At 34.6% G+C, this 260,000-nt stretch overlaps 13 protein-coding genes and 1 long non-coding RNA gene across 46 annotated transcripts in view; 2 read left to right on the forward strand and 12 right to left on the reverse strand.

Moving 5' to 3' along the window:
• si:ch211-80h18.1 overlaps positions 1-23,061 on the reverse strand; it is a 40,509-nt gene extending 17,448 nt beyond the window's left edge. For 4 of the 20 annotated variants that reach the window (XM_005159330.5, XM_009293949.4, XM_068215133.2 and 1 more), the window contains exons 1-21: positions 19,593-19,667; positions 18,284-18,351; positions 18,104-18,172; positions 16,280-16,312; positions 13,164-13,205; positions 10,213-10,254; positions 10,017-10,055; positions 9,777-9,815; positions 6,671-6,721; positions 6,533-6,583; positions 4,713-4,766; positions 4,572-4,610; positions 2,857-2,997; positions 2,747-2,779; positions 2,631-2,669; positions 2,519-2,542; positions 2,234-2,281; positions 2,104-2,148; positions 1,970-2,014; positions 1,186-1,230; positions 947-1,105 (exon numbers count right to left, since the gene is read on the reverse strand). In XM_005159330.5, the coding sequence (XP_005159387.1) occupies positions 947-1,105; positions 1,186-1,230; positions 1,970-2,014; positions 2,104-2,148; positions 2,234-2,281; positions 2,519-2,542; positions 2,631-2,669; positions 2,747-2,779; positions 2,857-2,997; positions 4,572-4,610; positions 4,713-4,766; positions 6,533-6,583; positions 6,671-6,721; positions 9,777-9,815; positions 10,017-10,055; positions 10,213-10,254; positions 13,164-13,205; positions 16,280-16,312; positions 18,104-18,172; positions 18,284-18,351; positions 19,593-19,603 (1,117 nt within the window). In that variant the 5' untranslated portion in view covers positions 19,604-19,667. Of the gene's footprint in view, positions 1-946; positions 1,106-1,185; positions 1,231-1,969; positions 2,015-2,103; positions 2,149-2,233; positions 2,282-2,518; positions 2,543-2,630; positions 2,670-2,746; positions 2,780-2,856; positions 2,998-4,571; positions 4,611-4,712; positions 4,767-6,532; positions 6,584-6,670; positions 6,722-9,776; positions 9,816-10,016; positions 10,056-10,212; positions 10,255-13,163; positions 13,206-16,279; positions 16,313-18,103; positions 18,173-18,283; positions 18,352-19,592; positions 19,668-22,236; positions 22,279-22,986 lie in introns of those variants that run through there. The other 16 variants (NM_001128332.1, XM_073930840.1, XM_068215135.2 and 13 more) reach the window with 9 other exon arrangements.
• Positions 23,062-33,286: 10,225 nt separating this feature from the next.
• On the reverse strand, positions 33,287-63,754 carry stm (starmaker). 3 transcript variants are annotated; one of them, XR_012394490.1, is made up of 26 exons: positions 63,691-63,754; positions 61,041-61,108; positions 60,726-60,743; positions 59,735-59,767; positions 59,587-59,631; positions 57,378-57,416; positions 57,234-57,269; positions 55,089-55,127; positions 54,110-54,148; positions 53,592-53,630; positions 52,371-52,406; positions 52,038-52,103; positions 51,918-51,956; positions 51,784-51,831; positions 49,571-49,615; positions 49,253-49,327; positions 47,852-47,917; positions 44,994-45,764; positions 44,870-44,914; positions 42,135-42,176; positions 40,747-40,788; positions 40,602-40,652; positions 38,989-40,378; positions 38,190-38,921; positions 38,026-38,094; positions 33,287-34,547 (listed from the first exon to the last, which is right to left on the reverse strand). XR_012394490.1 is itself a non-coding variant. In NM_198817.2 (26 exons), the coding sequence occupies exons 1-25, from the start codon at positions 63,699-63,701 to the stop codon at positions 38,054-38,056; spliced, it is 1,842 nt and encodes a 613-aa protein (NP_942112.2). In that variant the 5' UTR covers positions 63,702-63,739; the 3' UTR covers positions 33,287-34,547; positions 38,026-38,053. The 3 variants fall into 3 exon arrangements, 1 of the variants encoding a protein (NP_942112.2); NM_198817.2 differs by having other exon boundaries at positions 38,190-38,243; positions 40,325-40,378; positions 63,691-63,739; XR_012394491.1 differs by lacking the exons at positions 33,287-34,547; positions 38,026-38,094; positions 38,190-38,921; positions 38,989-40,378; positions 40,602-40,652 and having other exon boundaries at positions 40,747-41,924; positions 41,994-42,176.
• LOC141378984 (uncharacterized) lies at positions 36,062-88,480 on the forward strand. 2 transcript variants are annotated; one of them, XR_012394853.1, is made up of 3 exons: positions 36,062-36,146; positions 40,261-40,437; positions 87,514-87,620. It is a non-coding gene; the product is annotated as an uncharacterized lncRNA (long non-coding RNA). The 2 variants fall into 2 exon arrangements; XR_012394852.1 differs by lacking the exon at positions 36,062-36,146 and adding an exon at positions 38,042-38,269 and having other exon boundaries at positions 87,514-88,480.
• si:ch211-133n4.6 lies at positions 82,713-209,840 on the reverse strand. Of its 5 annotated transcripts, none has more exons than XM_005159334.4 (10): positions 89,846-89,924; positions 89,403-89,461; positions 87,814-87,846; positions 87,682-87,714; positions 87,573-87,608; positions 85,303-85,335; positions 85,179-85,214; positions 85,025-85,054; positions 84,615-84,647; positions 82,713-83,527 (listed from the first exon to the last, which is right to left on the reverse strand). In XM_005159334.4, exons 1-10 carry the CDS (start codon positions 89,854-89,856, stop codon positions 83,346-83,348), a joined length of 486 nt encoding a protein of 161 aa, XP_005159391.1. In that variant the 5' UTR covers positions 89,857-89,924; the 3' UTR covers positions 82,713-83,345. The 5 variants fall into 5 exon arrangements, with proteins under 5 accessions (XP_005159391.1, XP_073787335.1, XP_073787333.1 ...); NM_001100059.1 differs by having other exon boundaries at positions 83,346-83,530; positions 89,846-89,856; XM_073931234.1 differs by lacking the exons at positions 89,403-89,461; positions 89,846-89,924 and adding an exon at positions 209,806-209,840 and having other exon boundaries at positions 87,814-88,074.
• Positions 102,373-128,733, forward strand: zgc:86598. 2 transcript variants are annotated; one of them, NM_001002164.1, is given in 14 exon segments: positions 102,373-102,414; positions 109,945-110,017; positions 111,491-111,621; positions 113,462-113,573; positions 117,870-117,971; positions 118,103-118,153; positions 118,235-118,294; positions 121,254-121,337; positions 122,687-122,797; positions 124,454-124,555; positions 125,439-125,539; positions 126,313-126,461; positions 127,228-127,317; positions 128,331-128,733. In NM_001002164.1, coding segments are annotated over 12 exon segments (1,182 nt in total). In that variant the 5' UTR covers positions 102,373-102,414; positions 109,945-110,017; positions 111,491-111,520; the 3' UTR covers positions 128,450-128,733.
• si:ch211-133n4.4 lies at positions 133,813-136,602 on the reverse strand. Its single transcript, NM_001077376.1, has 2 exons — positions 136,229-136,602; positions 133,813-135,007 (listed from the first exon to the last, which is right to left on the reverse strand). Exons 1-2 carry the CDS (start codon positions 136,538-136,540, stop codon positions 134,519-134,521), a joined length of 801 nt encoding a protein of 266 aa, NP_001070844.1. The 5' UTR covers positions 136,541-136,602; the 3' UTR covers positions 133,813-134,518.
• zgc:158445 lies at positions 138,949-140,378 on the reverse strand. Its single transcript, NM_001080071.2, has 2 exons — positions 140,015-140,378; positions 138,949-139,779 (listed from the first exon to the last, which is right to left on the reverse strand). Exons 1-2 carry the CDS (start codon positions 140,321-140,323, stop codon positions 139,303-139,305), a joined length of 786 nt encoding a protein of 261 aa, NP_001073540.2. The 5' UTR covers positions 140,324-140,378; the 3' UTR covers positions 138,949-139,302.
• On the reverse strand, positions 143,578-151,751 carry illr1 (immune-related, lectin-like receptor 1). Of its 2 annotated transcripts, none has more exons than XM_068215187.2 (7): positions 151,627-151,751; positions 150,851-150,982; positions 150,715-150,756; positions 150,514-150,585; positions 148,327-148,481; positions 144,351-144,460; positions 143,578-144,278 (listed from the first exon to the last, which is right to left on the reverse strand). In XM_068215187.2, exons 1-7 carry the CDS (start codon positions 151,700-151,702, stop codon positions 144,215-144,217), a joined length of 651 nt encoding a protein of 216 aa, XP_068071288.1. In that variant the 5' UTR covers positions 151,703-151,751; the 3' UTR covers positions 143,578-144,214.
• Positions 152,218-157,768, reverse strand: LOC101885796 (CD209 antigen-like protein C). Of its 2 annotated transcripts, XM_021468204.3 has the most exons (8): positions 156,917-157,768; positions 155,573-155,716; positions 155,289-155,369; positions 155,133-155,204; positions 154,971-155,042; positions 154,742-154,893; positions 154,493-154,605; positions 152,218-154,039 (listed from the first exon to the last, which is right to left on the reverse strand). In XM_021468204.3, exons 1-8 carry the CDS (start codon positions 156,990-156,992, stop codon positions 153,877-153,879), a joined length of 873 nt encoding a protein of 290 aa, XP_021323879.2. In that variant the 5' UTR covers positions 156,993-157,768; the 3' UTR covers positions 152,218-153,876. The 2 variants fall into 2 exon arrangements, with proteins under 2 accessions (XP_021323879.2, XP_068071306.1); XM_068215205.2 differs by lacking the exon at positions 155,573-155,716.
• On the reverse strand, positions 162,329-169,021 carry illr3 (immune-related, lectin-like receptor 3). 3 transcript variants are annotated; one of them, XM_021468134.3, is made up of 9 exons: positions 168,847-169,015; positions 166,615-166,743; positions 165,978-166,025; positions 165,209-165,280; positions 165,051-165,113; positions 164,927-164,956; positions 164,691-164,845; positions 164,325-164,434; positions 162,329-163,544 (listed from the first exon to the last, which is right to left on the reverse strand). In XM_021468134.3, the coding sequence occupies exons 1-9, from the start codon at positions 168,920-168,922 to the stop codon at positions 163,370-163,372; spliced, it is 858 nt and encodes a 285-aa protein (XP_021323809.1). In that variant the 5' UTR covers positions 168,923-169,015; the 3' UTR covers positions 162,329-163,369.
• On the reverse strand, positions 171,384-174,858 carry illr2 (immune-related, lectin-like receptor 2). The gene is made up of 7 exons (NM_001128371.1): positions 174,746-174,858; positions 173,768-173,896; positions 173,623-173,664; positions 173,291-173,362; positions 172,249-172,403; positions 171,653-171,762; positions 171,384-171,561 (listed from the first exon to the last, which is right to left on the reverse strand). Exons 1-7 carry the CDS (start codon positions 174,819-174,821, stop codon positions 171,384-171,386), a joined length of 762 nt encoding a protein of 253 aa, NP_001121843.1. The 5' UTR covers positions 174,822-174,858.
• LOC101885869 (endonuclease domain-containing 1 protein-like) lies at positions 181,184-186,084 on the reverse strand. Of its 2 annotated transcripts, XM_073931395.1 has the most exons (3): positions 185,954-186,084; positions 183,148-183,209; positions 181,184-181,907 (listed from the first exon to the last, which is right to left on the reverse strand). In XM_073931395.1, exons 1-3 carry the CDS (start codon positions 185,955-185,957, stop codon positions 181,386-181,388), a joined length of 588 nt encoding a protein of 195 aa, XP_073787496.1. In that variant the 5' UTR covers positions 185,958-186,084; the 3' UTR covers positions 181,184-181,385. The 2 variants fall into 2 exon arrangements, with proteins under 2 accessions (XP_073787496.1, XP_005159398.2); XM_005159341.5 differs by lacking the exon at positions 185,954-186,084 and having other exon boundaries at positions 183,148-184,991.
• Positions 185,367-194,725, reverse strand: si:ch211-133n4.7. The gene is made up of 9 exons (XM_017352325.4): positions 194,469-194,725; positions 191,878-192,006; positions 191,748-191,792; positions 189,231-189,302; positions 189,030-189,092; positions 188,852-188,914; positions 188,599-188,738; positions 186,501-186,613; positions 185,367-186,308 (listed from the first exon to the last, which is right to left on the reverse strand). The coding sequence occupies exons 1-9, from the start codon at positions 194,539-194,541 to the stop codon at positions 186,140-186,142; spliced, it is 867 nt and encodes a 288-aa protein (XP_017207814.3). The 5' UTR covers positions 194,542-194,725; the 3' UTR covers positions 185,367-186,139.
• On the reverse strand, positions 196,984-200,197 carry si:ch211-133n4.9. Its single transcript, XM_009293967.4, has 2 exons — positions 199,788-200,197; positions 196,984-198,053 (listed from the first exon to the last, which is right to left on the reverse strand). The coding sequence occupies exons 1-2, from the start codon at positions 200,115-200,117 to the stop codon at positions 197,484-197,486; spliced, it is 900 nt and encodes a 299-aa protein (XP_009292242.1). The 5' UTR covers positions 200,118-200,197; the 3' UTR covers positions 196,984-197,483.
• Positions 209,841-260,000: the final 50,160 nt, after the last annotated feature.

Below are 260,000 nucleotides of genomic sequence, written 5' to 3' on the forward strand. Positions count from 1 at the left end.
CATCATTTAGGGCGGAGCTATCAGTCCTATAGGGCGGGACCATCAACCATTTAGGGCAGGTCTAACAGTCATTTAGGGAGGGGCTGTTGGCCATTTAGGGCAGGACTATCCATCATTTATGGCAGGAATTTAAGGCGTGACCATTAGCCATTTAGGGCGGGGCTATCATCAATATAGGCAGGGCTATCAGTCATTTAGGGTGAGGCTATCAGTCATTAAGAGTGGCACCATCATCCATTTAGGCTGGGCTATGTGTAATTTAGGGCGAGGCTAACAGTAATTTAGGGCGGTATCATCAGCTATTTGGGGTGGGGTTTTCAGTAATTTAGGGCGGGATCATCAGCCATTTGTGGTGGAGCTATTAGTCATTTAGGGAGTAACTATTTGTCAATAAGGGCAGGACCAACAGCCATTTAGGGTGGGGCTATCCTTCATTTAGGGCGGGGCTATCAGGGAGTGTTTCATTTCTGCTTTAAATTCATCCATTCGTCAGTCTTCCTTAATCTGGTCATCTTTCGACAATCCAAACGTTTCGCAAAGAATAAAGGCATGCACTTCCCTCCATTTAAGGACCGTTTCAAATGGATGCATGTCACGATAGTGGGAAAAGGATGACTTTAAATCAAGCAAAATAATCTGCCAATGGGGTAAATGAAATAATCTTATTTCAAAGTGAAAACAAGATTATTTTGCTTACCCCATTAGCAGATTATTTAGCTTTATTTAAGGAAAAACTCACTTAATTTTGACTAGAAAACAAGACTTTTGGTTGTCTAGAAAATGTTTCTCGATTTAAGAATTTTGAGATATTTGGATTAGAAACAAGATAAAAACTCTACGTAAGAAAAGCATTTGTAGAGAATGAGGTCAGCAGAAAGCAAATCTGATGTCCTGAAAGTCCTAAAGATCAAGCCTGAAAGACGTCTGACATGAAGTGGACACTTACCTGCCGAATCCACCTGAAAAGCGAGTCCCATGTGATCTGTTGAGACAGCGTCAGTTACTAGGCATGTGGGCTGAACGTCTGCAGGAGTGTCTAAGAGGTCTAAAAGCGTACCTAGACCGTCCGTTTGGGTGTCTGGACCAAAGCTTTCTCCCAATCCACCTGCAGAGGGAGACAGTCTGAGTCCATACTGAGAAACAGGGTTCAATGAGGACAACTGAGCAGAATGAAGGAGCGCTCACCCATTAAGCCAACAAGAAAGTCGTGGCTTGACTGGTCTATTACGCCTGCAAATGAAAATTCGAATAAAAATGAGTTCCTACTGTATGCAGATGAAGTGAAATGTATATGCTACATTACGTTTTACATGTCACATGCATAAAGGGAGTTTCTGATGTTACACTAGTGTTATACTGTTCAAAGGTTTGGGGTGGGTAAGAATATTTAATAGGCATTTATTGATCAAAAATATATTTAGGACAGGGCTATTCATCATTTAGGGCAGGAATATTCATCATTTAGGGCGGGGCTATCAGTCATTTATGCTGCGCTATCCCTCATTTAGGGTGGAACCATCAACAATTTAAGGCGGGGCTAACAAATATTTAGACATTTGAGATGCGAAAAGCGCACAGAGCGCCCTCTCGTGGATTCGCAAAAACAAAAACTCCGTACGTATTTCGTGGTCTCCAGAAATGTCTATGAGACTATGTTTTCAGAATGAGCCTGGGTTGAATATTTATTCTTCTTCTTATTATTATTATTATATTAACGCTAAAAATAATTGCTTAGTAGCCGTGCTGCTTATTTGTTTATATATGGACATCACTATAAATTCTATTTATTAAATAAATATTAAATAATATCTATTTATTTAAAACACAAATCTAACATACTAAACAGTCACTTCTGATCATTTGAATGCATCATTTCAAAATAAAAGTACCAGTTGCTCATAGTAAACACTTTTGAGCAGTAGTTTAGATCAGTGTTTTTGCAATAACTTTTCTTTTGTGAAGAGATTACCTGTAATTGCCAGATGGGGGCTTGCGCCAAATGAATCAAAACCACCTGAAATGCGCATAAAACAAACAACACAGTCACAAAACAAATGTCTACTTTATTCTTCCATTTCCAGGTCATGAATCTTGTTTTCATACCTGTGCCTTGTATCTGAGATGTACCTGCCATGAAATGATCTAGTCCTGCATGATTAAAACACAGTGTCTGTATGATTATTGACATATTTATTTGAAGCCGTTTTCATATATGTATGTATATTTTCCTCACCCGTGAATCCTGTTTCCCCTCCATTCAGTAGCTGTTTATGTCCATTACCTAAAATATAAATATAAAATATGAATACGTCTTAACTCGATTTGTGCTATTATGACTTTTAGTGGGATGAAGGTAGTCAAAAATCTCTGATAACACATTCGATTTTTGATCAGAGTATTGTGTTAATCGTATTAAAATCAGAGAATTGGTGTCCATGCAAACGTAATCTCTCATTCTGCATACTGTAGAATGACAGTGTGTGTGTGTGTGTGTGCATTAAAACAGCATAATACTCACCGTTAGATTCTGTCTCAGGGATTTCTGAATTCACAAGACACAAATAACACAGTGGTGAAATCAATTCTTGTTTTTAACTGAACACATTTCCATAAATGATGTGTATCATCACCTGGAGGCTCGATCTGAGATCCATCTTGAGATGTTTCTCCTGATGGACGAACACAAGATCTGTTTTAATATTTCATACAGCATTTAAAGTAAGAACTAACCCTGTTATTCACATACCATTTTCATATTGTGGAGAGAATCCATCCGACCCTGAACAAATACATGCATGGATATTATTATACCTTTTACACTGAAATACTCATGTCGTTGTGAAGCACCTGAAGCACCTGTAGGCTGGACCTCGGATGAAACGACACCTGCAGCGTCTGATGTCTGTCCTGCTGAAGGCCTGCCAGACGACTGGCTTGATGACATCACTGACCCATGACCTGCTGATATGTGGCCTGATGACCCTTGACCTGATGACACTGACAGATTGACATTATGAAGTCCATAAAAGACAAACCGCCACCAACATTCAGCCTTTAGCTTACGCAAAACACACTAATTACAATATCAATCATAATCCTTCTTAACGTAAATAATGCATTTCATCCTAATTTTATCCAGTAATACACAGTTGAAACCAGAAGTTTCCATACACTCTAAAAAAAGGAACATAACTATTTAAAAACAAAAATGTCTGATGGTAAATGATACTAAACGTTTACTATTTTAGGTCCGTTAGGATTACCTAAATCATTTACGTTTGCTAAATGCCAGAATATTGAATAATTATTATTTATTAATTTCTAGACAGTAAAAAGTTTACACACATTTCCTTGGTATTATTTTAGCTTTGCTTTTAAACTGTATAACTTTAGTCAAATGTTTTGGGTATCCTTCCACAGGCTTCTCACAATAGTTTGCAGGAATTTTGGCCCATTCCTCCTGACAGAATTGGTGTAACTGAATCAGATTTGTTGGCTGTCTTGCTTGAACAAGCTTTTTCAACTCTGCCCACACATTTTCTATAGGATTGACATCAGGGCTTTGTGATGGCCACTCCAAAACATCCACTCTGTTGTCCTTAAAGTGCATTTGAACTAATTTGGCAGTATGCTTAGGGTCATGGTCTGTTTGAAAGACCCATTTGTGGCCAAGTTTGAATTTCCTGGCTGATGTGTTGAGATGTTGCTTCAGTATTTCTACATGCTGTTCTTTCTTCATGATGCCATCTATGCTGTGAAGTGGACCAGTCCCTCCTGCAGCAAAACAGTCCCACAACATGATGCTGCCGGCCCCATACTTCACAGTTGGGATGGTGTTCCTAGGCTTGTAAGCTTTCCCCTTTGTCCTCCAAATGTAACACTGCTCATTATGGCCAAACAGTTCAATCTTAGCTTCATCAGAGCACAGGACATGTCTCCAGAAATGAGTCTTTTTCCCAGTGTAATTCAGCAAACTGTAATCTGGCTTTGTTGTTGATTCTGGCTTGTTGATTTTCCCATGTTGTCACACAAGGAAGCAGTGTGTGTTTGAGGTTTTCCTTCAATCCTATTCTACAGTTGTGCCTCCAATGAACTCAAATTTTGCCAATTAGCCAATAAGAAGCTTCCAAAACATTGACATCATCATCTGAGCTTTTTCAGAGGCTAAATAATCTTACTGTATGTAAACTTGACTTTCAAGAAAGGTTTTACCAATTTCTCCAAAAATATCTCTCTCATTATTCTGCTATTAAACAGATCAGAAATGTGATAATCCTAACTTGCCTAAAAGAGAAAAAGTTTAGTCACATTAACATCTGACTTTTCTTAATGGTTATGTGCCTACAGTGTATGTAAACTTCTGGTTTTAACTGTAGATCCTTCACTACATCTGTCATTAATTATATATATTATCTAAATATGTAAAAATGAACACAACCTATCATTCAACACATCATTCAGTGTTTACTAGTGCATGGTATATAAAGTGTTCAATTACTAAATGGGCTTTTAATTATATGCGCATAATATGTAAATACGTGAAAGATAACATAAACAGAAGTCTCTCTTACCAATAGAAATGGACACTGAATGGACGCCCCCTTCTGTGCCTGAAACACATTTGGTTTATTGGGTTCTGCATGTTTATTAAGGTTGTTCAGATGTCATATTTCAGATATTTTACACTCTACTGGGTTTTTAAGTGTCATTACCTGGGACTTTAGATCCTGAACCTCCATTAGCACCCGCACCTCCAGTTCCTACGCCTGGAAAAAATGAAAAGTCAGTCAGGTTATACATTAATATTCTAAACATCAAGGAAGGATACATTTATTTGATCTGAAGGGACTGATTATATGTATATTTTTACACTGTATTTTCTGTTTAAAATGAATCATATTCTTTAGAATTTTCATCAATCATTATTTCATTTTTATTATTGATGATAAAAAAGGTTTCTAGGGCAATTCTTTCTTTTTTTTTAAAGACTGAATCACGCTTTACAAACATTCAGCTTTGACTAACAGGAATAAATGACATTTTAATAATAGAAAAAAAATTAAATAGAATATTTAGATAGATTTCTGAAGCTGTTAATAAACATTAATACACATTAATAAATCTACCAACCTTTACCAAAACATCTGAACAGTGTGTATAAATTATATTAATTTAATTCATTAATAATTAATTAAAATAATTAATTTAATATATTATTTAAAATGTAATACTATTATTTAATATAATGCAGTATTAATCATTCTAAATGTGTGTCAGTGGTGTTTATTGCTAATATTCTTGCCGTGAAGGTATAATTTTCACTTGTTATTGCTTTCATTCATTCATTCATTCATTTATACATATGTTTATTCATTCATTTACTGATTGATTCATTCATTTATTTGTTCATTTATTCGTTTTTTCATTAACTTGTTCATTTTTCATTGACTGACTAATTCATTAATTTATTCACCCGCTCATTTGTTCACTCACTCACTCAATCACTCATTCATTAGTTTGCTTATTCAATCATTCATTGATTCATTCATTAACTGTTTTATTCACTCACTCAATCACTCATTTGTTCGTTCATTTATTCATTCATTTAATTGTTCATTGATTCATTCATTTACTCACTCACTCATTGGTTCATTCACTCACTCTTATACATTTTGTTAGTTCATGCAGTTCTTCATTAATACATTTGTTCATTTGTTAAGCCATTGATTGTTTGATTGATTGATTTACTTATTAATTCGTTTGTGACTTCATTTATTCATCCGTTCATTAATTTGTTTATTCATTTGATTCATTCACTTGTTTCATTATTCACTCATTAATTCATTTGTCTGTTCATTCATTCATTAATATCTTTGTATATTCATTCATTCATAGATTAATTGATTCATTCCTTCACCCATTTGTTTATTTACTCATTCGTTCATTCAATCATTTGTTAGTTCATTCATTTGTTTATTAACTCATTAATACATTCATTAATTTCTTTATGCATTCGTTTATTAATTGATTCGTTCATTACCTTACTCACTCATTCATTCATTTGTTTGTTTGACTCATTAATACATTTGTTTATTTCTTTATGCATTCGTTCATTAATTGATTCATTCATTAACTTACTCACTCATTCATTCATTTGTTAGTTCATTCATTTGTTTGTTTGACTCATTAATACATTTGTTCATTTCTTCATTAATTCGTTCATTGATTGACTGATTCATTCATTCACTCACTCCATCATTCATTTGTTAGTTCATTCATTCATATACACATTTGTTTATTCATTTATTGATTGATTATTATTAATTAATTCACTCACTCATTCATTCATTTGTTTATTAATTTATTGATTGATTCATTCACTTACTCATTGGTTTGTTCATTCACTCACTCATTCATTCATTTATTAGTTCATTGATTGATTCATTCATTCACTCTCTCACTCACTTGTTACTTTACTCACTTATTCATTCATTCATTTGTTCATTGATTCATTCACTCATTCATCATGTACCTGGAGGGGCTATCTCAGATTTGGACCCATCTTGTCCATCGTAACTTGCGTCTGTAAGTGAAATAAATACAGCCATTAGGCACGAAAATGTGTTAGAGAGAAAAAGAAAGTCCTGTTTTTCACAGGTGAATTCAGTACCTTGAGAACTTGAGCCAGATGAATGTGAATACCCGTCTCTACCGTTACCTCCTGTAAAAAACAAAAACACTTGAGCACTACTGAGGGCCCTTTCTTTCTACAGTAATAAAACCCAGACACCTGTCTCAACACTAACAGTAATCCAATATCACAACCACGGCTTAATTACACAACAAAACCTTATTCGCTGCCCACATTATAAGTATGTTCTGAATTAAATACTAGCTTTTATTTATTGTGCATTGCCAATATTAGAAATAGGCCCAGATTTATTGTAATATTTACACATTTGTGTAGCATATTTCATTTTGAAAACTATTGTTAAGGGAAAATGTTGCAGAACTAGATCCTGGTTTCAAATAATTGTTTAATTTTCAGCCAATGGTCATATGTGATATTATTTAAAGGGGTAGTTCATTTATTCACATTACAATAATGGGGTTTAATGAAGCAAAACATTAAAAAGAACATTATTTATAGCATTACTGTATATTGTTTCTCTTCATAAGAGCTCACTGTGTCATCTGGAGTCATGAGTATTGCATTTATTTTGCCTGTATGTGTTCTTTTACTCTTAGCACGTCAGTAGCCATTGACTTGTCTCATTCTCACTAAGGATTTAGATCCTTAAAATCCTAAAATAAAATCCTAAAATAAAATCATATTTAATTCTCTACTAAAGAAGAAAAGTCAATTACATCTTGAATGGCCAGGGAGTGTGTGAATTAATATTACATTTTCAGTTTTGGGTGAGCTGCATATTTAATCCTGATTTCAAGATCGAAATGATGGCAAACAGTAGACAAAATTGCAGATTTTGTCAAATAAATAAATAAAAAATAAAAAATAAAAATAAAATAAATAAAAAAGAAATAATAATAGTAATAATAGTAGTAGTAATAATAATAATAATAATAATAATAATAAATGAGTAAATTAAACAAGATTAGAAAACACTAGTATTTATGTTTATGGAAGTATTTTACCATAACTTTTCAGTCTTTTCATATTGTAGGTTGTGTTTTAATGTTTAGTGTTAGGCATGTCATGGTTTCGCCAAGTCTGATGCGATCCTGCATTAACATCTGTGTTGATCCTGGAACATCACTGTAGTTGGAAAATGTAATCCATACCTGTTCCCTACCCCATAACCCAACCATGACTGTAAATTATCCCAAAAATTAGAGAATAATAATAGTTGGATAACAATCATGTAGAAGCTTTTGAACCTAACCGTAAGCCTAAATTTATCATAAAGTGTAAAAGTATCCCTGAATTTTGATTGGCTAACTGGAATGTTGATCCAGGATCAACATAGATTTGAATCCAGGAACATGTCCTTCTTAGTGAAATCAGGTTGGTGTTATGGTAATTAAGTGGTGGCACGTGGATAAATGAGTGATGAAGGATTTTGGTGTCTGCATTAACTCAAATTTACAAAAGTGAATTTATACACATAGAAAGAATTTTTATGCAGTCAACATGTCAGTAAATGTTAACCATGAGTAAAGTAATGTTGCAAATAACAGGTAAAATAATATTCCGTCATTATTCAAGCTAATGTCAAATCAAACAGTTTACTCTAACCATATCAAAATAAATAAAAGAATAAATAATATATGAGATGTTTTGTTGTTTAGTTAAAGAGACAGTTCACCCAAAACTGAAAATGTCCTCGCTATTTATTCACAATTTAGTCATAAATCGGTTTCTTTTTTCTTTTGAACACAATAGAAGATATTTTACAAAATGTTGGAAACCTGTAACCATTCACTTGTATTTGTTTTTCTTCTATGGAAGTCAATGGTTACAGATTTCCAGTTTTTTTTTTCAGAACATTTTCTTTTGTGATTGACATAAAAAATAAAATAGTGAAATAGTGAGTAAATGTTAATGTTTTTGGGTGAACTATCCCTTTAAGACATGACTGTCTGACTGGCCTTTTTTTTTACTGTATACAAAAATTGGCCATCATTTAAATGGATAGTCCACCCAAAAATGAAAATTCTGTTATTATTCACTTACCCATTACTTCAAACCTTCAAGAGTTTTTTTTACCTTCTGTTAAACACAAAAGAATATATTTTAAAGAAAGCTAGAAAACTATAACCATAGACTTCCATACTGTTTGTTTTTATTAAAATGGAAGTCTATGGTTACTGGTTTTCATCATTCTTCAAAATATCTTCTTTTGTGTTTAACATAAGAAACTCCTAAAGGTTTGAAACCACTTGACTTAACACATAGTAAATAGTGAGTTAAAAAAGAAAATTCTGATAATATTCACTCAGCCTTTACTTGTTTCCAATCTTTAAGAGTTTTTATTAGTCTGTTGAATACAAAAGAAGATATTTTAAAAAAAAAAGTTGGAGACCTGTAACCATTGACTTCCATAGTATTTGTTTTTACCACTATGGAAGTCAATGGTTACCAGTTTTCAGCATTCTTCGAAATATATTTTGTGTTTAACATAAGAAACTCCTAAAGGTTTGAAGATTGAGATTTTACCTATGGTTTAACACAAAAGAAGATGTTTTGAAGCATGTTAGAAACCTCCAAACACTGAATTCCATTGCATTTGTTTTTACCACTATGGAAGTCAATGGTTACTGGTTTTCAGCATTGTTTGAAATATCTTACTTTGTGTTTAACATAACAAGAAACACCTAAAGGTTTGAAACCACTTAACAGAGAGTAAATAGTGAGTAAAAAAGAAAATTCACTCATTATTTACTCACCCTTTACTTTTTTCAAACCTTCAAGAATTTTATTTTCTTCTGTTGACCACAAAAAAGATATTTAGAAAAAAGTTGAAACCTTTGAGTTTTTATTATTCTCCTAAACACAAAAGAAGATATTTTGAAGACAGCTAGAAACCTGTAACCATTCACTTCCATAGTATTTGTTTTTCCTACTATATAAGTCAATGGTTACCGGTTTTCAGCATTCTTCAAAATGTCTCCTTTTATGTTAAACAGGTTTGACTAAATAATGAGTACATTTTTGGGTGAACTATCCCTTTAATTTGATCGTGAATGACATTTTATTTTTAGTATAGCACATTTTTTTGGCTGTGTTTCTATATTGTGACTGAAATGCGAGTTACCATTTGCTCCTCCTGAAGCTGTGGATGTGCTGCTTGACGCTGCAATGACAAAAACATAAATTCAGCATTAGAAAAAAGAAAACTCACACATCCAGATTTGACCTCCTGATGTTGGGCTTCGAACCCTATGTCTGTGTGCAGTATACTGTTGCGTTTTCTACACGGGGTCAGTCGGTGTTGCTTTTCTAAGGTGCGACTTGTGTGAAAGTTTTGCCCCTGACAGATCAGGTTCACACTTACAGACTTGGCCCGTTTGAGTGCCACCATTAAGTTTGTGACCTGGGAAACGAGAGCAAAAAGGTTTTGTCAAAAGATGTATTGGACTTCAGAAAGGCCTGAGAAGTGGCCATTGAGCTCTCAACAAATTCACCTTTCACCGTGAGAGGCTAATGCACACCGAAACACAACTTCGCGTTATCGAGTAGACTTTGCTTACCGTTTGGGGATTCGCCCACGACGCCGCTGCCAGGAGTTAAACCTTGGAGGAAAAACAGCACTTCAGATTAAACAAATCACTCTAGAATAACATCTACTCACAGCCATAGCAGAGTCGACTTTAAGAGTTATTAAAAGCAAAAGATGTATTAATATTTAACGCTGTATTGTGACTAGACATGAGGCTGATATTGTGGTACAGGATTTACATTTCATTTATAGTTGCATTCAAAATCAGCAAATAAAACAACCCAGGCTCATTGTGGAAACGTAGGCCCCGTGAAGGTTTCTGGAGACCGCGAAATACGTCCCGGGAGGTACGTATTTGTGCAGTTTTTGTTTTCGCGAATCCGCTAGAGGCCGTTGTGCCACACTTTTTCGCATCTCGAATGCCTCTCGGGAGCACAAGCCGTTCGAGCCCACGCTGTTCTTTCGTAAAAAGCAGAGCAACCGTCTGTCCGACTGACTGAATGACTGAACGATCGACTGGGCGGCCGGCCAATCGGCCAACCCGGCCGCCCTCCTCCTCCTTCCCTAAACCCAAGCGACGATTTACAAAAGCCGTCCAGAAAAGAAGCAAAAGCCGTCGTCCGATTTTGACCGAGTTTTCGGATTTCACTTCATTCTCACCCTGTCACGAACTTGTTCGCTTTTACTTTTTTGGATTCTGATTTTCATCTTACATGATTTCTGGAATTGCTCTTCCCCGGACTTGAACCAGGTCGTCGCCGTGGCCGGCTCCTCCTCCGCTCCGCAGACGTAACACTACGAGCTAAGCGGACAAACTAGTTGCGGCGGGAAAGTGGTCCACACGGAGGTGAGTGAGCCGTCGCAACTGGCGAGCACGAAGAAGAGGAACAGCGTTACACCGCCTCGTAGCGTTCACTCAAAAAAACTAAATGCCGCCATTCAAATATATATATATATATATATATATATATATATATATATATATATATATATATATATATATATATATATATATATATATTTCATTTTTGGATGAACTGTCTTTTTAAGACTTGTTTTAAATGATTGAAGATCTATTATTCACCTTATTCTTCGCCGACGAGTGGGCACAGCCATTTGAATCTTTTTGGCTCGAGGCTTCCGGTCTCATTCACTTCAACTGCTCGTTTTGCTGTTTGATGTTGCAAACTGATATTTTCTAATTATATTCTTCTACTTGGTCTGTATGGTGATGCAAACATTTGTTTGTAGAGCAATTAGTTTAACCGTTTTCTGCCGTTTATTATTCCTAGTCATTTCTCCCATAGGCGACTGAATCGGAAGTTCTAAGACAATCGCGAAAACAGGCGAACTTCCGCATTTTAGAATAAGGTCAATAGATCAGGTAACACTTTAAAATAATGGTCCATTCATGTTAGTTAATGTATTTACTATCATGAACAGTTAGTAATACAGTTATTATGTATTTTTTCAACTTTGTTACCATTAATGTTATTTCAGTTAAATAATGTCAGTTCATGCTAACCTATTTGTTCATTTTCTTGTCGGCTTAGGGTGCTTTCACACCTGTGAATCGATTCAGTTGTTCCGAAACAGAGATTACAAATGTTACATTGTTGCTCTTTGCTCTTGGAGCGGTTCACTTTCACACTGCAAAGTTTGTAATCGGACCAAAAGAGCTAAAACAAGTCACGTGCGAGTAAACTCTCCTCACATTGGTCAGAGTGTCAGGGTTTATTTTGCAGCGTCCCGCTAAGCTGTCAGGAGAGGTGGTTTGGTGGTGATTGACAGGGTGCGTGCGCGCGACGTGTCTGATGAGAGACGCGGTGGGGAGGGGTGAGAAGGGTGCGCGACGATGCCTATTTGAGGACCTGGAGGGAGACGCGAGATTACCGGGAGATCATCACTCGTTTGCGGGCATCCGGAGACTCGCGAAACTTCCCGCCCTACTCATAATTCTCTCTTCATATAGCCGTATGCCTATTACATATCCATAAAACACAGTGATACAACCGCGCTCGGATCGTATCGCTTTCTCACTACAATCGAACCGCTCCAGGGTTCGTTTCAATCGAGCCGAAACCACCTCATTCAAGCGATCTCGGAGTGATTACTTTGGCGCGGAACAGAGCGCGATTGCCCTGTTCACATATGCCAATCGAACCGCGCTAACTGGGCAAACGAGATACGTTCCGAAACAAAAGTGTAGGTGTGAAAGCACCCTTAGACCCTTTATTAATCCGGGGCCGCCACAGCGGAATAAACCAACAACTTATCCAAGATGTTTTATGCAGCGGATGCCCTTCCAGCTGCAACCCATGACTGGGAAACATTTATACACACACACACTCATACACTATGAACAATTTAGCTTTAGCGCATGTGTTTGGACTGTGGGGGAAACCGGAGCACCTAGATGAAACCCACACAAACACGGGGAGAACATGCAAACTCCATACAGAAATGCCAACTGACCAAGCCGAGACTCGAGCCAGCAACCTTCTTGCTGTGACGCAATCGTGCTACCCATTGCCCCACCGTGACACCCTCATGATAACTCACAACGCATTAACTAATGTTGACAAGCTCAAATTGCATTTATTTATACCACTATCATTATTATTTGTAATAATGCATTAGTTATACATAAACTATAATTAATACAGGCTTTACAAGATTATTCATACTTAGCGAATGTCAGTAAATACATTAACTAATGCACTATTATACTAAAGTGTTACCATGGACTACAATTAGAGCAGACTTTTTATAAAGGCTTTGCAAGAGCCTTTGTTTTCCATGCACCTGTTGTTTCGTCTTTCCACATTTATTAATAATCAAGCAATGCTGCTGATCTACCGTGGTGAAATCCCCACATACCTGATCCCTAAACCAGATTAAGCCCTGACTGACTTTGCTGCACCCAGTGAACTATTTCCCAGTCTTTTTTTCTCTCTCTAAAGAGGATTAGCTTCACCTTACCCAAGCCTTTGGGTGCTGTGGTGGCCTGCTGAGATCCGGCTCCTTCAGGGAAAAAGAGGGACAAGAAACATATTATAACACACACTCAGATCATTTCTATTCCGGCCAGGTGGAAGGACAAAATCTCTTTATATATGTGCTTAACGGTCTTTGCATAAACTGGTTATATATATATTTAAGGGTGATTTTATTGTTTTTTTTATGTGCATTTTAGATATCATTTTAGTTTGGAGTGACTTTACACTATTGATGTATTATAAGGGTAATGCATTAGCTAAGATAAATTAAGAGTGAACAGCACATTTGTTAAGAATTTGTTTAAAGAAATAAATAAAGCAAGAAAACTGTAATATTTTGGTCAAACATGAAAGAGGCATGTTTGAATCTTGATTTTGTCCTTGTTATTGTTTGTATTTTATTATAATTTCACTTTCTGCTAGGTGGATCACAGGATTTGTTGTATATAGTTCTAAATCTAAAAGGTCCAATGAATAATAAGGATGACTTCATTCAAATTCTGTGATCATTTACTTGCCCTTTACCCATTTCAAACCTATATGAGCTTCTTTTTTCTGTTAAACACAAAAGAAGATATTTTGAAAAATGTTGTAAACCTGTAACCATTTGTTTTTCTTATGTAAGTCAATGGTTACAGGTTTCTAACATTTTTCAAAATAACATATTTTGTTTTCAACAGAAGAAAAAAGCTCATAAAGGTTTGAAACGACTTGAGGGAGAGTAAAGGGGGTAAAGGACTTGAGGGTGAACTGGCCCTTTAAAACTGAAAATATATGACTTTATCTATGCCCTTTATATGACCTTTACTCGTTTTGAACCTTTATAAGTTTCTTGTTAAACACAAAGGAAGATACTTTGAAAAATGTTAGAAACCTGTAACCATTGACTTCTATAGTATTTGTTTTTCCTACAATGGAGGTCAATGGTTACAGGTTTCCAACATTTTTCAAAATAACTTATTTTGTTTTCAACATTAGAAAAAAAGCTCATAATGGTTTGGAAGCACTTGAGGGAATGTAAATACTGAGTAAATGTTCATTTTTGGGTGAACTGTCCCTTTAAAACTGAAAATATATAACTTTATACATGCCCTTTACTTGTTTCAAACCTTTAAGTTTCTTTTTTCTGTTAAACACAAAAGAAGATATTTTGAAAAATGTTAGAAACCTGTAACCATTGACTTCTGTAGTATTTATTTTTCCTACAATGGAAGTCAATGGTTACAGGTTTCCAACATTTTTCAAAATAACTTATTTTGTTTTCAACATTAGAAAAAAGCACATATTGGTTTAAAACCACTTGAGGGAATATAAATACTGAGTAAATGTTCATTTTTTAGTGAACTATCGCTTTTTAAAGGACTGAAAGTTCATTCATTGTATACTCTCCATTTACTTGTTTCAAACCTTTATGACTTTCTTTCTTCTGTTAAACACAAACTAACATATTTAAAAAAAAAAAAAAAAACGTAGGAAACCTGTAACCATTGACTTTCTTAGTAAGAATAACACATACTCCGGAAGTCAATGGATACAGATTTCTAACATTTTTCAAAACACCTTCTTTTTTGTTTAACAGAAGAAAGAAACTCATAAAGGTTTAATGAACACAAATAATGAACAAATGCTAGTAACACACTAGCGAATGTTGGAATAACGTACACTTTACAATAAAGTTCCTAATTTTTCTTAGCGAATGATTTGTTAATGATAAATCATGTCAGTAAAAATTTAACAAACATCAATAGCCGGCCTGTTTTGGAGTGTTAAAGTTGAAATCTTAGCTTCAACTTGAATGACATTCATGTTTGTGGACTCTTTACTAACAGGATTTATCTTCAAAAAATCATTTGTTAAGGGAATTAGGAAACTAATCGTAAAGTCCAACATTACTAACGTTTGTGTAAGTAAACAAACTTAAGCTGCTCATGTAAAGAAATGCATTAGAATATGAGTATGTTAAGATTAACGAAAATGATGTATTGCTTAACAGATGTGTTGTTCACTGTTCATTCATGTAAATAAATGCATTGACTAACATTAACTAACTCAACCTCATTGTAACCAGATTTTACATATCCACATTAACACTGCTTTATTATATTTAACGGTAAACATATGTTAAATGTTTAGTCCTTTTTGAATGTCTTTAAACCGTTTGGAGCAGATAAGATGACTTTATTCAGCAAGAATGAAGTAAAAACATGTTAAGAAAGCATTTTGGATTAAAATGCATCCCAATATACCATATTTATATTATATATACAAATGTTTCTGGATATTGCAATGATTTCTGAAGAGTCTTGTGAAACTTATGACTGATGCTAATAATTTACTTTGTTTTGCAGGAATAAATTATATATATTTAAATAGAAAACAATTCTTCTGAATGATAGTATTTTTGGTTAATAAAATGCAGCCTTAAAAATCTCTTATCTACCCCAAAATTCTTAATTACCTTAGAAAATGGTTTAAACAGATGGTAAAATAGACATTTTGAAATAATCCATGGTAATAAAATATAGTATAATGCAGAAACATATAATCCACTAATCTAAAAACCCATACTGATAATTGTTTACTCAAATTTACTTCAAATAATACCATGATTTTCTACAAATATATACAAAAACATTCATTGTATGCTGCTTTGATATATACTGACACTTTATGTTTATAAAAGCGTGGCGTTTAAAATAAATCAAACATTTATCTCATCATCATACTATACCAGGGGTGTCCAAACTTGTTTCTGGAGGGCTGGTGTCCTGCAAAGTGTAGTTCCAACCCCAATCAGACACACCTGGTCTAGCTAAGCACTTACTAGGCTTTCTAGAAACATCCTTGCAGGTGTGTTGAGGAAAGTTGGAGCTAAAATCTGCAGCACACCATCCCTCCAGGACCGAGTTTGGACACCCCTGTACTATACAATAATACCATGGCCCTTTTCTGAAAGTGTAATTTCTGCTATAATTAGGATAAAGCCTCTAAATATTTAGAATAGCTCAAGCTTATTGAGAAGCCAGTTAAAGTTTAAAGCAATTTATGAGTGATTATGTGATTATTAATGATGACTGAGGTTGTGAACCTGTCACCCACCCTTCATATGCTGACCTTTGGAGTCATCATCATCTGTAAAGAAAAGGGAAAATCGATAGAGTTTATAACAACCGCTCCTTTGTTTGGCTCTTCTCCTCCTCTTTCTGTCCCGAAAGCCTCAGATCTGCTGACTGTTATCAGAATAACAGTTTGCCTTTCACTCATCTGCTAGTTAAAAGGCTCTATCTGTGTTTTAGAAGGTTTGTTAAAAATGAGTTGATCAAGCAGAACAGATTTATAAAAAAGTTAAAAGAGATTAAGGGTGACTTTTATAATTGTTTATCATGAATGTTATTCTATTAAAGGGATAGTTCACTCAAAAATAAATATTTACTATCATTTACTCATTCGTCACTTGTTATTTGAGCTTCTAACTTCTGCTGAAGATATTTTAAAGAATGCTGGCACTGATTGACTTCCATAGTAGAAGGAAAAGTACTTTGGAAGTCAATTTGTTTCAGCACTTTTCAAAATATCTTCTTTTGTGTTCAACAGAAGATAGAAATATCATAAATGTTTGGAACAAGTGAAAGGAGAGTAAATGATGAGGAAAGGTTTTTTGGAGTGAACTATCCTTTTAAAGCGATAAAATATGTTTATATATGTTTTAAGGGGTAGTCAAAAACTTTAATTTGCTATCATTTATTTACTCTTCAGTTTTAGAATAAATATCTATTTGTGTTTCTGTCTTCTGTTGAACACAAAAGAAGATATTTTGAAAAATGCTGGCAACGATTGACTTCCATAGTATTTTTCTTCCTATTATGGAAGTCAATAAGTGCCAGCATTCTTCAAAATATCTTCTTTTGTGGTCAACGAAAGATAGAAATATTATAAATGTTTGGAACAAGTGAAGGGAAAGTTGAGGAATGAGGAAATTGCCATTTTGTGGTAAACTATCCTTTTAAAGGGGTAAAATCTGTTTATATATATGTTTTAAGGGGTAGTTCGTTAAAAAAATATTTATCAATTATTCACAGTTTTTTTTTTTTTTTGGAAAAAATTGATTTGAATTTCCATCTTCTATTGAACACAAAAGATATTTTTAAAAATGCTGGCACCAATTGACTTCCATAGTAATTTTATTCCTACTATGGAAGTCAATAAGTGCCAGCATATTTTTAAATTATCTTCTGTCCTCAAAAGAAGAAACACCGTAAATGTTTAAAATCACATGAAAAAGAATCAATGACAAGATCATTTTAATGTTCACTTGTTCAAAACTTATTTGGGTTTGTATCTTCTGCTGAACACAAAAGATATTTTGAAAAATGCTGGCACCAATTGACTTTCAGAGTATGTTTTTCCTACTATGGAAGTCAATAAGTGCCAGCATTCTCCAAAATATTTTCTTTTGTGTTCAACATGAGACAGAAACATCATAGAGGTTTAAAACCACATGAGAGAAAATAAATGACAATATAATTAAAACTTTTGGGTGAACTATTCCTTTAAAGGGATAATTTATATTTATATTTCTTTTAAAGTATAGTTTGTTCAAAAATTAAAACTTGCTATCATTTATTAACTCTTCACTTGTTCAAAACCTATTTGAGTTTCTGTTGAACACAAAAGAAGATATTTTGAAAAATGCTGGCACAAATTGACTTGCACAGTAATTTCTTTCCTACTTTGGAAGTCAATAAGTGCCAGCATTCTTCAAAATATCTTCTTTTGTGTTCAACATGAGACAGAAACATCATAAATGTTTAAAACCACATGAGAGAGAATAAACGACAAGATCATTTTCATTTTTGAGTGAACTATTCCTTTAAGTTCTGGACTTCTTGATGCGGTTTCATGTAAAAGATCTTCATCTCCTACCCTCTTCCTCCTCAGACAGCTCTTCTTCACCCTCTTCAGCCTCAAAGTCATTTTCCTCGGGCTCCTTATCTGAAAGAACGCAAGATTTGATTTAGCTTTCAAAAAAAAACTTGCGGGCGCTGTATGTTAAACATAAGAGTGTGTCATTACATGCAGCCCCTCTGGGAGAAGAGCTCGTACCTTCAACAGGAGCCGCTGATACACTGGACACCAAAAACACAACTGCCACTGAAGCGATTACAAGATTTCTGTCAAAGCACAATGATAAGAGACTACAATGAGCAAACGGGAAGCGCAATTACACCTGAAAACAAAATACACAGCTGTTTTGGATGAATCGCAAGTTCAGCTTTGCATTCTTTTAGTATTATTTTAATAGGAAGTAAATTGTTATTATGTTAGAAGTAAATTATTGAATGTTTTTTTGCAAACACTAATTAATAACACATTTAAGTAGCATTGGAAATTGCTATATATATATATATATATATATATATATATATATATATATATATATATATATTTTATTATTTAAATTATTGTTATATTTTTTATATTATTTCATTATTATTTTTTTATTATTTTATATTAATAATTAGAAACCACATCACTAAAAGACACTCCAAAAATTAAACTAAGCTCAAAAAATTATCTCTGCAACTACTTACATAAAATGAGCTGAAACAACACAATTTTTGAGGTTTTTTATGGGGACAACTTAATTGTTTATGTTCAATCCACTTCAATTTGTAAAAAATAAATAAATAAATAAAAACTAATAACATTAATTCCTTCAAGTTGTTCGAACACAAATCGATTCTGTGGAACCCAGCACTTTTTTACAGATGCAAAAATAAGCCAAATGCAGATTATTACAAACATATAAGCAGCTTATTAGATTATTACAAACAAATGCTGTGCTAAACACGGTTTAAAATAGGTAAAACTGCTAAAACGTGTGCTTGCCACATTAAAGTCAAGAGTTTGATTCTTCGGGAATGTATGACTTTATGCATATACATTTAAATAGCTTTGAATAAACAATAATAATTCCAATTCGATCACTTTAATATGCTTCCTGCTATAGTTATTGATTAATTAGCTATAAATCACTTATGATTATCTCAATTTCAGAGTAAAAATCCAGACTCACCATCATCAGGAATAAAACACAATCACTTTAAAACACATGCAAATTGAAAACACTCATTCTAGAATATTAAATACAAAAAATATTAATTTTAAAGCAAATAGGTGCAGCTGCGGTGAGCATAAAATTAGTATGTTTGAAAATACTTACACATATTACTGACCCCTATTTTTTATTTATGTTCCAAAATGTACTTTGATACCATGGTTGTGTCAGTAGACACTTTCATAAATAAATAAATAAATAAATAAATAATAATAATAATAATAATAATAATAATAATAATAGGGACATGAATTTGGTAATAAAATCAGTTGCGATAAATCAAGCATCACTCACCTTAACAGCATCTTTATGTTTCTGTGTGCGCAGCAGACATAAAGCAACCAGCAAACGTGCTTTTGACTTCCTTATGCTTGACTGGGCAGCAAAATTCATTTTATACCCTTGCAGCCCCCCATCTTGTTAAGGGGCAGGACTCAAACTACACCCACTCCAATCGAACCACAGACGAGAACTGACATCTTTGATCCATAGTTCATACTCAGATCTGCTATATACAATGCTAAAAATGAACGTTACGAATATTTTCACAACGTGTAATGAAAAGAAATTCAGTTAAACTCTTAATATATATATATATATATATATATATATATATATATATATATATATATATATATATATATATATATATATATATATATATTATGAGTTTTCCCTGAATATATTTTTTATCTTTTTTGTTTTGTTAGGAAAATTTGTTTTAAATGATTCAAAATTCAGTTCTGTGGATGTTGAAGGCTCTACATGGAAGCATTTACGGCTATAAAAACCTTTATTTTTGAGTAACTGTGAAATGAAAATTGATCACGTCAAAGATTTGACATATTTACCATGTGAATGTATGTTCTTGTTTTCTTTTGTAATATTTTCTAAAAGTACATTTATACAAATGCTTTAATTTCTATTCCTTTTTTTACTTCTTTTTTTTTGTACAGTCAATATTTGTATATACACTGTAAAAAATGCAGGGTTCCACACAATTCATTCGTGTTATCCCAACACTAATTGATTAAGTTACCTTGACACTTTTAACAAATTTATGTGGATTGAACTTAAAAAAATTAAGTTGTCCCAATGAATTCTCAAGAATTGTGTTGTTTCAGCTTATATTAAATAAGTTGTTTGAACAAGAACAAAAATTACAATTTTTAATGAATTATATTTATATAATTTATATGAATCTATAAATTTTATAAATTTTAAATGTAGTACAAGTCATGTTTTTATTGTTACTTTATTTTCCACTGATGTCTTTCTTATGCTGTTATGTACTGTTTATATACACCCTGAGCTCCTGAAAACCACAACAATCAAAATTCACTGTACAAAATTACTATCCACACAATCGATTTGTGTTGGGACAACATGAATTAATTAAATTAACTAATTAGTTTCTACAAATTTAAATGAATTAAACATACAAAAATAAGTTGTCCCAAAAAAAACTCAAGAATTGTGTTGGTACAGATCATTTTAAATATGTAGTTTGAACAAACAGAAAATTTTATTTTTTTGAGAGTGAAATACATAAATATAACATAAAAATTTATCAATATTAAATGCAAAAAAACAAAAACAAAAGAACACTTTCTTACATATCCTGATTGTAACTCTCTATTGCAGAGGTCTCAAACTCAATTCCTGGAGGGCAGGAGCACTGTAGATTTTAGCTCCAACCACCTCCAAATCACACCTGCTTTATAGTCTCTAGCGGTAAAGTCTAGATCAGATACGCGACCGGCCGGAAGTGGGATATACACATTAATATAGCAGCATTTTTATGGCACTGTATAACCATAATGAATATTTTTACAGTACTGTGACGATTGGGCTTAGGGTTGGGGTGGGGGTAGGCATTAAAAAATACAATTTATTGGGTAATTTAATAGATAACTTAAATAATACTCTGTACAACTACTGTTTTTACCTTACAGTGACGATTGGGCTTAGGGTTGGGGTGGGGGTAGGCATTAAAAAATACAATTTATTGGGTAATTTAATAGATAACTTAAATAATACTCGGTACAACTACTGTTTTTACCTTACAGTGACGATTGGGCTTAGGGTTGGGGTGGGGGTAGGCATTAAAAAATACAATTTATTGGGTAATTTAATAGATAACTTAAATAATACTCGGTACAACTACTGTTTTTACCTTACTGTGAGGGTTGGGTTTAGGGTTCGGGTGGGGGTTGGCGTTAAAAAATACAATTTATTGGGTAATTTAATAGATAACTTAAAAAATACTTGGTACAACTACTGTTTTTACATTACTGTGAGGGTTGGGTTTAGGTTTGGGGTGGGAGTAGATGTTAATAAAATTCAAGAAATGGGAAATTTAATAAATAATTTAAATAATTCTCGGTAACCATATCTAATCTAGCTACAACCTTCTCTAGTAGTGTTGAACACCTTGATTAGTTGGATCAGCTATGTTTGATTAGGGTGATAGCAAAACTGTGCAGAGCTGCGGCCCTCCAGGAATCGAGTTTGAGACCCATGCTCTACTGTTGTCATTCAGCTCTTCTGTTTAATTACAAAACTTTAATTAAATCCCCATTGTCATAACAGAACCCTTATATGTTTCCATTCAAACCTTGCTCACCATTGTAGGACCCTTCAGTATGCTATCATTTGATATTTCTGTTCAGTCACAGAAACTTCTATTGTCATTTACGATTAGAAGCACTATTGTGTCATTTCAAACAATCTGTTCTATCATTTTATTTTTGTATTGTCATTTAACCCTTAAATGCCAACACAGGACCTTTATGCTGCATGATAAAACCATTTCACAGATTGCAAATAAATTAAAGTGTGTATTTATGTCATCTTTTAGCAGAGGTGTGTGTTCAGTAAGGCGGCTCAGCCAGTGGAGGGCACAGCAGCCTGCAGAACAGCAGACACAGGAACTCACGCAGGAAGCTTCAGCTTTTGTCATTATTGTGCTTCCTCCAAACTGAGAGAACACAAGGGAAGATATTTTGAAAAATGTTGGAAAGTTTAAAATCACTTTGAGGTTTTAAGATGGTTCTTCTGTGCTTATTTAAAAAGTTAACCATTGCAGAAAACTATTAGCACTGATTTATCAGCATTTATTTGATTTAATTTACAATGCAGTTCAAAAGTAATATTTTCAAGACAAATGTACAGCATAGAAAGCAATAACTTGAAAGATTTTGAATATTCTTTTGGTACAATACTAACTTATATAACTTATTCCTGTGATTAAGTTAGATAATATCACTTGATCTTTCAGAAATCATACTTGTATGCTTATTTTTAAATACCTATTCACGTAAATAATCATTAGGGTTTCCACATCAATACTCACAACGCACTCTTTTATGCTAATAACGGTAAATACAACGTCCATTTTGTATGTGATGGTAACTTAGCCTTAGCCTACAATTTAATTTCTGTATTTTCTTCAGTGTTATTATTTTTTTTGTGTCAAATATATAAATGTAACTAATATTGCTAGAATATTACTGTTATAACCCAAAACAAAGACAGTTCAAATGTAGCCTAACCATTATGTTAACACACAGATTGAACAGACATAAAATATCAATACATGGTATCAATCTATGGCAGATTATCCATAAATAAACCCTTGCTAAAATTACAAAAGCTTTAAATCTGAAGAAAACAATCTCTTACTTACATCGTTTCACTTCTTTGTCGTTTACGATGAATTCACGATATGAATTTACCCCAAACAAACACCGGTGAATAATCTAACGTCTCTAATTGGTTACTGGGTTTACAAACGCAACAGAAACGAGTGTGATTGGTTGAAAGGCTCAGCGCTACAAAAAAAAGTAAGATAAAAGATTATCTGATGCAACTGAATGTAACGTTGAAAAACGAAACTTTACATTCACTTTTACATGTTGCAGTTTCAACATGACAGCTGTAATTTTATATGTATTTTTTGTTGCCATGTTGCATTTTTTGCCAAAAGCTCCTGCTCCTCCAAACTCTGGGTTGTTTTAACCCAACACTAGGTCAAGTATGGGTAGTTGGGTAAAAAAAAATGTAATTTAAATAAAAAAAAAATTAACACATCAATGTTTTAAAACAACATTTTAAATTATTTTAGAGTGAATCATTAAAATGTACTGTACAAATGGTTTAAATGTGATGGGTTTTAATAATTCAATGGTATTTATGGTGGAATATTTTTTAATGTAAGCCTGGGTAAGCCAAGTAAATATGAATAGCTCATGTTAGATTAAATGAATTAGCATGGTCCATTGTTGTATACTGCCGTATCTGTATGTTAAGCTGCTGCTGTGCCAGAGCAGGATCTGAATAGCTGGCAGTGCCCAGGAAGATTGCATTCCTCTCAGCCGTGCCAGTTCACATCAAGCCTGATCTACAATGTAAGGAACACCAGCAGGCCTTGAAGCCCGGCTCCCGATAAACTCCTCAGAGGAGCTCAGTGGACGTGTGTCGCTGCAAAGCTAATGAGCTCCAGAGCTACACAAGCTTTCTTTGTTGTATTGTGAAAGGTGAGCTATGAGTGTGTGTATTTTGATTGATATGTGCTATTGTGTTACAGTGATCCTGTCTGTTTTAAAACTGAAACTCAGGTAGATAGATACATAAAGTAAAACATGTTAGCTTACATAACGGACTAGCTTTCAATTTGTCTAGTAAGCAGACTTTTTGTTTTGGGTAGCTAAAGCAAATTTTTCATTTTTCACAGCAACTTTTCATTTTTTCTAGCTATAGCTAACTTTTTATTTTGTCTAGCCAGCTAGCTTTTTGTTGTGTCTATCCTACTGAAAAAAACAGCTTAAACCAGCCTAGGCTGGTTGGCTGGTTTTAGCTGGTCTACCTGGCTGGTTTTAGAGGGGTTTTGGCCACTTCCAGGCAGGTTTCCAGTAGGCTTGCCAGCCATTTCCAGCCTGGTCTTAGCTGGTCAGGCTGGGAGATGACCAGCTAGAACCAGCTTGACCAGCCTAGCCAGGATGTGAGCCCAGCCAAAACCAGCTATGTCCAGCTTAAACCAAGCTGGTTTTAGCTGGATTTAGCTGGTCATTTTCAAGCCAGACCAGCTAAAACCAGGCTGGAAATGGCTGGAAACCAGCCTGGAAATGGCCAAAACCCCTCTAAAACCAGGCTGGTCAACTAGCTAAAACCAACCAACCAGCCTAGGCTGGTTTAAGCTGGATTTTTCAGCAGGGTAGCTATAGCTAACTTTTCATTTTGTCTAGCCAGCTAACTTTTCATTTTGTATAGCTATAGCTAACTTTTCATTTTGTCTAGCCAGCTAACTTTTCATTTTGTCTAGCCAGCTAACTTTTTATTTTGTATAGCTATAGCTAACTTTTCATTTTGTCTAGCCAGCTAACTTTTCATTTTGTATAGCTATAGCTAACTTTTCATTTTGTCTAGCCAGCTAACTTTTCATTTTGTATTGCTATAGCTAACTTTTCATTTTGTCTAGCCAGCTAACTTTTTATTTTGTATAGCTATAGCTAACTTTTCATTTTGTCTAGCTATAGCTAACTTTTCGTTTTGTCTAGTCAGCTAACTTTTCATTTTGTCTAGCCAGCTAGCCTTTTATTGTGTCAAGCTAGCTAACTTTTCATTTTGTCTAGCCAGCTAACTTTTCATTTTGTCTAGCCAGCTATTTTAATTTTGTCTAGCCAGCTAACCTTTCAGTTTGTCTAGTTAGCTATTTTTTAATTTGTCTAGATATGGCTAACATTTCATTTTATCTAGCCAGCTACCTTTTTATTTTGTCTGACTAACTAACTTTTAATTTTGTCTAGCTATGGCAAACTTTAAATTTTGTCAAGGTGAAATTTTTAGGCCCATTTCCGAATTAATAATTTCTTAGAGATATTACACCCAGATATTAAAATGCTTCCATCATTTACTAACCCCTGTTGGAATTTAAAAAAAACCCTGTAACTACTGACATTCATATGAAATAAAAATACTGGAAGTTAATGGTTACAGGTTTCTAACATTCTTTAAAATATTTGGTTTTGTATTGGAAACCTGAATCCATTTACATCTACACAAATATAAAGTCAATAGTATTTCAACATTCTTCAAAATATCTTCTTTTGTTTTCAACAGAAAAAAAAACTTGTGTAGACAGTGACTGGATTTTCATTTTTGGGTTTTTTTTTCACTTTCCATTTAAATCTGTGATTTTCAGCTCAACCAGAAATATTTTGCCATCACGAAAAATTAAAGTAAATAATTTCTTAAAAATGATTATTAATAATTAAATAATTTACTGATTTATTTTATTTTTTCACTTCTGTTTTTACATTTACTGATCTTTATTTTATTGTTGTTTTTATTTAACTATATTATCATTATAATTATTATCACAGAAATATTATTTTATTTTAAATTATATTTATTAATTTATTTAAATTCTAAATTGATACATCAACACATCACAAAATTAATGACAATAAAGGTACAATGTAAAATCTTTATTCTAACCCACATGAGCAACACTGTAAATGTGAGGTCGTACAGCGAGCTGAAATGTCCACCTGCTGGTACAGTGAGGAAAGAACAGAATCTGCATTATTTCTCCTCATCAGCTGCTGCTGTTGGCCGGGTCCCTCTTGGCTGGTTTGGTCCTTCATTGCAGGCCTCCTGCTCTCGCACAACAGCTCTCTGTGTGTCTGAAACCATAGATCTGCTGGAGTCAACACGGGTGAGCAGATTAAGAAGAGCCAGTGCTGGATGGGTCACGCGGTACTGAGCTGCTACCACCATACAGACCAGCACGGACCACCACCGGTGTGTCCCATAGGGAAAAAAACATCTACATTTACCTTGCCAAGATATTTTTTACATTTATTGTAAAAAGTATGGTTAAATTTCCCAAATTGACAGACAAGAATATGATCAAATCATTCACTAATGCATTTAAAATGTTCTAATTAGCACTGCCGCTTCACAGTAAGAAGGTTGCTGGTTCGAGTCCCAGCTGGGTCAGTTTTTGTGTGGAGTTTGCATGTTTTCCCCGTGTTGGTGTGGGTTTTCTCTGGGTGCTCTGGTTTCCCCCTCAGTCCAAACACATGCGCTATAAGTGAATTGAATAAACTAAATTGGCTGTAGTGTATGAGTGAATGAGGGTTGTTTCGCAGTCTTGGGTTGCGGCTGGAAGGGAATCTGCTACTTAAAGCATATGCTGGAATAGCTGGCGGTTCATTCCGCTGTGGCGACCCCTAATAAATAAGATGGAAAATGAATGAATAAACAAATGTTCAATAATGGCTAAATATTTTGAGAAAATAAAGTTTTTAGAATTTATTTAGTAGAAATATGACAACATTTATACAATACTATTTTGTTTTTAGAAAACGTTATCTTTTTTAATTTAATTTATTTAAAAAAAATTTATTATGATAATTTTATTATCATTTAATTATGAATTATATTTTATTATAATTAATTATTAAAGTAAACACACACACACACACACACACACACAGAAATTGAATAAATATATAGATATTTGTAGTTTTTGTATTAAAAAAGAAATGGTAAAGATATAGTATAATAATGTAGGGATATTTGTAGTTTTGTATATCGTTATCTTAAAATATTTACATTAAAATCTAAAAACATTTTTAACAAATACTGTTCTACTGTACTTCATGAATGAACATACACATAACCTTTTAAAAGACACATCTAGATATAATGTATAATAATAATTCCTTACATTTATCTAGACACTCAAAGAGCTTTACACATTGTGAGAATCTCCTCATCCACCACAATTTTGTAGCATCCACCTGGAAGCTAGACAATGGCAACCATATTGCACCCACACTAGCTGATTGGTGGAAAGGAGACAGAGTAATGAAGCCAATTATGATTTGGAGATGGTTAGATGATGGGCAGAGGCCAGTGGGCAAATGTGGCCAGGATGCCAGGGTTAAACCACTACTTTTTTTTTGAAGGACATCCTGGAATTTTTCTCATTCGAAAGACGGCACTCACTGAGCAGTATAGAGTCCCCTTCGCTATACTGGGGCATTAGGACCCACACAGACCCCTGCTGGCCTCACTAACACCACTTCAGGCAGCAAGCTAGCTTTTCCATATGGTCTCCCATCAAGATACTGACCAGTCGCAGCCCTGCTTAGCTTCAGTGGGCGACCATGTGAGAGTTGCAGTGAGCTACCGTAGCTGTCGGCATGTAACAAATACCTCATTTTTGACTAATATTACTCTACTGTACATTATAAATGAACACACACACATATTATCTTCTTAAAAATATTCATATAAATGTCTAAAATAATGTTTGTAAAATATAATATGTAAGATAATATGTATTCTACTGTAAATTCTAATTAAACACACACATATTGTAAATTTTGTAAATATCTATATAAATGTTTAAAATAATGTATGGAAAATATAATATAAAATAAAATTTTAAAATAAATAAAAGTTTTTCTAAATTAACACAAGCATACTATGTTAAAAAAATAAAAAATGCATATATATATATAATGATTGTAAAATAAATGACTAAAATGTTTTTCTTAATGAACACAAGCATACTATCTTAAAAAAATAAATAAATTAAAAAATAAATTAATTAATTAAAAAAAAAAATATATATATATATATATATATATATATATATATATATATGTGTGTGTGTGTGTGTGTGTGTGTGTGTGTGTGTATATAATGATTGTAAAATAAATGTATAATTGTTTACAAATATTACCCTAATTGTACGTTATAGGTATAAATTTTGAAAGCATTACCCTTGCATTTTTTTTGCATTATTAATATCAAATATTGTCCCTGTTTGCTACACGTTTCTGTCAGAATAAGTTATATATACAATATATATATTTAAAACATTATATTCAATTAATTTTAAAAAATAATGAATTTAATATAAACCCTGTGCTCCTCAGAGACTGTAGTGGCCACGGGAGAGCATGTAGAAGCAAAAGGTGAGTTATACTGTTCACACACACATTAAACCACACACACACTCACGTTTTCTCCTCCAGATTCCTGTTGTGTTCTCAGATTTCAGCTTGATGTTAGGAGGTTTTGTTTGCTGTGATCGTCCTGAAGGTAAGCCGATCCGCCTGAAATGAGCGCGGTGCTGCAGTTCTGCTCTGTAATTAATCACCGTGGGCTGAATCTAATATGTGTGTGTGTGTGTGTGTGTGTGTGTGTGTGTGTGTATGTGTGTATGTGTGTGTGTTGCAGCCGCACAGAGGAACAGTGTGGACAGCTGGACCAGCAGCTTCATCACAGCCTCAAACCGCTTCTCATTTCCTGACCAGTCTCCAGTGAACCATCACTGATATTAATCAACCACTCAATGATCACAGTCATCTTATTCAGTGTATTGTTGACGCGTTTCCATGTATTAATCAGAATCTGAATCTCTTTTTGATAAGTTCTTCTCTTGCATCCCTCATTGTCCTCATTACATTTTTGCAATATATTAAACTTGATGTAATCAAGAATTAAAATATTGCACAAGTTCATAACAATTTTTTGTGATACATTTAAAGCCAATCCAGGCTCATTCTGAAAATGTACCCCTATATAGATTTCTGGAGAGTGCCAAATACGTCCCAGGAGCTATGCTTTTTTTACAGGTTTTGTTTTCGCAAATCCACCAGAGGCCGCTGTGTACGCTTTTTCTCTCGCGAGTGTCATTTTTGCCTGCTGCTCTCATGTAAATCCAACAGAGGCTGCTGTTGACTGATTGACTGACCGGTCGACTGACACCACCCTCTTCCTTCCCTACACCCAACCAATAGTGTTTTCAAAAGCACAGATTGACCAGCACCCACCCACTTCCCTAAAACCAACCAACAGTTTTAAAAAACTATTCAGAATCAAAGCTCAATTAAGGCCTCAGGATGACAGAGATCGGCGGAAAATAATAATTTAAGCCGATATATATATATATATATATATATATATATATATATATATATATATATATATATAGATAGATAGATAGATAGATAGATAGATAGATAGATAGATAGATAGATAGATAGATAGATAGATAGATAGATAGATAGATAGATAGATAGATAGATAAACAAACTCAGAAATTACCAATTTATGCCAAACTTCTTTCTGTCAGCAGGTGGCACTATGACTGTGAATATCTTCTTTAATGTTCAACAAAATTAAGAATCCCATAAAATTTTGAAACCATACACGACAATATCATTTTGAGGTGAACTATCCCTTTAAGAGGAGTAAACAATGACAGAATTTTGTTACACCGCTGCTTTAAGAAAATTTCTAAATTCATCTGAATGAATGACTTGCAATTAAATTAATAGAAAGAAAGAAAGAAAGAAAGAAAGAAAGAAAGAAAGAAAGAAAGAAAGAAAGACAGAAAGAAAGAAAGAAAAAAGTGTGGACAGAACTACTTATCAAACACTCAGTGATATTCTTATGAAATGGAAGCCTGTAACCATTGACTTTTCAAAGAATTAGTTTTTCCTATGAAAGTAAATGGTTACAGGTTTCTAACATTTTTCAAAATATCTTATTCAGTATTTAACGAAATAAAGAATCTCATGAAGGTTTGGAACAATTTGAGTGTACGTAAATTTTGGGGTGAACTATCCCTTTAAAGGCGAGTAAATAATGACAGAATTTTTCTGCACTGCTGCATTAAGAAAGTTTCAAAACTCATCTGAAGGAATGACTGACAAATAAATGAATTAAAAGAAAAGAAAGAAATATGTATGTGGACAGAATTTAAACATTAGAGGTATTCTGTGGAAATGGTTACAGGTTTCTAACACTTTTCTAAATATCTTCTTTAGAGTTCAGCAAATAGAATCCCGTAAAGGTTTGGAACCATGAGTACAGTTTCATTTTTGGGTAAATATCCCTTAAAAGGTGAGTAAATAATGACAGAATTTTGTTGCACTGCTGCTTTAAGAAAGTTTTAAAGTTTATCTAAATGAACAACTGACAATGAACGAAAGAACAGAAAGAAAGAAAGAAAGAAAGTCTAGTGTGGACAGAACTTATCAATCACTTAGTGATATTCTGAGGAAATTAAAAGCTGTAACCATTGACTTCCATAGAAAAAACTATTATAGAAGTAATTGGTTACAAGTTTCTAACATTTTTCAAAAATCTTCTTTAGTATTCAACAAAATAAAGAAGGTTTGGAATATTATATTTATAATATTAATATAATATTTTTTAGTGTATGTAAATAGTGAATCGGTCTACTTTTTAATTTACGGGTGAACTATTCTTTTAATGACAGATATTTGTTGCACTGCTGCTTTAAGAAAGTTTTAAGACTTTTCTGAATGAATGACTGACAATGAAATGACTTAAAAAGAAAAAAAGAAAGAAAGAAAGTGTGGACAGAACTTATCAATCACGATATTCTGAGGAAATTAAAAGCTGTGACTATTGACTTCCATTAAAAAAAACAAATACTATGGAAGTCAATGGTTACATGTTTCTAACATTTTTCAAAATATCCGATTTAATATTTAACAAAATAAAAAAATCTTATAAAGGTTTGGAGGCCTTAGAGTGTATGTAAATAGTGAGTACAATTTTGGGGGGTTAATTATTTCTTTAAAGGTGAGTAAATAATGACAGAATTTTGCTGCACTGCTGCTTAAAGAAAGTTTCAAAACTTATCTGAATGAATGACTGACAATGAAAAGACCTGAATGAATTCGAGTGTGGACAGAACTTATCAATCACTCAGTCTTGACCTCGGTGAAGTGCTGAAATGTCGGATTTGGCAGTGGACGGCAGATTGTCAACAGTTTTCAGATAACAAACACTCGCATGAACCGCTTTTCATCTCGGTCAGGTTTTGGATATTAGACAAACAGTAATGCGCTCGGGTCTTATATTACTCTACAGCGGGCCTGTTTTTGCAGTAAAGGTAGGCCTTTTCTCACAGATATCAGCCACTCGATCGGAGTGCACGTTTAAACCCTCTTACGCCTTAAATTAAAGGATAATATTTCTGCAGGCTTCTCGCGTCCTTCCGTTGGGAAAGTGGACCGGGGGGGGGGGAAGCTAAATGCACCGCGGGGGTCAAGCTTCACTGACCGGCTCTGATTTCACCGGACTCCCGTTAGTTCTCGGGGTGACGGGAACATTTGCACACAGAGGCCCGAGAGTCACGCTCGGACAGGCGGCCCGCGAGCGCTTTTGTCCGGAGCTGTTTAGCAGCTTTTGTCCGGCTCTTTGCCTTCCTCCTGCTCCTCATCCTCGCTTTTCATGCGGGTTTATGTGTAAGGCGAGACCGTGTCGTGCACCAAAGGCCCCGCGGAGACACACGCGGAAACTTAACTCTTTCCCCGGGTGAGGGTCAAGGCTTCGAGTCCGCTGGTTAAATCTTCGAAAAATTAAGACATCAGAGCTCATGATAAGAGTTTCTTTCTCTCGCTAAACCGCTGAAATGTGACCCGTTCATGAGGCCATTCACACGATCTGATAAAGTTGAACTCTTTTTAACTCTGAGCGCGCAGCCGCGAACACTAGACTGGCTTTGATGAAATGTATCATAGACCAGGCTATATGAACGTTTGCTGGACGTGCAAGCATAGGCCTATACTGCTCACACGCATTTAATTGATATATTGTTGATATTGCGCTGGTTCAGTGATTAGCAGTATCGCCTCACAGCAAGAAGGTCGCTGGTTCGAGTCCCGGATGGGTCAATTGTAATTTCTGTATGGAGTTTGCGTGTTCTCCCTGTGTTGGCGTGGGTTTTTTCCGGGTGCTCCGGTTTCCCCCACAGTGCAAAGAACATGCGGTACAGATGAAGTGGATGTTTCCTAGTTCTTGGTTGCAGCTGGTAGGGCATCCGCTGTTTAAAACATATGCTGGATGAGTTGGCGGTTCATTCTGCTGTGGCAACCCCTGATGAATAAAGGGACTAAGCCAAAGAAAAATGAATGAATGAATGAATGAATGAATGAATACTGGAATATTATGTATAGCCTACTAGAAGCATTTAGGCATATATATATACATATATATATATATATATATATATATATATATATATATATATATATATATATATATATATATATATATATATATATATATACACACACACACACACACACATATATACACACACACACACATATATATATATATATATATATATAGGCCTAAATATGTTAGAATGAGTATATTACATAATAATTATGCTTGGTTGAGTTTTATGTAGACATTGCCGTGTTATTAACATATTTATGTAATTTTTTTGCTTTTATTATTTCTTTTGTTCTCATTTGTAAGTATATATTAAAGAAAAATATACACTTTATATATATATATATATATATATATATATATATATATATATATATATATATATATGTGTGTGTGTGTGTGTGTGTGTGTGTATTCATTCATTCATTTTCTTGTCGGCTTAGTCTCTTTATTAATCCGGGGTCGCCACAGCGGAATGAACCACCAACGTATCCAGCTTATGTTTTACGCAGCAGATCCAGCTGCATCCCATCACTGGGAAACACCCATACACTCATGTGTGTGTGTGTGTGTGTGTGTGTGTGTGTGTGTGTGTGTGTGTGTGTGTGCATTTAATAAGATATGCTAAATATATTTAAAACATTTTTATACATATATACAAAATTTATAAATATAAATATTTTATAGAGTTATGATTATAACACAATATACATATGCATTATTTAATTACATGAATAAACAGAAAAGGTGTCTTTGCTTAACTTAATCCAACCAAATTTAGCCGTTCTTTAATCTTTAAGCAAACTAAATGTAAGTAATTTAAAAGTAACATAAAATAATAATCATTAGTAAAATAATATGTACATTTTGTTTATTCTTTTTTCTCAGACATTGAAATCGTTGTCTGTACACTTGTTGTCTGTGTTGTTGGAAATTGCTTGAAGTAAACACTCAAAGTAGTCATCTGATTTTCTGACAACCCAGTCTTTATTAGATTTGCTCCCTGTGTACATATTAAATTGACTTTAAATCTATACAAAATATTTTTTTGAAACAGTTTTCAGAACAATCTGTGCTCGTACATTGCTAGTTTATTAGTATTCCTCCACATAGACAAAGACATCAGAGATTCTATAAGAAAATGCACTGTAGAAATATCCATAAATGAACAGCTGTCCGTGTTTTGTGATCCATGTTTTGTTTATTTATTTCTTTTTTGGTGGAGTATTTATGCTTTTGAATTGCTTTGTGTGACTTTGATCTTCGCTTTTCATGTTGACAATTTTGAAAAATTACTTTTATTGACATTTTTAATAGTTGGAAGTGATATTCGAAGTTTGATATTGTTTGTATTTGTGTGGTAAATTACATTACAAAAACCTGGTAATGCACTGCCAGTACATTTCCTGTTATTTTACAGACTTATTCATATATAAATAATTTATTTTACATCGTTTCAAACTACTCAAATGTCAATAAAAGTCACTTTATTAAATGCAGAGATGGATCGAATGTTGACAGAGCAGAGATCAAGGTCCCAAAATGCAAATCAAAACTGTAAATGAATATTAAACACCTGTAAATCTAAAAAATATGACAACTGTTAATTAGCAGATGTTTACACTGTGTACAGCCTTAAATCATGTATTTGGGGTGTTGCAAAAGATCTCACTCTGTCACATTTCAGGCCGGTGTTTGTATCTGAGAGTGGAGAGCGGGAATTATCTGCAGTGTCAAAAGACGAGGACACCATGTGGACAAACCACCACAACCATACCAGGTTTGATGGAACAGAATGTTCATCTTAATCCTTCATTCTTTCCTCAGATGCCTTCAGTTAGTTCTATGCTCTCTAGGTTTAATACATCACTCCAAATGAAATATATTAGGACCCCACATACACACACACACACACAGACAAAAACCTAAGCTTCCAAACTCCAGATCCTCATGCATTTCCATCTAATATGGGTAAAGTTAATATATCAAATGATACAAAAGTACTAGAATTAGGACAAAGTTAAAAAATAAAGATGACGGAATTGTACAGCAAACAGCCGAATAATTTAATCTGCATCCCAGAGCCCTTGGAAAGGAACCTTCACCATATGAGAGAGAAAGAGGGAGAGAGAGAGAAAGACATGTCAATGTGTTTTAATGGGACGTGAAACTCTGGTTATCTTGACTGTCTCAGTTGATTCTTCTTTTGAAAAGTCTCTTCAGGAAAATCTGCAGTGAGAGAGAAAAGTTTTCGATTAGCAAACTCGCTGTTTTGTTTTTCTTTATTTAACAATAGCTCTGTTCCAAACCAAAGTGGATTGCCTGCATAGACAGCATTTTTAAGCACCACATGGATGCTTCATATGCATTTAATTATACATATTATATCATTGTGGACTGTTTTTGCAGTACCACTACATAACTCCAGGTGGCGATAGATGTTAAATAATTTTTCCTTTAAATATTTATAAGCAATTCAAACAAAACGATTTTAAAGATCGGTCTATATTTGTATATGGAGCCTATATTTACATATATATGGGGAAAAAGCAAAGCAATTTAACTGCAAATGATTGCATGGACGTTTCCTTAGATTTGTATAGCCTAATAGCCTATTTAACTATGCTTTGCTAATCAAGACGCTTACTAAGCATTTTACTTTGCTCTTTTCTTTTGTATCTTAGTGTTTAGTATAACTAAATTTCATTGCAATACAATACAAAAAGGGGAACACTTTAGTATAGGAACCGATTTTCACCATTAATTAGTTGCTCATTTCATATTCTGCATGATCTTACTCTACTATTGACGACGAAACCTGCAAAAACAAAAACTAAATATGCAAATAAACAAATAAACGAATAAATATATACACAAATTGCTGCATAAATAGAACAATAAATAAATAAATATGTAAATAAATAAATAGATGCATAAATATATACACAAATTCCTGCATAAATAAAACAATAAATCAATAAATATGCAAATAAATGAATAAATACATACACAAATTTTTGCATAAATAAAACAATAAGTAAATAAATATGCAAATAAAAAAATGAATAAATACACAAATTCTTGCCTATATATATATATATATATATATATATATATATATATATATATATATATATATATATATATATATATATATATATATATATATGTGTGTGTGTGTGTGTAATAGTATAATATAATAATATATAAATCTACAAATTCCTGCATAAATAAATAAATATATATATATATAAATAACTATTAATCTGTTTATACAATTTAAATATTTATTTATGCAGGAATTTGTGGGATTTTCATTCATTCAATCATTCATTTTCTTTTCAGCTTAGTCCCTTTATTAATATGAGTTTTTCAATTAAATTTTGTTTTAAATACATATTTATTCATTTGCATATTTATTTATTGTTTTATATATGCAGGAATTTGTGGATTAAATAATTAATTAACACATTTATTTGTTGTTTTTGCAGGATTCGTCCTCCATACTCTATATTCCTAATCCTACCCAATATCTAAACTCAACTATACAAACTACCTATTAATAAGCAGCAAAAATAAGAGTTTTATTGAAGCAAAAGTCATAGTTAATGGTTTAATATTAGATAAAATGAAATAAGAAGCTAGTTAGGAATAGAAGTCCCGCCTTTCAGTTAAAAACAGCCAATCATGATTTAAAAGAAGTACCAGCCAATCATATTTTTTAAACGAGGTAACAGCCAATCACATTTTAATAGAAGTATGGCTTTACGTGTCATTGTCGTTTACTCATTAACGTGACAGGGATTAGTTTGGACCTGCACAAATATGGTAACGTTACTGTTTTTGTCTTCATGTGCAGTTTTGAACAATAATATCCAGCTGCAGGCCCGCAGAACCACACACGTTTTAGGCACACACAATCTAGAACACACAATCTAGGCAAACCATATATGGTTACGACGGATGTTAAAGTTATAACGTCTTTTTGGACATCGTCATCGATATGATTTGATATATATGGTTAATAAATATTGTACACAATAAACAATAGTGTTTACTTTACTTTATTTCACAAATATTGCGATTGAGACAGTCGAATGGGGAGCATTGTTTCCGATCACCATTCAATATAATAGAGTGAACAGTTTTTAATCAGTCATTTTAGCTGATCAGTCATTATTATCTGACAATAATATGGCAGATACTCGTTTGCTGGCCTTGCTGAATGATCTCATTTGGACAGGTTTAATTTATATAATGGATTAATTTATGATGAAGGAAATAATAGCAAGTTAATATAGGCAATAATACATTATATGTAATAAAAATCTTTTTACATGTAACAAATGTATAACACTATATTAATATTTTACTCAAGCGATTTAATAGTGTTTATAAACTAATATATTAGCTTAATTTTCTAATAACCTTTTAATTAATGATTTCCCACATTTAAAACTGTAGTAATTTAATACTACAGTAATAGGAAACAAATAGGAACAAATTAACTATTAAAAAAAAAAAAAAAAAAAAAATATATATATATATATATATATATACACACACACACACACACACACACACACACACACACACACACACACATACATATATATACATTTATATACATAAACATACATATATATAAACACCTTTAACAGTGAGAGTTTAGTAAAAGATAGTAGTTTATATATAAACTTTTAATTATAATCAGTTAAGATAATCAGTTTATAACTATATATATATATATATATATATATATATATATATATATATATATATATATATATATATATATATATATATATATATATATATTGTTTAAATGGTTAACTATAGTAGGCTAAGTTAGGCTAAGCTAGGTGTTTGCTTTTTATACCAAGTATAATAATATTAAAAGCTTGAATTAGTTTATTACACTTAATCCAACAATTAGACGGTCTATTATGTTTTCTTTGTGTATATGGATACATGAATAAAGTCATAAGTTTCTTTAACCAATTATTTTTATTTACATAATTTAAGTTCAAAAACTGCAGAGATGTTAAAATGATCGTTATGATATAATAATAATAATGACTGAAATGGGAAACCATATTTGTGAAATTCAATAAATGGCGATAATGCTAAGAGTTAGTTACCATATATGGTTTGCCTAGATTGTGTGTCCTAGATTGTGTGTGCCTCAAACGTGTGTGGTTCTGCGGGCCTGCAGCTGGATATATCTCGTTTTGAAGGATGTTGACTCTGTAAACTGTTTTAGTAAAGTTCTTGCACTTTGAGGGGAGTTTTTTTATTTAGCTTTACAACATGTCGATACACTAACGTTATATTGAAAAATATCCATAAAGTGCCTTCATAAATAAAGAGATTTAATCTATTGTATTTATATTTGATATGATAATTTTACATATTTTCATTGATAAACTGTAACATTGCAATAAAAGGGACTTTTTTACTACGAATTAGCTTCGCCTTTCAGTTTTTAGGGTTAACATTAGCGTTTCCAGCAAATGTAATCCAATATTTACATGTATCTTAACATTTATAACCGCATCGTTTTGACATCATAATCCGGTGTAATCTAATTTTATATTTTCTACCCTTATAGATAATAATTTCTGTGACTTGTTGAGGGATTTATCACACTTAAGAGACGAGAAGTAAACTTTATGTGGAGTTGTTAATATTTGATCACGTGATATACCTGTTATAGTGTTCTTGAGTCCTCGTTGCTAGGAAATCGGCATAGAAGTTTTCCTGCCATCATCTGATCCTTAAGAAAGAGGATATTAGCATAAATGCAATTATTATGTTTTTTGCATTCTCAGAGAAGTGTTTTAAACAGAATCTCCTTCACAGCGTCATTACCATGTGTTGTGTCGTCATGATGATCTGGTTCCTGGTGGGGTTTAGAAGCCTCATCTGTAACAAAAACAAAGAAAGATGAGGTAAATGTAAACATTCATTCATTCATTTTCCTGTCGGCTTAGTCCCTTTATTAATCCGGGGTCGCCACAGCGGAATGAACCGCCAACTTATCCAGCAGCGGATGCCCTTCCAGCCACAACCCATCTCTGGGAAACATCCACACACACATTAACACACACACTCATACACTACGGACAATTTAGTCTACACAATTCACCTGTACCGCATGTCTTTGGACTGTGGGGGAAACCGTAGCACCCGGAGGAAACCCACGCGAAGGCAGGGAGAACATGCAAACTCTACACAGAAACGTCAACTGAGCCAAGGCTCGAACCAGCGACCCAGCGACCTTCTTGCTGTGAGGCGACAGCACTACCTACTGCGCCACTGCCTTGCCCAAATTAAAACATTCTTTATAAAAATGTCTATTTTATATACTTATCTATCAGAGACATCAAGCATGTTCACAATGCATGATTTATATAAAGCAGGGGCGTCCAAACTTTTTTATGAATTCTACCAGAAACGTACATTATCTATCCCTGAAACAAAAACAAATACAGCGAATAAAAAGTATTGCATCCCAAAAAGTTCTAAAATGGACTGGATGACGATTTCTGTGAGTTGTTCTGTAAAGAAATATCTCATTCATTTGGTTCTCAGATTGTTTTTCTTTATTAAAAACAGTTTAAACTGTACAAACTCTGTCATTGTCTTATTGAAACTACAGCTTTAATACTTTTGTTTTGCTAAAAACTGTTAATTAGAAACAAAGTACTTTAGGAATAGCAAGTTTACACTGTTATAATTCACATCAGTTGATTAAAAACATGAAATTGAAAATAAATTCTACAAATATATAATACAAATAAATGTACAATTGTGTTTCTGTCAGTCCGGTCACATTTGCATTAAATTTAACTTAAAATGCGTGCAATACACCTTTAAGGCCATGACATGACATGACGGAGAGGAAGCTGACAGTGATCAAGGATGCATTCAATCATTGAATTGTATGATTTTAAGCTTGTTTTGTATGATTATTTGAGGATGACAAGCTTAAGTCAGGCCCTGTCATGTTTTTATACGTGAAAATGTACGTTTCTGGTAGAATATCTCCAAAAACCAAAGTTGATTGAGGCTAGTGGGCCGAAGGTAAATACAGTTGTCAGAGGTTATTTCTGAATTTATTTAATCATTAATTCATTTTCTTTTCAGCTTAGTTCCTTTATTAATCGGGGGTCGCCACAGCGGAATGAACCGCCAACTTATCCAGCACGTTTTTACGCAGTGGATGGCACTCCAGCTGCAACCCATCTCTGGGAAACATCCATACATACTCATTCACTACGAACAATTTTAGCCTACCCAATTCACCTGAACCGCATGTCTTTGGACTGTGGGGGAAACCGGAGCACACTAAGGAAACCCACGCGAACGCAGGGAGAACATGCAAACTCCACACAGAAACACAGAAAAAAAGCAAAAAGACTACCTACTGCACCACTGCATCACCGAATTTAGTTAATAATATTTAAAAATAACTAGAGAACATTACTTTATATCAGCTAATACAGCATATTTATTAACAATTTATAATGAACTTATTACAGTAAAAACTTAATAAATCTCATGTGTAACAGTTTGGGGTTACACTAGTTTTTGCCTTGATTTGCACAGTCCTCTATGTGACGAGTGACATTATATACATTTCAAAAAGTCAGATTCATTACCAAGATTTGATTGAAACATTTCATTTCAACTTTTGAAGCTCAGCATTAAATAAACAAACAAATAAACAAACAAACAAAAAAGGCTGCATTAAATTAGAAATGACAATCTCTTTTAAAGGCATTCGCCCCAACCCTTTCTATTTTTCCCAGATGGGATGGTGGGCCAAATCAAAGGTTACAATGGGCCAACTTTGGGCATCTCTGATATAAAGCGTAAGGCTAGCAACAGGTTTTTAAATTGTTTAATATCAACATCTGACTCGTTTTGGTCTTTTCAGGAACTTGAAGTGAAAATCTTAGGCAAATTTGGATTTTGAGGAGTCGGATTTGCGAGTGATCTACCTGTGCCATGCTCAACCCCAGCTTCATCATCATGAGCATCAATGTCGTCATCATCTAAACAGAAACATCCACATGAATATCAAGTCCAATCAGTGATTTTGACCATCTTACAGGTAAAATTTTCAATAATACGACCATATACATGATTTGAGTAATCATTTAGGTATCCAAGACAAATGTTACATGCCAGAAATGTAATATTTACATTAAAAAAGCACTGGTTATTATGATTTTAGCTTAATGCAACACAATTAAAGTGGTTTAGAGCAATACACACCATCTGAAACATCATGGCTGTCTTCGTCAGTTTTTTCAGCAGTGTGGTCCTCTAGAAGTAACACACAATTGAAGAAACACTTTCAATACTTTGTATGTTTGTTTAGTAAAAGGACATTTTATGTACAGTTGATAGAGACATTTACCACTTGATGGTGTAGCATCTTTGGAGTCGTCGTCATGCTCATCTAGAAGACAAAAAACACTATTATTGTCTAACTTTGGTCATGCTTTATAAATGGGTTTCACAGTTTGCCCACACAAAAATTAAAAATCCATGACTTTTTCCTCACAATTTGGACTTTATATATGTAGATGTGACTATAAATGTCAGTGTGTAACTTTTTATCTCCACCTAAAAATAAATTTTATGTCAAAATACTAAGTAATATAATTAACAGTTGAAGCCAGAATTATTAGCCTGTCTTTAAATTTCTTTTTCTTTTTAAATATTTCCCAAATGATGTTTAACAGAGCAAGGAAATTTTCACAGTATTTCCTATAATATTTTTTCTTCTGGAGAAAGTCTTATTTGTTTTATTTCGGCTAGAATAAAAGCAGTTTTAAATTTTTTAAAAGCCATTTTAAGGACAAAATTATTAGCCCCTTTAGGCTAATTTTTCGATAGTCTACAGCAGTGGTTCTCAAAGTGGGGGTCGGGACCCCCCGAGGGGTTACAGGACAATGAAGGGGGGTCGCCTGGTGATTTCCAAAAATCTATTTTTATTTTTTTAAAACTATAAGAATTACCATATTTTATCCATAACTATACTGAAAAGAAAAAATAGTCATTTTTAGTTACTATATACTACCATATAGTTACGATAGTAGCTTATAGTACTAGTTCTATTGGATTGCGACCCCTGGGGTAATTATATTATATTTAAGACACAGCAATAGCGTCAGATGCAGCAGATTGATTTTATAACACAAGGTTAAACTTTCTGACCTATTTACTGCACTCGCATACATTAAAAAAAAATTAAATGAAGAATAGACGTGGGTCTGTTGGTGTGTGTGCGCCATTGCATGCAAGGTTTCTGTATTAATAACCACCTTAGAAGATATTGGGGGTCACAAGTCACTGGCATTGTTGTTTTGGGGGTCGAAGGCTGAAAAGTTTGGGAACCCCTGGTTTACAAAACAAACCATTGTTATACAATGACTTGCCTAATTACCCTAACCTGCCTAGTTGACCTAGTTTAGCCTTTAAATTTCACTTTAAGCTGTATAGAAGTGTCTTGAAGAATATCTAGTCAAATATTATTTACTGGCATCATGGCAAAGATAAAATAAATCAGTTATTAGAGATGAATTATTAAAACTATTATGTTTATAAATGTGTTGATAAAATCTGCTCTCCATTAAACAGAAACTGATGAAAAAAATAAACAAGGGGGCTTATAATTCTGACTTCAACTGTATATAGTGGGATTTGTTGCTTGATGTATTGTGGATCAGCTCTAGTTGTCACTTAATATAATTTGTTATATGTACATAAATAAATCAGTAAATGTGTTTTTTTTCTTCTTACCGTCAGAGTCATTTGCCTCTACCGATGCACTGTCAGACGAATCTGTAGGTTTAGACATTCATAATATATTAGACTTGATAACTGTAATAGTGATAAACCTAAGATATTATATTACACCTAATATCTTACAGTCATGACTTTATCCCACAAAATTACTTAAAAATGGGATATTATGTGAATTAAAAAGGGATTTTATGTGAATTTTATACGATTTTAAGCTAAATCACTGTACATTTTTAATAAGGTTTCCCTATATATTTATTGAAATGGAACTTTTATTGATAAATTCATTCGAAATTTAAAAATTTAGTTCTTACTTCATATTACACAGTCATGACTTTCTCACAATCATAATTTGACATCTTCAGTTTAAACTTAAAAACTCATAATTCTGACGTTATACTGCCACTTCAACCTTTAATGTGTGATTTTTATGGTTTTCTTTGTGATTGTATATCCGAAATGATGCCTTTATATATCTTTAATTATATTTTCGGATATCATTATTTGATTATATCTCTTATATGTGACTTTGTATGTATAATTATGACTTTGCATGTCATTTTGTGACTTTATTTTCATTTGTTTCTTACAGTGCGACTTTATATTTGTCCATATGACATATGTCTTCCATATGGCTACACAACCTAATTAAAACATCTATTCTTGTCTAAAGACAATTTGGAAAAACATTTTTTTTTTATCCACTTCAATTATCAAAATCAAATCAAATTTATTTATAAAGCACACTATAAACAACAGTAGTTCACCACTGTGCTGTACAAAAAGTCTGCTAAAAATAAAATAAAAAAATAATAAAAAATAAATATAAATGACCTCAATGCACTTAAAAAAGACCAAGAGGGTAGAAAACCACTGATTAATAAAAACAATGTGTATACTTTATGGACAATTATGACTTTGAATCTTCATTTATCATTTAGCTGTAAACTCAAGTTATGATTTTATGTCTTAAGTTGAGTCATTATGTCTCATAAAGTCACTATAAAACTTGTTTTATGACTTTAAACCTCTTAGTTATAACTATAAACCACACAAATCCCATTTCCTACGGTAAAATTGTATTTAAAGATGATTATTTTACTCTGAGCTGTAAATAATCTTTCAATTATATCCAGAAATTATGATTTTATTTGTTAAGTTGTGTCATTATATTTCAAAATGTTACTATAATGCTTATTTTATGACTTTAAACCTCTCACTTATAACTTTAAATCACACAATACCTATTTAAACTTGTATTTAAACACAATTATTTTATTCAGAGCAAAAAAAATGGCCTTTCAAATATTTTCAAAAAGACCTTAGAAAATACATAAGTTATGATTTTATTTGTTAAGTTGTGTCATTATATTTCAAAATGTTACTATAATGCTTATTTTATGACTTTAAACCTCTCACTTTTAACTTTAAATCACACAATTCCTATTTAAACTTGTATTTAAACACGATTATTTTATTCTGAGCAAAAAATGGCCTTTCAAATATTTTCAAAAAGACCTTAGAAAATAGATAAGTTATGATTTTATTTGTTAAGTTGTGTCATTATATTTCTCTGAGCTGAAAATGGCCTTCCAAATTTATCTATAAATACCTCAAAAATACATAAGTTACACTGTTAACTGTTTCCTGTAGAATCTACAGTGGCAGCGGTTCGTGAGTAACATACTTTAAATCAATTACAGCAAAAATTCTGTATATACAGCACCATTTATCTTGCTGTATATGTATTTACAGAATTGAATGTCTATCTTGTAAAAAAATGTAAATATACCGTAATTTTCACAATGGAACTTTAAAATACAGTAACATGCAGCATAACTCTCCAACAGTAAAATTGAGTTTATTTTACAGTTAAATGCTGTGTAACTTACAAAAATGGTAAACAGTGTATGACTGTATGTCTTAAGTTGTGTCAATGTATCTAATAAATTGACTGTAAAGCTAATTTTTTGATTTCAAATCTCTCAACTTGCATTTAAACACAACTATTTTACTCTGAGCTAAAATGGCCTTCCAAATAAGTCCAAAATACTTAAAAATTACATAACTTAAGTAATGATTTTATGTTTTAAGTTCTTTCATTACATTTCAAAAGTTACTATAATGCTTATTTTCTGACTCTTAACCTCTTACTAATAACTTTAAACCACACAATTCCTATTTAAACTTGTATTTAATCATGATTGTTTTACTCTTTTTACACCATTTATCTAGCTGTATATGTATTTACAGAATTGTACATCTATCTTTACTGTAAATATACTGTAATTTTCACAATGGAACTTTAAATTACTGTAACATACCGCATAACTCTCCTACAGTAAAATACAGTTAATTTTACAGTTAAATACTGTGTAGTTTACAAAAATCGTTAACAGTGTATGGTTGTTTTATGACTTTAAACTTCTCACTTAAAACTTTAAACCACACAATAAACCAAAAATAACTCGGATTTAAACACAATTATTTTACTCTGAGCTGAAAATGGGCAGCCAAATATATCCAAAAAGACCTTGGAATGTACATAAGTTATGAATTCATGTCCTAAGTTGTGTCATTATATATTTAAAAAAGTTACTATAATGCTTATTTTATGACTTTAAACCTCTTACTTATAACTTTAAACAGCACAACTCCTATTTAAAACTTGTAATTACAGACAAATCATTTACTCTGAGCTGAAAATGGGCATCTAAATATATCCAAAATACCTGTTTTGTCCTTTTCCACACTGGAGTCCTTGTCGTCATTAGTGTCTGTGTGCATAAAAAGCAATAATCAGTACATTGACTTCACGGTTTTACAAATATTAAACATAACGTTTGTATCGTTCACCTTCTTCAGCAGTTTCTGAGCTCTCCGAGTTGCTTTTGCTGTCGCTGTCCGAACTGTCTTCATCTCTGGACTCTGAGCTCTTATCTTTCTTCTCATCTTTATCTCTGCTGTTCGAATCTGAATCGGAATCTGAGTCTGAGTCCGAATCCGAATCTGAGTCAGAATCAGAATCAGAGTGTGAATCAGAATCAGAATCAGAGTGTGAGTCTGAATGTGAATCAGAGTCGGAGTCTGAATGTGAATCAGAGTCGGAGTCTGAATGTGAATCCCGACTGGAGTTGTCAGAATCAGATTTGTCGTCTTTCTTTTCCTCTTGTTCACTCTCATCGGACTTGCTAGCTTCTTTTGATTCAGACTCGTCTTTGTCGTGTTCGTCTGACTTGGATTTGTCCTCGTCATCTTTCCCCTCATCGCTGTCTTTATGCTCCTCCTTGTCTTTGGTGTGCTTTTCTTTGTGTTCGTGGTCTTCAGAGTCCTTCTGCTCGCTGTGATCTTTATCTTTATCCTCATCGCTGTCTTTAGAGTCAGCTGAATCCGAGGAGTCCTGGTCTTTATCATCATGCTTTTCCTTCTTCTCTGCGCTGTCGGAGTCTTGTGAGTCCGAATCGTGGTCTTTGGATTCGACAGATTCTTTCTGCTCGTCAGCCTCGGAGTTGCTGCCGTCGTCACTTTTGTCAGACTTTTCTTGACTCTTGTCTTCCGAGTCTTTACTGGAGTCTTTCTCGTCGCTCTTTTCATCTTTGTCTTCATGTTTTTCGTCTTTGTCGGAGGCTAAAAAAACAAAATATCATTACTGTATATAGTTGAAGTCAGAATTATTAGCCCCCTTGTATATTTTTCCTCCTAATTTCTGTTTAACGGAGAGCAGATTTTCTCAACACATTTCTAATCATAATAGTTTTAATCACTCATTTCTAATAACTGATTTATTTTATCTTTGCCATGATGACAGAAATTAATATTTGACTACATATTTTTCAAGATACTAGTATTCAGCTTAAAGTGACATTTAAAAGCCTAACTAGGTTAATTAGGGTAAAGTTAGAGTAATTAGGCAAGTCATTGTATAATAGTGGTTTGTTCTGTAGACTATCGAAAACAAATACTGCTTATGGGGGCTAAAAATATTAACCTTAAAATGGTTTTAAAAAAATTAAAAACTACTTTTACTCTAGCCAAAATAAAACAAATAAGACTTTCTCCAGAAGGAAAAATATTATAGGAAATACTGTGAAAAATTCCTGGATCTGTTAAACATCATTTGGGAAAAACTTGAAAAAAAACTTCACATCAGGGCGAATAATTTTGACCAAACATGGGTCACATTTTACAAAAAGGTTTTGTTTATTAATATATTTACTAACATGAACTAATTATGAGCAATACCTGTTTGCATTTATCATAGTTCAACATTTACTAATGCATTATTAACATCAAAATGCTTGTTAACATTAGTTAATGCACCATGAGTTAACATGAGCTCACAATGAGTGAAGTGTAAAAAAAAAGTGTATTTGGATGAACTATTGAAATACTGTAATAAATGTATTATTGAGTGTTTGTTCGTGTTATTAAACTTACATTAACTAAGACAACCTTAAAGTGTTCCCTAAATGTGAAGAAAATGTATTTATCAAATGCATAATTATACATTTAAATCTAAAATGGTTCAAGCTATACAGAGGTTGAGCTGTTACTTTATGCTACCTTGTAAAGGCAGGCGGACACTGTGCAATTTTTGCTGTCCTATGAGCTTGTATACGCTATAGTGTATTATTAGTCAGAATTTTTAGCCCGCCTTTGATTTTATTTACATTTTTTAAAATATTTCCTAAATGATGTTTAACCGAGCTAGGAAATTTTCGCAGTATGTCTGATAATATTTTTTCTTCTGGAGAAAGTCTTATTTGTTTTTTTTTTGGCTAGAGTAAAAGCAATTACATTTTTTTTAAACACCATTTTAAGGTCAAAATAATTAGCCCTTTTAAGCTCTAATTTTTTTTCAATAATCTACTGAACAAACCATTGTTGTGAAGTAACAATGGTTATTGTTTAATGTCACTTTAAGCACTTTAATGTTTTTTTTTTTTTAAATCTGCTCTCCTTTAAACATAAATTGGGGAAAAAAATAAACAGGGAGGCTATAAATTCAGGGGGGCTAATAATTCTGACTTCAACTGTATATTTTTCTCATCAGGAGCAATCGCATGGAAATCTTTGATGCTCATGAATCAAAATGAATGGCATATCCAGACAGAATCTGCTGAAATTCTTTGCTATTTCTGCAAAGAATACTGTAAAGAAATATGTGGATTTATGCGGAATGATTTTTGGGTGTATCGTAACTAAAAACTTAATATGTTAAATAAAAAAAATATAAGTTTTTAACCTACAATGCAAATTTATATATATATATATATATATATATATATATATATATATATATATATATATATATATATATATATATATATATATATATATATATGTATTTGGTAAACAATGCAAGTCTCTCATATAATATATCTACCACATATCTACTAAAAGACAGAAATTATTAGTTGTATTGTTAGTAAATCATATGAATGTTTTCATATTAGTCAGTAATATTACTGAAATCTGTTTAAAAACTGTATAAATATAAATTTACACATTTACATACAACTGAAAAAATAGACTCAATGATGGGCTGAAAATCTGCGGAAATCTGCAGATTTCTGCACGCACAGATTCTGTGTGGGCCTACTTATGAGCTTCTGATCGTAGGTCAAAAATGGTCGGGAGATGTCGGCTTAAATTCCTAAAGTGTGTGTGCTGTTGATAAAAATGAGAAGTTGTTAAGCTGTGTTTAGTCTCACCATCAGAGTCGTGCTTTTCATCTGTCTGTGAAGAATCCTTGTCAGATGTATCATCTTTATCTGCTTCTTCAAAGCAAATACACAAGTGTTAATAGTCAGAAAACTTCAGGCTTCAGTTTAATTCACTAAATGAGAATTACTTTGAAAAATCTTCCTAAACATAACATTTAAAAAAAAAAAATTTCTAAAAACCTATAGTACTTTTTAAAAACTGAAATAAAATATAGAAACTTTTTAAAACGTTTTTATTTTGTTATATTAAAATCTACTAAAAATGACAAAAACACACAACAGATTGACCTGAGATTAAAATGGATGTAAAATAAAAGAATGAATAAATAAATAAATAAATAAATAAATAAATAAATAAATAAATAAATAAATAGTGTAATTTATAATAATTTTGTGAATGAAATGAATTTTAAATAAAAATAAAATAACACAAAAGTGATTTATTCACAACTAATTGAAATAAATAGTTTGAGTTCAAATTCTAAAACCATTCAAATGAAATATAAATACAGGCTTAATAGACATATTTTTAAAAAAGTATAAACACAAATGCATTAAATTATTACAATTAAAACAGAAAATATCAGATTGTTCAATATATTATTTTTAATATTAAATATAAATAATAATTTCAAATTATTTGCATATTTAACCGTTGTTTTTGACACATTTTATGCTTTGATGTTGAAAAATGCCTTGGTTTCTAAATTTAATTTGTTCACCCAAAAGTGAATAATAACCAGGTCATCACTCTGTTTTTTAATAAAAAAAAATAACTGCTGAAAATAAATCAAAACCAATACTGATCAAGTAAAATAAATTAATAAATAAATCAATTAAATTGCATATTATTCTTAAATGATTAAAAATAGATACAGTTTTAAACACATACAATAATAAATTATAGTAAAGGATTAAAATAAAAATAAATAAAATAATACAATTTTCTAAATATAATTTTTTAATATTAACAAATAATGTGAAAACAACACTAATTGAACTATGATCAAAGAAAGGCATGTAAATCCTTTCAAATACCTGCAGTTTGCATATTAACTTTTGTTTGACACATTTTACATGTGGAATATAAGAAAAATTTAACACTTTGATTTTTAAAATATTCTAAATCGAATTTTTTTTACCCAAAAATGATTAATAATCCATTAATCACTCTTTTTTTATAGAACATAACTGCTGAAATTAAATTAAAACGAACACTGACAAACTAAAAAAAAAAAAAAGTAAATGACATATTATTCATTAGTAATTAAAACTATACATAAACTATAAATAAATACAATAACAAATAGTGGTAAAAGATTAAAATAAAATAAATAAAATAGCTTTAATTTGCCGTAGTTGGACTAGAAATGCAGTAATCATCAATACCTGTGGAGGATTTGTTTGCGTCCTCATCAGGTGAATGATCAGAATCAGTCTTTTCTGCACTTGCAGAGTCTCCATCTGAAAGTAAAGCGTGTGCCAAGATAGTGTGAGAAAAGTGTTTCTTTCAGGTACAACATGTTCTGGCACATCTATTGTTGCTGTGGAGGAACATTCATGTCGAACAAACAGTGCTTAACCTGACACAGGCTTGATAAGAAACACATTCAGCCAAACATCAATCTGCTATTCTGCCTGATTGATGATGTTGTTCAGAAGTTTTTGCAGGAACATTGTTCAACTTGATGCATAAGAAACCCTTACCTGGGGCTGAATCTGAGTCTGGTCCTTCTGGCTTGTCAGTGGTGTCTGTGAAGTACGTTTAATAGTCATAATCATAATTTATCATCCGTCGTTATCATTATTTTGTAATGCTTACTTTCTGAAATTTATTTATGTTCACACAGAAATTTAGGTTGTTGCTAGATCGGATATGGTTGCGGCCGGAATGTAACGTTAATTATTTATACACTCTCAGAAATAAAGGTACACGTGCTGTCACTGGGGTGGTACCTTTTCACAAGGCACACATTTGTACTTGAAGGGTCCATATTGGTACCTCAAAAGTATATATTAGTACCTACAAATTTTAAGAGGAACACTTTTGTACTTTTTAGGTGCTAATATGTACCCTTGAGGTATTAATATGGAACTCTTAGGAACAAATTTGTAACTTTTAAAAAGGTACAACCCCAGTGACAGCTTGTGTACCTTTATTTTTGAGAGTGTATTATTTATTAAATTTCCAACTCATTGTATTTTATTAAAGTGTACTTTCACCCCAACCCTAAACCCAACCATCATAGTAAGGTAAAAACAGTAGTTGTACCGAGTATTATTTATGCTATCTAATAAATTACCCAATAAATTGTATTTTTTAACGCCTACCCCCACCCCAACCCTAAACCCAACCATCACAGTACTGTAAAAATATTCATTATTGTTATACAGTGTCATAAAAAATGCTGCTATATTGATGCGCACCTCTGGCCGGCTGCGTATTTGATCTAGACTTTACCAGAAATTTTAGTTCTGCAAATATTTACTTATTTTGTGCCATACTTGTACACTGTAAAAAAAACAACTAATCTTGCCATCATTACAATTTTTTAATTGAATCAAATGAACTTTTTTGTCATCTCAACTTAAATCAGTTAGACTGAATGAAATTATTGAGTTCAACTTTGTGTAACTTAAAAAAATGTAGTTGGAACCTGATTACCATATTAAAATAAGTTCAAGTAAGTTAAAAAAAATTTGTTGTTCCGACTTGTTGTCATATAGTTTTTTACTGTGCAGCATTGAACAAAAAAGAAAGTAAATAAATCAAATTAATAAATTCAATAAAAATGCATTTTCAAGTTATTTCCATTGGTACTTTTGTAGTTAACTATATATTTATTTAATTTGAGTCATTTATCACTTCCTGACAGCTAACTGAAATAATTTTATGTAAGTATTAAAGCTACTAAAATGACATGAAGCTGTGTATAATTACTTTAAAATTATAAATAGTTTAAGAATAAAGAAAACATCTTTACACTATTTTTCTTTTTTGTTTTATGGAAAACAACAGGCGAATAATTCTGACTTCAACCATCTGCATGTGTGTGTGTGTGTGTGTGTGTATAATTTATGGGTGAGCTTTTACGTTAATCTTTAATATTTGCATTATAGCATTGAGATTAGGCCTGTCATGATATATATTTTTAGTTGTACTATATAATGTGCCGATATATATATATATTGCGATAAACAATAATATTGTCATTTTAAGAACATTTTATATTATGCCGCTCATTATATAATGCCAGACTGACAATATAATATCATCACAATGCAAGTAAACTCTTCCAAAGAACACATCATATTTCATTCTTAAGAATATTTGATTTAATTATAGTCATTTTAACAATTTCTTAATCAGTCATTGAAACCAGAATGTGGAAACACAGATCTTAAATAAATAATGATAAACATTAACAAAAAAGTGCAAAGTAAAGAGTAACAGAGGCTGCGATATCAGCTAGCAGATCTATTTTCAGCTGTCAGACACCCACATGAAAATATACTATAGTAATATAGTAAATACTATAGTGTTTTTTTAACCATACTGACACTGACACCTCCGATAGAGATCGACTATCAGCTAAAATGTTGCTCTAATTGGTTTTTATGTATAGGCAATATATATATATATATATATATATATATATATATATATATATATATATATATATATATATATATATATATATATATATATATATGTATATGTATATATATGTATATATATATATATGTATATATATATATATATATATATATATATATATATATATATTGCCTATATATATATGTATATATACATCACCAGAAATGATTGAGGTCATGTCCATATGGTGTGTGATAAGTCCATATATTGAATATTGTGACAGGCCTAATTGAGTTAAGTGTATTTGTCTTTGTTTGTTTACCTGGTGATTCCTTTGAATCAGTTGAATCTTTTCCAGCGTGATTGCCGTCTGAAATAGGGCACATTTCATTGGATTCATCATCATATAAATTAATCTTCCAGGATTTTACATGTATGTCCGTGTTGTTGTTTTACCTGTGTGGTCCTCGGCTGACGGTTTGTCTTTGTTCTCATCTGCAGCACATAAAGAAGTGCTTTAATGAGTCAGTTTTGCACATGAAAATGCATCTTAATCTTTGTGTTTGATTCACTCACCTGAATCTCCAGTTTTGTGATGCGATGCATCTGTCTCTTGGTCTGAGTCCGTGTCGTCTGTTCCGTCTTATAAACAAATATGCTTTTGTTAGGAAAAGTGATTAGCAGAATGTGATGCTTGTCTTTTATAGATAGGATTCATTTTATATTCAGTTTAATATCATCACATGATCATTACTCAAATGCACGTTTAAGGTAATACGGGGGTGTTTTTGTTTTTGGAATATCAAATGGAGAAAAAAATGTGTTTAAAGTTGAATTTTAAGTAAATTTACTAAAATGTGTGTCAAACTGAGTCAAAGATTTTCTAAATGAATCGGTGAGATGACTTACTTTGTGTGTCTGGTTTGTCAGGAGCCCCATCAGCCTCTTAAAAAAAAAAAAAAAAGAGATTTAAGTGTTCATTTATTTATAGCTGTGTCATGTTTGTAGAATTGAGAAAGCCTGGTTGTTAGTGACACCGGTGGTCGTTCAGTAAACCGCAGCCCAACTCGTGTGTGAGTAATAGAGACAGAATAATTCAATGGGGTATATGCCGAGCTAATGTGTTTCCCATACTGATACACTTCCGGTGACCTGTTATTGTGAATTTTTTTTTCCGTTTTATATGGTTCCTTATACAGCATCGATGTTGTAATGTAATTTAAATACAATCAGTTAAACAAACTTTGGCATTCATTTAGTTGGTCATGACAAAACGAGACAAAAAGCCGTTTGCTCGCACGCGCCAGTCAGAATCGGCAGGCTAGCGCAGAAGCTCCATTGAATATACTGGAGTAAAATAAATGCTCATTTATAAAGACATGACGGGGAAAATGTCATTTAATTCGGTGCTTCTTGTACAATCTGAGACCCACTTTATATCGCATATCACTCAGCCAGTGAAGAAAAAACAGACCCTAAACGCGCCGATTTTGCATTGGCAAACAGTTCACCGAAAATGATTAACCCAGGTTACAGGCAAATTCAAAGTCCTATTAGCATGCTTCGGCATATACCCTATTCAATGCCTGCAAAGATTTTTCTTACTATTTGATTAGATGTGAAAAGACAGTGTAACATTTGCAATAAAAGAACTGACTAGTGCGTGGAAATTCTGAGATATTGTTGCTGAAAAATATAACTATAGAATAAAAAAACTAAAACTTCAAAAACATTCCTTTTTTTATTTCAACTGGTTCACAAGAAAATAGTTTGACTCAATGTACTAAAAATATATATATATATTTTTAAAGACAATAGATTAAATAATAAGGCAAAAGCAACGTAAACAACTTAAATAAACTTAAAAATTTAAATAGGCAGATATTAAAATAAAAACTAATGAAAATTAATGCATTTTTATAATAAAATAATGTAATAATAATTTATATATATATATATATATATATATATATATATATATATATATATATATATATATATATATATATATATATATATATATATATATATATATATATACACATACATACATACATACATACATACATATATATGCATAAATGCTGAAACAAATATGTGTGCTCTTTGTGTTCTAGTTTGGATTCTTACCTCCACGTTTCTCTGCTGAATCTTGTCCGTCTGTAGTAACTATTTAAAGAAAGATTTCCAGAGTTACTTTTATTTTTGTGTTTGTCTATTTGTTTGTATATCTGTCTAATATTAGCCTGTCTGGCTAATATTTTTGACCCTAAAAAGGTTTCAAAAAAATGTAAAACTGCTTTTATTCTAGCCGAAATAAAACATATATGACTTTCTCCAGAAGAAAAAATATTATAGGAAATACTGTGAAAAAATTCATACTCTGTTAAACATCATTTGGGAAATATTGGAAACAGAAAAGAGTCAATGTAGGGGGAATAATTCTGACTATAACTGTAAATATATTAAATCAAGCATGTCTCTGTGTGCTCTACTGTGAAAAAATCTGCACAATCATTTGGGAAATATTTGTAAAAGAAAAGAAACCACAAGAGGGCGAATCATTTTATTTACTCTATATATAAATAAATATTGAATCAAGTATGTCCGTGTGTGTGCTCTTTGTGTTCTAGTTTGCTGATTCTTACCTCCATGTTGCTCTGCTTCATCTTTTCCGTCTGTAGTTACTATTTAAAAAAAGATTTTCAGAGTTACTTTCATTTTTACATCTGTCTGTCTGTCTGTCTATATGTCTATCTATCTGTCTATGTCTATCTATCTGTCTTACATATAGATACATATACAGTTGGCATCAAAATTATTGACCCTTCTGCAAATGTATTATTCATTTTATAATATTTCCAAATGATGTTTACCAGAGCAAGGAAGGTTTCACTGTATTTCCTATATTTTTTTTCTTCTGGGAAAAGTCTTACTTTTTTAGTTTGGCTAAAAATAAAAGCAGTTAAAAAAAACTCTTATTATATATATATATATATATATATATATATATATATATATATATATATATATATATATATATATATATATATATATATATATATATATATATATATATATATATATATATATATATATATATATATTATTTTTATTATTATTATTCAATATTCAATAATATCGAAGTCAATATTATTATTATATAACAGTTGTAGTCCCTCAATTTCTGTTTTAAGAAAGGAGGAAGGTTTTTTCAGCACATTTCCAATCATAATAGTTTTAATAACTCATTTTTAATGACTGATTTGTTTTATCTTTGGCTTGATGACAGTAAATAATAGTGGACTAGATATTTCTCTAGTAAATACTAGTATTTAGCTTAAAGTGACATTTAAAGGCTTAACTAGGTTAATTAGGCAAGTTAGAGTAATTAGGCAATCATTGTATAACAGTGGTTTGATCTGTAGACTATTGAAAAATGTTATAGTAAATACTGTGAAAAATTCCTGAATTTGTTAAACATCATTTGGGAAATATTTAAAAAAGAAAAGAAATCACAAGAGGGCGAATCATACTTTATATATAAATAAAAATTGAATTAAGTATGTCCGTTTGTGTGCTCTTTGTGTTCTAGTCTCTGATATCGAGTTGATTGGTGATTCTTACCTCCATGTTGCTCTGCTGAATCTTTTCCGTCTGTAGTTCCTGATCAAAAGAAGATTTCCAGAGTTACTTTCATTTTTACATCTGTCTATATGTCTGTTTATCTATCTGTATTACATGCATACATATACAGTTGACATCAAAATTATTATATTGTGGTTTTCTATTTACTTTTGTTAGTGTATGACTGTGTGTATGGATGTCTATATGTACAATTTTATTATTTTTTTCTGTTATTTGTCTTGATTGCAATGCTACTGTGGGATGGCATGGACTTTACCACCGCTGGGGGTGGTGTGGGTGTTTTTTTTTTTTTTTTTTTTGAGGAATGGATCTTGATCTTGTTTTGTTTATTGAATTGAATTAAATTGTAAAGATGCTGTGACCACTTACATGTAAAATCATTAAAATCTTAATCACACACACAAAAAAATATTAACCTATTTGCAAACTATTTATCAATTTTCGAATATTTCCAAAGCAAAGTTTAACAGAGAACGGAAATTTTCAGTGTATATATATATATATATATATATATATATATATATATATATATATATATATATATATATATATATATATATATATATATATATATATATATATATATTTTTTTTTTTATATATATATATAAATATTTCCCAAATGATGTTTAACAGAGCAAGGAAATTTTCACAGTATGTCTGATATTTTTTCTTCTGAAGAAAATCTTATTTGTTTTATTTCGCCTAGAACAAAAGTAGTTGTAAAATTTTTTAAAGCCATTTTAAGGTCAATATTATTAGTCTCTTCAAGCAATATTTTTTCTCGATAGTCTTTAAAAACTAGGTTTTAAAATGTATTTATATTTGTTTATTTATTATATATATATTTATTATTTATAGTGAAAAATTATAATAAAAAAATAAATAAAGGAAATTTGTTTCAGGATAAGAAATGGCCTTTTTTGTTGAAATTAACATTATGTTAACTTAATCATTAATTTTAATAAGGTTTATACAATTTTAGTGTTAAAAAATATCTAGAATTAGCCAAATAAATAAATAAATAAAATAAAATTCATTATAAAGTAAGTGTATGTGTTTTCTTGTATGTGTTTCCAAATAAGAACAATGCAATTTCAAGAATATATATGTATATACAGTTGAAGCTAGAATTATTAGCCCCTTTTGCTTTTTTTTTTTTTGTTGCTTTTTTTAAAGGAAAATTTTCACAGTATGTCTGATTTTTTTTTCTTCTGGATAAAGTCTGATTTGTTTTATTTCAGCTCGAATAAAAGCAGTTTTAAATTTTTTTAAATACCATTTTAAGGTCAAAATTAATAGCCCCTTTAAGCTATATTTGTTTTCGATAGTCTACAGAACAAACCATCGTTATAGAATGACTTGCCTAATTACCTTAACCTGTCTAGTTAACCTAATTAACCCAGTTAAGCCTTTAAATGTCTCTTTAAGCTGTCTAGAAGTGTCTTGAAGAATATCTAGTCAAATATTATTTACTGTCATCATGGCAAAGATAAAATAAGTCAGTTAATAAATCAGTGTTGAGAAAATCTTCTGTCCGTTAAACAGAAATTGGGGGAAAAAATAAACAGGGGACAAAAAATTCAGGTGGGCCTAATAATTCTGACTTTAACTGTTTATATTTGGATTTTCAGTCTTCCAAAATGCTGTCGTCACTTAAATGAGCAGCCGAAAATACATCAAACATTGCCAGCGTGACCACACACTCTTCATATTATTCATAAATGAACAGCCTTTCCTTCCTGAACAATGCGTCTCATGAATTCATGCTGGGATTTGATGGAGTGTGACGACTTTTCACAATCCTGAGCTGTTCAGCTTTATCTGCTGCTGTAACTCCTGTAATCTTTTCCTGTTGACTGAGTGTCTCCTGCTCGGCAATCTAACACTGATTCTCTGAGCTCATTGATGCCGAACACACAGCGGTTAAACATTAATCCGTGTGTAATGTGTTATCACTCTCGTTCATTCATTCATTGGTGTGTTATCATCATTGTGGTGATATCAGTGCTCTGTGTGTGTGTGTGTGTGTGTGTGTGTGTGTGTGCGCTTGTGAAATTCTTCAGCTCGTGTATCAGGTCTTTGTGAATGTTAGACTGAATGAGTGGTGATAGCAGACACTGACCTGGTTTTTCAGTGGTGTCAGACGAGTCACCGGGAGCTAAAAGCACAGAGGGTCACGTGTGTTTATTACTATCGTCTGTTCTCTTCACGTCTGCTCGTTGTGTGTGTTCCAGTTTGGGATTTTGAGTTCATTTGTCATGCTTACCTTCATTTTTCTCTGCGGAGTCTTTGCCGTCTGTAGTTACTATTAAAAGAAGATTTCCAGAGTTACTTCCACTTGTACGTCTGCCCGTCTACCTGTCTATTCATCTGTTCTGTCTGTCTTTCTATCCTCCTGTCTGTCTGTCTTTTTATATATCCGTCTGTTTGTCTTTCTGTTTGTATGTCTGTCTGTCTGTCTATCCATCCAGCCAGCCATCCGTCTGTCCGTCCGTCTGTCTGCTATCTATCTGCCTGTCTATCTGTCTTTCTGTCTGCCTGTTCATCTGTCTCTTTTTCTTTCTGTACATCTCTCTGTCTGTCTATCCATTTGTCTGTCAGTCTACATGCCTGTCTGTCTATCTTGGTGTCTATCTATTCATCTGTCTCTCTTTCTGTCTGTCCATCTGTCTGTATCAATTTGTCTGTCTGTCTATATATCTGTCTGTCTATTCATCTGTCTCTTTTTCCGTCTGTCTGTCAGTCTGTCTGTCTGTCAATCTATGCAGATGTCTGTCTGTCTATCTGTCTGTGTCAATCTATGCATCTGTCTGTCTGTCTGTCTGTCAGTCTATGCATGTCTGTCTGTTTGTCTGTCTGTCTATCTGTCTGTCTCTATCAATTTGTCTGTCTGTCTATATATCTGTCTGTCTATTCATCTGTCTCTTTTTCCGTCTGTCTGTCTGTCTGTGTATTTGTCTGTCTGTCTGGCTGGCTATATGACTATCTGTCAATCTGTTCATCTTTCTGTCTGTCTGTCTGTGTCAATCTATGCATCTGTCTGTCTGTCTGTCTGTCTGTCAGTCTATGCATGTCTATGCATGTCTGTCTGTCTGTCTGTCTTTCTGTCTGTCAATCTATGCATTTGTCTGTCTGTCTGTCTGTGTCAATCTGTGCGTCTGTCTGTTTGTCTGTCTGTCTGTCAGTCTATGCATGTCTGTCTGTCTGTCTTTCTGTCTGTCTGTCTGTCTGTCTATCTGTCTGTCTCTATCAATTTGTCTGTCAGTCTATATATCTGTCTGTCTATTCATCTGTCTCTTTTTCCGTCTGTCTGTCAGTCTGTCTGTGCATGTGTCTGTCTGTCTGTCTGTCTGTCTGTCTGTCTGTCTGTCTATCTGTCTGTCTCTATCAATTTGTCTGTCAGTCTATATATCTGTCTGTCTATTCATCTGTCTCTTTTTCCGTCTGTCTGTCAGTCTGTCTGTCTGTGCATTTGTCCGTCTGTCTGTCTGTCTGGCCGTCTGACTGTCTGGCTATCTGTCTGTATCTCTGTCAATTTGTCTGTCTGTCTTTCTGTCTGTCTGTCCGTCTATCTGTCTGTTTGTCTGTCTGTCTGTCTGTCAATCTATGCATATGTCTGTCTGTCTGTCTGTCTGTCTGTCTGTCTGTCTCTCTGTGCATTTTTCTGTCTGTCTAGCTGTCCATCTGTCTCTCTTCCTGTCTGTCTGCCTGTATATCTGTCTGTCTATCTATCAATTTGTCTGTCTGGCTATATGTCTGTCTGTCAGTCTGTTTATCTGTCCGTCTGTCTGTCTGTCTGTCAATCTATGCATCTGTCTGTCTGTCTCTGCAATTTTCTGGCTGTCTATCTGTCCATCTGTCTCTATTTCTGTCTGTCTGTCTGTCTGCATATCTGTCTGTCTATCTATCAATTTGTCTGTTTGGCTATATGTCTGGCTATATGTCTGTCTGTCAGACTTCCACAATGTGTCAGTCTGTTCATCTGTCTGTCTGTCTGTCAATCTATGCATCTGTCTGTATTTCTTTCTGTCTGTCTGTCAGTCTATTGGTCTGTCTGTCAATCTATGCATCTGTCTGTCTGACCATATGTCTGTCTAAATATCTGTCTTTGTTAATCTGTTTATCTGTTTATCTGTCTGTCTATCTATCTATCTATCTATCTATCTATCTATCTATCTATCTATCTATCTATCTATCTATCTATCTATCTATCTATCTATCTATCTATCTATCTATCTATCTATCTATCTATCTATCTATCTATCTATCTATCTATCTATCTATCTATCTCTTTGTCTGTCTGTTTATCTGTCTAGCTTTCAATGCATCAGTTTTCTTTGTAAATACTTCTAGTTACCATATAAAACCTGCTTAAATATGATATTCCAAATAAACACACACCCAAGCCATTTAACCTTCCTGCAGTTTTAGAATGAATGCTTGAGTGAGATTGGATTTATGTGAGCTGAACCAACCTGAGTCTCCATCTGCAGGCGCTGGAGTACCAACATTAAACTGAACTGAAAAAGAAAGAGAAAAACATGTTTAATTCTTTGTTTGTTTTTCTCTTCAATGGCACTTTGATTCATGGAAAAGAACTGATTTAAAGTCATTGTGACCTACCAGTAAAGATGTGTCGCTGGTCTGCAGCTGATTCTGAGAGGAATAACATAGAAAACACAATCAGTCAGATAACCAGAGCACATTCATTTACTACACACTCAGAAATGAAGGTACTGGAGCTGTCACTGGGGCAGCACCTTCTTAAAAGGTACATATTTGCACCCAAATAGTCCACAGTGGTACCTAAAAGGTGCACATTAGTACCCAAATGTACCTAAAAAGTACCTTTAAGGTACCATTATGGACCCTTCAGGTACAAATATGGACCTTTTAAAAAGTTACTGCCTCAATGACAGCTCAATTACCTTTATTTCTGAGAGTGCAGAGGCTCATTGGGAAAATCTAATAATAATTTTAATATACAATAAGTCTTCCTTTTTAACATGAATTTATGTACATTTTTGATAATTAAAAAAATCTTAATATTGTTTACTTGCAAGGCATTATATTTAATTTTATATTAATATAATATTCAATTTAAAAAGTGTCTTTTCTGACCCCATTTGTTGATATTTATTTAATTTTAAGCTTAAATTAGTTTCATTTTAAGACATTTTTGTTACTTTCCACAAGGTAGTACTTAATATTTTAAGCAGATATCGTAATATTTACAATTAATTAATATAATTATATGGTAAATTGACATAAAATTGCAAATGTATGGCATAAAATATCTTTATTCGCCCCTTAAAATACACCTAATTTAAAAATTTTGAGACTTTTTGTACAAAAATGACTAGAAAATATCAATTTTTTAATCAATAAAGCAGACTCATGTGCGTTTACTAGAGTCAGAAATATCTGAGAAACAGGAGAACGTCTCATGTCTGTCTGAGAAACAGCAGAGATCTTTCCTGGACAATAGCAGTTGCACAATGGCGTTCATTGTTCAGACACACTCGTGCATTCAGAGGCAGCGAGTTTAGCTTAAAAAGTGATCGTTAGCAAGATCGTTCTGAAGGCCGGGAGTGTATAAGAGAAACATTCTTACCGTCGTTATCAGTTCCATCTGTAAAAATCAAAGACAGAGAGCGAATGAGTGAGTGAGTGAACGGGTCTATAAGAGCTCATCTCCTATAGAGGCTCAGCGCAGGTGAACAACACTCGATTGTGTTCAGTCTGAGGCTCTGATTTCACACACACACACACACACACTGCAATGCTTCATGTTACTCTCTATAAGCACAGTTTAGGGGTTCGGTGTGATCTGGAGTGGTGTGTATGGATATATGTGGCTGTAATGAGGATTAGTAAGGACTGTATATGAATATGATGATGTCTGGTTTATATGGGGGAGATTTCTTACTGTTATTGCTCACTGGGGCTGAGATGGAGACACCCACAAACGCCAAGATCAACGGAACAAACACTGTCCTGTATGATGAGAGAATAAAAATGGGTCAATCATGTGATCATTCACAAACATAAATGATAAATCAATCAATAAATAAAAAAGCTGTAGTCGTATACACAGTATAAATGAGTACACACACTTTAAAAATGAATATTTTGAATATACTATTTTTCTGTGATATATAGACATACATTGGTTTAAATGCACCACTATATATATCAGAATTTTAAGTCAGAATTATTACTCTCCCATTCATTTTTTTTATTTATTTTTTAAATATTTCCCAAATTATGTTTAAGAGATCAAGGAATTTTTCACAGTTTGTTTGATAATATTTTTTCTTCTGGAGAAAGTTTTATTTGATTTATTTCGGCTAAGATAAAAGCAGTTTTTAATTTTTTAAACACCATTTTTAGGTCAAAATTATTAGCCCCCTTAAGCTCTATTTGTTTTCAATAGTTTACAGAACAAACCATCATTATACAATAACTTGCCTAATTACCCTAACCTGCCTAGTTAACCTAATTGACCTAGTTAAGGCTTTAAATGTCACTTTAAGCTGTATAGAAGTGTCTTGAAAAATATCTAGTCTAATATTATGTACTGTCATCATGGCAAAGATAAAATAAATCAGTTATTAGAGACGAGGTATTAAAACTATTCTGATTAGAAATGTGTTGAAAAAAACTTCTTTCCTACTATATATATATATATATATATATATAATAAATGGTGTATTTAAACCAATCAGTTTTATTGAACAGTTATATGCATAAAAATAAGTGGGGTCAAGATAAAATTAGGCATTTCAATATAATTACAAACTACAAAATTTAATACTTTATATATAATAAAGTGTAATCTTTTTATAGTCTTTTTTATTTAATATATATTATATTATATTTTATTGAATATTTTTCCTATACATATATAATTTGGGGTGTGCAGAGTTTTGGTACTGGCTAATTTAATGTATATGCACAAATATAATATTGTATAGCATTTCAAAGAAAACATTAATTCGTACATACACACACACACACCAACTTTAAATGAGTATATATTTGTGTCTGTGTGTATAAAACAAGTTAATATTAATATATATGTATATTAAAATGTATTTTTATGTATGTATTTTTTATGGATTTTTTTGTGTATGATGAAAATTGTATAAATGACAAAAATAAAATACAAATTTAGGCATTTTTTTAGAAACGTGTAGCACACATGTGCATTTATATTTATTTATAATATATATTTTATTATATAAAAGCTAATATAAACTAATAACTCAAAATTAAAAACTTACTAGTTAATCCAATAAATTAGTGTATGTATATATATATATATATATAAGGAAAGACATTTTTTAAACACATTTCTAATTATAATAGTTTTAATAACTCATCCATATATATATATATATATATATATATATATATATATATATATATATATATATATATATATATATAGTAATATATAATTTATTTATAATTAAACAAAAAACTAAAACAGACAAATTCTATTGAACATTTATTTAATTTTGAAAGTTGAAGTCTATCCTTGATGCATGTGTTTTCCTTCTAAACTGCATTTTCCCACAAAGAAAAATCACATTTGAAAACTTATTTAAAAGCAAAAAACTCACATTTGCCCTTTTTGTCATGTATTTATTAAATAAACCTGCAATACTATATTACTGCCTGCTTGCCAAAGATAGCCTTTGTTCATCACTTGTGCAAAATGCACAATAGTAAAAGCAAACCACTCCTAGATGTTCTAGCACATAAACTAATTCACTTTTCAAACATTACTCTAAATGTCATCTTCATAAGTTGAAAGATCCCAATTCTTGAGTTTTTTATTTTATTTTTGTGGACAACTTGATTTTATGTTCAATCCATGTACATTTGTAAAAACAATGGAGTTGATTTAAGCAATCTGTGCTGGGGCAACATGAACAAATTGTGTGGAGCCCTGTGTACACTGTAAAGAATGCTGGGTTCAATAATCGATTACAACATGAAAGAATTAAGTTAACTTATTAATTTCAACAAATTGAAGTGGATTGAACATAAAACATTTAAGTTGTTCCCTAAAAAAACATTAATAATTGTGTCGTCTTTGGAGATACAGACATGCCCTTCACACAAATACACTTAATTTAATATGTACCAGACATCACCTATACTTTATAACTGCAGGTTAACTGTGTTTATATATAATAACTTCAACTGTTTAATGCTATTAGTTACTAGTTAATTAGTTAAAGTAACAAAGTTATGATAACTAATATCCTTAGCTTCTCCAAATTTGTTTGCAGTGATGTGCAACTTGTGAAGAGCTGTGTCTGAACAATGATTGTTGTGAAAAGTGCTATACAAATAAACTTGAACTGAATCGATCTGAATACCAAAAAATGTATAAATCGGCAAAATATATCAATAAAATTAACAAAATGTCAATAAATAAGTCAGTGCTGATTATTAAACACTATTGTTATGATACGCACACACTATATCTGCAATCCGGAATGTATGGAAGCTCAGAAATGAATGCAGAAATGTAAAGCAGGCCATGTTGTGTTGGGTAGACTCACCGGGACAGCATTGCAGTAGTATTGAGTAGCTGTAGTTGTGATGTAGCGCAGGTAAAGCTGGTCTGAAGCTGGACTGGAGCGTCTGCTGCTCTTTATACCCTCTGAGGGCTGAGCTTTAGGCAGAGGCGGTTTCAATTGTAGGCCGACCGGACACTTGTGTTTCTCTGACCCTGGATCTTCTGTCTGTCTGTCTGGATCTGATGTGATGCGATTATACTCTGATATGAGCTGTATTTCTCAGAACCACACAGAGGAGATGTGGGGGCTGCTCGGGGTTTTGTTTCAGGAGCTTTTTTTGCTTGAACAATAGTTGCTGATTTTATGTTTAGGAATGGTTTGGTTTTCTAGGGTTTTTAGGTTGCCAGCTTGAGGTTCAAGTTACTGTTTTGTATTTTAAAGCACTATCGTGTGTCATAGCCATGACTTGACAGTTTTAAGAAGATTTTATTTATGTACTTGTTTATTTATTTGTTTATTTATTTATATTTGTTTATTGTTTTAATATCTTATTTTATTTATTTATTTATTTATTTATTTGTTTGTTTGTTTAATTTAATTTAATTTAATTTAATTTAATTTAATTTAATTTAATTTAATTTAATTTAATTTAATTTAATTTAATTTAATTTAATTTAATTTAATTTAATCATAAAATACACCATTTCATTTGGTTCCTAATTTATTAATCAGTTTGGCATTGCCATCATAATTTGTCCATTATTATTATTATTATTATTATTATTATTATTATTATTATTATTTCATCATTTGTAGCTTGGAAAGGAGGTACACTATTCATTATTAAAATAAAATGCAATTTACAATAATTGAAGTAATTAAGCAGTTTATGAAAAAAAGTTAATCTAAAAGTAAATACACAATTAAAAATGTCATGCATTAGTCATGTGTTTATTAAGCTAAGTTTCATTCTTCCACTTCTTTTTATTATTATATACTGATTTATTAATTGATTTCTTAAATTTCTGAAAGGTAATCTTATTTCAGTTGATATATTAATAAATGTAAAAAAATATTTGTTCATTCGTTTTGTTTTAGTTATATTGTTATATCATATTGTTAGCTCACAGAAATGCTATTTTTTGTTTTGTATTTATTTATTATTTCAGTTTTCATTATTGTTATTATTATTGTACAAGTCTATTATATTTTTATTCTACAGTTTTATTTTATTTTTGTTTAACTGAAATAGAAAAAAATAAATAGAAAAATTAAACACTTCTAAGGTTAATATTAAGGGAAAGAAATTCCAGATTATTTACAGAAAGAAAAGATGTTGTCAAGTTACTTGCCTGATTTACCCCACTTACCTATTTAACTAAATAAACCCAGTTCGACCTTTAAATGACACCTGAAGCTGAATACATGACATAAATGACTAAATATATATGGCTAAATAACTAGTAAAATATTATATACTGTCACCATGGCAAAGATAAAAAAAATAGCTTTTATGAATGTGCTATTAAAAATTATGTTGAAAAATGTGCTAAAAAAATCCAGGAAATAGTTTTAAAAATCAAAAACTTCAGAAGGGCCTCATAATTTTACTACGAGTATATTACTACGAGTGTATAATTACCAGATTTTCAATTCTTTCTGACACCATTGTTTTTGACACCATTGGTCTTGAATTATGTGTAATTTACTCACAACCCAGGCTCATTCTGAAAACTTACCGCTATATACATTTCTGGAAACACCAAATATGTCCCAGGAGCTACGTTTTTGTTCTTGTGAATCCACGAGAGGCTGCTGTGTGCGCTTTTTGAGATCATAAATTTATCTTGCGTGTGCCATTTGTAGCTGCTGTTCTTACATAAATCCACCAGAGGCCGACTGACAGACTGACCGTTGAACTGACCCACCATCCCCCTTCCCTAAACCCAACCGATAGTGTTTTCAAAAGCACCGATTGACCAGAGCCCACCCACTTCCCTGAACACAACCGACAGTTTTAATAACCAATCCAAAAAATTTTAATCCCTTGCATGATTTTTACCACGTCTTCAGATTTTACCACATTCTCACCCTGTTATTTACTTGCTTATTTAATTGTTTGGCTTCTGCTTTTGCTTTCTGGAACCGTTCTTCAATGGATTCAAACCCTGTCGTCATGGTCAACTTCTCTTTGCGTCTCAATTCTGCCGACGTACATGGCGAGCCACTAAACAAACTGGTAACAGTGGGAAAGCCGTCCTTATGGAGGTTAGCGGTCTGCTTGTAAGTGCTAAAAGGAAGGGCCTCATACCGCCCTGTAGCGTTCGTTTTTGACCAAATGCAGTCATACGTACCGCTGGCTACATAATGTGCGATCTCCAGAAATGTATATAGGGCTGCGTTTTCAGAATGAGCCCATGTTGTTTACTCAATGTACTCTCAGAAAAGAACTTAAATAAATCTTTTAATAAGTTGAAACAACACAATTCTTACTGTTTTTTGAGACAACTTAATTATTGTATGGTGAATCCACTTAAATTAGCAAAATCGATTAAGTTATCTGAATCAATTTGTGTTGGGACAACATGCTGGAACCCAGCATTGTTTACAGTATAGTTTGGTAAACAGCAGGCGGTAAACTGATGGCTGGCTGTTTTTTTGGGGGGGGGGGGTTTGTCCTGGAAAAGCTTGTGTTCCTTCATGATGTCTGCTGTTCTCAGAGCAGCTGTTTTCCAACACAAAGCCTCTTTGTTTCTCCATTGAGGAAGCTGATTGAGCTTTAAAAGCGTCCTGGTGGAGCAGTAAAGCAGTGAAGCACAGGTTAATCATCGCTTTTGTTTCTTCACACATGCATTGACACATTTACAGAGCGCCCGTTGATATGCGAACGCTCCTGATGATCACTTCTGCACCGCAGGGATTGGATGGAAATGAGCGTTAATTGAGGAATTGAGTGGATCGTCTGGCCTTTCTGAGGGATTCTGCTGCTGGGAGTTTCCCTGTGTTCCTCCTCAAAGTGTGAGAGCTTCGCAGCCTTTAGACTTTCAGCTTCATGATGATGCAGCAGTGACGTCGACACTTGCTAAATTGGGAAATGTGTATTTTTGGAACGAACCATTCATTTGAGCATTTTCAAACACTCAGATCAACCTTTTTATTCCACCGTTGAAACCAAAACCTGAAAATCCAGTAGATTTAGCGGATATAATTTAGTAAACAGCTTTACCCTTGTGTGCTGTTGGGGATGTTTTCATCCACTTTGGGGTGATTTTTGATTCTTAATTTAGCTCCAGTTTTTCAGCAAATAGAATGATTTTTGGTGGCAAATCTTATTTTGACATATATTTTGGGAAAATGCTTTGAAAATTCTCAAAAATTCAACAATACACATTTAATGCCCTTTTGTTATGTGGGGGCTGTTTTGCCCCATTGACTTCCATTATAATGACCTTTTTTGATTGCAAAGCCATGGCAGCATATAATCATGCATTCTTGATTGTTGCTAGTTTTTCCTTTTTTGAAGAGGTCAAATGTGTCATTTTTACTGTTAATCATTAGTTCCAGTGCAAAAAAAGCGTAGTTTCTGGCTTAAAACTATGGTTATGCTCTCAAAAATTGACGTTTGTTGTTTGTTAAAACTACTTTTTTAAGTGAGCTGACAATTCTTGAGGTTTTTAATGCGACAACTTGAATATTTTATGTTTAATCCACTTAAATTTGTAAAAGTGAATAAGGTAACCCAATTCCTACATGTTGTCCCAACACTAATTCATTGTGTAGAACCCAGCATTTATTCAACATACACTATAAAAAAGCTGTGATGCACACAGTTCCTTTAAGTTCTTCCAACACAAATCAATTAAATTAACTTCATTGGATTCAAGTGGATTGAGCAAAACAATTAAGTGTTTTATGAGTGTAGGCTTATTCTGAATACGTAGTCCTATATATATATTTCTGGAGATCACTAGTTACAGTTGAAACCAGAAGTTTACATACACTGTAGGCACATAACCATTAAAAAATAAAAGTCAGATGTTACTATGACTAAACTGTTTCTCTTTTAGGTAAGTTAGGATTATCACATTTGTTTCTGTTATGCTTAATAGCAGAATAATGAGAGAGATTTTAACTTTTCTTTCAACTCAAGTTTACATACAATAAGATTATTCTGCCTCTGAAAAAGCTCAGATGATGGTTTCAAGGTTTTGGAAGTTTCTGATTGACTAATTGGCAACATTTGAGTTAATTGGAGGCACAACTGTAAAATAGTATTTAAGGAAAACCTCAAACACACTGCTTCCCTGTGTGACAACATGAGAAAATTAACAAGCCAGAATCAACAACAAAGCCAGATTACAGTTTGCTGAATGACACTGGAAAAAAGACTCATTTCTGGAGACATGTCCTGTGCTCTGATGGAGCTAAGATTGAACTGTTGGCTATACTGACCAGTGTTACATTTGGAGGACAAAGGGGAAACCTTACAAGCCTAGGAACACCATCCCAAGTATGAAGTATGGGGGTGGCAGCATCATGTTGTGGGGCTGTTTTGCTGCAGGAGGGACTGGTCCACTTCACAGCATAGATGGCATCATGAAGAAAGAACATTATGTAGAAATACTGAAGCAACATCTCAAGACATTGGCCAGGAAATTAAAACAGCCACAAATGGGTCTTCCAAACAGACCATCACCCTAAGCATACTGCCAAATTAGTTAGAATGTGCTTAAAGGATAACAGAGTGGATGTTTTGGAGTGGCCATCACAAAGCCCTGATGTCAATCCTGTAGAAAATTTGTGGGCAGAGTTGAAAAAGCTTGTGTGAGCAAGACAGCCTACAAATCTGACTCAGTTCCACCAATTTTGTCATGAGGAATGGGCCAAAATTCCTGCAAACTATTATGAGAAGCCTGTGGAAGGATACCCAAAACATTTGACCAAAGTTATAGTTTAAAAGCAAAGCTAAAATAATACCAAGGCAATGTGTGTAAACTTTTGACTGTCTAGAAGTTAATAAATAATAATTACTCCTTATTCTGGCATATAGCAAATGTAAATGATTTAGGTAATCCTAACAGACCTAAAATAGTAAACGTTTAGTATCATTTACCATCAGACATAAAAAAAATGGTTATGTTCTTTTTTTTAGAGTGTATGTAAACTTCTGGTTTCAACTGTATAAACCATAGGCACAAGCTGCAATGACAATCCCTCCTTCTCCTCCTCCGCCTCAAAATCATTTTAAAGTTAGATGCTAGAACCTGCCTTTAAGCATGTGCAATGTCGTAAATTGTATACTAAGTGTAAACACATGAATCAGATATGGGTTATAATTTATAATCAGGAAAAATAATCAGATATAAGGAACAAATCGGAATTGGGCATCAAGACCTGACAGTGTGAACGGGGCCATAATAATCCGACTGCTGCAGTCTCTCTACAGTAGGCAATTGAAAAGTGGTAGTTCAAACCTGAACTCCTTTGAACCACTTCATTTAGTTTAGTCCTCCCCATCTCCATCTGCTCTTGTTAGGATCTCGTGACCAGTGATCCAGGCACGTCTCAGCAAATGACCCGCTGACCCGCTAAACACTCTCACAGGGTCCTGTAAACCTCAAATGAGCCTATTGTGACTATCTCTGACTGTGCCTGACATTCCTCTGAACCTGCATAAACGCCTGTGTTTTCCCATTTGGACATCATGCAGGATGAGGTGATGCTCATTGTTTCCTGCTTCTTTGTCAGTAAGGGGACACTGACAAAATACGGCCTGAAAGAAGACTTTATTGTAGCACGAAAGCAGTTTGGTGGCACCGCAGTGTTTATGTTGCTTTTCCCAGAAGCTCAGGAGAAAACAGTTTTCCTGAAAAACACAAGCTACTGAAGGTCTGTTGAAGATCAGGCCGGTAAAGTCCCATGGCATTGTGTGAGCTCTAAATTTACTTGACATTTCTGGACAGCAGCCGCTGATCATTGAAATTCTGTGTTAGTCACCTGAAATCCACCACTAGCTTTGGGATCCTGCTGTTTTTACCCGGTAAACAAAGACCAGGACAAATAGAAGTTGATGTTTATTTTCTAGTTTGAGTCAATTGCATCCACAGTTTTAAAAGGATGTAGTATTTATTAACACATCAGTTTTTTTAATTACAAGGGAAAATTCATTAGGGAAAATATACATTTGGCAAAGCCACAAAACTCATAAAGCAAGTAAATATTATAAATATTAGTAACTAGATTAATACAACTACTTATTAAAAAATAATAGCTTGATTAAAGTTGCATGAACACTGAAAAAAAGATGGTTTATTGGATTTACTACTCTTTTAAATGTAAGTATTTGCAAACAATTTATATGGGCTGAATTTGAACATACAAATGAAGTTGAACATTACTACATTAAATTTGTTTGTTTTAATCAACACATTGATACGGATCCCTAAATACATTTGGGGAGATCAAAAAATGATTGATGATTGATGAACAACAAATATGTTGTTTTTGCAGGTTTTGTTTTTTACAGATTTACCAGAGGCCGTTGTGTATGCATTTCAGATCTCAAATTTGTCTAGCGAGTGCCATTCATGCCTGCTGTTCTCACGTATATCCACTGCCCGCTGTCGACTGACTGACTAGCCGACCAACCATTCCCCCCACTCACCCCCTTCCCTTAACCCAACCGATGGTGTTTTCAAAAACAAATCCAGACTTCATCCCCTTTCACACATACAGACCTTTCCGGAAAATTACCGGCAATTTTCCGGAAAGGTGTGTATGTGTGAACAGGCCCTTTTTGAAAATATCCGTAAATTTGTTCTGGCTATTTTCCGGTAAGAGAAGTTGTAACATTACCGGTAATTTGCCGGAATGCTGCGCTGTTTAAACGCAGAAGGAAGATTGCCGGAAAGAGCGCGTTCACGTCTACAACGTGCTGACATGAGATGTCTGCTTTAGCCAATCAGAACAGTCAGACGCATTCACGTCTGCGCGGTTTATGAGAATAAAAGCCTGTGAATATTTTCCCAGACAGATTTAGCTGCTAGATGTTAGTCAGATTACGATTAAATGTTCATCTTAATGCCAACTGTGTAAATAATTATCGATAAGATGCTTATGATAAGCCGTTGTTTGAAGCTGTACATATCATGTACATCTCAACAAGCGAAAGTGTTTCTCTCTATGTTTTTTTATCGGAGTTGTTCACAATACCGATTCATCCACAGAGTTTGTAATGTCATTTCTGGTTAATGATGTCAGAATTTACCGGTATTTTGGAATGGATGTGTGAACGGTCTTTTCCGGAAAAATATCCATAACGTCCTCGCCTGTGTGAACAGCACTTTTTTGAATTTAAATATAATATATTTAAATATAATATTAATATATATATAATATTAATATATATTCATATATTTAAATATTTAAATATAACGGTATAACTGTGTGAAAGGGGCTAAAGAAATTCCTTGCGGCAGCTGATGGTTTTTCAGTTCTTACTTTGCTCTCACACTGTTATTTACTTCTTTTTTTGTTTTTTTGTTTTTTGTTTTTGTTTTACCTGCTTTCTGGAACCATTCTTTGCTAGACTTGAACACTATCAGTGTGGTCAACTCTTATCTATGATGTACTGTACATAGTGAGCCACTGGATAAACTGCACTCACAAAAATAAAGGAACGCGAGCTGTCAATGGGGTGGTTTTTGTACTTAAAGGGTCCATATTGGTACTTCAAAGGTATATATTAGTACAAAAAGGTTTTTAAGAGGAACACTTTTGTACTTTTTAGGTACTAGTATGTACTCTTAAGGTATTATTATTGACCTTTTAGGTACAAACCCCAGTGACAGCTAGCATACCTTTATTTTATGAGAGTGGTAACAGCGGAAGACCCGTCCACACGGAGGTAAGCAGTCAGCTGTTATCGTGAGAAGAAACAGAAGCTGTCGGTGGCATCATACCCTGCCGTAGCATTCGTTTTAAAGATGAAATGCAGCTATACGTAGCTCTGGCTACATAATTCGCACTCTCCTTAAATGTTTACGAGGGTACGTATTCACAATGAACCTGTGTTGGTTTAAATTCAGCCCATATAAATTGTTTGTATCTTAAAAAAAATGTAGTTATTATTTTCAGTGAAGTTATTGCGGTCTCTATACGATTAAATAATTAAAATTGACATACCACATTAAATCGATTAGAAATCATCAAATTAATCTTAATATTATACTAAGAAAACTCGAGTAAAAACAAAACACAGTCTTTACATGATGACTTGCTAACACTAGTTTAGTTTACAATTCACAGTTATAACAAACCATTAACTAACCCACTAGCTTAATAAACTACAAACTACCTGTTTATTAATAGTTAGTAAGGTAGGAGTTGGGTTTAGGTTTGACTCAGCCAATTTGAATGTTATCACTGAATGGGCGTTATCAGTGGTTATCAGCTGACAGATATGGGCGAGTAGGGGTCTTCTGCACCTACTGGTAAGCTCAGAGGCTGTTATCATCCATCCACATGGTTAACCATCTATCAATCACATATGGCTGTGGCTGGAAGTAAACGAGAATTATTTATATTGTTTAATACATTTTCCATTAATTGTATTTTATTAACGTCTACTCCTACCCTAAACCCAGCCGTCACAATAATGTAAAAACAGATCTGTAGTCTACTCTATTAGTTCAGCTGATTAACCATGCAGATGGATGATAACAGTCTTCTGAGCCTACCAGTAGGTGTAGAAGGCCCCTACTCGCCCTTGTCTATCAGCTGATAACCACTGATAACGCCCATTCAATCAAGTCATAACCAGGGCCAGACGGAATCTGCGGATGTTTTTTGCTATTTCTGCGGAGAATTTTGTTAAAAATCTGCGGATTTCTGCGGAATTATTTCGGGAGTATCTAGCGGAGTATCATAACTAAACCCTTAATATATTAAATAAAAAGTAATAAATTATTGAATAAAAACTGAATAAATTCAGATTTACACATTTACTCAAGTTAAAAAACAGAATTAATAATGGGCAAAAAATCTGCAGAAATCTGCGGAATTCTGCGGAAAATCTGCGGAATTCTGCGGAAAATCTGCAGAAATTCTGCGGAATTCTGCGCGCGCAGATTCCGTGTGGGCCTAGTGATAACATTCAAAGCGGGTGTTTGAGTAGGATTAGGGATGCAAAAAATAAAATTATACTTTGTAACTACTAGTAAACATTTAAAATATTAATAATAACCAGGTAATAGTTAACAGCATGAATTGTGAGCTAGACTAAAGTGCTTCCGATGATTTAATTTAATTAGGAAAAAAATGCAACACAGGCTCATTCTGAAAAAGTAGTCCCGTGTACGTTTCTGGAGACCTCAAATTATGTAGCCGGAGGTACGTATGACTGCATTTAATTTTTTAAGCGAACACTACGGGGCGGCATGACGCCGTTCCTTTTGGCGCTTACTAGCTGACCGCTTACCTCCATATGGAGGGCTTTCCCGGTGCAACCAGTTTATCCAGTTAGCTCGTCGTGTACATCGGCAGACTTGAGACGCAGAGAGGAGTTGATCATGACGAGGACGTTTCCTCGTGAGATCAGGCTGGACATTCTCCCTTTGTACGAGTCATTAGAGGGCGAAAGCCCCGCCCACTAGTGACCATTTCTCCATCATTAGCATAGGAAGTTAGTTTTGAATTTGAATCTGCCACTATGCTGACACAGGCTTTTGTAGCCCCGCCCTCTTTTGAAAAGATCTCATTTGAATTTAAAGCGACAGTCACCAAATGCCACAATTAGGTTTAAAGCCAGACTTAAAGAGTTATAAAACAATATTTGCGTGGTATTTTGAGTTTCAATTTCACATACACTCTGCTGACATCAGAGACTTACTTTAGATCTTGTAAAACAGGATATAATAGGTCCACTTTAATGTGGGTAAATAAACGAAATGATCATTTAAACACTGCAAGATGTATTTACTCTAATTCTTTGTGTAAAATTAAAAATGATTGGATGATCTAAACCTTTTAACAGTAACAAGCAAAAAAAAAAAAGCATTTTTAAATCCCAGGGGCAAATACTTTTTCACAGCACTGATTTTTCAACGTGTTTATAGTCCAGCAGTGATAATACTGCTGGTACAGTGACAGCACATGGTTTCTGTCAATATGCGAGGGATTTTGAGGAGCTCAGAGCGTATTTAAGGTGGTTCGTGTGATGTCGGGGTCTTGTCGAGGCGCTCATCCATTAGAGAAGGAGTCAATGGTAACAGCATCTGAAATGTAAGAATGTCTCCCAGCTCTGCTCCGTCAAAAGGCTGTTTGTGCTCAAGTCCTCCGACAAATCCATCTCTCCGTGACATCCATTGAGTCTCCATTGCAGGATCCAAGACGCTTCTGTAAAATGAGCCACGTTCAGAGCAGTTTACTCTCCACAAAACCCTAGAGAAACCTCACAGCCATTATAACCATATTTCATGACCTTTCCCAACGAGAGTCGCTAAATTATTAGAATTACTGTTACAATTACCAGCAGGCGATCAAAAATCCTTTACATAAACTTTTCGTGATTAGAGATAATTTCATGATTATTTCAATTTATTCATGTATGTTTGAATGTTTATTCGTTCATTCATTTTCTCTTATGCTTAGTCCCTTTATTAATCTGGGGTCGCCAAAGAGGAATGAACCACCAACTTATTCAGCACATGTTTTACGCACCGGATGCCCTTCCATCAATGGGAAACATCCACACACACTCATTCACATTCATACACTTTGGCCAATTTAGCCTACCCAATCCACCTGTACCACATACCTTTGGACTTGTGAGGGAAACTGGAGCAACAAGAGGAAACACAGGGAGAACATGCAAACTCCACACAGAAACGCCAGCTGACCCAGCCGAGGCTCGAAGCAGCGATCTTCTTGCTGTGAGGCTAATGTGCTACCCACTGCAGCGCTATGCATTTTTATACATCATTGCTTATTCCTTGGTTTATTGGCAGTTGTGTATGTATTTTTATTTTATAGATAAAACATTATGTTTGCATAATGACACCCCCCCCCTGAAGAATTAAAGGAAAAATTTTAATATAATAAAAAGACCCTTTTTGTGCTGCAATTTTTTTAATGGATTCATTGTTTATTTACTGGTTATAATTAATTAAAGAATAATTATAAATAAATAATTAGATAAAGAAAATTTGTTTTAGGATAAAAAATTGCTGTTATACTTAAAATTAAACATGTTAACTTAACCATTAATTTTCATAAGGTTTATACAATTTTAGTATTATTAAAATGCAATAAGAATCTCTAAGAATTAGACTCAAACAAATAAATAAATAAATGAAATCAATTAATTAATTATGAGGTAATACCTTGCATGTATTTCCAAATAAGAACAAAGCAATTTCAAGTAATAAAGTGTGTGTGTGTGTGTGTGTGTGTGTGTGTGTGTGTGTGTGTATACAGTTGAAGTCGGAATTATTAGCCCTCCTGTTTATTTTTTTTCCAATTTCTGTTTAACGGAGATCTCTTTTTCAACACATTTCTAATCATAATAGCTTTAATAATTCATCTCTAATAACTGATTTATTTTATCTTTGTCATGATGACAGTAAATAATATTAGACTAGATATTCTTTAAGACACTTCTATACAGCTTAAAGTGACATTTAAAGGCTTAACTGGGTTAATTAGGTTAACTAGGCTGGTTAGGGTAATTAGGCAACTCATTGTATAATGATGGTTTGTTCTGTAGACTATCGGAACAAAATATAGCTTAAAGGGGCTAATAATTTTGACCTCAAAATGACTTTTAAAAAATGTAAAATTGGTTTTATTCTAGCCAAAATAATAAGAAAAAATATTATCAGACGTACTGTGAAAATTTTCTTGCTCTGTTCAATTGTGTGTGTGTGTGTGTGTGTGTGTGTGTGTGTGTGTGTGTGTGTGTGTGTGTGTGTGTGTGTAAATTATCATCTTTAAAAAACACATAAGGATTCATGTAGATTTCTGTTTACTTTATATAAATATGCCTATTATTATTGACAAGTTTTTATAACAGTAAGTAAAATGCATATTATCATTTTCCAGCTATTGCATAGTGGTTTTGAATAATTTGTTGTGCTGTAATACCTGATATAACCATGTGGCGGCAGCAGCAGTGAGTCAGTCTGGTTGGGGGTGGGGTGGGGGGAGGGGGAAAAGCAGAAATCATGCCTTCCATCCGAACCAAGTGTGCCGCAAGCCTACGTTTGAGTGAAGGTTTCGGCCGTTAGATCGCCCCCTGGGGGCTGGCTGCAGTACAAGTCATAAAGCCCGCCTCCTCCGTGTTAATGAAGGAGACTTGAGCCCAAATAAAAAAAAATATTACACTTGCAATAAAATGTCCCGAAAGATAGTTCTGGTCGATTAAGGCACTGGTTATTGTGCTGAAATAGGTGCAGATCTTCATTTTTGTAAACAGTTTGTTTTTAGCAGTAATTTAATGCTGGGCGTGTCATCGTGATACACAGCTGTGATTGACAGTTTCTCAAAGCAGCGCGTCTGAGCTTCGGCAGGAGACTGAAGTGTTGTTATTCGATTTCTGTGTTATTTTACCATGATAAAATGAGTTCAGCAGTAAACTACAGTTTCTGACATACATGATCTTGGTGAAACACTGTTTATTCGCTAAGTTCAGGGCTTTTTTCGGGCTTTATTAGTTTGCTGATACACGCCTAGCCACCCAGATAGCAAAACACAGTTCCGGCTAGATTCTCGCCTGCCGGAGACTTATCTCTTAGAGCTCAGACTGACTAATGTTACCTCTGCTGGACCTACTCCGGATGCCTGGACTCACTGCCCGATTCCAGTCCGAGTCAATCGAGCCTGATGCGGCGGCCGAGCGAGCAGGCGCTGCCGCATGCGAGCCGGAATCACCCCGCGACGCCGCGAGTAAGTTATGCGCTGCGGCCTGGAGCTGGCGCGATTGAATATATAAAACCCTCATATTTGTTAACGTTATTACATCCATTTGTGTTGATATGACAGCAAACGCATGCTGAGAAGTTCGGGGGGCGTAGTTGATTTTACATAAAGCGTTTGATTGGAAGCTCGACTCTGCTCATTTTCGCGGCTCCTCCTCTGGCTCCATCAAACAGTCCTTCTGCGCATGTCTGGCTCCAATTTCAGCAGTCTTTTGCGACAGTTTGTGCCCGTCAAGCAGGCGTTTTGCCCTCAAGGCGTTCAATGGGAAAAAGGGCTGTCGCGTCGTCCATATTTTTTACAGTCATTGATCCGAACACAACAAGTGCGACTCCTTCCTCAGCATTTCAAGTGTTCAGAGCGGGATGGGTTGGTAAAGCCGATCACTGATTCACAGCTAGATAGGAACAGAAGGCCTAAAGTTTGTTCATGGTGCACAAAGAGAATGAGCCCTTACAAACACTTTGCTGCTGCTTTTTTACAAGTTCACTTGGTTCAAGGGATTCTTTGCTGATGCAAACTAATAGCTGCACTTCAAATGAGCTTTCTTAAGTCCTTCATTTAAACTTTTTTTTCTTTATAGGTCAGAAAATAACGCTTAAATAAACTTAAAAAAATAACATTTAAATATTTAAATAGTATTGATATGTAGAGGTCTACATGAAAAATCATTCACTGATACAATTCATCAAACAAATGATATGCAATGCAGAATATATTGATACACTAAATAGTATATAAATAATAAGGTAAATATCACATATTTACACGAAAACATACATAAAATAACACAAAAATAAATATAATTTTAATAATTATAATAATAATAGTAACAATAGGATTAAAAGAAATAATAAATTAATAAAAAATACATAAAATTATACACATCATTTAAACTTTGATCAGATATAGCAGACTGAAAAAAACACGGTTATATTTTACTTAAAAGAAAAAATTGTCGTTATTTGAAACAAAAAAAACACTTGTATGCATATATTTATTAAAGCTTTACGTCTAATTTTTAACGATTTAATAATAAATAAATCTAGAAAGATATTAACTGCCATATTAAAGCATCCCGACACTAGTCAGCGATCAGCCATATTTGATTGTGGAGGACAGTCATGAAGCCCATTTTAATCTATTGAACAAACTACTTCCAGATGCCAACTCCATGCACAAAATTAGCAGAACAAACGACTGCCATTTCCCCCGTGTCATGCTCAGTCTTACTTTTAAAAGAAACAGAACCCTCAAACACAAAAGGGTTTAAAGCAATTCTCAGTATTATCAAGGAATCAGGAAGATGGAGAAGAGATGCTTCTAAGAAAAACCCCTCCCCGATACTGCCCTATTACATTATGCTGTGTTTGTTTGCTTTGTAGACCACAACAATCAGCAATAGCGCGCCCTACTTGTTCTCTATTAAATTTCACCCCTCAGGACTTTACTTCAGAATAAGAGTGGCAAGACTCATATTATATTACATCTTTAATCGTGTACACTGGTAATGATTTTTTTTAAATTACCCAGTATTTTACTGTAATATGAACTGCATTTTACTGTGGAACAGTTATGTGGTATGTTACTGTGTTTTAACGTTGTGAAAATGATGGTATATTTAACAGTAAAGAAATAAATATATACAGCAAGATAAATGGTGCTGATTTACGGTAAGTTACTGGCGAACTGCTAATTATAACTAGAACATTGCATTCATGATAGTAATAATACAATTTATATATCACCAAGTTTTTACCTGGCTCAAAATAAGGCTTAGGTGATATCCCGCTTATTGAAACAAACATGTTTTGAATTATTCTAATCTTATCAAGTAAAGCATTATCTTATTCTTTAAAAAAAAAAAGAAAAAAAAATATATATATTCTATATGATCTGAAACGTGCAGCAAAGCATATCCTAAGAAAAGCATTTCAGATTCGCAAAAATGTAGACAGCGCCCTCTAAAAGATTTGCCATCTTAAATGTGCAACGGAACGTAACCGCAAAAACGTACTTTATACTTCGCAAAAATGTAGACAGCGCCCTCTAGTGGATTTGCTATCTTAAATGTGCAACGTAACATAACCACAAGAACGTACTTTATGCTTCGCAAAAATGTAGACAGCGCTCTCTAGTGGATTTGTCATCTTAAACGTGCAACAGAACATAACCACAGCAATGTATTTTACTTAACGCAAAAATGTAGAAAGTGCCCTCTAGTGGTATCATCAGAAAAGTGCAACAAAACATACCTTAAATGACGTGTTTTAGATTTGCCTAAACGTAGACAGTGCCCTCTAGTGGTATTATCATCAGAAACGTGCAACAAAACATACCCTAAGTGACGTGTTTCAGATTCGCCTAAATGTAGAAAGTGCCCTCTATTGGATTTGCCGTCTGTAGTGTGCAATAACATAACCGCAGCAATGTATTTTATACTTCGTAGAAATGTAGACAGCACCCTCTAGTGAATTTGTCATCTTAAACGTGCAACAGTACATAACCGCAGCAATGTATTTTACTTTACGCAAAAATGTAGAAAGCGCCCTCTAGTGGTATTATCATTTGAAACATGCAACAAATCATACCCTAAGTGACGTGTTTCAAACTCACCTAAATGTAGACAGTGCCCTCTAGTGGATTTTTCATCTGTAGTGTGCAACAACATAACCGCAGCAACGTGTTTTACGTTTCGCAAAAATAGAAACAGTGCCCCCTTGTGGATCTGTCAGCTAAAACGTGCAACGAAACATAACCGCAACAATGTAGACATCTCTCTCAAGTGGATTTGTCAACTGAAACATTGAACAAAACAAACCCTACAAACATATTTGAGATTTGCTAAAATGTAGACAGCGCCCTCTAGTGGATTTGTCATCTTAAATGTGCAACGGAACATAACCACGGTAATGTATTTTACTTCAAGCTAAAATGTAGTAAGCGCCCTCTAGTGGTATTATCATCAGAAACGTGCAACAAAACATACCCTAAGTGATGTGTTCCAGATTCGCCTAAATGTAGACAGCGCCCTCTAGTGGATTTGCCATCTTAAATGTGCAACGGAACATAACCACGGTAATGTATTTTACTTTAAGCTAAAATGTAGAAAGCGCCCTCTAGTGGTATTATCATCGGAAATGTGCAACAAAACATACCTTAAGTGATGTGTTTCAGATTCGCCTAAATGTAGACAGCGCCCTCTAGTGGTTTTATCATCTGAAACGTGCAACAAAACATACCCTAAGTAATGTGTTCCAGGTTCGCCTAAATGTAGACAGCGCCTTCTAGTGGATTTGCCATCCTAAATGTGCAACAGAACGTAACCGCAACCATGTATTTTACATTTCGCAAAAATGTAGAAAGCGCCCTCTAGTGAATTTGTCATATTAAACGTGCAATGGAACATAACCGCAAGAATGAATTTTACTTTACACAAAAATGTTGAAAGCGCCCTCTAGTGGTATTATCATCTGTAATGTGCAATAAAACATACCTTAAGTGACGTGTTTCAGATTCGCCTAAATGTAGACAACGCCCTATGGATTTATCAACTGAAACATATAACAAAACAAACCCTAAAAACATATTTGAGATTCGCTAAAATGTAGGCATACATACATAATGTATTATTTCTATCAAATTTCTATCAAAAATGTATTGTTCAGAAATTGGTATTGAAGTCAAAGTATCAGTACATTCAGTTTTGTATCCAACAATCCAACAAAATTACACCCATTCTTAGCAGGAATGACTGCGGTGATTGTGCTGATTAGAGGTAAATCCCGTCTGCGTGACGTGTGATTGTTCAGAAAGGTTGTGTGTGGATTAAAGTGGTGCTGAACGTCACAAGAGAAGCACTAAAAGCCTCACAGGTATCAGCTTCATCCTGAGGGAACAGCTCGACCTTTCAGTCATACAGCGGCCGCTATAGAGATCCAGACACTGAGCCTATAGACCGCGCTGTACTTACAGCCCACACACTAACACTATAGCTCGGGCCACTTGAGTTCGGGCCATGACTCTGCATTAAACACAAACCATTCTTACACTTGGAGCCAATGGAGATCATTATGTGGAAATTCTGTCTATTTAATTAAAATGTATAATACTCATTTTGATTCAAAACTATTATCCAATTATTATTATTTAATATTTAGTTAAATAGGTATACTAAAACATTGTAATTAATTAAGTGTAAAGGGCTTTTGGTGTTTTTTGATGGTTTTCTCAAAGAAATTAGTTTGATTTCGTTATTATTCGAAATTATGTATAATTAAAACAATTATAGAATATATTTGTATTCAGTCACTATTATTCAATTATTTTATTAGGTAGAAGGAAAGTATAAAAACATGCAATTAATTAAATAAAATGTAATATGTAATTAATTAATTACAACTTTTAATTAATTATTTTTTTATTAATTAAACTTAGAGTGTTTTTTGATGTTATGTGTTTTTTATTCTTAAATAAATTAATTTAATGTAGTGTGTATAATTATGTATAATCTTATGAATATTGTACTTATTTTTATTAATTCATTATTATTTAATTATTTTATTGAGTAGATGGAAAAACATTTTAATTAAGTGTTTTTTAATGTTATGTATATTCTCCTAAAGAAATTTGTTTAATTTTAATTAACTTAAGTTAGTTACATTTTTATTCATTTAAAATTAATTTTAAGTTTAAATTATATAAGATTATATAAAATTTTGTTTAATTATGTATAATAAAAATATTGTAATATTTAATTTATTTGTTTTCATCCCTTATTAATTAATTATTGTCTTAAGTAGATGAAAAAACATTTTAATTAACTAAATGCAGTGTTTATTGGTGTTATACATTTTTTCTTCTTAAAGAAGTTAGTTTAATTTAGTGTATGTATAATTATGTATAATACAATTTTATATTGAATTTATTTGTAGTCATTCCTCATTATTTATTTGTTTTATTAAGTAGATGGAAAAAATTTTATTAATTAAAAGTAAAGTGTTTCTTAAATCTTAAAAAAATTGGTTTAATTATGAATAATTTTCCCCATATTTGATGTGATTCATTCGTATTCAATTAATACCCATTTATTTTTTTATATTTCTTTTATTTTTCTTTAAAACTTTATATTCTATATTAATTATTATATAAATGTGTTTTGATGTTGTGTATATTTTATTCATAAAATAAATGTGTCAATTTAGTACATGTATAGTTTTGTATAATATTACATATAATTATGTATAATAAAAATATTGTAATATTTAATTTTTTGTATTCATCCCTTATTAATTAAATATGGTATTAAGTGGATGAAAATTTTTTTTAATTGATTAAATGCAAAGTGTTTGTTTTATTTGATATATTTTTTATTTCTAAAGAAATTTGTTTAATTTATTGTATGTATAATTATGTATAATTTTATTTATAATTATGTATAATACAAATTTATATTGAATTTATTTGTATTCATTAATTATTATTTATTTGTTTTATTAAGTTGATGAAAAATAAAAAAATTTAATGAATTAAACGTAAAGTGTTTCTTAAATCTTAAAAAAATGGTTTAATTATGAATAATTTTCCCCATATTTGATGCGATTCATTTGTATTAATTTATTCATTCATTCATTTTCTTTTTGGCGTAGTCCCTTTATTATTCTGGGGTCACCACAGTGGATTGAACCGCCAACTTATCCAGCATATGTTTTACACAGCGGATGCCCTTCCAACTGCAACACATGACTAGAAAAAAATACATCCATACACTCTCATTCACACTCATACACTACGGACAATTTAGCTGACCCAATTCACCTGCATGTGTTTGGACTTGTGGGGGAATCCGGAGCACCCGGAGGAAACCCACGCATACACTGGCTGAACATGCAAACTCCACACAGAAATGCCAACTGATTCAGCTTAAGCTCAAACCAGCAACCTTTCTGTGAGGCGAACGTGCGACCCACTACGCCACCGTGCAGCTTCATCAGCTTATTGTTTATTTCACATTATGAAAAAATTTATATTCCATCCTAAAACACAATAAAGACACACACACACACACACACACACTGTTTCTACTGAACATATTCATTGCTTCAACCTTTATTTAGGGGTACAATACAAACAAAGGAAAGAAACGTTTCAGAATAACATGTTACTGATTGTAATATTTAGTAAATTCAATAATGTTAAATACTTTGCGTATAAAAAAGTTACCGAAAACAAAGAGAGAAACACTTTTGATTGAAACACTGTCGTTATGAGGAGAGCGAAGGCTTCTGTTTGTTTCTACGCTACAGTTGTCATGGCACAGCGTCGTCAGGTTGCCAGCACCACAGTTTATCATCAAGTTTTTCGATTAAAATGTGTCCTGTAATGAATCAAAACTCGAACCATCTATAAATGCTCAGCTTATGACAATGTCGTATTTCACATCTACAGCCTGATCTAAAACGAAATCAACCTAATAGTGTCCGCGTCCGCCTTGCCTCGGGGGTGAAAAGTGGAGGAATATTTGGCAAGCGCAGCCGCGAAGCTCACATTAATTACAGAACGGTTTCACACAAACAAACGAGCATGCGCACAGTCGATCGGTACATCACAGAGGATTTAAAGTCTACTTCAAGATTGTCGTATGTTTTTTTTTTCTCTCCCACGTCTCCTGGCACTGCCCGGTCATTGCAGCTTTGCCCTGTTTCTCTCGGTAAAGTGGACGGGTCTCAGGGACGTTGGTTTCTTGATCTCTTCTTTGAGCCGGACGCTGGTTTGCTTCGTTTACGTGATGATGACGATGATGTTGATGATGTTGATGGTGCATTGTGGGACTTAGTCGCACGCTGAACTGGAACTGGAACCGGGGCTGGTTTCACAGCAGCCACTTCCTCTGAATCAGGAGCTTCATCTTCTTGTTAGGGGGAAAAAACGGTTATTTTTAGACGGTTCACTCAGAAAAAAGGGACAGTTCACCCAAAAATGAGCACTTGCTCAGTATCTATTCAACTTTAATAGTATCTGGATGTAGCCTTTATAATGCAAGCTGAGATTGCATCACTCAGACACAATGCACTTAATAGAGTGAGTGACGTCACCGTGACAGGTAGGGTTACGCCCCATTCACGCGGTGCTTCAGCATCAACGCTTCCCATTCACTTTGAATGGGTGACGTCAGGCGTTGCCGAACTGCATTGTGGATCCGTCAGCGCTGCTTCAGAGGCGTTGCTCGCTGCAGAAGTTGGGACTAGCTCAACTTTTCAAGCGCCGATGGAATTGTCAGTCCCTTTAAAGTGACGTCTCATCTTCAGTTTCAGCCTCAGGTCTGCTACAAGCATACCAAAGGCCAACCAAACCCCGCTCTAGTACACCTTTTCCAACCGGGCCAAGGCCTGCCAACTGAATCATGCCTAAGCCAGAATCGGAGCACTCACACTTGTCAACTGAGCTGAGAAACGCTTCTGGGCAGGGTTCGAGCATAGTGTGACTACACCCTAGGTCTGTCTGAGGTATTGGGAGGGGCTAACATACTTAACCACGCCCCTCCAGATGTCAGTTTTGACAGAAAACATAAATGGAGAGGAGGAGTTTTCTGTTATAATTACTCTCCACAAACCCCATCTTTCAGAATGAAATGCCTACTTTACTACATCCAATCAGCTCGCAGTAGAAAAAACAAACCACGCCCACTTTTTTTGTATTTAATATTAAGTTTCTCTAGGAACTGCATCAACCCCCCTAAAAAAAATAATTCTTTTGTAGTCAATGGTTACCGGTTTTCAACATTCTTCAAAATATCTTCTTTTGTGTTGTTCAGTAGAAGAAGAAAATACTTGGAGCTGAGTAAACAGATTTTTTGTCTTCAGTTTTGGGTGAACCATCTTCCAAAACATACTCCAGTGATATTTATTTACAGGTATAAAAAGTCATATTTATTTTTTTTTACAAATGTCCAATTGAATCTGACAGCATGTGAATGTTCATGATGTGAAATTTACCATCATTCTCCTCCATACTGGATTTAGCTGCATCTAAAAACAGATATAAACATAATCACATTAATTTGTGAGATATCTGGATGCAGAATTTCCAGGTGTATTTCATATTTCATCTCTAAATCAGTCTAATCTAAACCATTTATTTTAAGAACAAAAAACAACCATAATGATAGCTATAATGATATTATAACGACTATAATGATATTAAATAATAATAATAACAATAATATTAATAATATATTTTTTCATTTATGCTATGTAAAATTGTATAAATGAAATATGCCATGTAAAAATATTTAAAAATTTTTAGATGGTGGTTTCTTGTGTGGCTGCAGTAATAAGCGGACAATGAAATCAGAATATTTGTGCCTATATTTTTTGTAACATCACATATAAAGTAAAAGACTCACCTGCTTTAGGCACATCATTGACTTGAGGTGCTGTAAAAGAAACATTAGAATGAACGTAAATTAAATTCTCTTTCAGTTTTTTAATTACTTGTAATGATTATTGAGCCACATTTGATTCATCTTTCACACTTTCATCAACAAATCTGACACTCACCGCTGTTTCCTGCCTCAGAACTGGTGCTGCTCGCATCTAAACGATACAGAACACAATTGTATTAAATTTTTTGTTATGTTTAATCAAAGTCAATTTTTATTGGAAAAATGTAAGTTTCAAGTACCTGCAGTTGCTCCATTATAATACAGAAGCTCATCTGTCAGTATAAGAAAGAAAAATAACTTTAATATCTCTGTTGTTTAAGCATTGATTCTAAAAAGAAAACAAATATTTGGAGGTTTGTGTATATCAAAGACAAAAGGTACTTGGGAATAAAAAATAATAACAATTTTCAGTAAATAATGTTTACATTTAAGACATCTAACTAGTTTGAATTTACATCCTGCAATTTTGACTTGTTTATTCTGATGTAAATATTGTGATTCATTTATCTTGAAATGCTGAATTTAATTCATTATTATCATTTACTTTACTCTAAATTAACATCTTGCAATTCTGACATTTTTCCAACTTTGTGGAAGAAGTCACAATTATGTCACAGTTATTTACATTATGATTTTTTTTAATTATTGTAAATTAACTTGAGCTCCTTAGGTGAATTCAAATAGAAGATAATAATGATTCTTTAAATATGCATGTGGCGGATTTTAAATCTTGTGGTCTTTAATTTTGATTAAATTCTGAATTTACGTTTTGCAATTTTTAGGGGAAAAAAAATCAGAATTATCTTTTAAAAAATAATAACAAAAATGTGTTCCATTACATCATCAAGCTTGATTAAAGAAATGTTCTCAGGTGAATCAAAAAAGGAACAACAAATTATTCTTTAAATATGCATGTGGCTAAATTTAAATCCTGTGCTTTAAATTTTTAAAAATAAATTATGCATGAATTATGATTCGTAATTATGCATGTGGCTGAATTTAAATCTTGCAGTTAAATTTATTTATTTTTATTCTGAATTTGCATCTTGCAATTCTGACATCTCAAAAATGTGAGGAAGAAAGGTAGAATTATTATTATTTTGAATAATATTATGTGAGTATGCTTGATTAATGAAGTTTCATTAGGTGGATTAAAAAAAATAGTTATGATTGTTATATATGCATGTGGATCAATTTAAATCTGGCTCTTTTTATAATTTTCTTTTATTTCTGAATTTACATTTTGAGGATAAAAAGTCACAATTGTCTTTAAGAAAATATTCATTCATGTAAACAAGCTCAAGCAATGAAATGTTCTCAGGTGAATAAAAATAGAAACAACAAATTATTCTTTAAATATGGATGTGGCTGAATTTAAATCTTCTGCTTTTTATCTTGCATTTCTGACATTTCTCAAAATTGTGAAGAAAAAAAGACACAATCATCTTGAAAAAAGAAAAATGATAATGCATTAATGTGAATAAGCTTAAGCAATGATATTTCCTCAGGCAAATAAAAATAAAAATATATATGATTCTTAAATTTTGCAGTTATTTTTTTCATTTCTTAATTTAAATATTGCAATTTTAACAATTCTCAAAAGTTTTGAGGAAAAAAGTCACAATTATTCTTAAAAAAGAATCAGGTGAATCAAAATAGAATACATATATACAGCTGAAGGCAGAATTACCCCCCCCCCCCCTTCTGAATTTCTCTTTTAAATATTTCCCGAATGATGTTTAACAGAGTGAGGAAATTTTCACAGTATGTCTGATAATATTTTTTCTTCTGTAAAAAGTCTTATTTGTTTTATTTCAGCTAGAATAAAAGCAGTTTTTAATTTTTTAAACACCATTTTAAGGTCAAAATTATTAGCCCCTTTAAGCCAATTTTTTCCGATAGTCTACTGAACAAACCATCATTATACAATAACTTGCCTAATTCCCCTAACCTGCCTTGTTAACATAATTAACCTAGTTAAGCTTTTAAATGTCACTTTAAGCTGTATAGAAGTGTCTTGAAAAATATCTAGTCTAATATTATTTACTGTCATCATGTCAAAGATAAAATAATTCAGTTATTAGAGATGAGTTATTAAAGCTATTATGATTAGAAATGTGCTGAAAAAAACTGCTCTTCGTTAAACAGAAATTGGGGAAAATTATAAACAAGCGGTCTAATAATTCTGACTTCCACTGTATATATTTAGTTAAGTATGCATGTTGGTAAAATCACCACTAGATGGCAGACTCATAAAGTCCACATTTCTTGAATGTTCAGATATTGAGAGGTCTTGTTTGATCATTATGTGCTCTTTAAAAATCTGGCATCTGGTTTTATAAAGACCAACACTATAAATATATGGTTTGAAATCTTCCATTCAACCCTCAGAAGAGCTGTCAAACTTATAACATGCAATAATCTATCACTGATCTTCTGTTGTGTATCAGGATGGAATATGAGAGGGTGTTTCATCCTGTTGTGAAGCATGCAGTGTTCACTCACTCACCGTTGGGCAGGTCAGGAGAGACCAGGTTCATACTTTCTGTCAATCAAAACACACTGAGTTATAATGAGACTGAACTGTCCTGCTGATTAACAGAATGAGCTCAACTCACCAGTCGGGGCTTCATCTGAGGTTGAATCCTGATCTGTGGATTAATGAGGGCATATTTAAGGTTTATATGGGCAGTTGGTAAATATAAAACATGTGTTGTCACAGATTTGCATGTAAGTCATTTGATGTTTACCTGTGGCAAACATGGCTTGGGACCCTCCTTCAGCTGCAAAAGAAAACAAGTCAATGTTCAGTCATTTGCATTTTTAGGGGAATATTTTAATAATTCATCATTTTAGTATCTTTCTATAGTTACAGATTATAGATATATATAAAACAAATTAAAACCTTTTGAAAAAAAAACATTATTTTAAAGATGATTTTGATGCTAAATAAATGGCTTTAAATTAAGTATTAAAATAAATAAAGCCTTAATGATAAGCTACCAAAAACCCTGAAGACTTAAAATTTGAAGGCAACAAACTTCAGGACAATTTTGAGTTGACTCAGCTTCCAACTCACTTCCAGTTCACTTGATTTGATTTAAGTTTGTTGCCTTATAATTTTAAGTTGAGTCAACTTTTTTGCAATGTATTTTTAAATAAAGATCGATATATAAATTAAATAATTGTAAGTATAGAAATATAAAAAATGTGTTTACATACAACCCCCCCCCCCCCCTTTTCTGAATTTCTTTTTCTTTTTTAAATATCTCCCAAATGATGTTTAACATAGCAAGGAAATTTTTGCAGTATGTCTAAAAATATTATTTTCTTCTGAAGGAAGTCTTATGTGTTTTATTTAGGCTACAATAAAATCAGTTTTTTGTTATTTTTTAAAATCATTTTAAGGTCAATATTTTTTAGCTACTAAACCATCATTATACATTAACTTGCCTAATTACCATAACCTGCCTAGTTAATTTAATTAACCTAGTTAAACCTTTAAATGTCACTTTAAGCTGAAAACTAGTATCTTGAAAAATATCTAGTCAAATATTATTTACTGTCATCATGGCAAAGATAAAATAAATCAGCTATTAGAAATGAGTTATTAAAACTATATTATTATCAGAAATGTGTTGAAAAAATCATTTACAAATTTAATAGATTCACAAATCTATCACAATTTTGATAGCAAAATGATAGCTTTATTAAAAATATATGTTTTATAAATTACATATACTTTTTTATTTATTTATAAAAGTATATTTTAATAAAATATAGGTGAAGCTTTACTGAGAGGATTTAAAAAAATCTATATATAAATAAAATAATAATAAATATATAAATAAAAAATTGGTTTCTATATTTTTTGTGGGGTGATTTCTAAATATTTCTTCACTTCAGTATCTTTCTACATTTACAGACTACAGATTTATCACAATTGTTAAAACTTCTTAAAATAAATATTATTTTACTGATTATTTTAATGCTATAGAACAAAATAGCATTTGTTCTATAGCCAATCGAAAAAATAATATTGCTTAATATCGACCTTATAATGCTTTGAAATTTTTTTTGACTGCTTTTATTGTGTCTGAAATAAAACAAATGAGACTTCCTCCAGAAGAAAAAAATATTATAGGGAATACTGTAAAAAATTCCTGAATCTGTATTCTTTGGAAAATATTTGAAAGAATAAAACTGACAGGAGGGCTGATAATTTTGACTTTAACTGTATATTATATATAATAAATATTAAACAAAATTAAAATAGTATTTGTGGCTGATTTTCTTATATTGCTTAATAAATATTCCAGATATTTTCTCTGAATTTCACCTGCTTCAAGGTCCGCTTTAACCAGTATCAGTGCCAATGAGCAGAGGATGAGAATGTTCCTGCAGCACAAATAAACAAACAAACAAATAAATAATTAAATAAATATGTCAAAAAATGCATTTGTTTTTTTTATATTAATCTTGTAAATGTGATTTTTATTCCCCTAAGAGTTCTGAGTTTACATCTTGCAATGTTATTTATTCCGTCTCAGAATTCTGACATTTTACTCTGAATTATAAGACATTCATGCAAATTTTGACATTTTTTACTGTAAATCTTTAAACATGAATAGAATAGTTATTTCAAATATTATTAACATATAACAGAAAGCATTTTATATATTTGAGCCATACATAAACAATTATCATTCCCATTTTTAAACCAATAGTCACCTTAATATGCTATAATGCTAATATAAAGTAGGTAAATCCATTGTGATGTACCTGGTCAGCATGGCTGGAGGTCAGAGACGGTCCGCCTGGTCTACAGTACACTGTGTGGTATTGCACTTGAACTGGTCCTGTGGCCACAGCATCCGCCAAGCTTTTTATACCTGCTCAAAGGCCATGGAGAATGAAGGAGGGGAGGGCTTCTTATTGGGAAAGAGGAGACCTGGGAAAAAACGCTTCATCTTGGATTACATTAATTGCGTGGCTTAATGTAAGGATTCGTATATCTCCTTCCCATGTACATTCCCGCTAAAAAATTCCCAGTCACCGCTGTAAAGGTCAAACAAAGGCAAAAACAATGGTTTCTCAGGCATCTGATGTAGATTTGGACTTTATAAGAGTCTAATGGAAAGTAAATATCCAAAAAATGCATAACTATACATTAGACCATTCTCAAAATGTGTTTTTCTCCCAAACTAAGCCATAGTTTTAGTCAGATTTTAAACATTTTTACAAAGTGAAGTCTTTTTACATTACATTGCTAAAGTTTTTGGGACGTCTGCCTTTGCATGAACTTTAATGACACCCCTTCAAAAATAATATGTAGGGTTTAATAGGCTTCAATGTTTCTGGAAAGCCTTTTCAAAAGGTATAGGAGAGTGTTTATGTTTTTTTTTTTTTTGTCAATTCGTCTAGATGTGCATTTGCTCAGACACTGATGAGAAAGCCTGGATCACAGCTATAATTCATCCCAAAGGTGTTCATTAGGGTTAAGGTCAGGACTTTGTGCAGGCCAGTTCAGGTCTTTCACATCAAACTTCTCATCCTTGCCTCTATGGAGCTTGCTTTGTACACTGGTAAACTAGGGCTCAAAATAACCCACAAATTTTTATAACTCTTTGACACTGCCCTTTTGATGCTTTGATCCAAATTGTGCCCTTTTGGTGACTGTTGCTTTAAATTCAAATGAGATTGTGCTCTTTTCAAAAGAGGGCGGAGCTAAAAGTGCCTTTGTATCAGAAGAAAGGCAAAAAACAATTATTTCTTATGCACCTGATGTTGATTTGGACTTTTTAAAAGAGTCTTTTCAGTCTAATGGAAAGAAAATATCCAAGAAACGCATAACTCTACATAACATCGTTCTCAAAATGCTTTTTTCTCCCAAAGCAAGCCACAGTTTTAGTCAGATCTAAGTTCTTAAATTAATTCTTAAGTCTCCATACATTACATTGCTAAAGTTTTTGGGACATCTGCCTTTACATGAACTTTATCGACACCCCAATCTTAATATGTGGGGTTTAATAGGCTTCAACTTTTCTAGAAAGGCTTTTCAAAACGTTTAGCCTGATTCACAGGCTCTGCTATAATTCATCCCAAAGGTGTTCATTCGGATTAAAGTCAGGACTTTGGGCAGGCCAGTCCACTTCTTCCACATCAAACTCCTCATTCGTGTCTTAATGGAGCTTGCTTAGTGCACTGCTGAACGAAGGCTGTGCAATATGAAAATATAGATCATATGGACAAAATGAATCCTCTATTGTTTCATATTATTGTTTTATTATTATGGTCTATCGTTTATATTACTTATTATGCCCCTTTTTACAAGATGTATAATAATGATGTCCTAAGAGTGTTTATGACTTACAAGTGCCTATGTGTCAGCATAGTGGCAGATTCAAAACTCTAATAGCAGAGGGCTGCTTCTTACTCAGGGCTGTTTATGCTAATGAGGCACAGATTTTCATTAGTGGGAGGGGCTTTCACCCTTTGATGACATGTACAAAGAGAGAATGTCAATCAAAGTGTTTCTGCTGAGTGTTTTTATGTAGCGTGGTAAGAAAAAAACAGAATTAATACATTTTTACCATTAGAGGCTGGATATGTTCACACACGCTTTCCACACAACTGTGTTTAAACCCCTTATAAAAGTGATTTTTGCATAATAGTAGCCCTTTAAGGAGTGGCAGCCTGCCTAAATGTTTGCAATTCCTAATCGATCATCAGTGAAAGTACAGTGATATCTATTTTTCTTTTACCCTATTTACCTGCAATGTCTTGCCTCACAGTGAAGCTTTTGTTAGCTGCTGCATTTCTAAAAGTCTCTCTCCAGCAAAAAAACAGGTGAATATCAAAAGCGATGCCAAGTGCAAGGTCATCATAATTGGCCCGGGTGACCTGACGGCGCACCGTGTTGAAATGCGCTCAATGCTGGGGATTCCCCGGGTCACTGAGGCCAGTATTCGGGGAGAAATGCAAACCTAATTGCTCTGTAAAGCAATAGCAGGCTGGCATGGCATAAATAGAATTTTTCCTCTTTAAAAGGTTGGTGTTGGGGAAATGGCGCTTGTTTTTTTGGCCTCCTGTTGTCCTGATGCCAGCGATAAGGTTGCTGCTGATGGAGGTATTAGTGCCCGGTGCTGCAGGAAAGACTCGGGTTCCGCAAATTCCACTTTTTTTCCCCCCTCAGTCCGAGCTTTCTTTAAGATTAATTTTGAGAGAAAGGCAGTATCCGGTAACGTCCCGGGCCGAACGCATGACCTGTCGTGTTTTTTAGGTACAGTGAGTCGCAGAAATGTTTCCAAAAGGTCGGGAATTTACCCACAATGGTTGGAAATCTACCCCTAGGTCAGGTTTAGACTCGGAAAGAGTCGCGATTTGAGACGTGTGATGTAAGAGGGACTCCGTGATGACAAAAACAGCATTCTGAGATATGTTTCCGAAAGCTAGTCTGATTACTAAATGATATCGCAAATAGTTCTGATGTCATAAAGCACGTTATGGACACGTTAACATGAATAATGTTTGTTTTTAAAATAGCTATTTGAGACCATAAACAACAAAACCAATCATAAGTGTGCAATTTTGGAAATTGAATAAATAACCATTCCATTGTCATTCATTAATTTTCTTTACGGCTTAGTCCCTTTATTAATTAGAGGTTGCCACAGTGGAATGAACCATCAACTTATCCAGCATATGTTTTACACAGCAGATGCCCAGCCACAACCCAACACTGGGAAACAATCTATTGTTTGTACACTATTTGGCTAAGAAACAGCTATTTGAAAATTTGTCACTGTTTTAGAGCACACTACATATCTTTAAAGTAGTGGTCCAGAGTGTTATTAAGGCTTGATTGTGTTTATAGGGTGTAAATTGTTTATTACTGTATTACCTGACGGTGATGATTGCAGTGTTTACTTTAATAATGCCACTAATATCTGCATACGCCACGTCTTAATTCCATTTCTGTTTAGTTCAGTTGTGACTTTAGTCAGATTAAGGCAATCAAAAATCGCTGTTTGGAGCTTATGTAAGCCTACAGTTCAACTTTTATGTTTAACTGAATAAACAGTTAGTAAACACAAGTACATCTTATTGAACATTGTTTATTTTCATCACCAATTATCATAGTAGAACAGTTTCTCAAGCAGTTTGGGATGCATTTTGGAAACAGGAGATGAGCCCCTGGTCTAATGCGCTACCTGGCTTGAGAAACCCGTTCTCAAAGACTTATTATTTGTGTACACATATTCTGAATGCCTTCGGCAAAATTCAAATGAGCCATTTTAATCTAGATTAATTCCAAGATTAATCTAGATTAAAAAAATTAAACTATGCCCACCTATAATAATAACACCAATACTTAAATGGGTAAGGCATTTTAGAATGACCAAAACAACATTTCAGATGGTTTACAGTGTGCTCAGCCGCTGGTTTGTCCATTGACGCACATTTTTATCACATGATCTCTTATAACAAAATCACATGACTTTTTTTAAATTACTGAAATTAGTTGGGTAAAAGTGTTTCCATTGTAGTTTATGCATATTTGTACTTATTAAATTAAAAAAATTATCCTACGCAGTTATGCACATTTATTTTTTATGCGCATAATAGCATTTTCATTAACCAACGTAGCTATTGTTTCTCTTTGCATTAAGGCATCTTACATTCAAAGATGTTGCTTATGTTCACACAGCTACATTACACAAAAACTAAAGTTTAAAAGTGTTTCTACAGGTGGCTTATCAAGCCCACTCACCTGTGTGAAGCTCACTCAGAAATGCACAATGTTTTTAGAGTGATATGAAGTGATTTTAAGAAAGTGCGTGGTGCATAGGGAGATGAAAGCGTGCGTTTTCTACAGTGTTTTCTATCCAATGTATAAAACATGCAACACAGGTCTCCTGTGAATATGTACCCCTGTATACAGTTCTGGAGAGTAGTTATTATGTAGAGATACATATGGCCATACCTGCCAACATTCCAGTTTTTCTGACACCTGGAACTCCCACCCCCTCCCCATCCTCCGAAGTTTTTTGATATAGTCTGCCTAGCTTTTCGGTACAGTCCCCATGTGCATCAAAACCAACGCAACCATACCTACTCCGCCTTCTCTTGTGTTCGAGCACCACACACCCCACCCCAACTCCACCCCCTTCCGGGGTCTCCTGGATTATTTGCTCTGAATGTTGGCAGATATGCATATGGTTGCATTGCGCCATTAAAACCAACGCTACGAGGCATTATGATATGATGATTTTCTGCTGTTACCTGTTTGCCAGTGGACTTAAGACACGGAACCGAACCGACCACGACGATGGGTTTCAAGTACGGCAAAGAACATTTTCAGAAAGCAGATAAGACTACAGCAAAGAAATAAAATAAACAGGTAAATAACAGGGTGATAATGTGGTAAAATCTACAAAAAAACGTAGCTCCTGGGATGAATTTTGCGCTCTCCAGAAATGTATACAGGAGTACATATCCACAATGAGCCTAGGTTGAAAAGTTGCCAGAGTAACTGGTGGTTCACTCCACTGTGGCGACTCCAGATGAAGCAGGGAATAGTGAGTTAGTCTACTATATTGTACTGAACTGTACTCGGTGTAAATCGGTAAATGTCATGTCAGATTTCTTGTCACTCAGATCACCAGATGTTGTTAGGACATGGTGTTCTGCAAAATAAATTTTGAGCAGCAAATCTTGCCAAAATCTGAGCAAAACTCATGTCCATCCTTAGAGGGCCGAAATTCCACACCCAAGACCAAACCCCTACAAACCAAAGCAGAGACTCATCCATCCAAAGACATTCAATCCGGTGGCTATTTTTCCCTTTTATCAGACGGAAGCGCTGCCAATGGGAATGAATGGGCCGTGGCGGGACAAGACAGGAAGTCTACGCATCTGGGTTTTAGCTTTCCCGGCTCTCCATGGGCGCCGCTGGTAAAATGGAGCGGCCGCTGTGGAGCAGAACAGGGTTAGACTTTTGATAATGGGAGAAAGTGGTCCTGTGTAATAGAGTTACATTGGACATGTCCCGCGCGCTGGTATTTGGGATATCAAAGGAGTCCTCTGTGCGCGCGCTAAAAGGGTTTTTCTCTTTAAAAGCGTAAATGGATAATTAACCACCGAGGATCCCTCACTAGGCCACATTATGGCCGCTTAGCTGTCTTTTCAAGGAGCACACTCGTGAGGGAAGGCTTTGAAAGCTGGTAAGGTCAGATTTACATGTGTATGTGTAAAAGGGCCCGAGGGCACACGGGACCCCCGGATTTCCCTTTTAAACATGGAGGCTGAAAGGAAGTGGCCGGGATGGAGAGGTACAGAACGTGCTTTCATGCTTGACGGAGAAAAGAAACGCTCCGCGGCACTTTACATTAGGGAGTTTACAGGCTCGCTCGGGTTTCAGGCGCATCTGAACTTACAGACCTCTGTTTGTTGTGCTGCGGGTCACGATTCACTGAGAAAGGTCCATCAAAACTGAGTTTTTAGACTTTCTTCATTATCCACAAGTGGAAATTTGACCTTTGGCTTCACTGCATAATTACATTCAACGTCATCATATAGAGTTGAAGCCTGAATTATTAGCCCTCCTGTCAGGCCCGGAGTGGGACTCCTTTTCAGCCCTGGAGTTTCAAGCCTCAGACCGGCCCACCTCAGTTCACGACTGACTATATTAAAATAAGGTCATTTCCAAATTAGTTTCTAATTACACTATCACGTCTTTTTTGAGAAAACAGCTGCTTTAGAACTTCAAATGTTCAACAACCCTAACAGTATTATATGTCTTAACAATAAAAATGAAAAAAATAAATTACTTAGACGAGGATCGAACCCGGGTCAGCTGCATCGTAAACTAACGTGCTAACCGCTGAACCACAACAGCTGTTCAATTACTGGTGACTCAGCGAGAAAATAGATAAAAAGAGTAGAGCTGCGGTAAAATCAAGAATAAAAAGGCTGTGGTCACGTAAATAAATAAATAAATAAATTTAAAAAGTGTGACTGCTGAGAGCAACAGATTCTGGAGCTAGGGATACCGGCCCTCGCGGCCAAAAAACGGACCGGCCCACCGGGAATTCTCCCGGTCCTCCCGATTAGCCAATCCGGGCCTGCCTCCTGTATATTTTTCCCCAATTTTTGTTTAACGGAAAGATTTTTTTCAAGACATTTCTAAACATAATAGTTTTAATAACTCATTTCTTTTATGTTTGCCATGATGACAGCACATAATATCTGACTAGATATTTTCAAGATACTAGTATTCAGCTTAAAGTGACATTTAAAGGCTTAACTAGTGTAATTATGCAAGTTATTGTATAACGTTGTTGGAAAAAAGGAATTATTTTTTATTACTTTTGTGCCTTTATTTTTTTATTAGAAAAATGTTCAGACTAACAACAGATTAATTAACCTTTTCTATTGTATGATACCACATCTTGACCAGACACACTTCCTCTTTTTTACGGTGCTGCATACTTTTAGAAGGAACATGCTGACAAGAGGGACATAGAAGAACTGCTGTTTAATACAAAGTCATGTCACAAGTTGTCATGATACTTGTAGAAGTTGTGAAATATATTAAAGATGCATGTAATTGTTCAGTTCTGGTATGCAGAGAGGGGTTGCAGAAAGAGGAAGTATGTCTGGGGGTACAAGAGCCAAAGGACTGCAGAATGACTAATAAGTGACGTTACAGCAAAACTCCACCTGTTAATATCAGTTGTGTATATATATATGCTGGAGTCAGGAAATTTATGTTAGTTGAGAACCTCTTGAATATACTTCTTGTATTGCATTGGGGTAACATAACCCAGAGCTCTGTCATCCAATTATTCATTTGTATCTAATAAATTACTGTTATTTTTTGGCATTGAAGAAAACTCTCTCCAGACCTTTTCTTATTGAACACGCATGGAATTGGCTTGATATTCCAACAACAGTGTTTTTTCTGTAGACAGAAAAATATGAGAAAAAATATTTTTTTGTAGGCTTATAATATTGACCCTAAATGGTTTTAAATAAATAAAGAACTGCTTTTATTCTAGCCAAAACAAAACAAATACGTCTTTCTCCAAAAGAACAAATATTACAGGAAATCCTGTGAAAAATCCGGAATCTGTTTAACATCATTTGGGAAATATTTAAAAAAGAAATCACAGAAAGGCGAATAATTTGACTTCATTTGAATGTCGCAAAAGAAAAACAAGCAACACAAACACATTCAATATCACATAAAAAAACTGTCTTGTTTCTGGTCCAAACATCTATTTTGTCCTGAGTCTCTTTTGACCCCCTGGGATCATAAATGTTAAAATGCAAAGTTAAAAATCCCATATGCAAAGTTAAAAATACCAAAGGTTTTGTAGTTTTTTTGGTATATTTTTTGGTTAATGTGCTGTTTACCTAGATTAAATTTTCAGTGCTGGACCTTTGTTTAGTAAAACTGACGAGTTTGCTAGCTAATACCTTTGTTTAGCATTAGCAAGTAATCACGGTTCATTGTTTTGACATCTTAGACAGTAAAATACAGGTGAAGTCAGAACTATTTGCCCCCTTTGATTTCCTTTATAAAATATTTCTTAAATGATGTTAAACAGAGCAGGGTAATTTTCACAGTATGTCTGATAATATTTTTTCTTCTGGAGAAAGTCTTATTAGTCTTAGTCTTATTTTTCCGATAGTCTACAGAACAAACTATCGTTATACAATAACTTGCCTAATTACCCTAACCTGCCTAGTTAACCCAGTTAACCTAGTTAAGACTTTAAATGTCACTTTAAGCTGTATAGAAGTGTCTTGAAAAATATCCAGTAAAATATTATTTACTGTCCTCAAGGCAAAGATAAAATAAATCAGTTATTAGAAATGAGTTAATAAAACTATTATGTTTAGAAATGTGTTCTGTACTGTACTCAAATGGCCTCCACAGTCACCAGAGCTCAATCCAATAGAGCACCTTTGGGATGTGGTGGAGATTGGCATCATGGATGTGCAGCCGACAAATCTGCAGCAACTGTGTGATTCTATCATATGGAGTGTTAAACAGAAATTGGGGAAAAAATAAACAGGGGGGCTTATAATTCTGACTTCAACTGTATATCTGTAAATTAGCAGTTTTCCATTTTTTGTGATTTTTGATTTATTTTTCCTATTTATTCATGCATTTGAATTGCATTATGGGAGCTTGGTCTTTCTTACAACAACCGTTAACCTTGAAATGTTCCAACTTTTTTTTTTCAATAATTATTTTTGGGGGGGTTTTCAACTTTAATGGACAGGATAGAGAGCATTGACAGAAAGTGAGGGAAGCAGAGTGAGGGGAATGATCAGTATAGAACCTCGAGGAGGGAATCAAACTCGGGTCGCTGCAAGCACCAGAGTGCATGTGTTGATACACTAACCACTACACCATTGGTGCGGACGTTTCTGAACATTTTTAATAGTTGAAAGTGATATACTGTCTAAGTTGGTGTTGTATATTACGCTACAAAAACTTTGTAATAAACTGCCGGCACATTTTCTGTTCTTTTACAGACTTATTTAGATATTATTTCTTATACATTACATTATTTCAGACTACTAAAATGTCAATAGTCACTTTGTTCAACTATAGAGTTGAATCTTCAACATCAAATGTTGACAGAGCAGAGATCAACATCCCATACTGCAACTCACAGCCGTAAATAAACACTAATTAACAATAAGCAATATTTTTTTACTGTATGGCTGACTCCTTCCTGTTTTCTGAAGGAAATATATCAACACTGGAGAAACAAAGTGTTGGCATTTATCTTTAGCATGATTCGAGAGTCATGTTCAGCGTCTGTCGTCAGTGCTGAAGCTCTGGTTTGTGTGTTTGGTCTTTCGGTAAATGAAGTCATAATTTCAAAGCCGCTTCCATTGCCTTCCATCATCATGAAAAATTACGCCGCTGAAGCAGCACATACCAGACAGGATTTATCCAGAGGCTGATGGGATTGAATAGCTTTTTTTAATATAAGCCTGAGTCTCACATGAGAGCTGTCTGATGATGAGGGACAATAATCAAACACTTTCACCAGCTTCACTATCGGATATTTCAGCAACTAAATCACACGATTTAAAACAATGATGATAGACTCAACAAGATGAAAATCTTTTTTAAACGTGTCATTTGAAGAGAGAGAAGTGAAGATTTGATCTTAATTTACTCTACCTCAGATCGTCCACTTTTCTTCTGTTATTTACGATTATGAATTGCATGATTGAACATTGATCTCTGCTTTAATTTGAAGATTCAGTTTAGCATTGTGATTTTATTGACATTTTAATAGTTTGAAACAATATATACTCATCGGCCACTTTATTAGGTACACCTTACTAGTGGCGGGTTGGACCCCCTTTTGGCTTCAGAACTGCCTTAATCCTGCATGGCATAGATTCAACAAGGTACTGGAAATATTCCTCAGAGATTTTGCTCCATATTGACATGATAGCATCACACAGTTGCTGCAGATTTGTCGGCTGCACATCCATGATGACAATCTCCACCACATTTCAAAGGTGCTCTGTTGGATTAGGATCTGGTGACTGTTGAGGCCATTTGAGTACAGTGAACTTATTGTAATGTTTAAGAAACCAGTCTGAGATGAATCAGGCTTTATGACATGGTGCATTATCCTGCTGGAAGTAGCCATCAGAAGATGGGAAACTGTGGTCAAAATGAGATGGACATGGTTTGCAAAAATACTCAGGTAGGCTGTGGCGTTGACACCATGGTCAGTTGGTACTAATGGACCCAAAGTGTGCCAAAAAAATGTACCCCACACCACCACCAGCCTGAATTGTTAATACAAGGCAGGATGGATCCATGATTTTATGTTGTTGATGCCAAATTCTTACCCCACCATCCGAATGTGGCAACAGAAATCGAGACTCTTCAGACCAGGCAATGTTTTTCCAATCTTCTGACAATATTGTACAGTAAAAACTAAATAAATCTTTACAAATTTAAAGAAGGAAATGATTGAACTATGCATGAAATGGAATATTACTATATTTTACCTCAACAGTTTATTTGTTAAAGGGGTCCTTCATTAATATCTCACTTTTCAAACTTTAGTTAGTTCTTGAGCATAAATAGCAATATTTGCAGTATCTGTTATACTGTAAGAATGAAAATAAAATTTTTAAATATGTTAGCAGTTTGTGTTTTGATTTTTGTTGATTACTTCTGCTTTTAAATTGAATTATGGGACATCAATCCTTCACTGAAAAAAGTGTTGCATGCAGAACCGTTGCAAACAATTTATTTGTGTTGAATTTAAACAGGCAAATTAAATTTAATAATGTTCAACTTAATTAGTTTGTTTAAATTCAGCCCAAATAAATTGTTTACAACCACTTAACGTAAAAAAATAAGTAAATCCAAGGAATCATCTTTGAATATTTTTTTTCGGTATTTCTTTAGCAAATTTTGTTGTTGAAAAAAATTGAAAAGGTAGCATTTATTTAATTTTTTAATCATTTAAATTTATTTTTTTTAGGGTTAATGAGCTGAAAAACACAATGCTTAATGTTTTTGTTGGGACAACTTATTTGTTTATGCACAATCCATGTATATTTGTAAAAAAAAAAAAGTATTGTTAACTTAATTTCTTTTTGTTGTCCCAACATAAATGAATTGTGTGGAAGCCAGCATCTTTTTGCAGTGTATAATACACCGTTTTATCATTGCAAACCTTTAAATAAATATATAAAAAAGTCACCATATTAGATGACCTGAGGGAGACTAAATGAAAAGCTGAATGTTATTTCACTGTTTTTTTTTATCCAGATGAAGTGGAATCATATTTCAGATCGAATTAAGATGCGTCTATCAGTTGCCTATAGTTTCCAAATGCCCATTATCTTGGATTATGAATTGTCAAATATGTGCTGTCATCAGGCAAATTAGCAGTTTTCTTAACGGTTCTCCATTAACTCCTCAGACAGGCATTCAGAGCTGCTAATATGCAGTTCTAGTGTTTCCAACTTCAGGGCTGTCGTCGTCATTAAATCACACACATTCCATGTAAAATTACATGATGCTTTTTGGAGATTATGATTGGCTGAAGGGAAATACAGTTACATTAGAATGTGTCCTATTTAATAATAGCTTAAACAAATCTAAGCAAAAATTATTTGGACCATGGTTTACAAAAGACACCCATTCATTTATTTTCCTTCCACTTAGTCCTTTTATTTATCAGGGGTCGCCACAGCAGAATGAACCGCCAACTATTCCTGCATATATTTTACACAGGGAATGCTCTTCCAGCTGCAACCTAGTACTGGGAAACACCTATACACACTCATTCACACTCAAACACAACAGCCCTGCTGAAAAATCCAGCTTAAACCAGCCTAGGCTGGTTGGCTGGTTTTAGCTGGTCAACCAGGCTGGTTTTAGAGGGGTTTTGGCCACTTCCAGTCTTAGCTGGTCAGGCTGGAAAATGACCAGCTAAATCCAGCTAATACCAGCTTGACCAGCCTAGCCAGGCTGGAAGCCCAGCCAAAACCAGCTATGTCCAGCTTAAACCAGGCTGGTCAAGCTGGTTTTAGCTGGATTTAGCTGGTCATTTTCCAGCTTGACCAGCTAAGACCAGGCGGGAAATGGCTGGAAACCAGCCTGGAAGTGGCCAAAACCCCTGTAAAACCAGCCTGGTTGACCAGCTAAAACCAGCCAACCAGCTTAGGCTGGTTTAAGCTGGATTTTTTAGCAGGGAGAGAAGACACGATTTAGGCCTATCTATCTGTAGATAGATAGATAGATAGATAGATAGATAGATAGATAGATAGATAGATAGATAGATAGATAGATAGATAGATAATGAAAGAAAAGGCCAACTTTACTCTTAAAACGACTGTTTGTTCAAGCTAATTGTTTAAAATGAGCTGAAACAAGACAATTCTTGAGTTTTTAGGGACAACTTAATTGTTTTATGTTTAATCCACTTAAATTTGTAAAAACTAATGAGTTAACTTAATTCCTTAGGTTGTCTCAACTCAAAACAATTGTGTGGACCCAGCATTTTACTGTATTCACAGTTTCTCTCTATGACACATGTACAGCTTTACTTAAGCAAACAAGACGGGGTTTGTGTTCATTAATTAGCGTGTACATAAATGAAGTTTGGTCACAAAAATGTCACCAAATAATAAATAAAGTCCAGTACACAGTGGGAGGACCAGACCTTGAGAGCGGAAGCGGGTATGAGTGAGATCCGCAGCCGCCACGCGCCCCCTGCAGGACCGGAGGAGCACCGCGTCTCCTCGCGCTCACCGCGGCCGCCATATTACCACACAGCCGGGAGGTAAAACAAACCGCCCTTTATATTCAGACTTTCAGTCATTCTCTGCTCATTTTTATCATATACACAATCCTTAAATCATTTAAAGTACGATGAGGGAGTTTATTTCGCCGTCTGAGCTCTCTTGTGTCTTTAGAAGTGTGTTTAATGGTAGATGATGGAACGTTAGCATGGCTGTGGCTAACGTTATGATATGCTAATGATTTATAAGAAAAACTCGATGAATTGATGCGGTTTTAAGTGTTTAAGGCTTGAAATATGTCGTAGGTTTGCTTGGGTGTAGATTTGATTGTAAAACATAGCTGGTTGAGTCTGTGAAATGAAGAGAGACTGTCAGTTTTGCTCCAAACTGATGCTCCTCATCCTGAACTGAATGAGTGTTAGAGCTCCTTGTCTGATTTCTGCTCTTTATGCTTTTATTTACCTCATTATTTTATTATAGGTTTGTGAATTTTGTTTTATAAAGGCTTAAAATGATCAATTGCCCGTTTTTGGATCCTGTATGAAAAGGCTGCAGGTGGTGTTTGCTGTATTTTTCATTTAGGACTGTCAATTGTTGAAATTGATAATTAAAAGTTCTGCGATTTTTAAACATTTGTGCATTTGGTTTATGTGATGATAGAGATTTATATCTTTGCAAACTAATGTTTTTAAATGTGTTCATTTATTTAAACACCATCCTGAATGAAAAGATGCTGGTTTGATGCTTTAATTCAATGTATAATAACTAAAGTCTAGTGAGTTACTATCTAGGATCTGTTTTCAGGCAGCATGGACTTGTTTAATAATAATTACTAATAATTTATTTTAATTTAATAATTATTAAATTGTTTAATAAACACTTTTGGTTATTTAGAAGAAAAAAAAGTCACTCAATTCTCATAATAATGGTTGTTTTTTACTTTAAGAAATCAAACTGATTTAAGGATGCAGTATTTATTTCAATAGCTTATATTTCTAATTATTTAAAGGATTTTGAAGGCTAGAAATACTTTTTTTTTTTTAAATTTCACCAAGCATACAATAGATAAAGAAAGGTCCAGCTTACTATACACTAAAAATAACATTTGATGTTTGTTTAAACTACTTATTAAATTAGATAAAACAACACAATTCTAATAATAATGGTAGATTTATACTTTAATAAATCAAAACTGATTGAAAGGATGCAGTATTTAGTTCAGGAGTCTATTTTTCTAATGATTTAAAGGATTTCGAAGGCTAGAAATAAGTTTTTTTTTTAATTTCACCAAGCATAAAATCTTTTATTTTTTTAGCAAAGCATAGATGTTCGTCAAAGATCAGAAGTGTTTTTTATCATCAAAAACAAATGTTTTTAAATACATTTATAAGATGTAATTTAAAAACATTTTATATTTTGTAAGATCTAAGTTTATTGTTATATATTTTATGAGTAATTTTCTGATTAAACTTCGCTTTAATTTTTACATCAATCTATCTTTCACACTGGATGACGATGCATTAATATTTCAACATATTTTGACGTTTTATTTTGTCTGAACTTCAGAAGTAAATTGTTTAATTTAGTGTTTTTTTTGTAGAGTTGATCTTACATGTGTTAATTTGGTCAAATTTCAAGCACTGAGATCGTAATAAAAAACTTTATTATTTTGGAGGTTTTAAATGTGATCATGGATAAACAGGAATTTGAATATGCCTGTAATATGATTATCAATCTTCAAAAAGTAATGATTAAGTAAAATAAAAATGCAGTGTTGCAGTTTCTGCAGGCTTGCGATGCTGGTGTTGAAGCAGTTTGCAATCAGTAAACGTTCAATATCAGTTGACCTTTAATTAGGTGTGTGTGGTATTGATAGAAAAGTCTCGATATTTAAATTTCTTGTTTAATAACGATAATTAAACAGTGTTTTGCTGAGTGTTTTTTGCATCTTGGCAGGATTAGACCTGTCATGAATAAATAAAAATGACACCAGGGGTGTTTTCACACCTGACTTGTTGAAGCCTTTGTATTGGAATTTAGTGCATGGTACTGACTATAACACAAACATTTCATAGCCTGATGATATATTTTAAGCATATTATGCAATTTATCTTATAGCATTTGGAACTCAGTGTTTCCTCTAGGATTTTTTTCCAGCTGTGGCAGCAATGTCGTCAGCGCAGTATTAGAAGTCGAGATTACATTTATGTAATAGCCTACAGCATGCGGATTTCTTTGCTTGTGCGTCGATTTCCTCTGCTCGTTCACAAAACTTCTTGCACGCCCTCAAATATACGCCGCTCAAGCGCAGATCTTCTTTTGCGCTCTCAAATAAATGCTGCTGAAGTGCGATTTAGTGCGTTTACGAGTATGTGACCAACATTTATTAGATTTGCTAGGAATATTTATGCATGTTTTCAATACCCACCGAGCGGTATTATACCGTCCTGAAGCAAAGTGAAACGGCTATACATGGTGTTTGCTGGCTTCACGCACCACTCCACTCCACTGTCTGTCAGTCAGTCAGCCAGCCAGCCAGCCAGCCAGCCAGCCAGCCAGTCAGTCAGAACGCAACCTTAAAGGGTTAAACAAATAACACACAGCACTACTATGGTTACAGAAAAGTTTGCGCTGTTCACATTCACTTGCGCTTTAATACGTTTTGGTGCGATTATTATTTTGGCATTATGAATTTTGGCGTGGCGTCCCGCCATAAAAGAATGAATGTAGCGGAAACCATGGAACTTGTAGGCAAATGTTTAAATAATATATAAAATAAATATTTAAGCAGACCTATTATGCGCCTTTATACAAGATGTAAGACAAGTCTCTGATGTTCCGTGTGTGTGTGTGTGTGTGTGTGTGTGAAGTTTCAGCTCAAAATACCACACAAATGTTTTATAACTCTTTGAAGCTGCCCATTTTAGGCTTGGATCCTAATTTTGCCATTTTGGTGACTGGCACTTTTAATGTAAATGAGATGGTGCTCTTTTTAAAAGAGGGCGGAGTTACGCAGGAGATTGAAAACTAATCCTTCTCATTCAGGGCTGTCAGAGCTGGTCACTAATGGGCGGGGCTTTCCCCTTCTGATGACACGTACAAAGGGAGAATGTCAATCAAGTGTTTTTAAGAAGTGTGATAATAAAAAAATAAAGATACTAATTTTTTACCATTAAAGGTTAGTTATATTCACAGACTGTGCTCACAAAACTGTGTTCAACCCCCTTATAAAAGGGATTTTTGCATAATAGGTCTACTTTATTGAAATAGTTCAATAACTGATTACACGTAAAACATAAAAGAAAATGCAAACTGTAAAAATACCTTTTAAGCTTACAACTTTCTCTCACCATACAGATATTCTCTTTTCCTCTCTGCATCACCATTATGAAGTGTAAAATTGCTCCCATCCAAATGATTAAAGTGTATTTTGTGGCACAAAAAAAGCATAAAATGAAACTATTAGCTTTCATAAATTACATAATTTAGTCATTTTGTTAATATTATTTATATCTTAATACTAGTGTTATCAAAAATCTTGATAAATATAGATACAGAAACATTTAAAATGATACAATCTTGCTTTTGGTTAGTATTGAAACCGGCTTTGCTCTCTCACACTCTCTTTTCTCATCAGAAAGGATGTAAATAAGTAATAACAATGTTATAATTTTAACACTTGTTTTGATCAGAAAATAAAATAAGATGAGATTGCAGTAATTTAGTTTTTATATTGCCTTTTGGACTGGTTTAGGGTTGTCACGATGCTGGAGTTTGCTACCAATCAACACTGAAATAAAAAAAAAGTGTATTTCCCACAAATATTTGAGCGGTGTTGAGCTCGTTCTTAAACGGTGCTCGTTTGACGGTTATCAGTTCACCGTACTCAAGGCTGTTTACTGGGTGTAATCACATATACTGTATCACATACACATATGTAATACATATATATATATATATATATATATATATATATATATATATATATATATATATATATATATATATATTCATCAGCGGATCGCTTGTATGTCAGCTTGTAGACAAACCAGCTGATCGATGCGACTTTGAAATGCTTCAGTGTTCCTGTATCTGTGGGTAAACGCAGTAAACAGCAGTGAGTTTGGTGAACTGATGACCTTCATGGCCAATCACAGTCATTTCTGTTGAGCACATGAACACAATGTCAAATCAGCGCTGTTTAAGGGTATGCTCAGCGCTCAAATGTTAGCTGGATGTTTTTTAAAATTTCAGTATCGATTGGTACCTAATTCCAGTACCATGGCAAGCCTAATATGATTTAGTTTGTTTTGTTTTTCCCTTTTTACTTTATTTGCTTACTTTGCTAAATTTGTTCCCCACAGTATCGGAAATCATTATCTTTTTCATGGTATCATTTCTAAGTCAGACATTTCAGTATCGTGATAACACTACATCATGCTAGTGGTTAGCAAATGTTTTAGGTATATGTGACAAAGAAAGTCAAGGTATGTGTTTTCTCTGCAGTTGCAAACCTGTCTTTCCATGCTGATGGTTGAACGATATGAGCTGACTCCCATAATGTAAACAGCTCCACTCTGAACAATAAGATGATCATTTATCTCACTCCATTCAATCCAAACAAGAGACGTTCAGAAAAAAAGCACTGCAGTGTTGCTCTGAGGTGCACAGATGCAAACTCTTTTCATTAGCAAAACAGAAAAGAGATTTAGCGTTATGGGTGTGACATTTACAGTAAATACTCAAAGCATAAATTTGCATAGAAGGTTAATGTTAACAATATATTGAAACTTTTGTCCATATTTTCCAGAACTAGTTATAGGACAATAATCAAAAGGAAAAGAGTTGATTCTCTATAAAGCAAAAATTATTGATTTTGTTCTATTTAATATTCTCACATTTATGAGAAAAAAATGTTGTTATGCATGTGATATCTCTCTGTTACGGATGTGACATGTGAAATTGCCACTTGTGACACTTTGGTAAATCAAATAGAATAGTTTGAAACACTGATGGATGCATTTTTGAGTATTTCTAAAGTACTGTAGAATACTTGCTTACCAAAATACCCCAGAAGAAACGATCCCGTGTTTTGGTGAAAACTTAATTTTGTTCATGCGAAGGTTGACATTTGCACGGAATTGCTCAAATACATAAAGCACACTTGAGATTACTTTCTTGTTTGTGTTTTCTTGTATAAAATCTTGTCATATTTGCACTCAGGCTGTAATTTTTGTGCTTGTGTGATATTCTTGAAGCCTATTGTGTGTTTTTAATCTGAAGCAGTAGTATTTTTGCAATTTCTTTAGCTTTTAGCTTGGGCTGGACCGGTAAATAATATTATATCTACGCAATAAAATTTATGCCGATAACAATAGTAAGCTCACCCAAAGCTGAACATTCTGTCATCATTTACTCATACTTCACTTGTCACTAACCTGTTTGAGTCTGTGTTGAAAACAAAAGAAGTTATTTAAAAAAATGCATCCATTGACTTCTATAGTATTTGTTTTTACTAGGGAAAGTCAATGATTACAGGCTTCTGAAGATCAGGTTTCAACAGTTTTTCCAAATATCTTCTCTTGTGTTCAGCTTAAACAGTAACTTATAGAGGTTTAAAACCAATTAAGAGTGAGTAAATATTAATCTTTGGGTGAACTATCCCTTTAAATAGATTAACACCTTAAAAATGGTGACCTTTTGGGTTGGCGGATGTAGGCATGGGCCTGTATAGGATTTTGACGGCATGATAACCTTGGATATTAATATCACGGTATCACAGTATTGAGATTATTGCTCTAAAATATATGCTTTTTAAATGTCTGGGTAAAAAACCAAAACCCTTTTCCCCTTTTGTATGCAATACAGGGCTCGAAATTAACCTTTTTACATTGCAGCACCGGTGCTCCTAACTTTAAAAATGTAGGCGCATCAGCCAAAATTTAGTCGCACTCATAAGCACCGTAACTACAAGTGTTATACAAACATATATATTGCATTTGAAATCAACTCTAATCAAACTAACAAGCAAAACTATATATATGCAAGTGTGAGGAAAATATTTCTCAACGAAATCCCGATATCACAAGAAAATAGATTTTTTTAACATAACTGAGTGAGCAAAAGGTACACGGAGCGCTCACCGGCCCCGCACGCACTGCTTGACATGGATGAATCTGTTAACGATAAAACTGTGCTGTTCTCACGGGTCGTGTCTAATATTACAATGATGTTTTTGACATATACTCTACCATATTATATGCATACGTCATGTTAATAGCAATACTTTTCATGAGTAGCGATATTAGTTTACTCAGTCCAAGCCCGTTTGCGATGGTGTACGTGGTGTTAAATTTGACATATAGCTGCCACTTGCACGGTGGACAGCATCTGGCGATTATATGAAGGATTAAACAGATGCTTTCGTGCTAGATGTGGCAAACAGTTACCTGAAAATTCCATCCCACAGACTTTTCATAGTGGACTTAAGGCCATTGGAAGTCTTTTATCCACTCTTGGAAAACTGTAAATGGTGGATCAACATTCAGCACATGATCACTAGTAAGATGTGTCATTATTTGTAACTTTAGATGCCATGGTTTCTAAAACAAAATCTGTCAGTGTTATCTTCATTCTCATCTTTAGTCCTTTACAGTTTTTCGCAGTAGTAGCTCTCTCTGTCATCCCAAGCCAGAAGGCACTGAATGAGTGATTGACAGCTGATATTTCAGTGCTAGAGCAGTGGGCCAATAAGAAGAGCGCGAAGGCGGGGCAAGCATTACGGACTTGGCTTTGTTTACTGCAGCAAGTTGATATGACAACTGTTTTAAACGAATCCTGAGTGCTGCGTTTCGCGGTTTAAATGCAGAGATGCATTCTGCGTGAATGTCTCCCAAATCCGCGCATGTGGTGAACATTTTACAGTAAAAACTGGTCACACAACAATTTTTAGCACTCGCACACATGCTCCATAATATATTTTGAGGTCGCATAGGTAAAATTTCGGGCGCATATGCGACCAAAATGGTCGCAATTTCGAGCCCTGCAATTTATTTTATTTTGGGAAACAATTAAAGTATTTTGGAACAGTTAACATGTAAGGCTAAATGATTCAAATGAATAATTGACTTCTGCTGTCTTCATGTGTTTCAAAACCAGATTTTTTACAATTGAAAACGGCATATTTGGAGAGATTTTCTGATGAAGATACTGCTGTCCTAAAAAACTAAAAAAAAAAAATGTAAAAAAAAAAAAAAAAAGAAATTTAGTAATACCTTAGGAATGGTAAAGCAGAAAATGTAGACTTTTTTTAAAACCTTGACTTTTCCAAACTGCGGTAAGGTTATCGTCCCATGCCTATAGGAAATGACAGCATTTTTCCTAATTAATGGTTATGGATGTGTTTTTAAAAGCATCTTCACTTTGTCTGTTCAGTACAAATGTAGCTTTGAGCTAAGCACAAATGTAGCCGGTGGCTTCACACAACAGGTCTGTTCATGCAAAAAAACAAGTGAACATCTGTGCAAATAAGATGCTGACGTCAGATTTGTTGTTTTTGTGCTCTCTCACAGGTGTTTGGATTGTCAACCTCTTCTAAAATCAGCACAAGATTCCCCAAGGCTGCTCACAAGTAAACACTTTAAGGTGAGTCTGGGTTAAATGGCCATCGTGTTCTACCAAACCTCATTTGACACATCAGGGAAACTAAAATGTGTCTGCATATTTGATCCCCGCTCATCTCCAGATTAGATCATGCCATCTTTGTAGTGAATACAGGCTTTGTGAGTCATGTGATATCAGGTTCAGTGTTCTTATGAGGAGGCACGAATTCTTGGAATGATGATCAAGCCAAAATCCCATCTGGCACGAACTAATAACTAATATAAAGTATGGTGTACTCCCATTAGTGTCATTTACTTATGTTGTGTGCGATTCATTATCAAGGTTTGATTTAGTGAGCATTTTTGAATAGGATTGTGACACAATCTTCATGCTTATAACAGGGTTCTTACGGGTTCTGGAAATCCTGGAAAATGCTTGATTTTTAATATAATGTTTTCAAGGTTAGAAAAGTGCTTGGATTTTGGACAAAGTGCTTGAACCTGCTTGAATTTGCAGGGCTTAACATTGTGACTGTTTTGGTTGCATATGTGCACAATTTTGTCTTTCACCTTCAACTACACACCTTCAACTACTATCTACATACATTTAACTGTGATTAATCAATTATAATGTATAGAAATTGGCGAAGCAGTGGCGCAGTAGGTAGTGCTGTCGCCTCACAGCAAGAAGGTCACTGGTTTGAGCCTTGGCTCAGTTGGCGTTTCTGTGTGGAGTTTGCATGTTCTCCCTGCGTCCGCGTGGGTTTCCTCCCGGTGCTCCGGTTTCCCCCACAGTCCAAAGACATGCGGTACAGGTAAATTGGGTAGGCTAAATTGTCCATAGTGTATGAGTGTGTGTGTGAATGTGTGTGTAGATGTTTCCCAGAGATGGGTTGCGGCTGGAAGGGCATCCGCTGCGTAAAAACTTGCTGGATAAGTTGGCGGTTCATTCCGCTGTGGCGACCCCGGTTTAATAAAGGGACTAAGCCGACAAGAAAATGAATGAATGTATAGAAATCTACAAAGAGCACAATGTTGTGTCCTTAAAGGTATAACCAAACCTAAAAATTACTGAGAAGCTGTAAAAATAAATACAGAATGGTTTGGAGCAAGTAAAGTGTAAGTAATGGCAGAATTAAAATTTTCTGTGTGAACTATTCCTTTAAGGCATCTTATGTGTTTTCAACCCTGAAAGAATGCGGTGAGGCTCTTTGGACTGAGCTGGTCGACTCTTCCTCGGTCTACTTGCATCTAGATTAAACTTTCCTCTGTCTGGGCAGAGTTTCAGAGCCTTAATCCAATTTATCAGACAGTCAGGGGTCCGTGTCGTGGCCGGGGGCCTGTAAAGACAAACACCCCAGCTGTAGATTATTTTTTCCTTTCATTTTTTGAGTCCATGTGCAAACAGGCCACAGATTTCAGGCCTCAAGCATTTTATCGATGTTGATCTGATCGATGTGTGTTGGCCTGATAACTCTGTGCCTGTATTGACTGTTGTTTGTGTGTGCTTTCACAGCCCTGACAAGAGCAGCCATACGTCCAGATCATGTCCGGCCCTGTCACGAGTCGATCCCGCGTTTATCCAGACGTCAACACACAGAGACCGCGGGAATACTGGGACTACGAGTCTCACGTCGTAGAGTGGGGGTAAGGGATTTCATTCAGTTTGTGATGAAATTGTGGGTTATGCTTTTGATGTAAATGTGGAGTTAATGTTCTAGGTTTTCTGAAATGATTCCTGTAGTTATGCAGTTTGGGTTGCCTTACAAGATGTCTGGAAGGTCAAAGACCAGAAACATTATGATTACCACAGTAATTGAGAATCTGGGAATGTCATTGTGTTTTTAAATATGTTTTCCAGCCCTGGAAAAGTCAGGAGGCTCTGGAAAAGTCAGGATTTGAATAATGAATATGTGCATTCTACATTAGAAATATTGTACATACATGTAGATAGATCAGCAAGGATGCATAAAAAGTGGTCGAATGTGACTGAAGATATTTAGTTATTTTAAATATTAAATAAAATTATTTAAAAATAATATTAAATATTATTTTTTTTCTTCAAGTGAATACTGTACGTTTGAGTTGTCTATTCATTAGGGTGTCCAGAAAAAACAATGTTTATTGGTTTCCATAGACATGTTAAGCAACACAGCATTGTTTTTCAAAATATGAGCATATTAGAATTGTTTCTGATAACAATATGTGATGCAACAAGCAATTTGGCTGCTTGTCCCAGATGCAACATGGCCAAAACATTCAAATACCAGCCACTGCCCTCCCAGCAAAATGGTAAAGGCTTTTAATATAATTAATACATATGGCCCGTTGCCACAGAGTGGTACGGTATGGTTCGGACCGCTTTTATGGTTGTTTCCACTGTCAAAAGGTACCAAAAAACACACCTTACCGCACCATTGTTTGGGAACTCTTTGCCAACAACAAGTCAAAAGGGTACCTAAAAGCAGAGCTAGGTGCACAGCTAAATGCGATTGGTTTACAGAAAAATGTCACTAGCGCAAGCAGGAGAATAAAAACAAAGGAACCGCCATTTTTAAATACACAGCTGAGACATTACATAGTAATAATATATACATATAAGAACAAGCCATGGTCAACCCTAGCTCAAACAGCCACAAAGCCAAGAAGAACAAAATCTGCCGTGTCCTGTTGTTTTACGAGCCCGTCTAAAAATGCGAGCGGCTTCACTTTCTCCAGAGAGCTCGCGATCGCTCGTGTGCACATCTATATTTGAAATAACAAACTTCTCGAGCTGATCGTGCGAAAAAAAACAAAGGAGAAGCCGGAAAAACAAAGGAGTAAATGATTATTTTTAGCTACCTAAAACATGAACAAACTGCCTTGTTTAACTATAATCATCACCTTTTGGACTATTATGAACTCGGAATGACGGAATTCCTTTCTAACAAGAGGTTACATGTGCTGATGCAGATTAAAGATACATATGAGAGGTTTGCACTCACTGTGGGCTAGATTTTGTGTTGTTTTTGAACCCAAATTTGTCAGTTTAATCATTATTTTTGTGATGTTCTTTCACAAAATATACGTCATCATAAAAGCATCTTTATGTTAATCTTTAAAATAGTGGTATGAATGCATACTGAACTTGGACTAAATGTACCATTGTCCTTTTGTCTGAATCAAACAAACCAAGAAAACTTAACGACAAGCATTAAACAAACCCTGAACCACAAATCAAACTGAGCTAACCTCAGGGCTCTTGAGGCGTTTATTGATGAATAAAACCACAGTAATAGACAGCAGTGGAGTTTGTTTGCTTGGTTTGAAAGCTTTACATAATTAATGCTGAAATATTCAGTGTCTTTTCATTCTGTCAGACTCCCGGGACTATTAGCAGAGAGTTGTGTGAAGTATTTCTCTGCAGGCACACAGTGGTGATGGTTTCATTTGTCCGGAGCTGCATTTTATTTGCACTTGTGATAACAGCTGTCGGTCTTGTCAACAGGAATCAAGATGACTACCAGCTGGTGCGGAAACTCGGCCGAGGAAAGTACAGCGAAGTGTTCGAAGCCATCAACATCACAAACAACGAGAAGGTAGTCGTCAAAATACTGAAGGTGAGCAGTGCTTTGATTTCAGATCCATTTAATGATGTTCTGACCAGCCATTGGTAAAATCGGGACGGGTTCAGTTCATGCCGAGTTCAAACTGCATGATTTTCAAAGTAGTCAAGTCACAGATATTTTCACACTGCATGACTATCTGGGGTCAGTTCTTCATACCTCGTTTATATAATCTAAGATGATTTGACTGATCCTGAATCTTTTAATCTTGATAACTGATCTCTGGCTAATTTGGTTCTTCAAACAAATTCAATAATCAGATTAAAACGTCTAAATTAACGTTTGTATCTGAAAAGTTACTAACAATAAATTTTCACTTTGAACCACCAGGTGGCAGTCTTTGTACTTTTTTTTGAAGTGTAAATTGCATAAGTTTTATTAATATATATTTTTTAACTTAAGATATATATATATATATATATATATATATATATATATATATATATATATATTGATTTATATATTTATTTATATATACATATATACATATATATATATATATATATATATATATTTATTTATTTATTTATATATTTATATATATATATATATATATATATATTTATTTATTTATTTATTTATATATATATATATATATAAGTTAAAAAATACATTTACTGTTTTCCCGAGTGTATATAACTTATATAATTATAATTATATAACTACTACTGTAAGAAAATATTTGTATTACCTTTGCTTGAACTGACCTAATCTAATCCTGTTACTATGAAATGAGCCTGCCCCCGAGCAGGTTTGAGCTACCAGAATTGTTGGTATGACAAGACAACAACTCTTGGATGAGTTTTGAAGAACGAAACGATCCTAGATCGTGTCAAATCGTCAATAACCAAACCCAGCTGAGTAATGCACGTACGAAGAACAGATTCCTGGGCTAGCGTTCAATCACTGCTGTGTTTACAAGGCAAGATTGGTTGGGGACGGGGTTCAACACTGCATGACTTTACAATAGGAAGAATCGCATCAACTTTGTTTTGGTCCACAAACTACGTCCTACAACCAAACACGCATGAGAAGTCACATGAAAACAACGCTTGTTTATCTTTTGTTATTAACTACATAATGAGAAAGAAGCCTTAAGTGGGGTAGAAAATGTACTTATTTTGCTCACCTATCCTTTGAAGGGAATTGGCAATTTCTCCTCAACCTTTTTCTTTTTCAATCTGGTTGTGGTATTGCTCAGATGACACGTCGAACAGACACGGGTGCTCCTGCCAAATTTACACTAGTTTTTCCTTCATTTCTTGGGTCCAAATAGACTAAAACAAAGCCCTTTTAACTTCTCCCCTAACATCCTGTTGTCTTGCTGCTTTCTCATTGGCTGTAGGTAATCGCAGATGTTATTTTCAATCAAAACATTTCGCAAGGCGAGAATTTGAATTGAAGTCCCGATATTAACCATGGCAAATTTCTGATGGGTGTTGGTGAATTGTCTGCAATTTTTCTCAGATCTTGTCTCTGATAGTTCACACTATGAGATTGTTACTGATGACCTTCATGGTCAATCACAGTCATTTCTGTAGAGCAGGAAACACAATGGCCAATCAGAAGTTTAAGAACGCACTTAAAATCTTAGTCTGATTGGCACTGAAATTCCAGTAACATTCAGAGAGTAAATAAATCAATAGGGAATATGCAAAATACTTTTTTTACATTGATGCAAAACCGAAAAAACACAATTAATATTTGAGAGTTGAACAGTAGAGGTACAGCAGTTCAATAGTACTTTTGAGTATTACAGCATCGCTAGTGTGAACGCAGAAGGAAAAGTGCTGAGATGAGCATATACAAGTTGATGTGCATGGACATGAGACATCTATTGTGCAGTTCTGATTCAACGGTTCGTGTACAGTGAAGACCCTCAGACTCGCAGTCCTCTCCAGATTCTGGTTTTCTGAGAGCTTCTGCTGAGATAAGGCTGTTTACGTTATGGAAGGCAGCGGATGGTATCGAAACCAGAAGCTGCTGGCCGGTGTTCAAATGAATGGGCGCCTGGCGAATTCCTGCTCTTAACCAGAGAAAGCTCTAGATTTTATCGATAACACCTGATGCGCTGAGAGCTTCTTTTCAAGCTAAGTGATAAATAGTTTTGAAGATTAGCGCCGTTGTCCTGTAATGTAGCCTGACGTGCATAATGAACTTCCCCTAGCTGGAGACATGAAGGATGAAGCTGGACAGTCTAGACACGCTTGGATCAGATGTCACTGCGTTCAAGACAACATGAAATTCAGCTTGTTTAGGGTTTTTTAATTAGTGACAGTCATGAAGCGCTGATCTAGTGGTTATTGCAGTCTAGCTTGCTGTTTTAGAAAGCTGTTAAGTGCAATATGACCATATCTAACTATCAAATTGGTAATTGTTGTTGTGATAATAATTATAACGACAACAATAATAAAAATATCAATAATAACACTAATTAAAAGATCATTTTCACAACACTTAAAAGACGTTTAGGGTCTGAAGACACCAAGTGATGAAGTGTTTCATGTGTAACTTGTCTCATTCTTCCTGCAAACAAGTCTTAAGGTGGGTTACAGTACGAAGTCATCGCACACATTCTCCATCGGAGACAGGTCAGGATTACAGGCAGGCCAGTCAAATATCTCTATCTTCTTCCTCCGAATGTGTGCAGAACGTGGTTTTGCATTGAAATACTGATTCATCTGACCACAGTACACGTTTCCACTCTGTGGACGTCCATCCCAGATGGCTCTGAGCTCAGAAGTCGACAGCACCTCTGGACACCGTTAACATAGGGCTTCATTTTGGCACCGTACAGTTTTAACTGGAAGCTGTGGATGTGACTACATATTGTAGCAAGCAGCTTAGGCTTGCGCCCTTGTCCTTTACGCACTGAAATTGCTCCAGATTCCTTAAATGTTATGCACTGCTGAAGGTGAAATATCCGAATGTCTTTCTATCTGTCTTTAAGAAACGTTGCTATTAAACATTTCAATAATTTTCCCACATATTTGTTGGCAAACTGGCGATCCTCGTCCCGTCTTTGCTCCCGTAGGACTAGACCTTTCTTGGATGCTGCTTTTGTACCAACACAAAATGACAATCACCTGTTGACATCACCTGTTTCAAATCACATCATTAGCCCCTTTCACACAGTGATACTGGTAAATATCCGGAAAATTTCCGGAACGACTTTACCGGTATATTCAAAAAAGCGCTGTTCACACAGGCGAGGACGTTACGGAAATTTTCCGGAAAAGAGCATTCACACATCCATAAAATACCGGTAAATTCTGACATCATTCACCACAAATGAGCTTTAAACGGCTGTGCTTGTATTTGTAAACATTTGACTAAATTACAAACTCTGTGGATGATCAATATTGTGAACAACTTTCGCAGGATCACTTTCGCATGTCGAGATGTTCATAATATGTGCGTGTGCAGGCGCTCACAGGCTGTTTCACAGGCACACGCAAAGCCTAAAGGTAAACAAACAACGGCTTATCATAAGCATCTCATCGATGATTATTTACACAGTTGGCATAAAGAAGAACATATAAACGTGATCTGACTAATTTCTAGCAGCTAAATGTGTCTGGAAAAATATTCAAAGGCTTTTATGCTCATAAACCGCGCGCATGTAAATGCGTCTGACTGTTGTGATTGGCTAAAGCAGACGTCTCACGTCAGCACGTTCTAGACGTGCACGCGCTTATTACGGCAATCTTCCTTCTGCATTCACACAGCGCAGCATTCCGGCAAATTGCCAGTAATGTTACAACTTCTCTTTCCGGAAAATAGCCAGAACGAATTTACCGGTATTTTCAAAAAGGACCTGTTCACACATACAAGGAAAGGTCTGTATGTGTGAAAGGGGCTATTATTTAACTAATGTACCTGATTACTAGCCCTAAACTGCTCCTGTCACAACTTTTTTGGAAAAGTGATGCAAGAACCAAAATTGGAATGTTTATTTTGTATATTTTGTATAAACAATGCCTAATAAAACCATGAGGAACATATTAAATAATGTTTGTTGTATTGTCTGCAATGAAATACAAGTCAAAGTAAATTTAGAAATCACTACTTTTTTGCGTTTTTTTTTATTTTTTTTTATACCGTGCCAACTTTTTCTGATTTGGGATTGTATAAATATTATCGTTTTTTATTTAATAGCTACATTTAACACATCCATATCCACAATGTTCAACTTTAAAATGCGATTGTACAGTAGTTAAAGGTGTTGCTATCGCATTGTTTACTTTTAATGATTTTGTTCTTTGTTTCCATCTTTGTTTCCAAACACAGCCAGTAAAGAAGAAGAAAATCAAGCGAGAAATCAAAATTTTGGAGAATTTGAGAGGCGGCCCCAACATTATCACACTTCTAGACATTATCAAAGATCCAGTGGTCAGTTGGCTTTCTCTCAGTATAAAACTGCACTTGAAACACAGCATTTGAAATCAACTGTGTGCACATACTTCTTTAAAATAGGTTTCAAATATGTGTCTGACTGAAGTCTTTTATGTTTCTCCCTGAAGTCTCGAACTCCGGCTCTGGTTTTTGAACATGTGAACAACACAGACTTCAAGGTAAATCACTTTAAATCTACCTCAGCTTATTGCATGATGAAATAAAACTCAATTCACTCATGTTGTTGTTCTGTTGTGCAGCAATTGTATCAAACACTATCAGACTACGACATTCGGTTCTACATGTACGAGATCCTAAAGGTAAGTTCTTTCAGATATCATCTTAAATCCATTCACAGAAATTAAACGATTTTTGTTTTTGTTTTTTAAATAAATTTCCAATATTCCAAGTATCTTTCCCACTTTACTAAATTTGAGTCATTGATGCTGACATTTTGGATCCGAGTCAGCCGGTTTTTATTTTGCCACTTTCAGTTGTACAAACGTTACGCACTTTGCCTTTAAGTGCTACTGAAAGATCTTATTGCTTGCATTTTTAGGCCTGTGTACATGCGGTAAAAAGTGCATTTTTGCATGTGATGTCAAGTTAATAAGGGTAAATGCTGGTTTAAATGGCAGTTTCTGAAATGTTTTGAGCCTGTTTACATTCAACAACTTCTAAAGATTGTCGAAAACATGTTCGATTAGTTTGCATTTCTAGAGTAATGAGGGAAAAAAGACCCCCCCCCCTCATTTAGATAACCAGCTAATTAGAAAAGCTCCAAGAAGGAACTGTGCTTTGTTTTCTATAGTGTATATAGAGCAATATCACCCTGCAGCTCAAGACTCACTGAAGCCAAGCAGGGCTGAGCCTGGTCAGTGCCTGGTAGAGATGCGCGGATAGGCTATTATTTTATCCGCAACCGCATCATAAAACTCATCATCCGTCCGCCATCCATCCGCACTAACATTTTTGACCAATTTTTAAAACCGCACCCGCCCGCCATCTGCTGACTGAGCTCCTTATTTGAATGGCTTATTCCTTTTTATTATTAAATGAATGTTTCTTTATTGATTATTAGAAAATAGAGAATGACTTTAATGACATGCAGTTAATCCAAACGTGCAAGTCAAATCCAGCATTAATTGACGCTTGGAAGTGACGCTAAACAATACGAGGACGTGTCTTTTCACTTGATTCGATTCCTCGGTCCTTGAGTTTTTTTTTTTTTGCGTCCTTCCCTCGCATCCTGTAGGGGTGGAAAGACGAGGAAAGAAAGCAAGGGAAGGAAACGAGGATACACAAATAAGAAATGAGAAGCACCCTATAAAGCTCTCAGAATATCAGCAGTGAACTTCGTCTCCAATCGGTGCACAGGGACAAAAATAAATAAATAAATAGCCTAAATGAAACGCACTGTACTGTACAATTTTTTTTATTATAGTAGCCTAATAGAAAACGCATTTTGACACATCATTTCAACATTCAGACGAGAGCGCCTGGCCTATAATGCGCCCTGCTGCACTGAAGGAGCACACGCTCGCAGCACTTGTTGCTGGAATGCATAGAATTCTCTTGGCAAGGTGCTGTAGACGTTGGAATGACTGCCTTGTTTCTCCCAAAAGGAAAGTAGATTTTCCTCTGCTGATCCGTCTATTCTTAATTTTGTAGAGGAAGACTTCTGTACTTCATCCAGAATTAGTGTATCCGATTCCTCCTCTCATTCTGTGAAGTCAGTCCTAGGCTTTTTCGTTGGTGCGCCAGCTATGTGTACAAAAACAGTACAACCGCCCACCACCCGCCCGAATATAATTAAAATATTATTTTTCGTCACGTCATCCGCCCGATCCGCGGTTTATCCGCGGATTCCGTGGCTGTAACCGCCATCCGCGCATCTCTAGTGCCTGGATGGGAGACCACATGGGAAAACTAGCTTGCTGTTGGAAGTGGTGTTAGTGAGGCCAGCAGGGGGCACTCAATCTGTGGTCTAATGCCCCAATATAGTGAAGAGGACACTTTACTGCCAGTAAGCACCATCTTTCAGATGAGATGTTTAACTGAGGTCCTGACTCTCTGTGGTCATTAAAAATCTCATGGCACTGCTCATAAAGATTAGGGGTGTCCTGGCCAAATTCTCTTCATCGGCTCTTACCCATAATGGCCTTGCAATCATCCCAATTACCGAATTGGCTTCATCACTGTCTCTCCACTCTCCCTATAGCTGGTGTGTGGTGAGCAGTCACATCATTCAGGTTGGAGCCGTGGAGCCGCACACTTGTGGTGGTGTGTAGATACCCCCCTCCCCCCCATGATTGTGAAGCTCTTTGGGTGCATGGCCATACACGATGAATGCACTATATAAATACACATAACATAACGTTAATCCTGTCTTTAGATGGAAGACATGTCTTGTGCATGTTATACCTTGAATTGAACATGCTTTCAAACTAGGCGCTTAGTCTAATAAAGCAAATTTCTGAAGCGGTAAGAGAAACATACGTTATGGGGGCCTACAAGGACAAGTATTGAGAACCACTGACCAACATTAACAGCCAGATTATGATGTAGAGCATGACGAAATAAGAGGGAAAAATGACATTTGAACACAAGCTAATACCTAGCAACATCATTAATCATCTCTGATGACTGCTTGTGATTGGATCACTGAAAACGCACCTTAATACCAGGTGAAATGGGGCCTTGGAGTGTTTTTTGAGTTGAGTTGTGTGGGAATTCTGGGAAGTGGCCGTTTGACTGTGGATGGGTTCAGGTGTGTTAATCTGGATCAGGTGAAGCTGCGTCACTGCAGCAGAAAGAGCGTCTGTTCACTGATCTCACCTCTTTACCTTCACCACTCATGCTATACTGCGTTTCCCTCACTTTGTCATTGACTCCCAGTTGTACACTGTAAAATGTTATTTGATATATTGTAATGCAGTTTAGTATGTAATGTATTCCTGAAATTTGTATTTTCAGTATTGTTTTCCACTCTTCTGTGCTATATGATTCATCAAAAATCATTGATATGATTTAATGTCAAGAAAAATGTTGTTGTTCTATAATAAAAACATTGAAAGTTTTCATTCAAATTTAGTTTACATTTTGTTTTCCCAATAACTTTTGAATTTAAATGTATTTTCTTTAAATTTTTAAAGATGTCTTCTAAAGATAACTCTTATTTTTATAAATATATCGGTTTAATAAAACCGATATATAATAATATTTTGTTTAAAAGCTGTCTGTGTAGTGTGTTTTTAAGCGTCTGTGTGTTTCTCTCAGGCGTTGGATTACTGCCACAGTATGGGGATCATGCACAGAGACGTGAAGCCACACAACGTCATGATCGACCATGAACACAGAAAGGTACTGTTCTCCTGCAGTTCACGCCATTACCCTCCTCACATCTGATTGGCTGGACACTCCATGCAATCTTAATTCTAAATCATCGCAATTTGCATGTTTATTGAACTCATGACAATCGCTGTCGTACATTCAAATCAGTCATCATCTGTGGTTAAAACATGTTCAGGGTTTAGTCTTTTCAACGCTGATTTCTATGGTTGTCATCAATCCATTTTTAAAAGCACCTTGATGCTTCAAATGAGAAACTTATGTTTTTTTTTGTCTGTTCAGATGTTTGTTTTTTTGTATTTATTATGTTTGTATTATTCTGAAGTGCTTTGCCCAGAAGATAGCCAATGTTGCTCACATGACGTTAAATAGAAGATGCAATGTGATACATCAAATAGAAAATTTATAATAAAAAATAATAAAAAATATGCATGTATACATACATATTATAATTATAATAATTATTATTATTATTATTATTATTATTATTTCCTTTATTTAGCCAGGAGATCACATTGAGACAGTACTGTCTCTTCTTCCAGTAAGACTTGGTATAAACAGTAAATATAAACAGTACACATATATATTATGTAAATACAAACTTTTATCTTAAACGTGTATCTTAATCGCTTGACAGCCCTCATTTATTTATTTATTATTATTTAAATATTTATTTATTTTTATAAATTTAATTATTTGTTTATTTATTTTACTCATTTGTTTATTTGTTCAATATTTATTTTTACTTATTTGTTTATTTGTTTTTTATTCATTCATTTTATTTATTTTCGTTTGTTTATTTGTTATTTATATAATATATATATATATATATATATATATATATATATATATATATATATATATATATATATATATATATATATATATATATATATATTTGTATTCATTTGTTATTTGGTCATTTATTTTTATTTATATTAATTTGTTTATTTGTTTGTTTATTTATTTTCATTAGTTTATTTGTTTATTTATTTGTATTCATTCGTTATTTGTTTATTTTATTATACATTTGTTTATTTTTGGTTATTTATTTTTATTGATTTGTTTATTTATTTGTTTATTTATTTCTGTTTATTTATTTGTTTATTTTTATTAATTTGTTTATTTATTTATTTGTATTCGTACATTATTTGTTTATTTATTTATTTTTGTTCATTCGTTTATTTATTTTTATTCACTTGTTGTCTATTCAGGATTGATTCTGAGTTTATCCAGGATCATGCAGATCTAGTTATTTTGAGTGAATGAGATTAATAAAAGGCACGTTTTCTGCCTCATCCTGGAAGATGTTGAGTGAGTTGACAAGTGATTCTCTTCTGCTTGTGTGTTTTGTGCTTCAGCTGCGTCTGATAGACTGGGGTTTAGCAGAGTTTTATCACCCCAGTCAGGAGTACAATGTCAGGGTGGCGTCTCGATACTTCAAAGGACCTGAACTGCTGGTGGACTATCAGGTGAGAATCACAGCCATGGGGCAGTGTTTTCTAGATATTTTTAAAGATACTAGTATTCAGCTTAAAATGACATTTAAAGGCTTAAATAGGTTAATTAGGCAAGTTAGGGTAATTAGGCAAGTCATTGTAAAACAAAAGATTCTGTAGACAATCGAAAACAAATTTTTCTTAAAGGGGCTAATAATTTTGACCTTCAAATGGTTTAAAAAATTTTTAAAACTGCCTTCATTCTAGCCGAAATAGACTTTCTCCAGAAGACAAAATATTATAGGAAATACTGTGAAAAATTAATAAACGGGGGTTATCATAATTTGGGAAATTTTTGAAAAAAAAAAAAAAAAAGGATTCACAAAAGGTCTAATAACATTATATATGTATCATGTTTTGAACAGAAGCGACCATTGTGTTTACTGAAGATGAGTGTGGCTTTTGATATTGAGGAAGCCGTGTCTTCATAGCAGTGTAGTGACGTATGACTTCATGTTCTTTGTTTACTGTCATCGATTGAATGAGATTTAACTAGCTTTGTAAAAACCAGCAGAGATGATGGTTCGCTGAAGTGCTGATTGCTCTTGCTCATTTCAGCCAGTTTTACCAGTTCAGTCCTGTTAGGAAATCAATGATGGTAAACATGACGAGTAATAAAAAGCACAAAGTTGATGACAAATGGAAAGCAGTCAGACGTTTGACTAATTTGTTCTTAGTTTTGTTTGATCTCACTCTCTCTCCAAGGGGTTTTAAAAAGTCTTAAAGTACAAATGAGATCAATACTTACCAAATTTATTTTGTTTGGTCACGTTGCTTGTTTTGTGGTGAACAATTCATCTGTGCATGTCATTAAGAAAAAAACAATAGTTTGCCCTTGTAATCTGAAATTAAAATCTGAAAATACACTTCCTGTTTGTTTTGAATTAAATTGGCAGATTAGGTCTGTCTGAGGTATTGGGCGTGGCTAACATACTTAACCACGCCCCTCCAGCTGTCAGTTTTGACAGCAAACAGAAATGGTGAGCTGGAGGAGTCTGTTAGGGTGTAATAACTCTCTTCAAACCCGTTTCCACATCTTTCTGAATGAATTGACTACTTTACTACATCCAACTGCGTCACAATATGAAAAAAAAACAAACAAACAAAAACAGCTTCCGGTTCATGCTGACTTTAACTATCAAAATATAAATTACAGGCCTTTAACAGCATTATATTCACTGAAGTATTAACTTTTAGTTCATAAATCATCAGCCGGGCAACATTGTACATGTGCAGAGAATCTCAGTGTTTGTCAGGATAAATACAAATATAAAGACTCCAAGCAGGAAAAAAAAATGCACAGACAAAGTCTTATTTTGTTTAAATTAATTATACTTATTTTATGTTATTTAGTTCAGAATTAGTTTTAAAACAGAAGCAATTTGACAAAATGTGTTTTATTTTACCAGGTAAAATGTGCAGCATATAATAGAAATAAATAATAGAAGGACACGTGGTCATTTCTAAACTCTCCACTATTTTTGTATATGTATTAAAATAAAATCATATTGAGAGATCAGTCATGCGGATAGTGAGAATCGTTACATTCTTACAAATAAATCTGCACATAAAGAAGCAGTGGAAGATGTAGTTTGCTGTTCTTCTGAAGCTCGTGTTTTTCTTCCTCAGATGTATGACTACAGTTTAGACATGTGGAGTTTAGGCTGCATGTTAGCCAGTATGATCTTCCGGAAAGAGCCTTTTTTCCACGGCCACGACAACTATGATCAGGTGAGACCTACTGCTTTCTGCTCTTTTCACACCTTTACTGCCAGATCATTTTAGAGAAGTGAAAGAATTACATTTCGTACTAATTTTGTACTAATTTTTAAATGCATTAAATGCATGCATTTAATGCATAATTTTTAAATGCATTTTAATTTTCCAAAGTCCCTTGTGCTAACATCAAATAAATATTTTTGTTGCTTGCTTTATGCATTATCAATGAATTGGGACATTTTTTGTGTTGTCACAAAGTTATGGTAGATGGCCAAAAAAATTAGAATGTTGCTTGTAAACAAGTTGCTTTTCGGTACTCAGTTCTTAGGTTTTCTAATTGGTTTTAAATGTTGGATTTTTTAAAAATGTAAAATATATCAATGGCTTTAATAAAATGAAGAAAAATTATGTAATGAAGTTTAACAAATTGTATAAAATGCATCCTCTCTTGTGATGTTATAACATAAAATCAATGAATAAAAGTATATATTGAGTAAAATAAAGAAAATTAACAGTTTTCCTTTATAATTTTGATAATCTACAAAAATGTAAATAAAAATCCAACAGCTATGCCTTGTTTTTTATGCTTTATTAAAAAAAATGTTTTAAACAAACATAAGCCACAACCATCAAGAACAAAGGAAAAAAAATGAGAATACAAAAAACAAACTGTATAGGTACACACTTAGATGCATCAAAAACATATTATAATAATATAAAATACTAAATATTATAAGTACAATAAAATATCAAACATAAGCAATAATAAATCTATTATTTATATTACTCCTGCTGTGTTTTTGAGGATGAGCCTGCAGAAACACGTGTTGGGATGTGCAGATGTGCTTCTGCTGCCCTCTGCTGTTTCTGACCTCTTCTGCCTGTTCATTTCCAGCTTGTACGAATTGCCAAAGTCCTGGGCACAGAGGACCTGTACGACTACATCGACAAATACAACATTGAGCTGGACCCGCGCTTCAATGACATCTTGGGAAGGTGCAGAGATATGAGGGATTATGCTTATTAGGACTGGATGTTCATGCTGTAAAATGCTGTAAGCCTGTAACCATTGACTTCCATAGTATTTGTTTTCCTACAATGGAGGTCAATGGTTACAGGTTTTTTTTTGTTCAATAGAGGAAAAACACCCATAAAGGTTTGTAGCAACTCTGGGGTTGGTAAATACATTTTTTGTGATCAGTTATCCCTTTAAAAAGCAATCAATTTCTGATGCATGTAATCATAATATGAAATATAATGTCAAAGTCAAACACAGTGGCCCCTATTATATATATATATATATATATATATATATATATATATATATATATATATATATATATATATATATATAATTTTTTTTTTTTTTTTTTTTTCATGTTTTAATATCTCAAAAACATCCTTTTCTTTCTTCTTTGTTGATCATATTTCTTTCCTGTTATATTTGGAAAGCTTTTTTTGCTCAAAGTTTACTGCATGCTTTCCTTTGTCTGGATGATAGTTTGTAGTGTTATAGCAAGTAAACATCAGCAGCTTCAAATTAAATATTTTTTACTCCATATTGGCACTTTCTTCTTCTATTATAATCATACTATATGAGTAATTAAAGCCTAATGTATTCAAATATTGTAAATAAAATTTTGATAAAATTTAAATAAATCTTGTTTCTAAAGGCACTTCTTACTAAAATTATGAATTACTTTTTAAATTATTACTATTTTCTTGCCCTGTGTGTATTTCTGCTGAACTGTGCTTTCTTTTCCCTCCAGACATTCCCGGAAGCGGTGGGAGCGGTTTGTGCACAGTGAGAACCAGCATCTGGTGAGCACTGAAGCTCTGGACTTCCTGGATAAACTCCTGCGCTACGACCACCAGGCCCGACTGACTGCCCGCGAGGCCATGGAGCACCCTTACTTCTGTCAGTTTCTGCTCTCTCTGACTGACTGTCTAGATCAACATCAACTTTTGGCATCTGTAACACCGCTTAGCACCTGCAAAAGATTTTCTAAATCAATAAGAGGGTTTTAGGGTCTTAATTTGTTAAGAAAAATCCTTATTTTGTGTTTGACTGTTTTGCTAATCCCATTTTATGTAGCAGTTTAATGTAGTATTCAGAGTTTAATCAAAATGTTTTACAATTATTTATAAAACAAAAATCCAAACGACTTAAGTTTTTATGTCCCTTTAAAGGGATGGTTCACCCCAAAATTAAAATGTACTCACTTTTCACTCTCCGTCAAGTAGTGCCAAATTATTCCGGTTTTATTTCATCTGTTAAATACAAAAGAAGATATTTTGAAGAATGCTGAAAACCTGTAACCATTCACTTCCATTGAGAAAAAACTAATACTATGGAAATCAGTGGTTACAGGTTTTTAGCATTCTTCAAAATATCTCCTTTTATATTCAACAGATTTGGAACAAGACAATGGTAAGTAAATGATGGCAATTTTTGTTTTGGGTGAACCATCACTTTAACTTACCCTCTTCTGAATTTCCCTTTATTTTTTCTGGATAAACTTTTAAGGGAAGCTCTTAATTTTAAGGGTATAAATAAATTATAATAACCAAAAAGCGTCTCTGGTCAAATTGAATTGATTAAATCTATATTATTGATTTTTGTGATTTAAATTTGATACTTCTACATGCCTCAGTTTGATCGATGCGTTCTCGTGTCATTCCAGATCCCATAGTGAAGGACCAGGCGAGGATGGGCTCCACTTCAGGACTGTCCACTGGCTCCACTCCAGTCAGCACGTCCAGTATGATCACAGGTCAGTCCCACTAATCCTGTTCACAGCATTTCTGGAACATATTTTACCCTGATAACAAAGTACATGTTTTTTTGGAGATGTGAATGAAAATATAAGGGATCAAGCTGTGCAGATCTCATAACTGAAATGCTAAAATGCTGTTTAAATGATGTTTTAAATCCTTTTAGAACATGAAACAGTTAATTATTTATTTTAGGTTTGTACCAATATCTAGGGTCATACAGAATCCTCAGACTTTTTTATTGAGAATTTACTGAAATAGTAATATATTAAATAAAAAGAATACATTTTTAATATTTATTATTTGTTTACAATAAAAATCCAATGAGATCCACTCATTTGGTAAACAAACAATAAATCATATGAACATTTTAATGTTACTATTATTATATTACAATAATATTAGTGTAATTGAATTTAAAAACTGGATAAATAAAAATTTGCACACATTTTCACAAGTAAATACATCGACCCGATGGGCTAATAATCTGGATTTCTGCATGCATAGATTCCGTGTGGACCTAGCAATACCTCTGCTGCTTGCTTGATTTTTTTTCAAATATTGTAAAAGCTGATAATATTAACGCAATTAAAAATGTGTCTGTCTCTTTGAATATACTATAAATTGTCATTTAATTCTATGATTTAAAGTTTCATAAATCATTCTAATGTGATGATCTGAAAATCAGGAGTTTTCCTTCTTTATAAATGCATAAATATTTGTAATATTTAATTTTATTATAAATAAAACATTAAAAGTAATATAGTCTTTTTTTGTCAATGTAATCAGTGTAATGCATCTTTGCTACAAAATGTTTAGTTTTTTTTACAAAAACCCAACACTTTGAATGGTAGGTTGTTTGTTCGGATTTTTAAAAAAAACCTTATTATATACCATAAACCAACAAAAAACTGTTTAATTACTACAACACATTTTGTGAAACCTGCAGAAACCCTATGAATTGACATTTCTCTTCTGAACGTGTGTGTGTGTGTGTGTTTGTGTCCAGCAGGAGGCGTCACGTCTCTGTCGTCGTCTCAGCCGATGGCCAACATGGCGGGTTCTCCAGTCATCTCGTCTCCCAGTGCTCTCGCCACACAGGTTCCTGCCGCCGCCGGAGCGCAGCCCTGAACCTCCGTCTCTCTGCCCTGGCCCACAGTACACTAACCAGACACAGAGACTCACTTAGCTTTCTTTCGTTTTTCTCTTTTTTTTCTCTCTTTTCATTTCTTTTTTTCCATACAATAATTATATATTGAAGCTCGGACACACAGCAGACAGTTGTTATGTTGCGTCAGTGTCCGGCAGTCTTTCCTGATGATGATGATGATGATGATGATGGTGTCTATATAGAAGCCAATACAGTGTAGAAATTCTGAAAAATGGATAATAAAATTTATTTTATATGTCCCTACTTTGCTTCCGTTTCTATTTAAATAATACAAACTTTTTTTAGCAAGCCTGAAAATGTTTGTCAAATTGGTTCGCCTACTATTTGAGTAGATGCCAGTTTTCAATTTAGGTTTACGACACGACTGTTAGAAAAGTGTGTTGGATACAGGATGAATGTGAGCAGTATGAATGGATTTCTCATGATCATGTGACCTTCCCGCATCAGTTGGTCCTATTCATTAATTTTCTCGCATTGCATCATGGGAAGTGTTGTCACGATAAGGGAATTCAATAGTAATTGATACTTAAAAAAATAAATGTCCATTTGCCGCTAACATCAGTGCTGATTTGCTACTGTGTTCACGTGCTCAACAGAAATGACTGTGATTGGCCGTGAAGGTCATCGGTTCACCGAACTCGCCACTGTTTACGGAGTGTAAACATAGATACTCGGACACTGGAGCATTTTAAAGCCGCAATTCATCAGCAGATAGATTGTATGTCAGCTTCTAGACAAACCAGCTGATCGACAGTGTCCCTGTATTTGTGGTTACATAGTAAACATCGGTGAGTTCGGTGAACTGATGACCTTTGCGGCTAATCATGGGCTGCGTCCGAAACCATATACTTCCGTACTATACAGTACACTAAAATCAGTATTCGAGCCGAGTAGTATGTCCGAATTCAGATAATTCGAAGATCAGTTGGCGAGAAATACCCGGATGATGACTTACTAGTTCCGGCAAGATAAATTCTTTGCGAGAGAATTAATGAATGGAACTGAAGGGACGCAACTAATGCAGGTAGGTCACGTGACCATGACAAAATGGCGGATGTAGTACGTCCAAATTCCATTCATACTTTTCACCTTCATACTGTATAGAACGTACTTTTTCTATCGGCCGTGTAGTACGTTTAAATTCAAATGCAGTACCTACTGAGTAGTAGGCGGTTTCGGACGAAGCTACAGTAATTTCTGTTGAAAATGTGAACACAATGGCAAATCAGCACTGATTAAGAACGTGCTCAAATGTTCATGGGAAATCGTTTAGTACTGAATTCCAGTATCGTGACAACCTTAATCATGGGATAGCTTAGGGTCCATTGGATGTGCACTTCAGAATCTCGCCAGAAGTAGTAGGACATCTGGGAACTTCACATACTGTTTTTCAAATAGTATGAGTTTGGACATTCTACTCGGCTTGCATACTGTTTTTACATACTATATAGTACGGGAAGTATGTGATTTTTGGACGGCCAAAGGCTTGACACTATTTTCTAAAAGATTGCAGACCTGTGGAGAATAAAACCCTACAACTTTAGTCCTTGAGCAGAGATGAAAAACTATGGGGTATGTTCTCTGTAACATCAGGTAAGAGACATTGAAAGAGTTTTAATAAGGTGTGTGTTGTGGTAATTTAAAAAAGCATTTTCAAGCTGCTATTTTCAAAAAGTATCACTCACAGAATTTCTATCATATTTTGGAACCATTCCAATAGAAATCGTCTTGGTGACTAGACAAAAAGATCCATCAAACACAGCCCTGCAGAGTTTAGTTCCAACCTTGCTTCAACACACACACACACACACACACACACACACACACACACACACACACACACACACATACACCTGCTGGGTTTAAACAAGCTAGAAGGATGCAATTAGTTTGATCGGGTGTGTTTAATTACGGTTAAAGCTTGCCTGCAGAGCTGTGGCCTTTTTGTTAGTGTGTAGCTTTTGAGGCTGATTTATTTCTCTTTGTTTGTATGTGTAATGCCACTAAGTTAGACACAAATCAATGATCTGTCAGTTATTTACGAATATTTGGAATATATCTTATTTTGCTGCAAATTATTTTGAACGTGTGACAGAGACGAAGCTCCGCCCACCAATTCTACGCAGAAAGCAACGGTCCTGCGTAGAACTTTGGAAGTTCCAGGCGTCAGGGAGAATTTTGCTCCTTTCTCGCTTTTTAAAATATGTTTATTTATTTATTTATTTATTTAGTTAGTTATTTTTATTTTATTTTACCGCGTTTACAAGCGTGCCAACTTTTAGTTATTTCAAAAAATCTCTAACCTAAGTTACACGACGTTGTTTGCGCGGCAAAAAGGCAACTCCTCTCCTTTAACCTGATGTTTTGAGGGCCGTCTCCAGAAACCATTTCTATCAACAAAGGTAAGATTAGTATGTGCTTAAGGCTAATTTGTACTTTTCTTAACGTTAACGTTATGTATTTTTTTTAAAACACAAGCCAGCGTTTTAAACGTTCACACAGACAGCATAACGGCTAATATTAACGTTACCTTTATTGCTTTGAACGCTAACTTACTGCTCATAGCCTAACATATTTATTCAGGACTGGGTACGTAGAAACCTTTTTCAAATGTGTGGAAGCAGAGAGAAAAGTTATATTACATAATCACTGATATGTTTAATGTGTAACCTAATGAAATGGCTGGCTTTTGGTTTCACTTTAACTTACATTTTACAAGAGAAAAAGTCATTAAAACTCCCTCGCCAGAAATAAAGATTTGGCTATTTGCTATATACACTTATTTGTATTTTAGAGGTCAAGGTGGAATAAAGGGTTAAAAATAAATGCCAATTCCGTTTTAAAATATTCTTACATGCGGGTCAAAGCTGACAGTAACGCAAGTGCACGAGTGAATGGCGCCATCTAGTGGAGATCTTGAGCCGAATTTTGTTTGCTAATGATTTAAATGAAAGTTTTTATTATTAACGTCATAATAACCTGTTTGTCATTTTATTAAATTACTGAATGCTGTTATACAACTGATTTAGTTCTTTAATTAGTGTTTAGTAATTTTATATAATTTTTTTTGTAAAAATGATGATTAGGGGAGGGCTAGTCATCTTTTCTGTCCTGATAATGTCTCTCACATTATTTTATCTCACAGTACTGTTTAAGCATTATCATAGATTGTCAGTCATTTTACAATATGCTGCAATAGATTTGAACATGTATTTATTTGTCATGTATACATAGAGGTATGGGACGATAACCGGTTTTAAGGTATACTGTGGTTTTAAAAAGTCAAGGTTTTAAAACCGTAAATTTTCTGTTATACTGTACCTTAGATATTTGTGTGTGTATATATATATATATATATATATATATATATATATATATATATATATATATATATATATATTTTTAATATACGTATTTTTACGACTATTTTATTTATTTATTTTTTTAGGGCAACAGTTGAAAAGGATCCTCCACATCACAAGCTACAGGTTAGTCCATGATTCAGGAAACATCTGAAGAACAAATCGCTTGTATACAACATCCAGCATGCTGTAAAGCTGAACAGTGCAGTGGCTTACTTTATATCCAAAGAAAAGAAAGATATCCAAAGATGCCTTTTCAAGTAATTAGGACAGCAGAAGTCAATGAGTTATTTAAATTATTTAGCCTAACATATATCGTTTTTAAAATATTTTAAATGTAAAAAAATATACTATGTTCAATGGGGAAAAGTTGTTTTTTAAACATTATTTAAAAAGAACATTTTAGAGCAGCAATTACAAAACCGGGATATTTTTACCCAAGGTTATCATATAGTCAGAATCTTTTACCGGCCCATGCCTAATATCATGAAACATTATGGCATGGATATTGATATGAAAGTCTTGGAAAAGTCGTGGAATTTTAGAAGTAAAATGTGTCTGAATCCTGAAGTATTTACATGTAAGCATGCTGTGAACTTCGGGTTTTTGTATGTCTTTTTACTTGATTATGTCAAAACAATTGAAAGAGCAGCTGAATTTACCTATACAGGTTTATCATCAGAATATTTGTACAATATTTGTACAAATATACATAATATAATTTTTTCTACCGCATTTGCCCACTGGGTGGCAGAAGTGACAACCCTGTATTTGTTTAAAGGCATTATTTTAAGTTAAACTTTAGATTCTGTGGATTTCACCTCTGCTGTCGTAGATTGTTTAGTTTACCCAGGCCTGTAGCCAGAAAGGTGGTTCGGAAGATAAAGCTCCAGAATTGTCCCATACTTGAGCTCATTTGTTCTATTTTGACTGACATGCGATCATAAATAGTGGAAATAACCCATCAGTAAAGGCTTTAGTTTTTAGACCGTCAGCTTTTTCAGTGTGACTTAAGCTAATCAGTTTTGGCCAATGCTAACAATTATTATTCATGAGTCCAACATCCAGCTATAAAAACGTACAATCCGTTATAAGAGAAGACAAGACATCTTTTGCTACTGTAATGTTTTTAAATAGAGAAAACATACAAGTAACTAAACCCTGGACCTTACTCTTGATACAAAAAAATGAGCAATAAAAAGGCGTGAGGGGCAACATAGTGGTGCAGTGGGTAGCACAATCACCTCACAGCAAGAAGGTCACTGGTTCGAGCCTCGGTTGGGTCATTTGGCATTTCTGTGTGGAGTTTGCATGTTCTCCCAGTGTTGGTGTGGTTTTCCTCCAGGTGCTCTGGTTTCCCCCACAGTCCAAACACGTGGTGTTGGCGAATTGGGTAAGCTAAATTGTCCATAGTGTATGTATGTCAATTTTCCAGTGATGGGTTGCAGCTGGAAGGGCATTCGCTGCGTGAAACATAAGTTGGCGGTTAATTTCGCTGTGGTGATCCTTGATTAATAAAGGGACTAAGCCAAAAGGAAAATAAATAAGGCGTGAAGCACCAAAAGTGGACCATATTAAAATAAATTTGAATGCTATTTTGGCTATTGTTGTCGTCCGTGAGTTTTCAAACATACTTTTTTTACATATTATATGTATTTTTACAAAATAACTTACCCAACGCTGTCGCTTACGAGTCAATAATCCAAAGCTTATTCAAATGGCAGATGTTACTCTTTAATTAGGATGTTTATTGATGTATTAATTGATAATATTATTTCTCAGAGAACAGAACAAAACAACAATAAAAGTTAGTTTACAATTGTTTTTACAAAAAAACAGCTGCCATTTTATTGAATAATGCCTAAAATTCTGCACATTAGTTAGTAAATGTGTTTGCGCAGTCGTCTGTTTTGTCCTCTTTGGAGCCAGAGGGATGCTGGCATAGTAAGACAATGAGATGATTGTGATTTGCACAAAGCTTTATTTAGAGAGAAGGCAGATTACACTCAACATGCACATTTAACACATCTCGCACTACGTTTTTTGTAGTTTACAATGCAGATGCTAATAAACGAATTACAGAGCAAGCTATGGATTCTAGTCATCTTTAAGCTAAAAAACATCAGAGACCAGTTGCATAAACATCCACCATTTTAAAGCAAATTGACTAATAAGCAGTTAGGCTGTGGTTAATAAGACCTACAATTAACATTATTATTTGTTATTAAGATAATGTGGACATAAAGCAGTTTCTAAAATAGAAATTTTGCATGTCGCCATCAACAATATTATAGCAATATAGGGATTTTTGCTGTTGGAGTTCAAATCAGATCAGTTAACCTACTTGTAACTCTTTAAAATGTTTTGGCTTGCCATTGAGCTAAAAAATTGAAGACTAACTTTTTAAGACTAGTCTCACACTGTGTTCTAACAATACGCAATGTAACAAGATTCAATTGACAAGCAATTTGTCTGTCTGCACCAAAAGCGACATGACAGAAATTTTGCACATCGCCATTTTTGATGGTCAGGACAAAACCTCCTTTTTAAAATGAAAGGTGCCTTTTATCACGTGCCTGTTGTTAGGACATAGTGTTAGTTGTTTATGCAGCCAGCCCAAAATTGAACGACAATTGCAAAATTAATACAGAAGATTCTGAAGCTCTCTTATTTACATTTGTTCGAAAATAGCTGTACATTATTTTTCTTTAATTTTTCCTTCAGAAAATTCTGTAGTGCAGCCAGGCTTTCGCCGTTAAACGCAGCTGTGCTCTTTTCTTCATTTGTGCCACAGTACGCCTTGGTGTCCCACAGTCCGGTATTTTTGTTATAGCAGCAGTACGCCATCCACATGTGCGAGGGAATGTTCACTTTGTCGTTCAGCTTTTTGTCTCCAGGTATCACTCCGGTCACCACGTAGGCCTCAACCTTGTTATTGACGTTAATACAGTTATTATCCATGTGGGTTTTGAAATTGTTTTTCTTTTGATTCCATGTGACTTCATTAAATGTCTTCTCCTGTGGCACGGCATTGGTCAGGGTGAATGTAGACTTGGCTGTATCTAGATCAACAGCGTGTCCGCTTGGAAATAAGTGGCCCCGGGTCATCTGTATGTTGTTCCTGTAGTCACTGTTCTTAGCCTGGTCATCTTTAAGCTACAGAGCAAATAGTAAAGAAACAAATGGATCATTAGTACAATTTTACTGGAGTGTATTAGAGTTGACATATAAACCTTTTTCTGCTTGTGTATGCTGATTTTCAAATCATGGGTTGCACTTCCTGTTGGAAGCTTTTGTTTTAAATATGGATACAAACAATCTAGTGAAAACAGTATGAGGTACGGTTAGCATTGTGCTTCATTTATTTTGAAAATAATGTTGTACTCTGTATTTTAACGTGCCATCACAATCACAAGAATAGCAACCCAGGCTCATTCTGGAAATGTAGCCCCGCGGATATTTTTGGAGACAGCGAAATACATCCTGGGAGGTATGTATTTGTGCAGTTTTTGTTTTCGCGAATCTACGCCATTCGTAACCGCTCTGTTTTAGCGTAAAGCCGCCGGAGGCCGCTGTCGAGCGATTGTCTGTCCGACTGACTGAACGACGGCTGACCCACCCTCCTTCCCTAAACCCAAGCAACGATTTATAAAAGTCGTCCAGAAAAAAGATAAGTCCTCGTCTAATTTTAATTGCGTTTACGGTTTTACTGTATTCTCGCCCCAATATAAACTCATTTGGTTTATTTTTTGTATTCTGTTTTCTGTCTCACCTGATTTCTGGAACCCCTCTGGGCCTCCGCTCTGCCAACGTAACACGACGAGCTAACCGGACGAACAGGTTGCGGCAGGAAAGCCCTCCACACGGAGGTAAGCCGTCAGCCGGCGAGTGTGAAGAGAAGCGGCGTCACACTGCCCCGAAGCGTTCGCATAAGTACCTCCGGCCACGTAAATCGCGGTCTCCAGAACCGTCCGCTGGGTTACGTATTTAGAATGAGCTTGGGTTGAAGAATAGCCAACGAAATCAAACAGCAATTCGTAACTTTTTGATTAGTGGCTAATTTGTAGGGCTGGGCGATTCATTGAAAAGTAATCGAATCGACATTCAGAACCTATAATTGATTCTATTTATAATTGATTGATTTTAGTTTCTGTTAAGATTAGTCGGTTCCAACTATATTCCTGTAGCCTGCAGACTGCCAAGTGCAATAATTTCATTATTTATTTATTTATAGCATAACAAAGATCCATCATCACCGATTGTATCACCTATATTGTAATTAGTAACTTACAGAAGTAAATACTGTAGATCTGTAGACTGTGGATTATATTTAAGCACCGACTGACTTTTAAAATATAAACAAAGCAAGAGAATTACCTCAGGCTCAATCCTAAATCGAGAGTGTGGCTTCGTGAAATTTCCTTTTCCAGTGTATTTGTAGGCTGAGAAGGTGGGGATTTTATTGGTTGTGTCGTAGAGAGTTGCGAATCTGACCGCGTTCTGGTATTGTTGGCAGATCAGCTTGTAGCGGTTGCTGTTCTGTGCTGCTGAATCCTTCAGAATGTCAGGAATCACGGGAGGCTTTCCTTCTAGAAAAAACTGACTGCATTTACTGAATGAATCTACAACATCAGTCTTGATGAACGGAAAACCGAACAGCAGCAGTGCAGAGACGATAGACAGATACATCTTCAATCACACGCTGATATGATTCACAAAGCAAAACCGTGTCTAGGCTAGATGTAGCAGAGCGTCAGTAGCAGCGTTAGCATCCAGAGATGAGAACGGGTGAGGGGGGAAGTGTGGATGAAACCAAAGAGGATAAGTGAAGGGGGGAGACTGAAATAGGCTTGCTATGGATGGTGACCATCTGGTGGTCATACAAACAACAACTGCCAAACTGTGTAACAGCCACTGGATTCACTGGGTCTGCATTATTTTTACATTTTATTTATTTAATTTTATTTTTTATTTTACTTAAATTTTTTTTATTTTATCATTTTATTTTATAATTTTTTTAATTTAATTAAATTTAATATTTTATATATATATATATATATATATATATATATATATATATATATATATATATATATATATATATATATATATATATTTTTTTTTTATTAAATTTTTTTCAAAAACATAAATAAATGGATTTTAGTCTGATTTTAAAAGTCAAATAAATCAAACAAAAATACATAAACTCTACAAAAGCTTTATATATATAAATTAAAACAAATTATTATTGCTATAAAATATTAACAAAGAGCAGCAAATGATAGTAAATATGTGCATTACAAACCAGTGTTTTTATGATTATATTAATACATTTAAATAGCATAACAAAACGGCTGTTTGCTGTATTAAGTAAATGAAGTGTTCAAGTTATAAATGGCTGAATTTAGGGCTGGGTGAATAATCGTACATTGAAATTAAGATTCAGAACCTATATTCGATTCATTTTTTAGGTAAATTTTTTCACTTTCTCTACCGCAAGTGGAGTCATGTAACCTCGCTCTGTTAAGGCTGATTTAAACTTCTGTGTTGAACACTCAGGTGGTCTGGCACACCTCTCAAAACTGTAACTACACATCACACGTTTGCGTTACATTAAAGGTGATTGAAAGCTGAGCCAGAGATGCCTTGAGATGGCATATTTTACATTACAATAAAAGTATTATTTATTTGCATGAAAAAATATTTGTTTACAGAAGATTCTAGAAATGCAATGTTTAAAATATTATTATACAGGATTTTATTCAGAAAAGATGCTGCTTATTTTCTACTTTTAATAACAAAACTTTTAATGAAAAAAAATGAAAATATTTAATTTTGTTTCCAAAAGTGCAAGTTATTTATTTCTGACTGTTGGTTTCAGACATTGTTTGTTTCAATTACAGTTGTTTAACATTGATGTTCAAAAAATAATCATAGATTGTAGATAATGTGTAGATAATGTGTGCACTTCATTTAGAAAACTCTCACTTGTAATACGTGAGCATATTTACTGTACAAAACCTCTCCGTAAACTATGACTAAATGGATAAATAAAATAATCATTCATTAATCATAATCGAGATAAAATGTTCAATTAATCATTATTTAAATTTTTAGTCTAACTTTTTAGTCTCCACTACACTTCCTAATCTGCAATTGCCTCTCTGAATATCACACTAACTGTACCCAAAAAACAAAAAAACAAAAAACAAAAAAAAATACTCTAATACTACTAATACTTCCCTTCTTAGACTTTACAGACCTGAAACTTGCCTATAGCACTTAATTATTGTTGCTCTTAGTTGTGTAAATTGCTTCCTTGTCCTCATTTGTAAGTCGCTTTGGATAAAAGCGTCTGCTAAATGACTAAATGTAAATGTAAATTATAGGCCAAATCGCCTGCACAGTTGCACTAAAATCAAACTTTATTTTAAATAAATGTTATTATTCAAACATTGTTTGGTCAGAAGATGTGATGAGAAGCTGAAGATCCATATTAGAGGAAGTTAGAAACTTTTTTATTTATTTGAAGACACTTAAAGGGATAGTTCACCCAAACACGAACATTTACTCACCCTCAAGTGGAGTTTTATTTCTGTGGAAGACAAAAGATTTTTTGTAAAATGTTAGCAATAACAACTTCTATTGAAGATGATGGTTGCTGGTTTCCATCATTTTTCAAAATACCTCATCCCTTTAAATGCCCACTCTACCAAATGGTTGACCATATATTTGTTTAACTTTTTTTTTTTAAATAATGGTTTACACACAGCATTGTTGGTTTACAAAAAATAAATAAAATCTACTACACTGATATTTTAGAAATTATGGAATGTGTTGATAAAATTGCATTGTGTTAACTAGCGACATTAGGAGTTAAGAAAAGCAATCCAAAGATTTTTTTTTTCTGGTGGGGCAGTTAAAGGGTTATTATGTGTTCAACAGAAAACAGAAGCTCAAACAGGTTTGTGACAAGTGAAGTTTGAGTAAATGATGACCGAATAAACAGTTTTGGTGAACTATCCTTTATAGGAAACCTGTTAAAATGGTTTATATTATATTAAAACATTTGAACAATAACAGAATAAGTCGGTAAATTTGTTTTTGCAGATGGCTTTATTATCAGAGATTTTATTGAGCATATTAAGAGAATGAGACTATTGCGATTTGCACAAAGCTTTATTAGTGAGAAGGCAGGTTACATTCAACATGCACAACTAGCAACATGTTTGTTTATATATATATATATATATATATATATATATATATATATGCATGCATGTATGTATGTATGTATGTATGTGTATATATATATGTGTGTGTGTGTGTATATATTTTTTTTGCGAAATAAGCAAAAGACAGAGCAAGCTGTGGATTCTAGTCATCTCCAAGCGTGAAAAGACACGATTAAAGACACGTTAACTAAAACAATCCTTGAATTCCTAACTCTGTTATTTACATTTGTCAGGAAAGAGTTTTATATTCAGGAACGCCTGTAATGCAGCCAGGGTTTCTCCTGGAAGCACTGCTCTGCTGTTTTCTTCATTTGTGGCACAGTACGCCTTGGTCACCCATTTCTTTGTGTTTTTGTTATAACAGCAGAAGGCCATATACATGTGAGTGGGAATGTTTACTTTGTCATTCAATAATGTCTTTTCACTAGGTATCGCTCCGGTCACCACAAAGGCTTCAGGTCTACCATTATTGCTCAAGCAGTCTGTATCCATGCTGCTTTTAAACTCATTTTCCTTTTTACTCCACTCACCATTATTAAATTTCTTCTGCTGTGGCACAACATTGGTCAGGGTGAATGTAGCATAAGCAGCTTCTTGATCAACTGCATAAGATTTTGGAAATAGATGACCTCGAGACATCTCTATCTTGTTTGACTGTCTGTAGTCTTCATTTTTAGCTTGAGCGTCTTGAAGCTACAAAACACATGATTAAAGAGAGAAACGGTCAATACACACTGTAAAAAATGCAGGGTTCCACAATTAATTCACCCAACACAAATCAATTAAATTAACTTTTCAAATTTAAGTAGATTAAACATAAAACAATTAAGTTATCCCCCCAAAAACATTTTAAATAAGTAGTTTGAACAAGCAGCAAAACTTTTTTACATAAGAAAGACAGTGTAGAGAATCAAATCCTGTACATTACCTCAGTGTCAATCACAAAGGTTTTCTTTCTTTTGGTTTTTACGTCAGTTTTAATATAGTTGTACGCTGAGAAAACAGGGATCTTCTTGGTTGTGTCATAGAGAGTTGCAAAGTAAGCTTTATCTTTTCCTTGGCAGATGAGCTTGTAGCGGTTGTTGTCCTGTGAAACTGAATCCTTCAGAATGTCAGGAATGACCGGAGGCTGTGCTTCTAGAAAAAACTGACCGCATTTACTGAATGAATCTACAAGTTTAGTCACAATCAATGGAAAACTGAACACCAGCAGCACAGAGACAACAAACAGACGCATCTTCAGCTTCACACTGAACCAAAAGTAGAGCAGAAACGTTGACGTGATGTACTGCAATCCCTGAAGAGGATGCACCTGCAGAAAGACCCAGCTGACTTTATATAGACCTGCAGTTGATAAAGATATAGATATACCCATTCACAAGTGAATATATGTATTTTTAATCAGCTTCATAAAGTGATAAATAGACATTTACATTCTTTCATTTGAATTTATCCACTGATATTAATGTGTGTATAAGAAAAGATATTACACTCACTCACTCATATTAGCTTATGGAAATACAGCCTTATATCTGATCTCAGTGCAGTTATGCTGCTTTAGCTTAGAAAAAGTTTATCAGAAAAAATATAGTTCAAGTTTTATAGAAAGCATTCTTTCCTAAAGAGAAATGAGACGGTAATAAGAAGAAATTAGGAATAGAAATTCAAGATCCCTAATGACTGGTTATATAGTTTTAAGACCCAACTTCTACTTTATTTCACAAGTGTTTCATGCTCCTTTCTTAACAAAGAGCTTAATTATCACAGAGAAGAGAGTTCCTCAAGTAAAGTGTTTAAGCATTTAAATAATGTCTTTGGAATGATAATTTACTTCTTGTAGCATGGGAGAGGCAGCGAGCCATCAAGAACCATCTGATGACCAAAAGGAATTCTGTTTAAACTCATTTATCATAGTTGGTATTCTCACCTGAAAGTCCACTCAAGATCTGGGAACGGAAGAGTATTACTTTTATTGTTGTTCTCAATTTACATTCAAAGCGAGAGCTTATCAACATGTTAAGTGGGTATACCGAAGGTCTGGCATTGCTATTCTTAATTTACATTCAAAGTGAAAGCTTATTTACATGTTAAGCGGGAAGAAACAGTATAAGATGTTTAAACGGAGGATGATCGGGATTCAATTCCAACTCCGCTAAATCCGAAGTGTTGTCTCTACTTTGACACTACTAAAACTTATTTTTTTTCTTTGAGACGTTCTCATCTACTTTCTTACATAGTGCATTATAATGCAATATATTGCACACAGTCACCATTACAATAATATTCATTAATTGATTTTCCTTTGGCTTAATCCCTTTTTTATCAGGTGTCGCCACAGTGGAATGAACAAACTATTCCAGCATGTGTTTTACACATTGGATGCCCTTACAGCTGCAACCCATCACTGGGAAACACCCATACAATTTCATTCACACACTCATACACTGACCAATTTTGTTTAACCAATTACCCACGTGTTTGGACTGTGGGGGGAAACCGGAGCACCCGAAGGAAACCCACGCCAACATGCACATCCCACACAGGAATGGCAGCCGGCACTTGAACTAAGTGCTGTGAGGCGACAGTGTTAAGTCACCATGCTGCCCTCAATAGCAGTATAAATGCAGCATCGAATCGCAGACGTGTGATAAATTTATTTTTTTTTTTGTTTGTTTGTTTTTATATGCGCTGTTGTTTGTCTAAGTTTGACCTATCAGATAGCAACTTACTTGAGAAACAGCCAATCAGAGTCAGAATATCTGCGGAAGATATTACTTTTTCAAAGTGTTTTAAAGATGAAATGTTGGCCTTTTGACAGTAAAAAAAAATCATAAAATTATTTAAAAATACAGCTAATAAGGGAAACGTTACATCGTAAGAATTATCTTTATCACAATACTCAACAACAGTATCGCAAATTGTATATTTCTCCAGTATCACTCAGCCCTCCTACCAACTAATAACTAGGGTCTCGACAGTCTTAAGATATAAGGACTATTTAAATATATGTAACATGTAAAAATTATATCTGAATTCACTGTTAATATTCTGAAAAGCAGAAAAATGTTGCACTTTATTTCTTTGTGCAAACAAAGAGATCATTAAATTAGTATTAAAAGGTTTAGAGTTTATATATATATATATATATATATATATATATATATATATATATATATATATGCTGGTTGAATTTCAATTTTGACAAAATATCATTCATTTGCCATGAGATTATTTGTTACAGGCTATACTGTACTTTCTAAATTATTTGAATATGGTTAAAAAATTAAAAGCATTTTGTACAAAAATCCCCAAAAAGTTTTGATTAAGATGTCTTTTAACTCATTTAACGTTTTTTTTTTCTATAGATGACAACCATAAATATAATGTATAAACAATCCTTTTTTAATAGTTTTTCCCATTTTATTTTAAACAAAGTACTGTAAACATTTATGAAGCAAGATCATTTTGAGATGCAAGATCACAACTCATGGATGATGATTACATTGTGGTAATTTTGAGTTAATAGATACTATTTTGTTTAGTAGAGAAAGTGCTCCGTAACATTTTTAAAAATTGATTTCTCTTACAAATGTCAATAAGAACCTAGTCGGTTTCCATTCAAACCTATAGGCGTATTCCTGTACTTCTTAATTTAGTCTTGTTTTATAGGATTTACATGCCCTATTATTTGCAATTAATAATGTAGTAGACATTCTATTAGAATCTTGTGCATGTTTCATAAGATGATTTCGTTTGCATTTACATTCAGTCGCTGATATCAGAACATCAGTTTATCGATCAAGCGTATTAAAACTCCCTCATTTGCTTATTTGAAATAGAATTTGATGTGTGACCACAAGTTGTGTTCTGTTAGCTTTATGGAAATAAACCTTGTGAGTATCTTACTGCAAAATTAAAGATACCAAAATATCTTTCAAGATGCACTTGTAGTGTTATAAAACACTTAATATAACATTTTAAATGTAAAAAATACCGCAACAATCAGTAAAGTGCATATTACATAGAAAGGCTTGAGATGTGATCATAACAAATGGGATTTAGTGGACTTATTCAACAAAATAGATGAATTAGAAGTCATGGAATGTTGTAGGTCAATTGTTAAATGAAGTATTCACATTTTGAAAGTTCATCACTTATTATCTTTTTAAGTATTTTTTTCTATTACATGAACGGCCTTGACATTTTTACAACTGTGTTGTGTTTAAACCTGAATATGCAATGTTTAGTAGAACTGAAACAAAAAAGGCACAAAGTTATATATGTATGTGTATACCGTATGCGAGACCTTTATAAAATGTTTGCTTTTTTTATCACCAAAATACATAGAGCTCATTTTTAATTTTTTTTTGCTACGACACTAAACAAGACATTTATTTGATGTTTTTAATCAAGTCAAACTAGCTTATTTTGATATGCATTGAAAAACAAAAAGCCCACACGAAGCAAAATATTCACAACGACTACAGTATAATCAGTTAGTAATATTTAATTTTTTCCTTGTATTTGATTACAGCTCTTGTGCATTTCTCAGCACTTTACTCTTTAAAGATTTTTCTGTTTAAAGTTTTTCAACAAAAAACTTTAGTCCAAATAATGGATGAAGTATGAATTTTTCAAGGCAGGACATCACTTTAGGCCTCTAGTGTATGTTTGTACAATTAATAACGATATTACAATGCAAACAATACTCTCTTAAAGTCACGTTAGTCAATAAATCAAATAATCCACATTAATGCTGCAGGTGCGAGTTAGTTCTTTTAATATTACTACTTGTAGTCAAGCGCATTATTTTTATAAACACAAACAACATAATCTTAAACTCTACAATAACCTAAAAGCTTTAAATAGACTGGGATATTTTAATTGTGTTGCAACTGGACAAGACTGTTTTCCATATTATTGGAGTATCTCTACATGTGACCTGCTTCTAAATGCATTTACTTCCATTCGAAGCCATGAAAACGTATTGAATCAAACAGCTGCTGCAGCTTCACAGATGAATCTTTTCTTCTGAAAACAGTAAGCATCTGTCCAGAAATCTGTCTCTCCACCTGGGTGACCCAGACTAGCGCAGTCTTCACCATCCACATGCTGTTTAGTCCAGTTATCAGGCTCTCTGACCCCATTCTCTCGCTTTATCCAGAACCTGCAGAATGAAAAATAATACATGCCTTTTAGTGGATTTATATATTCGCAATTTTTTTTCCCATGCAAAGGTTGTATTTAAAACGTTAATAACTTACTCTACTGTTTGGCTCAGTGGCTGGTTGTCCACCCAAATCCAGTGTCCCTCAGTGTCCAAATCATTAAGACCAATCCAGTGAGTCTCTTTAACATTAGAGGTTAGAAAATCCTGATGGATGACAAATAGCATAACATTATAAATAACATTTTTTCAAAGTATACAAATTAGTACATGGTTTCTAGTGTGTTCAGAGACATCTTCCGTTAGTATTTATTGCTTTTAAAATGGCAGGCAAAGGACTGTAGACTTACAGGAGCAAATTAATTTCGATTAAAACGGTACAGTTTCACAAGCTTGCAATCTCTACACTCATGAACATGTTTGCTATAATGAATCTAATAACTATATATAATTGTATATTAGACATAAGTGTCTCGTCAGAAGTCACAAGGATGGATTTGGACTTGTTTGCATGTGTTTTTCTATTTTCAAAAACAGGTGACCACTGACTCGCATTGTGTAAAACACCAAGGACCAAAGATTCAGCTAATAATCCGCTTTAATGTTCTAATGAAGAAGAAAAAAAAGGCAACCTGCTTCATCAATGTCCAGAGGGTGAGTAAATCTACTGTAAATGACCTTTTTTTTACTGTTTCACCCATAGTTTGATCCTCTCTCACTGTCTAACTGAATAAACTGCAGCTCATATATGCTCTCAGGTTGTTTGCACTCTCTAGAACAGGGGTCACCAACCTTTATGAAACTGAGAGCTACTTCTTGGGTACCGATCAATGTGGAGGGCTACCAGTTTGATAAACACTTCTCAAATAACAAATTTCAACAATGATTTAACAGGGTAGGAAATACCCTGTATTTAATGTATCAATGTGCAACACTTAACTTTGATATATCTCTGCAAATATTAACATTTTTAATTGATTACTTCTTTATTAGATGGAGCTTACTGGTAAGTGGCGCTATGGTGAGCTATTTTAGAACAGGCCTGCGGGCAACACATGAGATCCATGTTGGTGACCCCTGCTCTAGAACTTTATTTTTACTTGAGCTATTTTGCTAAGTTTGTTTAGTTTTTCGTTAAAGCCACAATGACCTTACTTTAGTAAGCAACCACACCTATTTAGAGCTCTTCACTAGAAACCCTAGAGCACACTCACAAGGCAAGATTCTGACCTAGATACTGAGCCTCAGTATGATTATTTTTTTGTGGCCAAAAGCAGTGTTTCACAAGCCCAGATATAATGCAGTGCTGAATTGCTTTTAAATTGTGAAATGTTGCTTTACAAAATTATTATCCAGGGTTAAGTTCAGTGTGAAAATCTCTAAATTTAGAATGATTCCTGCTTATTTGGCATTTTTTGCCTCTAGGGTTGACTGTGGAGATGCACCCAAGTTCCCTGCCTTGAGCAGTCTGCTGAGCTCATGATCATTATTGGCAAAAATGACTTGTATTTAAAACAAAAACCTCAGACTTCACATTTTCTCTACTTCTCTGCATGTAACTTCTGCTTTAGCTTGTGTCATTGCCTCTAAAAGTGGGTTCTGCATTTTATTCTCACTTAAATATATAGAATATTGCACTTTTTATTTTTAATGCTTGTCATAAGTGCCAAAATGACATCAGTGGTCTGAAATAGGTCTGCAGTGCTGTTGCATGCTTGATTCTGATTGGCTGATGAAGTTTCTAAGTGGGCAAATATTTACAAGGAAACCGCTAAAGTAGTTCTAGGCAGCTTTTGACTGCATTGCAGTAACACATCACCATGCAGAACAATTTCAGTTATTTCTAATGACTTGTTTTCCCACAGCAGCCAAAAGGCCACAATAAAATAGATCGTTCCAGTCTTTAATTCTGATTGGCAGAGCCACGTTCAAAGCTCTTGTGAAATACTCTAGTCATACACCTTTGGCACTTTCTTGTCACTATTGCTGTTGTGTCTTTTTTACTCTCAACCACAACCGTTTCTGAAGAACTACATCATTTTGCTGAATGTTTACATAAAAATAATAATAATAATAATACATTTCTTTTTGTTTGATTTGTTTTTATTTTGTGGAACAACTGTGATCTGTTTCATGAATAACAACACCCCAAGCTGTTTTAAATTCACTGTAAATTGCAACTTTTTGGTTTATTGATTTATCAAACAACACAAAGAAAGTACAAAAGACAAAATTGTATTACATCTACATTTTACTTTTAGTATTGATACTTACTCATGCCTATTCTCTCTCTCTCTCTCTCTCTCTCTCTCTCTCTCTCTCTCTCTCTCTCTCACACTTTCTAATAACCATTAAATACTGACTTGACTACATTCCATACCAGTGGTTTTCAAACTTAGTCCTGAAGGTCCGGAGTCCTGCAGATTTTAGCTCCAACTTGCCTCAACACACCTGCAAGGATGTTTCTAGAAAGCCTAGTAATGCTGTGGTTACACCTGGGTTTAAGCATGCGAAATTCTGTCATACTGATTGGGGTTGGAGCTAAAATCTGCAGGACACTGCACCTCTAGGACCGAGATTGAGAACCCCTGTTCTATAGGTTTTGCTGTTAGTAGAGGCATTTGCACAGATTAATGCCCCGTTTACACTAGTGCGTTTTAGTTTTAAAATGGCGTTTTAGATAAAAAACGATCCGCGTCCACACTAGCGTTTCAGAACATATCTCCATCCACACTACGCCACCAAAAACGTATAAACGTACATTGGCGCACTCTGGGCATGCACGTTCTAGTATAAACAGGAAGCATGCGTCTCACTCTGCATTTGTTTATTGGTAGTCAACAAACGGCAGTTAAACAATGAACGCCATGGCAAAGAAAGCAAGAGAGGTATTTTTGTGAACAGACGAAGAGGTCGAGTTGTTACTAAACTTAACAAATGAATAACTGCATAATCTTGCCTAAAACAGACAATAGTGCAAACAACGCTCCCATTTCTGTGTCCATGTTGTTGTTTACAGTGAAGGCTGGTCTGCTGTCTTCCGGTAGCGCTAAAGCCGTGTGTTATAGTCATGTGATAGGGGCTCGACGAATAAGGGAAGGATACGCAATGACACAAAAGCCCCAATCAGGTAGCGAATCTCAGCAGCCCCGCCTCCGTTATCAGATGTCTCAGTTTTCCCTCATCCACACTAAGACGGAGTATCAGTGTTTTATAATGAAAATAGGCTCTCCAGGTTTTCCAAAACTATCCGTTTTCAGTGCTCGAAAACTCAGGCGTAGTGTGGACAGATGGCGCAACCGTAGCAAAACGTATGCATTTTCAAACTAAAACACATTAGTGTAAACGGGGCCTAATATTAAAATGTGCATTAGTCTGCTATCAATTGCTTTGCAGGTTATAAAATGAGGTTTTGGAATTGGCCACATGGGTGTTCATCAGGATGCAACAGGGAGGCGTGAACTATTACTTACTTAAAGTGGACCTATAATGCAAAAATCACTTTTATAAGAGGTTGAAACAGAGCTGTGTGGCAACAGTGTGTGAATATGACCAGCCTCTAATGGGCAAATTTCATTGATTTAGATTTTTTATAATTACAATTGATAAAAACTGGTCTGCGAAAACGCTTTGATTAACATGCTTCCTTTGTACATGCTATCAGAAGGGGAAAGCCCTGCCCACTAGTGACCATCTCTCCCTCATTAGCCTAGACAGCCCTGAAAGAGAAGCAGTCGCTCACCAATAGAGATTTAAATCTGCCGCTACGGTGACACAGAGGTGTTTGTAGCTCCGCCCACTTTTGAAAAGATCACAATCTGAATTTAATTAAGTAACTAAATAATGTGAATTTAAAGCGACAGTCACCAAAAACAGCACAATTTGTATCAAAGCCTACAAAAGGGTCAGTTTCAAAAAGTTATAAAACATTTGTGGGATATTTTTGAGCTAAAACTTCACACACTCTTTTACACTTTCTAAAAAGGGGCATAATGCATCCTCTTTAAAAAAGGCCTGCAGAGTGTTTTAACAACTGTATAAAATTAAACTATTTGTAGAATATGAAGGCTGACCTGCTCTGCTTTGCTGGTTATGATCACTAAATGTCCTCCTTTGGTCACACAGTGATCTCGACTTTGTGTCCAGTTCATCTTGACTGTAGAGAAGTAGTAACACTTTCCTCCAGAATGAGTCCAGCGGACAGCACAGAGCGCACAGCCGCTGCTTTCTGTGTAGAAGAGGTTCAGTTAATCTTTTTCACATGCTGTGTCCTAATTCCACTACTTGTACTACGTCTTTTTTTGAGTGTGTAACAGAAGAGTGTGCTAGCTTTAAGGTAGACTACTACTTTCTCGTTAACAGATGTTGCTTAGTTTCTTAGAAGTTAATGTCCAAACACATCTTTATAGATCATGTCATTGGCCCATGAACATTTCCTGCTTGTTATCAAACTATTTCATAACTGTAACAAGAGGCAATTCAATGATAACTTAATGTTAAAACAGCTATCATAACATTATTTATCAATATGTGGCTCTTTCTAGATTCTCGGAAGCTATAGACATTAGAAATGTAAAACAGGAAATACGTTGGGACCATTGTTTTTGTTTACATCCATCAAAATGGTCAATAAAAGTTCACTGTAATTCAAATTAAGGAGGGAAGGACAAGCGATGTACATTCCAATAGTTTAATAAATTAATAAACGAAACAAACAGGAGGCAGCAGTCTCTCACGGTGACTACCGCAGAACTGAAAGCAACATAAACCACAAGCTCCAGGCTCTCATCTTTCTCTGTTGTCACTCCTCCTTTTACACTTCACACAGGTGATGCTCATCAGCACTCGAGTCACTGGCCTTAACATTCCCATGGCTATCTGCCACATTCCCTTCATGATATTCACATTGTTGTCGCAGATAAAATATTAAGCGGAAAATTGGATTTACATATTTTCCTGCAGGCTATATATTAATTAAGAGTCATTCAAACATCTTTACGAAAGCCTCTTTACTTGACGGTTGGTCTCAGGTGGCTGCCATGTTTGTAGTTTGTTAACCGTTTTTACCCATATTTTTTGTTTTAAAGGACACCTATAATGAAAATAATATTTTGGGAGCTGATTGGACAGAACTGTGTGTAAGTATAGTGTCCACAGTCATATTGGGGTCATTGAAACACCGTAAGTCTTTTTAAAATTTCCTGACGTTAAAATTGGATCCAAATCCCTCCCATTTTGAGGCCCAAAATGTGACGTATGAGTGCAGTTTTTCCCGCCCACCAAATTGATTGATATCTGCATATTAACATGACTTCGTAGTAACGCGTATAATCATATCAACAAGCCAGGATGTGCGCCAAGCAACTGGGATTAAAAGATATGTTTAGTGTTCTGTGATCATCAATTATCATCAAATGTGATCAAGAGTGAGTTTTACAAGTTTAAAATGTTTTTAAAATTACAGCAATTTTACCGTCTTTATCAGCACAGCCACATTTTAGTACAATTATAAAAGAAGATGCTTCAATCCCGGTTTGTGGACGTTAAATCAGGTTTATTTTGTACATTAACTTAATGGATATCCGTACAGCAGTGGATATTAACGTGTATCCTGCCACATTTGCACAAACCAGTGCAAAGTTAAACATGTGCAGTGTTTGTGTCCGCTGTGTGTATGTGCGTGAACTTTAACAATATTGTATGTGACTCGTTGTTGCAGATAGGCTTGAATTAACTCCACAACAAATACATAAAATAATCATCGGGAAAAAGTTCTTACTGTTGTGTTTCTCAAAAACGTTACGTGAAATCTGCTGCCTTCATGTCTGTCACTGGCACGCTCTAACAGGCAGGTGGGAACGGTGGGTGGGGACTAGCAATAAAGGCACAGGCTACAAAAACAGCTACAGGGTGTTCAGAGCTGAAAATCCCAATATTCTGAAAGGTCTAATTAATAATCTTATGGGTGTTTTGAGCTGAAACTTTACAGACACATTCTGGAGACACCAGACTTATCTTAAATATTATAAAAGGGGTAAAACAGGTGCACTTTAATCGAATTCACAACACCTTGAAAACACCCTTTCTACTGGAAATAGTTGACGACCTGAGAACCTTTGGCTTTCTCTTTTCAACATACTACCATTTAGGACATACTATTTCTATTTTTGAATACTATTTCGGATGATAGTATGTGTATTGGGATGCAGCAACAGTGTTTTTCCTCTTCTTTTTTTAGCACAAACTGTTTTAGCACTTACGGTTTAATCTGTTCAGCTTTCGAAGTGTCTCCTGATGCTGAATGCGCAGCACATCAAGCTGTTCCATGTAATCTGCATTCAAAACAATACCAAAAATCTCTTATACTGTACTGTATATAGTAAGGGATGGTAGTTTGCAAGTTTTATTCTGTGCACAAAAGCAGAAATAAAAATTATTTTGTGCTTGCACAGTTCACTGACCTGTGACATTGTGTTCCTGATCAGATACAGACACATTGTAATCTAAATGTAGAAAAATCATCAGATGCAGAAAGTGTCAACAGAGTATGTAGCAAAAGTGTAAAGCTTGCATGAAACATGAAGTCAACTGAATTACGTTTTGCATGTGCTAGAAACATGGCCAGGGTGCAGACAGCTCCGAGAGCAACGACAAGACAAACGATGAGAGCGACCAGAAGAACTTTAGTCCGTTGATGATGAGGAATGTCTTTATTGAAGCTTTTTTGACCTGTGATTTAGAAGTCAGATAAAGACTGTAATACTTATCAGGTCAAGTCAAATTAACAATGTTAAAACAGCTTGAACCACGGTGACGGAAAAATACTAGAAAAACTTCTCTGTATCTGAGTCTGTATTTTCTTAGATGAAGTATACTGTATGTGACACTCCTGAGAAAACCTTTGTTATTTTGAGTATTTCAGAAATGTAATGCTTGTGTTTAAAACTATTAATCATTAATATTGTATATTTAATGATTTTTTTAAACGTATGTAAGTATTTGTGCTTCATTATTAGGCTTATGAGTATTCATATTTCAGAATGCAAGAGTAAATGTAAAGTGAAAAAATATATATATATATATATATATATATTAAAACAATTTATTTCTAATGCACCTTTCTTAGATTCAAGGCAGTACAACATAATATCAATCATATATAAACATAATAAAAAAAATTGACCTAAAAAAACAACAATAACTATATAAGTTTAAAGGGATTTTTTTAAAATAATTCCCAATTCAAGAATGAATGCATATGAAGTAAATTAAATCGTATACCAAATTAATAACCACATGGTTTATCAGACATGATCACATTTAAATAATAATAAGAGTTTCATCTTTTTATATTGGTTAATAAATCATCTTACCTTTGTATTGGGAGCATTTGCCACTTGTAGCAATTGTTGCACGTACGATATCAGAGTTTTCATAAACCAGATCCATTTCATTAACAGACAGATTAACAGTCTTACTTCTGAGTCTCCTTGAGTGACAGAGGAAGGAAACCACAGAAAGTCTCTGTCATATTAATGTAGCACAGGAAATAAAGACGTCATTCAATAGCTCAAAAGTCTAAAAATGCTGTATAAAAGCTTATTAATGTTATTAACAGTGGCTTTTGCATAAAGTTTTACCAGTTTTTTCATTATTATTATTAAATTATTATTTTAATCATCACCATTGCTTTGTTTTACCAATTTTTGATTGATTTGTTTTTTCCCACCAAATGGCACATTTGCTTTACAATCAGCCACACTTTTGCCAATCCTTACCCATACCACTTGAACATAAAACATTAATAAATGATTTTTTTTTTTTTTTTGCTGAAGCTAATTTTGACTTTACATAATGCATGCTGTTAAAACCCCTGGGCAATCTAGAGGAGTGGGGTTTCACACTTAATCAAGGATCTGGTTCAAACAAACACTTGTACTCAAAATAACAACCACAAACAAGAATTGCTGTACAAATAATGTGATTTATTACAGGTGGTGATTAGAGACGCAGTGAGTGAGCTATTTACAATCAACAACCAAAACAAAACATAAAAAATTAGAAAGACTGGCTATGGGTGGCATCTTACATCAAATCCCCTCTAATCTAGTCTAATTAACAAAAAATATGAAAATTAAATCTTCAACATCCAAAGACGTCTTGCCTAAAGTAAACTAACTATCCACTTAACCAAAAATACACTAGTTTACGCTCACCCCCTTCCCTAGTGTATCTTTAGACAGTTGAACTTCTGTGTGTTGAAATGTATGTCACGTGACCTACTTACCTACCAGTCTTTCTACCAAACCTCTGTATGGAAACATGAGGAAAGGGAATGAATAATTATACACTGGTAAGAACAGACCAAATTAAACTAAACCAAACCAAAATGACAACAGTCTAAATAAAGGTGAAGACAGACAATATATCGCAACAAAACTGCACAAAATGGGGATATAAACACAGAATCACTAACTCGATCACTTAATGAGCACAGAAACCAATACCAAATCGAGCTATAAAGACTCCAACTGGGGCAGACAGAAGATATATCTATAGGAAGCATACATTTTTATATGCATGTATGTTTTGTCAACAATTGGTTTACGCACAGGTAGTCATAGTAAACTTCAAATCACTTCATATGCATTACTTTTGTTTTTTTTAATAATTTTATCACATTAATCTCTTCCCATTGACCTTGGTGTTGACATTCCTTACATTTTTGAGTGATTTATATAATGATTGCAAAATAATAAATATATTACTAAATTATCAATAATTATCATTATTCATACAAACAGATATTCAGACGAAACTTTAATTCAGCAGCTCAAAAATTAGAAACTTCTTAACCTAACCAGTATATCTTTTTTAAAACACTACATTAGTGACCTCTAGTGGACAACTAGCAGAAATACAATGTGACAGAACCTTTACACTCTTTTAAAGCACAAAAACACCATAATATGTTTGCAGATATTTCAAAAACATGCTAAGTGAACATCCCTGTTTATCTGAAAAACAATGCTGAAGTCAGATATGCCTTTAGTAGAATGTTTTTTCATGTCCTGCCAAATCTAAAAAATGTTTTAAAGGTTTGTGATACAAGTTTACATTTCTTTCAAGAAGTTTTGTTTAGTTTGTATCCATCAGTTAAAATGAGAATTTCTTCATGACTGAATTTTTCTTCCTGTTTCTCTTCCACAAGTAGAATATTAAAATAATTTCACTTGTTTTGATTTTGAGTTCATGTGCATTTCAAGCTATTTATTTTCCCGTTAAACAATTTGAAGGCTTCTGATTGATTATTACATATTATTTACGGAGAGCTTATGACCTAGTAAATACATTCTGCATTAAACACGTGCATGGTAGTTACTAAGGCTATAGTGTGAACTTTATTTTCTAGTTTAAGCAACAAATTACGAAACTACTGGTGCTATCATTCTGCCCACGAAAACAGTTTTTGATATGATATGAGGATATGAGTAAAGCAAATCCAAGACAAAACACAAAAACAGATAAATTTCTGACCAATCACACCAAATGCTCAAAATTCAAAAAAGTTATATTTTGTTCTGTGACGTCTCTCGTGTCAGTATATCACTGATGCAGATTTATTAATATCTCTTCTCACAGATAAACTTTTGATTCATTTTACAAGTTGAATCAAACCATGTATGCAATTCCTCTTTAATGTCTCCCTGACTAACACAGTTCTCTCCAGATGGATCATTCTTTTTCCGGTTATTAGGCTGTGTTGGATTCCCTTTGAACCAGGACCTTTAAAAAAACAAGCAGTGACACAGTTATAATAATATTTTTAAAAAGCCCTATCAGGGTTAGATCATCTCAAGTGCTCCAGTAGAGGTTGCTTGACCTAATGTAGTCTTCAAGATCAGGTTTTAAATCAGTTTATAATAGGGTAGTTTTCAGTGTCAGCCATTAAATCCGTTCAGGAGCAACCATTTAATACATTTCATTTTGTACATATATATTTTTATGAAATTGCACAATTTGTTGGGAGCCACGACATATTGACCATTGATGCTGTGTGGTTAAATCAAATCAAATTACATTTGGTTTTGCAGTGTTAAGACATTGAAATAATAAAATAAAAACTTTTGGAAAATTAAAATGATGAAGCAATCAGAATATAAATGTTTGAATGCCTGTGAAATGGGTAATTACACCATTTAAGAAGACAAATAAAATACAAACAAGCAGAGTTCTTACTGTATTCCAGTTTCATTGAGAGTCTGGTTGTTCACCCAAACCCAACGCCCTTCAGTCTCCAGATCACTAAGTCCAATCCAGTGAGACTCTGTAATTTTAGAGACTAGGAAATCCTGGAGAATATATAGCATTGTTATTTTCTTTATGATAAATGTAAGAATAAAGTGTGATCAAAACTTAAATCTTATCATTTGCAAATCATGTTGTTTGCTATTTCATTATGTTTACATCTGATATGGTCTGACTCGCCTGTTCTGATTGGCTGGTTATGGTGACCAGATCAGCTCCTCTAGAAACACAGGCGTCTCGACTGCTGAACCAGTTCAACTTACTAGTGCTGAAGTAGTACAGCTGTCCACGACAAGCTGTCCAGCCATTCGCAGAGACATTACAAGACTGAGCTGTGAAGAATACGTAAACCTGTGAAACTACAGTAGTTTTACAATGTGTTACAGTCAGTATGTAAACTGAAACTCACCATCATAGTAGGACAGCAAATCTCGAAGTATTTTGTATCTGGATGTAAGATCATGAAATTCTTCCTTCATGGCTGATGAAAAGGCAAGGATGAATATTTGAATTAAAGATAAGGCTATTTTTAGAGCTGTATTAAAAAACAGTAAAACCAAAGCCAACTCACCAACACAAAGCACTAAATGTTCTCTAACGTGCGTGTAATTGTCTTTTAGCTCCTCTAGCTCTCTCATCAGATCTTAAAGACATGAGGAAAACAGGTTATGATGTGAGTTTGTTCAGTGAACTACTGTGAATGAAATGTCTCAAACATGAACTGTACCGTCTCTAAGAGTTTTGCTGTTGAGCTTTTGAGCTGACAGTTGCTCTTTCAGTGAACCAGAATCAGCAAGTGCATTAGTATCTGAATAAAGATGAAACAACAGTTACAGAGGAAAATCTATTTCATTCACACCTAAGACTAAAGTGATCTAAGAATTAAATCTAGAAGTGCTTTGCACTAAATTAATTACACGTGAGCATACGAGATCAACATCAAGGTTTATTTTGCCAGTGATTGCCTACTAAAATAATGTACTCCTCATAACTGTGAATCCTGCTACTCACAAATTATCCACAGAGCGCAGAGACCTCCAAGAGAAATAACAAGTGTGAAACCCAGAACAAACAGAAGAACTTTAGTAATCTTTGAGGTCCTCTTTGAGGAAGTGTCCTCTCTTTCCCGCACACATTCGTTGCTGGTGGATTTTTCTGATATCAGAAATAAAAATATCAGTGCAGCATTTCTGTCTTGAAGTACTTTTTGTCAAAGTTGAGTTATAAACATTTCTACACAATTTGAAAATGTTGGTCTATTAAAAGTTTAATTGTGTCAATTTTAAATTATTCTATCTTAGAAGTTTCAAACTGATTATTTGAAATGAATCTGTATCATAAAACACAATAGTCCATGTAATGTGTATTTGTTTCAAATCCTTGTATAGTAATTGAGACAAAGATCACTTCACAACATCTTGAGCACTCAATTGCTTGCAGAAACTTAAATGGGGAACTTCACATGTTCACTTTTTCATTTATTACATAAAGCAACTTGTATTGCATTCAACATCGCAGTTTTTTTCCCTGAACGTATAAGTTTTGCAAGCATTATTATTTTTTACCCCAAAAAGACAAATTTTAACTAATACAGCAATTTTGACAACATATGATTCCCAGATCATACATGATTAGGTTTAATGTACAGTAATTCTTAGAGCTGCACAATATTGGAACAATCTAACATTGCAAAATATTTTATTCTGCAATATATATTGAGTTATGAATACAATTTCACTAGATGTGTTGAATAACTATTTAGAATGAATTAATCATTTTCCATTGGTTGGGATGATTCTGTAGGAGAGTGCATCTGCATAAAATATAAAAAGCAAATCTACAAACGTAGATACATTTAATAAAGAAAAAGATACCAATTAAATAAACAGCGATTGAATGATATCTAATGAGTCAGACTGTATTTAGGTATACAGTAATTGAATAATCAAATGTAAAATAATGTAATACTGAATAGTCTTCATTTTTATAAACAATTCAATTGTTATTAATTTGTCAGTTACTAATTGTACAATTTCTTATGCCCGAATACTATTGAAACCCTCACACAGTCACAGGCCTCAAAAAACACTTGCAAAATGATTATGAGTGGCTAATATGAGTTGTAATCCAGACTCACCATTGCGTATGTTCGCGATGTGACTATTGCGAATGATCACATTGCTCTATCGATGCAGAAACAAAATATTGTACAACCCTATACCTTGAGTGAATGTAAGCTAATATAGACTAGAGTATCTGGAAAATACATTTGTTCGATTACTATAAATTGTATTCCATCAGTTACTAGGTCATGAAAATGTAAAAGAATGCGTAATGATAACATCTCAGCCTTACCTTTGTTTGGAGAGCATTCTTCACTTGAAGCAACTGTTGATAGGAATATTGCAGAATTTTCATAGATTGACTCCATTTCATGAGTCTGACAGAAGATCTGTTCACTGACACTTGAGTGCTGGTTGAGAATAAGGAAGAAGTCTCATAAAAGCCACTCTTATTAATATAGACAGGAAGTTATCAGTCAGAGTATGTGCCATGTTTAAGCTCATAATATTCTCTGAAATAAGGAATCATGAAAAGGGTTTGTGTTCTCTAGCAACGAAGGATCCCAGTTTAGACACTGTACTTGAACTTCAAAGCTCAGAGACCATCTAATGCATTTATAGACCTAATATTATAGTAAGAAATGGCATGCATCCAACTGAAACAGTCCTGAAATGAGAAAGAAATGTAGGGCAGTGCATGATTTCTTTCATTTGGGAACTGATTTGACTGTTGTAAGATTGATTGAACAGAGGAAAATTCATCAAAATTTATGAATGGATGAAAGCAGGGCAGAAACGAGACCCACCCTGATAGCCTCTCCCAAAAAGTGTTCCATGTGACCAGAAATTAAGAAAAGTCATTTTGTTTCAAGAAGAAGGGTTAGGGGATTAAATAAAAGACTATGAGGGCAACATCATTTATAACAAGCATTACTATATACATATAAAAATAAGGAGAGCAAATTTTGGATTTCATGGCGACTTTAAGCGTCTCAAATTTCACACATTTAGATTTAGCCTTTTTATAAAATAAAACTATTTAATGGCTGATGTTCCAAAGTGGGTGGTTTGGTATTTTGCCCTGACAGTTTTGTAAGTAATCTTTTCCCTGATACTTCTTGTTGTTTTCCAGTACTTCAGTAATGGCTGTTAAAAAAAAAAAAAAAAAAAAAAAAAAAAAAAATATATATATATATATATATATATATATATATATATATATATATATATATATATATATATATATACCACTGCATTTCGTTGCATTGTACTTGTACATGTGTAATGACAATAAAGTTGAATCTAATCATGTGACATTTGCAGTAAAAACTCGAAACATAAATTCAAATAGAAAGCATACTTTAATATTATATTGACACATCTGTTTATATTTTATGGGAGTTATGGGATCAGAAAAGTATCACTTTGTAAAAATGTTTATACATTAAATGAGGAAAGTAAACATGCATTATGGATGTGACAAAACAAGTTAACAGAAAACAGCATACTTTGTAGAAATTCTGTCAATTACACTGCACAACCCAAAAGAAACAATAAAAATCAAACAGATATGAGTCGATTAACTATAGAACAAACATGGTTGATTTTATTTGACATTTTTGCATTTATGAGAAAACTGTCATTATGGATGTGACTTTTCCGTTATGGATCTGACAGCTATGAAATTGTCACTTGTGTGATTTTGGCAAATTAAATATAATATTTTGAAACTAACAGAGACATTTTTGAGCATTTTTAAAAATATTTGCTTACAGAAAAAATGTCGAAAAGGTTTCTCTATTTCGGTGAAAACTTATTTTTTTATGGCAAGGTTGACATTTGTATATATATATATATATATATATATATATATATATATATATATATATATATACACATTAATATATACACATAATCAGAATTGTTTAATTCAGGTATAAAACACAGTAGTATTGCTCTGAAACAGCTCAAGTTTTGTTTGCTAAAAGACGTACAGTATGAATTTCTTGTTTGTTGTGCTTTTATATATCCGGATTACATTTTCGATGCGCTGATATTTGACACTGTAGATAGTGTGATATTGCTGAAAAAACATTCAAAATCTTTATAAAACATTATCTTGGATGATTAAAACTTCACACCATTTTCAACCAAGTTTTTGAAAGTCTTTTAGTGTTCAGCTCTTTAAACTTGTCAGCTATTCTCAGAATTGTGATACTTCTGTTTTTACTGCTTACTCTATCTTTTTTTAAGTTTAGATGTGTGACATTCTGTTTCAGACATGCTCTACTGTAACCTTTGGTTGTATTGAATGGCTACTTTTTTTAATTATAGTTGTCTTTCTATCAGCTGAGTTAGTCCTGTGATTCTCCTCTGACTTTTTCTCTCAGAACTGCTGCTCATATTTTTTATTTTTTCAGTCCAATCATGTACTGTAAAACCCTAGGTCAGGGGTGTCAAACTCAATTCCAGGAGGGCCGAAGCCCTGCACAGTTTAGTTCCAACCCTGCTCCAACACACTTACCTGTAGGTTTCAAACAAGCCTGAAGGACTCAATTAGTTTGATCAGGTGTGTTTAATTAGGGTTGGAACTAAACTGTGCAGAGCTGCGATCCTTTTGGAACTAAGTTTGACACCTGTGCCCTAGATGTTGTGCATAAATATCCCAGTAGATCAGCAGTTTTTTTTTTTAAAGCAGGCCAACCACAACCATGACGCATTCAAAACCACTTAATCATTTTAATCATTTAAAGATTTACAAATGAGGAACTTCACACATAATTGCATCATCAGTAAAGACAGGACACATGGATATTAGGGACCTCTAGTGGAGAAAAGAAAAAAGAAGCAGAAAATGACAAAACAGATAAGAATTACATGTTATAAAATGCAAATATTAATTAATTACATTCTATTTCTCACAAAAAAAAAAAAACTGTCACATCGGTAGACTTGAAGGTACACAGTTGTTTAACTATTTGTGTTAATAAAGCTTGCATTAAATTTAAACCGACATAGGAAAGCAAATCTAAAATATTTCTTCTCCTAGAGCAAACTCTTAATAAATTTCATTCATCACAACCACTTATACAGGCAAATATTTCTTTCACAGATAAACCTTTTCTTTTTTTTTTACATGAAGCATCAAGCCAATAGTGAAAGTTTCCATTGCAGTCTCCCAGACTAGCGCAGTTCTCTCCAGACGGATCCTCGTTTCTCCAGTTATCAGTCTCATTCTGCCTATCTCTGAACCAGAACCTTTAACACACAAACAAAGTTAATAACACATTTTCACATAATTCAAATGTGACTCTGGACCACAAACCAGCATACCTGTGTGTCAACCCTCCCAATTTCTGTGGGATTATTCTATATTTTACTTATGTACACCACTATCATCTCTATTTTTCTGTATTTCTCCAGTATTTTTAATCGTTTTCTAAAAGTTGGTGGTAACACCAACACAGAGCTGTAGGGCACAGAGCTGATTCTGCTGTTCAATAGCTGTTCAAGAGAATTATGCTTTTGTTTTATTTAGGTTTAAAAGCACTTTAAAATGAATTAAATGTGCACATGTATCCTCTTACACATCCCAATGTTGACACGTTTGAACCAGTCATAAATGTACTTTTTTTTTTTTTTTTTTTTTAGAAATTGAGAAGTATACATCCTATGAAAGTAAAAAAAAAACACTCTTTCCATTTATGTGTGGTTTGTTAGAATATTTGGCTGAGATGACTATATATGAGTTGGCACATTGGCTCAGTGGTAAGCACTGTCGCCTCACAGCAAGAAGATTCTTGGTTTGATGTCCAGTTGACATATCTGTATGGAGTTTGCATGTTCTCCCCATATTAGCCTGGGTTTCCTCAGGGAGCTCCGGTTTCCCCTACAGTCCAAACATATGCGCTATACTGTAGGTGAATTGAATTAACTAAATTGGCCGTAGCGTATGAGTGTGTGTTTGAATGAGTGTGTGTTTGAATGAGTGTGTGTGGGTGTTTCCCAGTACTGGGTTGTGGCTGGAAGAGCATCCTCTGCGTAAAACATTTGCTGGAGCAATTGGCGGTTTATTCGGCTGTGGCTACCTCTGAGAGTCAGAGGAAAATGAATGAATGAATGACTATTTGAGTATCTGTAAACTTAGATTTAGAAAAATCTAAATACTTAGAAAACTACCAAATTAAGTTTTTAGCAATGCATATTCTTATGATGTTTTGATATTTACTGTCTGAAATGTACAAAATATCTTTATATTTGAATGATTTTTGGCATAAAAGTAAAATCTACTTTTTTTGTCATGCACAATGTATTTTTGACTACTGGAAAAAATTTACCCTTACTGATTCTGTGTTTCAGGGTCACATATTTGGGTATTTATGACAGACAGTTCTTACTGTACTCCAGTTTCAATCAGAGTCTGCTTGTTCACCCAAACCCAACGTCCTTTAGTCTCCAGATCACTGTGACCAATCCAATGGCTTACTTTAATACAAGAAACTTAAAAAAACCTGATGGACAAATATGTAAACAAGTCAGACACTACAAAATGAAGCCAGAAGTACATAATCTACAGCTTTTAATTTTGTGCAACACTGCAATTAGTAACTGTGCGGGAAGCTGTGGTTTTGGTTGTGGTTTATTCCACTTCTTCCTCTTAAGGTTCAAGCGGTTTCAGTGTTTCAGCATGTTGTTTGCTCTATTTTTTTTTATTTCCAACTGCACTCATTATGTATGGATGTGCTGCACATCTAATTTTAATTCTTCAGTAAATTATCTGACTTACCTGTTCTGATTGGCTGATTATGGTGACCAGATCAGCTCCTCTAGAAACACAGGCATCTCTGCTTGACCAGTTCAGTCTATTAGAGCTGAAGAAGTACAGTTTTCCACAACAGGCCATCCAGCCGTTCACAGAGACATTACAAGACTGAGCTTTGAAGAAGGGATTTAATGAGGCAAAATAACCTTACATTACACTCTATAAAATACTGGATCATATTAACCTAGTGTTGGATCAAATATGGACAAACCTAGTAGTTGGGTTAAGAAAAAAAAGTTATAATAAAAAAAAACAACAACAGTAAGTTTTGTTCATATTTTATACAACCCATCATTTCTTAGAGTGCAGTTTTGCTTTTGCTTTTTACCATTTATAAACTCTATTATTTACTCTTTAGTGACTTCAGCCACCAGTGCCCAGTTTGGAAAGTCAAAATGACAAAGATTTCTTTTTGTCAACAGAGTAAAACCTGTAGTGGAAACCTTTGATGTGATCAACAATACAAGTTTGAATGCACCATTAATTTAACCAATTTTTCTTTTTTATTATTCGTTGTCTAGCAGATCATTGTATAGCAGATGTTTAGTAGCACAAATCTGCCACTATTTCCAAGAAAATACTTTGGTTTTGGCAGTGAAACAGCATTTACTTTGCATATTGTGTTGGTGATTCTGGAAATTGGAGACGTTTGGGTTTTATTCACTAACAATTGCAAATGTTTTCCATATTAACATGCACATTTGAACCTTCTATGCTGAAAGAACTATCTGTGCTTTTATTGAATTTGCCATTCAGTAAATCTGCCCACGAACATTTTTATTGGGCCATTTGAAGTTTATGTGCTTTTAAGTAAATGTTTTTGTGAAATATTGTGTACTTGATTAGCACTAAACTGCATAAAAGACAAATCACACAACAGCTCAATTCACATATTTTTAATGCTTTTATTTTGCAGCATAATTTTACCTGAGTATACAGTAGAGGTGTGAACCTACACTAGTCTCACGGTTCGGTTCGGTTACGATTATCATGCCATCAATTCGGTTCAATTCGATATTTCGGTGCATCACGGTGCATTGACGGTGCTTTCCATACACAGTTTTATATTTTCTTCACAGCAGCATTTCTTGTATTAAAATGTATGAATATATTTATATTTATATACTATTTGTAATACAATTTTGTCATTTAATGCAAACAGTCAGATATATAAACTGTAACTTTAAACAAAACGAGCATTTAGCAAATAATATAAACAAATATTAATATCCAGCTCAATTTCTGATCCTTGTCTAGTTCTCTTACACCTCTTTAATTGGTCACACCCTAAAAAAAACCCGGTTGCGATAGGCTCTTGCGCGCTGCGTTCTTCACAGATGAGTGATGCTGATAAGCGGCAGGCGGCAGCGGCGATCTCACAGCTGATGTATGATAGACACGGTGGAGAAAACTCTGCAGACACGCACTGTGTTTGTGTGAGAAAGAAAGAGAGAGAGAGAGACAGAGACAGAGACAGAGCGCGCTTGAGAGAGAGAAATGGAGTAGGCTACTTTCATCTCTCGATCTCAGTGAAATAGGGGCTTTTGTTGTATATGTCAGTGAAAGACTGATCCAGCAAACACACACAGTGAAATTGTGGACAGTTTATGAGTTTTAAGTAGTTAAAGCGCTGTAAATACTCGCGATCGCCTCCCTCGCGACAGAGCGCATATGAGGTAAATGACGTCAGTAATAACCGGTTATGATTATTACTGAACCGATACCGAACTGTCCGCGTCTGCATCGCAGTGCACCGAAAAAACGATTATTTTTGACACCCCTAATATACAGTCTCTGTAATGCTTCATGAAGCACAGTCTCAAAATATAAGCCATTCAGTTCATTTAATAAGCTTTGTGAAAATTACTTTGTTTATAAGCCGTGATACTAATAACAGAAGTGTATTTTGACAGCAGGATTGGATCAAACAGCTGCTGCAGCTTCACACACAAATCTTTTCTCTTCAAAACAGTAAGCATCAGTCCAGAAATCTGTCTCTCCGTCTGGGTGACCCAGACTAGCGCAGTCTTCACCGTCCACATGCTGTTTAGTCCAGTTATCAGGCTCACTGACCCCATTCTCTCGCTTCATCCAGAATCTGCAGAAAGATTGCATATGTTTGGCAACAATCTGGAATTTTCCAAGATTCATTTTAATAATGTATGAAAGCCAACAATACATGACAACCCAAGCTCATTCTGAAAACGTAGTCCCGCGGACGTTTCTGGAGACATCGGAATACGTCCCGGGAGGTACGTACTGCTGCATTTATTTTTTTTCAAGCGAACGCTGCGGGGCAGTGTGACGCTGTTCCCTTTCGCGCTCGAGTCTCGAGACGCAGAGAGGAGAAGTTGACCACAGCGATCGGTTTCGAGTCCGGGGGAGAGCAGTTCCAGCAATGAGGTAAGACAAAAACAAAATCCCAAAAATTAAGTGAACGAGTTTCATAACAGGGCGAGAACGCGGTGAAATCCGAAAACGTGGTAGATAAAAAAATCAGGGCTTTTCTTTTTTTGGACGGCTTTTGTAAACTGTTGCCTGGGTTTAGGGAAGTTAGCGGGCGGGCGGGTCAATCAGTAAAATTGGTTGGGTTCAGGGAAAGAGGAGGGCGGTCAGCCGATTGGCTGGTCGCGCAGTCAATTATCCGGTCAGTCGGACAGCGGCCTCTGGCGAGTTGACGCGAGAACAGCGCGGGCGCGAACCGCACTCGCAAGAGACGTTCAAGATGAGAAAAAGCACACAACAGCGGCCTCTCGCGGATTCGCAAAAACAAAAACTGCAGCCGTACGTACCCGCCGGGACGTATTCCGCGGTCTCCAGAAACGTCCACGGGACTACGTTTCCACAATGAGCCCGGGTTGATACATGAAGATCTTACTCTTCTGTTTGGCTCAGTGGCTGGTTGTCCACCCAAAGCCAGCGTCCCTCAGTGTCCAAATCATTAAGACCAATCCAGTGAGTCTCTTTAACATTAGAGGTTAGAAACTCCTGATGGAGAAAAGAAATGCACTGTGTAGGATTAGGGATGTGGAATAAATCCATACTTTAAACGTTATACCTACTAATAAACAGTTAATATCTTAATAATAGGCAGGTAATAAGCCAGTCAGTAGCATGAATTGTGACTTAAACTAAAGTGCCATCTTTGATGTTTCTGATTTCTAAAGAATAAATCTAAAGAATCTTTTTTTCTTTGCTTAGTTCACTCAGAAATTATAAAAGGTCAAAAATATGAAGTGTTGACCTGCTCTGCTTGGCTGGTTATGATCACTAAATGTCCTCCTTTGGTCACACAGTGATCTCGACTCTGTGTCCAGTTCATCTTGACTGTAGAGAAGTAGTAACACTTTTCTCCAGAATGAGTCCAGTGAATGGCACAGATCGCACAGCCGCTGCTTTCTGTGTAGAAGAGGTTCAGTCATTCTTTATTCCTGGTAGTTGTGCTTCTTGAAGATACTTTACTCAAGTTTAAAGACTTACGATTAAATCTGCTCAGCTTTCTAACCGTCTCTGTGTGACAGTAAAAGCAGCAACACATGAGGAGGAAATTAAAATGATTCATGATTTAGAAAAACTTTCAATTCTTGATAGATGATCAGCTCACCTTCAGAAATGGACAGTTGTTCTTTAACTCGGCTGTAGTTTGCTGTCAGCTCTTTCATCAGCACTTTACAGAGACAGTTATAAAAATGAAGGAGATATACATTAAATCAATATACTTAGATTTAATCAAAATGGGTTTAAGCTGAAAGTACAGCTCACATTCATTAATGTGGAGATGATCTCTAACTGTGGTAAAGTTGGCTGTAAGTTTGTCAAGCTGTCTGGACATGACTGGTAAAAAACGACACCAACAAAAAAAAGATTCTTAAATGATTATAGTAAATTATAAGAACACTTATAAACAAAAATAAGTATAAATAAGATTTTGGCATGGTGGCACAGTGGTTAGCACTGTTGCCTCACAGCTGGTTCGAGTCAGTGGTCATTTCTGTGTGGAGTTTGCATGTTCTCCCTGTGTTGGCGTGCTTTTTTCCCGGCTGATCTGGTTTCCCCCACAGTCCAAACACATGCGCTATAGGTGAATTGAGTAAACTAAATTGGGCGTAGTGTATGAGTGTGTGTGAATGTCAGAGTGTATGGGTGTTTGCCAGTACTGGGTTGCAGCTGGAAGGGCATCCGCTGTGTAAAACATATGCTGGGTAAGTTTGTGGTTAATTCGGCCTGTGGCGACCCTGATAAACAGGAGACTAAGCTGAAGGAAAATAAATGTATGAATGAAGATTTTGGTCAACATTTTATTTTATATATTTTAGAATGTTGGTGGATCTCACAACATCTCTGTAACTAAAATACATTATTTGCAATTCACAAAATAAAAATAGGGATGCAAATTTGAGCAGATAAAAATGGTGCACACGACAGAAGCTCCTGTATAGAAACACCAAATATGAGAAGTGTCTCCCCCTTGGGGTACTTCAGTGCATACACACTTACAGTATGTTGGGTGCATTAAATAGGGTTTACTCACTTGTGCCATTAGTTTCCTGGGCAGACAACTGCGCTGAAACACTGACATCTGATTAAAGCCAAAACACAATCAGTGGCAGTAATAGTGATATCACATACACGTTGTTACTTTTTTTATTTGGAATGACTAATACTATTTATAGATGCAACACCGTATATCCATATAATCACAAAGATGTATGTTTCACAGTTCAAGCAATGTGTAATAAAATACAATCACTGAATATCTTTTACAGGGCAATATTAAAACACTCAGATCACCTCTGCACAAAGGAGCAAATAAATAAATACATAAGGGAATATCTGCAAATTAAAGACAGAGATGACATTGTCTTCTCTAAACATGCAGACTGCCTATTATTGCAGACACAGCACACACACACACATACCTTTATAGAGAGTTCCCATAGATGTAATGATTTTTTTCTACTGTACATATTCTCCCCCTACCCAAACCCTACTCCTAAACTAACCCTAACAAGAAATAATCTGCAGTTTTAGTGATTTATTAGATGTTTTCCTCATGGAACAAAAAAAATGTATTGCTATACTTGTAGGGACATTTGGTACCCATGAGGAATACATATACACATTAGGAATACAAGGTATACACAAACACACACACTAGTTATACTCACACTGTATCCTTACAGCACAGAGACCTCCAAGAGCAAAAACCAGAGACACAGCAAAAACAATCAGCAGAACTTTTGTCCACTTTGCAGTATTGACTTCTCTTTTACTTTCTCGGTAATTGCTGAAGTGACCTGCGGTTAGAAATTTGATGAGATAAAGCAAAAAACTTCTCTGAATCTTTAAATAGCCGTATCATTTCTATCTGGAACTTGTCTTGCAAAAAATAATTAAATAAATAAATGTGTATATATAAAGTCAAGTGCAAAATAAATCATAGCCATGGAAAATTTAGACCTAAAGTTACTTTTATTCAACCAGTGAGTTTTATTTTGACCAAAAATGACACAAATTCTCTCAAAAAGACCATTTACAAGAGGCATCATTGTGCAAAAAATATTTCTTTGCATTTATTTACATTTTGAACAAAAAGTGGCATGTCTAAAATAATTCATACTCTTAGTAAACTTTCACAGTCAATGGAAAAATCTAAAGTTGCATGACATTTCAAATAGTCCAAGCTGTTCTAAAGCATCTTAATTACCCTGAATAATTTAGAACTGCTGTTTTGATTAACTTAACAGAAGCTCTCTGCAGTTGGTTGGTGAATAGTCATGGCTAAGACAAAGGATCTCAGGGATTTTATATATTTAATCAATTAAACTGCAGTTAACTCAACTCAACTCACTTTATTTCTATAGCACTTTCACAAAAAACAATGGATTACCAAAGTGCTGTACATAAAATCAAATAAAAAAGCATGTAAAATATACATAAAACCAAAATACATAAACTCATATCACATGATTAAAAGCTAAAGAAAATAAGTGTGTTTTCAGTGACCTCTGAAAAGACTCGAAAGTTTGAGCTGTTCTTACAGAGAGTGGGAGATCGTTCCAGAGTCTTGGAGCTGCTACTGAGAAAGCTCTATCACCTCGACATTTTAAGCGTGATCTAGGAACTTGCAAATAGAGACGATCCATAGAGCGAAGAGATCTCACAGGTTGGTGCATAATAATTAGCTCAGAGATATACAGATAATTAAACTGCAGTTAAGTATACTGAAAGAGACAGAAACACTTTCATGGCTGTTTTTAAAACAGTTTTTTTAGTTTTTAATAGCATTCAATTTTGATATTTAAGGACAGTTTAAATTGTATACTTTTCCTACAAGTGTTGATATTCTAAAGCACATTTAGCATGTAAAAACGTTCTTTCAACTATTTTTCTTGTACAGTGATTCCTCGGAAAAACACGGTTCACTTTTCATAGCCTTGCATTGTCACAGATGTTTTGTGTGTGTAATTTAATATGCTTTTTATCTACAATGCATTGTGTTCTGCATCCTGATTAGCACATTGTGTTCTGTATCCTGACTGGCTGTGGACCATTGTCAATCAATCTCTTCTGTGCCATGTCTCCTGTACAGTACAGAATGCGTTCAGCTTGCCAAACTCTGTGACTCTGAAGCGATGCACTGTATGTTTGCAAGTTTTGTCCACACAATGTCGATGAAACGTTCCACACTGTCAAAGGCACCTACGGTAGCACTCAGTAGGCAGAGGAATATGATAACCACCGCACAAAAAGTTGAACTTTTAGACATGCAAAAGGAAAGTTTGATCTTTGAGAGTGTACTGTACTCTATTTTAAATTGAATAAAACTACAACCTCATTATCACTAATGTATAGATTAAAAGAGACATATTAAATACACATCATTCACATATAAGGTATGAAAGATATTATTTTACCATAATGTGTATTAGTACATTCAGCAGTACTTCAAAAAATTAAAGAATTATGAGATTAGATATTAATATACTCAAATGACTGAATAAGCATTTGTAATAATAACACAATTAAAATGGTAAATAACACAATTTTGTGCCTACATTACATTTACACATAAATATATTAATTCTGTATAAATACTCTTTTTAAATGCAATCTGAGAATACATTTTAAAGCTTCAGCTTTTTAAAATATTTGTTTGACACTTGCCTGAATGTTTACACAACTATTGTTAATCAAAAGATAACAGAAAATATACTGAAAAATATATTCAAATGACTCTAACTTACTAAAATATATATATATATATGTGTTCTTCGCAGCATCTTTAGAATTATATTTATAATAAACTAACTTGAAACAAATTTATATTCATTTGTATGATACTGATTGCAGTGTACACCAATAGAAATGAATGCGTACTGGTACCATTCCAGTCTTACCTTTGTACTGGGAGTCATTTTCATCAGAATTACCTGTTGAAAAGGCGAACACAGAATTTTCATAGACAGAACCCATTTCTGTGAACTTGAGACTTTGCTGAGATTTGAGCGCTTGTTGAGGTTGTTGAGGAAAAAGGAAGTCTTATTAAGGGTCATTTTTATTGACAGGAAGGAATGAAGTTGACTCAGTATACATCCCTTATATTTGGGACCTGCCTTATACATTTGAGATTAAAAAAACGGTTGCAACAGCATTATGACCTAATCACTAAATGTTTTTTTTTCCTGCTGTATGGCTGATCTGTAGATTTTTCTCTGAAAGTTTCACCAAATATTTCTATTGTTGTCATTTCCTATTCATTTTTCAATGGTCATTTTTGATTGCAAAGACCCTTATTAGCCAGCGTCAGGACGTGGACACACTGGAGTGCTGTTTTTGCATATTTCAGTGATTACGAATAGATTACATCAGAAAGAACATGAGCAATCTTGACCAACTATACATCTGTCTAAAGCTACAACCCTCAGGCATTGTAGATAGTTGTTATTTAATGGGAAGCTTATAAAGAATATTTGCTAAATTTGTGCAAGTTGTACAGAACACGCGTATTAGATATTGAGTAAATACCATTGTAATAACAAGACACAAGGTTTCATTGCATTGACCACATTTTATTTTCATATTAGAATCTTTAATTTTTTTTTTTGCTTAAAGGGGACCTATTATGATGTAACATAAGGGAATACTCACACTATGCTATCCAAACTGTGCCCAGGCCTGTTTCCTGGATCGTTTGAGAAGTGCGAGTGCTCTGAATTAGGCCCAGGTATGGTTCAGTTGGCCAGCCCTGGTCTGGTTGGAAGGGGTGTGCCAGAGCGGGGTTCACTTGGGCTTTGACGTGGTACACTTGTAGTGTGAGTGCAAAGCATGCTTGAGTGAAACTGAAGATGAGACGTGACTTTTAAGGGACTGTTTGATATGGATTTATTAATCAAAAAAAAGACGCAAACCCCTCACTGCACAACAGCTGTACCTTCAGCAAACCTCCTAATTCCTGAAGCATGAGGACTTTATGATGAGCGTCAAAAGTGGCAGATCTGTTTGGCGAAATATTTGACTGTGTGTCACTGCTACCCAAAAGACTAAAACAATATAACTAGCGAAATCTCCACTGGGCTGAGCGAGAGCGCCTTCTGAACAGCGCATCATCGATGACATAAGCATGCCCAGGCCCGAATTTAATGTGAATGCGGGCCATGGGGTGAGACGGGTGGAGAGACATGCGTGCTTCAGCCGGTTCAAGACAACTGTACGTAGTGTGAGTACACCCTAAGTCTGTGATGTCCGTACAGTGTGTTTTTGAAGTTTAGGCTCAAAATAGCCCACAAATAATGTTTAAAACTCTTTGAAACTGCCCCTTTTAGACTTTGATCATAATTGTGCTGTTTTGGTGACTGTTGCTTTAAATTCAAATGAGATTGTGCTCTTTTCAAAACAGGGCAGAGCTACAAATGCCTATGTCTCAGCATAGTGGCAGATTCAAAACAGGGCTAACGTCCATTTCTAATGAGAGAGAGATTGTCACTTATGGGTGGGACTTTCCTCTTTTTTCACACTATGAATGAATTCTGACATTAAACTCCACACTGCTATTATTTTGAACACCCTAGTTTTAATGCATTAGTCAGTTACTCAGTCAGCACACATAAAACAACAGTTTGATCTGTCGTTTTTTCTGTTACGCTACTGGATTCACAGTCACAAACACAAATATATAACACAAACGCCCACAGACACATGCACATTCATCCAGCCAAAAGAGAAACATGCTTAAAAAAAGTAGATTTTATTTTGCTAATTATTTCTGTAGATAAAATTAAATCATTATAATGAATGAGTACATGAAAACTGCATGGCATTGAAAAAGGTTGCAAAGTAGCATGCTTGTCAGACAAATTTGTGGGGATTTACAAAGTTAACCATGATTCTGCACAAAAAAGGTGACCAGTCAGACCTTATCAGCTGCATCCTCTCCTGTGAAACTCTAAAACTGATGTTATGGTCTTCTAACACTCAAACATTTTTATTTTCCTATAGCTCAAAAGATTTAGTTTTAATAGAAACATTTGCACACACACACACACACACACACACACACACACACACACACACACACACACACACACACACACAAAATAATCATTTGCACAATGCAATAGTCTTTAGTGGGTTGTTAGGCATTACAATTTCAAATGTTAAGCATAAAGAAAATGTGGTACGACCTTCTGATCGGCAAAAGTTTGAGACAAATGTCAGCGTGCAATAACGTGAAAAAGAGTCTTCTGTGCTTTTTAAACATTTTTATGTGAAACTTTTAATCGGATTTCCACTCGTCCACAGGTGATTATATGGACTTCACAAAGACAAAGATCCAAAAGCGCATGTTTTACATGTCTGTTCTTCAAATATTACATGTGATTTTATCACTCGAAGCTTGTGGTTTTTCTGCAAGGGAAAACTATTCTGTAATAACATTTTAATTAATGGCCGCAGCGGCTTCACACACAAATCTTTTCGTTGCAGTACACAGATCATCGTTCCAGAATTCAGTTGCTCCCAAAGAGTGACCCAGGCAAGCGCAGTCCTCTCCACCGGGATGATTTTTAGTCCAGTTATCAGGTTCATTGTTCCCATTCACTCGTTTCATCCAGAATCTTTTAAAAATATATATTTGTCAGTAGCAGCCTGATAGTCGCCTTTATAGAGTTACAGTATGTTTATTATCAAGATTAATGAAGATCTTACTCTACTGATTTATTAAGTGGCTGGTTGTCCACCCAAACCCAGCGTCCCTCTGTGTGCATATCATTAAGACCAATCCAGTGGGTTACTGAAATTTTAGAGGCAAGGAAATCCTGATGGAGAAAAAAAAAGTTTAGTTTTTCTTTGATGCATATAATATTCTGAGCAGAAAAGTGTAAATAAATAATTAATCTCTCAAACATTTCATTAAAAATTAAGGACATGCTTAGCTGCTATTTTGTATTTTTTTTTTCACATTTGTGAACAAAATATATTTGTTCCCTGCAAATACTTTTTTCTTGCTTTTCTCTTCTTTTGGTTGTTTTGCTGTATATCAGTCAAGTCATCTCTAGTTAAAGCCACTTTAAAATGATGAACAGGAAAATGATTAAAGATGATTAAGCAGGCGGCAGAATATTGGTAGAACGCTTGTGTATTTTCAGTTTGTGCAAAAGCGATTCAGCTCAATATGTGTGTAATGTTGTAGGATGATCAACTAAAGAGCAGTTCCACTGACCCCAATGCAACCAAAACTCAACCATCAGTGAAGCTTGAGAGGGAAAAAATTTGGTGTTAGAAAGAATATATGAAGTGTTGACCTGCTCTGCTTTGCTGGTTATGATCACCAAATGTCCTCCTTTGGTCACACAGTGATCTCGACTCTGTGTCCAGTTCATCTTGACTGTAGAGAAGTAGTAACACTTTCCTCCAGAATGAGTCCAGTGAACTGCACAGAGTGCACAGCCGCTGCTTTCTGTGTAAAGAAGTTCAGTTATTTTATATTACACATGCCGTATCCCAATTTGCCTACTTGTACTACATCCTAAAAGTGTGAAGAAAATGTACATACATTTGAGTGTGTAACAGAACAGTGTGCCAGCTTTTGGTATAGACCTCATTTACAGACTCTTATGTTGCTTAGTTTACCTCCACACAGGGAAAGCTCATTCTCCTACAATCCCTTGTTCACCCACTTTCCCCTTCACCCAACTCACACAGAGTAGGTCATCTCAAACTATGAATGTTCTGTATCATATATATATATAACACATACACACACACACAGTGTAATATAAATATATATATATATATATATATATATATATATATATATATATATATATATATATATGTATATGTGTGTGTATGTGTGTGTGTGTATATATATATATATATATATATATATATATATATATATATATATATATATATATATATATATATATATATATATATATATATATATGTGTGTGTGTGTGTGTGTGTGTGTATATATATATATGTGTGTGTGTGTAAATATATATATGTGTGTGTGTGTAAATATATATATATATATATATATATATATATATATATATATATATATATATATATTTATAGCTACTAGCCTGACAGTGCAAATGCGACATGATTTCTGCCACACTGCTTATGCCCGACAATGGAAATGTGGCTATTGTTGACATGAAAGGCCAAACACGCAGTGAACCTTCATCCACCAGTAGACACCCTCATTGGGCCAACTGGGTACAGGGGCATAATAATTCTATTTTCGAATACTATTTAGGCCTGATAGTATGTGAATTGGGACGCTGCAGCAATGTGTTCTCTCTCCTTATTTTAGCACACTGTTTTAGCACTTACCGTTTAATCTGTTCAGCTTTTGAAGCATCTCCTGATGCTGAATGTGCAGCACATCAAGCTGTTCCTTGTAATCTGCATGCAAAAAAAATAAATAAATAGAAATGCATATATAGTATTTCCCACAGATGGCTTGCGGCTGGAAGGGCGTAAAAACCTGCTGGATAAGTTGGCAGTTCATTCCGCTGTGGCGACCCCGGATTAATAAAGGGATTAAGTCGACAAGAAAATGAATGAATGAATGCATATATAGTAAGTGATCAAGTTTTTCACAAGTTTTATTCTGTGCACAAAAGCAGAAATGAAATCACTTCGTGGTTGCTTTTTTTACTGACCTGTGGCATTGTGTTCTTGATCAGACACAGACACATTGAAATCTGAATCTAGAAAAAGCACCAGATACAAAATTAATCCACAGAATATGTAGGCAAAAGTGTAAAGCTTGCATTGAGGCTTGAGTTCAGGAGTAAACTGAATTACGTGTTTCTGTGCGTGCCATAAACACGGCCAGGGTGCAGACAGCTCCGAGAGCAAATAAAAGACACACAGTGAGAGCAATCAAAAGAACTTTAGTCCATCGATGATGATCTTTATTGAAGGTTTTTTGACCTGTGATTAGAAGTCAGATAAAGACTCTAATAATTATCAGGTCAAGTCAAATAAACATTTAGTTAAAACAGTAATGAGTCAAGGAAAGGTTTAGTCTCAACTAAGCCATATTTATGCTTCCTTTGATAAAGTAAATGTGTCTTTGTGTGACACTGTTTTGTTGTGTTGAATTTTTCCTGACCTATTATATTTGTATGCATTTATTATCAACTAACACTTATTTGACATATTATCAGGGAATTTTTTCTCATTTAATTTAAATCTATGAATAAATTGTATTGGGTGACACGGTGGTGCAGTGGTTAAAACTGTGGCCTCACAGCAAGAAGGTCGCTGGTGTGAGTCCCGGCTGGGTCAGTCGGCGTTTCTGTGTGGAGTTTGCATGTTTTCCCTGCGTTCGTGTGGGTTTGAATTGATAAAATTGTATGTAGTTAATAATGTAAACCAAACACAAGACTCAACGTGAAGTAAATATAATGCAGTAATAGACACATGTGGTTTATCAGATTTTGAAGTTTGCAAAATTACTATCTTTTTCAGTTTGAGTATTACAAATGTATGCCTCAAATCAAATTAATATATTTATTTCATCATCTACATCTCATTAACAGTTTTTACATAAATATAAAACAGTGAATTTTGATAGAATAGGTGTCTATTAAAATACAAACTACAGCTTATTTACAGTACAACAGACTGGCCACAGACAGAATATGTTTTCACAAAATATGGATATAGAAATTATTTATTCTGCAACAACAATCATCAGTAAATTGATCCCTTATAGGATGTTAGTTCTTTTTTTAAATAAGAGTTTCATCTTTTAATTTTGTTAATAAATATTCTTACCTTTGTCATGTGAGCTTTTGTCACTTGAAGCAGTTGCTGAACATACAAAATCAGAATTGACATAAACCAGATCCATTTTATTAGCCTGACGGATATCTTACTTCTGAGTCTCCAAGTGACTGATCGTAAGGAAACCACAACAAATATATCTATGAAATTAGCACAGGAAGTACTAATGTCACACAGTAGCATAGTAAACTACATATAAAAGCTATGTCAATTAATATGATATTCCCAGAGGGCAAAATTCAGAATGATCAATTCACAAGTGCACGTTCCATTGTTTGTTCACTTTAATATACCAGTATTTTTATTCTGACACAAGTTTGATCCTCATACATTTTTTTCTTTTTATCATACATCACATTTGACACCAAAGGGTTTAATTTATGTTTGATTGAAAAATATCACATTAAATGTATTATTTTATATTATCTAAATGAACTGCAATTGGAATTTAACTTCATAAATCTGACATTTAGACCTGCTATTTTTGCAATGCACTGCAGTTTTATACATGATGCTGAAGCACTTTATTAAAATCAGTAAAAGTGTGAAGCATCAAAGTAAATCTTTTTTTAAAAAACAGTATATTTCACAAAAACAATCTTATAATTGCCAAAAAAATAAAAAATGCTTTTACATTCACACGAGATGGTTATTTATGCAATAATGGAAATATGTATAAGTCAAGTTATGGCTGGAGCTCAATAGATATCATATTTAGATATCAAAAAACAATTATATCATATAAATATCATATTGTATTTTTACCCATGCAGGTTGTACTGACAAACGTTCAGACTAAACATTTCAAACTTGCCAAAATGTTCATGCAATTCAGCAGTTCAGAAATGAGGAGCTTCAAGAGATAAAATGACTATGGGAGTCAGTGGCTACCAGCAAGAAATAAACCTAGTTATTTTAGTAGTAATCATGACATAAATTAAATTATTAAATTCAATTAGCATTACTCTAGGGAACTGTTATACTGTATCACAAAAATCAACATTTCTGAACAACATTGCATGCTGCTGTCAGTGGTGTAAAGTAACAAATTACAAATACTCAAATCACTGTAATGAGCAGTTTTCTTCAGAAATTGTAATTTGCTAAGTCATTTTAAAAATGTGCTTTTACGTTCCCTTGAGTGCATTTTTAGTGCAGTATTGGTGCTTTTACTCCTCTACTTTCCTTCAACCTGCAGTCACTACTTTATTTTTTGTTGTTTAATTCCTGGCGCTTAACCCTTTAACTGCCTGCTCTACCAAATGGTTGACCATATTTTGACTGTTTGTAATAATGGTTTAAACTACACAGCATTGTTGGTTTACAAAAAAATCTAACAAACATAATCCTGTTGCACGACTTGATTTTGCTTTTATTGTTACAACAACAACAACAACAACAACAACAACAACAACAACAAAGCATGTTAAATGAAAATTTGAAATATTTTATGGCATACTTTGAAAAATAAAGATGATTTAGTATTCAAAAATGTTTTATTTTGATTATTTTACACTTCATATTTTTCATAGAATATGTATTAATTCCGGTAATTTTACCATAAACCGACATATCTACCAATTAGTAGAGGTTGATATTTTATAAATTATGGGATGTGTTGGAAAAGAAAATGCATTTAGTGTGTTAACTAGCGACATTAGGAGTTAAGAAATGCGGCAAAATTAAAAATTAAAGTGTCTAAGAAGAAGGCCAAAATCTTTACATATAATGGCCCAAAGACTGTTTACACTGATGAAAAGATGAAGCATGCCTACTGTTATGATGACTGGAATTACAATGAGTCTTAAACAATAACTAAATGCACTACAGAATATTACGTTTACACACACACACACACACACACACACACACACACACACACACACACACACACACACACACACACACACACACATACACACACACACACACAACAAGTACAAATTGGATGTAAACACATCAGCTTTTCACAGTGTGATACTAGCTACTCACTACTCTTGAGGGTAAAAGGGCTACTTTTACACTACTTGCACTGTATTTGTGGGTAAGTAATGGTACTTTTACTTGAGTATGATTTTTCACTAATCTTTTCACCACCATGGTTCTGTTTAGCTCTGGAGATTAAAGCCTGTTCAATACTGAAGGACAGGGAGATCAAACAAGTGGAGAAAATTATAGTAAGATAATGAATACAATCTATTCATTATTTATTATGGCATTAATAATGAAGCATGAACTGAGTCAGACATCACACTTAATTTGAGTGTTAAGTTCTTTCACACTCTTTGACTTGCAAACATATTGGTGTGTTGCTCTAGAGATCTTATATCCTGTGCTCTTCTCAGAACTTGAGTTGATTTTATGATTTACAGTACCTTTCTAAAATTAATCACCATGAAGTTTATCATTAACTTTTTGATTTTACTTTTTGATTTTTTTTTTATTTCTAAATATGTTCTTAATCAAATCCTCTCAATCAAACTGATTTAATCAGTTAAAAAATAAGAATATTGAATAAATTTATCTACTAAAAAAGCCAGATGCAAAAAGTTCAATTCTATGAGATTGGTTCACTTAATATTCAATTCAATTCAATTCAATTCAATTCAGCTTTATTTGTATAGCGCTTTTACAATGTAGATTGTGTCAAAGCAGCTTCACATAAATGGTCATAGTAACTGGAACAGTGTGGTTCAGTAACTGGAACAGTGTGGTTAAGGTTTTAGTGTTTAAGTTCAGTTCAGTTCAGTTTAGCTCAGTTCAGTGTGATTTAATCATTACTGAGAGTTCAAACACTGAAGAGCCAATTCATCGATGCGTAGCTCTACCAATCCTGAACCATGCGAGGCAGTGGCGACAGCGGAGAGGGAAAAAAAACTTCACCTGATGGGAGTGAAGAAAAAAAACCTTGAGAGAACCAGACTTAGTTGTGCACGACCATTTTAATTTCTCCGCTGGCCAAAAGTCTTGTGCAGAACTTCATTCGCCGTGGTTTATGCTGGAAGTATACTCTCTGGGGAAATATTGATGCAGCTCCAAACTCCTTACAAATATCAATCACATTAGGTTAAATAGTTTAATTATGTTAAAAGTGTGTAATCTAAATGGATGGACATTTTAAATCTCATTTGTTAGGCCTAAATTTGTTTTTGAGTGTATCATTTTCATGATTTCTTGTTAGTTGCTGTGTTTGCCTAAAGAAATCATATTGAGATGTGTAAAGCACTTGCAGATGTGCTAAAACACTATACAGTACAGTAGATGTTTGTGGTTTGGCGGATCAACAGTTACACCCTACAGCTAATGTTTAATGCATAAGCTAATTTTGCACTTTTCTTTTGGGGTGACCTAAAAATGGTCTAACTAATTTTAATGATCAGATGTAGATAAAATTATCTACTTTTGGTGATCCCAGCAAGTAATGATGATCGCACATTATTTGCCTAAACATTATTTCAAAATTATTGAGAAAATTTTAGTAATAAGAGTTTCTAATTTTTATTATAGGCTGTGCCCTCCTACCAAATTTCATTCCAGATATTTTGTATAGGTTCTTGTAAAGCAAAAAAATGTTACTTTACATTTTTCCCCAATACGATTTAAGGAATTGGTCATCTAAAAATAAAAATCCACCACTTCTTTGAAAGAAAGAATTGCATTTTAAAATTTGATTCAGTTCCAAAACATTTTTATTTTCTTGATAATGTCCAACATAAAATAATTACATTTCCTTCAAATAAAACAGGTCTTTTCTGTTGTTTTATATAAACTATAATTTATTATATAATAATAATAATAAAATAAAGAACGAATACACTACAAAAGTCATGTAACTTGACTTCTAGTTGATCATTTGGAAAAGTGGCAGAAGGTAGATTTTTCTGTTGAACTGCATCCGAATCATCACAAATATTGCAGAAGGTCTATTGCAACCCACATGGACCCAAGATTCTCACAGAAAGAGGTCAAGTTTGGTGAAGAAAAAGTCATGGTTTGGGGTTACATTTCAGTATGGGGGCGTGCGAGAGATGGATGCAGAGTGGATGGTTGGCTTGCCACGATAGACGCCGTCCCCACATTTTTTTTTTAAGTATTAGTTTTTTTAATAAATATTTATTTGAATTAAATAGAAAATATAATTCTAAATAATTTACTTAAGACGAGAGCATGGACTAATTAAAATCTGAACATAGCTACAATGCGTCATATTTCATTTATCACATGAGGAGAACAAGGGGAGTCGAATTTACAGAAAGAGAATGGCGGACTATTTAGTGTCAAAACGCAATGCAAAAGCGCCTGTTTGGCTATATTTTGGGTTCAAACCAAATGCAAAAAAAAGAACCTAAAAATGTTAATGAGGCAATCTTCAAACTTTGCCTGACAAAGGTGGCAGCATCTGCAGGAAACACTAATTTATACATGCACCTTCAACACACCTGATGTTTAACTATGTATGGGTCGCGGGTAGATAAGATCAGTAGCCAAAAATACGCAACGCATACTCTCATTTTAAAAATCACACGACCATCATCTTACAATGTTTAATAATAAATATCTTATTTTTTTAAATTAAAACGAGTGATTTAGCAATGCCGTGCCATTAATAAGCCAGCTGCAGAGAAACAAAGCAACCATCACAACAACTGCAGTAACCACGTTTTCCAAAGTTCAGCTTTTCTTTTTTTCACTTGATTATGATGCGTTTAATGTTAAAACATCAATAATGAATAAGTCGACAAGAGTGTATTGTGTGTGTGTGTTTGTGTGCCCGCGCGCATTTTATCACTGAGGCCGCTCTCTTCAAGTAACGAAAATTGCTTCGTCTGTCTGGCAATATTTCAGCTTTTAATCGAATGAAAAGTTTATTTAGATGAGCCAATATTAAAAAAATTGCAGTAAAGTAACTGTGACGTGCGGCCACACATTGAATCTGAGGTCTGATCTCATCGCTTTCTCGCTGTCATCCAGACATAGACCCAGCAAAGGACAGTATTTTTGTTGGTAAGTCTTTTATTCTAACCTTTATGATTTATATGAAATATGTCCTTACAGGCCACTTATAGTTTCATTGCTATACAAAGTGTATCCTATAACGTATAGCATATAATGATAAACATAGACCTATAATGAAAAATGTAATGTTATATGAAATAAACAATTATATATATATATATATATATATATATATATATATATATATATATATATATATATATATATATAAAATATGTATTATTATTATTATATGTATATAATAAAAATAACTTGTTTACAATACAGGTGCTGTTCTGTTTAAAATTCCTATGTGGTAACTGAGTTTATTAGGTTAACTAGTATTGAGTTATTTTATGTGATAGTTAAATATATTTTAAATAAACTGCAAACAAAATATATATAAACTTTATTTATTTTTTTCTCAGATTCTTTCTTGAAACCCTTAGTCACATACCTGTCTGGTGGCTCATTATGCAGCTCATTATGCAGGTCTTTGTCTTCTCAGGTGTGACTCCCTGCATAGTAATGATAGTTAACGCCTTCTTGCATAAACCATTTTTACACAGAAAGTGACTTAGAAAATTTAATTCATTATATTGTTTTCTGTGAGCAAGTGAACAAGATGATTCTCACATCATTTTAAATGATTTGAGAATCAATGATGTAGTCATTTACAATGATGTAGTCAATGATGTAGTAATTTAAAGTCTACAAGATCCAGTTCTCAAAAGTCTTGTGCACAAATGTTCTCTGTGTGTTTCACGGCCTTGTTACAGTGGCTTCAAAATTTTTGTTTTTCCCCTACCACGCATAAACATTCCTTTCTCAAAAATACAAACACATACAAACATGCTGCTTAGGTATTATTGTAGCCCAACTTGTGCTGTTTACAGTGTTATCACACTTTAGCCATTAATATGTTTTAAAGATACTGAAAACAACACAAATGTCAGTGCATGTCCAAACTTCTCCAGAGCCCCAAAACACCCTCAGACCCCAAAGGGTTAAGGTCTGTCACACCCTAAAAACAACTTGTCAGTTATAGACTTTTGTCTAAGCAAAGTCAGACCTTACTGTCCTCATGAAGAAATTAAAAATCAAGGCAGATCATATTTAATTTTGGTAATAATTTTGGTAAGCGTAATCTAGAGGCCTTTGCCTTTCATATAACTTCTGATACCAAATGATCAACTAGAAGTCAAGTTATTATTTGTTGTTCCTAAAACTTGGATAGGCGACAAGACTTTTGTCAGGTAGTGTATATGTATTATTTATTAATATATATATATAAACTGACATTTTAAAAACTGTTTATACTGTATTTTTTGTCTGATCAATGTACGTGCAACAATGTTTTCCTTTATTCCTGTCCTGTTTCATATGACAATATACACTATATCACAGAAAATTAAACAACTCAGTAGAATTTTTGCATATTTTGAAAGCATTTATTTGTTTTGCATCATGCAGTGGTCAATGAAATAGCTGGCATAATTATTAACAGGATACTTCGATCATCATCATTCCACCTTGACAAGCTTGTATATACTTTTAGTCATTATTAATTGCATAGCACTACTGTAGATTTAAACAGAAGAGTAGATAAAACAACACAAATTTTAGCTTGTTGTCTTCAGTTATACAAACATTTGTTGAACAGCGTGACTACTGAATTGTATTTCTCCTCCAGAAACTGCAGTAATTCCTTCAGTGTTTTTTCAGGGATTTTCTTCTTCTTATCTTCACTCTCGTCTTTGTTTGCAGCCCAGTGAGCTCGGGATACCCATGTGCTTTTCGTTTTATTATAGCAGCAGAATGCGTTCCACATGTGTGTGGGAATGTTGACTTTTTGATTCAAGTAATGTTCTTGATTCGGCACAGCTCCAGTCAGCACATAGGCAGGACGATTTTTTGCGCAGTCAGAATCCATTAATTCTCTAACATCATTCTCCATACGGTTCCAGCTGCCACCATTAAAGCTTTTATACTGTGGTACAACATTGGTCAGGGTGAATGTAGATTCAGCAATGTCTTTATTCGCTGCATGGCCATTGGGAAATAAGTGACCACGATCCAGTCTATACAATTTCTGGTAGTCTTCTGTATACGCCTGATTAACACGTCGTGCACGCATCTGAACACCTGAAGTTTCAAGCTGCACAACAGACGAAGATAAAATGATGGATATTAAAATGCTGCAAAATTTATCTTTTTTTTAAGTCATAAAAATGTAAAATTGGAATTTTAAAGGGAAAGATTGAAACTTTAGCTTCTCCTGTTTAAAATAATATATGTCACCTGATGCTGACTGCTGAAATAAGTTAGAGAAAACCAAAAATGCAAACATATTGGGCATCTTCATTAGCCCCTTTCACACAGTGATACCGGAAAATATCCGGAAAATTTACGGAACGACTTTACCGGTATGTTCAAAAAAGCGCTGTTCACACAGGCGAGGACGTTACGGAAATTTTCCGGAAAAAGAGCATTCACACATCCATTCCAAAATACCGGTAAATTCTGACATCATTCACCACAAATGAGCTTTAAACGGCTGCGCTTGTATTTGTAAACATTTGACTAAATTACAAACTCTTTTGATGATCAATATTGTAAACAACTTTCACAGGATCATATTCGCATTTCGAGATGTTCATAATATGTGCGTGTGCTGCCGCTCACAGGCTGTTTCATGGGCACACGCAAAGCTTGAAGGTAAACAAACAACGGCTAATCATAAGCATCTTATCGATGATTATTTGCACAGTTGGCATTAAGGAGAACATATAAACGTTATCTGACTAACTTCTAGCAGCTAAATGCGTCTGGAAAAATATTCAAAGGCTTTTATTCTCACAAACCGCGCGGACGTAAATGCGTCTGACTGTTGTGATTGGCTAAAGCAGAAGTCTTACGTCAGCACGTTCTAGACGTGCACGCGCTTATTCCGGAAATATTCCTTCTGCGTTCACACAGCGCAGCATTCCGGCAAATTGCCGGTAATGTTACAACTTCTCTTTCCGGAAAATAGCCAGAACGAATTTACCGGTATTTTCAAAAAGGACCTGTTCACACATACAACCTTTCCGGAAAATTGCCGGTAATTTTCCGGAAAGGTCTGTATGTGTGAAAGGGGCTATAGTCAGTAAATAGAATGTACCAGTTTTTCGCTGAAAAACACCTAGAATAACATTGGAATAAAATGCTATAATTTGCTTAGGGAAATGTGGATGTAGACAAAATTTATTTTGGAAGTATAAAACGAAAAGTGTTGCATGCAGAACTGTTGCAAACAATTTATTTGTGTATATATATAAATACATATATAACACATACTTTTTGAGACAAAAATATTCGGTTAATTTCTGATACAATATTAAATTAGAAACAATCACCTGTGGCTCAATCATCCATCGAATCTGTGGTCTTCCTTTCTTGAACCCAGTATATCTGTATGCTGAGAAAACAGGGATCTTATTTGTTGTATCGTAGAGGGTAGCAAATCTGTAAGCGTTCTTGTATCGTTGACAGATCAGTTTGTAGCGGTTGTTATCCTGGGAAACCGAATCCTTCAGAATGCCAGGAATCACCGGAGGCTTTCCCTCTAGAAAAAACTGACTGCATTTACTGAATGAATCTACAACTTCAGTAATGATGAAGGGAAAACTGAACACCAGCAGCGCAGAGACGACAGACCGACGCATCTTCAGCTGAAGTGAATCGTGAGTCAAAAATAAAGCTGAAGTAGTTGTAGAAATGCTATAGAAAGCTCCCACAATCAAATGCTGAACCTCACTGAATGAAGTATTTATACTGTGTGACAATAGAAATGACGCCTGCACACGGAAGCCTATGAGCTTCTCAGAAGAAGACTTGCATTTCAGCACATCACATTCTGATGTGTTAGGTTTTTTTGACACTTCATTAAGCCCACAAGCCTGCACTGCATTAAAGGAGACCTTTTATGCAAAAATGCCATTTATAAAGAGTTTAAAGGCAGTATTGTGTGAATATAACCAGCCTTTAATAATAAATGTTGATTAATTATATTATCTATATTTTTATTTATAAAAACAGCGAATGATCACATTGTGATATCGATGCTAAAACGATATATTGTGCAGCAGCAGCCCTATAATGTATTTATTTAAATTAGGGGATCCAACAGTTTTGACACATGCGCTGTAGGTGAATTGATTAAACTAAATTGGCCATAGTGTTTGAGTGTGTATGGGTGTTTCTCAGTACTAAGTTGTGGCTGGAAGGGCATCTGCTGCATAAAACACTGAAAAAAGTGTTGCATGCAGAACTGTTGCAAACAATTTATTTGTGTTGAATTTAAACAAACAAATAAAATTTAGTAATGTTCAACTTAATTTGTTTGTTTAAATTCAGTCCAAATAAATTATTTACAACCACTTAACGTAAATCCAAGGAATCATCTTTGAATAATTTCTTTCAGTGTATTGGCCGTTGATTCCGCTGTTGTGACGCCTGATAAATAAGAGACTAAACAGAAAGAAAATGAATTAATGAATAATACAAATGTATAATATAGGGATGTAACAATATTGTAAATACCGTCATACCGCAATAGTATTTTTTTAATATTACCGTAGGCCCATGACTCAATAAAACTATATTTCTGAGAAAAGTTTGCTCAGGCGAATGAAGCGAACGGGAGGTAGCGGGAACTACAATTACCATCAGCCTAGGCATGGCCATCATTTTCTTTCTAAAAAGATACGAAAAAGGAGAAAAGGTGACAGACAAAGAAAAAAACAGTATGCTGGCACTGCCAGACTGTGGTGAAATATAAGTCGGGGAATACGACTAAAAACAGTCATGGGGACTGCAGAACACAGCACACTTGTTAGATTGATGCAGACATTGGCTTGTACCGCAAAGAGACCTCTATCTCACTCATGGCTTGTCCTCTCAAGTGGTGGAAAGACAATGCGCAATGTTACCCACTGCTGTCAACCTTGGCTAAATCATATCTCTCTGTCCCAGAAACCTCAGTTCTCAAATGAGAGGGTTTTTTCTGTTGCAGGGACATCCCCCACAGATCCCAGCTTTACCAGATTATAGTTATATGATAATTTTCCTTAAAAACCCCCATCTCTATCTAAGTGAGTGATTGATTAAATGTTGAATGTGATGAGTTTTCAACAATACTAAATTGAAACTTTATTTTTTTTTATATGGTTTAATAGTTTTTTGTTATTAAAATTGAAAAATTGAAGTTCCTGTTTCGAAACTCACAGATAGATGGCTAATTTGTATGTCATTGATATGTTCAGTGCTCAGGTAAATAAACCCTTTTGGCACTTTTTTTGAGTCTTTTCATTAGTTTTGTTTTTCCTGTAAATTACTCAATGAATACCGTACCGTGCCTTTCACACCGAGGTATTATCGTACCGTGAAACTCTGGCACCGTTACATCCCTAGTATAATACCAAAGTAACATTGTTCTTTGTATTCGAAAGTGAATTTCCTGAAATCTATACCGAGTGCTAGACAAAGTCTGAGGGACATTTACAATCATCAAATATCATTATTTCAGATCATCAAACTAATTTAAATATTAGTCAAAGATAACACAACCGTAAGTACACTTATTGTGGTTTAATTTCAGGTTTTTATTATTAATAGGAAAAAAAATACAACACTATATATCCCAGTGTGCTTTATGATTAAATATAGTAAATGTACATGTCATTCTGAAGACAGAAGAGAAATAGAAATGCCTTTTCTGCATTTCTCTCAGTCCTTTTCTCCTCTGGAGGTCGCTAATGCTGCGTCCTCTTTAGGTTCCTAATTTAGAATTTGCTTTAATAACAATTATGTAATACATAACAAACTATTTTTTTTTCCTTTTGCACTTAAAATTTTTAGCCCTAAATTGAAGATTTAATTTGTTAAATTGCCTGGGATCATACATAAAGGATACATGAATGATTTCAGTAGATTCATTGAGTTTTAAATGCACAAAAATCTGACCTATATGGATTTATTTTAATAGTTAGTTTCTTCTTTCTCATATATTTTTTCATGACTTTGAGCAGTACTTTAAATAAATGTAATATTTGTTAATCCACAGTTATAGTCCTATAATAAAATAATCAATTGGTTTGACGTTTCATTAAAATTATATTTTATTTATATAAATGCATATAGTTATTTCAACATGTTACTCACACATTTTAGAAAGCTCAGTCAGCCTGCAAAAGGAGAAAAGTGTGTGAAAGGAAAAATCTTGCGTATTAGTACTGTAGACGTCTATAGCATGACATTGAGTGAGCAAATCCAGAAGAGGAGTTTAGTTTTCTCTGTAGAATAGAATTTATTAATTAGCTCCAATTGATGGAATTAAATTTTGACTGATTAAATTTTCTTTTCGCAGATGAACTTGTATGTATGCTCGCAAGAAACATCAAACCAGCTTTTTAAATAGTTGAGAGCATATTTCACAATAGCACAGTGTTCTCCAGAGGGATCATCCTTTGTCCAGTTGTCAGGTTCACTTTTCCCAGATTGCCTCTTGTACCAAAACCTTCAATAGCAGAAACAGACAATCAGGGTTCAGGTTTTTGTTCAAAAATAAAGTGTAGAAAACTAGGCTTTTGCTTAAAATTAAACAATAGAAATAATAATGATAAAAAAATATCACAACAGATATATCTATTTTCATATATTTATATTTGTGTTGCATTGAAAGTTAAACAAGTTCAGTCAAAGTTCTTACTCTACTCCAGTGTCATTAAGAGTCTGATTGTTCACCCAAACCCAACGTCCTTCAGTCTCCAGATCACTGAGTCCAATCCATGTCCATTCGTTCATTTTAGATTGCAGAAATGCCTTATGGAAAGACACATTTTGAATAAATTGTATATTTGAGTTAAAAAAAGATTGTGTTCTGCTGTTTCTATTATTGTGAAGTACGTCAAACATGTAGGGCTCTATTTTGACGACCTAGGCGCAAAGTCCAAAGCGCAGGGCGCAAACGCATTAAGAGCGTGTCGTGTCAGAATCTACTTTTGCTCATAAAAGGACAGAAAAATCCTCTTTGCGCTGTGGCGCATGGTCTAACAGGGTTGAGCTTATTCTCCTAATGATTTATACAACCCGGGCTCATTGTGGAAACGTAGTCCCGCGGACGTTTCTGGAGACCGCGGAATACGTCCCGGCGGGTACGAACGGCTGCAGTTTTTGTTTTCGCGAATCCGCGAGAGGCCGCTGTTGCTCGCTTTTCCGCACCTCAGACGCCTCTCTCGCGAGCGTGGTTTGCACCCGCGCTGTTCTCGCGTGAACCCGCCAGAGGCCGCTATCCGACTGACCGGATGATTGACTGCGCGACCGGCCAATCGGCCGACTCGCCCTCCTCCTTCCCTGAACCCAACTGATTTTACCGATCGATCCGCCCGCCCGCTCGCTTCCCTAAACCCGAGCAACAGTTTACAAAAGCCGTCCAAAAAAATAAAAGCCCTGATTTTTATTATTCCACCGCGTTTTCGGATTTCGCCGCGTTCTCACCCTGTCACGAAACTCGTTCACTTAATTTTTGGGATTCTGTTTTTGTCTTACCTGATTGCTGGAGCTGCTCTTCCCCGGACTCGAAACGGTCGCCGTGGTCGACCCCTCTCCGCATCTCGAGCCTGCCGACGTACGCGCTGAGCTGAGTGGACAAACGGGTTGCACCGGGGAAGCCCTCCACAAGGAGGTAAGGCAAGCGCGAAAGGGAACAGCGTCACAGCGTCACACCGCCCCACAGCGTTTGCTTGAAAAAAATAAACGCGGCCGTACGTACCCCCCCATATTCCGCTGTCTCCAGAAACGTCCGTGGGACTACGTTTTCAATAGTGCATTTTGAGAATAAACCAATCAGAGTCTCATCTCTTATTCCCTTTAAGAGACAGTTGCGTCGCCACAGCGCATTCGCTATTTACATGACAGACTTTGTAAGTGAAAAAACTGAACACTTCACTAGCGAGAAAACAGATAAACAGAGCATCTGCAGCGCGAGAATGAGAGATGAGCCTTCTAATTAATTACTTTCACTTTCACTCTCGTGGATAGGAAAACATGTTTTACGCACAGACATCCATTAGCCTATAAACAATTAATTTTGTTTATTAAGCGCAAAGATTTGTTTCAAAACTATTTTTCAATTCAGTTCTAATTTCCAGCAAACAAATAAATGAACAACAATAATAATGAAGTGTGGTCAAAAAAACTGAGTTACATCCTAATACACATGCTGTCCAAGCTTGTTTTTTATTAAAACAAATATAAATATGCATAAAATAAATAATACAGCTAATAATAATATTATTACAAAAGCAAATTGTTATGAATGAACTGAGAAAGCCTCCCGAGATAAAGAAGGCATGAAAGTATGGTTTAATATTTATGTAGGCTAAAAAATTTAAATTTTTGTAATATTTTAATCCTTTAATTATTTTTCATATGTAAAGATGTTTGCGTATGTTTGCTCTGCATCCTGTGTGTATTAAGCAGTGTGTAAGTGAGGTGCACAACTAACGCGCTCTGCGCTGGACTATAGACGTGCTTTGATTTGGTCTATTGAACAGACTATTATAGTTCCTTAAATTAGCAACGCGCCAGCAATGCGCCTTAACACCCCACCTTTTTTAGACCAGAACGCCTATGGGCGCACATATGAACGCTAATGCATTTGCTATTTAAACAGCGTGCTGCAAAACGTCAACACGACTCTTGCGTCGAGCTGAAACTAGCGAACAACAATTGTTGCGCCAGGTGTATGATAGGGCCCATAAAGTTCACAGATTCAATGAACATCCAACAGCTTTAAAATGTCTCGCCTGTTCAGATCGGCTGGTTATGGTGACCAGATCGGTTCCTCTTGAAACACAGAAAGCTCGACTGCTTGACCAAGTTAGTTTATCAGAGCTGAAGAAATACAGCTTTCCTTGAAAAGCTGTCATGTTTGATGCTCTAAATGCTGAAAAAGGCATATGAAAGTGATTCATTAGATCTTTCAAACACTCTTGAATTTGCAGATGTTTGTTTGATGAACTCGTCGTCTAAATCTGTTATGAAAGATGATCAGCTCACCTTTATAAAAGGACTGTTGTTCTTTAATTCTGCTGTTGTTAGCTGTCAGCTCTTTCACCATGGCTGATTCAAGGAGAGACAAATTAGAGAAATGAGTTAAAAGACTCACTCATATTTATTCAACAAAAATGAGTCATTGGAATAAAGGTGGTTTGGCTCTGAAAGTAACACAACTCACAGTCTTTAATGTGGAGATCATCTTTAACTCTGCTGTAGTTCGCTGTCAGATCTTTCATCATGGCTGATACAAGGAGAAACGAGTGAGAACAAATTAGAGGAATGAGTTTGAAGACTAAATGTTGTTTATTTAACAGAAATAAATTATTTTAGGTAAACGTGGTTTGAAATTAGGCTTGGGTCTGACGGTAACATAACTCACAGTCTTTAATGTAGAGGTCATCTTTAACTCTGCTGCAGTTTGCTGTCAGTTCCTCAAGCTGTCTCTTCATGACTAAAACAAAAGCAGCGAAGAAAGAAAGAGAGAGCCCAGGTGAAAAAGAAGTGGTCTTTAAATATATTACTTGAATAGGTAGTATGTTTAAAGTACAATTAGCACAAACAACATGCATATTTAAACTGCTATTTAAATATATTGGTTTGCATTTTAATGTATTCATTACATGTATTCAATGTACTACAAGTACATTGGTAAAAAAATATGCGTAATTGCACTATTCAAAAATATTTTGGAACGCAAGCATACTATTTATGCATTTTAATGTATTTACACAAAACACACTAATTTTATTCTTAAAGTATGTTTTATGTGTACTTTGTATAAGAACATTGGGAAACAGTGCTAGTTTGAGTGTGTTTAAAGTATTGTATGTTGTTTTTTGTAATTGTTTTAGACATAATGAAGCATTTTAAATACTGCAAATGAGCAAGTGCTTAAGCCTGTATTTTACTAAATATTCTAAAAATGTTACTTTACGCTGTTGTACAATGTTAATTGTCAATCAAAAAAGTTGAAAATTACAGTTTTCAAGCATTAAAAACTGTGCAGATTTTTGTGTTTGTATTGTACTTTTACGGCATATTTTTATTATAATTAAAATACATTCTTCTGAGTAATTTAGTTATTTATTTATATATATATATATATATATATATATATATATATATATATATATATATATATATATATATATATATAAATATATATATATATATATATATATATATATATATATATATATATATATATATATATATATATATATATATATATAAAGTGGGTCTTGTAGTACTCTGCAAATGTATAGCAAGTTTAGTAATAACACATTAATATGAATCTTACAATATTTTTTTAATAAATATACTTTCACTGAGCTTAAACAATAAACAATACTGAGCTTAAACAATACTAGTTTTAAAATAAACTTCAGCTGTGCTTAAATTATATCTTATCTGAACTTAAAGTATATTCCAACTGGGTTTTTACTATACTTTAATTGGTTTTAAAATGCACTCATGCAGCTGGGCTAAAAATACACTTCATCTGAATTTAAAGTAAACTTCAACTGTGTTAAAAATATACTTTAACTGTATTTCAAATATACCATTTAAATGTACTTTAAAGAAAAAATACCCTTTTAGAAGTACACTTTAATTGTACTTAAAGTATGCCCATTTTAACACAACTAAGTATGTTACAACATATTTCAAATAGCTTAAAATTAAACTAAAGTATATGTAAAATAACAATTAATATGCTTGAAGTTGTTCCAAAATAACACATTCAATATCCACTTAGTATAGTTCAATTAAAGTATGACAATTACGTCTAAAAAAAAAAATACAACTTAATTTTTATACCTGGGAGTTCTTTTTATTTTTACCTTTGAATGAAACATGCTGCAGTGTATTGAGTGCAGTGATATCTAGTCATGAAACATACTGTCAGTGCTGAGAGAAACACATTACATAAGCAGTGTCATTACAATCACCCATCATAATGTTTCATTGTAACAGTAATATAACACATTTTGTGATGTGGGTCTGCACGTGAGGCAGTTGTTTTGCATATGATAGTCTTCTATTTAAAGGTGCTTTATGTAAGTTTTTGAGTCTTCTAAAGACTTTAACCTGCCCTTAAGTGTGTTTTGAACCAGGTGTGCAATACCTAGTTCAACCACTGGGTGTCAAACATATGGCACCTTTAACCTTTAGATGGAGTTGAAGATTGTCTTGAATTTCCCGCAAAGGGGAGTGACGTCCTTGTCATTTAAAACTCTATGTCATCAGTTGTGTATCTTTCTCTACGTTTATTTAGTAGATCTCACTTCACCGCAAAATTGCTCATTGTCTTTTTGGCTGAATGTATTTTATTTCTTTCTCTTTTTGGTAGAAAAACTTAGCTAAGCTGTTGTGTTCATCATGTTTTGTGTATTTTCAGTATTGGTAGTGGACGTAAAGGGATAGTTCACCCAGAATTCTGCCATGATTTACTCACCCTTTACTAGATCTAAACGTGAACAGAAAAGAAGATATTTTAAAGAAAGCTTAAACATTTAATCACTGACTTCTGTAGTATCTGTTTTTCCTACAAAGGAGGTCAGTGGATACAGGTTTTCAGTTTTCTTCAGAATTTTGTAATCGAACATCATAATTTTATTGACGTAATTAGCTGAGATTATTAAAAAAAATATCCAATACTGATTATGCATCAGCCATTTTGCAACTATAAATACTACGATTTTTCACTTTTTCAAATTGATTTTGTTTCTTCAATTTTATTTCGCTGATGCGACTAGATATTGAGCCATTGAGCAAAGCAATATAAGCATTCAGTTCTCATGACTCTTGGGAAGATCAACATAGTGCATCATCTCAAGTCCACTAAAAGACTGGCACATTCAATTAAAATAAATTAAAATTCAAATGTTTTACTCACTTTTGGTGTTAGTTTGGGCAGACTGTTGCGTTAAAGCCCTGACATCTGAATAGAGACAGAACACAAGCAGTGAATTCACAAAGAAAATCTACATGTCTGTTATTCTGCTGTAGATGTGAGTTATACGTACACAGTATGCTTACAACACAGAGACCTCCAAGAGCAAAAACCAGAGACACAGCAAAAACAGTCAGCAGAAGTTTATTCCACTTTGCGGTATTGACTTCCCTCTCACTTTCTTGCTCATAACTGTGGTTTCCTGTGGTTAGAAATGTAAAGGAAACTATTAATTTCTAAACCATAAAAAACTACACTACAGCATTTCTTTTAGGATCTAACATGATTTGGTTCATGTACATTTTATTGAATTATTATTATAATTTTTTACTAAATACAATAACAATTCACAAAAACGGGCTGTCTTCTAGTCCCCTAAACATATAGCTTAAAGTTTCAGTGAAAGCTACATTTTATTGAATATTTAACATGTATTTTTTAATTGAATGTTTGCCATTGTGGTTTGCCATGACCACTGTTACTCCACAGATATGGAAAAATGCAAATAATTCATGAAACAAACTGCTAAGAAAACCTGAAGTACTGTACAGTAAAACTGGATATAATTCAATGACAATAAAGCAACCGAGACAAACGGGTATATACACTCACAGGCCACTTTATTAGGTACACATTACTAGTACCGGGTTGGACCCCCTTTTGCCTTCAGAACTGCCTTAATCCTTTGGGGCATAGATTCAAGCTACTGGAAATATTTCTCAGAGATTTTGCTGCACATTGACATGATAGCATCACACAGTTGCTGCAGATTTGACGGCTGCACATCCATGAAGCCAATCTCACCACCACATCGCAAAGGTGCTCTATTGGATTGAGATCTGGTGACTGTGGAGGTCATTTAAGTACAGTGAACTCATTGTCATGTTCAAGAAACCAGTCATGATTGGCGATTTATGACATGGCACGTTATCCTGGTGGAAGTAGCCATCAGAAGAGGGGAACACTGAGGTGAAAAAGGGGCGGACATGGTCAGCAACAATACTCAGGCAGGCTGTGGCGTTGACACGATGCTTAATTGGTAATAGTGGGCCCAAAGTGTGCCAACCGCCCTGCCCCTCACCCCATTCCAACCAACACCATTACACCACCACCACCAGCCTGAACCGTTGACACAAGGCACGATGAATCCATGCTTTCATGTTATTGATGCCAAATTCTGAACCTACTGTACCATCTGAATGTCGCAGCAGAAATCGAGTCAGTCAAGGCAATGTTTCTCCAATCTTCTATTGTCCAATTTTGGTGAGCCTGTGTGAATTGTAGCCTCAGTTTTATGTTTGTGCCCATCCGCTTCAAGGTTGGACGTGTTGTGTGTTCAGAGATGCTCTTCTGCAGACCTCGGTTGTAACGAGTGCTTGTTTGAGTTCCTGTTGCCTTTCTATCAGCTTGAACCAGTCTGGCCATTCTCCTCTGACCTTTGGCATCAACAAAGCATTCGCGCCCACAGAACTGCCGCTCACTGGATATTTTCTCTTTTTCAGACCATTCTCTGTAAACCCTAGAGATGGTTGTGCGTGAAAATCCCAGTAGATCAGCAGTTTCTGAAATACTCAGACCAGCCTGTCTGGCACTAACAACCATGCCATGTTCAAAGTCACTTATATCACCTTTCTTCCCCATTTTGATGCTCGGTTTGAGCTGCAGCAGATCGACTTGACCATGTCTACATGCCTAAATGCATTGTGTTGCTGCCATGTGATTGGCTGATTAGAAATTTGCTTTAGCAAACAGTTGGACAGGTGTACCCAATAAAGTGGCCGCTGAGTGTAGTTTTGCATCTTTTCTGAACAATTGATTTGCTAATAAAAAATTTCATGGTCACATTCACACCACTTTTCACGTTGGCAGATATTAAAAAACAACTCTTAGTTTTTAAAAATGTTTTTCATGATCTGCTATCTGAACTACAAAAAGACCGTTCTTTTATTTACATGATAAGGTTGACATGAATCTATAAAATCCATATATTCAAACACTGATTTATCCGAGTAAGACAATATGATTAAGGTGATTACATGAGTTGCTTTTTGAATGACCCTTTCATGGTCCCGTTTCACACGTTATAGTAGATCGATAAACATCATTGCATCACTGCGGCTGTCCAATGTTTCCGCCAGAGTTTCACTTAATTCCGGCTGGTTCATTTTTAGTTTTTTGACTTTAACTGCAGTTTGGCACTTTCACTTTTATTCCGGTACATTTCATTCATGCAGCTTCTGATAAATTGAGGGATTGGATCTCTTTAGGTGCAGAGAATAGTGTCAAACGGCTGTGTGTGTATTGACAATCCTATTGCCAAATGCGGCGAAGTCTTACATTATGTTAATAGTTTGATTGAGGTGTTCACATGTCATACTGCACTTCAATAATGCCACTAAAATCGGCTTACTCCACATGTCTTTATCCCATTTCCGTTTAGTTTGTCTATGACTTTAGTCAGATTAAGGTCATCAAAAACTTTAGTTTACATTGTAGACTCTTTATCAGAGTATTGTCTTAATCATATTAAAATCGGAGTATTAGTGTCCATGTAAACATACTCAATGTTAGCCATTTTAGACAAAAGCATCTACTGAATGAAGAAAACCTATATTTGACCAATAAAATGCTCATTTCTGCAAACTGATAAGATTGCAGCCCTACCTTCATTCCGAGAGTTTTCATTTGAAGCAACCGTTGAAAGGACGATTCTAGAATTTTCATAGACTGAGTCCATTTCATGAGCCTGACAGAAGATGAGTTGGCTAATGAGATCTGAGCACTGCTTGAAAATAAGGAAGTCTCATAAAATGCTACTCATCAATATAGACAGGAAGTCAGTTTAAGTTTGTGCCATGTCAAAAAATAAAGATGACACAAGCATCCCAGTGTAGATGAACTAAACTTGACATTCAAAGATCAGAGACCTTCTAATGCTTTTTTAAGTCTAATATAAAGCAAATAATCTCAAATATGGAAAGAGCTAAGCTTGTTTTTGTGGTGTTTTTGGAGGCATGACTATATCACCAAATCTGTCAGTTTTGTTCTTTAAAATGCTTCATTTAAAATGTGAGTTACCCAGTACTGGGTTGCAGCTGGAAGGGCATCCGCTGTCTAAAGCATATGCTGGATAAGTTGGCAGTTCATTCTACTGTTGCGACCTCTGATTAATAAGTGAAGTTTAATTTATTAAACTAATTTCGAGAGGAGTACGTACTCATGATTAAACCAGCTGGCTCATATTAGCTAATCACGATCCTTCAATCAAGGATCCCTAGTTCCCATATATATCTCCTCCTTTTCCACTTACAACTATCTTCGTCTTGAAGAATCCCCCCTCCTCCCCCTCTTCCACCTTTATCCAAAATAAGTAGCTCGGCGGCCCAGCAGCAATACCAATAGCTCCGGCTACCTACTGAGCTTCTGGTATCTCTGCGCGGCGCTAGCCTGCAGTTCTCTCTCAAAAAAATAAATAAATAAAAATAAAAATAAATTTCCGCATCGTAGACCTCTTAAACCTACGACTAAAAATTTGTCGTCTCGCTCTCAGGAAGTTCACCTTGGCTAGCTGCGGGGGAGTTGTGAGATCGCCCTGAACTCAATCTCCCTTCGCCCCACAAAGGGAGGGAGCCCTGCACTCGAGGAATGCCTTGAGCTCATGGCTCTCTCCCGGGACAGCATGCCAAAGGAGCGTTCGTAAGTCATGAGCTAAGTGTGAACTCTTGAAAGGGACTAAACCGAAGGAAAATGAGGAAATATCTTGTTCGTTACCTTCTGCCATCAAAAAGATTTTCACTTACTGAACCGCTGCTTGCTAATTATTATTACTATTTTAAGAATTTCCTTAAAATTTTTGTTTGACCGATGTTGGATTTTGCAGATATCTATAGCTTGGTTGGACCGTACTTGCTGATCACCTATTAAAATGTGATTTCTCAAAACAAGACAGTATTTTTGCATGTCTAAAAACTGCTTTTTGATTGAACAATTGTTCAATATTTGGACTAGAAACAACAAAAATAAATCAATAAAATCTCTTTATTTTTTTTTACAGTGTACAGGTTTTTGTGCTTTCAGTTTCGTTCTTTTCCTTAAAACAATTAAGTAGGAGTTTTCACATACTGTAGTTCTGAGATTTCTAACTTGTGGTTGTTATGAGGTTGCTATTTGGTTGCTAGAGTATTCTGTGTGGTTGCTAAAGTGTTATGTTATGTGTAATAAACGTTATTAATGAAATTAACTTAAAACACAGGATAGTCAAAAGAAAAAAAATTCAAGAGTTCACACTTAGCTCATGATTTATACATAGCTTGTTTGGCATGCTGTCCCGGGAGAGAGCCCTTTTGCAGGGCGAGTGGAGATTGAGCTCAGGTCTATCTCAAACTCCCCCGCTGCTGAGGCTAAGGCGAACTTCCTGAGAGTAAGACATTATAAAAAAGGTTTAGGCTTGTTTTATCTATAATATAGAGCACATTTGGATGGTGGGAGGAAACCGGGGAACCCGGGGGAAACCCACGCGGACACGGGGAGAACATGCAAACTCCACACAGAAATACCAGATGGCTCAGCGAGGACCCAACACCATTGGTATTCTTGCTGTGAGGCAACAGTGCTAGTCACTGGGCCACCGTGCCGCCCATTCTGGATAAAGGAGGAAGAAGGGGAGGAGGGGGGTTTCTTCCAGACGAAGATAGTTGTAGAAAGGAAATGAGGATATATATAGTGGTTTGGGATCCTTTGATTGGAGGATCATAATTAGTTAATGTGGACCAGCTGGGTAAATCATGAGCACATGCTTCTCTCGAAATTAGTTTAAAACTAAACTTCACCTAAAACAGTATTGTTTTTCAAAATCCTTTTATTTTACACACCAAATTATTTTTAAAAGCAAAAATTTGAGGTTTATTGCACAACATAACAGAACAATATATAAAGACTAACAGATGTATTCCTGCAACATTTCTCTTTACCTCTTTTGGTTCTATCTTTTTTATCTTATTTAAACCAATATCAGACTTAAATGCAGGATTAAATAAGTAGCAATAATTCACATTTTCTCATTTACTGCATTTTTGTTATTAAAGCAACTTCCACATTAGAATCCTCACACAATCAGCAATAGAGTTGTAGAGGACGCAGCATTAGTGACCTCTGGAGGAGAAAAGAACTGAGAGAAAAGTGGAATAGAAAAAGGGCATTTTTATTTCTCTTCTTTCTTCAGAATTACATGTACATTCACTGTATTCACTCAGCTAAAGCACACAAGTCTATATACTACTACCTTATATATATATATATATATACTCTCAGAAAATATGGTACAATGTTGTACCAAAGAAGGTACAAACCCCATGTCACTGAGGCAGTACCTTTTTATGGAACAGAATTGTACCTTAAGACAAAGAATCAAATTTGTAAAATTGCAGTTTGTACCTTTAAGGACATGATTTGTACTAAACATCATTTGTGAAATATTAAAAAAATTCCTATTTAAAAAAATTCAAAGGGCGGCTAATAATTCTGACTTCAACTGTAACTTGTAATGTATGTTAGTTCAGATAATCAGGTTTATTTTCAAGAAAAGTTTCAATACAAACTAGTTTTACACACACAGTATACTGAGCAGAAATTGTAATGGTCTTAGGGTAAAACCCTGAGGTGGATCACCACAGATTCTGCTTAGTCTATGTGCAATGTTTTAATTAGTTGTGTTTGAAAGCAGTTGTTTTTGAACAGTTTGTAATTTCTGTTATATTGTTTCTTCAAAAACTGCTCCAGTTTATCCAGAGATCTTGTAGGGATATCTATAGGGTTTCCCTCACGTTTGTTTTCACCCCAGTGAGCCTGAGATACCCATGTGTGTCCGGTGCTGTTATAGCAGCAGAATGCTGTCCACATGTGTGTGGGAATGTTGACTCTTTTTCGCAAGAAATTGCTTTTGCTTGGCACAGCTCCCGTCAGAACATAGGCTAGAGTCTTCTCAGGGTTATTTCTGTCCCGGCAATCAGACTCTATGATACTTCTAACCTTTTGCTCCATACGGACCCAGCTCCCATTATTGAAGCTTGTCACCTGCGGCACAATGTTGGTCAGGGTGAATGTAGATTCAGCAGTGATGTTGTCCGCTGCATGACCATTAGGAAATAAGTGGCCACGAGATATATTGTATATATCTTTAGTATAGTAGTCCCCTGCTTCAGCCTGATTGACACATGGTGCACGCATTTCACTATTATCTGAAGATTCAAGCTGCATAAGACATAATAAAGAGAGAGAAAAAGAGTGCCAGTCATTATTGAGGACTTAAAAACGAAAGTAAATTAATGTTTGTACACTATAAAAGTTGATGAGAGAAAAACACTTTATAATAACACACTATGAATCATTTATCAAGCATTAGCAAATAGTGAATTAATTATATGTTAAGTATTAACTCTACATTAATTATTGTTAGTAAGCAGTTTATAACTGCAATTACAAATGCTCTATTCTTAATTTATAAGTGCATGTATAGTGTGCTTAATGATTGTATTTTTATACTTTGTTAATGAATTATTTTTCATTACTAAACTAATTACTGCATTATTTACAAACCAGTTATTTAAGAATATTCATCCATTCATAAATGTATTTTCTTTTCGGCTTAGTCTCTTTATTAATCCGAGGTCACCACAGCAGAATGAACCGCCAACTTATCCAGCATATGTTTTACTCAGCGATTGTCCCCTTCAAGTTGCAACGCATCACTGGGAAATATTTAGGAATAGTTGGTGATTTTTAAAGATAATTTCGAATGACTTTGTAAATGATAAACTATTCAAACTACATTTATTATTCTTATTCTTCAGGCATATAGGTAAAGTTATTTGTATGTTAATAAATGCTTTATTAGCTCAGCTTCATCCAGTTTTGTGACCTAATCTAAAGTGAGGACTATTTATGCCTTTTAAATCCCTTATAAATGACAATTAAAGGCTCTGTTATATTCTATGTTTTTACAGTAATTTCACAATAATTTTATTTTTTTAAAAGGGAATGCAAAGATTATTGTTCATTTAAGCTAAACTGCATGAAGTTGTGTTAATAAAGCGTTTATTAACATACATAACCATTACTATATGTCTGAATAATAAGAATTATTAACGTTGATTTCAATAGTTTATTAATCATTTAGCATTCTGAATGATCTTAAAAACCATCGACTACTCTTAAATACAAATGATCTGTAAATAATGCAATACTTAATTTAGAATTGAAAAATCAATCACTCAGAAATTATAAATATGGCTTATCGCTAGGGCCAGACGAAATCTGTGGACGTTTTTTGCTATTTCTGCGGAGAATTTTGGTGGAAGTCTGCGGATTTCTGCGGAATTTTTTTGGGGAGTATCATAACTAAAACCTTAATATATTAAATAAAAAACGATATATTTTTAAACTTTTATTTAATGTTTAAAATGTAAATAGATTAACTTTATTTGAAGTAAATAAAGCAAGTTTGTCTTATAGTATATCTACTAAAAGACAGAAAATATTTCTGAACAAACTGCATTGTACATAAATCAGATGAACATTTTCATATTAGTCAATACTATTTCTGTAATTAATTTAAAAACTGAATAAATACAGATTTACACACATTTACTCAAGTATATAAACAGATTTAATGACGGGCTAAAAATTTGTGCAATTCTGCGCGCGCAGATTCCGTGTGGGCCTAGTCATAAGTCAAAAATACAGCATTTGTAACTGCAGTTATGAACTGCTTACTAACGTTTATTAATGTAGAGTTAATGCTTAAAAAAAATAAAGAATTTATTAGATGCTAATGCTTAATAAATGATTCATAGTGTGTAGTCATTATAAAGTGTTACCAAAAACTTAGTATTTACTATATTTACAAGTTTTGTGTTTTAACATTTGATCAAAATTCATGGCCAAAAATGGACTTACAGATTCATGTCACTAAACAATAAACATCACCTGTGGCTCGATCATCCATGATAGACGTGGTCTCCCTTTGTAACTTCCAGTATATTTGTAGGCTGAAAAAACGGGAATCCTGTGCGGCAATCTTTCTGAAAATTTTATACTGTAGAAAGTTGCAAATGTGTAAAGATTCTGATATTTTTGACAGATGATCTTGTGATTGTCATTCAGTGAGACTGATCCCTCGAGAAGGCCAGAAATCACCGGAGGCTCTCCATTTAGAAAAAACTGACTGCATTTACTGAACGAATCTACAACTTCAGGTGTGATGAACGGAAAACTGAACACAAGCAGTGCAGAGATGACAAGCAGATGCATCTTCATCTGAACTGAATCACGAAAAAAGCGACTAGAGAAAGGTCTGACAGGTCCAACTCCTGCCTCACTGAATGAACTTAAATACAGCGTTCACATTTAAATAGTGTCGGACAGAGAACACACCTACACACACTCGCTACTATGATGTCAACTCAAACAGGGTTTATGAGAAACAGACCTGAATTGCTGGAAAAATAGACAAGTGAATGAATAACGAAATAAATAGTAATAACAGTGTAACTTGCCAGTATAAGCAATCAGAGGTGGTTTGTGACTTTCTTAGTTATAAATATTCCAGCATAATTTATTATCTATTATAATATTTATTTATTTTTAATTCACATTTGCAGTTATGTTTTGTTTATTTCTGAGCTTTTACTTTTATAATTTGCCTGTCTGTTTGTTTGACCTTTGGATTGTTATTCTGGACTCTGATTGTTTGCTGCTCATTTTCGACCTTGATCTACAGTATGTTCTCTTACTGTTGCAAGCCCCAAATCTCGCCTGCTCATGTTTGTGCCACGTGTCAGGCTCTTCACAACAAATACGAAATGCCTATTTTATATTTTCGTCTTATTTAGTTAAAATGCAAGCTTGTTGTTTGCCGATTTGCTGCAGTTTATGTAATGTGTTGTCTGCAAAATCTAATAAAATAAAAGTATTATAAATTTTTTAAAATAAAATTATTAAATAAAATATAAAAATAAAATTTATATAAATAAAAAAATTCCCAGTACTGGGCTGTGGCTGGCAGGTCATCTGCTGTGTAAAACATATGCCGGAATAGATGATGGTTCATTCCGCTGTGGTGACCCCTGATAAACAAGAGAGTAAGCTGAAAATGGATGAATGAATTAATAAATAAATAACATTCAGTTAAAATAAAATAAAATTTAAAATAAAATTATAATTCTAGTCCATGTTTTTCTTGGAAATGAACAATGTGTCATTTAAACTGTCCACTCTCATGGCTTTAACAAAAATATAAACCAGCATAACACTAAAACGATACATATTTTGAAACTGAGAAGCTAACATAAATTTATTTCTGTTAATGTTAAATTCTGTAAATATGAATTTGCTGTTAAGACACAACACTTTACTCAGATACTCGAAGCTTCTTTGTTCTTCATTCCAGAAGGGAAAGCATACCAAAGTACAGCAAGCTAATGTTTATTTAATGCCTAATGTTTACCTGGGCATCCTACAGAATAGTTTCAGTGGGAGTTTAAAGGTTTTAGTTTAAAGGGCACGTATTATGCAAAAATCTATTTTATTGGGGTTTTAAATGCAGTTGTGTGGCAACAGGTTGTGAATATAACCATACACAATAATTCAATTTTTATAATCACACTTGATTAAAACAGTCTGCAGAAACACTTTGATTGACATTCTCCCTTTGTACCTCCCATCAGAGGGGGAAAGCTCCACCCATTAGGGATGATCTCATTAGCATAAACAGCCCTGAGTGAGAAGCAGCAGGTTGAGAATTACAGGGGTGTTTAGAGGGATTGACCCTCCTAATTAAGGCTTGATACACCCTAAAGGACGTCAAAATTAATCAAAAATAGATCAGATTTTCACCTGTCAATGCGAGTTGTGCAACCATAGCGAATGACGTCGAGTCTGACGCTTTCATTTTAGAGCAGACTTCAGCAGTCCCAAACCTTAAATCTCATACACGAGGACTTAAACAGCTTCCATATTGTCATAGAGCAAAATACAGATCAGTCAAACTTAAAGTTGACTCTGATCTGTATTTTAAATAATAATGTTATTAATCAAAATAATAGACATCCATTTGACCACCTCTATAACAGTTAATACCATTGTGACTGCATAATCACGACAATTAGTCCTAGTGAGAAAGCAGTCATTCAACAGTCTGAAACTGGCAGATTTAGAGCACCGATAGGCACCGTAAGAGTTCACAAGACATGGAGAAAACCACGTTTTCTCATAAAATAGCTGTTTGTTTCTACATATTGCCTAAAGGTAACATCAAATTAGATGCATTGTTTGCATAGCTTGTCCTAAAGTAAGCCGGAATAGCTTATCAGGTCAGAATACATTAAATAGCCTATATCCCACAAAACACTGAATACTTATATATATTTTATGAGTAAATTCGATCTAATTTAAGTAAACACATACATTTGGTTCACTGAAGTGTGTATGCATTACACTAACTAACATTCCCAAAAAGGTTGACCAACCCCCAATCATCAATGTACAATTGGCACACTGAGAAGCAGTCGCCTGCCTTTAGTTTCCACCTGCTCAAGATAATGACAGCGACTAAGAATGTACTATAAATGTTGTGTTTTATGACCTTAATTAAATACGTGCCTTCTTCTGAGCCACTTCTTTTGACATTTTCTGTTTTTCACAGAAATAACGTTAGTCCAGCTTTTGAGTCTGCCACTATGCTGATGCATAGGTATTTGTAGCTCTCCTCTCATTTGATTGTGCCAAAACGGCACAGTTAGTACCAAAGCCTAAAAGGGGCAGATTCAGAGAGTTATAGAAAATAGTTGTGGTGTATTCTGAGCTGAAACTTCACATACACACTATAGGGACATTATAGAGCTTTGTAAGTCCCCTTTACTTCTCAGAATGCTTGTTGCTGATGAAGCACTTTTGGTAATACAGTTTGTGATCTTAAATGGTGTGTTAATGGTGTGTCTCTTCTTGTTTTGTGTAGTGTATCATCTGCTGTAGTTCTGTCTGGTTTCCTTCAGGTCCCGTGTTCTTCTGGAGCTGTCCGTGGTGCTGCTTCAGATCTAGTCACTTACGCTAGTCTTCTGATAGTAGAACCAGTGTTAAAGTCATAGTGCTAGATTTAGCAGCGAGTAGCTTGGTAAAAGTGACAGGTGCAATTGTGCGAAACTGCTGCAAGTTAAATAATAGGTTATTTCTCTGATTCGAAGTTGCATTTTTATCATTATTATTATTATTATTATTAAACCAAAATTCATTTTGTATAAATATTATTAGTGCTGTAAGCAGTTTTTTTGTGGAATCTGTGATACGACACAGTCCAAAAGTATTATTTTTAACTTGTACATTTTTTTTTTATTTACAAATTATTCAAACAGAATGAATTATTTTGATTAAAAATATCAGCGAAGTAATTTACTTTTATATTTATTACATATAAATGTTTTTAAGTATTTATCAAATTCCATATATTCCACAAACATTAGCAATAACTGCACCCAACATTGAAAATAAAAAGAACCTCCAATTAATGACAAAACTAACCATTGAATAATGCTCCAGCATGTTAGATTAATTTCTCAATGATCCTGTGACACTGAAGACTGGAGTAATGTCTGTAAATCATTTTCGAAAATGTACTATAAGCAAAAATGGGATGACAGTACACAACATGAAATATGTACTAAATAAAACAATATAAAAAGTAGTATTGTAGATGATGTTCTGAACAGTGTGGTTCTATAATTCAACGCAAGAGGGCGCCAAACCCGCGCAAAAGAGAGCCAAAAATACAGAAATCCGTCCAGTAATATATGAACGTTTACAGATACCAGATTATTTGTTGTGCTCATTTGACCAAAACATAAAGTAGAAAAAGAATATTATACATGTACCTTTCAAATAACTGTAAATTAAGAGAGAAAAAAAGAAGACAAAATGCTGGTTGCCTTATATTTTTGAGCTGAATCAAATTATCCTTATGAGTCCATTGAGCTTATATTATGTTAAGCTGACTTACAACAGCTTGCGTAACTTATAAAATTAAATTAGAAGATGATTAAGTTAGTTACATAGTTAAATAAGTAACAATGAACTAAAAACATATGCTATCATGACTATTTGATCCTATTTTTTTTTACAGTGTACATACTAACATAAAATAATTACTTATTTGTGTTCAGGCTGTATTTTATTTATTTATTTATTTATTTATTTATTTATTTATTTATATTTGTATTATTATGATCTGTATTGGAATATACTTTGACCACAGTGTGTTTTCAACAATATATTACATTTATATGCTTGGACATTTATAGAACAGTATAACAGTAAAAAGTAAATGTTGGAAAATGTTTTAACTATGAATAAATATGAGCTGAATATACTGTCATTTTTCAAGTCATTGCTTATTAACAATGTCAATGTCTCAATGTTCGTTCGTTATCAAATAAAATCTGAGGAAAAATGTAATTAAAGAGGTTTAGATTTAGTTTTTTTCATGATAAAAAACATGTAAAGCACATCATATATTGAAATAAGTGCAATTTCCAACACTTTAAACATCCTTTTCTAACAAAACTGACGTTTTCAAAGAAAGTGCTTTGAACTGGTTCAGATCATATCTTAGTCACATAACTTTTTCTCCTCTGTAGCTCCTTTTTCCTCTGGTGTTCCTCGAGGTTCTTTTCTGGCTCCTGTGTTGTTTTCTCTATTGTTTTCTCAAGGATATATACAAACAATAAAACAAAGATGAATAAATGCTATATAATATATATTTCAGTTAATGCAGGACTAATGCATTCAACAAATGAGACCTTAATTTAATTGTCGGCTACACAGTTATAGTTAATGAAAGCCATTGATTTCATCACTTTCACCATGTTCACCGTGTTCTGCCCCTTGTTTGCTGTGGTTTGTGTGGGTTTGGGAAGAGGCTCACAGATCCTGATCTTTATTATGGCAGAAACAGGAGGAATCATCACAGGTCAGAGTCATTAACCTCAGCGATGAAACACACACGCCGAGTGTGAGCTAACAGAGAAACTACTGCAACAAACACAGTGAGAGATCACATACTGAAACACTCCATCAACACCACACACCCACACACACGCACACACACGCACACACACACACTCCTGATCCAACCCTCCTGTTGATGCTTCAGCCTCTCTGTGTGTTTGTTGGTCTCAGTGATCTTTACTGAGTTTTCTCTGTAATTAAATTTGTTTATCTGGTTTGATTTCCACGTATGAAAGCCTTTGTCATGGTCTAAAATGGTATATCACAACATTATTAATTAATTCAAACTGTTTATTCTGATACGGACAACTGAAGTGTTTCATTTCATGTCTGCTTTGTTTGAAAAGGATGTTAAAAATGTTAAAATGTCCAGAATATGAAAAAGAAAATCCACTTGTTATCACTAAAAAGAAAAATAATAAATGTATTCAAATGTAAGAAATATAGCTCTTTAATTAAAAGTGTCTTCAGATTTTGCTTCATAACTGTTAATAAACTGAGTTGAATCAACATACAGTAAAATATAAAATATATTCAATATATTCAGCTGAATTTCTTTTATAATTAATTAATTTAACAAACCCTTACTTATTACTGTTCTACTTATTCTTGAGCTGCTATCCAATTTAACTTTATAGATTTATACTATTTATGTGTCTATTTTTTGTTTACCACAAAATATTAACTAAATATAGTCAAAGTCAGTGGTACAATAGCAATAATTAATTTAATTCAATTACATATTTATTTATTTATTTATAATTGATTTATTTTATTATTTTGTTTTATTTCATTCTCTATGTATTTTTATCAGTTCATTTGTAATTAAATTTATTTTATTTATGATACAAGCACACCTTATTCTTATTTTTTTATTGATAATTGATTTATTTAATTTTAATTTATTTGTTTTACTAAAAAATTATTTATTTATTAGATTTTTTTATTTTATTTTTTTTATATATTTTTATTATTTTATTTCATCCATAATTTGAGCAAAACTTATTCTTATTTATTTATTTATTTATTTATGGTTGATTTATTTTATTATTGTATCAATTTTATTTTATTTACTTTTTAATGTACTTTTTATTATTTTATTTTTAGTTAAATTTAATGTATAATATGAGCACAATTTTTATTTATTATTTATTAATGATTTTATTATTTTATTTTATTATTTAATTTAGTTTAGTTTAACTAAATTTGGTATTTTATTTATTTATTTATTTTATAATGTGTTAATTTTGAAAATTAAAATTACATTTATTTTATTATATTTATTTTATTTTTATGTATTTTTTATTATTTTATTTTTAATTTAACTTTATTTTATTCATAATATGAGCACAACTTATTTTTATATATTTATTTACTGATGATTGATTTAATTTATTTTATTATTTTAATTACTTTCCTTGTTTGAATTTGTTATTTTTATTTATTATATTTTATTTTTAGGTATTTTTTATTATTTTATTTTATTTTTAATTAAATTATATTTTATTTTTTTCATAATACGAGCACAACTTATTCTTTATTTATTTATTTGTTAATGATTAATGTTTATTATTTTATGTTGATACATTTTTTATTGAATTTATTTAATTTTATTCATAATACCAACTTATTCCTAACTAAAACTGCCAACTCTCCACTCCACACATCATACTTGCATTTTTAAATAGTCGTCTTTGAAAAGGAAGTGCTTAATTGCTTCACTACTGCTATGCTCTTCCAGATCTCTCATGTTAATCCAGTAAAAGCCAGCAGAGGAAAGGTTTGTTTTGACGAGCTTTGAAGCTTTGCATGCCAGCCAGAAGAAAGTGTGTCGCTCACACTGTCAAAACCGTGTTTAGTGCTTAAGCTTAGCCATCAGGCTCAACCTTTGACCTTTCACCCCTGACCTCCAGCCCGCGCACCTCTGTCCACGCGTTACACAGATCCACTGTCAGACCTCTCTTCCGGAAACATCCATTTCTAGCTCTCATTGACTAGAGATCTGAAACCTGACGAACTGAGAGATCAGGAAACGAGAAGAGGCCGAAAAAACATATTCTAGCAAATGTTTTACACAGTGAATGTCCTTCCAGCTGCAACCTAGTACTGGGAAATCCCATACACTCTTGCATTCACACATGCACTCATACACTACGGCCAGTTTAGTTCATCCAACTTCGCTATAGCATATGTGTTTGGACTGTGGGGGAAACTGGAGCACCCGGAGGAAACCCATGCCAACACGGGAAGAACATGCAAACTCCACATAGAATTGCCAACTGGCCCAGCCAAGACTCGAACCAGCGACCTTCTTGTTGTGAGGTGACAGTGCTGACCGCTGAGCCACCGTGCCACCTACCTGCTTGATCAAACTACTCATTTAAAATGAGCTAAACAACACAATTCTTGAGATTTTTTTGGGACAACTTAAATGCTTTATATTCAATCCACTTTAATTTGTTAGGTTAACTTTTTTACAGTGTTTACTATGCAATTTCTCTGATATTAAATCTTTTTAGGCAGTCAGTTCTTAATGAAACCAATTACGTTTATTATATTAATATTAAAAGTTTATTACACTAAAATATTAGATGATCAAGTCATGATGATTGCATAATTTTAAATTGCTTTATTGTATTAATTAAAGCAACAGTACACCCCAAATTCTAAATTCTGTCATGTTTTACTCATCCTTGGTGGTATTACACTTTTAGGATGTCTTCCACTGTTGAAAGCACAAAAAAGAAGATATTTTAAAGAATGTTGGAAACCGGCGATAGCTAAAACCACTATGGCTACCAACATTTTCAAAATATTTTCTTTGTTGTGTTCAACATAAGAAAGAAAGTCAGACAGGTTTTGAACAACAGGATGGTGAGGAAATTATTATTATTATTATTATTATTATTATTTTAGAGTGAACTCTCTCTTTAAAACAAGTTAAGCGCATTTCAAATTATGATTTTTTTTCACTGCAAATGATGCATTCTTAGTTAAAGTTTTTTTTTTTGTCTTGTTCCTAGTCCAAATATCTAAATATTCTTAAATCAATAAGCTTTATCTAGACAAACACAACCTGTTTTCAGAAATAATAAGTCAAATTTAGGTGAGTTTTTCCTAAATAAAAATCATCTGCTTAATGGAGTAAGCAAAATAACCTTGTTTGCTTTGAAATTACTTTGAAATGAGGTTACTTTGCTCACCCCATCGGCAGATTATTTTGCTTGTTTTTGTGAAAACTCACTCAGTTTTGTCTTATTATTTCTGAAAACAAGACAACATTTTTTGCTTCTCTAGAAAATGCTTCTTGATTTGAGAATTTTGAGAATTTTTGCTGCTTGTTCAAACCACCAAAATGAGCTGAAACAACACACTTCTTGAGATTTTTTTGGACAATTAATTGCTTTGTGTTCAACTCATTTCAATGTCTTATGTTAACTTCACTGATTTGTGTTGGGATAACATGAATTAGATGTAGAACCTTGCATTTTGTACAGTTTGATGTGCAATTTCTGTGATATTAGACAATTTTTATGAGCAAGCAGATCTTAGTGAAGCCTCAAATCAAGCTAAATAATCTGCAAATGGGGTAAGCAAAATCAACTGGTAACACTTTACAATAAGGTTCATTAGTTAATGCATTTACTAACATGAACTAATCATGAACAGCACATGTACAGCATTTATTAATCATAATGGAACATTTACTAATGCAATATTAACATCCAAGTCCATGCTTGTTAACATTAGTTAATGCACCTTGAGTTTGCACGAACTAACAATGAACAACTGTATTTTCATTAACTAACGTTAACTAATATGAACAAATACAGTAGTAGATGTGTTGTTCATTGCTTGTTCATGTTAGTAAATGCATTAATTAACATTAACTAATGAACCTTATTGTAAAGTGTGACCAATAAACTTGTATTTACTTTTAAATTAGATTATTTTCTTTACCATTTTGCTTGTTTTTATGTGTAAATTCACTTAATTTTGACTTGTCATTCAACTTTATTTTTAACGTCTAGATTTAGACTAAGCTCAAATTTTTTTTTTTGATGCTTTGTTCAAACTATCTCGGTAAATAAGTTTAAACGACACAATACTTTTGTGACAACTCGTTTGTTTTCATGTTTGTTAAGTTAACTTGACGGTTTGTGTTGAGACAACTGAAGTGAACTGTGTTTAACCCTGCATTTTTCACAATGCAGAAACAAGACAAAAGCTCTGAGTAAGAAAAGCGTTTCGTTCCAGTGTTAGATGTGCAAGATTTAGCGTGATTCAGTCTGTTGTGGAGTGTAAACAATGCCACACAATCGATTTGTTTTAGGACAACATGTAGGAAGTAAGTTCATATATTAGTTTTTACAAACTACGCGGATTAAACATAAAACAATTAAGCAGTCCCAATGAAATCTCAAGAATCGTGTTGTTTTAGCGCATTTTAAATAAGCAATTTTTTGATGAGAGAGGTAAACAATGATGGAGGCCCGTTTCACATAGCATGCATGAAGAAATGAGCTGTTATCTGGTGACTCAGAGCTCTCGCCGCTCCGCAGACATGCTGCATTCCTCTGCTCATTCCACACAGTACAATAACTTCCTGGAATTCTCCGCAGCCTGGCCGACGGAGCCAGGGCACTTCCTGTTGTCCTCGCTGCAGCACTTCCTGTTCGGCCGGCGCGGTCAGGTTCTGTTGCTGAGGCAGGAGACAAACACCTCCGGCCGGTTGGAGAAACGCTGGCGCTGCCGATGTCACTGGAGCTTTGCTGGATGTGAACTTCACGAAATCAGAGAAAAACAGGCTTCATTTAGTTTACAGTCAATGATTTATACTCAGAGAGGTTGAACATGTACTGAAAGTGCACACTCAAGTAAAACTACCAGTGCCAAAAAGCATAGTAAAGTATCTGCTGTAAATACAACACAAAGTATGAGTAAACACACTGTAAAAAAGTTGACTCAACTTAAAATTGTAAAGCAACTATGGTATGTCTTTTAGTTTAATCTCAAACACAACTTGCACGTCTTGTTAAAGGTGCCATGGAAGTAATTTGTGTACGAGAGTACACATCACTCCAATAACACTTACAACTTACAAGTGTATGTACAAGTGATTAGGGATGTCCAGATCTGAGATATGAGGCTATTTCTTCTCACACTTACCAGCTGACTGCTTACCTTTGTATGGGCGGCTTTCCCAGTTTGTTCAGGAGCTCGCTATGTACTTTAACGGACTTGAGACCCAAAGAGGAGTTGACCACGATGACAGGGTTCGAGTCTGGTGAAGACCAGTTCCAGAAAGCAGGTAAGACAAAAACAGAAACCAAAAAGTAAACAAGTAAATAACAGGGTGAGAATGTGGTAAAGTCTGAAAACGTGGTAAAAATCAGGCGAGGGCCTTTCTTTTTCTGGATTGCTTTTAAAAATGGTTGGGTAAAGGTAAGTGGGTGGGCGAGTCAATCAGTACAATCGGTTGGGGTTACAGTAGGAGGAAGTGTGGGTCAGTTGATCGGTCAGTCTGTCAGTCAGTCAACAGCGGCCTCTGGTGGATTCATGTGAGAACAGCACGCGTGAATGGCACTATTTTGAGATCTCAAAAAGCATAAACAGCGGCCTCTGGTGGATTTATAAAAATAAAAACTGCAAAAAAAAAAAAAAAACGTAGCTCCTGGGACGTATTTGGCGATCTTCAGAAATGTATATAGAGGTACGTTTTCAGAATGAGCCTGGGTTCAATCCTACTCATAAACCAAACCCTGGGTATCTGCATTTTTACATTTTTGAAATACAGTCACCATGAGTCTCTGTGTATTCAGGTTTAATTCCCTACCAGGATACAAAAAACAAGTGCACACTAGGCATGGGACCATAACCGTTTTCAAGGTATACCGCAGTTTGGAAAGGTCAAGGTTTTAAAACCAACAATTTGCTATACCGTTCCTACAGTAAATGTATGTTTTTTTTAATGTTTTTTTTTTTTAATGACAGCAGTATCTCCAGCAGAAAAGATCTACAAAGATGCTGTTTTAAATTTTAAAGAAATCAGTGTTTTTGATACTAATGAAGACAGCAGAAGTCAATCGTTCATTTGAATTACTTAGCCTGACATGTTTACTGTTCCAAAATATTATAAGTGTTTTTCAAAATAAAAAAATAAAATATATTGTGTTCAAAGGGGGAAAAGTTTTAGTTTTTTACCCAGACATTTAAAAAGAAGATATATTAGAGCATCAATCACAATAACGTGAAACCGTGATATTTTTATTCAAGGTTATTATACCTAGCACACACACACACACACACACACACACACACACACACACACACACACACACACACACACACACACACACACACACACAGTGATTGATAGCACCAGCACAGATCAGACTGTTGACAAACCACTGTGAAGTTTGCCTTAGGCCTCACTGTAGATCCTGTATGCCAGAGAAATTCACAGGAATGATTATAGTAAACCTACTTGTTTGGTGTGTGTACACTCAGATACGCCAGCTGTCACTGGGGTAGTACCTTCTAAAAAGGTACAAATTTGTACCTAAAAGGTCCATATTAATACCTCAAGGGTACATATTAGTACCTAAAAAGTACAAAATTTGTAGGTACTAATACTTTTGAGCCACCAATATGGACCCTTCAAGTACAAATGTGCACCTCCTAAAAAGGTACCACCCTAGTGACAGCTCGCGTGCCTTTATTTCTGAGAGTGTATGCGGTTTGTTTGTGGCCAGTAAACAGGGAACATTTCAGTACTTTGGCTAATGACTTGACAAGGTTTGTCAAAGTTATGAAGAACCATAATAGAAACTGAAATATCCGGTAACATCTATGTGGTGATCCCTGATGAATCAGGGACTAATCCAAAGGGAAATGAAAGAAAGGTAATTGTAGATTGTATGTTTGAACATGTTCCAGTATAAAGCGCTTCAAATTGTGCAAGGACATGTTCTGTGATTTGCATTTTGGATCTGAGCTGATTATCCCTCCGCTCTCTCAACTGTTCATTAGAATCGCTTCAAACTCTGCAATGCAAGATAATATTTCATGTAACTCTGAACTGTTCCTGCAGATCTCACTTATCTTCTGGCACATTCCTGCAAATGTTATGTAAGTTTGGAGCTGAACTCGCGCCAGGATTTTGGAGACCCTCTTTCCGCTGGACCAAAGCCATCACTTCAAACCACGCTGATGGCCCAGAAGATAAGAAGAAAAAACATCTAGGCGCTTTTCATCTGAGGTGCTCTTTTTAATTCATTCACTTTCTTTCTTTTCTCCATTAAAGAATGTCATTCATGTTCTGCGATGCATTCAACTCTAATATTTACATCATTCTGTATCCCCATATTTAATTTAGACCAGAGATATTTTGCACATTATATGCACAAATCAACCCAAGCTCATTCTGGAAACGTAGCCCCGCGGACGTTTCTGGAGACCGCGATTTACGTGGCCGGAGGTACGTAAAGGCCGCGTTTGGTTTTTTCGAGCGAATGCTTCGGGGCGGTGTGGCGCCGCTCCGCCCCTCCTCTTCGCGCTCGCCGGCCGACGGCTCGCCTCCGAGTGGAGGGCTTTCCCGATGCAACCAGTTTGTCCGCTTAGCTCACAGCGTTGCGTCTGCGGAGCGGAGGCCCCGGAGGAGGAGCCGGAGCCGGCCGCGGTGGACGACGACCGGGATCGAGTCCGGGGAACAGCGGTTCCGGAAATCAGGTAAGACGAAAAACGAAATCCGAAAAATAAGGGCGAGAACGCGGCAGGATCCGAAAATGCGGTCGAAATCGAAGACGAGGGCTTTTGCTTTTTTTTTTTTTCGTGCGAGAAAATACAGTGAAGATGCTTAAAGCACAGTTTAAACATAACATATTTAATAACTCATTTCTAATAACTGATTTCTTTTATCTTTGCTATGATGACAGTTCATTATATTTTACTAGATGTTTTTCAAGATACTCAGCTTAAAGTGACATTCAAAGGGTAAATTAATAAGGGTAAATAGACAAGTCATTGTATAATAGTAGTTTCTTCTGCACACAATCAAACATATATACTGCTTAAAGGGGCTAATAATATCGAGCTATTAAAATAGGTTTCAAAATATTCAAACCTGCTTTTATTCTGGCTGGAAAAAAAACAAAAAAGCCTTTCTCCAGAAGAAAAAAATATTATAGGAAATACTGTAAAAAAAAAACCTCTGTTAAACATCAATTGGGAAATATTTATAAATAAAAATACATTCACAGAGGGGTGAATAATTTTGACTTCAACTGATAATCGTTTTGAATAATCGTGATTACAATTATGACCAAAATAATCGTGATTATGATTTTTCCCATAATCGAGCAGCCCTAGTGAGAAGCAGCCGTCCTCCATTAGGTTTGACCTGCAGAAGATAATGTAAGCAATAAAGATAACGTTAGTCCTGTTTGAAATCTGCCGCAATGCCAATTAATAATTAGTAGCTCCACTCTCTTTTGAAAAGAGCACAGTCTCATTTTAATTTAAAGCAACAGTCGCCAAAATGGCTTTATTTGAATTATAGTCTATAAAAGGGTCAATTATAAACAGTTATATAAATGAGCAATATCACACGAGTAGCAGTGCGATATGGCTGTATATCGGCACTGGTGGGAGGCGTGCGTTAGTCACCCCACCAGTGCCGATATACAGCCATATCGCACTGCTACTCGTGTGATATTGCGTTTATACAACAGTTTAACGTCATAATTGTGTATACAAAAACAAAATCAAACATGGAGAGTCTCAAAACACTTTAGTATGAGGAACTACTTTCTTCCAGATTCAAATCATAAGCTGACAGTTAAACAGTTGAGCGTGCATCTTTTAAACTTTAGATCTGTAGTGTCTGCTTTTTGCTGGCTGTATGTGGGCGGAGTGATACACAAAGGGTAAAGAGGCTGCAGGAGTTCTGATATTGCAGAATATCGCACGGCTATCAGCCAATCAGATTTGAGAACCAGACAGAACTGTTGTATAAAGAGTTATAAAACATTATTTGTGTGATAGTTTAAGCTTAAACTTCAAATACACACTCTACGCACATCAGAGACTTATTTTAAATCTTGTAAAAAGGGGCATAATTGGTTCCCTTTAATAAATATGTTTAAAATAAATTATTTTTATGTCTGTGGGAGAATACATACAGTATATATTTAATAAAAAACGCATTGTTTCTACTATTAGTTTTCTGAAAAAACCCGAATCTGTCGGGTTCGGGCAAAGATCTTCAGCTCTAATTCTGACTTTATAACACAAAATTGTGAGTTGAAAAGTCAAAAATATGTGATATAAACTCACAATTGTACAAAAATAGTAATGCCTTCTTAAGATTTAAACTGAATCCAACACAAATGTGATCAGAAAAGTCAGAGTTGAAGGTTAATTTCTGCCAGATCTCATAATTCTGAATATTTTTTATCATTTATAAATATGCATTTCACAACAAAGCCCTAGCAAGTGAAAGTTTGCTTTAATAACAACTATAACAATAATCCAACAATTCAAATGTGTGGCTATTTAATGTGTGTCAATTCAGATTAAAGTGTCTGCCTGTTGTGTAAATGAGCTCTCATCACTGTTTGCTGATTCGGTAATGTTTTGTGTCTCATAATCACATGCCTGTGGTCTGATCCTGTGGCAGAGAAAAATACGATTTACAGGAAAGATAGACTGATGTTTACCAGGGAATTCAACAAATGGCACTTGTTGATTCAAAGGTTGTCATGACAGCACCCACAAAACCAGCTAACAATGCAAGCCAGGGTCATTATGTGTCCTGGGAGACATTTTTGAAAACCGAGAACCTTCCCAGTAGGCACACAACATCATTAGACATTAATATTAGGTTAGATTTAGGTTGTGATGCCGGGTGACCAAAGTTGAATGACTAGCAAGCGTCTAAGGATAACGTTATTTTGATGTCCAATAACAATTTCAAATTATGTTGATACTTGGTTGATTTTAGGTTAATGGCTAAAATCCAACTTCGACAACATCTTAAACCAACGTCATACTGACATCAAATACTGACATGTATGATAGACGTCATAACGGTAACATCCACACAATGTCAAGCTGTAACATCATTAGACATTAACATTTGGTTGTTTTTAGGTTGCATTCTAAACTGTTGGCGTCTGACGTCAAGCCAGTTTTCATTTCCACTCAAAATGCAACGTCTCCAATGTTGGGGTACAACATCAATCTGATGTCTGCTCTGTGGCTCACGTCTGACAGTTTATGGTTAGCTTCTGAGCAAACCGGTCACCAGCCTATACGGAGGTAATGGGTAACAGCCCGTAGCGTTCATTTTACTCTCAAAATGCAGCTATATGTACTCAAAAAGTTCCTATTTCTTGGTTCTCAAAAATGTTTCTCTGGGTTAACTTAACATAAACGGTAAACAAATCCCTTAATTCTGATTGGCTGATTGAAATGTTGTTTCAGGATTAACATAGATGCTGATCCAGGAACATGTCCCACATAGTGAATTCAGGTTACTTATGCGTATCTGAACGTCCTTCTCGCAAAGTGCAGCCATATGTACCCACAAGCCATATTTTCCGGCTCTCAAAAATGCATCCCTGGGCACATTTTCCTAATGAGACTTGTATTGTGATGATTTGTCAATTTCAGCTGGTTTAATAGACATTAATACTGATGGTTTATTACTGTAAACTGATGTCAGCAAACCTGTGGATAAAGCATGGCAAGTTCTAAGAGCTGCTGTGAAGTCTAGTAAGCAGAGGTGAAATGTTTCAAGCCCTCATGAAAATAAGACACGAGAAAGTCCCCTGGCAGTCATGGTGGAGCTTGGTTTCGGAGGATGATAATGGATTGGAAAACATCCTCTCATTGCTTTAGCAAACACAGTGTACGATGCGCCATGAGGGATGTGTTTCTACAGCCGTGCAGTAAACATGCTGGTGGAAAGATGATCTGTCGTATGAACATCTCAACTGTTTATTTATTCCTCCTCACTCGATTTATGTCTCGACATCTCAAGAATCTGTCTTCTGATTTACGAATCTGATATAAATATTCTATGTTTGGGGAAAGTTGTAGCCTAATGGTTTGGGAGTTGGACTTGTACTTGAGAGATTGCAGGTTTAATTGCCGATTCTGGCAAGAATTGAGGAGGAAGGGAATGAATGAACCAGAATTGAGGGTTATTTTTAGAATGAAGCTGTAAATCCTACAATTTATTAATATTCAAGTGCTATACAGACGAGGTGAGGCTTGTCAAGTATAGTTTTACCCATGCTCGAAATTTTAAAGGGCACCTATGGTGAAAAATCTACTTTTCAACCTGTTTGGATAGATATGTATGTAGGTATATAGACCAGGGGTGTCCAACTCGGTTCTGGAGGGCCGGTGTCCTGCATATTTTAGTTCCAACCCCGATTCAACACACCTGAACTCGCTAATCAAGCTCTTTCAACAAATTCCAGGGATGTGTTGAGGGAGGTTGGAGATAAGCTATGCAGGACACCGGCCCTCCAGGACCGAGTTTGGACACCCCTGGTATAGACCGTCATATTGGGGCGATATAAACACACCCAGTCCTTTTTTTTTCAAATTAACAACATAAACAGCATGGAGCATTTAGAGCGGTGTTCAGACCGACCGCAACTTGATGTAGGAGTGCGGTCCCCCCGCCCACCAATATTGATTGACATCTGCGTATTAACATGTCTCCGTAGTAACGCGCATAATCATATCAACAAAACTGGACAGGCGCAAAGCAACCAGGAATAAAGGGTCTGTTCAGTTTGCTAGGATCATCAATCATCATCAAATGTGATCAAGAGTGAGTTTCAAATGTTTAAAATGTTTTAAAACAGTGCATGTGTTTACACTAAAGTTGCACCAAAAACCAAGAAATGAACCACCATTACCTATTATTACAGTTATTCATTCTTATATATAATATTTATTGTACTATATATAGTTTTAAATCATTAAAATGTCAGTAAAAGTCACTTCATTTAACAAAATTAAAATTTCAACATTAAGAGTCCCATAATGCATAATGCATAATTCAAGCAGAATAAGTCACAAAATGCAGGCAGCTGTTATTTAAAATCTTTTTTACATTGTATGAAAATGTGTGTTCATTTTTGTGTTTATTTACTTATAATTTGACAAATTTCAAATTAAAATACTTAGTCTTACATTATGTATTTTAATATACTTATCACATTTTTAACTTCACTATGATCGTTTGTTTTGATGTCCCCTTTACACTATTTACCTCAAAATAATAAGGACCTGTCGCTTTTAAGAAAGAGGAAGTGACATCATCAGTCTCCAGTGAAGCCATGTTGGACAGCAGGTAAGATGTGCTGCTTTCTCATTTGACATCTGTGCTGTTTTCGTGCTTGACATCGTGCATTGACATGATTTCTTTAGCAATATTGGACATTTGAGTCCTCACATTGTTGATTTAGTAATGCTAATGCTAACAGGCTAAACCAGGGGTGAGCAAACTCGGTCCTGGAGGGCCGGTGTCCTGCATAGTTTAGCTTCAACACTAAACAAACACGCCTGAACATAATAATCAGTGTCTTCAAGATCACTAGAAATCTATAAGCAGGTGTGTGTGATTAGAGTTGAATCTAAACTGTGCTGGACACCAGCCCTCCAGGACCGAGTTTGCCCACCCCTGGGCTAAACTCTTGGTGACAGAGAAGACCTTTTGGATTGAAATGTCTCATCTGTCACAAACAAAGCTTTATTAAGTTGTTTATTTGTAATTGTGTGGTGCGTCACATTTAAGAGACACGAATAATGCTCAATATTGATGCCTGATCACAGATTGCAGCTTTTTGTTAAATAATTTATCTCATGTTTTGTTTATTTACCCTATTTACTTGACAATAAGAGGGTAAGATTGTAGGAAATGAAGGAATTGAGAATGCGTGTTAAAGCAGATTCCTTTTAGTCTATAGACTATATCAACTAGACAATACCAACAACAATATGGCACAGCCAATATACTCTATGTGCAGTAAATAGTGTTGTTTGTATTGTTAATTAACAGTTTCAGTATTTAGTGAATCACAAGTGTTTTCTGTTTATTTAAAGCTGTGAATTACATTATAGGATCTTGATCTCTGCTGACTTTTGATGTTGAAATTCAGCTTTTATTGACATTTTAGTAGTTTGAAATAATGTATAAGAAATAACATATAGAGGTCTGTAAAATAACAGAAAATGTGCTGCAGTTTATTACAAGGTTTTTTTAGCGTAATATTGACCTTATTGTGAAATGCGGAAGTTCGCCTGTTTTCGTGATTGTTTTAGAACTTCCGATTCAGTCGCCTATGGGAGAAATGACTAGGAATAATAAATGGTAGAAAACGGTCAAACTACTTGCTCTACAAACTAATGCTTGCAAGACTACACAGACCAAGTAGAAGAATATAATAAGAAAATATCAGTTTGCAACATCAAACAACAAAATGAGCAGTTTTTAATGTCTAAAAATGAATGGAAGTGAATGAGACCAGGGGCTATATTTTGACGGTCTATGCACAAAACGGAAAGCGCTGGGCGCAAACGCATTCAGGGTGTGTCATAATCCATATTTTCTAATATAAAGACGGGAAAATCCGCTTTGCGCCTAGTTATAGGTGTGTTTTAAGAATAAACCAATCATAGTCTCATCTCCCATTCCCTTTAAGAGCCTTGCGTCACACCATAAGCGCATTTGCTATTTACATGAGGTAAAGTAAGTTCACTTTCGCTTTTGCTCTCGTGGATAGGGAAACCTTTACGCACAGACATAAATTAGTCTATAAATAATAAATTTTTGCTTGTTAAGCGCAAATAATTGTTTGAAAACTATTTCTAAATTCAGTTCTAATTTCAAAAAACTAATAAATGAACAATAAGAACGAAGTGTGCTCAAAATACTGAGTTATTTTTAAATACACATGCTGTGCCCCATATGGTCTAAAACCTGACAGGTGGACAAATCTAAGCTTGTTTTTAATAAAACAAATTTAAATATGGATTTAATAAATAATACAGCTAATAATAATAACATTATACAAAAGAAAATTGAATGAACTGAAAAAGCCTCCCGAGATGAAGGATTCAAGGCAGTGGTTTTTTAAATTCATGTAGGCTAAAAAATTTTGTAATATTTTAATCCTTTATATTTATATCTTATATATATCCTTATTATATCCTATATATATCCTTAATATTTTAATTCTTTTTCCTATGTTAAGATATTTGCACATTGCTCTACATCTTGTGTGTATTAAGCAGTGTGTAAGCCAGGTGCCCTCTGCGCTGGAGTTTAGACCGGGTTTGTTCTGGTCTAAAGAAAAGACTATTACAGTTTCTCAAAATAGCAATGCGCCAAAACACGCCTGCATTTTTAGACCAGAACGCCTATGGGCGCACATATGAGCGCAAATGCATTTGCTATTTAAAGAGCGTGGCACAACACCTCAAAATAACCCTTGCACCAAGCTGAAACTAGCAAACAAGTATTGCGCCACGCCTTGCGCCACATTGCGCCGGGTGTATAACAGGGTCCCAGAAGTCTCGACCCAAAATATTCAAATGGCTGCGCCCGCTCTTCAGCCAAGAATACGGTGAATACAACACCAACCCAGACAATATAGCATTTTAAACTATTAAAAATGTCAACAAAAGTCAAGGTTAACAAGGTTAAAAGTTGTTGGAATGCAATTCAAAGCATAAATATATAGGAAAAAAAAACGAGTCATAAAATATGTGCCATCTTTTTGACCTGTGTGTAGCTTTAAAAACTTCTTCAACATTAGTATGTTCTTTGCGTTTCACTTTTCTGCATTGTCCCTGAACCCTGTAAGCAGATTTGTGCATGTGAGCTGCATTGCACGCTGGTATCTGTTGCGGTGTTGCACATTCATCTGCCCAGTCCACTGGAGTTGATTGACAGCTCTCATACCGTAATCCCATGTGGGTGTTCGTGACTTCACACTTTGTAGGAGCCGTCCCGCATACAGGCGCGATTCATGCATGTGGCACAGTGTGCGATAACTGTGAATGCTGCAGCGCGGCCTGTCTCGATGGCGCGAGGCCAGGAAAGAAGCGTGCAAAGAGATTGGCTTCTCTAATCCCCTATGCAACCAGACATGGGCTCGGCAAATATTTATTCACCCCCAGGCTCCAAGACGCAAAATGTAACCCTTAGCTCAGTTTCTGCCAAAAAACGCGAAATGACGTGTTTGTCTACGGTGTCACAGGATGGTGTTAGGTCTGAAGATGTTCCTCTGGGAATCTGGGCTCTCTTTCAAAACCGCTTCGCCACCCTCTTCCCCATTTGCAGTGGTGTTGTTTGCGTCATTGAGACATGAAAGTGGAGGGCAGGTAATTCACATGCATATGCAGTCATAGGTCATCCAGACTGACATGATGAGGTTTTGCTGTGTTCTGTCTGACTGGCTCGTGTGCAGCATACCAGGCTTGTTTTTATAGACGCCGCTGCCTCTACATGCCTTTTTGAAAGAATCCAAATGTTGGAGAAACCACATCATGTTCCCTTTTTTCTAGGCCATTATATGCACATGTAGGCGACGCAGTGGCGCAGTAGGTAGTGCTGTCGCCTCACAGCAAGAAGGTCGCTGGTTCGAACCTTGGCTGGGTCAGTTGGCATTTCTGTGTGGAGTTTGCATGTTCTATCTGCGTTCGCGTGGGTTTCCTCCTGGTGCCCCGGTTTCCCCCACAGTCTAAAGACATGCGGTACTGGTGAATTGGGTATGCTAAATTGTCCGAAGTGAATAAGTGTGTGTGGAAGTTTCCCAGAAATAGGTTGTGGCTGGAAGGGAATCCGCTGCGTTAAAATGTGGTGGATAAGTTGGCGGTTCATTCTGCTGTGGTGACACTGGTTTAATAAAGGGACTAAGCCGGAAAAAGAATGAATGAATATATGCGCATGTACAGAGCTCATAGTCTAGTTCGGTACCAATCGATTCTGAAATAGTAAAAAAGTCCATTTCCCGCTAATATTTGAGTGCTGTTGGCTAATGTGTTCACGTGCTCAACAGAAATGACTGTGATGCTCATCAGTTTACCAAACTTCACCAAGTGCAAACACAGATAAACAAACACTGGAGCATTTTAAAGTCGCGTAGATCAGACGATCCATCAGCGAATTGCTTGTATGTCAGCTCATAGACAGATCAGCTGATAGACACAGCTTTAAAACGATCTAGTGTCCATGTATCTGTGTTTGCACTCTGAAGTGTGGTGAAATGCAGACCTACACGGCCAACCTAAATGATGAATCTAAATGAAATGACACAGGGAAAAAGTATTAAACAAATGAAGAAAGAGAGAGAAAGGCAGGGAAAGCCCAGACAGCAGCTGAAATCTCTCAGTAGTTCTTCAGCAACCCTCTGCTGTTCCTCAGTGTAAATGAAGATCAGCTGCTTCAGTTCAACATCTGCATTAGCAGGAGGATGAAGAAGAAACCATTCCAGCAAGACAAGGATCCAAAACACAGACAAGGAAACTTTCAAATGCCTTTAGAGAGAGAAAATCAAGCTGTAGAATCTTTTTTTCTTTTCTGTTTTAAATATTTCCCAAATGATGTTTAACAGAGCAAGGAAATTTTCATAGTATGTCTTATAATATTTTTTCTTCTGCAGAAAGTCTTTTTTGTTTTATTTCAGCTAGAATAAAAGCAGTTTTTATTTTTTAAAAGCCATTTAATGTCAATTATTAGCCCCTTTAAGCTTTTTTTTTATAATAAAAAAAAAAACAAATTTTTCAGGGGGCTAATAATTCTGACTTCAACTGTATATACATACATGCACAATGTTACAGATTTTTTAAAATAAAATGATTTGCAAAAAAAAAGGGAATAATAGGCCAAAATAAATGTTTTTCTAATAAATAAAGCTTTAAAATAAAGATTTTCGGAGAAAAGGGTGGGCCTCGAAGTGAAAAAGAACCCTTGGACTAGAGGAATTTGTATTCTGTCATTTTAATCAGCACCACAAATGTGTTATAGAGTTAAAAAAAACAACAACACTTTGCTGGGGATGGAATCCCTTTTAGATCATATTTATATTTTGGAATAATTGATAAATGCTGTTCTAATTGTTTTGGTGAAAATTCAATTTTCCTCAATTTTTAAAACAATTAAAACAAAAATCTGACAAATGTCAGGAATGCAGCGTGAGTCTCTTTGATCATGCAGACGTGTGTTCCAGCTGTCATGAGGAGACTGTAAATGAGCTGCGGTTTGTCTGGGATCAGTTCAGAAGACAGCCGATCCATCTCAACTTGTGTCAGCCCGCTTGGAAATACACCTAACATGCACAGGACATCATAATCATACTCTGTTCTCACTGCATGCACATGGACCTCACCACCACAACATCCCAAAAATACACTCCAGATGAAGCCGGTGGAGCTGTCAGGGGTATCGGAGATGGAGTGAGTTGCTTTTCTGGGCATACATGGATCAGCCAAGAACAGAAAGGCAAACATGGGCGTCAGGCAGGTTCATTGTTATTCGGTCAGAGGAGAACACGGTGTTAGTCTCGGCCAACCCTTCGGTTTTCCCGCATTTAGGCATAAATTCTGAAGGCCACTGATTTGAAGGGTGATTTCCTGTTTTTTCTCTTGCAGTTTTGGAGCAGGTTCATGAAGGGGACGCTACAGATGAGATGCTCCACAGGTAGCACAGACTTCATGTCTATGTAAAGTATGTGAGATATTATCAGTGTGCTGGTTGTACATTGCCCTTCTAGGTATTGGGTATCTCATTTATCAAACTGATTTATCATTTATCAAACTTATTGGTTACATTTTCTGGGTTTCGAGGGTGTGTTTGCTTTTATAAAAAATGGGGAATTTGGCCAAACAGTGACAAGTTTGCATTCCTGCACTGATAAATGGATGATCATGGAAGATGACACTAACTCTTTAACTGTTTAAAATCCACGTGGAAGCATAAACATGTTTTAAAACCACACTATGAGTATATTTTTAGTTAACTTTTAGGTTAAATGTAGATAACAAACACAAATTCTGCAAGACAATAGTCTTTTGAACACTTGCAGTATCTATTGTTTGGCTAAATCTGCCAGTTTTTATATCAGTGGTTGAATATTTTTCCCTGCATAGTCTGCTGTGTGCGATCATGCATTCACAATAGTATAAACTATTATAGGGGTGTCAGATGTACAGTTGAAACCTAAAAATCTAAAAAGGAACCTAATAATTAAAAAAAAAAAGTCTGATGGTAAATTACACCAAACGTTTATTATTTTAGGTCCGTTAGGATTACCTAAACTGTTGACATTTACTAAATGCCAGAATAATGAGAGAATGTTTTTTAGAGAATTTTTATTAATTTCTAGACAGTCAAAAGTTTAAACACATTTCCTTGGTATTTTTTTACATTTGCTTTTTAAACTGTATAACTTTGGTCAAATGTTTTGGGTATCCTTCGAAAAGCTTCTCACAATAATTTACAGGAATTTTGGCCCATTCCTCCTGACAGAATTGGTGTAACTGAGTCAGATTTGTCGACTGTCTTGCTCTCACAAGCTTTTTCAACTCTGCCCACACATTTTCTATAGGATTGACATCAGGGCTTTGTGATGGCCACTCCAAAACATTCACTCTGTTGTCCTTAAAGCACATTTGAACTAATTTGGCAGTATGCTTAGGGTCATGGTCTGTTTGGAAGACCCATTTGTGGCCAAGTTTGAATTTCCTGGCTGATGTCTTGAGATGTAGCTTCAGTATTTCTACATAATCTTCTTTCTTCATGATGCCATCTATGCTGTGAAGTGGACCAGTCCCTCCTGCAGCAAAACAGCCCCACAACATGATGCTGCCGCCCCCATACTTCACAGTTGGGATGGTGTTTCTAGGCTTGTAAGCTTTCCCCTTTGTCCTTCAAATGTAACACTGGTTATAACAAATATATATAGGTAGGTAGGTAGGTAGGTAGGTAGGTAGGTAGGTAGGTAGGTAGGTAGATAGATAGATAGATAGATAGATAGATAGATAGATAGATAGATAGATAGATAGATAGATAGATAGATAGATATGTTGATATTTGTCCTAAATTAAAGTTAACACAACCCATCATTTTTAACTGTAGTGTGTATAGAGTCATGCTTATTTAGAGTATTTATTTGGGTGGTTCAACCCTTTCAAAAAAAAAGTCCCCGTCCATCTCAGTTGTGAGTGAACCACTCCTAACGTGTTTGTTTTTTCAGTAGTGTTTGCTAACACATCTAAGTTGTAAAAGCAGGACTGGCTCTCCATTGACCCTCTGTTCAGGAGCACGCCCAGCGCCTCCAGACGGGATCATTCCTTCTGTCTGTATTGCAGTGATTAATCTGTATTTGTGATGGAGGCAAGGCCGTGCAGGTCTGGGCCATATTTGTGTTTTGTTTACAGCAGGCGCGTTGCTGAAGCCCCATTATCATTGCTCAGGCCGCTTTTCACCATCAACATCTGTGTATATTTTGTAAACAGAAAGTTTAATGTTTACATGCATCATATCTGTACTTTCACACTAGTCTCACTCTTCTTTAGTCTATAGTGGCTTTCTTAGGTATGACTCTTTTTTTTAAATGTTTCAAAGACACTTTTTATTTATTTACACAATTGTGAACTGTGCTAGATCCCACATATTTATTAATTATAAATTTTTGGTTAATAATTGTACTTGTATTGTCACTTTAAATTCACCGGACCCATCGGATAAACACAGTTCACTAAAATAAATGTTTTTACAGTGTGTATTTAGTGTTGCATGATGACATCATCAAGTAGCGCCTTCACACTCTTTAAAAAAAACATTTAAATTCCACTGCACAATTAGTGTAACGAGCCGCGCTATCAATCAGCCTGATGATGGTCACGCTATCTGACACATCTGGTGTTGTTTGTTCAGAATGATGGCTTTTCACACGGCTGAACAGACATAACAGACTCTGAGTAAACTTTGGGTGTTTCTCAAATGAGTTTTCCATTACACTGGAAACCACCAGCACTCGCCGGGGCTTTTGTGCGCTCGCTCGACCCGTCAAAAGAAACATGTTTCACGTGACACGTGTGTTTAATGGCATTCCAGCCGAGGTGAGGGATGGTTTGGGCTTTCATCGGCCTGTTTCCATCAGGTCTCCACCTTTTATTTGAAGTTACAGAGGTCTTTGGCGTTCCAGTGCTGATTGTTGTTGTGTAAATAAATCTTTTCAGACTAATGTAAAGAAAAATGGGGTAACAATAATAGTTTTTGCCAACATCAACCTAAATATCACTAATCTTGTAAAGCATTTATTAATCAGTGCTAAACATGAAGTAATGGATTTTTAAATGTTGTGGTTGTTAACATTAGATAATGCACTCAAAGGTAAAATTAGGTGAAGTTTCATAAACTAATTTTCGAGAGGAGCATGTGATATGATTGAGCACAGCTGGCCACTCATCTGTAATCAGTAATCAATCCGAGCTTACTATAAATGGATCACTTTCTCCTTTTTTCCCTATATCTTCATTTCAGAAGAATCCCCTCTTCCACCCCCTCTCCTCCTTTTCCTCAAATTTCTAAATGGGGAACTATCGAGACCTACCTGATCTTGGATCCTCTGATATGCCTATTGACCGGGCGGGAGCCCTGGGCTCAAACATGCTCCTGGGACAGCATGCCAAACCTGCTATAATTGCTAAGCATATCTAAGTGGGAACTCTTGAAATAACATTAAATAACACTAGCCTGCCTAGTTATCCTAATTAACCTAGTTAAGCCTTTGAATGTCACTTTAAGCTGTATAGAAGTGTCTTGAAAAATATCTAGTCAAATATTATTTACTGTCATCATGACAAAGATAAAATAAACCAGTTATTAGAGATGAGTTATTAAAACTATTATTGTTTACAAATATGTTGGGGAAATCTGCTCTCTGTTAAACAGAAATTGGGGGGAAAATAAACAGAGGCTAATAATTCGGACTATATAAAATGACAGAAGAAAATCTGTCATAACATTTTAATCATTGTAAGCTTGCACAACAAATACAGCATTTTATTTTCACCTGTAGTAAAAACCACGGATGGATTAAATATCTGCATATTTATCTTCTTAATTGATTCAATGCTTTTACAGTGCATTTCTTAAGCTACGGTCACACTAGAGTTTGTGTGTGAGAAATTCTGTCGTACGGCGCTGCAAAAAGGGGCGGGATTAACTAAGCTTATAAAGCTGCGGTCACACTAGAGTTTGTGTGTGCGAAATTCTGTCGTACGGCGCTGCGAAAAGGGGCGGGATTAAACAAGATTATTAGGCATTTTAAAAAGCGAGCGATTGCTCCAAGTTTTAAACTTCTGTCCAGAGAGGTCATGTTTTGATCCTCGATTGGTCTCACGCGGTAAAGTGATGCGATTTCGCAGGTCAGAGTTCACCAAGCTTAAACTTTGCATCGCAGCAATCTGAGAAACTTAATGCATGACACTGCGTTTCGGGTCTGACGCATTCGCGTGCGTATGAATGGAAGTCTATGGGAGGAAAAGCCCAGTGTGACCGCAGCTTTACAGTGCTAGATACAATTACCATTTATTCATTTATTTTCCATTAAATTAATTAAGAAATCAACAAATGGAAATGATCACAGAGTAGACGGATGCATGTTTTCAATGCTTACACTCTTATAATGATCGTGTGATGCATTACATTAATGCGACCCGCATGTTTAATGGAGCTGAAGGATGGTCAGGCCCTTTTTTTATCGGCCTGTCAGCATCAGGTCTCCACCTTTTCATTTGAAGTCTGGCCCTGTTTGTTTTATTACCTGCATCTTTGGCATTCCAGCGGCTATTCTGTTGTTATCATTACAGTAACGGTGTGTTCTGGGCTTCATTCAGCACAGCTCTTATCTACAGCGCCGCAGAGGTCGCTCAGTGGTTCCTGTTATTGCGCTTTTCATGTCACGGAGACCGATCCAGCTCGCTGTGCAATGATCCACTGCCTTTCCAACCGGTTTGATTGTCCGCAAAGAATTTGGATTGTTTGTTGTTGTAATGCCAGCCGCTGGTAGGTCCAGCGCGCGTTGTTTTGACTTTGCAGAACAATCAGCGTCTGCAATAAAAGCCTCCTGCATGCTGCGCCGGCCTTCCCCAATTGCTGGAAAGCTTGAACGGGCTCCAGCGGTGGTTTTCCTGTAGATGGAGAGGTTATATTGTGTTTCTTGAGGACAATATGGCCTGTGTGCTGCTCGTATTAATAGCCGAGGGTTTGATTAGGGACTAATCTGTGTGTTTTTTTAGAAGAATATGTGACAAAACAAGTTAATTGTTTTTAAATGGATTTTTTTTCCGATGCCTTTTGTGCTTGAGGAATTTTTGCATGACCTTTTGTGGAAAGAATCAGCTGACTTAAACTATACATGTTGTGTTTGACTCTGAAAAAAATATAATGCAGCTTGTGTAATGCAATATTAGACTGTTTGGGGAGCATTTAGATGTATTTAAGCAGCTATTTCCTTGAAAGAATGAAAGAAATCTTTGTAAAACACAATAGGATAATGTGAAAACTGAATTTATTTGAATTTTTTTTTTAATTAAACCATATTAGAGAATTGTTTAAAATGATAATTTAGCCAAAATTCTTAAACTCACATTTTATTAAAGTAAATAAAGTGAAAACTGTGTGAAAAGTGTTGCTGTATTAGGTAACCTGCATTTGTTGTGCCATCCTAAATCAAATATGTTTAAGCAATAATTAAGCATAAGTGGAGTTTTTTTCTGTAGATGGAAAGTTTATAGGTTGCCCAAATATGGTCCAGGGTGGTTGGCACCCTGCAAAGTTTAGTTGTAACCTCAGTCAGACACACCTAATCAAGCTCTTACTAGGCTTTCTAGAAACATCCGTGCTGGTGTCTTGAGGCAAGTTGGAGCTAAAATCTGCAGGACCAAGTTTGGGCACCCTTGATTTATATTTTGTTTCTTGAGGACAATATGGCCGGCGTGCTGCTCACATTAATAGCCGAGGGTTTGATTAAGGGCTAATCTGTTAGGTTTATCGAAGAATGTGACAAAACAAGTTAATTGTTTTTTTTTTTTTTCCTGATACCTTTTTATGCTTGAGGAATTGTTGCATGACCTTTTCTGGAAAGGATTGACTGATTTAACAACACATAATGTAATGGAGCTTGTGTAATGTGATATATTAGACTATTTTGCAAGCATTCAGATGTATTATAGCAGCTATTTCCTTGAAAGAAAAAAAATAAAGACAGAAATAAAGAAACCTTTATAAACAAAGTGGATACTATGAAAATTGTTTTTATTTGATTCATTTCTATCTCTTTTTTTTATTTAAACCATTATAAAATTATAATTCAGCAATTTTTCCTGAGCAAAACAAATCTATATCAATAAATACAGTGAAAATTAATGAAGAAACAAATCCTAAAAATGACTTTAAACATCATAAGATCAGAGCATGGTTGTAATTGTTGTGCTATTATATAAAAAAAAAAAGTTAAGTTAATTATGTTTGAACAATAATTAAGCAAAAGTGGAGGTTTTCCTGTAGATGGAGAGGTTATATTGGGTTTCTTGTGGACAATATGGCCTGTGTGCTGTTCATAATAATAGCAGAGGGTTTGATAAGGGGCTAATCTCAGTGTTTTTTTTTTTTTTTTTGAAATATGTGACTGATCAAGTTAATTGTTTTTAAATGGCTTTTTTCCAATATCTTTTTTTCTTTTTTCCAATGTCTTTTGTGCTTGAGGAATTTCTGCATGACCTTTTGTGAAAAGGATTGTTTGAATTTACCAACACATGTTGTGTTTCACTCTGAAAGACAATATAATGCAGCTTGTGTAATGCAATATTAGACTATTTTCGGAGCATTTAGATGTATTTAAGCAGCTATTTCCTCGAAAGAAAGAAAGAAATCTTTGTAAAACAAAATGCTGGGAAACACTGAGAAAATACTGTGAAAATGTGATTTATTCGATGAATTTTTCCTCTTTTTTATCGAACCATATTGGAGTATTGTTTAAAATTATAACTTTTTTGGGAGGCTATAATAAGAATGGATAATATAATTATATAATGTATATTTCTCAGAGGATGACAAGCTGACAAACATTGCTGCAACTCTGATACAAGTTTTATTTATGGAGAAAATTTAAATCAGTGCAGGGTTTTGTTGCTCTGTGTTTGTCTGATATAATTTTTCTACTGAAATTTGTAAATTCCATACAAAGTATGAAGCTGATTTGCAAGTTCTTGTCATGTGAATCACAGTTGTGCGTGGAACTTGCAATATAGACACGATATGAGAACGGCAACCATCATTTGTGATCTTCTTGCACAGACATGCTGGATTTTCCTGATTTGTTGACAAATAGTATGTGAATCTATTCCATCTTCTCAAAGATGAATGAAGATGAAGAGATCATGCCAACCATAGAAGACCTGTAGAGGTATCCATAATCCTGGACCAGGCCGCATCCTGAGCAGATGTTGTGGCGGTCATAGAGGAATGAAGGAGCATGAGACTAATTCCTGAAAGACGTGACAGACGAGTCTTCACATTGATGCCTGGACACCCGCCAGTGACCTACTCAGACCTGCAGTTCTCCACGATGGACGTCCAGTGTTCTCCAGTCTCCAGCGCCTAGACCAGGGGTCGGCAACCCAAAATGTTGAAAGAGCCATATTGGACCAAAAAAAAAAAAAAAACAAATATGTCTGGAGCCGCAAAAAATGTAAAGCCTTATAATGAAGGAAACACATGCTGTATGTATCTATATTAGCCTACTATAAAAATGACTAAGTTGGCTACAAATACATAATGAGCCTTCATGATGAAATAGCCACTGAAATCAGGTGGTTGGTGTTTATTCCTTTGTCATTTAAACACTTCAGCACAGCCTCTGGTCTTTCAGTGGTATAATTTGATAATTTCTTCTTGCGGCCCATCAGAGTTCACATGCATAAAAGCGCGTCGAATATCGGTCACATCACAGGCAATTGAGTATACTGGCACTGAATTAATGTTCTTGGTTTGCTGATCGGTGATGTTACTGCAATTTTAATAGCCCTTTCCTTCACTGTCTTAGCGGAGAGAGGTATATCTTTAATTTTTTGTATTATCTTGGTTTGGTTTTTGAAGTCTGCAAATAGGTGTTCTAATATGTTGAATGACTCCTTCATGTAGTCACCATCTGTGAACCGTTTTCCGTGCTTTATTATCTCCCAGTTTGTTTACAACAGCCACCTGCCTGGCATCCCGCCCTGCTGAAAGAAAGGTGTGTCGCAGGCTATGACGCAAATCTTCGTTGACAGAAATGTTGAAATTAAATATTAATTCTACACACTTTTACAGCATTTGAAAACGTTAGAAATGTTTGTCCTCCTATAGAAATCCTATTAAAACTGAAAAATATATTAACCTCCCCCATCTTTTTCCATTTTCAAACATTTTTGAAAAGGCTCCAGGGAGCCACAAGGTCAGCGGCTCTAGAGCCGTGGGTTGCTGACCCCTGGCCTAGACTGCAGCTCTGCACAGGACGTTTGGCCAGATGAGAAATGTTCAAGCCCAACTGAGCCTGGTTTCTCTCAAGGTTTTTTCCTTCACTTTCGTCAATTGGTGAAGTTTGCTTCTCGCCACTGGCTTGCTTGGTTTGGGACTTGTGGAGCTGCGCATCCATGGATTCACTCTTCAGTGTTTGGACTTTCAGCAGTGAACTGTAAACCACACTGAACTGAACTACACTGAACTTTAAATCTGAACTGGACTGACACAGATAATAAATAAAACTAAAATAAATAATGATTTCTTGAGCGGCTCTGTGCCAATTGGTCCACAAATTGTTACCGGTTTGCAGCCTCGGGGTTGAGGATCACTGCCTTAAAGTGACTTTGGGCAGGTTTCTCCTCTTTTATTCTGCCGGAGGGGTCAGAAGTGTTGCGGATGGCTGTTACGCTAGGTTTTCTCTCAGTGTTTGTCATTCCTCCATGGGTCGAGGCATGAGTTCAGCCTCCCGCTGCTGTTGTTTCTGTCAGAGGCCTGAACAGACTAAATAAGGGTCCCTCTAATGTTAATGTCACCCACATGCTTTCAGGTCAGGCTTCATTCCCTCATTTCAGATCAGGTTCATCTGAGCCAGCGGTTATCTGCTGGTTTCAGGATCAGGACGTTTGCTTGTTGATTTAGAAACTCAGTGCATTCTTGAGACAAGGATGTGTGTTATCGTCTGTAACACGCACAAACTGCTGATACGCTCACATTTGTTCAAACTTGTGAAATGTTTTTCTTTACTCGGTGTGACAAATAATGCTGGCTTTGCTGAGTGAGGGTTTGCTGGAAGGTTGAATGAGAAGTTTGTAAAGCGGGATTATTACCTCAGATATTTGATTTAATTGTTTATATTATTTCTAAAAATGTTTTGCTTTATTTGAACAATATTTTTAATTTTATAATTTATTATATATATCTTTTCTCTGTGTTTTAATCAAATACTATTTTATTTTATTAGAAGGTTGCTGGTTTAAGTCCCAGCTGGGTCAGTTGGCGTTTTTGTGTGGAGTTTGCATGTTCTCCCCGTTTTCGCATGGGTTTCCACTGGGTGCTCCGGTTTCCCCCACAGTCCAAACACATGCGCTATAGATGAATTGAGTAAACTAAATTGGCCGTAGTGTATGTGTGTGAAAGCATAAGTGTATGAATGTTTTCCAGTGTTGGGTTGCAGCTAGAAGGGGATCCGCTGTGTAAAAAACTATGCTGGATAAGTTGGCGGTTCATTCTGCTGTGGCGACCCCGGATTAATAAAGGGACTATGCCAAAAAGAAAAATGAATGAATGAATTTTGGCCTATTCATATGAACACTATTATTCATTCATTCATTTTCATTTAAGGCAAAAGAAGTCCAACCCGGTACTAGTAAGGTGTACAAATGAAGTATTTTTTTACATTATTTTATTTGATTTTATTCTATTTATAGGCCTATTAATATGAACACTATAATTAAACCTACTGTATTTAATTTTATTTAGTAAAATACTGGTTCATATGAACGCTATAATTAGGCCTACTTTAATTTAATTATCTTTTATTTATTTTGTTTACAATACTTCTTTCCTGGCCTGTTCATATGAATGCAGATGCTATAATTAAACTCAGACACTGACATTTAACCAGCCCTTTCTTATTTCTGGCACCTTATCAAGTCTCATTGTTGCACGGCACGATATTAACGCATTTAAATGTTTCCTATGATTGTGTGCGGGACTCCATTTGTTGAAGAGACTGCAGAGCCTTCAAGGACAGCAGAAGGAAATGTGGCTCATTCAGTTTGTCACTAATGACTGATTGTGGAGGTTCATGTACATCAGCTTGTGTTGTGATGCAGGTATTGTGACGCTTGACGTTTGTTCAACATTTTCTGTTACCATTTAAAGGAGACTATTTTATAAAATCACTTTTATAAGGGGTTTAAACACAGTTGTGTGGCAGAAGTCTGTGAATATAGCCAGCTTCTAATAGTTAAAATGTATTACTTATTATTATTAAATTATTACTTTATAATCAGACTTGATCAAAACAGTCTGCAGGAACGCTTTGATTGACATTCTCCCTTTGTACGTGTCATCAGAGGTGGAAAGCCCCGCCCACTAGTGGCCATCTCCTCCTTATTACCATAGGACATTAGTCTTGTTTTAAAATCTGCCACTATGCAGACTCACAGGCATTTGTAGCTCCGCCCTCTTTTGAAAAGAGCACAATCTCATTTGAATTTAAAGCGACAGTCACATTGCATAATTAGTATTAAAGTCTTAAAGGGTCGTTTTTAGAGAGTTATAAAACATTATTAGTGTGGTATTTCGAGCAGAAACTACACATACACACTCCAGTGACATCAGAGACTTTTTTTAAAATCTTGTACTTGATCCCAATTCAAATACTTCAGAAAATAAATACAGAAAATAAAAGTACTGGCAAATTATCTTCATCTGTTTTTGTACTAACATAATCAACATTATGCATTATTTCAAACTCTAAAATTGTCAATAATCTCTGATTTATGATATGTAAAAACTGATATTAAATTATGTAATGCACTTTAGGTTTGCTGTGTTGGTTTTTTGCTGCACAGCATGGCCAAAATAGTTAAATATTTCAAAGAAAATAACTACTTATGATAATATTAATAATTATATAAAACAACAATAATAATAAATAAATAAATACTAGTGTTTTTTTATTTGTTTCTGTTAATTTTTTAAAAATTTAATTATATAGCAATATTTTAAAGTAGTAGTAGTAGTGTTAATCATAATAATAATAATAAAAATAATAATCATATAAAACAACAATAATAATAAAACATATTTAATATTAGTATTTTTATTCATTTCTAATAAAAAATAGTTTTATAAGTGTAATTATATATAAACATTTTGTCCATTGGTAAAAGTAAAAATAACAACAACAATAATAATAATATTAATAATAATAATAAACAAAAGTAAAATAAATAAATACATCTTTGTTTTTATTTGTTTCTATTAAAAAAATTATTTGTTTTTTAAATGCAGTAAATCAATGTTTTTCCAATAGTAACAACAACAAAAAAATAAATAAACAAATAAATAAAATGTTATTGATTTGTTTTATTTCAAATTGTATTATTTAAATAAAAAGGTGATTATTCATTAGTGTTATCAAGTAATAAAACTAATAATATTACAAAAAATAACTACTTATGATAATATTAATAATAATATAAAACAACAATAATAATAATTAAATAAATCCTGATGTTTTTAATTAGTTTCTGTTAAAAATAGTTTTTAAATGTAATTATATAGCAATATTTTCAAGTAGTATTAGTAATAATAATATTAATCTAATAATATAAAACAACAATTATAAATTATTTATAGGAAATAAATTATTTATTTCTATTAAAAATTTGTTTTATAAATGTAATTGTATATAAATGTTTTTCCAGAGGTAATCATAATAAAAGTAAAAAACAACAATAATAAACAAATAAATAAATCTTAATGTTATTGATTTGTTTTATTTCAAACTGTATTATTTAAATAAAAATTTGATTATTCATCAATATTATCAAGTAATAATACTAACAATAATATGGCTGACTATATAAAATTGTACATAGTTTTTAAATATTTTATTGCATAATATTTCCTATCTTCTTTTTTATTTATTTAATTATTACTACGCAAAATAAATACAGTAATAATAATAAAATTAGTAACAATTCTTCTTATTATTATTGTCTTTACCTGAGTCACATTCGACAGATCTTGGGCAGGCTAAATTGTCCATAGTGTATAAGTGTGTATGGATGTTTCCCAGAGATGGGTTGCAGCTGGAAGGGCATCCGCTGCGTAGAACATGTGCTGTATAAGTTGGCGGTTCACTCCGCTGTGGCGACCCCAGATTAAAAAAGGGACTAAGCCGAAAAGAAAATGAATGAACAATCAACAGATCATCGGTTTCATCTGTTAACTCTCTATAAAGCTCTACAGCCCTGTGTGTGGGTGTGAGTGCTCCCCGGACTGCTGTGTTTGTGTGTGGATGTCTTCATTCACGCTCAATAGGTTTGACCTTTGACCCGAGAGAAGCTCTTCCAGGTGTCGAGTCTCTCCCTGCGGTCAAACAACAGCACATCTCCATCTACACATATCACATTACAGTGGTGTGTGATCCTGCAGACTCCACAAACAGCAGATCTGACTGAGACACCACACCACTGTCAGCTCGGTTATTGCTGTTGGTGGTTTGTTGCATGATGTTGTGTCAGTATTTTCACAATCCATACACACGTCAGCTATGGATTCATGAAGCATTTGGTTCATCTGTGTGCTCTTCTACGAGAAGCTTGACGTGTGTTTTGAGGAGTGTGTGAACTGTGAGCTCAGCGTGTATGAATGAAGTGTTTCTGGACTTAAATATTTCTCAGCACACACACACACACTGTACTGTACATAACTGTGCCTCTAGCAATGCTCCGACTCATTTTACAAACAATTAGTAATTAGGGTGCTCTCACTCTCACACATACTGTAGATTCCATTCTTTTGTCGTTTTCTTTATTTTTTTGGGCACTATCATACACCCGACGCAATAAGGCGCTGAGTCTTCAGATTGAAGCTTGTTGCAGCCTCGAGTTAACTGTTAGTGAATCCGTGAGAAGGGTCTGGCTGCAGTGTTGCACTTGCATCTTCTGGCTTGCACGCTCAGGCACCCACACTTCCTAAGCAAGTGACGTCATTTACTCGACATTATTTCAACCTAGGCTCATTGTGGAAACGTAGTCCCGCGGATGTTTCTGCGGACCGCGATTTACGTCCGGGGAGGTACGTATTCGAGCGTTTTTTGTTTTCGCGGATCCGCGAGAGGCCGCTGTGCGCGCTTTTTTGCGTCTCGGGCGCCTCTCGGGAGCGCGCGTTGTTCGCGCCCGCGCCGTTCTCGCCCGAAAAGCCGCCAGATCGGCTGACTCAGCCGCCCTCCTCTTCCTCCTCCTCCTCCTTCCCTAAACCCGAGCGATGGTTCGCAAAAGCCGTCCAGAAAAAAAAAAAAAGCAAAAGCCCTCGTCTTCGATTTCGACCACGTTTTCGGATCCCGCCACGTTCTCGCCCTTATTTTTCGGATTACATTTTTCGTCTTACCTGATTTCCGGAACCGCTGTTCCCCGGACTCGATCCCGGTCGTCATCCACCGCGGCCGGCTCCTCCTCCTCCGGGGCCTCCGCTCCGCCGACGCAACACTGTGAGCTAAGCGGACAAACTGGTTGCATCGGGAAAGCCCTCCACTCGGAGGCGAGCCGTCGGCCGGCGAGCGCAAAGAGGAGGGGCGGAGCGGCGCCACACCGCCCCACCGTTCGCTCGAAAAAAACTAAATCGCGGCCTCCAGAAATGTCCGCGGGGCTAAGTTTCCAGAATGAGCTTGGGTTGCATTATTTAGTCACTTGAAATCAACACAAACAAATCAAAAGTAAGTTTCCAGTTCGTTTGCGTTTACCGTGCCGAAATTGTCAAATAATTCTAAATACTTAAGTTGTACACCATGACAGACCCCCGAAAAGCAGTTAGTATATTCATCATATGCTTGTATGCTTTGATGTAAATTTACCAAAGCAGGCTACTATTAACATTCATACCAGCAAAGCTTATTATTTATTTCTATAAACTACCAGATCTAAAGATACATACAAGCAGTGGTGTAAAGTAACTGATTACAAATACTCATTACTGTAATTGAGTAGTTTTTCTCAGAAATTGTTATTTACTAAGTACTTTTAAAGATGTCTACTTTTACTTTTTTATGAGTACATTTTTAGTGCAGTATCTGTTCTTTTACTCCACTACTTTCCTTCAACCTGCAGTCACTACTTTAGTATTACTTGTCTATGGAGATTAGGAAAATCAGTCCTGTGATTCTTGTCCAATCAAACGGCACAGAGAAGGTAAATTGCATCATAATAAACAACCTCAAGACATGAACGACTTAAAATTGCAGCAAACTGTTCGGAAGCATGTCCAAGAAGTTGTCCAAAATCTTTACACACATTGACCCAAAGATCCACATCACTGATGAGACGATGACGAATGTTTACTGTATTTTGACCGAAATGGCCTTAAACACCCAGCAGGCACAAGACGTCAACATGACATCAGATTGACGTTGTACCCTAACGTCATGGACGTTGCATTTTTTTTTTTTTTTGGAAAATTACAAATCGGGTTGACATCAGAAGTCAACGTCAGACCAACGTCACTGTCCAACGTCCAACCCAACGTCTGATGATGTCACAGCTTGACGTTGTGTGGATGTTACCACTATGACGTTAATAAGATGTTGGATTTTGGTTTCCGCACCTGATGAATAAATATCAGTATTTCACGATGTTGGGTCGACGTTGGAGTTTGGTCACTTTCTAACAACCTAAATTCGACCAAATATCAACGTCCTTTGGTGACATTATTGGGCAAAATAATGTTGTCATTAGATGCTGACTAGACCTTGAATTTTGGTCACTTGACATCACAACACAAATCTAACCTAATATTACCATCTTATGACGTTGTGTGCCTGCTGGGCAATAACTAGATGCACTACAGAATGTTACGTTTACACACACATGCACAAATTACATGTAAATGCATTAGCTTTTTATAATCACTACTCCTTACTCCTGAGTACTTTCGAAAGGGCTACTTTTTACTCATACATTGAGTAATATTTACAACAGATACTTTTACTCTACTCGCACTACATTTTTAGGCAAGTAATGGTACTTTTACTTGAGTATGAATTTTCAGTACTCTTTTCACCACTGCATAAAAGGTATTCTTCCACAGTTATGAACGGGCCTGTGTGTAAATGAGTGTGTATGGGTGTTTCCCAGTACGGAGTTGCAGCTGGAAGAGCATCTGCTGCGTAAAACATACAGGAAACATAAACCTAAGGAAAATCAATGAATTAATGAAGTTTAAGTTTCTTTAAGTCTTTGCATTTGCCCTTATCTTGTGCACTAAACAGTGCATAACAATGTGTTGTGTGTTCTGTTGTGTTTGCTCTCTCGTCACCTCTCATTACTGAATTACTCGCTCCCTCGCGCTCCGTCTCATCTCTCCACATTTTCCACACCTCTTCAAGATTTCATACTCGGGACTTTACATTCCTCTTCTGAACTTCACATTCCTAATTTAAGCATAGTCATTCATCATCCTGTCTTCGTGTCTTGCTCTACCGCCGGTTAACCAGGGGGAAAAATGTGTTTGAGATGCTGTCGCGTTGATGTCAATCATCAGGAGCGTTGGTTGAAACACCTGTGATGTCTTTACTGTTAATTAATGACAGCACAGATTAATGTATGATCTCAGGGGGCTTTCACATCTGTGGTTCAGTTCATTTTTGTCCGGATCAATGATGCATTACAGCATTTTTCTGCCGTTTTTGGGTCCTTTTCACACCTCACTGATTGCTTTGATCTGGACTAGTTGAAATGAACCAAAATGCGGTAATGTGACAAATCCACATCCCTCATCACTCGGCTTTTCAATTGGTCAGAATTCACGTGCACTTTAAATCCAATTTTTTATTCCTGTAACATTGTTCAACACATGCTTACCAACGGAAGCCCTGAACCGCAAGGTGTAAAAAAAAAAAAAAGTAATCTTGGTTGTGAGGGTAAAAAAGGAAAACTTATAACTAGAAAGGATGTCGTTATTATGAGAAATTATGTCGTTAAAACAAGATATTATGTAGTTTTAACGAGAAATTATGTGGTTATAACGAGAAATTATGTCGTTATAACGAGAATTTGTCGTTTTAATGAGAAATTATGTCGTTATAATGAGAAATTGTGTCGTTATAATGAGATATTATGTCGTTATAATGAGAAATTATGTTGTTATGAGAAATTGTTGTTATAATGAGAAATTATGTTGTTATGAGAAATTGTTGTTATAACGAGAAATTATGTCGTTATAACGAGAATTTGTCGTTTTAATGAGAAATTATGTCGTTATAATGAGAAATTGTGTCGTTATAATGAGATATTATGTTGTTATGAGAAATTGTTGTTATAACGAGAAATTATGTTGTTATAACGACATAATATCTCGTTATAACAACATAATATTTCCTTATAACAACATAATATCTCGTTATAGCAACATAATATCTCGTTATAACAACATAATATTTCGTTATAACAACATAATATCTCGTTATAACAACATAATATCTCGTTATAACAACATAATATCTCGTTATAACAACATAATATCTCGTTATAACAACATAATATTTCGCTATAACAACATAATATCTCGTTATAACAACATAATATCTCGTTATAACAACATAATATTTCGTTATAACAACATAATATCTCGTTATAACAACATAATATCTCGTTATAACAACATAATATTTCGTTATAACAACATAATATCTCGTTATAACAACATAATATCTCGTTATAACAACATAATATTTCGTTATAACAACATAATATCTCGTTATAACAACATAATATCTCGTTATAACAACATATATTTTGTTATAACAACATAATATCTCGTTATAACAACATATCTCGTTATAACAACATAATATCTCGTTATAACAACATAATATCTCGTTATAACAACATAATTATGTCGAAATAACGACTTCATTAAATAGTTTTTTCGACATAGCCTAACTGTACATTTCTATATTACAGAAGCCCTGAACCGTAAGGTGTAAAATAAATAAATCTTGGTGGTGAGGGGAAATAAAAAAGAAAACTTATGGCGTTATAAAGAGATATTATGTTGTTATTACGACGTTATAACGATTACATGTATAATTTCTTGTTATAACGACATAAGTTTTCTTCTTTTTTTTTCCTCACCACCAAGATTGCTTTTTTTTTTTTACTCCTTGCAGTTCAGGGCTTCTGAATTTACCCATAGCAGCATCAGGCATTTTCTGGTAGCTGCGCAAGGACAAAATGAAGAAAATGCCTTTAATGTTTTAACCACTTGGGGGCACCAAATCGTCAATCACCTACAGTTGAAGTCAGAATTATTAACCCCCCTTGTTTATTTTTTCCCCAATTTCTGTTTAACGGAGAGCAGATTTTCTCAACACATTTCTAAGCATAATAGTTTTAATAACTCATCTCTAATAACTGATTTATTTTATCTTTGCCATGATGACAGTAAATAATATTTGACTAGATATTTTTCAAGACACTTCTATACAGCTTACAGTGACATTTAGAGGCTTAACTAGGTTAATTAGGTTAACTAGACAGATTGGGGTCTTATTAGGCAAGTTATTGTATAATGATGGTTTGTTCTGTAGACAGTCGACAGTAAACAAGCCAAACTTTACTAATTCCGGGCCGGTATAAGATTTTGACGGTATTATAACCCTAGATAAAAATATCACGCTACTGTAATTACTGCTCCAAAATAAGTTATTTTTATATGTCTGGGTAAAAAAACAACTACTTCCCCCCCATTAAACACAATATATTTGATTTTAAGAAGTATTGTGGACCAGTAGGTTTTGGTTTCTCTTCTGCTGGAGATACGGTTGCCCTAAAAACAGAAATAAAATAGTTGTAAAAAGCATGTAAACTAAACAAAACAAAAAATAAAACTTACACATACCTTAAAACCTTGACCTTTCTAAACCACGGTAAACCTTGAAACCAGTTATCATCCCATCATACCTCCCAACCCTCCCGTTTTCCCGGGAGTCTCCCGTATTTCAAACCAATCTCCCGCAACCATCCCGTTTTGTTATTTCTCCCTGAAAACTTGCGTAATTTCTACCCCCCCTCCCCCTCCCCCTTTTTTGATACAGTCTGTAAACACCCCCGATCGCAGCAACCACCTTAAACCCGCTGCATCCTTTCCCGGTTCTCAACAGTGTTATTCAGAGACCTCATCCCCGAACACCCCCACCCCCACTGGTCTCCCGGATTGTCAGAGACAATTGTTGGCAGGTATGCATCCCATGCCTACTTTAAACCTGAAGGAAATCTGCAACAATAATAACATTGAAAGGAATGGAAAGAAATATATACAATACTCTCTCTCTCTCTCTCTCTGTATGTGTGTGTGTGTGTGTGTGTGCACTCAAAAAAATGCTTCTTGCTAAAACTACTGACTTATAATAAGCTAAGAACAACACAATTCTTGAGTTTTTTTGGGACAACTCAATAGTTTTATGTTTAAATGGCATAGCTTTGTAAAAACTTTATCGATTTGTGTTGGGACAGCATGAAGGAATTGTGTGGAACTCTGCATTTTTACAGTGTGTGTGTGTGTGTCATCCTGAATGGATGTATGTTCTGAAGGGTAAGAATTATTTCAGTGTGTGTGTGTGTGTGTGTGTGTTTGTGTCGTCCTGAATGGATGTATTTCTAAAGGGTCAGTGGAGGTCGGTCAGGAATCTGTCCCAGACGCCTGCCATGTGTCTCCCTCGTCCTCCATCAGTCTGTGGATTAAGCATCTAAAAGCGCCGCCTGCATGTGTGTGTGTGTGTGTGTGTGAGAGATCAGTTGAGCGTGTTTGGGGTTCCTCCCTGATCTGTGTTCACGCTCTCAGTGTCACAGGAGGCTAGTTTGCGTGAGATGAAGCGTGAGGTGTGTGTTCAGAAGGATCTCTGGTACAGTAAGAGCAGTTTATTGGCGTTTACAGCACAGCAGATCTCTGGGCTTTGGACTGTGACACAACATGCCGTGCACTGAAGTTATGCTGCAAATCTGAGATTGGGTTCGACACGCTAAACTCTTAGAGCTCTTATTTTCTACTGAAAGGGAAAACGCTTGATTAATCCTTGCATAAAAATGCATGGATTCAACACAAATTTTGGTCTTTTGCTCTATGAGGCTGCATTTATTGAATACATAAGCAGTAATATTATTCATTCATTAATTTTCCTTCCGCTTAGTCCCTTATTTATTAAGATTTGCCACAGCGGAACAAACCATCAACTATTCCAGCATATGTTTCAAGCAGTGGATGCCTTTTCAGGTTCAACCCTGTACTGGAAAACACCTATACACTCTAGCTCACATACACTATGTATTTAGTTCATCCAATTTCACTATAGAGCATATGTTTGGACTGTGAGAGAAACCGGAGCACTCGGAGGAAACCCACACAAAAACGGTGAGGCAAACTCTACACAGAAATGCCACCTGACCCAGCCGAGGCTCAAACCAGTGAGTGCAAACCGCTAAGCCATTGTGTCGCCCCCAGTAATAATATTGCAACTTAAAATAGCTGCTTTTTATGTGATGTCAAAGCTGAATTGATATTCATAAATGAGCCAACAAAATTTGAGATCTGAAAAAGTGTACACAGTGGCCTCTGGTGGCTTTACGGGAGAACAGCAGGCGCGAATGGCACTCGCGAGAGAAATTCGAGATCTGAAATAGCGTACACAGCGGCCTCTGGTGGATTTACATGAGAACAACAGGCGCGAATGGCACTCGCAAGAGAAATTTGAGGTCTGAAAAAGCGTACACAGCGGCCTCTGGTGGCTTTACGCGAGAACAGCAGGCGCGAATGGCACTCGCGAGAGAAATTTGAGATCTGGAAAAAAGCGCACACATCGGGCTCAGGTGGATTTACGCAAAACAGCAGGTGCGAATGGCATTTGAGATCTGATAAAGCGTACACAGCGGCCTCTGATGGATTTATATGAGAACATCAGGCGCAAATAGCACTCGCGAGAGAAATTTGAGATCAGAAAAAGCGTACACATCAGCCTCTGGTGGATTTACGCGAGACAGCAGGCGCAAATGGCATTCAAGATCTAAAAAAGCGTACACAGCGGCCTCTTGTGGATTTACTAGAGAACAGCATGCGCGAATGGCACTCGCAAGAGAAATTCGAGATCTGAAATAGCGTACACAGCGGCCTCTGGTGGATTTACATGAGAACAGCAGGCACGAATGGCATTTGCGAGAGAAATTTGAGATCAGAAAAAGCGTATACAGTGGCCTCTGGTGAATTTACATGAAAGCAGCAGGCGCATATGGCACTCGCGAGATAAATTTGAGATCTGAATAAGCATACACAGCGGCCTCTGGTGGATTTACATGAGAACATAAGGTGCGAATGGCACTCGCGAGAGAAATTTGAGATCAGAAAATGCGTACACAGTGGCCTCTGTTCGATAAAAAACGGCAAAAAAGTGCATCCTGGGATGTATTTCACACTCTTCAGAAATGTATATAAGGGTACGTATCAATAATAAGCCTGGTTTGGTGTTGCCTCTTCTTGTTAAATCGCAGAATGCCTCCTCAATTGTAAGTCACTTTGGGCAAAAGCGCCTGCTAAATGACTAAATGTAAAGCTTGGTTATAGATTATATACACCCTGCCTTATTTAATACTTCATATGTACTCAAGCGTGCATTTGTTCCTTGAAAATATATGAGCTGGTTATCCTGAGATAAGAGACAAAAACACAGCGCACCATCTAGCATATTTATAGAGAAGGATAAACCAGCGGATGATTCAGCTGGAAAAATGCAGATAAGGTTTGTTTTGGATCTTTTAGACATGAGGACATTCACCATTATCATCTAGCCAATGAGCGGCAGTAGAGCTTTATTTTCCTGCTCAAATCCACAGTGTAAACAACAGCTATATTTGGGCCTAAAGAATGCATGAAGGTTTCGTAGTAAACACTTGTGAATAAGATGCTAATCAGCGTCGCTTACAGTAAGCAGCGATAATCACATGATTCGTCAAGTGTGCGATATTTGCAGCCGGCGGTGAAAGTTTTGTATGGTTTCTACAAAACAAAGGTGCATCAACAGAGCGGTTGGCAACATGTGGCCACAGATGCTGTTCTGCTGGACTGAATAACACCACACCTTCGTCAAAAGACAGAAACTGAATATGGGAGATGGATATAGCCATTGTACGCTAGATACACACCTGAAAATATTTGCTCTTTGGAGGCGGCAGTGCTTGTACAAGCTGAATTAATGTGAGTGAGGAAAACCTGAGCACAAATTGAAACTGTAAAAGTGGCAAAACAAGTGAGTCAGTGTTTTGGAAAATGTTGGAATTTCTTTTTATACGGTAAAAACTGTAAAAAAAACTAAAACAAAACAAAAAACAAAAAACAATGGTCGTCAATTGCATTTTGGGACACTGATCTTGTTGACGTTTTTTACTCTACAGTTTAACAAAGGGACTTGTTGACCTTTTTAGAAGTTTGAAAAAAATGTAACGTATAATAAATAATTTTATGTAGCAATAAGTAATATAATGTACACTGTTAAAATAAACGTTATTTTACAGGTTATTGTCTGTATTTTTTTACGGAATTTTCCAGTTTTTTTATTATACAGTAAAATACTTGTTGTTTTACAGATGTTCTGTAATAAAAAATCTAACATCAAATCTACAGTTATTGCTTGTAATTTGGTTTTACGATATTTTTCTGCTTTTTAAAGGAAATTTTATGTATTTTTAGAGAGTAACACGTACGTTTACGTTAATATTTACAGATTATTTCTTTAAAAATAGTGAAACAGAAATTCAGTCAAATAGTTTTTAGTGAAGATAGTAAATATATGAAGATTACAACCCAGTCTCATTCTGGAAACGTAGCCCCGTGGACGTTTCTGAAGACCGCGAAAAATGTCCCGGGAGGTACGTATTTGTGCAGTTTATTTAGCGAATCCGTTCGCACCTGCGCTGTTCTCACATAAAGCCGCCAGAGGCCGCTGTCGAGCAACCATCTTTCCGACTGACTGAATGATTGACTGGGCGACGGGCCAATCAGCCGATCCACCCTCCTCCTCCTTCTTCCCTAAACCCAACCGGTAGTACTGATTGACCCGCCTGCCCACCAGACAGCCCACCCGCCCGCTCGCTTTCCTCACTAAACCCAAGCAACGATTTACAAAAGCAGCCCTCGTCTGGTTTTGACAACTTTTTCAGATTTCACCTCATTCTCACTCTGTTATGAACTTCTTCACTTTATTTTTTGGACACTGTTTTTGTCTTACCTGATTTCTGGAACCGCTCTTCCCCAGACTCGAACCCGGTCGTCTCCGCCGACGTAGATGACGGGCTAACCGGACAAACTGGTTACGGCGGGAAAGCCCTCCACACGGAAGTGAGCTGTCAGCCGGCGAGTGCGAAGAGGAGCGGTGTCACACCGCCCCATGTTGTTCACTTAAAAAAAATTAAATGCAGCCATACGTACCTCCGACCACGAAAATCGCTGTCTCCAGAAACATCCGCGGGGCTACGTTTTCAGAATGAGCTTGGGTTGGAAGATTAACGTGAGGTTAATAAAGTCAAATAATATCCCATTGTTTGTAGTCTATTAAATCAAATTTTGTATTTTCTACTGGATTAAAATCAGGTGATTGGCTGTGCCATTCTTCTGCTTGCTTTTCTTTCTCTGAAAGCATTTGAGAGTTTCCTTGGCTGTGTTTTGGATCATTGTCTTGCTGAAATGTCCACTCTGGTTTCATCTTCATCCTCCTGCTAATGTAGATGTTGCACTGAAGCAGCTGATAATCACTTACAATGAGGAAGAGCAGAGGGTTGTTGAAGAACTACTGAGAGATTCCAGCTGCTGTCTGGGCTTTCACTGCTGAACTACACCTCCCTTTCTTCATGTGTTCAATACTTTCAATACTTTCATTTTTTTGATTATCTACAGAATAAGTAATCTTTTTACAATGACTTGCCTAATTACCCTAATTTATTTAGTTAACCTAGTTATCCTAGTTAAGCCCATAATTTGCACATTAAGCTGAATACTAGTATCTTGCAAAATAACTAGTGATTATCTATAGAATTATTTACTGCCATCATAGCAAAGACAAAAAAATATTATAAATCTGTAACTTACAACTTTTACATTAACTTACTTTGAGAAATTAGTTATTAGAATTATTATGTTTAAAAATGATTTGTAAAAATCTTCTCTATGTTAAACATCACTATATGAAAATATTTTAAAAGGAATTAAAATTTCACAGGAGTGTGAAAAATTTTGCCAAATATAGCTCAGAAATAAAGATGTCATTATCATTGCGTTTCCAAGTTACCTTCACAAAAACTACAATAACAATACAACACTAACTTTATTGTCAGACTTATATCTGAAATGTTTCCTACATAATAGCATGTTACATAATCAGTACAAAGCGACCAACACTAATATACACTCACCGCCCATCTTCTGATGGCTACTTCCAGCAAGATAACGCAACATGTCATAAAGCGCAAATCATCTCAGACTGGTTTCTTGAACATTACAATGAGTTTACTGTACTCAAATGGCCTCCACAGTCCCCAGAACTCAATCCAATAGAGCACTTTTGGGATGTGGTGGAACTGGAGGTTCACATCGTGGATGTGCAGCCGACAAATCTGATGCTATCATTTCAGTATGGAGCAAAATCTCTGAGGAATATTTCCAGTAGCTTGTTGAATCTATAACACAAAGGATTAAGGCAGTTCTGAAAGCAAAAGGGAGTCCAACCCGTAACTAGTAAGCTGTACCTAATAAAGTGGCCGGTGAGTGTACATACAGACTAAAGCAAAAAAAAAAAGAAGAAGAATTCAACAAAAGCAGTGTGGTGATTTCAAAACGGAAGCACTCCGTTAAAGCTCACTGAAAGAGAAGAGAAGAAAGCCGATGGAGGAAGTCAGGTGAAGTGGAATGGCAGGTACAGATCTGAACACAGCCGTAACTCAATCCTGAGGGTCTGACTGGAGCATAAAGGGCTGTCTGGGGTCCACGGGGAGACTTCAGGCCCACCCGAGGATCCTCTTTTAAACCCCCGGCGCCTCCACAGAAACACTTCTCACCTTTAGCCTCAGTCTTTGTTGTGCAGCGCTTCTTTTTCCTCTCAGAGTAACACACATTTTTCTGGTTCACCGCTCCTCTGGCTGAAATCACCACTTGGCTTCAGACATGACAGAATGTCTTTGTTTGTCTTTTTTTTTTCCTGTGGGTCATCAGCCGGCTGAACTCCGACCTCATCATAAACTCAGTCAGAGCTGCTGAAAGATTTTTTTTTTTCAAGGAACTTCAGATCCGGCCGATGACAGTAATAATGCTGGAGTATATGAGTGAAGCTGGTGAATTAGCGATGTGTGTGTGTGTAGTGGAGATTAGTGGATCAGAAGTGTGTTGACAGACTGACTCAAATCCTCAGTTCAACACCTTTAATCCCGTGACACTAAAAGTAGTGAAACCGACAACAAAGAAACAAGTCTTAAAGGGGTGCTTCACGCAAACATGGACATTTCCTGCTCGTTTACTCACCCACAGGTCCATAATATAGGAGACTTTTTGTTTCTTGTGTAGAACATTAAAGAAGATTTTGAGCTGAATCTGTGGTCATTGGCGATTCATATAATGGCAGTGAATGGTGACAGGCTTTTTAGAATAAAAACAAGCAAGTCCAAATTCATAGCCAAGGCTTCTGGGCCCGGTTTTTCAAAAGATTTAACAAAGATTTAAAAGACAACGTTATTTTGATGTCCAATAACGACGTTGATATTTGGTTGATTTTAGGTTGTGACCAAAATTTAAATTCGAGCCAACGTCTTAAACCAACATCATATTGACATCAAATACTGACATTTATTTGTCAGGTATTGCAACCAAAATCCAACGTCTGATAGACGTCATAGTGGTAACATCCACACAACATCAAGCTGTAACATCGTTAGATGTTGATATTTGGCTGACTTTAGGTTTGACATTGATGTCGGTCTGATATTCTGACATCAACCCAATTTTCATTTCCAAACTCAATGCAACGTCCTCATGATGTTGGGGTACAACTTCAATCATGTTGATGTCCTGTGCCTGCTGGGTAGTCCGATTGCACTTCCATACAGAATCGTCCCAATCTAAGATGATAAATCCTTTCCAAGATATTCAAGTCGTCTGTTGAAATTGAATTCTTATTGCAACATATAAAAGCATTAAAATACAGAATATGTTCTGACTAGGATAAAATATAATGTTAGATTTTTCCAATATCATGCAGCCCTGTTTGTTTTCCAACTTTATGCAATATAACTGATCGAACATGCCCTTCAGATCAGTGTGTGTGTGCTTCAGTGGATGTAGATGTGCTGTGTTTGTGTGTGTGTGAATAGTTGAGCTGACCCTTAGCTAACAGCAGCAGTAGTGCTGTAATGAGAGTGTCTGTCTTCCTCCTGGCCTCTGAAAGCTGTTTGTTTTCCTTCTGCTAGAATCGCTCCTCCACACAAAAGAGCACACGATTTCTGACATGAAACATGGAGGCTCAGATAACAAACAAAGAGCTGAGATAAGCGGAGAGAGAAGGTGTTTCATACGGCTATCTCTTCATCCCTCATTCACTTCAGTCTATCTCCACAGCTGTATTACACCTACAGTATGTAGATCTTACTGTGCTTGAAAAAGTCGATTTACAGTCACTTAATCAAGTTTATGCTGTGAAGAAATACTTTATAAAATAAGTTATTTTCAAAAGGAAAAAAATGATTATTTCACTTACAACAATGGCAGATTATTTACCTTGTTTTAGGGAAATGCTTAATTTTGGCATATTATTTCTGAAAACGAAAACGAGCAAATAAATCCCTAAAATTGGGATAAAATACAATTGAAACAATCTATAATAAAATACAATATTTAAAAATGTATAAAATTAAAACCATTTATTATATAATCAAATAAAATACCGAACATAAGTTATAAAACATTAAAATTATAAAAAAAATATTAAAATACACAAATAATTAAAAACAATTGCTAAAAAAATCTATAAAGCAATTTTAAAAAATTAATAAAAAAATCTATAGTATAATTAAGAACAATTAAATAAAAAATCTATAATATAATTAAGTACAATATATAAAAGTTCTATAAAATTAAATAATAAATAAAAATTATAGACAAATTATTAACTTTGATTAAATAAAAAATAGAACCAACAATAATGTAAATAAATGAAATGTAAACAATTAATAAACCGTCTATAAAATTAAAAACTATTCAATATTTAATCAAATGAAATGACAAAAAAATAAACAGAAATGTAAAAATGAATTATAATTCCGTACAATTTAAAACATAATATTAAATTAATCCCCAAATTTAAGATTAAATAAAATAAAATAGAAACATAAAATAATATAGATAAATAAAATATATAACATGTAATTACAATGATAAATAAATATAAAAATAAAAAAAAAATAATTCAGCAAAATCACATAATTAAATTTCAATTATAAAATTAAAAACAATTTAATTTGTAAATTAATAAAGTGAAATAGTAAATAAATCCCTGAATATATGATCAAATAAAATAAAATAGAAACAAAAATAAAATAAATAAAATATAAAAAATATAATTCAAATAATAAAGAAATATAAAAATAAAGAACATAATTATCATTAAATAATTAACTTTTTTATTATAATATTACAAAATATTTAAAATGTAAATTATTCAAATAAAATACTAAATAAATTCTTAAATATATAATAAAATGAAATTATATAAATAAATAAAAAATAGAAAAAATAAGTAGCATATATGAAGAAAGAAAATGATTAAAAACAGTGATTAAAAGTTCTATCAAATTAAAACCTATTCAATATTTTGCAATTAATAAAAAAAAAAAAGACATGCATTTCAAATTATGGTGATTGGTCACCAGTGATTCCTTTACTTGACATTGCACTTTCTGCATCATGATTATCCTGTGTTTGTGCGATGTTTATGCTGAAACCATGCAGTCCTAAAGTGCACAAATATTCTGCTAGGGAATGTATGAGTTATCTGAGACATGCAGATATACCTTGCCGTATCCTCTGCAGGGGAAACACAGATGTCTGAAGTTCAGCCGCTGGTTTGCAGAGTTTGATAAGTGTGTGATTCTGCCGTCTGAATACCCTCAGACAGGAAAACATTTGTCATTTGAGCAAATAGCAGTGGACGGAGCGATAGAAGATGTGCTGGTGTTTCTGAGACCCTGCATCCAGACGGGATCCTCTGAGGCTGTTAGTTCACCATCGCATTCCAGCTTAATCTAGAAAGTGCTCCGGAAAATACAAAGTGCAGAGATGATACGTTCACAAATTAAAGGAATTATTGTTTTTATTTTTTACTTTATTAATTCACGTTTTTTTTTTTTTTTTTTTTACATTTTTTTAGTGTTTTGTTGATTAAATATTATATAAATATATATATATAAATATATAATTATTATATAAATATAAATATTATATAAATATTATTTTTTTTTATTTTAGAGATTTGGTTTATTCAGTATTTTATTTTAATAATATATATATATATATATATATATATATATATATATATATATATATATATATATATATATATATATATATTAACATTTTGTGATTTAGAATTTTCTTTGATTAATTTATATATTACATAGATTTTAAATTAGAATGAAAAATGTATTTATTTTAATATTTCTATATTTATTATTATTATTATTATTATTATTATTATCATTATTTATTTAAATATTGCATATACTTTCCAATTTTATTTTTTTTTTATCATTTTTTGTTTAATGTTATTTATTCATCAATTTACGGATTTATTTAGGATTTTATTTGATTCACTTAAATATTCAATCAATTTTAATTTATAGAAATTTTTAAAAATTTTATTTATTATTTTTATATTTATTTAGTATTTAGATTGATTAATTTAATATCAAATAGTTTTTTTAATTTTATACAGTTTGTATTATTTTATAGTTTTTTAGTTTTTGTTTTTGTTTTATTTAATCATAAATCTAAGAATTTATTTAGGATTTAAATAAAGTTATTTAAAATATTTATTTATTTTAAATAAATGTATTTAAATATTGAATAGTTATTAATTTTATAATAGTTTTTATTTTTATTTTATCTTTTTTTATTTTATTTTTTTTATCTTTTATTTAATCAGAAATTAATAAAAAATATTTAGGATTTTATTTGATTCATTTAAATATTAAATATATTCAAATTTTCTAGAATTTTTTAATATGTCATTTATTTTTATTATTTTTATATTTAGTTTTATTTGATTAATTTAATATTGAATAGTTTTTAGTTTTACACAGTTTGTATTATTTTATAGTTTTTTATTTATGTTTTGTTTCTATTTTATTTTATCATAAATTTAAGAATTTATAATTTTATATGATTCATTTAAATATTGAATAGTTTTTCATTGTATGTAATTTTTATAACTCAATATTTATTTAATTTTTCTATTTTATTTTGTTCATCATAATTTTAAAAATTATTTTGTATTTATTTATATATTTAGTCATTTTTAATATAATACTATTTTATTAATGTTTTTATATTTTGTTCATTATATATTATTAATTTATTTTAATCAGATGTTTATTTCCATTTTATTATATTTAATCATAATTTTAAGTGATGTTGTAGGTTTTCTCAATCAAGCACTGGAAATTGTATTGTACAAATGGCAATCTGCTTTATTTCTGTGTACATGTTTGCTTTATTTGTCTACTTTATTTGCATAATTAAATTACTATGGCACCAAAATACTACTATTATTTTTATTTTCACAATAGACATCTTACCCCTTTCATTGTAAGCTTAGTTAATGTTTAATTGCAGTTAAATTGCATCTTGATGATATTGCAAAAGTAGCACATGAACATCCATTTGAAAGCTTCATTTATTTAAGCAGAATTTACCAATGTGGTGGCTGAAGTGTCTTTTATTTGACTATTAGAACAAATTATTTTATTTAATTTTGAGAAATCATTTAGCATAAAATAAGGCTATAACATTATACAGCTATTGCGTAAACCATCTAATTTTTTAATGCGCTAATAATGGTGATTTAAATAGAGTCTCTGTTTCTTTAAATGATGTCATCGATTCCTTGCACTCCAGAATATGCAAATCTGTGTAGGTAATTAATTCATGGCTTGTAGTTCCAGTAGTGTGAGATGTTTCGTACCGTCACCCCGCCTTTGAACTACTGTTCTGCATTGTAAACATTCCTTTGACGAACATGATGATGGTGAGCGTTCTTAACTCCACAATCGTGGCACAGACACAAACAAATGCCACCGACAGACGACAGGATACCAGAGCAGTCCCTGCCAGCTTCCTCACACTGTCTGTGAACAACACACACACACACACACACAAAAACAAAAACAACGTAGCACAGCTGGATAACTGCACAGGGTCTATTTAATTAAATTTAATTTTGTTTTATTTTGTTTTGTTATTTAGTTTTGCTTCATTTTCATTTGTTTTACTAAGTTTTCTTTAATTTAATTTTGTTTTGTGGTATTTTATTTTATTTTATTGTGTTTTAATGTATTCAAAATAATTTTTTTTTATTTTTATTTTGTGTTATTTAGTTTTGCTTGATTTTTATTTGTTCTACTGTGTTTTGTTTTGTTTTTAGTAAAATTTAGTTTGGTTTAATTTACTTTAATTTAATTTAATTTAATTTAGGGTGGCGCAGTGGTGCATTGGGTAATGCTGTTGCCTCACAGCAAGAAGGTCTCTGTTTCGAGCCTCGACTGGGTCTGTTGGCATTTCTGTGTGGAGTTTGCATGTTCTCCCCGTGTTAGAGTGGGTTTCCCCTGGGCGCTCTGGTTTCCCCCACAGTCCAAACACATGCACTATAGGGGAATTGGAAGTGTGTGAATGAGGGTGTATGGGTGTTTCCCAGTGATGGGTTATGGCTGGAAGGGCATCTGCTGTGTAAACATATGCTGGATAAGTTGCCGTTCACTCCGCTGTGGCGACCCCTGATTATTAAAGGGACAAAGCTAAAAAGAAAATGAATGAATTTAATTTAATTTAATTTAATTTAGTTTTGTTTTGTTTGGTTTTATTATTTAATTTTTGTTTTTTTATTGTGTTTTGTTTTGATTAGTTTTTTGTTTTGTTTTATTTTGTTAAATTTTGTTTTATCACATTTTTATTTAGTTTTATTATTTAGCTTTACTATATTTTTATTTGTTTTACTGTTATTTTGTTTTGTTTAATTTTATTTAATTTCATTGTGTTTTGTTTTGTTTTATTTTATTTTGTTTTGTTGATTTTGTTTTATTATTTAGTTTTGCTTTGTTAATTTGTTTAACTGTTTTTTTTTTGTTAAGTTTTATTGTTTTGCTTCCTTTTTATTTAATTGAATTGTATTGTTTTTTGTTTTGTTTAATTTTTAATTTTTGTTTTATTTTATTTATTTATTTATTTTTATTTAATTTGGTTTTGTTCTATTTAGTTTTGTTGTTTTGTTTTGTTATTTTGGTAACACTTTACAATAAGGTTCATTAGTTAATGCATTTACTAACATGAACTAATCATGAACAGCACATGTACAGCATTTATTAATCCTAATTGAACATTTACTAATGCATTATTAACATTCAAGGTCATGCTTGTTAACATTAGTTAATGCACCATGAGTTAACATGAACTAACAATGAACTGCTGTAATTTCATTAACTAACATTAACTAACATGAACAAATACAGTAGTAAATGTATTGTTCATTGTTTGTTCATGTTAGTAAATGCATTAATTAACATTAGCTAATGAACCTTATTGTAAAGTGTGACCGTTATTTTTAATTTTATTGTTTAGATTTTGCTTATTATACATTTTTTCACATTTTGCTTATATTGCATGTGTGTGTGTGTGTGTGTGTGTGTGTGTGTGTGTGTGTGTGTGTGTGTGTGTGTGTGTGTGTGTGTGTGTGTGTGTGTGTGTGTGTGTGTGTGTGTGTGTGTGTGTTCTTAAAAAGCTGACTTTCGCTTTATGATTCACCACGGACAAGACTAGAAACAAACTACCAACATCTTGGCAGCAGGAAGGTAAATTAACAGCAATTCTTCATGCACTGTATTAGTTGTACTATCCCTTTAAATCAACACTGTAAAAAGTCTGCACTGCATAAGTCTCAACTTAAAAAGTGCAAAAGTTTAAACATGATTAAATTATTACAAAATCATATGATGTCATAAATAATTAGTCAAAACATTTAACTGTGCACCATGTAATTGCATAGTCTAACAGCTCAAGTTTTTTTCTCAGAGACCCTAAAAGAAAACTATTTTATTTTTATTTTTTTTCTAAAATATAATATTATTTCTCAGTATCAATTTTTTTCCCGTATTTAATGAAATAAATGCTCCCTTGGTGAGTAGAAGAGACTTCTTTCTCTAAAATTTCCATACGATTTTTCCCCCTGAAGTTGCTAAGTGTCCAGATCATTGTTGTACAGTACAGTACAGTACATTGTGCTGTAATCCGGGCCTTAAACTCAATAACAGTGGAGAATGTGAAGTATTTCTCTGCAAAATAGAGTGTGTCATAACTGACAGACAGGTATGTGGTATGTTTTCCATCTTCGTGGCCTCTGCTCTGACCTGTTTCATGCTGCGAGACGCTCGTTCAGGCCGGTGACATCAGTATCTGGACCAAAACATCCCAGTGTGAGGCCAGACAGGCTGCTTTACTTCACGCACACTTCACTCACGCACACACACACACACATCTGTTAACTGTAGTCTCTAGTTCTTTAAAGTCTCAAAGTGATCGCTGGAGTCTCTTCCACTTCAAAAACATCCATCCTGCATTTAAAGTGGCGAGCGGAAAAAAATTGAGGGCGTTCACAGTAAACATAACAATACGTATGAAAGAAAAACTATTGATAAAACCTTCAGTGGTATCTCGGTCAAACCAAATAGCACTGGCGTAATGACCCTTATCGTTTCTTCCACATCGTCTCGGTTTGAATTATTTTTATTGGTGTCACACTGTCAGACACCACACAGGTTGTATAATCTTCTTCACGTGCTGAATGAGTTTACCCTGACGTTTTGAAAGTCTCTTTTAGCACGTGCCGTTAGATTTGGGCCATTATTTGAGCAGGTGCCTGTGTTCGCTGTAAATATTATGGAACAGGCTGCTGTGTTTGTGCTTGATTCACGTGTAGCCGTTTCTCCAGTCTGAGGCCTTCATACTACCGTGTGATGTCATGTGCTCTTAACCTTTCCTTTTGTTTGTTTTCCAATCAACTGTTTAGTCTCTCAAATTAATATGATGTAGAGTGACACTCTTTCTGCACTCGGATCAGGCCAGGAGGCATGCATTTACAAGTGACTAAAACTGTATAAGAGAATAAAGAGATTTCAGAAAAAATATATTTTCACAAATGATGCATGTGTCGCATTACCAAATTCCATCCAAAATCGAATATTAACCTAATTTTGAAATCCAAACTCCCCAGTGGGAAAATCCTGAAATATTTTTATACATGCAGAAAACTGATGATTTCTCTGATCTTTCATCAGAAACTGATGAAGATCTGTATTATGTGCATTCATGCAGGTGTTTTCTTTAGTTTTTTCTTTCGTTTGTTTTCGTTGCATTTCTTTTTGTTTCGTTTCTTTTCGTTGTGTGTTTGTTTTGTTTAGTTTAATTGTGTGTTTCGTTTTGTTTTGTGTTTTGTTTCATTTCATTTTGTTTTGTGTTTTTTGCTTGTTTTGTTTTGTTTTGTTTGTTTTTTGTGTTCTTGTTTAATTTGGTTTTGTGTTTTGTTTTATTTCGTTTTGTTGTGTGCTTTTGTTTTGTTTTGTTTGTTTTGTTTGTTTTTTGTGTTCTTGTTTAGTTTAGTTTTGTGTTTTGTTTCATTTCGTTTTGTTGTGTGTTTTTGTTTTGTTGTGTGTTTCCTTTTTGTTTTGTTTTGTTTTTTTTGTTTTGTTTGTTTTGTGTTTTGTTTCCTTGCGTGTTTTGTTATTTTGCTTCATTTCGTTGTGTGTTTTTGTTTTCTTTTTTGTTTTGTTTCGTTGTGTTTCATTTTGTTTCTGTTTTTCTGTTTTGTTTTGTTGTGTATTTCTTTATGTTTTGTTGCATTTCCTTTTTGCGTTTTGTTTCATTGTGTGTTTCGTGTTGTTGTTTTGTTTCATTTTGTTGTGTCTCTTTTTGTTTTGGTTACGTTGTGTGTTTCTTTTGTTTTTGTTGTTTTGTTTCATTTTGTTGTGGGTTTCTTTTTGTTTTGTTTTATTTTGTTTCGTTGTTTCATTTTGTTTTATTTTGTTTTTTGTTTTGTCGGCTTTAGTTTTGTTGTGTGTTTCTTTTACTTTTATTTGTTTTATTTTATTTAGTGTTTCATTTTGTTTTGTTTTATTTTGTTTCGTTGTTTCATTTCATTTTGTTTTGTTTTTTGTTTTGTCGGCTTTAGTCTTGTTGTATTTCATTTGTTTTTGTTTTGTTTTTGTTTTCTCATAAAATTTACCCTTACCCCTACCTAAAACCTTTAAAATAAATCATAATTAATAAAATTTAATACATTTATTTAATTTTTATTTTCATAAAACTTAAGTATTAAACTTAATTCTACTTTTAAGCCACCGGGATGATAAAAGATTTGAATAAAACTGTTTATTAAATGAACAACCAAGTGCAGGTGTGTAAGATATATATAAACTCAGACAATGGCTGTCTGAGTTATATTATATATAACTCAGACAGTCATTGTTTGCAAGAAATCTAATATTTATTGGCACAGCAGTATATTTTAGTCATGCATTCTTGACATTTCCAGAAACTGAAGAAAGTTGTTTCTTTTTCAATCTTGTATTTCCTGCAGGTTGCAACAGTGCTCAGTGTTTTCCCCTTTATACCTTGTCTATGCCATTCATCTGTGCGTAATTAAGTACTGCACACAAACCTAATAGATTTCTCAAGAGAAGTCTTTCAATTTAATTGGATGGAGGTTTATCAGGCAGTTCACACATTAACCGTGGACTGTATTTCTCAGTGACACTTGAGGGATTTTGTATAGAAGCAGCTTCAAATGTTCCCTCTTTTCATCAGACCCTTCTGAATAGCTTCAAAAACCTCTCAATTGCCCCAATAAAAGCTGGTGTTTAGTGGTTTGACATAAATCTTCATGAGAAGCCGAAGGGGAAAAGGTCAATCCATTAGGCCCCAATGTTGCACAGTGAGCAGGTGTTTCAGTCAGTCACCAGCTATGATTCATCCAAATGTTTTTATGCACATAAAAAGTGGCTAAAGGGATAGTTCACGCAAAATTAAAATTACCTGCTCATTTAGTCACCCCCAGGTCATCCAAGATGCATGTGACGTTTTCTTGTGTGGAACATTCAAGACGATTTTGAGCCGGATCTGTGGTCCTTGGTGATTCATGTGAATTGAGACAGGTTTTTTGGATAAAACATAAACACATACAAACAAGTCAGAATCAACAGCAGTCAATAGCAGGACGGGAGGTCAGGTGATGGCGTTTATTGATAGATATTAGGGGTGTCACGATTTCGATTTTTAATCGAAATCGATCGAAATTTATGCTCAATTTCAATTATCGAATCAAAAAATAGCATCGTCGATGCTGCCACGCCCTCATGTCACGTCAGCTTGGCTTGCCAAGCGGGAAAAAAACAGGCTTGTTGAAGTGCTTGTTAAACTGCAGAAGCAGGAGACCCGTCGACAGAGCTTAAACCCTCTCCTCTTTCAATGAAGTCGTCGGTGTGTAAGCATTTTGGATTTCCAGTGAGTTATGTTGACAACGTTCGTGTTGTCGAGAAAAAAAAACACAGTTTTGCAAGCTCTGCTATGTACGTATTACGTACGGTTCGTCCGATAGACAACATCGCAATCCTCCGCCCACCCCCGTTGCAAATCCGCTCGCGAAAAGTACACACTCAGGCCCTGTTTACACTGTCTTTGTTTTTTTAAATGGCATTTTAGAACGACAACGATTTGACATCCACAGTGGCGTGTGGCGTTTCTGAGCAGCCCTCCTTCCTCTCTACCTCTGAAAATGCACATCACGTGACCACACAGACACAGACGCACACACAGCCATGCGCTCGAGACAGCAGGTCCAGGCAGTCAGAGGACTGCTTCAATCTTTCACTCACTTGTACTTAGTCATTTTAGCGAACACCTCAGATACTGTTGGCTGGTTCCTGTTGGTTGTGCGTCTTTTTTACCGACGCCATTATAACGACACAGATCACTGCCTATTCACGAGTCCCGCAGAAAAAGTGATTGACAGGTGGTAACTATGTGTGTATCTTGCCGTTATTCATTTACTGTATGATTTGTTTATGGGTAAAACAAAGACCATGCAGGTCAGGTAGTTTAAACGGTAGGCTACAAATAATTAATTGGTCATTAATTAATTAATTAATCGAATCGAATCGTGCCTTTAGAATCGAAAATGTAATCGAATCGAGGATTTGGAGGATCGTTACACCCTTAATAGATATTGTTGATTGTGTCCCCAGCTCTTGCACTTTTATCATCCAATGTAACAGAACTACAATCAGACTACATTCACACATACACCAAGCAAGTTTTAGGATAAACTTTTAATCCAATGAGACAAAAATGTCTACATTGTAAAAATCCCTCAGCTGAAAATCCCTCAGCTAAAGTGTTATTATTGTTATTATTATTATTATTATTATTATTATTATTATTATTATTATTATTATTATTATTATTATTATAGTAGTAGTGGTGGTGGTCGTAGTAGTGATGGTGGTGGTCATGGTAAGGTTGGAGGGAGTAGTCCTGGTGGTAGTAATAGTGGTGGTGGTAGTGGTAGTAGTGGTAGTCGTAGTAGTGATCGTTGTGGTGTTAGTAGTGGTGGTGGTAGTTGTAGTAGTTGTGGTGGTGGTGGTGGTGGTGGTAGTTATTCTGAATTGTAACAATATTTCCCAATATTCCTGTCTTAAACCAAATGCAGCCTAAGTGAGCATAAGACCACACAATTCTGAATACCCAGTGTGGATTTATATGCACACTGTTGAGCCAAGCTTAGATCCAGATGTGGCGGTGTTCCTGAATGGCTTTTTGGTGTCAGCGTAACCCATCAACATGCCACTTCAGACACAATACGGACAGGCGGAGCTCAGACTCTTCTCTTGCACTCAACTTTTCTACAGAATGAGGTATTATCTGCACCACAGCTATCTTACAACACCAAAACATCAGCATCAAACCACAGAATATTCTAACAGAAACTATCAAATAAAACAATTAGTGATTCAGTCAGAAATGAACGGACTCAGCGCTCGATCCCTCACTAGCTGTGTTTCCATTCAAATATGCAAATTAAGCATAAAAAAATGAATATTGCATAAAACACGTGCAAATATAGCAGCGTTTCTGTCCAATGAGTCAAAGACAACAACATCGTCCCTTTCTGATAAACTGCCACCATATAGATAGATAGATAGATAGATAGATAGATAGATAGATAGATAGATAGATAGATAGATAGATAGATAGATAGATAGATAGATAGATAGATAGATAGATAGATAGATAGATAGATAGATAGATAGATAGATAGATAGATAGATAGATAGATAGATAGATCGCTCTGAACTGGGTGAATCTAGTTGAAAGACTCTGCAAGAGTAGCTGTTTAAATGTCTTGACACCGTCAGTGAAAGTCAATGGGATTTTTGTCATACCAACACACACACTAAACATGATTTACACAGGAAGAACATGTGCTTGGATCAACTAATTTTGTTTATCTTGGACTTGTTACTTGAACGAAATGAGAACTGACAGTTCCTTTTATAGTGGAATATTGGTATTTATTATAATCATTTATTTCCTTTTCGGCTTTATTAATCTGGGGTCGCCACAGTGGAATGAACCGCCAAATTATCCAGGATATGTTTTATGCAGCGGATGCCCTTCCAGCTGCAACCCATCACTGGGAAACACCCATACACACTCATTCACACACATACACTATAGACGATTTTAGGTTACCCAATTCACCATGTTCCACATGTTTTTGGACTTATGGGGGAAACCAGAGCACCCGAAGGAAGAGGGGAGAACATGCAAACTCCACACAGAAATGCCAACTGACCCAGCCCGCGCTTTATTCGGAAATTTATTCCCGGGCCGCACAAAATCTGGCTGCACGAGAGCGATCGGTAACTGGTTTAATTTTGGATGGGGGCGGTCTGTCTAACAACATCGCTACCGACTCCCGAGCAAGCGAGCACGCGTATGTATGTGTGTGAATGAGACAGCGTGATGCTTCATTTAGCTTGTTTGTTGCTGTCTTTGTGTGCAAGCTAATGAGAGAGAGAGCTTTGTGCTGTGTGTGTGTGTGTGTGTGTGTGTATATGTGTGTGTGTTTATACACACAGCTTGATATAGGCTGTCTGGACTCTGTATAGCTGGGTGGTTTTCAGTTTTGTTCTACCACTGTATTACCACTGTATACCCCCCCCCCCCCCTCCTCCCCCCATCCGTTAGTGGAAATGGACGCGGCAGGTAGAAAAAGAGGTGGGTCGGGCAGTGGGACAACAAATGGTAGAATATAAGCGGGAGCGGTCGGGTCGGGTTCAGGCTAAAACCTGACGGGAGTGGGCGGGAGCAGGATTCAAAATTTAGTCCCACGCAGATCTCTATTTACCAGTATAATCCTATTACATATCCATAATACACTGATATAGCCGGGCTCGGATCGTTTTGCTTTCTCA

The sequence above is a fragment of the Danio rerio genome, chromosome 19 (assembly GCF_049306965.1).
Source record: "Danio rerio strain Tuebingen ecotype United States chromosome 19, GRCz12tu, whole genome shotgun sequence".
Taxonomy (NCBI): domain Eukaryota; kingdom Metazoa; phylum Chordata; class Actinopteri; order Cypriniformes; family Danionidae; genus Danio; species Danio rerio.

Bases quoted from the DNA above. Each gene is read 5' to 3' on its own strand.
- stm (NM_198817.2), bottom strand. The intron at 57,417-59,586 runs GTTGGTTCAGCT...TTCTTTTAATAG, and splicing joins GCCTGCAGATGGAGACTCAG to TAACTACAGACGGCAAAGAC. The intron at 40,789-42,134 runs GTAAGAAGAAAA...TTTGTCTTCTAG, and splicing joins AGAGGCAAATGACTCTGACG to ATGAGCATGACGACGACTCC.
- si:ch211-133n4.6 (NM_001100059.1), bottom strand. The intron at 87,609-87,681 runs GTGAGTTGAGCT...TTTGATTGACAG, and splicing joins CTCAGATGAAGCCCCGACTG to AAAGTATGAACCTGGTCTCT. The intron at 85,055-85,178 runs GTGAGTGTCAGA...TTTCTTTTACAG, and splicing joins TTCTGAGGCAGGAAACAGCG to CACCTCAAGTCAATGATGTG.
- zgc:86598 (XM_005159328.4), top strand. From the start codon at position 111,521: ATGTCCGGCCCTGTCACGAGTCGATCCCGCGTTTATCCAGACGTCAAC. The intron at 118,154-118,234 runs GTAAATCACTTT...TCTGTTGTGCAG, and splicing joins TGAACAACACAGACTTCAAG to CAATTGTATCAAACACTATC. The intron at 124,556-125,438 runs GTGAGACCTACT...GTTCATTTCCAG, and splicing joins GCCACGACAACTATGATCAG to CTTGTACGAATTGCCAAAGT.
- si:ch211-133n4.4 (NM_001077376.1), bottom strand. From the start codon at position 136,540: ATGTATCTGTCTATCGTCTCTGCACTGCTGCTGTTCGGTTTTCCGTTC. The intron at 135,008-136,228 runs GTAATTCTCTTG...TTTGCTCTGTAG, and splicing joins GATTTAGGATTGAGCCTGAG to CTTAAAGATGACCAGGCTAA.
- zgc:158445 (NM_001080071.2), bottom strand. From the start codon at position 140,323: ATGCGTCTGTTTGTTGTCTCTGTGCTGCTGGTGTTCAGTTTTCCATTG. The intron at 139,780-140,014 runs GTAATGTACAGG...TGTGTTTTGTAG, and splicing joins CCTTTGTGATTGACACTGAG to CTTCAAGACGCTCAAGCTAA.
- illr1 (XM_068215187.2), bottom strand. From the start codon at position 151,702: ATGGATCTGGTTTATGAAAACTCTGATATCGTACGTGCAACAATTGCT. The intron at 150,983-151,626 runs GTAAGATGATTT...TCTAAATCACAG, and splicing joins CAAATGCTCCCAATACAAAG to GTCAAAAAAGCTTCAATAAA. The intron at 144,279-144,350 runs GTAAGTTATTAA...ATCCACTAAAAG, and splicing joins CCACTGAGCCAAACAGTAGA to GCATGTATTATTTTTCATTC.
- LOC101885796 (XM_021468204.3), bottom strand. From the start codon at position 156,992: ATGGAGTCAATCTATGAAAATTCTGCAATATTCCTATCAACAGTTGCT. The intron at 154,894-154,970 runs GTGAGTTTCAGT...TATTCTTCACAG, and splicing joins TTTGCTGTCCTACTATGATG to CTCAGTCTTGTAATGTCTCT. The intron at 154,606-154,741 runs GCGAGTCAGACC...TATATTCTCCAG, and splicing joins TAACCAGCCAATCAGAACAG to GATTTCCTAGTCTCTAAAAT.
- illr3 (XM_021468134.3), bottom strand. From the start codon at position 168,922: ATGGGTTCTGTCTATGAAAATTCTGTGTTCGCCTTTTCAACAGGTAAT. The intron at 166,026-166,614 runs GTGAGTATAACT...GGCTTTAATCAG, and splicing joins CTGTGCTGTAAGGATACAGT to ATGTCAGTGTTTCAGCGCAG. The intron at 165,281-165,977 runs GTGAGTAAACCC...GTTTTTTACCAG, and splicing joins CCAGGAAACTAATGGCACAA to TCATGTCCAGACAGCTTGAC.
- illr2 (NM_001128371.1), bottom strand. From the start codon at position 174,821: ATGGATCTGGTTTATGTCAATTCTGATTTTGTATGTTCAGCAACTGCT. The intron at 173,363-173,622 runs GTCAGTAAAAAA...TTTTGCATGCAG, and splicing joins TCAAGAACACAATGCCACAG to ATTACAAGGAACAGCTTGAT. The intron at 172,404-173,290 runs GTAAGTGCTAAA...TTCTTTACACAG, and splicing joins AAAGCTGAACAGATTAAACG to AAAGCAGCGGCTGTGCACTC.
- LOC101885869 (XM_005159341.5), bottom strand. From the start codon at position 183,456: ATGCGTCGGTCTGTCGTCTCTGCGCTGCTGGTGTTCAGTTTTCCCTTC. The intron at 181,908-183,147 runs GTGATTGTTTCT...TCTGTTGTGCAG, and splicing joins GATGGATGATTGAGCCACAG to CTTGAAACTTCAGGTGTTCA.
- si:ch211-133n4.7 (XM_017352325.4), bottom strand. From the start codon at position 194,541: ATGGACTCAGTCTATGAAAATTCTAGAATCGTCCTTTCAACGGTTGCT. The intron at 192,007-194,468 runs GTAGGGCTGCAA...TTCTAACCACAG, and splicing joins TGAAAACTCTCGGAATGAAG to GAAACCACAGTTATGAGCAA. The intron at 186,614-188,598 runs GCGAGACATTTT...TCTTTCCATAAG, and splicing joins TAACCAGCCGATCTGAACAG to GCATTTCTGCAATCTAAAAT.
- si:ch211-133n4.9 (XM_009293967.4), bottom strand. From the start codon at position 200,117: ATGAAGATGCATCTGCTTGTCATCTCTGCACTGCTTGTGTTCAGTTTT. The intron at 198,054-199,787 runs GTGATGTTTATT...TGTCTTATGCAG, and splicing joins CATGGATGATCGAGCCACAG to CTTGAATCTTCAGATAATAG.